We start from the raw sequence: 276,337 nt of genomic DNA, 5'->3' as shown, positions 1-276,337 counted from the left end.
GGCGAAGCTTCACGCTTCAGTAGACAACATGCATTGGGAGAAATCCGCTTGTTTAAGAGGGTTGTTTCAACTACAATAGTTCAGAGCTATAAATAGCTCGACCTAAAAACAAGCGTGAAACTGTTGCTTTCAATCAGAGAGCTGCAGTTCAGACCAGTGGCGCCAACTATTCAATAAATGTATGTGCACTCATATCCAGAAGTGAGTACATGATAACGGTAACAATGGTTTCATGTACTTTACAAAGGATTTTGTCACTTATTTCTGTTTGTGCCTATTTCAGAACGCACTCGTATTTTTCTTTGAGCTTTTATTAGCTTTCCTTCCATTTTATGTTTTAGGTTTTGCTGTGGTTCTAAAGATCCAATCAAATCAACAAGACATATTTGGATCTGGAGTTTCAAGAAAAAGCCACAGAGTGAACGAACACCAGAAACTAGGATGTGGCCTTATGGCCAGAGCTGAGCACTTTGGAACGGGAGAACCCAGAGTCTCTGCGTCGGCTCAACATCCTATGATTTAAGGCATATCACTTAATCATCCCGGGCTTATAAACAAATATTGCATTGTGTAATGTAACTGCTTGGGTTTAAAAACTGTTACTTGTACCATGTACTTCTCACTGCGGTGCTTTAATGTGACGCGTAATGTTAAATGTTGAATTTTGAACAGGCTTTAACATACTTTAACTGGACCTTAGCTTGGCTCTCCCTGTTAAGTGGCCCCTGAGGGCCAATGTTGGGCCCCTGTATTTGAAAGAAAGACGAGTGATGGACGGACAGTCATCCTTCAAGGAGGAGCAATGATATCTGACGCCAGGAGAATCTCGGGACGGGAGGTGGCGCGCAGAGGGCTGGACTGGACACAGGAAGCCCTGGGAAAGCCTGCGGGTGGCTGGAGGACGACCCAGCCCCACCGGCAGCATTGAGAGCGGACCTCAGTGCACTTATGCACAGATTCATCTCTGTAGAGAGGTATGGCTAGCGAGCGCTGGATCCGGAGATAAAATACGGGAATTTTTCACGAGTTCACTTAAAGAACTGCTTATGGCATACGGCGTTCTTTCAATTGTACACCGCTTGACAATATTATGCTGTAAAACAATGAGCTATTTGCCCTAAGTGAACCTGATTGCCCCTCCCCCGCCACTGCAGCCCCCTGCAGAGGTGGCGCTGCCTGTCTGCACTTGGTGCAGTTAGAGTTGGGTCTTAAAGCATGCTTCAGGGCAGCACCCGATCCCCCCTCTCCCGCCCCTTCAAGAGAGTAGGGAAGTCTTGAGGTCATGTGTGTTCCGGGTGCAGGCTTTGCCCACCTGACAGCAATCTGCACCCTACACATATGACCCACTTGGCGCTCACGGGAAAGCCCACACTGGGGACAGCGCCTCACTCCTGCTAATCTCCCCTCCAAGCACACATCTTAAGAACCAGGCGCCTTATTTCGGACTCCATGAGCAGAAGAGCAAAGCACACAAAGAATGGGTGAATACATCTTGACCCTTATATAGCGTGACCACCTAAACAAGAGGGAAAGATTTTCACTTCCGCCACTGGCACCAAAAGCCAAAATTCTGGGGGTCTAAACTACCTCTTGGCTTGTTTTCCCGTTATTTTAGTAACGCAGAGACATACTATGTATAATAGTACACATTAATCTACTTGCCATACGTCTTGACGTCAGCGGTTCTTTCATTTCGTTGCTTCCCCTTGAAATGGATCCAAAAGAACACAATCCCGCGAGTAGTGCGCGCGCACGCCACTGCGAGCCATGCCCTATTGATGTCTATTATGCGCACCAAGCGTTTAATAGACACCAATAGGCCATGGGCAGAACTATGCGCCTGCCTTTAGCCAATTGCGTGCAGTCTTTTAGAAAAAGACGCACGCAAAGGCCAATCACGTAGCACAAAAAGAATCGCACACGCACGAGCGTGTGCGATTCCTAGGTCAGCTTCGATTCACCGTTTTTCAACTCCTAAATGTCTCGCGCTGAATGAGCACTGCTACGCAGTGCACCGTTAGGCGCAAGACCTACAAAATGTAGGGTCCAGGAGATCGCTCTTGGAGTAAGTAGGGTGGATCACCAACTTTTTGAATTGTAGTACTAAAAGATCTTGCATAAGATGGTGAGCCGACGCGCACAGATTATCCAACAGGTGAATATTTAAGTCCCCTAGTACTGCGAAGGTCGATGATTCAAGACTATGAGCTGCTACAGTTTCGGGCAATTCCTGTGCAAATTGAGCTGCAGGCCCTGGAGGGCGGTATAAAAGCATACATGAGAAGGTCAATGTGTGGGAAAGTTTTCATGAAAACACAAAAAAGACTTTTGCAGCCTGTAATGGTGATGGAATATGATTTACACTGAAAGTGCTCTTTGAAAAGAATAGCTTCGCCCACCCTCTTTTTTCCCAGTTCGGTATTTTTGTGATCTATCTGACTAGCTGTCTTCCCATTGCCAAGTGTAGGAGAGTAGGGTCTGCTTCCTATGGTCACCCCCACTTTTTGCTGTGATTTTCTGGTTTTTTGACTTTAGTGTGGCTGTTGGCCTGCAAATCAGACCCACAGCCCAACTGTTCTCTCTCTAAATTGATACACATACTTTAGGTACATTTACGATTGGGTATTGGGTCACCTCTGTGAGCCCCTGTACAGTGTACCATAGGTACACAGGGCATAGGTGCATCCAAGGCCTACCAGGGGCTGCAGCATGTATTATGCCACCCCTGGCTGGCCCTCCAAACTGACACCACAGGCTGATCACTCAGCTTGGGTAAGGTGGTGTAATCACCCCTTACTTAGATATAGTATATCTATATCTACCACATATATAGACACATATGCACCTGTAAGTCACTCCTATGGTAGGCCTCGACAATCCTGGAGGCAGAGTGCTTGGTTTTATGTGGGAGGCTGCCCTAGCATGAGCTGAGCCCCTTTGCAGCTTTCGGAACCATCTCCTTATAGCTGTTCTATGATATAGCCATACCTTATACTCTTCAGTGCATTATAATCCTCGCGGTTAATGCTAACTTTCCTTTGGCTTTATCAAAACATGTTGTGTAAGGTGTCAAACACTTTGGAATACCCCCCCCCCCCCACCAGTTCTGGTGGCGGGGGTAGCATTCCACCCTTCTAGAGGGAGAAGGCACATAGTTACTGCTAAACCCGGTTAAAGTAAAACAGAGCCTCCGCATCACAAAATGGATGCTGCTGCCAAAGACACGAGTCTGACCTCCTGTTGCTGGGGGAAACTCCAGCAAGGTCGGCCTGGACAATAGGTTTCCTGTCCAGGGAGGTGCCAGCACCTCCCCAGACAGGGTTTTGTGTATTGGGGCAGGGAGGGCTGCATCAGCAGATGCTTTTTGAGACACTGCCTGGGGCGCACAAGGTTCTCCATGCATAGCCCGGTTCAAACCAGTTGCTGGGGCACTCCAGCCCCGCTCTGGTACGAAACTGGTCAAAGGGAAAGGGGTGTAACCACCCTCTTCCCAGGTCCACCCATAGGAGGGACCTAGCAGGTAATCCAGCCCCTTAAATCAGTATAAGTACAGGAGCTGTGTCCTGAGGACTTTAGATTATCCTGGAACGAAACTGTGATACAGAACTCTTGGACCTTCGACATTCTATTCTGACTAGAAGACGGAAGACATCTCCCTAGTGGTCAAGGAGTGACCACCCTGTGCAAACAGGCACCACCAGTAACTTGCCGGTCTGCTTTGTCGACGCTCCCACCGGAACCCGAAGACTTAGCGACACAGGAACTGGACTCTCAGACTTCTCTGACTCCGACCCACATCCACAGCAAAGCTGAGACCCGTGGCGGACATCCTGCATTTTGCTAACTGTATCGACTCCTGAGGTAACTCGAAGTTGTGCATTGGGGTACGAGAAACCCCAGACCCGAGTACCATTTGCCCCGAAGTTCAGCCCTCCACACTCCACGAGTGCCGCGTGGGGCCTGCTCCTGCATTTCAGCTCGACGCGTCTTCCCGGTTGCTGGCCCATTGGCTAGAAAGCCTCCTGAAGACATTCCTTTGAAATCAAACTGCTTTCCTGGTTGCTCCAGGCGTGCTCCAGCTTCCCTGCAAAAGAGAAGCTCCTCAGACCTTGCTAGTCTGCACCAAAGCCAATCTTCATTTCCTGCGTGGGTTGCATTTGCCAAGGCTTGTTGGGTCCAATCCGGATACCGACACCGCAGTCAACTAGATCCTTCGTGGGACAGCTCGAATCCAGCTCCTGGTTGTCGTCACCTCCTGGTCCTCGTGGCTGCAGAGACAAGCTTCACCTCTTCACCTGAGATCATCGCAACATCGCCTGGTTCCTTCCTGGTCACAGGCTAGTGACCCAGACTCTGTCCCCTCTGCTTTCAGGTTCTTCACATCTTCAATCCACCCGGACACTTTTCCTCTGGTCGCCTGCAGCATTTCTATGCAGATCTACATAGAAAACATAGACGAAACCTGACACCAAAAGGCACCTATGCACCTGGCTTCCCTGGGTGAGGTAACACGAGCACTCTGCCTTCCCTACTTTAGACTCGGACCTATCGATCCCAGATAGTAGCTTGGTGATGCCGCCATCTGAGATGACCGATAACCAAGACCTCTACTTGACAGAATTTACGTCGATCACGGTCAAGGAGACTCTTGAAGGTCTTACGAGAATAAAGTCAGGCTCCCCTACGGACCCTTTCCTTCCACGACTTTGCACGAAAATCATGCCCCTGCTAGCCGAGTCCCTTACAGCCATTTTTAATACCTCTCTGGAGCAAGCTGAGGTCCCTTCTAAGTGGAAGCAGGCCCAAGTAAAGTCTATCTTGAAGAAGCCATCGGATGATCCTGCTTTACCTTCCCACTACCGGCCAATATCATTGCTGCCTTTTTTTGGTAAGGTGTTGGAACTCCTTGTGAACAATCGGCTGACGGCCTATATGGAAGCCAGTGGAGCTCTTGACCCCTCCCAGTCTGGCTTTCGGGCTGCACACAGCACCGAGACTGCTGTTGTGAAGATTGTGGATAACATCAGACTCACGGTGGATAGGGGCGACTCAGCTGCACTCATCCTCCTAGACCTCTCCGCAGCATTTGACACCATCTCCCACGGTATTTTGAAACATCGGCTGTGGGAGATTGGTGTCCAAGGAGGGGCACTGGGTTGGATTGAGAATTATCTCACTGGCCGCCTTACCACCGTACGAGTCGACTCCCTGGCTGCCCGCAGCCGCCCGGTCACGGTAGGCGTGCTTCAAGGCTCGATTTTGAGCCCGCTGCTTTTTAATCTGTACTTGACACCTTTGGCTAAAATAATTAAATCTTTTGGCTTTGGAACGGTGTCATATACAGATGATACGCAGCTGCTGATCACATGCGGCATTGATCCTGCCGACACCTGTGTACGTTTTAAAAAATGTATGGTTGAGATCAGCAGCTGGATGCAGGTGAATAAACTCCAACTCAATACGGGCAAGACCGAAATTATTTTGTTCGGAAAAGCAGACAGATGTTGGACGCCAGAGTGGTGGCCACCCGAGTTGGGAGCCTGCCCGGCCCCCAAGTCGGTAGTCCGGAACCTTGGAATTATAATGGACAGCGCTCTGTACTTGAAAAATTATGTAGCCAAGGTGACGGGCACTTGCTATGGTATAATGCGTGGCCTCAGAAAGATCTTTAAATGGCTTCTCCTTGAAGCCAGGAAGCAGTTGGTTCAGGGCCTGATTATTAGCCATCTTGACTATGGTAACGCCATGTACCACGGCCTGAACGAGGACCTGCTGACTAAATTACAAACTAGATTAGTGGCGGCGGCGGCTAGATTAGTGCTGGATCTGCCGCCTAGAACGGCCTCCGCTCCTTGTCTGAAACAAATACACTGGCTCCCCATACGGCAAAGAAGTCAATTCAAGATCTTATGTTTGACCCACAATGCACTGTATAAAAAGGGGCCCGGTATCTTCCAAAAAACTGAACTGGTATGTCCCCAAGAGGTCCCTAAGATCTAGCAACAAGTTTTTACTAATGCAACCTCGCGTGCGAACCTCTAGGCATGGGTAGCGCTCTTTTTCATTTCTCGCACCTGCACTCTGGAATAAGTTACCTTCTTTCTATTAATCAGCATAAGCAATTTCGTAAAGCCTTGAAAACATGGCTTTTTCCTTAGCAGGGGCCCTTGTTCTTTGTTGTGATGCCCTTTCTGTTTTTGTCTTTTCTTACCCGGTTCTTATGCTGCAAGCGCCTTGAGACCTTGCAGTGATAATGGCGCTCTATAAAAACCTATGACATTGACATGGACTGGTGCTCCCGTGGGTATTGACTCTCCAAGTGTCCTAGTCTAAAGGGGTTTTGTCGTAGTCCATCCGGAAGTGCCCTTAAATAGTAACTTTGTTAATTTTTATGTTTCCCATTATAAGTCAATATTAACTTGTGAATGTGTTTAGAAACTGCACGCGTCTCCCGGGGGCCTCCTACTTCCTAAACTTTGGTTGTTTAGTGTAGCCCCAGCGATGCCCTAGGCCTACTCACTATTTCTGTTGTGGTTCTTATACCACTATTTTAGTATATGGTTTGTGAGGCCCCTAGGGCATTACCGTATTTTGTGCACCTTATCGTATGCTAATTGTGTAACTTGTGATGTACTTTTACCTCTGACCTCATAAAGAGTGCAGAGGGGTTGTGTTTAGAATAAATACATATATATTTGATATATACCTTGTGTGGTGTCCTTTCATTTGGTATTCAAGGGATTATAATTGGTAAAACAGCTTGCTTCACATGCTCTGTGAAGTCTTAGCCTATGACTACTGATTCATGCTACCACTAGGATAGCTTGTCTATAAGGTTGACGTTACAACCACAATCAATAAGGGTCGATTAGACTGGTGCAAGGTGCCCACTAGAACTAGTGGACATCATATGCCAGGCTAACTTCTCACACCAAGTTTCCGTTAAGAAGAGGGTGTCTGGACTTTGTTCTCCCAGTAGAGTAATATCTCAAACTTTTTTTTTAGGGAGAGACAGACTGTTTACTAGAAACATTCACCATTCCTGCGTAGACTGAATGGAAGCTGCCAAGTTTGGTAAATTCCTTCCGCCATAAGCTTCCTGGAGTATCATGGTGGGGGTACAGTTAAATGAATAATTACAATGTGAGCACTTACTTGGCTGTGACATTGGGTTCAGGGAACGACAGCACATTTCCTTGGATGCCAACATAAGGACCTTCAATTTCCTTTTTAGTATAATGTTTCCATTTCCCCTGCGAAGGACACGGGTTTCTAGCCCCGGCCGGGCGCAGGTGGGCTTGCCTTAGGAGCGTGTCCGCTGCGCATCAACCAAGATGGCGTCCACTCAAGTGCTATTGAGGCGAACTGGCACTGCACACGGCCAGGGAGTCCCAGTCTCCAACATGCCCTAGGGCACTAAATCGAAGCAACAATGGCTGGTAAGTCTGGTCAGAATGCTGATCAATGTCAAAGGTTATCCCCAGTACAGAGATCTGGGCCTAAATCCATCGTTATTTTGTATCCTATGCCATTCCAGTTTAAAGCCAGCCATATGCAAATCAGTCTTGACCCTGTTCCCTGTGGAAACAGTCTAGCCCGAACTCCCAGGCCAGGTCCTGCCTTGACCAGAAACAAGCATCCTGGGACTGGTCTTGGGGCGTCGCCCCTCATCAGCCAGGCTAGCTTGACTCCAGTGGCATGGAGAGCACGGGTCCATTATCTCCTTGTGTTTGCGTTTTTCGCCCTAAGTTGTCAGGGTATGACCAGACACGGGTCCCTAGCTCACTTTGCCACATGATTCAAGCTAGCCTGGCAGATGAGGGGTATTACCCGAAACCGGTCACAGGATGCTTGTTTCCAGTTCAGGGAAGACATGGCTTGGCAATTCGGGCTGGACTGTTCCCATGAGGCACAGAGTCAAGACTGATTTGCATATAGCAGGGTCTGAACTGAGGTGGCAAAGTGAGCTAAACAACGATGATGGATTCAACCCAGATCTGTGACTGGGAGAGTGTGTGAAAAGCTTTAGCACTCCATCCATTATCTCTTGTATTTGCATTGCATCTAACGACATCAAACAATTAGTGCAAAAAAAAACAATTTAAAATATAATAAAAGTACCCCAGAAAGCATCTAAAAAAGTGAGTTTACTTCTAGTGTGGGACTGTAACATGGAATAAAGAACCTACTGTACCAAATTCTGATTGTGACTTGGAATAAAGAACACACATGTACCAGATTGTGATTGTACAATGGAATAAAGAACCAACCTGTACCGGATTGAGATTGTAATATGGGATAAAGAATCTACCACCGGTACCAGATTGTGATTGTAACATGGGATCAAGAACCCACTGTACCAGAGTGATTGTAGCATGGAATAAAGGACATACCTGTTCCTGAGAGCAATTTTAATTTGGAAGAAAGAACCCACCTGTACGTGATTGTAACATGGAATAAAGAACCAACCTGCACCACATTGTGATTGAAACATGGTGGTTCTTAATTACTGTCTCTTCTAGAGGGGCAGGGCTTGCCTCACACTGTCTTTCATGTGGGGAGAGAACATGTCTCAGATTGTATCTCCTGAAGAGTGAGGACATGTCTCACTTTGTGTTTCCTGAAGAGTGAGGACATGTCTCACTTTGTGTCTCCTGAAGCATGTGGACATGTCTCACTTTGTGTCTCCTGAAGCATGTGGACATGTCTCACATTGTGTCTCGTGAAGAGTGAGGATGTCTCATATTGTGTGTCCTGGAGGGGGGAGGACATTATTTAGTATCTGGAGAGCAAGGTCAGATTCTGGAGACAATGTGGTACTTTCATAATCTGTGATTGTGACATGCAATAAAGAACCGGCCTGTATTGTATTGTGATTTTAACATAGAATAAAGAATCAGGGTCGGATTGTAACATGGGATAAATAACCCACATGTAACAGATTGTGGTTGTAACATGGAATAAGGAACCCATCTGTCCCAGATTATGATTGTACTATGGAATAAAGATCTGGCCTGTATCAGATTGTAACTTTAACATGGGATAAAGAACCTATCACCAGTACCAGATTAAGTCTGCTTAGCTCTCAAAACATAACTTAAAAGCAACTGAATGCGATTGGTGTATTAGGGCACAAGCCCCCCTCACAGAGACTACTGAATGTCATCTTGATGGCAGGCCCCTCCATACAGTGCAACTCAATGTGACTCCTGACTCTAGGGACTGCATATTCAACGGTCCCTTAGGTGCAACCTGCCCTTTGGGTGAGGGTGGGGGTGGGAAGAATGGACATTCCATATTACTGGGTCCAGAGTGCAACTCCTAATGCCGGGAAGAGAGCCCCACCCCCCCCTCACAGGGTCTACAAGGTGTTACTCTTCACTTTGTGGGCAAGGGTCCCTTACAGTTCAAACTGAGTGTGACTTATCCTCCTCCAGGGGTTACCACAGAGGATCTATTGAATGTGCCTCATGTTCTGAAGGGGGCAGGAAGAAGACAGCCCCTCACAAGGACACTCAGTGCGATTCATCATTTTGGAGGGGACCCCATAAATGTGCCACCGAGTACTGAAAGGTGCAGTTGGGCTAAAGAGGCCTCCTGACTGGGTCCACCGAGTAAGACTAGCCCTCCCGGGCTGGAGGGGAAGAGGCCCACTTACAGCTAAAACTGTGTTACTCTTTTGCGTGGAGAAACAGAGGTGGGTTACTTGGTTCACTGAGTGTGATGCTTTCTTCTGAGGTCAAGGTGCGGAAACCCACTGAGGGTCCACAGATTTACCTTGTCCTTCATGCATGAGAAATCCACATGCGCTCATAGGGGTGGAGGCTGGGGTCCGCTTACAGGTAAAACTGTTTGCATGGAGTAGGAGGGGAGTTTACTTGGTCCACCGAGTGGGACTCTTTCTTCTGAGGTTGAGGTGGGACCTCACCAAGGATCCACAGATTGTAACTCACCCTCCTTGCATGAAAAGCCCTATTGGGGCCATGAGTTCAACTTGCACTCCTAGGGGAGAGAACCCCTCACAAGGTCCACTGAGTGTCTCCCATACTCCTGATGTCTCTCTGGGGGTGCGCAGAGTGTGTATGATTCATGCTTCCAGGGAAAGGGCCATGTGTGAGCCATTCGCCATGGGAAGAGTCTCCCTTATTGAGTGAAGAGTGATGCGTCCTCCATGGGAAGAGACTCTTTATTGGATGAAGGGTGACACGTGCTCTGTGGGAAGAGGCCCCCTTATTGGGAAAGGCGTGATATGTCATCCACGGGAAGAGGCCTATTTATTGGGTGAAGAGCGACTCGTTCTTAATAAGAAGAGCCCCCCCCCCCCATTGGGCAAAGAGTGACTTGTCCTCCCGGGTGAGGGATCCTCACAATATCCACTGAGTCAGAATCATACACCCTTACAGGATCCACTGGGTGAGACTCTTTTCTATGGGGCCTCTAACAGGGTCTATTTTATGTGTATTATTCTCCATGGGAAGAGGCTACCTTATTGGGTGAAGAGTGACTCGTCATCCATAGGAAGAGGCTCATTTATTGGGTGAAGAGTGATTTATCATCTGTGGGAAGAGGCCCTTTTATTGGGTGACGAGTCATTCTTCATCCAATAAAGGGGTCTCTTCCCTTGGGTGAAGGGGTCTTCTTATTGGGTGAAGAGTGACTCGTCCACCAAGGGAATCAAGTTTAAAAGTGTAAATTTAAGAGAAATGTACTTGGATAAAAATCTCTAAGATTCACAAGAACAATTAAATCAGAACATAATACATCAATTACATACAAATTGAGAGATATTGGTTATTAAAACGAAAGCATCTAAGCAATAATGATCGATACTGTGTCCCATCACATACTGATCCAACGCTTAGAGGAAGCTGGAGTCACAGACATCGCTCTCCAGTGGTTTTGATCCTTTTTGTCAGATCGAACCTTCAAAGTGGCAATACCACCAGGCCAATCTACCATCCATCCCCTGGAGCTGGGAGTCCCACAGGGCTCCTCGTTGAGCCCCACAATGTTCAACCTCTATGTGAAACCGCTAGCTGCAGTCGTCAAACAGTGGGGTTTGACGATGACCTCATATGCTGACGACACGCAGCTGGCGGTGACATTTAGTGGAGACCCTGAGGTGGAGGCTCCCAGATTCCGTGCGGGTCTTGTGGCAGTAGCAAGCTGGCTTCGCACCAACTGCCTTCAGTTGAATGCCACCAAAACGGAGGTGTTGGTGTTAGGGAAACACGCTGAGCTATGGGGAAACCAGTGGTGGCCACCAGAGCTGGGCGTTACTCCGATCCCAGCCTCTGGAGTGAAAAATCTAGGCATTTGGCTGGACCCCGCGCTCACTTTCACGGACCACACTAAGAAGGTGGCCGCCACGTGCTATGGCATCCTGCGGGGCATAAGGCCGGTTTTAAAGTACTTTGATCCCCCCACCAGGCAGCTCGTGGTCCAGGCATCGATCTTATCCCGGCTGGACTACACATACTGATCGTCACACAGTTCACTTTACAAAATTCTCTAACTTCAGTAACAGAAAGTAAATGTAGAGAGACAAACTGACTTTTGACCTCGGTCTCTGAAAGAGCAAAAATGTGACAAGCCAACAGGTTTTAAAGGCAGCTTTATGCTCATTCACTTTGTGAGCAAGCAGGCCACCTTTTGTCAGCTAGCCAGAATGGGCGAGTATGCCCTAAAAATAACTTGCCCCGATTAAACCTGGCTCGCTATTGAGACTGGGCGAGTGGATTTTTCGAACCCTGTGTGGCTCATTTCCATTAACAATCCCCATCCAGACCTTCTGCAAATTCCATTCCTGGGCCTGCCATCTGGTGGGGCGCCCAGGAAGAGGGGGTAGGTCTGGCTGGCATTCCTTGCTGTCCTGCTTTCTTTGAAGTCCAGTTTTATTTACATACTCCCCCCTTCTGACCTATTCCTTGCAGCTGCAGAGCTCTCCCCACCATATAAGCTTTGCTCATGCAGGCCACTTATCACCTCATCAAAGAAGCTTGACTATGCCTGTTAAGGCTGACACGTTCGCTAATCAGGAGAGGCTGCTAGAAGACTGGATTTTGTTTCACAGAAAAAGCCGTATAACTTCTCTTCTGCAATATTTATGATACATTCAACAGGGGCAAATCATTGAATTTATCATTACCAATCTTTTGAATCCTTGAATGATATTTATACTAAAATAAAATATTTCAATATTAGCCTATGAAGCGAAGTATCTACAATAGGGAAAAGGGATATGGTCAGTTTTCACTCACTAGGGCATATAAAAGACCTTTATAAGGTCCCTGCATATAGCACCTAGGGGAGACTTTAGGAGTGACACATGTAAAAATAAGGTAGCGTACCACTTTTGAAGTACGTTTTATTCCAAAGTCAAATTTGCATGCATTTTACTTTTAAAGACAGCCTGCAAAGCAGGCCTGCCTTTAAAAGTGACAGCCGGCAAAACAAAAGTGCACACTCCAGAGCAGGAAGTCTACTGGGCCTCTAAACCTCCCGGCCCTATTATATACTAGGGACTTAAAGGTAATTTGAATCCCTCTTGCGCTATTATATACTAGGGATTTAGAGGAGTCTGTCATTGCCAATTGTAATTATACCCATTTACCACATACCTTTTTTAATCAGAGCACTGGCCCTGGTGTAGTGTAGTTCCTTTAGCACCCCTGCAGGACCTGCGCTTTTGGATAACATACACTGTGGGTAGGCTGACTCTGTGCACCCCCACTGCGTATGTTGGCATGGTTTGCATTAGCTAGCTCACAATGCCACTAGAATCTCCTTTTAGCAGAGAGATTAGTATTTGGCAATCTCAGAAGATAACAACCCAGATTCCTCAGACTCTTGGAAACAATATACTACTTTTCACCCAGACACTCGTGCTTGCTCATTTGGTCTCAGAGAGATACATGGAAGAAACAGTTGAGCTTGATTACAATAAGAATTTATTGCACTGTTCTACTACGAGAAGCTATTTATGATTTGGCCAGGCCCACAATCAAAAGGGAACACAAGGGGTTCATGTTTTTTGTTAGACCAGATTATGCCCATGTAATTGTCGAACGCAGGTGGAGAATGCGACAACTTTTCACTCCCTTCGAAAAAATCGGAGCAACAGTTTTCCTGCAAAATCCAGCTTGCTTAAAAATAGTTTACAGGGGAACAACGAGAAGCTTCACAAGCGAAATCCAGGCAAAGTCCTACTTAAAGGAAATCTCAGAGACAGGAAAACGAAATACTGGCAAATAGTAAAAAATCTTTAAACCAAAAGAAAATGTAGAAATACTAAGACACTGAGACAGCGGTGCTAATATGTAGGCACTTTAGAAGCACGATCTTGTAAGAACATGGGACCCAATCTGGAAGGGCAGGGGGTAGGAAATTGCTAAACTTTGCTAATCAAAATATGATTTTAATATTTGGTTATTATCGAAAGCATAGAGAATTGTCCGATTTCACAATTGATCGTCCGCCGCCCTCCAATGATTATATTTTATGTACACATGGCCAGGTCACAGGGTGAGCTGAAGCGCACGGATTATACGGACGCCCTCACCGGGGTACACTGGGACCCAGGACGCCTCATTGGGTGGTAAGGGTGGGGAGGAGGGCCAAGGGGGAGGAAGGGAGGGGAAGGAAGTGGGGGGGGGGAAAGCAAGTGAGGAAACAAACTCAAGAGGGTAGCTAAAGGGCCTGGAAAAAAGCTAATAAACTAAAAGGATATAAATTCGCCAGGTGAAGAATAATAGTTAAAAAAAACAAGCATGGCTACAACTCGAAGAAAGTTAAACAAGGGAGATGGCTAGACTAAGAATCGTTTCATTTAATATTTGTGGCCTTAATGACTTAAAAAAGAGGCAAACGGTAGCGGAAGGACTGCATGCTATGGAGGCTGATCTAGTCTGCTTACAGGAGACGCATATAGAGGGGGGACAACAACACTTGATAAAATCACTAGGGTACCAACTCATAACCGCTTTCACACAGGGAACACGAACAAAGGGGGTGGCCATCTTTGCAAAAGGGGAGGCTTACAATTTAACCGATCAATTGCAGACAAATCAGGAAGATGGGCCCTTACACAGTGCCATTACAATAACGGGCTAAATTTAGTAACGTTATGTACAGTTTACGGGAATGTGGGGGATGATCCAGATATTCTGCTGAATACCTCCAATGAGCTGGTACATTGGCCCTTACCTCTAATTGCATGTGGCGACCTTAACCTCCACCTACCAGGGGATTGAACCTCGTGCCCCGAATTTAAATACCAAGGGAGGAAACCAAAAGTCTTTAGAGCATTCAAAGACCTTTGCGAACTACATGGCCTGTCGGGTGGATGGCAAATGGGTCACCCCGGGGACCCTGGATATACATACTTGTCTCACCCACACTTACGCCATGCCCGGCTGGACTACATACTCATCTCAAATTCAATCAGGGACAGCTGCACCATAAGGAAGCTCCTGAGGGTACTATCAGACCATAACCCATTAGAATTAAATATAACATGCAGCAAAGGAACTCCAACTATAAGATCTTGGACTTTTTAAAGAGCTTTTTTTAGAAATGAGGAATATTGCAGACTCATGAGAGTGGTCATCATCTTTTTTAAAAATTAATCTGGGTAGCGCACGTGTTGAGGTAGTATGGGATACGATGAAGGCCGGCATTAGTGTGGAGACACTTCAATTCTCAGTCAGGACAAATAGAAAAGGCAAAGAGCAGTTAGCCACGCTACAACAGAACTTGAATAGAGCGGAGGCAGAACTGATCACAGCCATACAAACAGGTCAGGCTACGGGTGAATTAGCTCAAGTAGCCATCGCCAGAAACAGAATATCAGAGATCTTTACGAAAGCCATTACCAAAGCTATGATTTACAAAGAAAAATCGTATGAGCTCAGCGAACAAGTGGGACACCAGCTAGCAGTACGTACAAGGGAGGAGATGACTGCTAATATGATTAAGTCCATTAAAGACCTTGATGGCGTGCTGAGATCAGAGGCGTCTGAAATTAGAGCGGCTTTTCAAAAGTATTATCTAGAACTGTATAAGGAGCCGGTAAGGGACCAAGAGGACCCGGGGGAATATCTAACTCAAGACTTGAGCGTGTGCTTGGAGCAAGAGGACCAAGATGGATTAGATTCCCCCCTCAGCTGGGATGAAATATTACTATCCTTGAAATCATTGGCAGCTGGCAAAGCAGCAGGGGTGGATGGGATCCCCGCAGAGTTTTATGTAGAATTTGCATATCAACATAAAACTATTTTGATGGAGCTCTTCAAATCCTTGCTCCAGGGTGGAAATCCACCTCCATCTTTGTCCACCGCGAAGATTATTATCTTCTTGAAGAAAAATAAAATGGGCTCTTATCGGCCTATAACGTTGATTAACGGCCACTCTAAGATTTACTCCAAACTCCTTGCTGGGCGATTAGCACCGATAATCCATAAGATTGTAGCAACCCGCCAACACGGGTTTATCCCCGCCAGATTAACAATCGATCATGTACAGAGAGTGATTTCTGTATTTGACCATGCAGAGACTACAGGAGACCCTATGGCCCTTATCTTACTGGACGCGGAAAAAGCGTTTGATAGGGTCTCCTGGAAGTTTCTATGGGCAGCCTTGTCAAACCATGGAGTAACTAGTGGATTTATTAAGGCCATTCAAGGACTCTACGTGAACTCCAGTTGCGATAAATGGGACCATGTCTGGGAGCTTTATGATTACGAGGGGAACCAGACAAGGGTGCCCCTGTTCGTCTCTCTTATTTGCGGTGTATATCGATAATTTTATCTGCAAACTTGATAGCCATCCTCTTGTGCCACCCATTCTGATCAATAATTATGAAACTAAAATACTAGCTTACGCTGACGATATAGCTTTAGTTACCACCGATCCGAACAAGGTTATTAAGATTGTGGAGGTGGAGGCACTGCGATTCGGTAACACCCCCGGATATAAATTAAATACAGGGAAAACTCAGATTGTTATTAATGATTATTAATGATAAACTACAGATGAGGGACAATAGGGTAGTAGAGCATGCTGTTTATCTCAGTATAAGCTCCAAGGTAGATAATATTGTGCAGATAAATCTTGACCCATTAATTGGCCACACCAGGAAAGATCTGATTAGACTGGATAATTTACACTTGACCATTGGCGGCAGGTGCAATATGATTAAAATGTTGTTCTTACCTAGATTTTTATACTTTTTCAGAACGATTTGTCTTGAGTTCCCTCCACAATATTTTAAAAATATTGAAACTCTGCTTTCTAAATTCATCTGGGGGTTTAAGAGACCTCGAAGGGCTCTGAAATGGATTATGCTACCAATGGATAGAGGGGGGCTAGCTATACCAAATTTTAGGATTTATTACTGGGCAACGGTGGCCAAACACTGTGTGAATCTGATAGCTAATGAACGAAGTAATCGCTCAATCCCAACCCCACAGGAAATGATACTGGGGGATAGAAGTAATGGGTGCTTATGGCGCCATGTTAATGACAATTATTTTAAGAAAACAAAACTACCCGGCATATATAAGGTATGGATCAATATCCGCAAACGGTTAGGGCTGGGGCGTTATTCTTGCTATACCCCCGTCAGTGGTAACACCGATCTCCCAAAGATCTTCCAGGATGCATGCATGTCTAGGTGAATCGCGAAAGGGATTAGCCAGCTGGGTTGTTTCTTTACAGCAAATCGGTTGAAAAGCTTCTCAGAGCTTCGTACCGACTATAACATCAGCAATAGGGATTTCTTTAAATACTTACAGATTAGGGATTTTTTAATCAAGGAAAATGGGGGGGGGGGGTGAGTAAAATTTCAAACAAATGCAGCAATAGATAATTTGAGTATGGAAGCAACTCCTAGAATTGGGGAAATCTACAAGAATTGTAATAGTGCTTTACCAGACGACTTAGATAAGCATTATGTTAGGGGGCAGACTAATCTATCGGTGCAGGCTGCAACCCCTGCACGTGCGCTGGTGCTCTCGCAAACATGCCTTATGTCAATTAAACTGCAGGCGCAATTTTATAAAAAAAATTTCGACCTATATTACACCCAATATAAAATTGCCAAATGGACCACTGGACAGGGAACTACTTGCCCACGCTGCTCACTGGCTGAAGCCGATATCATTCATATATTTGCCACTTGCTCAGCCTTTTATTATCTGAGGATAGATATATCCAACTTTCTATCTGAGATATTCCATTCAAGAACGACTATCTCTTCTGAAGAAATCTTACTAGGATTGACGGGGATTGATCGGCCAACACACCATCAGGGGTTGATCTTTGTAGCTATGGCTGCTCTTAGACTGTGCATAGCCTCTTCATGGCTGGACCCACAACCACTGACCTTCTCGCAATGGAGGGCTAGATTACTCGCAATATGTAGTGTCGAGGTGGCTATATATAGAAATAAAGGGCTAAAAAAAAAAAAAATGAAAACGAGGCATGCAGATATGGGGACCACTGCTACAGTGGATACAAGATCACGCATAGGGGCTGAATATATGCTGTAGGGGGTATTGCGATAGAATTAGAGGGACTTTAAATTCGGGTCTAGCTATTAATATATTCAAATATGTTTATGACGCTGCCTGTTTTTTTTTTGTTTTCTTTTTATGTATATGTTATTCTGGCTTCACACTTCGCAAAATTTGCATGTATTAATTTTCTTGGATGCTTTTGTATTATTCTTTGGATCAACTCGAATGTGTATCATGAACTTGGTCTTGGTGGGGGAGGGGAGGGAGTTTGTATTAAATGTCAAAAATGTGAATAAAAACTTTTAAACAAAAAAAAAAGAATTTATTGCACTGTTGTTCTTCTGGTGTAACATATATGTGCTGCTACAACTGTAGCAGAGATAGAAGATCAGCATGAAAGTGAATAAAAGGGAATAGTACAGTTCTACTTTTTTGCAATAGTCATGAACATATACATGAATATAAAATGCATTTATCAAATAAAGCGCATACTCCTACGATGCATGTCTAGATGTACCCAAGTGTACCTAGCTTGTGAGTAGGTGCGAAAGAGCTAATATGCCTAGGAGCCAAGAATCCCGCTAGGATTTAGTCGAACCCCATTACCTGAATAATGAGAGTGTGGGACCTCGTCCTGGTCTCTAGTTGGACACCCAGCAAGGGATGTTTAGACCAATATCAGCTGGAGCGACTGCAGGCAGGAGCCTCAGTGTCTCTGGTCAGTATGTCGGCCTTGAAGTCTCAGTTCCCTCCAACTACTGATAGCAGGAGGTGCTGTATTTATACAGCCCTTGTGAGTGTGCTAGCCATTGTTTAGTATGAGGATGACGTATGGGATTAAACCTTGTGCGTACATAGGAGAGGTGAAGTGTGAAACGTAGGGGAGATGATGTAGGAAAGGGGTACGATGTTCCTTGGACCTATATTAGAGTACAGATATGAAACATAACACTGGGTCTGGTTAGCATAGGCCAGGGCAATCTCAGAGTCAGAAAACCAGCATCTAGGGGTCCCAATTGGGGCAGAAAATAGGGGGAGAGGGGGCGCACTACAAAAAGACAGGATTCCTCACAGCATGTGAACAAGTCAATCCAAAATTTAAGCGAGTGCGGTTTCTCCATTTACACGCAACCTACCTGAGGCCAAACCAATGGACTATGAAATACCCCGCCAGATCCGCAGTTTGCTGCAGATGCAAGCATCCTTCTCTATCAAAATGTGCCTCTTGGGTGTGATGCCAGAAGGAAATGCTGCATAATGAAAACCTGAATTTTGGCGCTGAGTATAATGTTGGCGAGGAGGCACATTGCAATACAGTGGGTGAGGATTAAGGCCCGAAGGAAAAGCCTGGAATGCAGAATTATTAGAGTGGGCAGTAGCAGAGTAGCAACTTCCTTAGGCTTAGATATCCTAGAAACCACATCTAACTGGCTAATATTATTAGCTTAATGTATGGACAGGAAGGTTCTGCGCCCAACCCTTCAAGAGTGCCAATGCCCGGCCACACTTTGGCCTTTGGCTGTTCGCAGCATGCTGTTGGTCAGTACTTCCTCGTCCCGGGAAGCCTCTACCCCAACCAGCCTAGCACCGCCTTCGTGTCCAAAGTATGCCCTAATTTACTACTGTCCCAGTCCAGTGGCCGTCTTATCCTTTTTAGGTCACGCATGGGCAGCGCATTTGCTGCTCTCGAGCCATGCTGTATTAGGGTATGGACTTGAAGCCACACCCACTCTCCACCCATATTTTTCATTGGCTTGTGTAATTTTCTTTCGTAAATGTTGGCTTCTAATTGGTTAATAGGCTTGTTAGTCCATCTTAATTAAGTACCGCTTGTCTTCATTTGTAACCTCCCATGAGGACTTGCTCTTTTACTTTGGTTGTTACACAGTACTTTTATTTTAGTCTGTAAGCACTCTTATTTAATTAATTCCTCATACTGCAGGCACAACATACTTTCCTCCAACATTCAGAGTGCGATGCACGCTTTCACCTTCATTGTAGCGTCCGTGCCACATTTATTATGTAAAACGGCAATCAAACATCCATTTCTTATTTTATAACAGTGCACCATGCCACACTTTCACTTTCATGCAGCAGCCCTACATGCCTGCCAGCACTGCACCGTACCGGACTCACATGACAACCCCCCTCTCCCGCCCCCACTGCTCAGCAGCAGAAGCCAGGACCAGCAATGCAGGAAGAGGAGCGGTCAACAAGCAAGGTAAATAAGCTGCATCACTGACATGCGCATTACCATCCTGCTAAAAATTAGTAGAGCACATCTCCTCGTCGTTCCGCGACACGCCCACACATGGCAGGCGACACAGTACCGTATCGCGCCACACAGTTTGGAAAGCTCTGCTCTACATGGTATGCAACTTAATATTTGCTTACTCAAACTCCCTGTGCCTGTACCAGGCCTTTCTGAACTCATTTATTATGCCAGTTTTCCCCTAGGTATTATTTTTTTTTCCTGAGCTATCCCCTGCCAACCTTCATTCACTCCTACTGAATTTCTGTTGTCATATCCTGTCACTTACTTTTATGGTAAATGTTCCACTGATAAATGCTATAGTAAAACGATAGCTATATAGCTATATCATCGCAAAGGAATCACTGAAAAAGAGGCAACTATGTCCACTAGATCGATAACTATAGTTTCAATACTACAGTATTTTTTTTTATTGGTTCCTATGTGTCTATCTATTGCATATCTTTGTTTATGTTCACAAACGTGTTGTGTCTTTGATTTTACAATTATATTTTATTCAGAAGATATTCACAAGGGATTCTGATGTAATGATTTTTTATTTTTTATTTATCTCATTCATTACCTTTTTCTTGTCTTTCCTTGTATCGGGTTATGATCACCGTCTGTTTTGACATACAGTTTTGACTTTGTAAGCCATTGTATGGCCCTGATGAAGAGACCTTGATGTTGTGAAACAGGTGTTGGCCAGTTTTTGGTCAAAAAAATAAAAACAAAAGATTTGAATGAAAACAATTATTTTTTAAACAACCTATTTGTCTGTAGACTTCAAACTAAGTTTGTCTTTTCTATGATTATCTCTGGTGGCTAAGGGGAAGCGATGCTCACTTTTGAAGTCTTCCCTGTCAGATGATTAAAACCTCAAATTTCCCCTTTGTCTTAGTTATTTATTTGCAAATGATTGGCTGTCAGTTCAAAGTGAAAGCGCAGCATGGGACGATTTTCCAAAAATAGCATATGCATTGCAATGGGTCTCGATTTGCAAACGTTTAAGCCTTTGGTATTGTCATGTACAATGCCAATAGCTCAACATCTCGTAAATGCGCGACCTATTTCATTGCAAATGCATGTTAACACTTACAATGTTTAAGCATGCATCATAACCACTGCTGCCTGTTTTACAGGAGTAACCACTCCACCTCAACATAGCCACATCATTACTGCTGGAAGAATGAAAGTAATAGAACAAAGAGTATCCGGATGACAGCAACATTTCATATTAATGATCAATGCTGCAACTTTACCTAGCGAGATCAGCGCTCGGTGAATTTCCTTCATCAAGTTCCCATAAAGCTCCTTCTGCCATTCTTGTAAAAGATTCCAATCGTCCGCAGAGAAACAGCAAGAAGCATTGCAAATGGGAACCTGTGTCTGAAACAAAAAAAAACGTTGTTTCTATCTTGGCTGCTACGCTCTGTGTTCATCTTAAATAGATTGAACTTAATGTTAACTTTACACCACATTCTGCCCTCTTCTTTTTAATGAAAGCAGAGATGGATACACTTAAGACTGTTTTGTAAATTAAAAAGGCGTAATGAATAAACTGACTGGGAGGGGCTGAATACCACTTTCAAATATGAAACAATAGATTAAATAATAATAGTTTCAACACTCAGTGCCTGATTACAAGTGGGTCCTTAAAGGACAATCCCCTCACACGCACCTATTTGCAAAGGGATTGCAGCTATAAACAAAGGTGTTTATTGCATGTAGTAATTACAGGGGGCGATAAGGTTTTGCTCCATTAAATTTTGCAGATTAAATGTGTAGGGAATTATTAGGGAACATGAATTGATGGCATGGGACCGGATTCCATTTTGCAGAACAGTCATGAAATCCATTTTAGACCGGCAGTGTTGATCATTCCCATGAACTGATAGCCCATTTGTTCACATGGGCAATGCGTGGCATGGTTCCCAGACGGTGAACCAAGGCTGGTTTTGACTGGATGTGTTAAGCTCCTGGCGTAGCACGTACAAACAGCAAAGAGATGCAATCACTGGATGGCACAAGGGTACACACATATTTTGAAAAGAGACAGTGGACATATCCTTGTATTGTAAGTACTGCCTATGCTGGGCTTCCATCCCCCATGCCCCACACCTGCGCCACGAAAAGTAATGTAATGGGGAGCCGCTGCCAGCAGTCAATTGGTTAAGGGAGCTGTGGGTAGAAAAAGTTTGGGAACCGCTGCTCTACAACAAACCGATCTCACCTCCATGGGACCTCGGGGCGGCTCTTCAATGGGATTTTGCGATTACCGGCTGGAAAAGGCGGGCAGGTGATTAGAGACAGGAGCCTGGAAGTGCACGACACCCTCTCCTTGCTGAGCACAGTGGCATCTACTACTATTACTTCCCGAGAGCTACTTTCTGCGCATGTCCGGGAGATAAGTGTCATGTACCACTGCGCATGCTCGCAAGTAAGAGCTGTGTCTTACTAGGTGGCGCAACTGGAAGATCCTTACACCAAGGAGTTTATGACACTAGGCATGCCCACACAAGAAGTGACCTATCTTACTGCGCATGCCCGGTATACATCGCGTCTTACTGCGCATGATCGGAGAGAAGGTCACTTTTTGGGAAATAGATAATTAAAGGGGCAGTAGCATCAAGGGATCAAAGTACCTGGGCGGAAAGATACACAAGCATTTGCAATGCAATAGGTCTCGCATTAGGAAAGTTTGAGCTATTGGACTTGTAAATGACACATTTTTTATTTATGTGTTGGTTTTGAAAATAGCAAAATGAATAGCTTTGTCATTTACAATGCCAATACTTTTATCTTTTGCAAATGTGACACCTATAGCATTTGTAATGCAACATGTTTTGTATTTACGTGACTTAGATGTATTGATATTACAAATAACAATGGCTTTTAATTTTTTTAAATAATTAATACTTAAATAAAAGTTATTGTAATTTATAATGGCAATAGCTTAAACTTTTGTCAATAACTTTTGTGAAGATTATGTTCAGTGTATTTTATTGTGACAAAAATCCAAGAACAGAAGTGAAATATTAACATCTTTTTGTGACATTTGTAATAAAGCTTGAAACATTGAGAGAACATATTTGAAACAGTTGTTGTTGAATGGTTTCACAGATTGATACTGTGGTGGCGCTGAGTGATGTTGTGGTGTGATGTTGTGGCATTCAGTGATGCTGTGGTAGAGCATAGTGATGTGGTGTGCCCCTGAGTGATGCTGTGGTGGTGCCATAGATAGAGTGAGGACGATAGATAGATAGAGTGAGGGCGATAGATAGATAGAGTGAGGGCGATAGATAGATAGAGTGAGGGCGATAGATAGATAGAGTGAGGGCGATAGATAGATAGATAGAGTGAGGGCGATAGATAGATAGAGTGAGGGCGATAGATAGAGTGATGGCGATAGATAGAGTGAGGGCGATAGATAGATGTGTGTGGTTGTGTGTGTGTGGTTGTGCGTGTGTGGTTGTGCGTGTGTGGTTGTGCGTGTGTGGTTGTGCGTGTGTGGGTGTGTGTGTGTAGTTGTGTGTGTGTGTGTAGTTGTGTGTGTGTGGTTGTGCGTGTGTGGTTGTGCGTGTGTGGTTGTGCGTGTGTGGTTGTGTGTGGGTGTGTATGTGTAGTTGTGTGTGTAGTTGTGTGTGTGTGTAGTTGTGTGCGTGTGTGGTTGTGTGTGTGTGGTTGTGTGTGTGTTTGTGTGTGTGTGTGTGTGTGTGGTTGTGTGTGTGTGGTTGTGTGTGTGTGTGGTTGTGTGTGTGTGGTTGTGTGTGTGTGGTTGTGTGTGTGTGTGGTTGTGTGTCTGTGGTTGTGTGTCTGTGGTTGTGTGTCTGTGGTTGTGTGTCTGTGGTTGTGTGTCTGTGGTTGTGTGTCTGTGGTTGTGTGTGTGTTTGTGTGGTTGTATGCGTGTGGTTGTATGCGTGTGGTTGTATGCGTGTGGTTGGATGTGTGTGGTTGTGTGTGTGTGGTTGTGTGTGTGTGTGTAGATGTGTGTGGTTGTGTGTGTGTGGGTGGTTGTGCGTGTGTGGTTGTGTGTGTGTGGTTGTGCGTGTGTGGTTGTGTGTGGGTGTGGTTGTGTGTGGGTGTGTGTGTGTGTAGTTGTGTGTGTGTGTAGTTGTGTGTGTGTGGTTGTGTGTGTGTGGTTGTGTGTGTGTGGTTGTGTGTCTGTGGTTGTGTGTCTGTGGTTGTGTGTCTGTGGTTGTGTGTCTGTGGTTGTGTGTGTGTTTGTGTGGTTGTATGCGTGTGGTTGTATGTGTGTGCTTGTATGCGTGTGGTTGTATGCGTGTGGTTGTATGTGTGTGGTTGTATGTGTGTGGTTGTGTGTGTGTGGTTGTGTGTGTGTGGTTGTGTGTGTGTGGTTGTGTGTGTGTGGTTGTGTGTGTGTGTGGTTGTGTGTGTGTGTGGTTGTGTGTGTGTGTGTTGTGTGTGTGTGTGTTGTGTGTGTGTGTGTTGTGTGTGTGTGTGGTTGTGTGTGTGTGGTTGTGTGTGTGTGGTTGTGTGTGTGTTTGTGTGTGTGTTTGTGTGTGTGTTTGTGTGTGTGCGGTTACAGAAGGATGTATGTGGAAGAGAGCAGCACATCAGCACAGGAGAAGAGAACAGGGAGTTAGAGAAGGAGGCGGTGGAAGGGAACAGCGGATCAGTACGGGAGAAGAGACCAGGGAGTTGGAGAAGGGGGCAGCGTGGAAGAGAGCAGCAGATCAGCACAGGAGAAGAGACAAGGGAGTTAAAGAAGAAGGCGGTGGAAGAGAGCAGCAAATCAGCACACGAGAAAAGAACATGGAGTTAAAGAAGGAGGCGGGGTGGAAGAGAGCAGCAGATCGGCGCAGGAGAAGAGAACAGGGAGTTAGAGAAAGAGGCGAATGGAAGAGAACAGCAGATTAGCGCAGGAGAAGAGAACATGGAGTTAAAGAAGGAGGTGGGGTGGAAGAGAGCAGCAGATCAGCACAGGAGAAGAGAACAGGAAGTTAGAGAAGGAGGTGGATGGAAGATAGCAAAAAGATCATCACAGGAGAAGAGAACAGGGAGTTAGAGAATGAGGCATGTGGAAGACAACTGCAGATCAACACAGGTGAAGAGAACAGGGAGTTAAGGAAGGAAGCGGGTGGAAGAGAGCAGCATAACAGCACAGCAGAAGAGAACATGGAGTTAAAGAAGTAGGCGGGTAGAAGAGAACAGCAGATCAGCACAGGAGAAGAGAAGCGAACAGGGAGTTAAAGAAGGAGTTGGGATGGACGAGAGCAGCAGATCAGCACAGGAGAAGATAACATGGAGTTAAAGAAGGAGGCGGTTGGAAGAGAACAGCAGTTCAGCACAAGAGAAGAGACCAGGGAGTTAAAGAAGGAGGTGAGGTGGATGAGAGCAGCAGATCAGCACAGCAAAAGAGAACAGGGAGTTAAAGAAGGAGGCGGGTGGAAGAGAGCAGCAGATTAGCACAGGAGAAGAGAACAGAGAGTTAAAAAAGGAGGCGGCGTGGAAGAGAGCAGCAGAGCAGCACAGCAAAAGAGAACAGGGAGTTAAAGAAGGAGGCGGGTGGAAGAGTGGAGCAGATCAGCACAGGAGAAGAGAAGAGAACAGGGAGCTAGAGAAGAAGGCGGGTGGAAGAGAGCAGCAGATCAGCTCAGGAGAAGAGAAGTGAACAGGGAGTTAGAGAAGAAGGTGGGTGGAAGAGAGCAGCGTAACAGCACAGCAGAAGAGAACATGGAGTTAAAGAAGGAGGCGGGTGGAAGAGAGCAGCAGACCAGCACAGGAGAAGAGAACAGGGAGTTAGAGAAAGAGGTGAGAGGAAGAGAACAGCAGATTAGCGCAGGAGAAGAAAACAGGGAGTGAAAGAAGGAGGCGGGTTGGAAGAGAGCAGCAGATCAGCACAGGAGAAGAGAAGAGAACAGGGAGTTAGAAAGGAAGCAGGGTGGAAGAGAGCAGCAGATCAGCACGGGAGAAGAGAAGAGAACATGGAGTTAGAGAAGGAGGTGGGTGGAAGAGAGGAACAGATCAGCACAGCAGAAGAGAACAGGGAGTTAAAGAAGGAGGTGAGATGGAAGAGAGCAGCAGATTAGCAGAGGCTAAGAGAACAGGGAGTTAAAGAAGGAGGCGGTGGAAGAGAACAGCAGATCAGCACAGGAGAAGAAAAGAGAACAGGGAGTTTGAGAAGGAGGTGGGTGGAAGAGAAGGAGGCCAATAGATAGAGGGAGGGAGGGCGATAGAGGGAGGCCAATAGATAGAGGGAGGGAGGGCGATAGAGGGAGGGCGATGGATAGAGGGAGGGAGGGCGATAGATAGAGGGAGGGAGGGCGATAGATAGACGGAGGGAGGGCGATAGATAGCGGGAGGGAGGGCGATAGATAGATAGAGGGAGGGAGGGCGATAGATAGAGGGAGGGAGGGAGGGCGATAGATAGATAGAGGGAGGGAGGGAGGGCGATAGATAGATAGAGGGAGGGAGGGAGGGCGATAGATAGATAGAGGGAGGGAGTGAGGGCGATAGAGTGAGTGAGGGTGGTAGAGTGGTAGTGAGTGAGGGCGGTAGAGTGGTAGTGAGTGAGGGCGGTAGAGTGAGTGAGGGCGGTAGAGTGAGTGAGGGCGGTAGAGCGAGTCAGGGCGGTAGAGCGAGTCAGGGCGGTAGAGCGAGTCAGGGCGGTAGAGCGAGTCAGGGCGGTAGAGCGAGTCAGGGTGGTAGAGCGAGTCAGGGCAGTAGAGCGAGTCAGGGCGGTAGAGCGAGTGAGGGCGGTAGAGTGAGTGAGGGCGGTAGAGTGGTAGGGTGAGGGCGGTAGAGTGGTAGGGTGAGGGCGGTAGAGTGAGGGCGATAGATAGATAGAGGGAGGGCGATAGATGGATAGAGGGACGGCGATAGATAGAGGGAGGGCGATAGATAGAGGGAGGGCGGGCGATAGATAGATAGAGTGAGGGAGCAACATTGATTGTGGGTGAACACGTACATGGACAAAAGAGAGAGCACAACGAGGAATGGGGAGAAGCAAACCGGCAAGAAAGCAATGTAGAGGATAGAAAAGACACACAAGGACAAGGACAAGCACAACACCGAAGGGGTGGAGACAGTGCCATCTTAACGCATGGGCACCCTGGGCAGTTGGCCGGGGGGCTGGTGAGCATAAGGGCACCATGCACTCATTTTGCATTAAACATTTTCATTCCTGTGTGTGTGGTTGTTTAGGCAGGGCCCAGTGCCCTACTTTGCCTGTGGGCCTATAATGCTGTTAAGACGGCCCTGGTTAAGAGAGAAGCACACACATAAGAGCAACTTGGATCACAGTGGAGAGGCGAAGAGAAGTATATGAAGGAGAGGCGAGGAAGGTATATGCACTCATGGAGTACTTAACCCAAAAAAAAAAAAAAAGACAGCCTGAAAAGTAAGCATTGGAAAGACGCACGTAAAGAGGCCAGCCTTCAGTGGAGGGAGATACACAAGAAGAGGAAGTAAACGACACACAACGAGTCTTCGAAGCAGGGTTGACTCTGTTCATCAGTCGCTCCATTGAAAGCATACCATGTACTGCAATGAACACTACCTTTTCATATTCCCACCGCACAGCAATCAATCTGTAGACAAATGAATGTTATGCTAATATGAATCTTCCCAGTGAGCTCTCACAGCTGCATCCTTCTCAACATTCACATATTGATTTCCATGAAATAGGCCGACAGGTCAATACATAGCTATAGACAAGTATACTGGATACATAGATGCATTGTTTCATGTAAGAGGAAGCTACTCCAGAATAAACAAACTTCAATGAAAACAAAAGAGTAATGATTTGAAAATAGTTGTTTAAAATGCGGATCTTTTAGGGCAATAGAGAGCCCTTTTGAATGAAAGGATGGCAGTGGTGAGGGTGGTAGTTAGGGAGACCTACCAAAAAAGTGATATAAACGCCTTAGTGTTGGTGCACCATATCAAGCGCTATAAGATTAACATTAACGGTTCGCTCACTTCTGAATGAATTCCATGACTTGAAGGGATCAGTGGATGACCTTTTGCCTACATGTTCGAATTCTGATAAGGCAGTCAATTTAGCATTTGTTGAAGGAGCTATTAATAAGCATTAATACATCCGATAATATAAAAGTGAAAAAGCGCCAATAGCACATGTACAGAAAGAAACAAATGTTATGTTTTTAGAAGGTGCGCCAAACTAAATGAGCTATAATTACTATCACAAACACACAAAGTGCAGCAGGTGCGCAAACTCACTGAGCTATTATTGGTTTTGTACCATGTAACCTGTGGATTACACACAAGCGCACACACCTGTTGCAAGTGCACAAATTTGCCGAGTTGTCCTATACGTGATCTACACCGACATACAGATCTCTACAGCCAGCACATCAACCCAGTGAGCTGTCTGCCGTAGGCCTGCATAAAACCTAGCTAGTTAGTTTTGGGTGTTTAACTTTCAGGAGAGGATGGAGAAGAATGCCTTTGTGTCCCACCTGTTCTTCAGGAAGCCAAATGCAGATTTTAGAAAATCATTAATGAATATGCAGATATTAAAACAATAACGAAGACTTTAGTTGGAACCATGTCTGGGCGGGGGTTGAACTTCCCTTCTTTGCGTACACCCACAACATAAGAGATATGCACACACACACACAAATAAATGAGAAGAATGCAGGCAGCATTTCACACACATATTTGTGAGAGAGATGGACACACATAGTTATGTTTGCGAGAGGGTTAGAGAGGAATTAATTTACAAAGACAGAAATATATGAGAAGGATGGCTGGTCTATCAGAAGTAGGACAGAGACACTCAGAGGAAGTCGAACGAGGTACATAAATGCATACAAGAAAACACAGACATATGTGGGACAGAGAGACCAATGGATGAGGTGAAGGAAGGCACAGTAACTGAAGAGAGACAGCAACAGCCAGACTGGAAATCGGGAATGGACCAACAAACACAGAGGGAGAAGAAAAGGACAGAGACAAAACACACACACGCACATGAAACAGAGACATGTAAAGACAGAGAACGAGCGATGAAGAGATGAAGCAGTAAACAGGCAGAGAGATGTGCTGAAGTGACGCAAAGACACAGGGGAGAAGAAGAGCAGAGAGAGGAGGTGCAGAGATAGTGAGAGACAGACACACAGGAGGAGCGAGGGGTGGGACAGCAGTGCACATACAGAAGCATGCAGGAGAGAGATGGCAAGAATGAGTACACGACCAGGCAGCTGAACAGATGGAGAGGAGGAGAGAGGCCGAGAGAGACACAGACCGAGAAGGAAAGAGACAATAACTGAAAAGGGGGATAGAAACATGCACGGACGAAAATGTGGATGAATAAAAGCAAAGAGGGAGAAACTCCCATGTGGGGTGGTGGGCTGTAATGTGGAGACAGAGTGTGAGAGGGGGAGGGGAAAAGAGGGGCAATACAGCGGGGTAGAGAGAGAATGGAGGTGATCGAAAAAAAAACAAGGAAGAGAGAAAGAAAGGATGGAGGCTGAAGGCACGCTGAAGGGCGAGGAAGGCGAGGGAGGGAGGAGAAATGCGAGAAAGGTGTGAAGCAGGGGGCGGGGGTAGCGGATCCCGTTGAAGTCACTTCAAAGGCTTGTTGGCACAGCGCACGCTGGGGGATGACTGTGGGAGGGAGGCTGGTGTTTGTGCACGCGCTTTTAATGGCAATGCACATGCGCATTGAGCGAGCTTTCACGGGCACTTCTTGGAATCGCCCAATCTCGGTAAGCTCTGTTTAAGCCCCTTTATATCGAGCTCCCGCTCTCAATGCACATGTGCATTGAGATAGGTCGCTCGACCTAAAAACGGATTCAGCCATGAGATTTCCCTTTGTACTATTTTACGTGTGTAGCGCCTAGCAGTATCCGGTGTGGTATTAAAGCGCATCTGGTCAGAGTCCTGCAACAGGTGTTTACAGTGTTGCCGCGGGAAACAAGCATTTACAATGCAATGGTTTCGCCTTTGGAAAAGTTAGAGCTATTGGCATTGCTCATGACATTTCTTTTTTTTTTACTTATAAATAAATGGCATTGTTATTTACATTGCCAACAGCCCACACAGCTCTCACAGCCCACACAGAATCATGTGGGCACTGAATGTCTAAATCTCCCAGTCCTGAAAGTGCCATACTGTCAATGGAGATGGCAGACGCGGTCCTGAAATCACAGCCATCAGAATGACACTTTTCTGCATCCCTGAGCTGACACTGTCTCCCAGAGGATGGTTTAGACAGACATAACTATTAATTAATACACCTCGGAGCAAAAACCCCACCACGCAAACCACTAAGCTTCGTAATGCCGAAATAAGCTTTCCGAATTAGACTCTGGGAATATTTTGTTTATTGCCCAGCCAGGGTCATTTTATTTATTTTTATGCATGTGAACGGCCTAACAGTCAAGCTCCACAAACACTGATGAATACCTAAGCGTCTGAGGGGACACTGGAAATGACTACAACCAGTTGTCTCAAGTTAAGAAAGCAACTGCAAACATGCATCCATTAGTCATGTTTAGTCTATGCAGGAGGCACTGTACCTGTGTGGTCAGGGCCAAATTAGCACAGCAATCATCCTCATTTTATCGCCCTCAGAAGGATGAAAGGCCCAGTGGACTCCCCAGGAACTGAACCTGGACCATGAAGCCTCATGCAATGCAACAGTTTCGCCTTTGCAAAAGTTAGAGCTATTGGCATTGCAAATGACAAAATTTTTATTTATGTATTGGTTTTGAAAACCGATAAATAAATGGCATTGTCATTTACAATGCCAATAGCTTAATCTCTCGCAAATGCCACACACACACACACCCACAGAGAGCCCCCACACACAGAGCCCCCCCCACACACACACAGAGCCCCCCCACACACAGAGCCCCCCCCACACAGAGCCCCCCCACACCCCACACAGAGCCCACCCACACAGAGCCCCCCCACACACCCAAACAGAACCCCCCCCCCACACACACACACAAAGCCCCACACACACACACGGAGCCACACACACACACATAGCCTGTAAGATCTGGAGAGCTAGCACTGTTGCCTACGGTGAGATAGCCTGTACGAGCAGAAAGGACAGAGCTGTTAGCGATGGTGGAAGCCTGTAAGAGTCGGTGCGCTTTGACTGCTGTATGATCTGGAGGGCTAGTGTTTGTTCTCCACAGTGAGAGAGCCTGTAAGAGCAGAGACGGTATGCTCGGATGTCTTCGCCAGATGTGAGGATTTTACAACCATCGTTGCCAATTTAAAATATTAACAAAAAAACTTTAATTTCATGCACGCAGGGCTCAAAGACTCACCGATCGGAGCGCTTAACTCCAGAGAGAGGATAAAAAGTGAGAAATCACCACACATGCCGCAGTACCTCCTAGACAATGTATGAGGACCTGAACCCTTCATATAGAATACACATGAGGCACCCCGAGAATTGCTTTTTTTATTGAGGGGGAATATTTGGGTTTGAAAGCAGGACGTGAGGGCAAGTTCTCTCATCTGCCGCGCAGTTTTACTTCTCATCGCACAATGTGCACACAGTTTAATAATGTACATAGTTTACGAATGTGCATAACAGTTCAGTGTGATTAAGAAGTAATAAGTTTGTATTGGGTAAAGACATAGCAACAATTTAATATGGTAAGGAAATGCAGCTCACCCAGAAAGAAATACCTAAAGATCATAGCTTTACTGTAAAGATATAGATTCTTGTGATTCGTGTTTATTCTTGGGGCTTTCCAAATGCCCCCTGCCCCATCCAGGAAGGCATGGAACTAATCTCTGTCCATGACCAGGAACACATGTCTCCACTTCCTGGTGCTGGAGGTGTGTGCAGGCGCTGCAGTTACCTCACACCTAGCATACTTGGCACCTCACCAAGCATAACCCCAGGCTAGATGAACACTACTACACCTTCCAGAATTGTCCAAAGCAGCTGTTAGTTCCCGTTAGAAGCGCTGGCACGGCCCCCGCTGTGTGTGCATCCCTGCCCTGTGAAATAAGGGGCGATCTGAAGCTAGGACTGGTCCCACCACCCCACCCCTTCCCCACACACACACACATTCTGTTGGATTTCCCAGGCTCTTCCTGGGAAGAGCACAGTACAGGAGCATGTCAGCTGGACATTGCAGTGCGCGCCTGCACCCCCTCCCAGCCCCGCCAACACACGTTTTGAACCATTTTCCAGTCAGCCAAAAAAAAATCCGTGTGCAGAGCAGCATTGAACACAATGGGCTGCCTCCAGCCCGGGTCACAAATGCAGGGAATGCAGCTGGTTCAAGGGGGAGCAGACACAGGCACTCCGAGAGGGGGTGGCACAGAGGCCAATGCCCCATCCCGGTGGGGGCTCCCCGAAGCCCCGGAGGGCGCTGCTCACCTCCTATCCCGGCTGGTGCTGGGGGGCTCCGGGATGCCCTCTCTCCCTCCTCCAATGCCCGCTCCCTGCGGGTCCGCCTCTGCCCGGTGCCCCGCGGTGAGTGGGTGTCTGGACACATCTGGGATCTCATGCCTGTAGCAAGGAGCGGGCCCCCGCATCCCCGCTGCTCAGGACAACACGCCGCAACTCCCTCACAGCTCCTCACTCTACAAACAAGAAGCACGTGCACACGGACAGCGGGAGGGGGGTGGGTTAACGGGGGGACGGGACAGCTGGAGGGTTAACGGGCTCACGGACAGCGGGAGGGGGGCGGGAACGGGCACAAGAAGGCAAGAAAAATAAAACAGCACTCACCTGGACATCTTCCGGCGGCAAATGATCAAAACATGGCGTCCAAAAAAAAAAAAAACATAACATCCGCCCACCGCCCACGTTTTAAAAGGGGCGGAAAGGGAAAGAAAAAAAAAAATAAAAAAAAAAAAAAAATCGGCGGAACGCCCACCAATCGCCTCGGTAAATGACGGACGGATCTCTCTTCCAATGGCTAGCGTCCATTTATGGAGCTAGCCAATGGAAGAGAGAGGCGGAACTAAGGCCACACTGTTCTCACATAAGATTTCGCCTGCGAGAAACGCTGCTTTCGCAGCTGTTCGCCAGGCGAAACCTAAAGACATTTTGAATAACAAAATGCATAGCTCGCGTGCGTACAATAATACGCATGCGCAGGTAAGAAAAGGGAGCTGAAACAGACGTGGAGCTCTGAGCGACGACAGGGCATGTTTATTCAGGGAGAGCGTTTTCTCTCACAAGGGCCGCTGGGAGACATTGCCGTTTTTTCCGCCGTCTGAGGAGCACGTAGGAAGCGCAGCGCGCAGCAGCAACGAGCGGACTCAGTATTAGTATTACTCAGTATTACTGTTCCAGAGGTTCAGCTGAAGGAATCAAAAATTAGCTAGCATTCACGCCAAGAATTTTCAATTCTATTAAGGACACGGAGGTGAGGATTATGCTTCTCTTTCTTTACTATAATTTTCACCGCAGCCAATAAACATACAGTTTAGTAAAAATAAACTACAAAGGCCATGATGCTTAGCCTTAGCCACGCCTCCATGAGCCCTATAAGAGTCCTGGTAACATTTCCAGCTTCCTCTTTCTTTGCACAAACTTGCAGAATAAGTCCAGCAACCAAAAGTCTATAAAATTCTCCAACAGGGAATAACAGGGAACACCGTTCCAACTTCATTCTTCAACTGAAGACTCTTCATTCGGATTTCTTGTCTTTGCCTAGAAAAAAGGAAATATAACAACCCGAAATTCCTGTATAAAACAGCCTTAAACATATTAAAACAGGTGGGTAAGCATGATCATACATTTGAACATAGCCGGGTGGGATAATCCTCGCCTCTGTGTCCTTAATAGAATTGAAAATTCTTGGCGTGAATGCTAGCTAATGTAATCAATAAAAATTGCAGTAGAAAGATTGCAAATGCACATACGTATGAAAAACATACTAAAAATAAGCAAGGTGAAATGTGCCGTAAAATTAAGCAATGAAGGAAAACGTAATAAAGTACAAAGTGAGAACAGTATGACACATAAGACACACATCTCCTTCCTTAGCAGAGAAAATAGAAGTAAGAAGTTTCAAAAGGAAGGAAAAAGGAAAAGAACGGAAAAGCAAACTGAGAAAATTACATAAGCAAAAAGTAATAATACCACGAAGACTAACATGAAGTAGTACACGAGTGTGACCACAACAACTACACCAACTGGCCAGGCTAGCGAGAAGTAAATAACCACTGAACACAGCAACAGGAAGAAGGAAACAAGGAAGAAATGAAAGTAAAGAAATAAAATAGGTGACGTACACCTAACACATCAACCAAAAGACACGTAGAAAAGGTCTGCGATCTGCGTAAACTGTACCACACCAAAGATAAGAGTACAGTCACACCTAAAATTAGACCACAAGTGAAAAATGCAGGGAAAGTGCGATCTGGGAAACTGAACTAGACAGCAAAGAAAATTCAGTAGCACCTCAATTAGACCACATAAATAAACCTGCGTACAATTTGACAATAAACAGTAAATATCAAGTACTCATGTAAAGAATCAGAGGAACAAAAAACGCTCCAGGAAAATGCGATCTGGGTAAACTGAACTACATATCAAAGAAATTCAGTCACGCCTCAAGTTAGACCACATAAGAAACTGCAGGAAAATACAATCTGGGTAAACTGAACTACACTGCAAAGAAATTCAGTCACGGCTCAAGTTAGACCATATATGAAAACCTGCGCACTAAATGGAAAAATGCACTGTAAGTATGATCATGAAAACATCAAAGGAACAAGAAAAAAAATTGCTCCAGGAAAAGTGCGATCTGCGTGAACTGAACTACACAGCAAAGAAGATACAGACACGCCTCAAGTTAGACCACATACAAAACCTGCGCACAATATAATAAGGGCATTGTAAATAAAAATCATGTACAGAACAGAGGAAAGAGGAGAAATGCTCCACATAAAACACAGAATAGAAAATGTAGAAAACCTGCATGCCAAGCAAAAATACATTAACAAATACATCAGAATAAAATGGCAATACTACCGGACGGAAAATAAGATGAGCATCAACACTTGTATCATTAAAAAAAATGTAAGAATGATAAAGCAAAAGTAACTGGAAAGAAAATGCTAAGAGCGAAAATAAACAGGTTGAATGTGTACCCAGTATGACCTGAAAATCAACGCTTAAAGTGAAGTAACCAGGAAAAGTGAAAAGCGTCTCTAGTCCAAGGGCAATAAGGTTGTAGAGAAAATAATAATGCCTCGAAATACTTCAAAACATGGCTCCAAGGAAATTAAAATTGAAAGTCACATTTTGAAGAAGGTGAGCGCGTCACCGCGCTGAAAGTACTTACAGGATGACTCCCATAAGAAATCAGCAACAAGACACCGGAGTGAAGCAGGAAATTATCGTAAAATGCCTGACAGTCATAATATGCAGCAATGTAGGCTGGATAGCGTCTCTCAGTACAAAGTCTGTCAGGGCATACATAGAAGAAATAAGTGCGCACAAAACACTTAACTGATCATCCAGCTTCACGAAGAAGTAAACCAACTGGGTCAGAGAAATCTCCAATCAAGATGGCGGCACGCCAGGACGGCGCATGCCGGATGGCTCCAGGCCAGTCTATGTGAAGAACGTGAACAAGCAGCTGGGAATCCGCTGTTACATTGATTGCAAAGACGTCAGGAAGATGAGGCCGGTCCCTCACAAGATCAAGACCGCGCATGCCAGTTGAAGAATCCTCGCGAAAGGCGCCAGTTAATAACGGTAAGTGTGCACACGCTAAGGCAGAAAATTGAAATGCTGCATGTTGACCAAAAAATGTATTAATAAAGATGTAAAATAAATCTGCCTTGCCGAGAAAATAATGGGAGCACCTCTTTCTCGATCCCCAAGAAGTGGCAGAGTATGAATCCACATGCATGGGAAAAGTGCAGGAGAGTATATTTAAAGCTAAAATTAACGCGCAGCACAAAGTTCAAGTCAGAGTTCATGTGAGAAACAAAGCGCACAGCACAAAAATAGTTATCTCATCCCATAAATCTGCTGCTGTAGATGCTGAAAATATGGTTGCACTTAGAGTAAAGATTTGCCCCCTGAGCCATAGCAGATGTGAAAGTAGCATGGAAGCATACACCTGACAAATGGCAGCAAGGTGTCAAAGGCAGCAGGATTTGGGCAGAAAGAAACATGGAGCAGAAAAAATACACCCAGTCAGAAGCTGGCAGCAGCAATCAGGCAGGAATAAGCAGGTAGCAGGAGGCATATGTCCTGTTTGAAGCAGGCAGTAGGACTTAGGCAGGAAGAAGCAGGTAACAGGAAATCTACGCCTTGTCCATGGGCTGTCCGGTGAAATATGGACACTGGTGGGGCGGGAGGGTGTAAAATCCTTAAGTAGGTTCGTTTTGAGTAAAATCTTGATTAAAAGTACCTTTACGAAGCTTGAAGAAGGTCCTCACGCGTAGCTTTGATTCCACCTCGTCGCCAAATTTATGTTACATCCTAGTAAGGAATTCCAGAAGACTTGGATAGGTTACAGATGATAAGTTTATTCTTTTTAGATGGTTGGATAGGTTTTCCAGTATTGTAATCAAAGCCCCACCAGGAGCATCCTCTCTGCTGCTCAGCCCAGGATCCAACTGACAGTCCACTCACAGCATACCAAACATTCCAATGACATCACATTCACACTAACATTCCACACACACTGGCTGAACAGCAGAGGCAGAGAAACAGGGAAGATGTAAGGTAAAACTTTAGATATAATACTCCCCCCACCCCCCATGCCTGTAGGCAGGAGAGAGAGTTGCGGAGGAGGAGTGACAGAGAGCAGAGGCCCTCGCGGAGTCAGAACAGGTCAGACGCCCGAGCCCACGACTACGCGTTTGGGGCCTCCGAGAACAGCGACCATCAGTTCTCCGGACAATAGAGGTGAGTGGTCCGGCACCACTTCCCTTCCCTGCAAGACGGAGCAGACGCGCTGCACAATGCTATTCCAGGCTTGCGGCCCTCTCTGGGACAGTGGGGCCCAATTCCTGCAGAAGTGCCCCTGGGAGTCTGGACTGGGGGCTGGCAGACTGGGTCCTGAGCTGCCTTGCCACGCTGGTCTTTATGGGGAATAAGAGAATTAGAGGTCCCCCCGGTCATACAGCCCTCTGAAAGGCATTCTACAACATAGGTGGGTGAAGACCCGCTTGGCCACCCGCTGAAGTCTACTGAGTGTGGAGGGCTCTGAGGCAGGAGAGGACGCAGGGAAGCGAGCCAACAGCCCGAATAGCACATGGGTGAGTCGGTGGGCCCGTTGCTCAACTTTAACGCGAGCCCCGCTGCAACACCAGGGGCAGCGCTCCTGGAGATACAGGGGGGCGGGATCTGAGCGAAGAGCCTGCCGACATTAAACAAGACACAGCACGTTCTGCCGCCAGTAGGAGGTGGGGGTCACTTAGGCAGACCACCTGCCACTTGTACACCTTGAGGGAGCGCACTTCACGCTAGACATTAAACTGGGCCGGAATGCGGCCTTGCGACCCCATATTGCTGGAGCAGAAACTAGAGAGGCCTGTAAGACACGCAGCGGAATCCTTGCTGTCATATAGCGGCCTCAGAGTGGGCAGCAGGAATGGAGCAGAAGAGTACTGCAAAGTAAATAGCACCAGTCACGAGACTAGACTATAAGGCCCATTGCTCATGCACCACTGCTTCCCACGGGGCGAACACCAACGCAAGTGTGGCCACAACCCCTGGCAACAACCTTGAGCCACATCCTCACGCCACTGCCTCTCGTGCCCAGCCGCACATTGGATATGTTCTCAACGTGGACGAAGAAGGACAGATATGTGAAGGACATGCTCCCCAAGATGGCAGGGGCAAGCGGGGGATACGGAGTGCATCCCCAATCATGTCGGGAGGGCAGGATGCGGAATCCATGGAGGAACCGGCCACACGTGCATTCCTAGCACAACTATCAGAAAAGACCTCTCCACTGAGATCAAGGAGGTGCAACGAGATCTGGACGCAGTGGGAGAGAGGGTGGCCACAATTGAGGACCACGAAGAATCGCAGGATGAAGAAGCGGAGCAATTGAAGCAAGAGGTGATCTGCCTTTAACCCCAACACATAGACCTTCAGGTCCACGCAGAAGATTTAGATAATCGCTCCCACAGAAACAACATTTGAGTTTAAGGCGTTCTCTTAAAATAAGAAGGCACGGACATCACTCAATATCTCCAGGCCCCTTGCAGGAATCACAAGACTTTGCAATAAAAATTGATAGGGCGCATAGAGTAGGTAGGTCGCTCCCCCACTGCACAGCTCCACCTGTGTTTTTTTTGGCTGTCGCTGCTGCTGCTGGTTAGCTCACTCTCTGCCTGCTCGCTTTGTGCCATGCTCTGCCTCAGTGCCCGTTCTGCCTCAGTGCCCCGATCCGTCATTCCCGAGTGTTGCCCTTGCCTTGTGCACCCCTGTGTGCCCCGGACCCCGTGACCTCGCCTCTGCCTTCTGTGCCCTGATTCTTGCCCGGTTGCCCCCGGCACCCTCGCCACTCCAGACTCACGCCGCAGCGTCCCCGTGGCCCCGCCCCCTCACTGTCCAGTCGCTGCTTCCCCTGCCTCCCGTCTCCCAGCTGCTCCTCCCTCCCCCCTCCCCATATAAGGGGCCAGCTGCGCTGCCGTGCAGCGGACGCGTGCATCAGGCGCGCCTAAGGCAAGCCCATCTGCGCCCGTCCGCGGTAGAACCCCTGGTCCTCGCGCCAGCCAGAACGACCGCGCCCGCTACGATGCCACCAGACTCCACGCACTCAACCCTGGACGGACAACCCACACCTGTTTCAGGTCCGCCCCAAAGAGCACCCATGGTCCCTTCACCTGCCGGAACTGCAACTACACCAGCCTCCGAGCCGTCGAAGTACCCGCCAAGAAGAACCATAACCACCTCAGATGCATCCTACTGAACAACCTCTCCGCACGCAAACACACCATTGAGCTCTGAGACCTGCTCGACACATCATTACTGGACGTAGCCTCCCTGACAGAGAACTGGATGAGCGACTCCTCCACACCCGACATCGCCATAGCTATCCCAGACGGCTATAAGATCACCCACAGAGAACGCACCAACGGAGTAGGATGAGGAATCACTATCGTCCACAAGAACACCATCAGGGTCTCGACCAGCACCGACGTCACTCTCTGCACCGCCGAACACTTGAACTTCTAGATGCACATGACCCCAACACCACCCTAAGAGGCACCCTCGTCTACAGACCCACCACACACCACCACACCCAACAGATCTCATACCGCTGTTGGAATAAAGTCACAGAAGACCAAGTACAAGCAAACCTCGCTCTCAGCCCACCCACCGACCCCTCAAACACCGACGACGCTGCCCACAACCTCAGACGATGGATAGGCGACTGCGCCAACACCCTCGCCCACTGAAAAAACCCACCTACAGAGAGCAAGCGGGTTCACCCCAGAACTCCTAGCATCCATGCGTACCTGCCGGAAACTAGAGAATAAATGGCACAGTGAAAAGACATCGGACAGCCACGCAGCACTCAAAGACGCCATCCGCGACCACCATCGCCTCATCAGTACCGCCAAGAGGTTCTCCTTCAAAGACCACCTTGACAACAACGCACACAAAAGCAAGGAGCTCAACATCGTAAAGGAACTCTCCAACACCGACATCCCACCGTCGCAAGCCCTTTGCGACTCCTTCACCAACTTTTTCCACCTCAAGATCGCTGACATCCACGACAGCTTCAACACCCAAACAGTCCCCAAAGACACCGACACACCAGACTCACTTCCCAAAATCAACCACGACCCCCTGACAGCATGGACCAACGTGAACATCGATGACACCATCAAGACCATGAGCACAATCCACTCCGGCTCCCTGTCAGACCCTTTCCCACACCACATCTTAAAAAAAGCCAGCAGCTCCATCGCACCCCACCTGCGTAACGTCATCCATCTCTCCTTTGAGACTGCAACCTTCCCAGAGAGCTGAAAGCACACAGAGATTAAAGCTCTACTTAAAAACCCAAGGCGGACCAGAGGGACCTCAAGAACTTCCGGCCTATCTCCCTGCTCCCGTTCCCAGCCAAGGTCATCGAGGAGCTAGTCAACAGACAGCTAATCCAATACCTCGAGACCCATCCCAGTCAGGGTTCTGCAGCAGCCACAGTACAGAGACTGCCCTCATCACGGCCACCGACGACATTAGGACCCTGCTGGACAACGGCGAGACCGCAGCCCTTATCCTGCTGGACCTCTCCGCCGCCTTCGACACAGTCTGCCATCGTACTCTACGCGCACGCCTCCATGACGCAGGGATCCAAGAGAAGGCCCTGGAATGGACCACCTTCTTCCTCTCTGGCAGAACCCAGAGCGACCACCTCCCTCCATTCCGTTCCAAAGCCTCCGAGATCATCTGCAGTGTACCCCAGGGATCCTCCCTCAGCCCAACGCTGTTTAACATTTACATGGCCCCGCTCGCACACATAGCCCGACAGCACGACCTCAACATAAACTCCGACGATGACGGCACTCAGCTGATCCTCTCCCTCACCATTGTCCCCATCACCGCCAAAGCCAACCTCCACGAAAGAATGAAGGCCGTCGCCGACTGGATGAAGGCCAGCCGTCTGAAGCTGAACTCTGACAAGACGGAGGTCCTCATCCTCGGCTTCAACCCATCAACCTGGGACTACTCCTGGTGGTCAACGGCACTGGGGGCAGCCCGACACCCACCAACCGCGCACGCAACTTGGGAGTCATCCTCGACTTAACGCTCTCTATGACCAAGCAAGTCAACGCTATCTCCTCAACACCCCTACATGCTCCACAGGAGGATCCCAACAGATACAAGAAGAACAGTCACCCAGGCCCTCGTCAGCAGCAGACTCGACTATGGAAACGCCCTCTACGCTGGAGCTCCGCCAAGCTCAAACGACTGCAACGCATTCAAAAAGCTCTGCACGCCTCATCCTCAAGGTACCACGCCACAGCCACACCCCCCCCCACCTGAGAAGCCTGAATTGGCTCCCCGTCAACAGGAGAATCTCCTTCAAACTCCTCATCTACACACACAAGGCAATCCACAAGACCGGCCCAGCCTACCTCAACAGACGGCTCCTCTTCCATGTCCCTAACCGCCAGCTCCGCTCCACCTGCCTCTTCCTCGCCACCGTCCTGCGCATCCGAAGAACTACCTCCAGCGGCAGATCCTTCTCCCACCTCAACGCCAAGACCTGGAACACCCTCCCCATCAGCCTACGACAGACCCAAGACCTGCAGCTCTTGAGGAGGTTACTCAAGACATGGCTGTTTGACCAGTAGTGGCACCCCCCGTTTTTTTCCCCCAGCGCCCTGAGACCCTCGCGGGTAAGTGGTGCGCTCTACAAATTCTATGATTGATTGAATGATTAGGTTTGCAAAGAAAGGCGCCGGCGCCCCCTCCCGACATACTGGCCTACCTCCCAGACTTTCAACTTAAAGAACTCATTTTGAGGAAAGCCAAGGAAGCGCAACCGCTAACCTATGGAGGGCACAACATTGCCCTATATCATGCTAGCAGGGATCACATTGCAAAAATGTATAAACTTTCAACCAGTCACAACGTATCTTCAAAACCAAGGAGTCTCCTACTCATGGGGGCACCATTTTCGCATTACTTTAAAGTGGGACGGCAGACTGCTGCCATTAAGGAAATTACATGAAGCTGGCAAGGTCCTGGTTATCGACAACCCCCAATAAGCTGAGCCAGACGACGGAGATAAGAAGGGTCAGAGAGAGAGAGAGAGATGGCAACGTGTTGGCGGATGACGGAAGTCCACCCCCAAGCTGGACTCACAGACTATAGCTCAGGAACGGCAGGCAGTGCTGGCCTCATTGACGGCTGAATCTGGATCTAGAACTGAAGATTATTCTGCTTACTGGGTCAGATAAGTGGTTTAACCCCTTGCCGGTGGGCGGCGGTAGGAAACTGGGGGCGAGGGAGAGCATTGATTGCCACAAGATGCACCCTACAACCTGTTTCACCTAGGAGACGCGGATGGACACTGCGGCTTCTGGATATTCCCTGGGGTATATATTGTTTTGTTCATTGGGGTTAGCGAGGGAGGAGAGAGAAGTCCGGTATACATACAGTTTCCTTCCAGGTGGTCCCTGGGGTTCACAGAGCATCTTCTTGCGCACCTTCACACCGGTACATACCAATATGACCTACGGTGGAGGAGCTTACTTATGCTTGAGGGCAGGGCGTGCCCTTGGGGGCTGTTATAGATCAATCCACATTCATCTGTCATGGTCAAGGATGGAGTGAAAATACTCACAGTTAACGTTAAGGGTCTCAACAATCCAGTCAAACGATGAGCAATCCTATCCTACCTGGAAAATGCAGAGGTCGATATATGTTTCCAACAAGAGACATATCTCTTTGCCAAGGACCACCACTGCATGAGATCGAGAGCATTCCCCCAACAATATTTCTCTTCCACAGGGGGAAAAAAGGCAGGGGGCCGTGCTCATATCCAATCGCTGCAGGGGGGTAGTGCGAGAGAAGGTGGCTGAGCTAAAAGGGAGATTGCTGGCCTATACCATACAACTTAGAGCAGAGGTCTTCAAACTTTTGGATGCTGAGACCCCCCTGTCAATATTTTGAGGTGTAAGGACCCCCTCCTGACAAAAAATTCTAAACCTGTAGGCAGGGCTAGAGGAATTATGAGGCAGGTGAGGACCAAATTACGCGACAGGCTTGACTAAATTGTGTGGGAAGAAAATGTAAAAGATGTTATGTGATGCCACAGATTTTAGGATAGCATTGCTTCATTAAAAGGAGTGACTGCAGGATGAGTGAGGTGGTGTATGAATTTGGGTGCGGATGCAAGTTTGGAATGGGACAAATTAATGTATTATTACTGATGGGCTTGTTTGAGTGAGTTGCATATTGAGCAGTGAGGGGGACAGGTGAGTGAAGTGTGACATGATTGCAGGATGAGTAGTGTGCTTGTGTGACTGCAGGGAGAGGTAGCATAAATTCATTGTGATTGCTGTGAGTGCAGGGTTAGCGTGAAAGTGAAGGGCGAGAATGAGTGAGATGTCTGAATGCACAGTGCATTCCCAGACACTTGAAGTAAATCAGCATGTTATCGACGGCGGCCGAGGGTTTCAGATCTCAGTTAAACTATTGCTATTTTGGCATTAATCAGGGATTGAGGTTGAAGGAAATAAATAATGTGCTGATCCTCCACCAAACTTCCAGTCCTATGGTTAGGGTTGCCAGCTCTTTATTTTGATGGCCCAGACGCTACAAAAATAAGCGGTCACCTAAAGCCATATTTTTAGCACCTATCTGTGCGTACTTCGAACAGCAAATATAAATAGAAACCACTTTTAATTGTGTTCTAAGGCTGCCTCATTGATCCATGACTGATAATTAAAGAGAACAAAGACTGAAAAGTCACATAACGAATGCATACATACTTTTTTATTTATAAGTCTATTTGGTGTCAAAAGGAGGTCTTTGCAGGCTTTTTAAACAAAACACAGCAGGCATTTTTCTTTTGGCAATCCTACTTTATATTTCTTTTCATGAAATGCATTCTCACACTACAGCAGTAAATGTAATATACAAATGTAAGGAATAGGCAGTATTGGGACACAGGGGGTACTGGAACCAGGAAAAAAAACTAAGCCTCTGTAACCAGTTTACAAAGGCATGTAAATATGCAAATGGTCTTTAAAGACCTGTCAAAAACTCGGGCCTGCTGGAGATAAGACTCCATACACTGCCCCGCTGAGCCCAGTGGCGTAACAAAACTTGAGGGGGGCGCTCTGGATTCTACCAGGAGCTCTCAAATGAGAGTACCTCCCTTGCAACTCAGCCCCCCCACACCGCCGGGGGCTGCGGGGCCTGTGTTATGCCACTGTACCACCATCCTGCAGGCCTGTGCCTCCAGCTGGGTGGGGCCTCCAGGGTATCTCTGCCTCCCTCTTGCAGATCTCTGCCTCCAGTGGGGCTTCAGCTGGGTGGGACCTCCAGGGTGTCTGGGCCTCCTTCCAACCAGAGTTTATTTCCACTGAGATTGTTACCAGGTGACTCCAGGCAGTGCTTCTGTGTCACACAGATGCCCTCAGAAGATGCACTCACCCCTAGGGAGTCTCACTGAAGTCCAAAGCACCTGTGCCAGTCAGTGGCAATGTCCCTCTCTCTATCACCTTCTCTGGTTCTTTCCAGATGGACTCAGTTCTATACCCTGGTAGTGGGACAGGCTTGTTGTGCTAGGGTACAGCTTAGGCTGCCATTGCTGCGAAGGAGAGTGCCCGAAGCCTGTGCCAGCACACTGGCAATAGAGGATTGTGCATACACTGCAATAGAGGCTTGTGCGTGCCACCATCTCTTCAAGAGCAGGCAAAGGGCCACATTATGACACAATGAATTGCCAATTAAGTTTTGATAAAGAGGGTGAAGCAAGTTCAACTTCACCAATGACCGGGTGCATGACCCTAGCATGCATAGTGAGTCCCCTGCACTGGTGTATCACGGCAGGTTCAGACTACCAGCCAAGGGCTTCAAAATCCATCTTAAAAACCTTCAAAAAAGTAGTGTCTTTCAACTCTAAAATGTAGGAAAATCACCATTGCTGAGAAAGTGACAACTGAAGTGCGCATTCGTGAGTGAAGTACATGTGACTCAGACAGAAGGTACTTTCTTCGCAGATTAGGCTATGATTGATATTGTGCTGAATAAAAATTTGATCAGACCTCTGCAAAAGCCACAAGGAGCAAAAGTTGTGAAAAAGCAGAAAATTGCCTAATGTTGACATTTAGGACAGCAAATGTGAAAATGCGTCCAAATCATTCAAGACGTCCACGTGCAGCTGTGCAAATCCCTACTGTCCTGGACCAGGTTTTCCAAAGCGCAGAGGTGCCAGAACAAAGCTGCATGTGGCACAGATCGCATTCATGGCATGAATGCGAGTCAAAGGGATTAAAAAATTAGAAATAATAAAATTGCAGAAAACAAAATACTTAATGGTGATACAAATAGGTTTCCACTGATAAAAAAATAAATAAGAATTAGCATATAAACTTTACTGTTTCAATCCCTTTTATTCTAAACCATCTACATAGGATGCCTAGTGCATGCACATTAGTGTTTATTCAAATGCAACATTCAAAAAAATATATATAATGCAAAAATGTAGAAACTTACACTTCAGGCAATCACTCTCATATCATCAAGGCATTTGTAATAACATGTTTGAAACATATTTTATGCTGGTTTGAATACAATGGCAAGAAAAGGTTGGCATTTCAAGATGTCATACAGTTATCGGTCACTTCGGATAACAAGGATGACTCATGAGCTTATCTAAAAAGAGTTGCACTTCTTAAAATAGATTATCCCTCAATAGTGGAGTTTAACTTCTCAACTGCGTCCATTTGTAAGATTCTGAACATATCTAAAAGTTAGACGCTGCAACAGTATCTATGCATGTAGCTTTCAAAACCTGTTTGGGCGGCAATGTGGGTCCCACTGAGTAAGGCTTCCCATTCTTTTTTTTTTTTTTTAATTTCACAAAATTTTTTATTGAGAGAGATGAGCAAGCATTACAGACATGAGCATAAATCATGCATGGTTCCGGTGTCAACAAGAGCAAGTAAGCAAGTATAACCGGAACAAAGGAGGGGTAAATTAAGTTAAGATAAGATAAGAAAAACAATAATCAATTTAAACTAATAATAAAATGTAAAACACAGGCATTGCATCAGTACATTTACAAGGTTACAGTCATAGGTGGAGCAAGATAGCCATATAAGTCAATGAGGTTAGTCGCCTGGGCAGGTAGGCAACCCGAACTATGGGCAGGGTGTATATGTGCATGGTGCATATGTACATCAGGTAATCATGGTGGTTTAAATAGGTCGAAATGAGCGTCCAACGAGGACCATAGGTTCCTATAAGGGGGGCGCCAAGGTGTAGCGGCCAGCGCAATATTATCGGCTCCTCTGAGGTTCGAGACCCAGTTGAGCCAGTGGGGGAAAGAAGCTTTGCCAGTGTCCTTCCAGTTATTCAGTATGAGTTTGACCGCTGCTGTCAAAAGTAAGTCAAGTAGGGCTTTATCATTTTCATTGAGGTTAACAGCTTTGGTGAAGCCCATGACTAAGGTTGCAAATTCCCTCGGGAGCGAGACATGCAGCACTTTGGTGATAAATTCGAAGATTCTATCCCAGTAGTCAGATACACAGGGGCATTTGAATATTAGATGTTCAAGGTCCCCACCCTCTGCCATGCAGTTCCAGCAGGAGTCATCTTCCTTGATGTTGTGCAGGAAGAGTCTCCTAGGAGTCCAAAAAGCTTTGTGGAGAAGCCAGAATTTAGATTGGGATAATGTAGGGCTGATTTTGTGTCGTGAGGTAGATTCCCATATTCTGGCCCACTCTGCTTCCGAGGTTGGTGTGGAAGAGTACGAGTCCCAGAAGGACTGTGTGGATGTTGTCAGATTTGTGGACTGTGGGCGGATCAGTTTGTATATTCTGGACACCTGATGACCCAGTCTATTAATCGTATGTAGGTAGCCAGGAAGGGAGGGGGTGATGTTGGATAAGTCTGTTTTGGAGAGGGCTACTTTGATGTGTAAGAAGTAATAGAAGTCTATGTTCTGGAGTTGAAACTTGTTTTGTAGGTCGTTGAAAGTGAGTGGCAACGGACCATCAAACAGCTGATGAGGGAAGTGTATACCCTTCTCTATCCAAGTAGGATTATTCATTGGTTTCCCTTTGTATAGCAGTCTGGTGTTGTTCCACAGTGATTCCCATCTTGATTTACAAAATTGGTGCGGTAAAAATTTGCTTACATGAAGAAGGGCAGCCTTCGTGTTTCTGAAGATGGTACCTGAGGATACAGTGGATTGTGGTTTGGTAGTGAGGAGGGTGGAAGGGGGAAGGCCACGCAGAATGGATTTTTCCACCAACAGCCACACTGGGGTGTAGTCTGGGTGTGGGGTGAGCCAAAAAGCCCCTTGTCTAGCTAAGAACGCGGTTTGATAGAGCTTAAAGTCGGCTAGATTGACGCCACCTAGGGATTTATCCAGCCTTAGTTTTTTTATGCTAATTCTGGCTTTTTTCCCTTGCCAAAGGAAGGAGGAAATTAATTTATCAAGTTTGGAGAGGAAATCTTTTGAGAATGTGAGGGGCAGCATAGTGCTCAGGTAGTTGATTAGCGGTGATATCATCATTTTTATAGCTTCAATCCTTCCCCACCAAGTAATAAATCGTGGGGACCAGCCGTCAAGGATTATTTTCACTTTTGTTAATGTCAACGTTTCGTTGTGCGTGATGGTGCTCATTAATTTGTCGGTAAACTCTATTCCTAGATATTTTATAGCTCCTGTTTGCCAAGTTAGACCTGAGGTACCAAGAACTTCCTTGGTGGTGAAGATGTTTAGTGGTTTAACCTCGGACTTGTCTTTGTTTAACTTGTACCCCGATAGGTACGAGTACTTGCTGATTGAGGTCATGAGACCCTCGATTGATTTGGCCGGGTTTTCTGTTGCAATTAATATATCATCAGCATACGCTGCCAATTTTATCTGAGTATCTCCAAAGGAGACTCCCTGAATATCTTCATTCTTTTTGATGTCAGTTAGAAGGGGTTCAAGGGCCAAAAGGAAGAGAGCCGGAGAGAGTGGGCAGCCCTGTCTGGTACCTTGGTAGAGGCGAAATGGGTCAGAGAGGGTGCCATTAATTGCTATCCGAGCCGAGGGGGAGGCGTACAGGGCCATCACCATTGTGATGAACGATTGTCCGAGATTGAAAGAGCGCATACAGTATTGAAGAAAAGACCATGAAACCTTATCGAAGGCCTTTTCAGCGTCCAGGGTGATCGCAACCATCGGGGATTGGGAGTTGTTAGCTTTCTCTAATATATGGCACAGAAGTCTGGTGTTGTCATTTGACATTCTATGTTTCAGAAAGCCAACTTGCGACGGACTTATCAATTTGGGAAGAACAGCGTTTAGTCGGTTCGCTAGGATTTTGGCATATATCTTGCAATCAAGATTTATCAAAGAGATGGGGCGGTAGTTTTTGGTGTGGAGCGGGTCTTTCCCCTCTTTAGGGATCACGACTATGTTGGCTTCGCTCATAGAGGGCGAGATACATCCACTGGACGCCGTAGAGTTGAGAACAGTGTGGAGGGTGGGGATAAGTTGGTTTTCAAAGGCTTTATAAAAAGAAGCAGTGAAGCCATCTGGGCCGGGGGCTTTGTTATTTTTTAGAGATTTGATGGCCTCTGCGATCTCTGTTTTACTGATGGTGGAACCTAATCGTGTTTTGTCAGATTCTGAAAGTTTAGGAAGGTCTAGAGCATGGGTACTCACAAACTTTCTCTCGGGGGCCGAAGTTACAGTGTGGTCTGTAGTCGAGGGCCGCACCGGTGGGGGCGGGGTCATTTGGAGGTGGGGTCATTTGGGGGCGGACTAGAGGGGGGTAAAAAAAGACCACTGCCGTTTCAAAACATTACTAGACAGTGCTGTATTTCCAAAGCAGATGTAACTACATGCAGCACATGTTTATAGTATTTGTTTACTAGCAGACAAGAGCAATCTTAAGTGGGATTGAATGGCAATTTGCAGCAACCGGATATTCAGCACATGCCCAGTGCAGCACAGGCTTCAGAGCCCCAAATAGCAATGCACAAACAGAGGCCGCTAGCAGAATTATTGATTGATTTTCTTTTCCATTATCTTTTATCGGATTTTCACTGTGAAGTACTTTTACACAAAACACTTGTCAAACAGCACTTATTTTTCACTGGAAATTATTCTGATTAACGCCGCACAATAAATGCACAGTTTCAAATAGGATTTTAACACTGCTAAGCAAGTAGATGGCCAGAAAATATATATGTTGCTATATAAAGTTGAGCCGAAGGTGAGGGTAATTAGAAGAATGACAATTATTCAGCAGGTTCTAAATTCAACTGTATATTTCTATGGAAACAATATACTTCTGCACGCTCGGGGATACACATTTGCTCTCACCAATGGACATGTTTCAATAAGCAACTAATAGCCTAACCGTTTTCCGACAGTACTGCTAATTTTTCCTCCAGTTCGATAACAACTATTTTTTCTGCACATTGTTTTTTCTTGGCTCCCATTAACACTTCAGTTGGTATTTGCCATGGAAGCTCTCAATTTCAAAATACATCTTGCAGTGTCTATTCTAGTTCCCATTCGAAACACAAGAAAAAGTTTCAAATAGTTTCTACTGAGATCCTGACACTTTGGAGTCCCTGCCCCCATCTTCATTTCACTGCCCCATCTTCATTTCACTGCCTCATCTTCACTTCCATTCCGTTCCCTCACCTCTCTTTCCATCCCTCCCCAGTCACCTCCCCTCCCTTTCCATCCCCACTCCCCTTATCTCTTTCTCTCCCCCCCTTGTCTCACACTCACTATTTGTTTGTCGGACCCCTGTTCAGCGTGCTTCATTGCTGTGCCGGCACAAATTAAGCACGTTTGCTTTCAGTCCCCCCGAGCTCAGGTGTAGCCCACTCCCACCCCCAGTAGCTAAACTGCAGGTCACAGGACAAAGGATGCTTCCGAAAGGCACGTCTCCCCCCAGAGCCCCACTAACATGCACACGCCACTTTTCTCGTGTAACACACGGTTTGCTACCTCTCACATTTTGTTTGCTTTCGATACTTGCACAAGTGCCTCCTTTGCCTACGTAACGTTTGTTCTTGTGTTTGAGTATCCTCTATTTATTGCAGTATTATACCTCTATTTGTACTTTTTACGCTTTTGTAACCTGCACACTTGTCACTTTTTCCTCCTCTAATGCACCGTTTGCTACCTCTTGTGTTTTGTTTGCTCACGATTGTCACTATTGCCTCCTGTACTGTAACGTTTGCTTTTTCAATGTGCTCACATGTAATTGATCTCATGTTTCAGTTCCGTTCCTATTGTGAAGCGCTCTGACACAACACACTGCTTCTGATACCTCCGGTTAAAGTCCGCGCTATAGAAAAACGCATCAATAAATAAAGACATAAAGCTGAGGAGTGCCCACCCACCCTCGACAACACACTCCTTCTGACACCTCCGGTTAAAGTCCGCGCTATAGAAAAAAAACGCAGCAATAAATAAAGAAATAAAGCTGAGGAGTGCCCCCCTACCCCACCCTCGACAACACACTCCTTCACTTTCCTAGTGAGGATGAAGTGAAGATTCTCCGTGGCTGGGGGCAGCGAGGACTTCAGTGAAGATTCTCCTGGCCTGCTGCTGCAAGGAACGCGATGGCTGCTGCAAGGTGATGAAAAGTCCCAGGGGCTGCTGCAGAGAGGGTTGTCACCCCGGACACACACAGGAAGCTCCTTAACAGGTCCTTTAAAAGTCAGCTGTAACAGCGCTAGTTACAGCTGACTTTTAAAGGGCCTGTGCTTCGCGCCGGGTGCCGGGGGTGACGTCACGGGGCTCAGTCCAATCCAAGGCAACTATAAACAAACAAGATGGCCGCAGGAGCAATCGTTGTGAATACGTATTCACAACGTATGCGCCTGCGGCCATCTTCCCTGTTAACTTAAAATGTTATCCATGTAGGTCAGGACATGCACGGCAACAGGGTCCGCGGGCCGCCAATTAAGGCCGGGCGGGCCGCCAGCGGCCCGCGGGCCGTACTATGAGTACCCCTGGTCTAGAGACTCAAGATATTCGGTGCAAGCTGCCAAGTCCAGCGATTTGTCATTCTTGTAAAGCTCTTCGTAGAAGGATTTGAATGTATCAAGGATTTTAGTTTGATTTGTGTGGGTAGTATTTGTGGTGTCTTTTATTGATGAAATGGTTGACAGCTTTTGCTTATGTTTGAAATACGAAGCCAGCAGTTTACCTGCTTTATTTCCTTCCCAAAGTTTTAGGGCTTTGAAGCGGTTAATCCAAACGCCCGCTCTTTTACTAGTTATGGCATTGTACTCATACTTCTTTTTAGTGAGAAGGTCGAGGGGATTGAGGTCTTGAGGGTTGGCCTTGTGCTGGGCTTCTAGATTTGTGATATCTCGTTCCAATTGTTCCAGGTCTTTGTTTAATTTTTTATTGGTTTTAGCTCTAATATTTATAATGACTCCACGAATTGTGGCCTTAAGGGCGTCCCATAGAGTGTTAGGTTTGGTATCAGCGGTATCGTTTAGGAGTAGGTATTCCTCGATGGCGTTCGCTATCTTGAGTTTGTCCTCTGGGTTGGTAAGGATTTCGTCATTAAAACGCCACCTTCTAGGCGGGCGAATTGAGCGGGAGCCTGCAAGTTTGGTGTGAATACAAGCATGATCGGACACCAGTTTGGGGGCAATACCAGTTTCTTCAATCAGGTGTGCGAATGAGGTGGATAATAGGATGAAATCAATACGTGAATAGGAGTTATGTGGGGCAGAGTAGAAGGTGTAGTCTCTCCCATCGGGGTTCTGCAGTCGCCAAGAATCTTTGAGACAGTAGCGCTCACAGAGACAGAGAAGGGCCCCATGTGACCGTGAGGGGTGGAATGAGCACTTGGATTGTCGGTCCAGTAAGGGGTCTAGGGGTAGGTTAAAGTCGCCCCCCATTATTAGTAGTTCATCTTGGGAGATATGTTCAATGGACCGAGAGACTGAGTCCCAGAATGTGGGATCGTCGGAATTAGGGCCATATATATTCACTACGTGGATGGGATCGTCCTCTCTGCGTAGGTGAGTCACTAGTAACCTACCATCTGTATCGTGAGTGTGTGATAGCAGTGTCAGGTTGGCATTCTTAGACAACAGTGTGATTACACCACCTTTCTTTTTTAGCGCAGGAGAGGACAGGACGTGGGACGACCAGTGTATGTTAAGGAATCGCAAGTCCTCCTCAGAAAGTTTGGTTTCCTGTAGAAGAATGATGTCTCCTTTTGTTTTTGCTAGATAGTAGAACACTTTCCGCCTTTTCACCGGGTGGTTAAGTCCTTTGACATTTAGTGAAATCACTTTAAGATCGTCTTTAATTGAGTTGGAGTTAGCCATCGGTGAAATGTTTCATCGCTCGGTGGGAGGCTGGCGGCGTGATGTGTGACAAACGCAGTGTTTTGACGAGTTCAGGTGCCTTATTCCGACAAAATCGGATACATTTCAGTGCAACCTTTTTTGACAATATGCATAAATACAAGTTTTGTGATGCGTACCTGCAGCCTGGGTTGTGGAAACAATAAGGGATAAAGTGGATTTGGTGTGGCGAGTTGTGTGTGGTAACTCTGAGAAACATAAGTATTAGCATAAAAAACAGAATGCAATACAAAATGAAAAGGAACCTACTGAGACTCTGCCAAGTGACTGCTCCTACATCCTCTCTCTTTTCCCCTCCCTCTAGATGATCCCTCCCTCTCCCCCCCCCCCCCCAAATACGTACGTAGGGAGTACGACGACAGTACCATGCTACGCAAAACAGGAATAACAATAACAATAATAAGTGCATATTATCAATCCCAGATGAATGTAGACGGTTAGTATAACCAACAGTATAACCAACAGGAAAGTGGCCTAGAGGAAAATGTTAGCAAAATACGAATAACAGGCCATAACAAGATTGACCTAATATGGAGTAAATAGGTAAAGAGCAGTTTTGAGATTATGAGAGCATCTAATAGATGCGACCGTGGTATACTCGTTGTGATGCGCTACCCCCAACATGTGTTAAGTTTGTGGAATGTCAAGATCCAGAGTGGAGGCGCTACTTTGAGATGAGCAAAAATGTACAAGAGTACCCATTGGTCTAAATGCAATAATTAATTGCAATAACTTGCGTGAGTCATACGCATCCACACATCGTAAACAGTCACATGCTATATGGAGTCATTATGCTGGCCAAAGGTGGCCACGCTTACAAACTCACGGTACTGTAGATTCGATGAGCCTGGCATGCAGAGCTTAGGAGCTTAGGAACCCGTGACACAAGTCGAGTCAAGTTCTATGGAGGAGAATTCCGTCGAGGCAACCGATGCCGGTCCATTGGATGGATGAAGAGTGACATGGAACTAACTTGCCCCATCTTGTTGAGTCGGACACGTGGTCTTCCTTTTGTTGGAAAAGCCGGTCGATTGGTCCATTTCTTGCGTTGGGCATTCTTCGAGAATATGCGCCAGGGCTTTCGGGTCGGTGAAGAATCTCGGGTGGCCATTTATCATGACTCTGAACTTGGTTGGTCCTGCGAAAGAGAAGGGGATGTTCTTGGATCTAAGTTTAGGGCGGAGGTCCAGGAAGCCCTTGCGTACATCAACTGTGTCTTTGGAGAAGTCCTGCGTGAAGATGATCCTATGACCTTCCCATGTAATGGAGTGATTTTTCCTCGCATATTGGAGAATCAGGTCAGCGTGCTGATATCTGAGCGGCTTGCAGATCATTGGCCTGGGGCCTTTAGCATTCCTGCTCGTGAAGGTAGGGATCCTATGCGCCCTGTCGAGCTCGAGGCCATGTGGGAACTCAGTCTTGGTAATCATGGGGATCCATGACTCTAGGAACGCCACGCAAGAATCAGCATCATTTTCCGCGTTTTCTGGTATGCCGAAAATTCTGACATTCCCCCGTCTGTTGCGGTCCTCTAACTCCGCATTATGGCGTCTGAGGGCGTCTGTGATGTCTTCCAGGCGTTGGATCCTGGACGCTGATTGTCGCGATAGATCCTCCACATCGCTAATCCGTTGTTCTGCGGCTCCCAGGCCCGAGGTTAAAGCGCTCATGTCGGCCCTAATTGCGGTCATTTCAAGTTGCATTGAGTCAGTGTTGGCTTTGGTTGATTTGGAGATATCCGTAAGGTCTGACAGTTTCTTCAAGATCATCTCCATTGTGGCTGCCATATCAGCTTTGTTTTTGATTGGTGAGTCGGAAATTAAAGGATCTGGTTTCACTTTTTTTATGGTGTTCCTGTCTTCTCTGAATGCCATTGTGCTATGGATGGTTGGCACTATTAAACCTCGCTGTTCTTGTGGGCAGTGTCCAATGCGTGGGTAGGAGATGGTGGGCAGGTGCTTAAAGGCACACTGCTCCAAGGGCGGTATCAAATAGGAAAGAGTTAGAGTTAAGGGGACTCACTTATAGAGGATCACCTCCGTGTGGAAGCAATACCAATAGTGATATAGCGATATTCTAGCGTACATTTCCCCAGCATTCCGCCTCCATGCGGTAGTACTAGCCACTCCTCATCGCTCTTTCCTCGTGTTGTCTTGATGACGACGTTACTGACTTGTAAGGAATAACAGGAATAACAGGGCCAGCGAGGTGCTCTCTCTCTCTCTGTAGCTAGCTATGCAGAAGCGTTGGTGAGCTCGAGACAAGCGTTGCCCTGCCGGTGTTTGGCTCTTAATTGCTCGCGTTACTAAAGAGCCGCCATTTTAAGGTCAGGCAAAGCGCTCTGGTCAATTAGGTGATGCGGGTGGGTAGATGGTAATCCTCACCTTAATAGGGGAGATCTGATCGTCTTTGGAGCGGCTCATGTCCCCACAGGTGTTTGGTCCTAGCCCGCGATGGTAGGGCGTGAGCACACAGCCTTCCGTCAGGCGTCTCCGTCCGGACATCAAGGCGCCATTTTAGTGCACATTGCTGTCGGCGCGTGTCGGATCGAAAAACCCAGTTCTCTTCTCAGCTGAGGGTCAGAACTTCCCGATCAGGATACCGGAGGGTCCTCCATGGGTTTAGCAGTACAGCCCGTGAAGAGTCGCTGCAGTGCGTCGCGGTATCGCCGCGAAAGGGATTGGTGTCAATCTCCTGAGGTGCGGAGCTCCCGGTTAGGCGGCCATTCCCACTGCCGTCCAAGCCACGCCCCAGCATATAAACTTTAGAAAGGCAATGGAACCACAGCATTCCAGAAAACACTCTGCTGGGAGATGGATTAAATTCAAGCTATTACAGCAGTCCACGACTAATAAGGCATGAGAACGAGCAGCATATTAAGTACAAGTTACAGTTGTATAGATGTATGCGCATTCAGTTCTTTGTTAGACAAGATATATTATTATGGTGATGTTCGGTCTTTAGATCATACCTGGATTGTACGAGATGTGTTCTAGCAGAGAACGGCAGCCACATAATCCTTTCTTATTCACAGGTCATCAATGTAAGAATTGTGGGATGGATACTTTCTTCCTGCATATTCAGTCCTTAATCTCAGTATTGAGGATGTGCAGTCAACAATCTGTCACTAGGGGTGTGTCGTCTCAGTGTTGTTCCGGATGCAGATCAAAATAGGTCCCTTAAACTAAAACAAAATGCTATTCTTCGACCATATTCAGGCTATACTTAAATGATTTTCTGGCATGTATCTATTTACTTTCTTCTTTGCATAGTATTTCCTCGAAGTCTCCCTCGTTAAGTTTCATGTTCGTTTTGATTGGCCTGCAAAAAAATGGCTAACTAAAGGTGAATTAGCGACCTTGAATCTAAATCTGCTCTTTTAACCCGACTAGTGGTTGCTTTATATTTTTTCCGACATTTAGTCAACGAGGACAGTGGGTGCAGTAGTAGATGAGAGATGTGGAATTGCAGTTGAAAAACGGTTTAAGGTTGTTGGTGGGGTGTCCTGTTCAGCCTGAGGAGGTCGGGGGTCAAGTGTCACCATTGTTTGTCAGTTTGGAGAAGCTGGACGCGCAGATTTGCACTTCGCCCGGTACTCAGACATTACCACACACCCAAGGCGTCTGGCATTAGCATGAGAATGCAGCCGGTTTGGCTTTCCGATGGCCGGGCATTCACTGGACTGTGAATGCCCCCCCCCCCACATGGGGGCTGCAGGGGGGCCTGTGTTACGCCACTGACTGAGCCCCCAGCAGCTCGAGTTGCACTGCAGCAACCCGGGCTGAGACGCAGGACGGGGGAAGAGGGAGGGCTAAAGCCCTTCAGCCTGGGCAGAATTGTGAATGGGAAGGCGCGACCCCCTTTGCATCGCTCCACGGCCCCCCTGGGGGTCGCGCCCCACAGTTTGAAGACCCCTGACTTAGAGTGATAGGTTCCATATACGCCCCCAACTCGGGGCAGGAAAGCTTTCTTAAAGCTTTCTTAAAGCAGCCCTGTCGGACGCCATGGCCCCACAAAATCGCATGACATTAATAGGGGAGACCTCAACATGGTAATGGACTCAAGAAAGGATAGATCAAGGGCCTCTTATTGGCACACGGGAGAACTGTCGGGGAAGAGAAGAAAGGGCTGAAGGAGATGGGTTTTGTAGATATCTGAAGGGAGGCCCACCCCACCTCGACACAATCCTCCTTTTTCTCAAACGCACACAGATCCTATGCAAGACTATTTCTCAGGGACCGGGGAAATTAACAGGGTAGTCAAAGCAGTGAGTATCGAACCTGCAGCTCTTTCAGACCACAATGCACTGACTACACATATATCGTTGCCGTCAAGCTGGCTGCTGGAGACTTAAAGAGAATATGCTCCACAGGTAAACAGTGGAACAGCAACTTACTAAAGGTATTCAGGGTATAAAGGGTATCATCTCTCAATGATACCCCAGACATAGCGACAACACTTTGGGAAGCAATGAAAATGGTAGTGCGGGGTTAGCTAATAGCGCTGTCGGTGGCCGACAATAGGGAGCGCAAGGAAATGAGATGTAGCTTAGCGGCCCAAGTACAAGAACTGGAAAGGGTACATAGCAGAACATGAGCACCCAGGGTCTGGAGGCAGTGGAAAGCAGCAAGGGCACAGCTAGCCGGGATAGATTTGGACAGGGCAGAATATGCAGTAGCTGGGTTCAAACATTCTTATTACATTGGGGCGACCGCACCTGCTGCCTCCTGGCCTATAGGCTTAGGGTCCAAAGACAGCAGACAAGGGTCTCCTCGCTACAGGGGAATGGACAGTGGGAGATCACTGAGGACCAGGAGATAGCTTGCACCTTCAGGGAGTTTTATGAAAAACTGTACACGGCTGACACCACATCAGAACGCAAAACCACAGATTATCTTCAGTCTGTTACAATGCCCATATTAATCCCAGACAAGGCAGCGGCACTGGCTGCCCCATCCGAGTGGAGGAAGTGGTCACAGCAATATCGCGTCTCAAGGTGCTCTAGTCCCTCGGCCCAGACGGGTTTCCTGCTCTTTTTTTTATAAGACATTTTGCCATATTCTAGCCATGATTTTGACGAGACTGTTCGATTGTTTTGGGAGTACAAACCCGATCCCTGCAACGATGTCAGCGGCAGCGATCGTGGTTCGGCCTAAGCTGGCTAAAGATAGGTCACAATGTGGCTCATATCACCCTATATCTTTACTCAATGTAGATTTAAAATTTTTTACTGGACTACCCGCTACACGACTAGGACCCTGCATGCTACATCTGATTGAGTCAGACCAGGCAGGATTCATTAAATCCCGCCGATGGGCACATAATTCAAAGAGGGTACTCCACCTTATAGACAAGACCCACAAAACACAAATGAACGCTCTTTTTGTTGACCGTCGACGCCGAAGAAGCGTTCGTCCAGGTGGATGGGGCTTCTTTAGTCATACAATGTCCAAGGTCGGTTTGGGAGAGAAATTCAGGGAGTGGTTGAGCTGCTGCTACAACAGGCCATCGGCATCCATTAGAGTAAACGGCATCTCTTCACGACCATTTGCCATTCAAAGGGGCACCAGGCAGGGTTGCCTGTTATCCCCCTTGTTGTTCGTCCTCTATATTGAGCCACTGGCACAAAGCGTTAACAAGAACCCTAGCATTAGAGGGATCCCATTGGGAGGGAAACACATCTGATCAGCCTATATGCAGACGATGTGATTGCAACGTTGATGGAACCGAAGGAATCACTCCCCGCCTTTTTGGAAGAATTGGTCTTATTCGACCGTGTTTCAGGTTTCCAGGTTAATGTCGGAAAATCGCTGTTATTGAATTTAAGCCCAGAATCTGCCACTCTCAACCCCAGGGAAGAATGGCTATCCAGAATAAAAAAAGTGAATTCTATCCATACCTGGGCCTGGATTTAGCGGGAACAGTGCGCCAAGCGACTCAGATGAACTATGCCAGGCTAGCCCGGCAAGCAAAAAAAGATCTGGGCACCTGGAGTAAACACCACCTGTCGCTACTTGAGAGAATAGTGGCGGTCAAAATGTCCCTTTTACCAAAGGCACTCTACCTGTGCCAAACCCTGCCGGAATTGTCTCCCCCGGGAGCGATTGCCTCGCTACAACGGGACATTAATCAGTTTGTCTGGGCAGGGACACGACCTGAGTAAGGTTTTAGGATATATGCGGTGCAAAGCTGAATAATTGGGGATACCAGGATGTGGACGTGGGGGACAGGCGGACCAGAATATCAAGCGCGGAGGCCGTATGTAGTGGGCAATGTTTGTTTATTTCTTTCCAACTGGATAAACAGAGTATGTAAGGGTCTTTAGAAAATGAACAACAAAATGACTCCTCGGGGTGATGGATGGGCTCTGGTCCGGGACACGCGTAGAACTGGTTCCTCCGGAGTTCCGGTCTGGGTGGTCCTCGGAGGTTCCGGGAGAAAAACCAAAAATAAAGGAGCCGTTAGTCCTGCCAGACTTCGTAGGTTAGAACCTTTCACCAGCACCCGGGTACACGTGAGGGGGAGGAAACGACAGTGAGGCGGGGAAGGTAGGGTCAGGTTAGGAACTTGAAACAGGACGGGTGTCGAGAGGCAGAATGTGCACTGAGTGATAGGACGTGAGGGGGACGAAGGATCTCTATCTACAGTGTTATACGGTGCTATACAATTTATATACAGTGTTACTGGTGACAGCGTGATTCTACTGGAATGTTTTATACAGGGAGAGTATTTACACTGCACCTAATGTGCTACAGGGGTGGTTCTCGTTCACTCACCCGCTCCGCCGCAACTCTCCTGGTTGAGTTACGCCCGCTCCGCAGCCACCTCCTGCGGAATCCACCAGTCCTCACTCCACTCGTCTTCTTCCTCGGTCGCCTTCTCCGTCTCCTCTCCGGTCTGGGTCGCCTGCCACAAGCTTGATCCGATGTCCGACTGGCTCCTGGTTCCGGCTTTTCCAGTGTCCGGTTCCTGTATGTGGGAGGTACTTCCGGGGTCGGGATGGTGTGCTTCCGGGTATCCGCTGCTCCTGATTGGCTCCTGGAACAGAGGACAGAGGGTTGGATGTCTGGTTGGCCGGGTTGTTGCTAGGGACGCCTCGGGTGGGGTTTCAGTGCTAATCGAAGGTCCGAAGAGACGCGGCCCAAGGGAGGTATGGGAGGGCGCCGCATCACATCCCCTTCCCCTAGCTGTCCTTCTTGTCTGGGTTTGGGTTTGGGTCATGGGGTATCGGGAGAGGTAATCGGCGTTACCTTGTTCAGTCCCCTTTCGGTGTACTGTCCGAAACCTATATGGTTGCAATGCCAGAAACCAACGGAGGACCCGGTCATTATGTCCTTTATTCCGGGCCATCCACTCCAAAGGGGCGTGATCAGTATAGATAAGGAACTCCCGTCCTTCCAGGTAATACCTCAGGCTCTCAACAGCCCATTTTATGGCAAGTGCTTCTTTCTCCACGACCACGTAGTTAGTTTCCCTAGGATATAGTTTACGACTCAAGTACAATATAGGTTTCTCGTTCCCGTTCATGTCTTTTTGGGAAAGAACCGCCCCTAGGCCCTGTTCCGAGGCGTCCGTTTGTAGGATGAAGGGCCGGGAATAATCCGGACTTACCAACACCGGCTTGGATGTTAAGGCGGTCTTGAGTCGAGTGAAGGCTAGCCGCAATATGGGTGTGGGATTCCTCAGGGTGGCTTCTGTCTTTGCTGATTTTTTTAACAAGTCAGTGAGGGGGGGCAGCGGTCTGGGAGAAGTTGGAGATGAACCTGCGGTAATAGCCTAGCAGGCCTAAGAATGCTCGGAGGTCTTTTCGGGACTGGGGAAAAGGGAGGGACTGGATGGCTTCCACTTTCTTTTCCTGTGGACGGATCATTCCTTCGCCTAAGAGGTAACCGAGGTATTTTACTGTCTGGGCTGCTAGGGTGTTTTTTGCGGGATTGATCGTAAACCCGAATGCTCCTAATGAGGTGACTACCTTATGTAGATGATCAAGGTGTTCTTCCCAGCTATTACTGTAAATAATGATATCATCGAGGTAAGCTCCAGCATATCTGGAATGGGGTCCTAGCACATGGCTCATAGCCCTTTGGAAAGTGGCAGGTGCACCGTGTAGGCCGAAAGGCAACACAGTGAACTGGAACAACCCGTCTGGGGTGGAAAAGGCGGGTTTTTTCCTATCTTGTTCTTTTAATGGGATCTGCCAGTAACCCTTGCAGAGGTCTAGGGTGGATATATATCTGGCTTTCCCGATACTCTCGACCATTTCATCGACACGTGGTAGGGGGTATGTGTCAAAAGAGGAGATTTTATTTACCTCGCGAAAGTCGATGCAGAACCTGGCGGATCCGTCAGGTTCGGCACCAACACTATGGGGGAGTTCCAATCACTGACGGAAGGCTCGATGATCCCCATACTCAACATTAGTTCGGTTTCCTGTCTTATGATGTTCCTGCGGGCTTCCGGGACCCTGTAGGGTCGTAGCCGTACTATCTTTCCGGGTTCTGTTTGAATGGTGTGTTCTGTAATCGAGGTATGACCTGGTGAAGAGGAGAAAACCCTCTGTAACGGCTGTAACACCTTCAATAGGCTCTGTCTCTGGACCCCGGTCATTTCAGGATCAAGACAGGGTTCGAAAGAGAGAGAGGTTTGAAGGCCAGCGCTCGCTAAGACCGGTCGGGGTCCTTCCCATTTCTTGAGATGGTTTATATGATAAACCTGCGTAGTACCCCGAGTGGGGTCCAACTCTAGCTCATATGTGACAGGGGTCACTTGTCGAAGGATCATATAGGGGCCTTGCCACTGACCCAGCAATTTCTGGTCGGATGACGGTCTCATCAAGAGGACTTGATCCCCGTCGACAAAAGTACGGGGTTTGGTGCCCTTATCGTACTGCCGTTTTTGTGTGGCTTGTGCACTCTCCATGTTTTGCCTGACTATATCGCGTATCTGTGAGAGATGGGTTTTTAGGTTCTCAACGTATTCTGGGAGGGGGCGTGTTCGGTCGGGTTCAGCCTCCTACGCTTCCTGGGCCATGTCCAGAAGGGTGCGAGGTGGTCGACCGTAAAGTAATTCATAGGGAGAATATCCTGGGCTGCTTTGGGTTTTGCAGCGTATGGCAAACAAGGCCAACGGCAGCATTTCCTCCCATCTCTTTGCTTCCAATGCCAACATTTTCTTTAGTGTCATCTTAAGGGTAGCGTTGTATTGCTCTACCAGCCCGTCTGTCTGCGGGTGGTAGGCGGAGGTACGGATTTGCTTTATCCCTAAATTGGAGCACACTTGTCTCATTAGGGCGGAAACGAATGGGGTGCCCTGATCGGTAAGGATCTACCTGGGGAACCCTACTCGAGCGAATATGGAGATCAGGGCTTTAGCTATGGTCTGGGTAGTGGGTTGGCGTAGGGGCACAGCTTCCGGGAAGCGGGTGGCATAGTCCACAAGAACCAGAGCGTACCGACAGCCACTGCGGGAGGGGAGCAAGGGGCCTATAATGTCCATCCCTACCCTACTGAAGGGGATATCGATGAGTGGCAAGGGTTGTAAGGGAGCCTTGGGAGGGCGATATCTGCTGTTCCTCTGACACACAGGGCACTCTCTACAGTATTGATTGACCTGTTGGTGTACTCCGGGCCAATAGAACTTCTCCAGGATGGTTAGGCTTGTTTTCTCGTCACTGAAATGACCCCCTAAGAGATGGCTGTGTGCAAGAAAGAGGACCTTATCCCGGAAGGGCCCAGGGATCAGTAATTGGGACGGCTGACGAGGACCCCCTTTTCTATATAGTAGTCCATTCTTTGTGAAGAAATAGGGACCTACTTGAAGAGGATCTTCCTGATCCAAGGCCTTTCCCCAGGCCTCTTGTAGGACGGGATCTTCTTGTTGTGAAGCCCTGAATTCCCTGTCCGTTTGCCAAGGATGTTCATCGGGGACCACAGGGTAGGCAGTGACATGGTTTTGTTTTTCTTTTCTTTTCTGATTGCGGGTTTTCCGAGGTCTGAGCGTCTGCTCAGGGACGGGTTGATCCCTGGAAAAAGGCGTTTCGTCCCACCACTGGTTTAGGGAGTCCGTTGTGTCTTGCAATAGTTTGGGAAGGCCTGAATAATCGCTCCCTAGTATCACCTGTTCAGGAAGACCAGGTATCAGTCCCACTGTGAGATCGGTTCCGGGATCTGCTGGATGTCGTACACGTATCTGGGTGGTCGGATATCTCTTGGTGTCCCCATGGACACATTGGATGGCAACCATGCCAGTGGGAGGGCCAGGCGGAGCTGGCATGTCTTGGGGACGTAGGACGCTTTGTCTGCAACCCGTGTCAGCCAAGGCCAGGACTGGATGTCCGTCAACATACACCGGACAACGGAATGGAGGTGGCGTCTTCCCAGGTGTTGCACAAACATAGTTCTGCACGATGCCTACCTCCATGGGCTCATCCTTCTGAGGACATGCACGTGCAATGTGGCCAAATCCTCCGCAGTTGTAACACTGTGGACACGGGTTGGGAGGTCTGTACATGCGGGGAGCAGGTAGAAGCGGAGGAGGGTCCGGTTTCCGGGGTAAGGAAGGTCGGTGGGGCCGGACAGTGTTTATATTGTGCGGCCTGTGGGGGTGTTCTTCTCTGCCTCTTTGGGACTCTTGTGCTCGACTATATGCACTCGCTATTTCCACTGCGGTGTCCAGGGTGAGATGTGCATGTTGCCGTACCCATCGTTGTGTGGCCGGATGTAGGGATGCCAGGAACTGCTCCAGATAGATTTTGGCAAGGATATCCTCCTTTGTGGAGGTATCAGGACGAAGCCAACGATTTGTGAGGTCCTTAATGCGGAAGGACAAGGCCCTGGGTGTCTCCTGTGGTCCTTCCTTTGCTTGGCGTAGTTTCACCCTGTAGGTCTCATCGTCTATGCCTAGACGCTCTAATATGCATTTCTTTATATCGTTGTATGGCGTGTTGCCCTGTATATTGACTTGCTGGTAAGCCGCTTTGAGGTCTCCAGTCAATAGTGGCCCTAAATACTGCCCCCATCGGTCCGCTGGCCATGATGCGGCCTGAGCTAACCTTTCAAAATTCGTAAAAAAGTAGTCCGGGTCGTCCCCCGGAACATACTTTTGTAGTACAACTGAAGGTAGGGAGGTTAAGGGTCGTTGTTGTTGTTGTCCAATAACATCAGTAAGTTTTCCCATTGCTTGGTCATGGGCATCTCCCTGACCCTTGAGGACGTCGTGCAGTTATCCCCTGTCTTCCTCTGCTGTTTTCAGGAAGCGCTCAATCAGTTTTCCCAGCATCTCCTGGGACTCGGCCATTTTCTGTACGACGGCCTCCATGCTTCCGGATCCCACTTCTGACACCAGATGTGGACGTGGGGGACTGGCGGACCGGAATATCTGGCGGACCGGAATATCAAGCGCGGAGGCCGTATGTAGTGGGCAATGTTTGTTTATTTCTTTCCCACTGGATAAACAGAGTATGTAAGGGTCTTTAGAAAATGAACAACAAAATGACTCCTCGGGGTGATGGATGGCCTCTGGTCCGGGACACGCATAGAGCTGGTTCCTCCGGAGTTCCGGTCTGGGTGGTCCTGGGAGGTTCCGGGAGAAAAAACAAAATTAAAGGAGCCGTTAGTCCTGCCGGACTTCGTAGGTTAGAACCTTTCACCAGCAACCAGGTACACGTGAGGGGGAGGAAACGACAGTGAGGCGGGGAAGGTAGGGTCGGGTTAGGAACTTGAAACAGGACGGGTGTCGAGAGGCAGAATGTGCACTGAGTGATAGGACGTAAGGGGGACGAAGGATCTCTATCTACAGTGTTATACGGTGCTATACAATTTATATACAGTGTTACTGGTGACAGCGTGATTCTACTGGAAGGTTTTATACAGGGAGAGTATTTACACTGCACCTAATGTGCTACAGGGGTGGTTCTCGTTCACTCACACGCTCCGCCGCAACTCTCCTGGTTGAGTTACGGCCGCTCCGCAGCCACCTCCTGCGGACTCCACCAGTCCTCACTCCACTCGTCTTCTTCCTCGGTCGCCTTCTCCGTCTCCGCTCCGGTCTGGGTCGCCTGCCACAAGCTTGATCCGACGTCCGACTGGCTCCTGGTTCCGGCTTTCCCAGCGTCCGGTTCCTGTATGTGGGAGGTACTTCCGGGGTCGGGATGGTGTGCTTCCGGGTATCCGCTGCTCCTGATTGGCTCCTGGAACAGAGGACAGAGGGTTGGATGTCTGGTTGGCCGGGTTGTTGCTAGGGACGCCTCGGGTGGGGTTTCAGTGCTATTCGAAGGTCCGAAGAGACGCGGCCCAAGGGAGGTATGGGAGGGCGCCGCATAACACAGACCTCCTCTGCTATTAAAGGGTGGCACATTTGAGGTATTTAGTGGAATGGGCACGGCCAGAATCCGGAAAAAGATTGCTTTTCCAGGATAGAGCACTTGCTGGGATTCCTCTGGAAGGTCCCCTTTTTAAAGAAGGACCAACGCCCAAGCGGATTGATGGGGTCACCAATTACTTTAATCCGTGGTGACAGTTTGGGAGCGGGTGGAGACAGCAAAGAACATTACTGCCTATACGCCTCCCTTGACCCCCCGTTAGGCAATAGCAAATTCACACCAGGGATATCCGATGAAACTTTTACGGCATGGCGGGACACCACCTGTTGCTCGATAGGTCATCTATTTGACCTATCAGGAATACTCGAGCTTGAGTATGGAATTCCTGAATCCGAGAGATTGAGATATCTGCAATTGCGTCATAGGGTACTTCAGAAGGTGGTTAGGGAGCAAGGGTCCCGCCGACTGACCAAATTTGATAAGTGGCTAATTTCCAAACTTACCGGTAAAGGACAGATATCCAACATGTATGACATGATTAGACAAAGCCCACAACCACAGGCTAGGGGAGAGAACTGGGTGGGGAACTCACACAGAAAGACTGGGAAGAAATATATATCATAGGGCACAAACACACAGCTTGAAATGTAACCAGCATAGAAACTGCCATGAAAATAGCTACTTATTGGTACCTCACACCTGCGCGCCTACATAGAGGAAATCCACAAAGGGGCCCTCCTTGCTGGCGTGGCTCCAACGAGGGAATATTGTTAAACATTCTGTGGGATTGCCCACTGTTGTCCAACTATTGGACTAAAATTGTCGATGAGAAATTTGACACACAGATCCTGAGGCTTCCTGTTTATGTCATCTTAGGCCTCCCCAACCCGGTCACATTCCCACTTAAAAGCATGAGAGGACGCCAGATGGGGTTGGCAGTGGGGCCAGCGTTGCAAAATATACTGTCACATTGGGGTTCCTCCATCTCTCCCACACATATAGGTTGGCTTCATAGGCTTTGGCATATTTTAGGGATGGAACGGATTTCGCCTACCCTAAACAACACCAATGACTCCTTTCAGAAGGTATGGAGCCCATTCCGAACACTGCTCCTGTCTGAGTTCAATTAAATTACCCAGCGCAAATATCTAAGAGTGTTGCGCCTATCGAACTACGGGAAAGAACAAACATAATCCCTCATTGTTTAGTAAGTGATGTAACAAATGCAGAATTGTGAATCCCTCAAAGCGATACAGAGACTGCCGGAGGAGGTGGGAGGGGGGAGTTTATGTATTTGGTTTATTACAGAGGCAGAACTTTCACTGGTGTTATCCAACTATTGTTGTATGACTGGTTTATCTATGGCAATCACTGTGCTAACGATATGCTTCTTTCTGTTTTGGGACTGTATGTGGATCATACATTCTATTACATTGTATTTATGCCTCTGTATTGTTTTCTAACTTTGAAAATGCTAATAAACACATTTAGTGTTAAATCTTTTTTATTGAGAAAAACCATTGCGTCAAATACAGCAATCATTGCTTGGAAAGGCATCGGCCGACCAAAGACATTACATTCATGTAGGCAAGGTCGGAATGAGGTCCATTCGGAAAGCGTTAGACACAGCAAGCCGCCCACAACCCATCTGGGCCGGCCGCGTTTCAAAAGCTGAGGAACAGTCGCAAGTTGCGTTCGTTTATGAAACCAGAAAAGTGAACAAAAACCCCAGCAATCCCCCCCTTCTCCGCCGAGCAAAGAAACAAACAACAAACTACCACCACTCTAAAGGGTGTCATTGATGGCAACTCACCGCTGGACGTTACGCTTGCGTGGCCGTGTCTTGGGATCTGCAAGTGTAATAAACACATTTAAACATAACAGAGTTACTAGCAGGGCCTCAAGCATGGACTGGGCATCATTCCACTCTCTGTTATCTCTTCGAACAGTGTAATCAGGTGAGGGACCAGCAGGTCCCTGAACTCTTGATAAACGGCGACCGTTAGGCCATCCTGACCCGGGACACTCCTTGAACGCATAGTTTTTAAGGGCTCCCAGTCTTCTAGAGGTCTCATGAGATATTCCCTGTGCTCGTCTGCAAGCCACTGGAACTTAATATGTTCCAGGTAATCTAGGACTGCAGGCACCTCCCCGGGCCACCTAGTTTAGTAGAGCTCCGAGTAGTAATTTCAAAATCTACCTGCTATGGAGTCAGGATCTCGCAACATCGACCCCATTGCGGCACGGAGTTCTGTGACGCTAGCTGTCTCTTGTCTGCCTCTCAATATAGCTGCTAATGTAGCTCCTAGGTGCTCTCCCTCCCAGTATGTTTTGGCTACAGTCTACTTCCCTAAGTAATTCATCTGTCTATCTGAAGCATCATGAAACTCCTCCCAGTTCTTCATAAGCTTCTCAGTAACCCGATCACCCCCACCTTCCGCGACCCTCCAACTCTGCCAATTTCTTTTCGAGCGCTTCCAATTGCCTTCTAATTGAGCGTAGCACCCAGAGTGTTTGGCAATGCTATCCCTCTAATGTATGTTTTATTAAATAGAGAAAAATTGCATTTCTTGTTACAGATAGACAATACCTCAGACATACAGACATCATTCCAATGTTGAACTACAACCATAGGATAGGGAAGTAGGAACTCAACGTGTGAGAGGTCCTTCCACGGGAGGGACAGTAGGTGGGACACTGATATTCCCTCTATAAGCATTCCATTTGTCACAAATTGCGGACCACGTTTTGGGGCATCCCCTTGCAACATACACTACTATCTTTTCTCTAAGCATGCACCAATCCATGTCCGCTTTCCAGGTAGTCAATGTAGGCGACTCTCCAGAACCCCACAACCGGGCAATGTTTCTCTTAGCTATCATAGGCCCAATGTGACCAAAGTTTTCCCCCCTGCTATTCAGGTCAGTGGGCTCCCAGACATTTAGCAGACATCGTTTGGGTTCATGCCGGAGTCTCACCCCAAGCACCCCATTTATACACTTGTGTATCTCCCTCCAGTAACTCTGGATGGCTGCACATTCCCATATTATGTGCATAAAAGTACCCTCCAGTCCACATTGCCTCATGCACTTCCCATCAGACACTCTTCCCATGCTAACGAGCATGGTCCCCGACACATTCACCCTATGTAGGATCTTCAACTGAACCAGGCGGAGTCTGGAAGAGATTGCAACTTCGCTCGGGATGCTGGTGCCTCCTGCCACTCCTCCTCGTCAAGCTCTAATCTGTCTCTCTCCCACCGTCCCCTGATCAGAACAAGAGGGTCGAAAGTGTTATTTATTAGTTTCTTCTATGTGAGGGAGATCGCTTTTGTGGGCATGTAGCCATCCAACAACTTGTCTTCCAGCATTGACGACTCTGGGGGAGATTCCCCCTTGGGCAAGTTCAATCTTAGTGCATGCCGTACCTGTAAGTACCGGAAGCATTCGGAATCGGCGAAGTCATTTTCTTTTTGCAAGTTGGCAAGACACCATCTCCCCCTTCTGCCACAGATCTCCAATCTTTGAAATCCTGATCAGATCCCATTTTTCAAACCCTTTTGAGGTCCGCAGAGTTCCCAGTTGCTCAGCATCCCACAATGGAGTGGCCCGCTTACGCCTCCGGTCCCACCCCAGACTCTTGATCACTGCCCTCCAGACCCGCACTGCGTGTCGGGACGGCCCAGTGAGTGGAAGACTTTTCGCATAGGAGTAGATGGACCAATTAAAATTACCCTCGAGAAGTTGCCATTTGTCCATCCTTTACCCTGGGTCATCCCAGCACCAACACGTGCAGTGATTGATTGCGGCCAGTTGAGCAGCCCAGTAGTATTTTTTTTATATCTGGGAGAGCTATCCCCCCCCCCCCATCGTACAATGACAGTACCAGCTTTTGTTAGGCTATGCATGGCCTACCCTCCCAGAGCAGCTCTCGTTGGAGGCTTTCAATATCCTTAAAATATCGCGTTGGGACTGGGTCCGGGTGGTTTTGTAGTCATACAGGAAGCGGGGCAAATCCATCATTTTAAAATGTGCTGCTCGTCCCAGTAGAGATAGCGGGAGCGTCCTCCAATGTGCGACGTCCCGTTTCAAAATCTGGAGGGGGGGTGGGAGCAGATTCCGTTCATGCAGTGTCTTTGGGTTTACTGAGATAAAAACACCCGGGCACCGGGAGCCGTGACGGGCCACCTGGAGTGGGTTGCTCTTTAGTGGGTGCAGGGATCTCCGTTGAGGACATAAATGACTGATTTGGTTCCAGTTAATCCTGTAACCAGCGTTCTTCCCGAAATTTGTAAATATATTAATGACGCTATGGAGTGAGGCCTTCGGGGAGGCGTGATATAGGAGAGCGTCGTCCGCATATAAGGAGATACGGTCTTCCTATGTGTCTGCCCACTTGAGGCCGCAGGATTGTCGGATCCATGCTGCTAGTGCCTCGAGGGAGAGCGCAAATAATAGTGGGGACAACGGACTGCCCTGCCGTGTCCTACGGCTCAATTCAAACACCTCCCGCTTCTTGTTGTTGACCACTACCTGAGCCAGTGGCTCGCTATACAACAGCTGCACCCACCCAATAAATTTGGGTCCGAAACCTAGCTTCTTCAGGACTGCGAAGAGGTAAGCCCCTACAATGGTGTCAAATGCCATTGTGACAATAAGTGAGACACCCGCTGCTGCTTCCTGGATCGTGTTGATCCTACCCAGCACACCATGGAGCAGGGCTGTATTGTGATGAGGCATAACGCCCAATTGGTCAGGGTGTACCAGCTTACTGAGAACTGAGGTCAAGCAAGCTACCAAGAAATTGGTCAAGATCTTGGGTTCTTCATTTAGCAGGGAGAGAGGTCTGTACAACGAGCATCTGTCACTGGGCTTACCCTCCTTATAGATTGTTACTAGGGTGGATACCGCTGGTCATAGGGAAGTCTCCCCTTCTCCCTACTCTGCAAATATTGCTCGCAGGTGTGGGGCAATGGAGTTAGGTTTTAGCTTGTACAGTTCTATCGGCAGGCCATTTGGGCCTGACGCCTTACCGAACTGGAGGCTTCTTATCGCCTGTGCGATCTCGTCATTCATGAAAGCGAAATCTAAGGACTTCCGTTCCTCGGTTGACAAGGCAGGAAGTTGTATGTCCACGAGCAGTACCCCCCCAATCCTCTTCCGACAAATCAGTGTTTGACCAGTATACTCTGTGATAATGGTCGGCGAACTCATTAGCAATCGCCTGTGGGTCTGTTATGACTCCTCCCTGAACATCTACAAGTTCTGGGACAAGGCAGTTTGCCAGGTCTCTCCTATCAAGCCAGGCAAGGAGTTTACCGGCCTTGTCACCCAGGTCATAGAGCCAGCCTTCCTTTTCTCTGCCTAGTGTTTTGGCCATATCTGTGGCAATGGCCTTGTATTTCTCCCTCTTGAGCTTGAGTTCATTCTGGGTATCTCCTGTGGCCTCTATGTCCCACTCTTCCTCCAGCCGGAGGATATCTGTTTCCACTTGGACAAGGTCCTTCGCCTTTTCCTTTCGGACACCTGCTAAAAGCGAGAGAGCCAGTCGTCTCAGTACAGTCTTAAGGGCCTGCCAGAGAGTCTGGTGCGATGTGACCGAGCCCACATTCTCCAAGAAGTAGCGATCCATGACCTGTAGGAGAGCCCTTCTGAACTTCGGATTGTGGAAATACCAGGGTTTCATTGGTGCGCTTTTGCCCACCCTTATTCTATTCAACCCAGATTGGGAAGTGATCTGATATACCCCTCGCCACGTGCTGCACCTCCCGAAAGCAACGAATCTGGGATGCCGATACAAGATGGTCGTCGATACAGGAGAGACTGTTATGCGCCCGAGTGAAAAGTGTATTGGTGATTAGTGGGGTGAAACGACCTCCATACATCCGTCAGGCCCATCGCATAAATAAAATCTGGGAGCTATCTTTGCAAGAATCCGATGCCACGGAGATGATGACGGTCTGCCGTGCCCAATACTACTGAGTTAAAGTCCCCACCTGCTATGAGGTGGCCCTCTGAAAACTACAACATTATGGCCGCCCAGTTATTTGTAGGTACGGCCTTAAAGGCCTGGTAGGACATATACTGTCATCAGTGATGATGTTCTGCCCTCCCACTGCCCGGAGACAGCTGCATATCTGCCCAGGTTATCTGTCCACGTGTGCTGTATTGAGAGTGGAAAACTTTTTTTGAGCATAATGCCCACCCCGCTGGAACCTGAACTGAAACTTGAGTGCGCCATCAGTTTGTACCCCCACCTGTTTGTAGCCTGGCAGGAATTGCCCACAAGATGGAACTCTTGGAAGTACACTATGTCCGGGGAATGCCTTTTAATGTGCTGTAAGACAATACAACGCTTCACTTTATCCCCCAGACCATTGACATTTCAGCTAGCAGCCTAAGGCCTTTATCCCAGTGTGTGGGCATCAGCATACCTGTGGACCAGTAGTTATCCCCCCTGCCTACGAAAATTCAATGCCTTCATCTGTGAACGTTGAGAAACCAACAACACTCCCTGCAACCCAATTCCCACCACCTCCCTGCTTACCTGCACTCTGGGCTTCAAACTGCTCAGCAAACAAACTATGCAGCGTGCCTGTCACCCATACATTTAACTAAAAGAAGTCAACTGTGGGGCTAAAGGTTCCCCCACTTTAAACCCCTTGTGATCAATCATCCATATTCACCCGGTGAAGGGTAGCACATCAGAAATAGGATACAGACGGACACACAATATGTGCAGCAGCTTAGTCCTGGTATGAGAAAACAACCCTCCCCATGCACCCCTTGTCTACGGCATACATACAGTTAGTCTAGGTAAGCCCATCAAGAGACTCCCACATCCCGGAATTAGAAGGGCGAGAAACTTAGTCCTGGACGTTACTCATCTGGCATTATGTTCTTTCTTACCCCTCCAGATAGTCTGCAGCTTCCTCCGGACATTCAAAAACCATGCCTTACCCTCTGCCTCCACTCTCAAAAGCATGGCATACTTCAGCCCTCAGTTGTTTTTGCACTCGCAGGGTGAAGTTTGGAAAAAGGGAAACCTCTGCGTTCCGATAGTGGAGCTACCCTGGCAGTCTGAAGTATGACGTCTCTGTCTCTAAAGTTAAGCAATCGGGCCAGTATAGGGCCCGGTCTACCACCCGGTACTCTAGGTGTCCTTTCCACCATTAAGAACTTGGAGAGGCCTTTGGGTCGCAAATGTTTAAGAACAAAGTCCTCTACAAAGAGGTCCGCCAGGGCCCCTCCGCCTTCTCAGGTACCACAATTATGCGGATGTTGTTTCTCCGGGCACGACCTTCATAGTCGTAGAATTTATCTTCAACGGATTTCTGAAAATATTGAAGTTCCTTGACATCCTGCTGCAATTGCGAGGTGTCTCCCTGGAGACTGGAGGTGACAATATCCATTTGTTTTACTTTCTCGCTGATTTTCGATATATCCGCCCTGACAAGAGTAACATCAGTGGAGATTGTGTCCATTCGCTGTTCAAGAGATGCAAGGACCCCCAAGTTAGCGTCCATTACGGCCTGCAAGGTCAATTCGGGTTGTTCAGTTCCAGGCCTTACCGCCACATTCCTCCTAGGGTGGACTCCGTGATCGAGGGCTTTGGCAGGGTGAATTTGTCTAACCGCGTCTGTTGAGTCACCTTTGAGCCCTTGAGGTCCAACATGACTGCGGTTTCTTTGCCCCTGACTTGTCTGCACACTAAGGTACCTGTCCCTGGAGGCAGAATCACAGGACCTGGGCACCACCACAGGGGTCAAAGGGTATGACGCAGCGAGTCCCATGCACCCTCACCCGATCCGCTGGAATCGATGCAGCGCACGAGAGTCAGTCTCACTGCACCCATCGAGGGTGCCACTCCCATTTCTCCAGGTAATCCCACCCAGCAGAGTAGCAGTATAGAAGGTCATTTGCTTGGGGTACCAGGCAGTAGTGAGCAGTATAGGAATCATGATTGGGTCCCCAAAAATCTTAAAAGGGCATGCCACTCCAGGCCAGGGAGCTGCCAGGTGCGTCAATGCTATTGCCTGCGCTGTCGACATTACCAACATTTGGCCTACTCTCTATGTCACAGCAGGTGGTCAGGCTCCACTGCCAGCTTACCGATGTGGTCTGCGAGTGCTGCACTGTTGCGACCACCGGGGCCTAGCCGACCGCCACCACAGTACTCTCAGGGTGGTCCTAGGACAGGCTCCCAGGCTTAGTTGATTTCCTTCATTAGGGCCACTGCCCGGTTCAGCTGCCCCGTCTGCATATGCAACACCGGGTTCGAGTTGGTTCAGTCCCCCCCCTCCGGTGGTCGCCGCACTCACTGTTGTTAGTTGGCCCAGGAGAGGGACGTCACAGTAGTCCTCCGGGCTCAGGGCACTGGATCGTGGTGTGCCGGCCCCTTCGGGAGTGTGCGCTTCCTGGAGCTCCCTGTGATCAGCTGATCTAACCCCCTTCTGGAGACCGGACGTCCCAGAGTCTAGAGCGGGCCGTTGGTGTCGTCCACAATTGGAGGCAGCGCCCCGCGGCGAGTTACTATTTGTACAAGGGTCCCAAGTGCCGTTTCATGGACGCCGAGCCAGTCAACTGACAAGAGCCATCAGCCTCGGCCCGCATCAGTAAAATACGGGCGTCAGGACGCTGCCACGCCCCCTTCACCATGGTGGGCCCAGGCAGGCCCAATGGTGACACATGCTGCTGCGCTTCAGGGGGGTTGCAGACGCGGGAACTTGTATCACTGGCTTGCTGAAGACATCGATGCACCCCCAAAACATGGGAATCAGATACGATTAGCAGAATGTTGAGGAAAACAAAGTATTAGCGGAGCTCCTTTACAACGCGGCCATCGCGTTCCATGATGTAGTAACGCCCCCTATCCCTCAATTGTAGACCTTGAAGGTCTCCATACTGTAGAAATCTGAGTTACAGAGCCGATATTTGTGGAAAAGAAGGTTTCAATAGCTTCTGAAATTTCTGACTTAAACACTATGTCAAGGAATTCATAGGGCGGGAACCTCCAAGTAAATGGGGCAGGTCTTTTCAATGGGGTCTCAAAATCTAGTTGTTTGGGTGAATGATCCGTGTACGAGCGAGGGGTGTACCTCACAGCCTTTAATTGCCCCCTCAAGGATCGGGAAGTGAACCAATAATTATTCCTGGTGTACAAATCATGTGGGGCTGAGTATTGCGTGGCACCCTCCCCGCTCCGTGATGTCTCGAGCGCCAAACATCGACCATGTCCAGTTCAGCAACAGTATCCTCTATAGCTCTAGCAGCTAATGAATATCATCAAGCGATGTAGCCCTGGGTCAAGGACGCAATTAAAATCACCGCCCCAAACCTGTGGAGTCGGTGCTAGTCAACGCAGGTGCCCAAGGAGACCAAGATAAAATTGCGGGTGATCAAAATTAGGGCCATAAACATTAACTACAATACATTCCAATCCCTTCCCCTTGCAGCTACCCTCTTTGTCTGTTTCGATAGCCTCCAGTGAGATACCAGTTCTAGGGTGTACCCAGGAAATTACCCTGCGTGCATGGGTAGAAAACCCTGCGGCATGAAATATTCCTTGCAATCGTCTAAGAGTTAGCATCCGACTATCCACAGGCAGATGAGACTCTTGTAGAAGAGCTACTTCTATATTATGCCTTGTTGTGTAAGAAATACTTTCCTGTTTTTTCTGAAATCATTCAAACCCCTAATATTCCAGGTCAGAAGCTACAATCTATCCCCCAGGGTTTGAATAGGGGTTTATGTCCTTAGCAATGTCCCTTCCATGACAGTACAGGTGAGCACTCCGGGACTCTCATGCAAAGAGGTTCCCCTACAAGTATTGATAAACATGCTATGCACATTGTGACTATGACAAAACAAAACAGAAAAACCACCCACGTAGAGTATCTCCACCCCCACCCACGCCATGCAGACCCCAACGCAGCACATTCGTGATCCCTGGACTCCTCCCTTCACCACATAGAACATAAGGCAAGAAGCCATATAGTGAGTAACTCGCAGAGACGGATGTTACTTTGGCTCTGCTAAATGCACCACTAAGACAGTACATAGTAGTGCCATCCAAGCATATCTGGGACATCTGCAAAAGACATTTTAAAAACACTTTCAGCTCACTAACAAATAGGGAGTCTCTCCCTTCTCACATACAAATAGTTTGGTTATCAAAGTTTCGGCTTAGTAAACAATGCAGCTCATTATTAACATATCAGTAACAATAATTGCAGTATGTAGCCTCCACTAAAATATAGTTAGCAAATTCAGAAAATCTAGGTGCACTTATCAGCCCAATCAGACCCAGTATTTTAGGACTATTCTTAGACTCGAGTTTAACATTGAAGTCACAGTTCCAGAGTGAAGGTTCTCTAATTAGGGTTGGGTCAGTCCTGCTCGTCCATACAACCACCAGTCACCTCGTCGAGCCACTCCGCCTCTTTATCCACCCTAGTGTAGTCTCTGAGGGCCTTTTGTAGAGATTTTGGGTCTTCGACTTGCCATTCATTACAACTCTAAGTCTGGCCGGATACAGCATGGCGTAGTCCATGTTTTGTTCCCGCAGACGCCGTTTCAGAGCGGCAAACTGCTGCCTGGTCTCCTGCCACTTCATGGGGAAATCCGGGTATAATGATATAGAAGAACCCTCATACTGTAAGTCTCTTTTTTCTCTGGCCTGCTTCAGGGTCGCATTCCTCTCTCTATAATTTAACAGTTTTGCTATCACAGGGCGCGGTGAGGCTCCCGGGGCGGCTTTGGGCCGAGAGAACGGTGAGCAAATTCCACTATGAATATTTCAGAGAAGGTTTCCCAGCCAAGAAGGGTGAGAAGGAGCTTTTCTATGAACACTTCCATATTGGGGCGGTGTGATGAGCAAAAGAATGGAGGATTTAACCCAGATCCTTGTGACTGAGGGGGTGAATGTTTGCATTGTCCAGCATTCAGTCCATCAACCGTTTCTTTTGCGTACATTATTGCTCATGGCACAGATCATTTTATCCAACCAGACCAGTAGATTAAGCATTTTGCTTCCTTATACTGCATTTGCAAGGATCCAAGATTATCTGGCCCACTTCCATCTTGGTGATCCTTTACCTATCTTGGTGTTCACTATTAACAACGCCGGGAAGGCGAATGAAACATTTAAGCCAGGGAAGGCCCCAGGAGCATATGGGATACTTTGTGGTCTTTTTAGGTCTGAACCGGAGGATGGGAGCTCTAACTTTCAACTACAGTCTAATGCCATAACAGCAGGGGCCCCTGACCTAAGACCTCGGAGAGGGAGCTATAATTGCTCCCATTTCCATGAAGGAGGACAGGGGCTTTCCAGGCAACTATTGGCCAATTAGCTGTTCAGATAACACCTAGAATATCTTTAGTAGAATAATTCTGATGGAACTTCAGGGTTGGTAGAGGAAGCACGAGTACTCCCAAGTGGGTTTCAGGTCTCTAATCAGTACTATTGAACAGTCCTTTTATTTGGTATTAACAACTTGGAACTACATACAGATAGTTAAGGATCATTTGCATACTGCCTTCGCAGACCTACAGGTATCTTTCGTTCTGGTGCCCATGCATAAGCTTTGGGATCATCTGAAATAGATTGGGGTTGTGGAGTCGCTGATAACCATTTTGGCTTGAATTCATGAAGGCAACTATGCCCAAGTGAGGTAGGGGAGGCAGGAGTTGATGGAGCACATTCATGTCAATATCAGAGTGTAGCAGGGATGTAACTGGGCGCCTACTCTCTTTTCCCTCTGAGTCATGTTAATAACACCAGTCAGCTTGAATGCCAAAACTTGATGGATTCACCATACCTGCCTTACTATATGTAGAAGAAACTTTGCTTATTTCCCACACACCTGTAGGGCTACAAATCTGATGGACACATTACAGGGCTACAGTAACAACAAGGGCCTGGAAATAAATACGCTGGAAACAAAATTTATGACTACTTTGGTGTATACTTAAGAAAGCAGGATCTGACATAGTTCTGCTCCCGCTGAAGACTAGCAGAGCATCCTTGTGAAACCCCGTGATTGGACTGTGTGCTGCTTAAAAACCTCAATGTCTGATATCTAGAAATCTAGGTCTTTACCACCACAAAAGGCTTGTTTGTGTGAAATACATTCAACTCCTAGAGACTGGAGGCAGCAGTTCTGTCAACGACCACCAAAGGGCTCTCCTCGCCTGCTGATGAAATGCACGGAGCATCCAGAAAGGTGGTTCAGTACTCAGCTTGCAAATCAATTATATATGTAGCAGACTTTTTTAGTCCATAATACAAATATAGAAATAATTAGACAATGTCATCCTAATGAGCAAATGTAGGAATCGTTTCTTCTCCCAAACATTCTTTATTCATCAGTTTTTCTTAAAATCACATCATGCGAATAGTAGCCTACGCGTTTCGTCCACCTGGGACTTGTTCAAGGCTCAACATGTGAGTGGTCTTCTTGCATCTTCTTCATGTTGTGATATTTTAAAAGAAATATGGTGTATGGGATATGTGGAGTACAATTGCTCCAAAAGGTAACAGCGTGACGTCCAGTTCAATTAATTCAACTGCTTTAAAACTTGCTAATACAATACTGACTAGCCTTCATGAAAAGCCCTACCCAGACGTTATTGACTGGAGATTTTAATATGAACCTACTGAGCTCTTTTAATCTTGAAGATTACATAACCCAGCAGGATTATGTTTGTTCCATTACAACACAATCTACGAGGGATACAAAAAAAGAGCAACAGACGCGGAGGCCATTACATTAACAAAGGACTCGGAATCACTTGGCTTAAGAATTCTAAACGGGAGGTACCAGCAAGACTCAATGAACACCTTATGCTACAAACTCAACCTCGATTTTAGATTATACTACAGACACTCTTCCACTTGTGAATCAAGTCGACGTTCAAAGTTCCTTTCACTGGAAAGCTCCCTTATTATCTGGGGAAATCACAACAACAAACTATTGAAGATTGAGATGGTCAGAAGAGGCAAACGGAAATATTCAAAACTTGGTGCAAGATATTCATTATATCCAACTGCCAAAAGGTCTCTATTTATTGACAAGTTATTAGATAACCAACAATTAATGAGAAGGCCGCAGGGAAAGAAAAAGGAAATAAATGCGGAAGAAAGAATAAGGTCTCAGTAGCTTGCTGAATAATAAGAAATGAGTATAATCTTCTCTGGAGGAGGATCAAGAAGAACCCATTCAATGCAGAATTATGTAGGTAATTCAATATATTAAACAGATACTTCAAGATAGCTGTATAGGCGGAGGTGTTCAATGGAAAATAAGCTTATTGGACAAAGGTTTTTTATCTTGGCAAAAAGAAACATTCAAGAGCTTTTTGGCAACTGATCAATGGCTTGAACCAAGCACATGTCCCAGTGACTAGTTCAAATCTAACAGAATCCACCTGGATGAAGTATCTGTCTGAGCATTATAAGTCCTCACTCAGTCAGCTCACAGTATATCCGTATAAATAAATGCAGGCCAGAAGAGCAGAGCCCTATTTACAATTGTCTTTAGTCAATACTTTTTCAGAGGCAGCAAGTGATTAAAAAATGCAAGAAAGACGGGTCCCCAGGACTAAATGGGCTTGCTCAGGCTTTATTTAAAGCAGATGGAGCATTTTGGGCCAGCAGGTTAACACAGGAATGCAATTGTGTAATGCAACAGTAGTCTATTCCTGACTCTTGGAGGGGATAAAAAAAAAAACATCTTTAAGGAGAGTAATGGACATCAACCTGGTAATTATCGATTTATTACTCTCCAAGATATTGAGGCTAAACATTTTGCCAGACTGTTCCTCTTAGACCTCTGACCCTGCTTGCAGGCAGGCCGCTCCCCATGCTCATGCTGCTGCACGTCTCTGCCTGCATTGTTTTTGCCTAATCTTGTATTTTTCCCCTGTGCCTAACTTGCGTTCTTGCCCAGACTTGTTTTTATTTCTCTGTGCCTGTACTTGTTTTCTTGCCCAAACCGGTTATTCTTTCCTGTGCCCAGTTCTCCCGCGGCCCCCACAAGTTTTTCCCGCTGCTGCGTCCCTGCCTCTCTGCAATCCCATTCGCCGTACGCTCTCACCTCTCAGCTGCTCCTCCCTCCCACATCCCCTCATATGGAGGCGGCGCACTACAGCAAGCACTTCCGCACCTGGACCGCACCCAGCACCAGGACCCCTGGAGCCCGCGAACGCCACAACGCTCGACACCGCTTCAATGCCAGAACCCTCCACGCACTCAACACCGGACGATCACACAACTGCTTCCTGGCCGCCCCGAAGGGCACCCACGGAGCTTTCACCTGCCGGAACTGCAGCTTCCCAAGCATCCGCTCCACCATGCTGCCGACCAGGAAAGAACCCAACCACCTCAGATGCATCCTTCTCAACACCCGCTCCGCCCGCAAACATGCCAATGAACTCTGGAACCTACTCGAGTCAACCTCCCCAGACGTCGGCTTCCTGAACCCCGCCTCAGCACCCGACATAGCCCTAGCCGTCACAGAAGGCTGCAGGACCCCCTGCAGGGACCACACCAACGGAGCAGGATGAGGAATCACCATCGTCCACAGGAACACTCTCAGAGTCTCGACCAACACCGACAACACCCTTAGCACCGCAGAACACGTGAACTTCCAGATCCACACCAACCCCAATACCACCCTCAGAGGAACCGTCATCTACAGACACCCGGACCCTGACCACAGTTCAGCGACTCCATCGCCGACTTAATCAGCACACACGTCCTCACCTCCACGGATTACATCTTCCTCGGGGACCTGACCTTCCACCTCGAGAACAACAACAACACCAACTCCACCACCGTGATCGACAACTTGGCCAACCTTGGACTCAGACAACTCGTCACAACACCCACCCACTCCGCCGGTCACCCCATCTTCTCCGCAAGCCCCTACGTCTCCTTCAACCACACCATCGAACTCCACTGGTACGACTATCACTGAATCTCCTACACACTGCACCCAACAGATACCTTGCCAATGCTGGAGCAAAGCCACCGAAGACCAGCTAACCACCATCCTCGCCCAGAGCCCACCGGCCGACCCCGACACCGCCGCCTGCAACCTCAGACAGTGGATCAATGACTGCGCCAACATCCTCACCCGATCAAGAAACCCTCCAACAGTCACACCAACATGAAAGCCAGCTGGTTCACTGAAGACCTCCGGGCCTCCAAGCAAACCTGCCGAAAGCTGGAGAAGATCTGGCTCCGTGAAATAACACCGGACAGCCACGCAGCCCAGAAGAACACCACCCGCAGACACCATCACCTCATCAGATCCGCCAAAACGGCCTCCTTCAAAGACCGCCTAGACAACAACGAGCATAACAGCAAAGAGCTCTTCAACATCGTGAAGGAAATCTCCAACCCCAGCTCCAACACCAACGATGTCCCACCCTAGCAAGACCTTTGCAACTCACTTGGCACCTTCTTCCACCCCAAGATAGCATACATCCACAACAGCTTCAACGCCACGACCATCCCGACAACCACCGAGACCTCCGTTCCCACGACCACCATCCGCAGAAACCGCCTGCTCTCCTGGACCAATATCAACGACGACGACACCATCAAGATCATGAACACCATCCACTCCAGATCTCCTTCAGACCCAAACCCACACCACATCTTCAACAAAGCCAGCACAGCCATCGTACCCAATCTCCAGAAAGTCATCAACACCTCAGTCGAGACAGCAACCTTCCCGGAGAGCTGGAAGCATGCCGAGATCAACGCCTTACTCAAGAAACCAAAGGCGGAACCCAAGGACCTCAAGAACTTTCGGCCCATCTCCCTGCCTCCGTTCCCGGCAAAGGTCATCAAGAAGACTGTCAACGAACAACTGACCAGCTACATCAAGGAGAAAAACATCCTGGACCCTTCCCAGTCCGGGTTCCGCAGCAACCACAGCACCGAGACTGCCCTCATCACAGCCACCGATGACATCAAGTCCCTGCTGGACAACGGAGAAACGGCAGCCCTCATCCTCCTGGACCGGTCAGCCACCTTCGACACGGTCTGCCACCACACACTATCAACACGTCTCCACAACGCCGGGATCCAAGAGAAGGCCCTGGATTGGACTACCTCCTTTCTCTCCGGCAGAACACAGAGCGGCCACCTTCCCCCCTTCCGCTCCGAAGCCACCGAGATAATCTGCGGCGTACCCCAGGGCTCATCCCTCAGCCTAACTCTGTTTAACATCTACATGGCACCGCTCACCCACGTCGCCCGTCGGCACGACCTCAACATCATCTCCTATGCCGATGACACCCAGCTGATCCTCTCCCTCACCAAGGACCCCCACACCGCCAAAACCAACCTTCACGAAGGAATGAAGGCCATCGCTGAATGGATGAGGAGCAGCTGACTGCAGCTGAACTCGGACAAGACGGAGGTCCTCATCCTCGGACGCAACCTAGGGGTCATCCTCGACTCCACCATCTCCATGACTAAACAAGTCGACGCCGTCTCCTCCTCCTGCTTCAACACCCTCTGCATGCTCCGCAGGATCTACAAGTGGTTCCCCACTGAAACAAGAACAACGGTCGTCCGGGCCCTCGTCAGCAGCAGGTTGGACTACAGAAACGCACTCTACGCAAGAGCATTGGCCAAACTCCTGAGATGGCTCCAACGCATCCAGAACGCCTCTGCAAGCCTGATCCTTGACATCCTTCGCCGCAGCCACATCACACTCCACCTGAGAGACCTGCACTGGCTCCCGGTCAACAAGAGGAACAGCTCCTCACCCACGACTACAAGGCACTGCACAACACCGGACCAATGTACCTCAACAAACGACTCCGCTTCGACACCCCTACCCGCCAGCTCCGCTCCACCGACCTCGCCCTCGCCACAGTCCCCCGCTTCCGAAAAGCGACCGCCGGCGGCAGATCATTCTACCACCTCGCCGCCAAGACCTGGAACACCCTCCCCATCAAGTCAAGTCAAGTCAAAATTTATATAACGCACTACATACCCAGAGGGTCTCAAGGCGCTTGAGGGAGGGGGGAGGTTTTAAGCTGTTTTCTGAAGGCTAGGTGGTTTTGAGTGAGGCGAAGGTGGATGGGAAGGGAATTCCAGGTTTTGGCCGCTAAGTAGGAGAAGGATCTTCCCCCCATGGTGGCTTTGTGGATGCGCGGGACAGCGGCGAGGGCTTGGTTGGACGACCGTAGCTGGCGGGTGGGGGTGTAGAAGGAAAGGCGCGTGTTGAGGCAATCCGGTCCAAGTTCGTAGAGGGCTTTGTGTGCATGGGTGAGGAGACGGAACGTTATCCTTTTGTTGACGGGGAGCCAGTGCAGGTCTTTCAGGTGACCGGAGATGTGGTCTTTGCGAGGGATGTCTAGTATGAGTCTGGCTGAAGCATTTTGGATGCGTTGGAGTTTTTTCTGTAGTTTTGCGGTGGTACCGGCGTAAAGGGTGTTTCCGTAGTCTAGACGGCTAGTAATTAGTGCGTGGGTGACGGTTTTCCTTGTTTCGGTGGGGATCCAGCGAAATTTTTTTTGAGCATGCGTAGGATGTTGAAGCATGATGAGGAGACGGCGCTGACTTGTCTGGTCATCGAGAGTGAGGAGTCCAGGATGATGCCCAGGTTCCGTGCGTGGTCAGTCGGTATGGGGGCTTTTCCTAGGGCCGTTGGCCACCACGAGTCGTCCCAAGCTGAAGGGGATGCGCCTAAGATGAGGACTTCCGTTTTGTCCGAGTTCAGTTTCAGACGGCTGTGCTTCATCCATTCGGCTACTTCTTTCATCCCTTCATGTAGGTTGGTTTTGGCGGTGTTTGGGTCTTTAGTAAGTGAGAGGATCAGCTGGGTGTCATCAGCGTAGGAGATGATGTTGAGGTTGTGTTGACGTGCGATGGTTGCGAGCGGGCTCATGTAAACGTTGAAGAGGGTGGGGCTGAGGATGATCCTTGCGGGCCGCCGCAGATGACTTCGGAGGCCTCTGACTTAAAAGGGGGGAGGCGGACTCTCTGAGTTCTTCCCGCGAGGAACGAGATGATCCAGTCCAATGCTTTTCCTTGAATTCCGATGTTTCTGAGGCGTTGTATCAGGGTGCTATGGCAGACTGTGTCGAAGGCTGCAGAGAGGTCAAGGAGGATGAGGGCGACAGTGTCTCCGTTGTCCAGTAGAGTTCGAATGTCGTCTGTTGCTGCGATGAGTGCGGTCTCAGTGCTGTGTTTTGCTCGGAAGCCGGACTGTGAGGAGTCGAGGGATTTGTTGGTTTCGAGGAAGGCGGCGAGCTGGTTGTTGACAGCTTTCTCGATGACTTTGGCCGGGAATGGTAGGAGCGAGATGGGGCGGTAGTTTTTGAGTTCGGTGGGGTCAGCTGTGGGTTTTTTCAGAAGGGCGCTGAGTTCGGCGTGTTTCCAGCTTTCCGGGAAGGTGGCGGAGTTGAGGGAGCAGTTGATGAGGTCTCGGAGGTGTGGTGCTATGATGGAGTCAGCTTTGTTGAAGATATGGTGAGGGCATGGGTCTGTGGGGGATCCTGAGTGGATGGAGTTCATCAGGCGGATGGTGTCCTCAGTGGAGATTGGGTTCCAGTCATTAAGGATGTACAAGGGGGGTGAAGGTAAGGCAGAAGGTTGGGTGGGTTGGTCTCCGGGTTGGTAGTCGAAGCTGTTGTGGATGTCTGCGAATTTGTTGTGGAAGAACGAGGCTAGGGAGTCGCAAAGGGTTTGAGAGGGAGTGATGTCATTGGAGTTGGCTGAGGGGTTGGTAAATTCTTTGACGATGTTGAATAATTCCTTGCTGTTGTGGGCGTTGTTGTCTAGTCGGTCTTTAAGTGCAGCTTTCTTGGCAGTCCGGATCAGATGGTGGTGTGTGCGGGTGGCGTTTTTGAAGACGTCCGTGGTGCTGGTGTTTGGGTCTTTTTTCCAGGCCTTCTCAAGGGAGCGACAGAGTTTCTTGGATTTCTTAAGGTCATCGTTAAACCAGGGGGCGTTCTTGCTTCCTTGCTTGATTAGGTGTTTTTTCCGGGGTGCTAGTTTGTCGGCTGTTTGGGTTAGCCATTGTGTGAGGTTGATATTGGCTTGGTTAGGGTTCGTTGAATAGGTAGGGGTTTTTTGAAGAAGCGATGAGGAGATCTGGTCGAAGGTGATTTTGTTCCAATTTCTTCGCAGAGTTGGTTGAAGGTGGTTGCGGGACGTGGACTTGTTGTAAATCAAGTGGACGCAGCTGTGGTCCGTCCAGTGGAGGGGTGTGGTGTGAGTGAAGGAGATATGCTTGCTGGAAGTGAAGATAGGGTCGAGTGTGTGTCCTGCGTAATGTGTGGGGGTGTTAACAATTTGTTTGAGTCCGAGATTGGCGAGATTGGCCAGAAGGGTGGTAGTGTTACTGTCGTTGCTCTTTTCCAGATGGAAATAGAGGTCTCCCAGTAGAATGTATTCTTCTGAGGGGAGGGCGTGTGGGGTGATGAAGTCAGTGATGTCTTCGCTGAATTTAGTACGGGGTCCTGGTGGCCTGTAGAGGAGAGTGCCTCTGAGTGTGGTCTTGGGGTCGGTGTGGATCTGGAATTGGAGGTGTTCGGCAATGGCGACGTTGTCTTCAAAGCTGGTTGTGACGCGGATGGTGTTCTTATGGACGATGGCGATGCCTCCTCCTGTTTGGATGGTGCGGTCCTTACGGATGATCTTGTAGCCGTCCGGGATGGCAATGGTGATGTCTGGAGCTGAGGAGGCGTTCATCCAGGTTTCTGTTAGGAAGGCGATGTCCGGAGAAGTGGTGTCGAGAAGATTCCAAAGGTCGATGGCGTGTTTGTGAACCGAGCGGGTGTTGAGAAGGATGCAGTTTAGGTGGTTGGTGTTGGGTCTCTGTTTGGTGTTTGAGGGTTTGGTGTGGGTCTTGATGCAGGAGAATTTGCAGGAGTGGCAGGCGAAGGGTCCATGGGTGTGTCCTGGTGCTGCTTGGACGCAGTTAGGGAGTCGGCTGGGGTTCAGTGATAGGAGGGTGGAGGCGTCGTAAGTAATGCGGGAGGGGAGGGTGATGCGAGGGCCAGGGGTCTGGCGCTGGGCGCGCAGCGGCTGCGCGTTGGGACATCCGTCTTAATTGGATAGTGGAGGGGGCGGAGCGTGGGAGGGGCGGCTGGGAGGCGGGAGCGAGGTGCAGGGAGGGTCTGGGACGGGCAGAAAGTAAACACGAAATGGCGCTCAGGTAAACAAATGCTGCGAGGGTTCCCAACAATGAGATCTCTAATGAAAATGGAGCGCTATGGGGGCGAGAATAGTTCAGGCCAGCAGAGGATAGCGCTATACCAGTTAAAGCTACAAAGCGATGTACAGGGAAAATAACGAAGCACACCACAATAACAATATAGTTTAAATAGATATCAAGGCACAGCAGCTTTGCAGAGCGCGGCGTAGCTAAGTATTTAAATATAATTAATAGCAAGGCAGTAATCCGCAGTCAGGTACGATACCACGAGAGGAGGTGGGGGAGCGATCCGCTTCTGGAGGCAACAGGGCGGTCACAGCTCTCTACGAGGGCGAGCGCAGCCTGGATCTCTGTGGGTGGGAGGGGCGGCTGGGAGGCGGGAGCGAGATGCAGGGAGGGTCTGGGACGGGCCGAAAGTAAACACGAAATGGTGGCACCTACGGCAGACCCAAGACCTTCTGACCTTCAGAAAACTCCTCAAGACCTGGCTTTTCGAGCAGTAGCAGCATTCCCCACCCCAGCGCCTTGAGACCCGCACGGGTGAGTAGTGCGCTTTACAAATGATATGATTGATTGATTGATTGATTAAAATGGGCAGACAAAAACAAAATTGGCACCCCAAACCAGAAAGGATTTATCCAGGGTGCAGGAACAGATACCAATCTGCAATGCTTGGCCCTAGCAATGGACAAACAGAAGTATAAAAAACAGCCACTGTACTTATATTAAGTGGATTACAAGTCAGGTTTTGACTGTGTAAATCGCAACTTGCTATTGCAAAAACTATCATTCTGGGGTATCCTGGCCTATTTACTAAAATCAATCCAGTTACTATATTCAAAAACCTGGGCAAGGGTGCAAATTGGGGATAGATCTGGGCTTGCAAGAAAAATACAAATAGACCAGGGGCTAAAGCAAGGAAGTGTGTTGGCCCCATACCTATTTCATTTGTTTTTGGCTGATCTTTTGATTGAACTAAATAAAATAACTACCCACACACCAAAAATAAGTACTATACAGATATATTGTATGCTGACGATGTCATCCTGATGAGTCAGACCAAAATCAACCTACAATGACTAATAGATAAGTTGTATTATTACTCTATAATAAATGGCATGACAGTCCACCTAAAGAAATCAATGGTGATTGAAGCAGTAGAGTAAAAAAAAAAAAAAAAAAAGGAAAAGTAGGGTCCTATTTGGGGAAAAAATGGAGCTGACTTCTACCTACGGATGTCTGAGTGTATTAGTCAACGATAGGGCCAAATTCCATAGCACAAGAAATATCTGCAGAGAAAAGCTACTACCTTGGCCTTTCAATCTCTACAACGAACTTTAGTTGGACCAAGCATCGCCCCTTTACTGAATGTCATCTCAGCTACACCAATTCCCGGCATTACATGTGGAAACGAAGTTCTTCGAGGGAGAGATGCCGTCCTGATTAATACTGGATCAGCAAGAGTGTTAAGATACATCTCCTGCTCAGATAAGATTGGAATTCGGATTTGTTAATCAAATATTGCAAGAAAAGGGGCCTATATAAAAACTTGGAACAGAATAACGCCATCTTCCGAAAACCAACAATGCCAAGCCGTGTGGCAGCCATTACAACAGAATAAGGAGGCGCCGGCCTGTACTTATCTTAATCAATCAATTGAAGACCTAGGAATCCAATCACTCTGGAAAAACTCATTTTCACAAGCAATCTTCAAAAAAGTGTTAACATCTCGGTAAAGAAATTATCGCTTCTTAAAGATAGTTCAAGTTCAAGTTCAGAAATTTGTATAGGGCAATACTCACCCAGAGGGTCTCAAGGCGCTTGAGGGAGGGGGGGTACTTTACTTATCAAATATCCAAATTTGTAGTTGTTTTCTGAAGGAGAGGTGGTTCTGTGTACGGCGGAGATCGGTGGGGAGAGAATTCCAGGTCTTGGCCGCCAAGTAGGAGAAGGATCTTCCCCCCATGGTGGATCTTTGGATGCGTGGAATAGCGGCGAGGGCTTGACTGGACGATCGTAGTTGACGGGTGGGGATGTAAAAGGACAGGCCCGTGTTGAGGCATTTGGGTCCTAGGTGGTAGAGGGCTTTGTGTGCGTGGGTGAGGAGACGGAACGTTATTCTTTTGTTGACGGGGAGCCAGTGGAGGTCTTTTAGGTGACCGGAAATGTGAGCATGGCGGGGGATGTCTAGGATGAGTCTGACTGAGGCGTTCTGGATGCGTTGGAGTTTTTTCTGTAGTTTGGCTGTCGTTCCGGCGTAAAGGGTGTTTCCGTAATCCAGTCGGCTTGTGACCAGTGCATGGGTGATAGTCTTTCTTGTTTCGGTGGGGATCCAACTGAAGATTTTTTTGAGCATACGTAGAATGTTGAAGCATGATGATGAGACGGCGTTGACTTGTCTGGTCATCGAGAGGGAGGAGTCCAGGATGAAGCCCAGGTTACGTGCGTGGTCCGTTGGTATGGGTGCGTTTCCCAGGGCCGGTGGCCACCATGAGTCGTCCCAGGCGGAGGGGAATGATCCTAAGATGAGGACTTCCGTTTTGTCCGAGTTCAGTTTTAAACGGCTGTTCTTCATCCACTCTGCTACTTCTTTCATCCCTTCGTGTAGGTTGGTTTTGACAGTGTTTGGGTCTTTGGTGAGGGAGAGGATCATCTGGGTGTCGTCTGCGTAGGAGATGATGTTGAGGTTGTGTTGGCGTGCTATGGATGCGAGGGGACTCATGTATACGTTGAAGAGGGTTGGACTGAGTGATGATCCTTGTGGTACGCCGCTGATGACTTCGGTGGCCTCTGATCTAAAAGGGTTGAGGCGGACTCTCTGGGTTCTTCCGGCGAGGAACAAGATGATCCAGTCCAATGCTTTTCCTTGTATTCCGACGTTGTTGAGGCGTTGTATAAGGGTGCTATGACAGACTGTGTCGAAGGCTGCGGAGAGGTCAAGTAGGATGAGGTCAGCTGTTTCTCCGTTGTCCAGTAGAGTTCGAATGTCGTCTGTTGCTGCGATGAGGGCGGTCTCGGTGCTATGTTTGGCTCGGAAGCCGGACTGTGAAGGGTCGAGGGATTTGTTGGATTCGAGGAAGGCGGCGAGCTGACTGTTGACGGCTTTCTCAATGACTTTGGCAGGGAATGGGAGGAGCGAAATGGGGCGGTAGTTCTTAAGTTCAGTGGGGTCTGCTGTGGGTTTCTTCAGGAGGGCGCTGAGTTCGGCATGTTTCCAGCTTTCCGGGAAGGTAGCGGAGTTGAGGGAGCAGTTGATGACGTCTCGGAGATGGGGAGCGATAATGGAGTCTGCTTTGTTGAAAATGTGGTGGGGACATCGGTTGGTTGGCGATCCTGAGTGGATGGAGTTCATCAGGCGGATGGTGTCTTCAGTGGTGATTGGGTCCCAGGCGCAAAGGTTGTTGGAGGGGGGTTTTAGTTCGGAGGTGGGTGGGGTGGACTGCTCTCCAAAGCTGTTATGTATGTCAGCGATTTCGTTGTGGAAGAACGAGGCTAGAGAGTCGCAGAGGTTTTGGGAGGGAGTGATGTCGTTGGTGCCGGCGGTGGGGTTGGTAAACTCTTTGACGATGTTGAATAGTTCCTTGCTGTTGTGGGCGTTGTTGTCGAGTCGATCCTTGAGTGCTGATTTCTTGGTGGATCGGATCAGTTGGTGGTGTTTGCGGGTGGGGTTCTTGAAGTTGGTCAGGTTGTCAGTGGTTGGGTTTTTTCGCCAGGCTTTTTCTAGGGTGCAACAGATCTTCTTGGATTTCTTAAGGTCATCATTGAACCAGGGGGCTTTTTTGCTACCTTGCTTACTTTGATGGTTTTTCAAGGGTGCTAATTCGTTATCGCTGTGGGCGATCCATTGTGTGAGGTTGGTGGCTGCTTGGTTTGGGTCCGATGATTTGGCAAGATGGTTATGGTTAAGTGATGTCTAGAGCTGGTCGGTGGTAATTTTGTTCCAGTTTCTGCGGGGAATTGGTTGAGGGTGGTTGTGGGTCGTGGTCTTAATGTAGTTGAAGTGAACGCAGCTGTGGTCTGTCCAGTGGAGAGCTGTGGTGTTATTGAAGGAGATGTACTTGCTGGAGGTGAAGATTGGGTCGAGCGTGTGCCCGGCATAGTGGGTGGGGGTGTCAACGAGTTGTTGGAGTCCGAGATTGGCGAGGTTGTCCAGAAGGGTGGTAGTGTTGTCTTTGTTCTTTTCCAGGTGGAAGTTGAGGTCACCTAGTAGAATGTAGTCCTCGGAGGGGAGGGCGTGTGGGCTGATGAAGTCAGTGATGTCTTCGCTGAATTGTGTTCGAGGTACTGGTGGCCTGTAGATGAGGGTGCCTCTGAGTGTGGTCTTGGGGTCAGTGTGGACCTGGAAGTGAAGGTGTTCGGCAGATGCGAGGTTATCGTCGGAACTGGTCGTGATGTGGATGGTGTTCTTATGGACGATGGCGATGCCTCCTATTTGGTTGATGCGGTCCTTTCGGATGATCTTGTAGGCGTCCGGGATGGCTATGGCGATGTCGGGTGCTGATGAGGCGTTCATCCAGGTTTCTGTAAGAAAGGCGACGTCCGGCGATGTGGTGTCTAGTAGGTTCCAGAGTTCAATGGCGTGTTTGTGGACCGAGCGGGTGTTGAGCAAGACGCACTTCAGGTGGTTAGTGTCGGAGCTCTGTGTGGAGTTTGTCGATTTGGTGTGGGTCCTGATGCAGTCGAGCTTGCAGGAGTGGCAGGTGAAGGGTCCATGGGTGTGTCCTGCGGCGGCTTGGTAGCAGTCTGGGAGGCGGCCAGGGTTAAGTGCTGAGAGGGTGGCGGCGTCGTACGTTATGCGGGTGGATTGGAATTTGCGGGTGCCAGGGGGTCTGGCGCTGGGCGCGGTCCAGGCGCGGACGGGCGTAGACGGACTTACTTTTGGGGCACCTTCGGCGCGCATAGGGCGCGACCGCAGCGGGTGAATGCTGCGCGTCAGCTGTTCTGACATAAGTGGATAGTGGGGGGGCGGAGCTAGGGAGGGTCAGCTGGGAGGCGGGAGCGGGGTGGAGAGGCGGGCTGGGAGGCACAACAACAAGATGGCAGCAAAACTAAAGCAAACAGGACGAGATTGGGGTGGGCAGAGGCGCAGGCACAATCAGGCACAGATTAAATGAGTAAACAATGCGAACCTGCAAAAGCGCTACGATGACACATATGCACACAATCCAATATACGCGATGTGGGCTATGCAAGATAGCGTTACGCTATAATCAGGCAATGCAGCAAAGTTTAAATAATCAAAACGGAGCGCAATCAGTAATGGGAGCAATAGCAAAGCAGAGCACAATAGCGTATGTAATACGAGCAATTGCGGTGAAGCGCTACGATACCAGCTGGAGCCAGGGAGTCCAGTCTTTGATTAACAGATATAAGACACACAAGCAACAAATGTATTTACAGGCAGTATGGTCGCGGTTTTTACAAATTGATTTTATGCATTACTGGCTTGGTCGCACCCCAAAAGATGGAATAAGTTCAAATCAAAGATGATCTACAGGCTGTGTAAATTCAAGACAATAAAAAATTAAACATTTTGTATGGCTGTGCCAGGCCTTATCGGAAGAACGACGATCAATTCTGAAAATTGCATTTAATGAACGGGGTGTACAAACTTGCAGACTGGCAATAATATTACTCCATCAGACTCTATCCTGAACTGCCGCCATACAAAAATGTTATGATTTGCTGAGAACAAATTATTATTAGCTATACATAACATGAGAAATTGCATAGTATGGCATATTTATGCACATCAAGTCTAACTATTGGCACATTTACGTTTTATCTTTTTATTATTTTATATTAAACCCTTCTTTTTTAGAATGATGTATTCATATATATATAAATATATATACGTAATGAAATAAATATGCATAAATGAAAATTACTTTACCCAGGTATGTCTGTGCAATTATCTTCATCTTGAGAGCCCCCCGCCTATCTGCACCTGCCCCACTCCAGCCCCAGGAGGAGGAGAGAGCCTGGAAATGTCTGCACAGGTTTCTACTCTGGAGGGAGATTGTCGGCACCTTCAGCTGTGATTGTACAAATGAACTGAATATTCAGCGGCGGTTAGTGACATGCAAAAATGATGTACGCCATGCGAACATACATAAAAACGTGCTCTACATGTTGACCCTTCTATTATTGCCACCTCTGTACAGTCACCCGATGTACTTGCACCGCAGAAAGATCTCGGTGACCTGGAGGTCTTAAAGCGTCCTTTGTGCACCATATGTGTTATTAAGGCGGGATGGTGTGTTGAGCCATCCATCGTGTGGGGGTAAAGCTTCTGTGCTGGTGCCCTCATACAAGTGTGAAGAAGCCTGACAAGAAGTGCTCAGAAACTCCCCTTCTTCCTGTCTGTGCCTGCCATCTTATAGATTCATTTAATCGATTGGGGGAGAGGCAGTCACTCCTACCACAGTCCCCACTCAGGGGTTAGCGAGGGCGCCTCTCAGCGTGGGGCCGAGATAAAGGTTTGAGGGATTGGAGGTGTGTTATATATCCTAGTCCCACATGAAAGCCTTCCACCACAGCACTGGCTGCTCATGCTCCCCAAAACCCTTGCCAATATGTGATGATGGCCAAGCTACTTGTAGCTTAAAAAGAAGAGCTTCCTGGAATATTTTACTTCATTCAAGAAGCACCTCGTCAAGATCGCAGACAAATCAAGGCACACTGGTGGTGACTTCCAGGAGCTCACCTCAAACATATACCGTGATAGAGGCGACTTGCTTACTAAACCGTCCCCATTTGCTGTGTACTTCCCTTTGAAAGTTATGTGCTTCTGTGATTTACTGCGTCTATTTCATTTGGAAGTGTCTAAAAGTAAATCTGGATATGGTCTGTGCAGCCTGGTACTTAGCTGCCAAACGAGTTTGTAATCTAAACTGAATCCACTGTAGACAGTAAACCCAGCAGTGGCTAAGAGCTTCCAATGACTTGTGAAATCATTAGTAACTAAGAATTCACCACTGACCATGAACTCACTAGTTATTTACCTAATTAATTATAGTGAGATTGTCTTTACCACTGAATTCCCTAATCCCTGTTATGTCACTAGTGACCGTGATCTCATCAATTGCTGTGACCTCAAGAACGACTGTGACTTCACCAGTGACTGACATCACTAGTGGATTTGACCTAATTTGTGGCAGCGGCCTCATGGCTGTTACTTCACAAGTAACCCTGACTTTAAAATGATTCTAACCTCATCAGGTACTGTGACCTCAGGTACATACATAAGAACAAGCTTTTGCAATAGTTCTTGCATTACTGAAAGATTGATCTATTGGTGTTGCATTATGTACAACGCCAATAGGTCAAACTTTCAGTAATGCGAGTCCTATTGCATTGCAAATGCGTGATCCTACCTCTGGGATCCCAGGACTTGCTTCAGCAAGATAGTAGCCTGTAAAAAACAGAGTAAATGTTTCCCTCCAGAAAACAACATGGATGATGCTGAATTGATGCGTGAAGGGAGGGGGGCCAACTGGCCAACCAAAAGAATCAATTGGTGATGCCCAACAGGAGGGAACCAAACACTGAAAGGCAGGACAGATACACAATATTAATCAACCTAACAAAGAAAAACTAAAAGTTTCACTTACCTTATCCTGTAGCACATCCTCGATGTTCTCCAGTCCCTGGCACCAGACTCCTCCGAATGTGACGTCCCACAGCCAACTACTTTATCCAATCCAGATACTGCTCTCATGCTGTTAACAATATTAGGCAGCGTGAATGAAGCGTCTGGATTGGCTGGAGCAGGCTGGCTCAGCGCTCTGAAAGGCACTCTCTCTGGAGAGGTTTGAAGTGCGATGTCGGGCTGGCCGTATGAAGACAGCCGGCCAAACCAACATGCTCAATTCAAACTGCAGTGGCCACTACTCATTGGTGCCAATCGGCAGAAATGACGCACTGGCCATGCCCAAAACTCAGTTTGAATGGGTAAAAAATTAAATTGTGATAGAATGATTTTATTACCATTTTATTTTACACACTTTCTGCAGCAGTGTATGAGGGGGGAGTAACACTCCTCCACTCTTATGCACAAACCGCTGCAGTGACTCAGATGCAACACTTTATCATGAGTAGTGCAAATCAGTTTTGTGTTCTGCCCACACATCACCTTTTTCCACTGGTGTGAACTGTGCCTCCTCCTCCAGGGCTGCCCCTCTTAACAGCCACATTCAACTTCCTGTACGAAGGGGGTCTCACGGTGACTCCTCTACTCTGGGACCTGTATTGTGCTGTTCCACTCTGGGAATGGCCCGAGAGGGCTCTCTTGGACTGACCTGTCTCTGTCCTGTTGCCGCCCATGGGGATCTCTGGGTGACAGATTCTGGGCGCTTGATAAGAATCTACATGGCTGAGCCAGATATCACAACTGTGCAGGAGCTACTCTCTCAAAATTGTCACTAAATGTCCAGGATCCTCTCCTCACGACAAGAGCTCTCAGTAAGGTCCAGGGCGCTAACTGTATGTGTTTAGTTAAAAAACACTTCACATTGGACAAGCTGGGACGAAGGAGCCAGGCTGATAAACAAATTATGTGAAATGCTTTTTCAGCCCTAGAACTGTTGGTGAAACCTCATGTTTCTTGATCATTCAAACACTGCAGTGCTGGTTTCATGTGGCAGGTGCTGTGCTCGGTTCCACACGTTCACATGAAGCCTAGCTTCAATGCTGACGGCTGTGGAGGGGCAGGTGGGCTGCGCAGCACAAGGGGCAGTAACACGGCTGTGCAGCACAAGGAGGCAGTTACATAGCAGGGAAAGGTGGGCTGTGCAGCACAAGGGGGCAGTTACATAGCAGGGGAAGGTGGGCTGTGCAGCACAAGGGGGCAGTTACATAGCAGGGGAAGGTGGGCTGTGCAGCACAAGGGGGCAGTTACATAGCAGGGGAAGGTGGGCTGTGCAGCACAAGGGGGCAGTTACATAGCAGAGGAAGGTGGGCTGTGCAGCACAAGGGGGCAGTTACATAGCAGGGGAAGGTGGGCTGTGCAGCACAAGGGGGCAGTTACATAGCAGGGAAAGGTGGGCTGTGCAGCACAAGGGGGCAGCTACATAGCAGGGGAAGGTGGGCTGTGCAGCACAAGGGGGCAGTAACATAGAGGAAGGTGGGCTGTGCAGCACAAGGGGGCAGTTACATAGCAGGGGAAGGTGGGCTGTGCAGCACAAGGGGGCAGTAACATGGCAGAATCAGGTAGGCTGCGCAGCACAAGGGGCAGTAACATGACAGGGGCAAGCAGGCTGTCACATAATGCAAATCTATGTATGGGGAGCAGCCTGTGTAGAAGTAGATCTCACACCAACAGCGTAGGAGAAGGGTATCCTTCCTTTCTGCATTCCTTCGTGTTAGAGCACATGTGCTTTGACTAAAGCTTTTTTTCGCACCTGTTGCACAGAAAGAACATACTTGAGTGCAGCACTTTGGAGTGCAGCATTTCTCGTACTAAAGAAAACTCTTTTTACAGCCGTGCCCTGAGAGAGCTGCAACCTCCTTAGGGAATTATCTAGCGATTCTGTAAATAAACCTTTTATAAAAGTATTTTCCCATCAGATCAGATAATCTTTATTCGGTATACATTAAATAGTATAACCATAAAAGCATACAATAATATATATTTGAAAAATCCATAGGAAATTCAAACAAAAAGATAGTTAATTATCACATCCCAAGATTTGTTTAGCAATTAGGAGTGAGCGAAAAATTCTGAGATAGAGCACATGTGCTTCGAATTAAGCTTTTTTTCACACCAGTTGCACAGAAAAAACATACCTGAGTGCAGCACTTTGGAGTGCATCATTTCTCTTACTAAAGAAAACTCTTTACAGCTGTGCCCTCCTGAGGGAGCTGCAACCTCCTTGGGTAATTCTCTAGCGATTCTGGAAATAGACTTTTTATAAAAGTATTTTTCCCATCAGATCAGATCATCTTTATTCGGCATACATTAAATAGTATAACCATAAAAGAATACAATAATATATATTTGAAAAATCCACAAAAATCCATAGGGAATTCAAACAAAAAGACAGTTAATTATCACATCCCAAGATTTGATTAGCAATTAGGGGTGGGCAAAAAATTCTGCTACACCGGCGGAATTTTGTTCAATACGCGTTCTGCACCGAGTTCAGAAAAACTCTGTGAAGTGACACAGAGCAGAGTTTTCTCTCTGGAGCGTCTCAACGTTAAGTTGCTAGGCGTTGTACGAAAAAAAATTGGCGCTATATCTCCTCTCTGCAAGATTGCTACACGCAGGTGTTGGCAGACGGTGGCGGCCGCTCCAGTTGAGAAATCTGCCATTCGAGTAGAATGCCTGTTCGAGAGGCAGAAAGCAGCAGCGCCCACTGGTGTGATGCCTAGTGCCATTCACGCTGATTTTACAAACTCCCAGCACAAAAAAAACTGTGGGACCAGTGCGACTCTTCCGCTCATGGAACTCCGCATAGCATGGCAGAGTTCTTCTAGCACTTTGCGGAGTTCTGCGGAAAACTCCGCAAAACTCCACCCAGGCCTATTTAGCATGGCCTAAAGGAAAATGCTACTTACCAGTATGCATCTGTTCTCGACATGTAGGGCTGCAGAACCACACACTTTTGCATTAGATCACCATCTGGTGGTGGGCCCGGATGATTACACTTTGTTTTTGTCTTGGAAGAGTCTTTGTCTGCTAGGTGACTCCTCTCATAGACCGTAGTGCGCATGGGCATCGACTCCATCCTCAGATTGTTTTCGCCATTGGGCAAATGATGGAGTTGTATCATTACAGATAAGGATGACCATGTATTGTGTATCTAAATAAGATAATACTGTAACAGATATAGGTAGCCGGGGAGGCGGTGGGCGTGTGTGGTTCTGCAGCCATACATGCCAAGAACAGAGGCATACTGGTAAGTAGCATTTTCCGTTCGAGGCATATGGGCTGCAGACCACACACTTTTGCATAGATTGCACAGCAGTTTCTCCCTTAGCGGCGGTCACCCACATCTGTTGCAGTAGTTTGAAATAATGTCTTTAGTACAGCCTGGCCCACACTTGCTTGTTGTTTTGCCTTCACATCTACGCAGTAGTGTTTTATAAATGTGATCGTAGTGGACCATGTAGCTGCTTTACAGATATCATCTAATGGAATGTTTCCTAAGAATGCCATAGATGCTCCTATCTTACGGGTAGAATGAGCCCTAGGAGGAATGGATAAAGTGCGTTTTGCTTTTTGGTAGCAAATTTGAATACACTTAACAATCCATCTAGCAATGCCGGATTTTGAAATTGGATTGCCTTTATGTGGAGGTGAAAAGGACACAAACAGTTGTTTAATTTTACGAAACGGTTTTGTCCTATCTATGTAGTATAGAATTACTCTTTTTAAATTTAACGTGTGAAGAGCCCTTTTTGCAACTGTTTGTGGTTGTGGGAAAAATATCGGCAACTCAATGGATAGGTTGAGATGAACGGTGAAATGACTTTTGGCAGAAACTTTGGATTTGTCTTGAGAACCACTTTAATATGATGCGGTTGTATAAATAGTTCTTGGATTGTTAATGCCTGGATCTCACTCACTCTTCTTAGTGATGTGACTGCTACTTAAAAAGCAACCTTTCATGTAAGAAACTGTAACTCACACTTCCGCAATGGTTCAAAGGGTGGACCCATAAGTCTTGTAAGAAAAATATTTAAATTCCATACTGGAGAAGGTGGTATTCTTGGAGGAATTATTCGTTTAAGTCCTTCCATGAACGCTTTAATTGAAGGTACCCTAAACAAGGACAAATGTTGTCTGTTTTGTAGCTATAGCAGCAAGATGTAATTGAAGAGTATGCTAAATTAGATCTTTGTAGATCTACGAGATAGCATATGATGTTTTGTATAGAATCATCTAAGGGGTTAACCTTGTTATGTGTGCAGTATACAGCGAAACGTTTCCATTTTGCTGCATAACATGCTCTAGTGGTAGGACGTCTTGCTTCTTTAATGACATCTATTCAATCAGGAGGTACATTTAGATATCCCAACTCTAAGACCTCAGGAGCCAAATCGCTAGATTGAGCTGCATTGGGTCTGGATGCATAATCTTGCCATGGTTCTGTGTTAGTAGATGTGGGGAGAGTTTTAGTTTGTGATGTGGTACTACAGAGAGCTGCAGTAGCGTTGTGTACCACGGCTGTCTTGCCCACGTTGGTGCTATTAGAATCAATGTGAGAGAATGTTGCCTTAGTTTCCGTACCACTAATGGAATTAGTGGGTGAGGTGGAAAAGCGTACGCAAATTTGTTTGACCAGTTGATCCATACCGCATTGCCTTTGGATAATGGGTGTGAGTATCTGGCGGCGAAGCTTAGGCATTTGGAGATGCTTTGTGTGGCAAATAGATCTATCTCTGGTTGTCCCCACATTTGAAAAAATGGCTGAAGAACTTGCGTATGCAGCTTCCATTCGTGTATCTGTTTTCTCTGACGACTTAACAGATCTGCCAATTGATTGGTAACTCCTGATAGATGTTCTACTAACAGATAAATGTTTTGAGGAATGGCCCATCTCCAAATGCTCTGCGCCAGCCGGGAGAGTTGTAGGGAGTGTGTTCCTCCTTGGTTTTGAATGTAATACATTGCTGTCATATTGTCCGTCCGGACTAGTACAGCTTTGTTTGATATGTAATGTTGGAACGATTTTAGAGCTTGAAAGATTGCTAGTAACTCCAGATAATTTATGTGAAGTACCCTTTTGTTTTGTTGTCCACGTACCTTGTACTGTGTGACTTTGTAAGTGCACTCCCCATCCCATGAGAGATGCATCTGTGGTCAGTATTATTTGTGGAACTGGCTCTATAAACGGCCTGCCCTCTGAAAGGTTTTTGTTGTTCCACCATTGCAGAGAGCGATGCGTCCGGTCGTCTACCACCACCAGATCTTTTATTTCCTGTCGAGCCTGATTCCACTGACCAGCCAAGCATTCTTGTATGGGGCGCATTTGTAGTCTAGCGTATGGGACTATGAAAATGCAAGATGCCATCAATCATATTAACTGCATAAATACTCAAGCCTGTAGTGAGTGTTGTGCTTGGAATGTTTTGATGAGATTTTGCATAGCTTGTATTCTCAGTAAGTTGGGGTACGCTATTGCCTTGGAGGTATCTATAGTTGCACCTAGGTACTGCTGAGTCAGGGACGGTTGTAGATGTGATTTCTTTAAATTCACTGTAAATCCCAACTTGTGCAGCAGGCAGACTGTTTGATGCGTGTGCTGTACGCATTGGTTGTATGACTTGGATTTTCATAGCCAGTCGTCTAGATATGGGAATACATGAATGTTGTCCCTTCTTAAGTGTGCTGCTACTACTGCTAGACACTTTGTGAATACTCGAGGTGCTGTTGTCACTCCGAAGGGGAGCACCTTGAATTGGTAGTGCTGACCTTCTAGCATGAACCTTAGGTATTTTCTTTGAGACTGATGAATGGGAATGTGGAAGTAGGCGTCCTTGAGGTCTAATGTGGCAAGGAAGTCGCCTTTCTCTAGCAACGGTAAAACTTGTTGAAATGTGACCATATGCAAGTGGTCTGAGTGTATGTACTGGTTTAGGGGTCTTCGATCTAGAATTGGTCTGAGAGACCCGTCCTTTTTGGGTATGAGAAAATAAAGGGAGTAAACTCCAGTGTTTTGATGTTGCTTTGCATTCTTTTGCAGTAGTGATTCCACCTCTTGCCTTCATAGTAGGAGGTGTTCTTGTGACATAGGACGTTGTCTGGTGGTATTGTTGGAGGAGTAGAAGTGAGCTCCAGGCAATAACCTGACTGAATTATTTGTTTCACCCACCTGTCTGTGGTGATGGAGCTCCAGACAGGTAGGAACTGTTGTAATCTTCCCCCGACCGGAGTGGAATGGTCTGGGGGGATGGAAGGGAAGTCACTGTTTTGGAGTAGAGGCGCGATTGTTATTGCCTCTGCCCTTATTATTGTTTCCTCTATACCCTCCTCTATAATATCCCTTACTGGGCGAGGTTTGGCTGGGTTGTTTGTAAGTAGAGGAGGTGTTATCAGTTTGAAAACCCTTTGATGCACCTCTACACGAGGAGCGATGAAAGGAAGGTCTATGGGCTTGTGTTTGTAAAGCTCCCATTGATTTTGAGGTATCCGCATCTTTCTTCATCTTTTCTAGTGCACTGTCTACATTTGGACCGAAAAGATGTTGTTGGTCAAATGGCTGGTTTAATATACTGGCTTGTACTTCAGGTTTGAAGCCAGAGATTCTTAGCCATGCATGCCTACGCAACAATACCCCTGTATTTACTGCTCTAGATGCTGTGTCTGCAGTGTCTAGCGCGCATCTTATGGAGGTATTAGTTATAACCTTTCCTTCCTCTATTAAGTCAGCAGCCCTAGCCTTATATTGTTCTGGCAGCACGCATGAGTGACTCAAGCTCATCATAATGAGCTCTGTCATACCTTGCTAACAGAGCTTGAGTGTTAGCAATCCTCCATATATTGGCAGCTTGTGATAGTGTGCATTTCCCTGAAGCATGTAAAAGCTTTGATTCTTTGTCAGGGGGCGGAGCATCCCCTGTTGTGTGCGAGTTGGTTCTTTTTATCGCATTTGACACTACCAGAGAGTCTAGTGGCAACTGCCCCCTTAATATATGCAGGATCAGTGGGAGCCGCTTTATATTTCTTTTCCAGTCTGGGGTTAATTACCCTGGCCCTGACTGGGTCTTTAAATATTTCTGGTGCGTGTCTTACCACTCCATTTAGTATTGGAAGTGTGGTAGTGGTTTTATGGGACGTTAACAGTGTATCCATAAGAAAATCCTCTTCTATTGGATCTGTATGCAGGTCTACACCATGAAAAGTAGCTGCTCTATGGATGGTGTCATCTGGTGGAGATGGCCTAGACGGGTATGCCTCTTCTTGTGGTAGATCTGGTGCATCTGGTGCATTGTAATCCTCTCATGGGTCACCTGATGATCCAGCCATATCAACTGGGTCATTCATGTAATCTATTTGCTGATAACTCTGTTGTGAGTAAGTATAATACCACAAGAGGAGGATTATGGGGATACAATGTGTACTAGCTGGTGAGTGCACAGGAGAAATATCTGGTAGTATTTCTGGTGAAGAAATATTTGTAGGGGAAGTCTGAACATGCTTCTTTGGAGGAACAGGAGATGGTTTAGGACAGTCCATTTTCCTCTTTTCAGGCACTGTGTACACTTTTCCAGTGTTTGGATGAATTTTTAGAGTATTTTGCCTTACATCAGGTTGGAAAAGCTCTTCTATAGGAAAATCCTTTTTCGGTGCCGATTTATGTGGTTTGGAACCATCAGGCTTAGCCTTCACAGTGTCTATTGCCTTGGAAACAGTTCGTGATTTCAGTTCCGAAGACTTTTCTAGCTTTTTCTTTGGATCTGTGCTTTTTGGATCCGAAGCTTTCGGTGCAGAAGAGTGTTTCGATATGGAAACGCTTTCGGGTCTGCTTTTTTCGCTACCAGAGTTGTCTTTGTTTCGGTAACTTTTGGAACGTCTTTCGGTGCCGAACTTGGTTTCGGTTCGGTAACTTTCGGCATTGATGGGTGTGTCGGTGCCGGTGTTAACTTCGGTTTAGGCACTTTCTGCTTTTCGGGACCGACAGTCTGACTCCAGCCCGAGCCAACTGGAGACTTTATAATACTCTTTGTTGCCGAGCCCGAAGGTAGGACGTCGGAAGGTTTCGATGGGTGTGCGCCCGGACCTGAAGGCGGGGGTGGAACCGAAGCCTGTCCCGGTATGGGGGGGGAGGGGGTGAACAGGGTCGACGCTCTTACTCACGACCTGTTGACCGGCGTGAAGAAGATCGCCATCTTCGGATCGATCCTCCTCACCGGAAGCAGACTCTGCTTCGGAAGCGACGTCTTCTTGTTGTTTTTCGACGTCTACCTTGATCGGCGCCTCGTCGATGATGAGGTCTGGTGTTGACGACGATGACTGCTCCATAGCTCTTCGAGCTCGACGATCCCAGATTGTTTTCTTGGACAGGAACGAAGCGCAGGCCTCACAGTCCCGACTCTCGTGCTCTGGAGACAAGCACAAGTTGCAAACCTCATGCAGGTCGGTGTGGGGAAACTTGTGTCCACACGGAGAGCACTTCTTGAATGGTATTCTTTCCATGAGCCAAAGGCCCAGTGGCGCAGTTGGGCCCAACGGCCCCGATGAGCACTGGAATGGAGAAGTGGATCCTCTCTTCGACGCGGGTGACCGGAATTAGTGTCGAAGACGATATTGATGTTGTAGTGGCCGAACTATGAACACATCCGAGCCCGATGGCGGAAAAAACCAATCTGAGGATGGAGTCGATGCCCATGCTCACTACGGTCTAAGGGAGGAGTCACCTAGAAGACAAAGGCTCTTCCAAGACAACAACAAAGTGTAATCATCCGGGCCCACCACCAGATGGTGATCTAATGCAAAGGTGTGTGGTCTGCAGCCCATATGCCTCGAACAGAGGTGTTCACAGTCCAAATTCATCTTTTTGTAGAAAGACAAGGTTCATATATTTACTGTTAAGACCACCATAGAAATTACATTAAGTAAGACCCAGGCTAAAAGAAATAAAAAAAAATATATAGAGAAGTACTTAGTGCAGATAAAAACATCAAAGAGTGGCCTTAACTTAATAAGCAAAGTGCAGCCGATCACTATTGAACAATTCCAACTACAGGAAATACCAGATGCAGTTATTCCCTTCCACACTAGCTTTCTCAGATGGGTGGTAGTAGGTGAGAATGTATAAACAATCAGGCAAATAAACTTCAACTGAAGAAGCTGTAAATAACACAAAGCAGATCTACAACTTATTTTCTTATCATTGGTGTAGGAAATAAACTGTCAATTGTTATGAATACTCATTTGAAGTTCATAATTGAAGTTCCAGGTGATGTTGAAGATAACTTTTGTGAAACGATTTCAACTTCTAGGGTTCCAACCAGTGTAGACAATATAGTGTCATAGAATGTCCTTTTTAACAAACCTCTTACTGCATTCTGTGTATGCAAATGGCTTTTCACCCATGTGAAACGTCTGGTGACAGTGAAGATCACTTATTCACCAAGCTCTTCTTGTTCGGAGTGCAAGAAAATAACTCTCATCCATGTAAACTCTACGATGATACTGAAGGTCTGTTTCATACATAAAACTCTTCACACATTCAAAGCAAGAAAATTGTTTCTCACCTGTTTGGATTATCTGGATATGTTTAAAACGTGTGCGCTGATTAAAAATCTTTTCATAATGATTGCATGAAAGTGGCTTCTTTGTGGGTTTCCAGGTGACGTCGAAGCTTCGTCCTTTGAATAAAGCTTTTTCCACACACAGTGCAAATAAAGGGCTTCTCACCAGTGTGGATACTTCGGTGACGTTCTAAATCTGACTTATAGAGAAATCTCTTCTCACACTCGCTGCAGATAAAGGGTTTCTCAATTGGATTGTGGATTTTCAGGTGGCGTTCAAGTCCTGATTGGCGAGTAAAGCACTTACCACACTCACTGCAGGAAAAGCGTTTCTCAATTTCACCTTTGTGGATTTTCAGATGGCGTTTGTGGTTTGATTTGCGAGTAAAGCTCTTCCCACATTCAGTGCAGGCAAATGGCTTTTCATCATTTTGAATTCTCTGGTCTTGTTGAAAGTCTAATTTAAACGCAAAGCTGTTAATATGGCTTTTGCGGTGATGCTGAAAATCTGACTTGTACACAAAGCACTTCCCACATTCATAGCAAGGAAAGGGTTTCTCAAGCTCACCCTTATGTATGTTCTGGTGACGTTTAAGCCCTCCCGGCTGAGTAAAACCTTTCCCACATTCGGTGCAGAGAAAGGGTTTCTCACCTGTGTGAATTCTCTGGTGACACTGAAGAATTGACAACTGAGTAAAACTCTTCGGACATTCAGTACAGGAAAAGGGCTTCTCACCGGTATGGATTCTCTGGTGACGAAGAAGATAGGACTTGTGAGCAAAACCCTTTCCACAATAGCTACAGGAAAAGCGCTTCTTTAGCCCATGGTATTTCCGATGGTGTAGATGATTTCCAATTCTTTTAAATGCCTTTGTACCATCAGTGGAGAGGGTGTGCTTGTCCTCACTTTGGAGTGTTTGATATTGGTTAAGGACAGACTTTGGAATAGAGGTCTTGTTTTCATTGCATGTAGTGGACTCCTTCACAATCATACTTGACATACCTGACATAGAATGAAAAAATAAATTAGGAAAAATATTTTCTTAATTAAAACAAAACACATCTCAGTTGCCACCTGTGAAAGAGAGACAGTCATAATACAGACAAACAATCAATGATAGTCAAGAAGCAGAAAGATGTCACATTGGTCTCGGATAGGCATGTGCACTGAACGGCAAATGTTATTCTGCCCTATTACTGACAAAACTCAAGAAGTCCAATGAAAGCAAGTGTTGGATACCTTGAGTGACAAACATGTACCAGTTCGTGCAATGACTGGCGAATGCCCAGTGGTGGAAAAGTGGCATGATTTTAAGCAGGCTAGAGCTGAAAAAAAGCCAATCGATTACACAACAACTGAGAACTTCGATCAATCAGATTCTTCAGAGTAGATTACATCTTGGTTGTTATTATGGGAAAACCACTGTGTAGTTAATATGTTCTGTTAGTCAGGAGCCTTTTGAAAGTGTTAAAACAGGATTTCCTGTATATTTTAAGTTTGGCCCCAAACAGCTTTAGTCCCCTGCCTGATAACAGATTATCAATTAAAAAAAGACGACTTTGGTTCATCCACTTCAACTTTGGTTGCTTGCACCAGCCCAGTCACCTTCAGCCATAGCTTGTGGAAAAGGTCATTCATACGTAGGGCATTTTTTATGTGCTGGTGGTGATTGGCAAAAAAGTCTGTCTCCCAGATAAGCAACAGCTTCCCCAAACCACTAGTCTGCAACTCCACCAGTCAGGCGCTGCAGGAGAGTGTCAGAGTAAGTGGGTTTTTATTTAATGTATATGTTAGAGTGCAGTACACTTCTAACCATAAGTTGTTACAGTGAGATTTATATTAAGAGGTGAACGGGATAGCCAAACTCCGATATGGCCAACAAGAAGTGTTGCAAGTCTGCCTGGGAGGAGAGCCAACAGAGCCTGGAGCATGGAAGAAGGGTCCAGGCAGCTACAAAGAAAGGGAATGGCAGATGGCTTGGGGAAACCAGCCTCGGAAGCTCCTGTGGTACTGGTAGATGAGGTGCAGGAGGAGGCGGCTGTGGACCCAACCAGGGAGGACAGTGCCTATGTAGGAGACCTGCCTGAGCTTGTCGGGTGGCAAGTTGAGGGTGGACCTACCAATTGCCTAATCCCAGAGAGGCGGAGGTGACAGGCCGAAGCCCAGGCAACTGATGGCACCTCTGGAGATCACCTTATTTAGTGGGAGAACAGCCTCCTCTACAGTGTGTCTAAAGAGCCTGTGCATGGGGCAACATGTGCTGGTGGTTCCCCACTGTTACAGGGCCTTGCTACTGGGTTTGGCTCATGAGATTCCCTGGCAGGACATCTGGGATAGGACAAGGAGCTTTGACAGGTTTGTCACCCACTTGTATTGGCCCTAGATGTGGGCAGTCTCAGATGCTTTCTGTAAGACACGTCTCACTTACCAAGCCAGTGGGAAGACAGGGAAGTAGCTCAATGTTTCTCTGACTCCCTTGCCTGCTGGCATCCCCTTTGAGGGGGTGGGCATCAACATGGATGGTCTCTGGACCCCATAATTGCCTTGTGCAACAGGTTTACCCAGGATTTGCTGGACCATGTCACATGCTAACCAGAGATCATCCCTCTGAAAATCATAACTACACCTGCAGTGGCTAGGGGCTTGATGGGTTTCCCAATGCAAGTGGTGTCAGACAGTAGCATCAACTTAATGCCCATGTATATGAAGTCCATGTGGAAGGAATGTTGGGTAACCTAGAAGTTCTTCACAACTTATCACCCCTAGACTAATGGGATTGTTGAGAGATTCAACAAGACCCTTAAGGACATGAGTATTGCCCTACCGGAGCCCATGTGGTGGAAGCAGGACGTCCTCTTGCCCTGCCTACTCTTTGCATACACAGAATAGTGTACAAAGGAGTAGAATTGAGCTTTCTTGAACTCCTCTATGGTCGCCCAGTAATGGCGCCAGTTTAGTGAAGGGGGGTGGGAGTGGGAGCAAACTGCAAAGAAGCCCTCTCAGGATGTGGTTAGCTACATGCTAACCTGCCGCAACCAAATTTAGACGTTCTGGAAGGCGGCTTTTGATAACTTGGTAGCTAGCCAGAAGTTGACAAAGCAATGGTATGGCCAAAAGGTTACTCTGGATGAGTTTTAGCCAGAGCAGAAGGTGAGAGTGATGGCGCCAGTTGAGCACAGGGTCCTCCAAGACATTGGACAGCGCCCTACAAGGTGTTTGAGAGGAAGGAGTAGGCTTCATACCTGGTGGATCTCAAGACACCCAGACACCCCCTATGGGTCCTCCACCTCAACCGCTTGTAGCCCCACCATGGGGTATCTCGAGTGGGCTGCTGCTGCTGAAATTGTAGCCGTGGTCTGAAACCAAATATCAGCTACTTGAAGCAGGTTGGTCCCATTGGGGCCCTAGAGCATTGGAGAAGAGGACTGGACCTGCTGTCTGTGACCCGAGAGGAGCCCTGAAGAAGTGCATCTCCTTTCTCTTCTATCATGGACAAAGAGTTGCACTCTTTCAATGGCCATTTAGTGGACCTCTTGTGTGGCTTTAGAGACTCAACAGAATTCAAGAGGCCTTTTCTTGAAAGTACCCAGCTGAGCAGTGGCAGCTTACTAAAATTACATTTACAATATATTTGATAAAAATTCTGACAGTCATTAGATTTCATTATTATTAAATGTAAAATAGGTGCTTGAAATGTGTCTGTAGCTGGTACAGGGCAAAAGTCCCCATGTTTTAGGTGACGGATGATGGAGAAGAGGAGGAGAGGAAACCTCTCCCTGATCTTGTGTCATTCAAGGAGAGAGATGGGTCAGTGGGTGGTGTTAACCTCTCCCCTACTCTGTCCCCAGAGCAGCAGAGGGACTGTCGCCAGCTATTGGGACAGTTTCGATCTCTGTTCTCCCTCAGCCATGGGCTTACAAACTTGTGTACCCACGATATGGACACTGGTGACAGTTCCTCTGTCAAAAACAAATCTACAGAGGGTCAGACAATGTGAGGGACATCACCAATGAGGAGGTCTCCATGATGCTGAAGTTGGGCCCATGCTGGTTCCAAAGGCTGCCCCACCGGGCACCACACCAGAACTCCAGTTCTGTATGGAATACAGGGGGCTCAATTCAGTCACCCATCCCTTGAGATGATGCGCTCATATAACGGTTGGGAACTGCCATACTTCTGTACTGACTTGAGGCTACTGGCAGATTGCATGAACTGCGGTGGCTAAATTGAGTATAGCGTTTTCCACACCAGCGGCCACTTCAAATTCAAGGTAATGCCCTTTGACCGGAAAAATGTCCCTACGACCTTCTAGAGGCTGGTGAACCAGGATCTGGCTTTGAATGGAGGTCTTCAGAGCTACTTACCTGGGTGCCATAGCTGTCATGAGTAGCAGTTGGTAAGACAGCCGTTTCAGCTCCAGGAAGTGCTTCAGGTTCTGCAACATGCATGGCTGAATATCAAGGCCAGCAAGTTTCAGGTAAGGCAGGGGGCTATAGTGTACTTGGATTTCCTGAAGGGTGGGGGTAAGGAGCAGTCCCTCCAGGCCATGATAGAAACCATTGTGGCCTGGAAGCCCTCCAAAAGGTAGACAAAAGTGAAGGCATTCCTGGGCCTCACTGGTTACTACACGAGGTTTGTCGAGGGCTATGGTACCACTGTTGTCCCCTTGATTGCGTTGACTTCGAAGAAGGAGCCAAGAAAAATGATCTGGACAGAGAAATGCCAGAAAGCCTTTGACTTCCTCAAACAGGCCAAGTGTACATCCCCTGTAATCAAGGCCCCTGAATTTCCAGAAGAATTTATTGTGCAAACTGATGACTCATAGTATGCATTGGGACAGTATTGTCACAGTTAAATGAGGCAGCCGTAGACTAACCTGTAGCCATCATCAGTAGCAGGTTACTTCCCCAGGAACAAAAATAGGATTGTCATTGAGAGACAAACTTTTGCTGTGATCTGGGTGCTGAAGAAGCTGTGACCATAACTGTTTGGCACTCACTTCCGCGTTCAGACAGATCATTAGGCCCCTCAGATGGTTGATGCAGATGATGAAATTGTTGAGGCGATCCATCTTCCTACAGGGAGCGGAAGTTACGATGGAACACTGTCCGGGGCGAGACCACATAAATGCGATGGTATCTTTAGGTATTTCCACCTTACTGATGAGAACTCCTAGGAGGGTGCGTAGTTCTCTTCGCTTTCGATACCATGTTGGATGATGGACGGAGCGTTTGAGCAAATCAAACACTCATCCCCAGTGCACCACAATAAAACTCTTGTCTCACTCAATGGATGAGAACACCTTACTCCTAAGACGGCATGCCAGGACGGTTATCAGCACATATGGGAAAAGGAATCCACATGAATATTTATCACCCTATTTCTCTCCTACCCTAAAACATCAATTTATGAGGCTGCGTATTGGCATGTGGTAAACAAAAGATGTAATCCGAGCACGGAAGGATAAAAGTGATAACCGAGACTGCAGACTTTGTGGATACAAATACGAATCGATTCAACATATTTTTTGCATATGCCCGAAGTTACTAAAAGAACGGAAGTCACTAATAAAAGCACTACTGAATAGTATGAACATTCGAACGTGCAGGGAAGCCGTAATCACCTTGCTTGACGGGTCCTCAATCCCTCTAGTATGCAGGGGGATGAAACTTTTAAATATGTATTTAAAGGAAATTGGCTGAAACTCTGTGGAGATCGCAATAGACAAGAACTCCCAAATCTCCATTTTAAACGAAATTTAAAATAATTGATGAATAGCAGTATGATTTAGATCAACCGTGTAAACATTCTACTAATGATTTTACGTATCATCATTCTTTAGCTCACTCCACCACCCCAGTTCAGACATGGCCATATGCAAATCAGTCTGACCCTGTGCCTCATAGGAACAGTCCAGCCAGAACTGCCAAGCCATGTCTTCCCTGGACCGGAAATAAGCACCCTGGGACCGGTTTCTGGCTAAACAGCCATCATCAGCCAGGCTACCTTGAATTAAGTGGCAAAGTGAGCAAGGGACCCACGTCTGTGCATACCCTCACAACTTTGCGCAAACAAACCCTGTTCCCATGAGCCACAGGTTTAGACTGATTTGCATATGGCCATGAACTGGGGTGGTGGAGTGAGCTAAAGAATGATGATGGATTAAACCCAGATCAGTTGACTGGGGATAAGTGTTTGATTTGCTCAAACGCTCTGTCCATCATCCCTTTTGGTATCGCTTTGTTCTCTTCGCTTTCAGCTGGGAAATATGTTCAACACTTACATATTATGCACCCAACCTTCTGAGCAGCAACACTTCGAGGTCAGTTATTTAATATTTAAAATCAGGTTTTAATACAGGTCAAAACAGTGATTTTGACATGGGTTCATAAGGCGTTTGGTAACCCGCAGGGGATAGCGTGCAGGGCCTGCAGGTAGCACCACACCGACACACAGCAAAAGAATCTGCACAGCATGGGTCTTGGCACCCACAGGATTGGCTGCAGCAGCAAGCCCCAGCTGTGCATGGGCAAACATGTTTTAAGATATATATGTATAGTGAGAGGAGGATGTCCACTAGCGGTACGGAGCCCATGGGGGGAGTTGGTTGCTGGGCCTGGCCAGAGGCCAGGCCCTGCAGCCAACCCACAACTGCACACGACCAAAAGCTGTGTACATTTGGGAACCCGGGAGAATATGATTTATTTTTTAAAAAACACAGAATTGTATTTTGGTTCTGTTGTGAGTGACCCAGAAGACAAGCGAGTGACTCATCTGGCACCTTACATTTCTTGTCCAGTTTAGGAACCATTGCTGCAACTGTAGCTGGGGTCTGCATCAGCTTTCTTGTCTCTTTGCAGGTTGTCACAGTTATTTTCTCTGACTGCCAAATTAAGCTCAAATCGTTTTACAGTGCTTTCAACCAGGCTATGAGAGTTACTAATGTTGTCTGGTGTTAAGTCAATCGGCGGAGGTGTTGTTGCATCTACCACCAGCAGAAACAGTCATCCTACTCATGTCCTCTCAGTATATTTGAGCTAGGCAATTCTCCTACCTTGTGCCCCAACAAAACTTTAACTCGATCACTCGCCATACATTGCTAATTACTTCCCGTATTACGTCACTCATGACATGTCCAATGACATCATTATGACAAAACTGTGCATGACAGGACGCAAGTTATAATTACTTTAGGATACTAGTTAGCTATTTGTATATTGTATAATTCAGTAGTTTAGTTTCTTTAAAACAGTACATCTTAACTGACATTATCAACTAACTGTAACGTCCCTTTAACCTTTGTATCTTATATAGCTCTACACATCTATATCTACATATTTGTATATTTTCGTTTTCTTCCATTGAAACTTATGTCAAATTTCCATAAAATCTGCTATGATAATTGCTGTAACAAGGCTCCCTTAAATCCACACCTAGATCTGTACAAGAATGCATTAATTCTCAGATACACAAAGCTTGTTACATTCTCTACTAACTTGGAACTAACCACATCTTCTCATGCTCACCTGAACTCCTTATTTCAGGTTTTGTTGTCTCCTGAACACATGATTCCTCCTCTGGTCTTGTGCTCAGTGAAAACACTGCTGTTATACGTGGAACCCCTGAAAAGAGGAGACACACCATATATAATTGCATGATAGAATTACTGAATAAACACAATGAGTCGAGTAATCTGTGAAGTATAACCAAAAAGCAACCATCTGAAAGGAGGCCTTAAAAGATGAGCTGTGGAACAGACACACAGGTGAGTGACGCCACGGTGTATACAGTACAAAAAATCCCAAACTCTTTAAGCTTAACTGCAAAAACTGTATCTACATCGCTGGCGGACAAAGTGGAAACACCATCAGTTTCTTAGAATCATACAAAAATCTGCAAAGGCAATTAATACATACTAGTGAACTAAACATCATTTTTGGTCAATGAATGAAAATTACTTTACTAATCTATGAAATCCTTTTTTTAAGAAGTAAGTCATTGGTTAAGTGACATTTAGGCCAGGGGAGAAAGGAAGAACTTAAATTGTGTAGCAAACTTTAGAGGAACTTGAACTTCTGAACACCAAGTCAAATTAAGAAGGACTCACTCGCTGTTACTGATGCTAGTCAGGAAGGCTCTCATTTTTAAGAGGACTACTCATGTGGTAAAAAATGTAGCTTTTAACTTCACTTTTTTTTCTTGTACGAGTAAAGCACAACATCTGGGAAACTTCTTTTAAAATGGCTAAAGAAATTAGAGGGTTAAAAGATGATCTGCTTGTACGATAACCACAGTGGTAAAACCGTTACCTCCAACTTTGAATACAGTAGGATTTTTGTTTGCTTTAGTTATGGTATATTTGAACCCTCTCTGACCCTGAGGTGAAGTGACACACTGTCCAACACAAGGGTAGACATGAACCCTCTCTGAGGTGCAATGACACACTGCCCAACCCAAGGGTAGATCTGAACACACTTAGGAGCCTGAGGTGCAGTTACACAATATCCAACCCAAACGGTACACAATTTGAGGCTGGCTGCAATGGAGCCCTGGTCTGATACAGCAAGTAGGCTGATCCTGGCAAAAGTCTGGAGCTCAAAAAGTTCAAAAGGGACTGCCGCTTTGGGAAGAAAAATCCTGCTGCTGCTGAAATTGTAGCCGTGGTGTGAAACCGAATGTCGAATACTTGAAGCAGGTTGGTCCCAGTGGTGCCCTGGAGCTTTGGAGAAGAGGACTGGACCGGCCATCTGTGACCTGAGAGGAGCCCAGAAGAAGTGCATCTCCTTTCCATTTCTATCTATGACAAAGAGTTGCACTCTTTCAAGGGCCAGTTAGCGGACCTCCTGTGTGACTTTAGAGACTCAACAGAATTCAAGAGGCCATTTCTTGGAAGTACCCAGCTCAGCAGTGACAGCTTACTAAAATTACATTTACAATATATTTAATTAAAATTCTGACTTAGTCATTAGATCTCATTGTTAATAAATATAAAATAGGTTTGAAAAAAGGCCAAGGTGCACCACATCAACATTTAGGGGAATAAATATTTTCAGTGAAATAAACAGTAATAATTATATCAGAGAGATTTTTCTTCATGTAGTTTTGAGAGTTCTTTATTTAGTTCAGATGGTTAAAAAATATACAGGATCTACAGCCGACGCGTTTCGTCCACAAGGGACTTCTTCAGGGCAGGATAGTCAGATGGTGATGATGTCCCTGGTTTCTGGACCGTAGGTGAGGGATAAATAAATCTATCCGGATAACTATATTAATCATCCGATGGTATCATGTATAATTCGAACTTAAATCCAAGTGGATAACTGGCGTAAGATGGTTCAACTGTCATCAAGATCGCACCAATAATATCAGGTGTTGCTATGTCTTGTGTTCAAGCTTGACGGAGGGGGACGTCTGGACAGACGCTATCGTCGCTAGCCACGCAGGAACCAGGGGATGCAGCAGCATGCTTCATTGAGAGCATTCTGGCAATAGAATTTTCCCTATACTTCCCCGCATATAAAAGAAGATTTAAGTAGATACTATACGGAGGTCTCCATTACCTATCTACCCTGGTTCCACTACTATTGGAGTATTGTCCTCACTTTCTATGTGGCTTGAACACAAGACATAGCAACACCTGATATTATTGGTGCGATCCTATTATACATGATACCATCGGATGATTAATATAGTTATCCGGATAGATTTATTTATCCCTCACCTACGGTCCAGAAACCAGGGACATCATCACCATCTGACTATCCTGCCCTGAAGAAGTCCCTTGTGGACGAAACGCGTCGGCTGTAGATCCTGTATATTTTTTAACCATCTGACTAAATAAAGAACTCTCAAAACTACATGAAGAAAAATCTCTCTGATATAATTATTACTGTTTATTTCACTGAAAATATTTATTCCCCTAAATGTTGATGTGGTACACCTTGGCCTTTTTTCAAATCTTATTATAGTTCATGTTTGAACCTGCATTGTGACAGTGGGTGTTCTTTGAAGTGTGCACACATACTGCCCCATGTACGAGTGGGCGAGATTTCTTGGAGAATAAACTGACTAGGTGCTGTCCTTTTGGGAATCTACCACTGTTACTTTCCTTTTGTGTATAAATATAAAATAGGTGCATGAAATGGGTCTTTAGCCGGTACAGGGCAAAGGTTATAAAGTATGTACGTTATACCTTGACTTTTCCTGTTTACCAGTTATAGTCTAATCAGTGACAATATTGTTTCGGCCCAGTCACTGGGTGAACATGGCATTTCTAATATCACACATGTTCAACTCTTACATATTATTTGCCCTACCCAGTGAGCAGCAGGGTGCACTTAGAGGTGACTTATTTATTAGTGTTTTCTACAGGTCAGAAGAGTGATTGACAGGTCTACAGAAAAGGGTTCAGGCTGCTGCAGTCAAGCTACACAAGTCAGGCCTAAAGCTATTTTTCACTGCCACGTAGTGGATGGCACAATAAGTGACGTAGTTCAGAGGTGACATTTAACTTTACACGCCTTTAATGTACATTTCTGCACCATATACTGGGATCTCATAGGACAGTTAAAAGTCCCAATCAAGTTTTCAGCCACTTTTTACATCTTTTAGAGCCTCAAGTGTGTACACTGGGCGTCAGATAGTAGTGTCCCAGAATTAGAGCTCAAGGTTTCCAGGAGGCGAGCCACAAAAAAATGAAATACTGGGAGGGACCACCCAAAAAGGGGTCACCCTGAAACAACCGCACATTCACCAACACAAGATGTGTAGCAATTTATGACTTACCCGCCTCAGGGTCTGCACTGCTTTCTTCAATTTTCGGACCAAGATGATCAATAAAAGTTGAAGCTGGCTCTTCTTTTTTCCTCAATAAAACAGCAGAATGACGTGAAGAAAATCAGGTAGAACAAGTTATTGACAGTTACAGGCTTATACAAAGCGAGTTTCATACATTACAAACATACAATTTTAGACCAATAATATGCTTTCTAAAAGGTTAGACCATTACCTTTTACAAATTCAGAAGATCTTGCCATGTGCATTTTTATGTTTACTATGTAAATGTTGGAAGGTGGTTCTGACCTCAGCCGCCCGGATTTTTCGCTTTTTGAACACCTATTTGTTGAGCTTTTACTGTGGGAGAGCCTCATAAGTTGGGACTCACCCACACTGCACTCATGATGAAAGGGACTGCATGTGTATTTTACCGGTGTCCCCCTGGCACGAGTAGGCCACTGCGCTGCAGCCAGAGCAAGGAGCACCGGGCTGGATACATGCAGACATGTGTGTACATGCACATGCACAAGTGTAAGGGGTACGCTGGGGAGATTGCTAGCGTGCCAGCCCAGGAGCAGCTGCAAAGTGAATGGTGCGGCAGGACTTCTGCAGAACTGGCTGGTGACATGGAATAGCCTTTCTACAATGGGAAGAAACATTTGAGGGAAAGTCAGTGTGCTTTACTGTTTTTATTCCATTATTCTCCTATGAGGATGGGGAGCACATGGGTTAGTTTTACTTTCCTAGGGCCTACAAATTACAGACACGCACTAACGTCCACTGTAACGTATGTGAGAAGAAGTATTCTGCAGGGTCCAAAGTCATATGTGTACTGCTTTTGGGTCATCCAGAAATGTCATATTTCGCTGAGTCAGTTCATAACCAGGGCCAGGCAGGGGCTGACCCTGCCAGGCTTAATTAATGACCTTCCTCTCCGAGCTGTAGCCTCAGAGGTCCAGCCCTGCACAACAAGCATTCCCAGGGTGAAGAACTCCACTCCAAGAGAAGATGGGTGGAGCTACAGGTTCATCTTTCAGCAGCTGTCACCTGGTGCCAGGCACCAGGCTGCTCTGGAGAGAAGGCAGCGAGGGGGTAAGGGGCTCTCAGAGACCATGTGGCATGAAACCCCTGGACGACGACATTTTGAGCAAACCCAGAGGCCTGGGCAGGAAGGAGGGAGCAGGGGCAGAGAAGTGATGTGTCGCTGTGTGATAGGGCAAACTGAGACTTCCTGCCAGCCCCCTCCCCAATTCTTTAAAAGAGTTTGCACAGGAAGAGGAGCTCTCTCTGGGGTGTGGTCTGCTGAGGAAGACTGATGCTGGAGCCTGGCGTCATGGGTAGTTGGAAGGAAGAACCCCCCGATAGTCCCAGGATGCAGAATTGCGCCAGGAAGCGAGTCCAGGACCCGTGAGCAGAAGCCTGGGCCTCTGCGCAAGGACAAGAGAGGCCCAGAAAGAGAGCCAGGTGAAAGGCTGGCGCAGGGAGCCAGTGAAGGCAGCTTCCTGCTGAATTCACCCTCCTTGAGACCAGGAGGGCGAAGTGGCTGGGGAGCGCCACCAGGAGCAAGAAGAGACAAACATGGCGCAGATCGGTACCCTGGGGGCTGGGCTGAGATATGCCCCCCAGAAGGTAGGCGACCTTTGAACTCTGAGGAGATAGACGACGCAGCACGTGGGGCTAAGCCGCCGGTCCTAAATGTGCCCGCAGGGTGGGTTAGGTCCCGGGGGCTGCCCCCAACACGAAGCAAAGCCGGGGAGCACCCGTGAAGTGGCCCAACCCGGTTGCCAGTAGCCCACCCTTGTCCCCGGTGACGACAGAGAGGTCAGGGAGCGTGATGATCGCAGGGGCCCGGGATCCAAAATCCAGGCCTGATGGTGGCGGTGAGGTGGAGGGCGGTGTGCCGTCGTGCATCCCCACTCGCGGCCAAAAGACAAGTCGGGGGCGCCATTGCGCCCCCGTGAAGATGGCCCAGGGATCCAGGACCACAACCCCGGGCCGCAACATGAAGAGGAGGACGGGGAGTGCCGCTGCGGACTGGCAGGAGACTCCGCGTCTGCCCGCTGGAGCGGGCAGACCGAAAGTGTCTAGGGTCCCCAGGTGGCTCTCCAACGCTGGAGAAGCGCAGGGTCCGGGTCGGACAGGGCCCCCGAAAAATGGCCAGAGCAGCCTGGGGTGGGTTCCCCAAGCTGCATTACTCACCTGGGGATCCGGGTGGGACCGGGCCCCCCAATTAAGCCTGCAGACGCAGCACAGCTCTCCCCAGAGAGCCGCTGCTATAATATGCACGGCAAGGAACACGGAGCGCCCCATAAGGCCTTGCAAGGCATGGGAAAATGTACTGTTTTTGGCACCTGGTGGCCCTCAGAGGAGGGGGGAGGTCACCCCATTTGCTGGACAGGTGCAGCGGGAGCTGCAGGAGCAGAGCAGTCTCCCCCAGCACAAAGAGGAAAAGTCCCTCCCTAAGTCTCTGGGAACTTACAAAGAATAACCCCTCAAGGGCTCATCACAGGTGTCAACAGCATCCTGTGGCTGGAACTTTTGTTCTTCAGCTGGGGGGGCGTTAAGGATGGCTCCAAGGAGTGAAATGTGAAGGGCTGAGCTTGAGGATGTCTGGAAGAGGGCTTCCCCTGGAAGCGAAGAGGTGCAATTGCACCAGTAGTGCATTTACTAATGCTATTTTTTTTCCAGAGGGACTGAAAGTCACATGTGTTATGTGAAGTACCTGTGTAAGGTGGAGTCATAAGCAAAGTGGGGTTATGTTGGCAGACATTCCTGCTGGGGTGTCCGGCTGTAAATGCTTACTCCTGTGATGCCTTTTAGAGGCTGTAATTGCAATGCATTACAACTGTTATCAGCTATGAAAAGTACCTCATTTAAAGTGATGCCCAAACATGTATTCTTGCTACCGCGTTAGGGGAGGAACAGCCCAGACTGTTAAGTCACAAGAAGAGTAGGTGTATACTGTAGGGTCAGAACAAGACGGTCAGTCAGGTTTATGTTTCCCCAGGGCAGGTGTACCTTTTTTTAATGCTTGTTGAGATGATGGGGTGGGTCCCCACTAGGATGTTGCCATTTGGCTAGGGCCTCGCTCCAGGTTGTGTCAACACACTTCATTTGGGGGCAAGATGATATGAGTAAATGGGAGTGGTGGGGCTAGACCCCCCGCCCTTGAGGGAGGGGTGGAGATGTTATACAATGTCACAAAGTAATTCAGACCGCTTATGTATATTTGTAAATTGGTGCATAGTATTAAGTAGTGTGTGTGTTTAATAAATGTAATCTTACTTTTATAAAGCAAAGTACAGACGGGACAATCAATTATTGAGTGTTATTTCTGCGTACCTGTAATGGCGATTACTAGCCCACACCACCTCCCGTGAGTAAGCCTTAGACTGCTCTGCAATGCAACCCTCAGAGTCGGGCGCAGCCCTAGGGTGTTTGGTTTCCAGTGAAGGACAAATGTGACATGTTATTTGTGCAGGCCTCACAGATACTGCCTCGTTTTCCAACAGTAAACATGGACATTTCTTTAAGTGGGTGAAACTACTAAAGGAAAGGACATCATGTTCAGAAAATATATCTTTTTTTAACACATATTCTGTGAGGTGCATTACATTGGTTGAATGCCATGTCTCCTAGAGGCAGTTTTGCAATTCAAAGCTGATTGTTGTGTTTAAACTAACACCCACTAAGACGTAATAAAAAACACCCTAGTCTTTTTTTCAATCTTGCCCATCTCTACATAAGATTTACGCCTGGCATTTCAGTCGTTACATTTATTTCTGCTGAACTAAATTTTATATGAATTTGGGCAAATATACTAATTTAAAGGTTGTTTTGGTGCAACACTACATATCCCAAATGCACTTTTGTTACAGGAATGCAATTGCTTGTCTCAGACTACAAAAGGCAAGCATAGAATTTTTCACAGAAACCTTGTTTTATGTTTATGCAAAAGATTGTTTTCACTGTGCTCGAGTTCAGCCTCATCTTATATCAAAAATGGAGGCCCGATAGTCTAACAATCCAGTTTCCAGCACACAACAATTTCTGCACAGGTGAATAGGATAAAGGCTGCCTGCAAGTCAGAAGTTTGTGGCAGTATAACATCACGGTGATGTTATCGTAAAAGTTCCTTTGAGCATAAGGCGCTCAATAGGAGTTTGTCGACGCGTATCAGTGAAACTATCAAATTATCAACACCTAGATAATTTTACTGTTTTATCGTGATTAAAATGGATTGAATCAGAGATAAGATGTACTGTACAAAATATGGTGGTCTGCAAAACGAAAGGATTGTAAATGTATACATGCACTGTACCACTTTATTTTCAACTGTTACTACTCTGTTTTCTTCTTTAATCAAAATAATAAATAAAAAAATAATTGAATGAATCAATAATTATCCTGAAGAAGGTGATGATAATGTGATTGTTTCGCTGAAACGCTGCGTTGACAGATAGAGCTCAAAGGAACTTTTATTTCTATAGATTTGTCCTTTTTTGGCCTTTTTAGGTCTCGTAGCGAAAACAGCGTGTAAGCGCTGTGTCTCGCCAGAGATCTTTTGCTGCTGACTCTGCTTCCCAGGAGACAGCACCTGGCCGCGCGCATCTCGCAAAAGGCGATCGGCGCAGGGCACGCGCGCGCGAACGTGCTGCCCGTGGCTGTCTCCTGGGAAGCATACATACACAGGCACACCTCCCCCTGCACGCATGCGCACACAGCACCACACACATACACAAGCGCACATACACGCACGGGGAGACGTCCCCCCCCCCACCACTCTACCGTCGCATACACACACGCACACATACAGGCATTCCCCCCTTCCCCTGAGGGGGTCACATAGCTCCCCACGCTGGAATAAGTATGAAAAGTGCTCCGACGCCTGGCATGGTTCCTGCTAGGGAACCGAAACAACAACAACAACTTTATTAAAGAAATAAGAACTCACACACTTAAGATGGCCGCCGCCTGCCTACTGGAAGAATTAGGTCTGTCATTTATGTTTACAGCTCTAACACAGCTGATCCTTCTCACCAGAGGCGCGGACAACTGCTTATTTAAATGAGAACAGGCACTGAGCGGGCGAGAGTCCTGTCTCCCGTTGCGGTTGGTCGACCGGTGGAGTCGACGGAATCCCATTGAAGGACGATTCACCACCACTTTAAGGTATGTGTATACCCCGATATCCTGCTGCTTAGGCGAAATTCCTGTAGATTACAAGTAAAATTACATACTTATAATTGGCCTTCTATCTCCTGTTAGGAATCCCCATCTACAGCCACTCGCTCTCCGCCCACATAGCAGTAAATACGGCACAACGCCCCACCCACAACTACTCGCCCGCCGTTCACGGAATTGTATCCACTGCACAGCGCTCCGTGAGACCGATCCTAACTGCTCTCCGATAAGCGACTGAACCATTTAGGTAACGGAACGATTGGTGTTTAATTTCTTGGATTTCAGGACGAATAGTGTCTCTAGTATGATCATGGCCATAACTAGTGCTCCTTTATTTGCTAGGAATTATTACCGAAAGCCACATTCTTGTCCCTTGGAATCTTATCAGTTATTCACTCTCATCGGAGAGCATACTCAAGAACCCTTCAGGTAATTCGTGAATTACATTGTTATCTCTTCCTGCAACACAGGACCTTAGGACCTCAGGCGGTTCTCGACCGTAATCAAAAATAAAACATTGGAGTCCATATGTAAATACTGTGTCTGAAAATAAAAATGGAGGGTTAAACTACAACTTCTTTAAAACAAATGTTTGTTTAAAATAAAAATAACCCCCATGTCGTCCTGTGATTTTCTTACTCTAAATAGTGCCCTAACCAACATCAAATCCATCAGGCTCTAATTGAATTGAACTTTATCTTAACTACAGGACCACAACTCCCAGTATCCAGTATGAATGGAATTAGAGAGCGTTATCCTCCTTGTCCTTAGGTCCTCCGGCCACGAGTATCTGTGCCCCTAAGACTAGGATTCCAATATAGGTAATATATCACTTAATCTTCTCCTCCTTTTGTGTCTAACCAGTTACATTTTTTAAGATTGAGGAATAATATGTTATGCTTGAAAACATTGTGTTCTCCTTTTCCTTGTTAAAGTCTGAAAATCTCTATCCCCCTAAAGAATTATGCCAGTAATTCCCTTGCTCTGACACACATCATGTAAATACAACACTTGATAGTGATTGATATTTTCCAAATAGAGGTCGGGTCTTCTAAAAGAAACCCCTGACCGCTATTACTGATCGCTATAATCCCATTCGATGGATCATAGTTCCAATTGCGAAAATTCTGTCAAATACGCGCCAGAGGGGGGAGGAGCTACGCCGTGAACCAAGATGGCCGCATAAGCTCCCGGCTCCGCCGACCTCCACCGGCGGCCCGTCAACCCTGTTGTCTATCCTCTACCCACGCCCTGGGCCTGGATGTATGAAGGTTGCCTGATGCCAATGGTGCTTTCCCGGATTTTCTGTCCACTTCAGCGACGAAGTCATGTCGTGTTCCATTTTTGGCCTATTCCCGGGCTGCCGCCGGGACCTCGATTTTTGAAATACCCGAGAGGGACCTGATCACATCGGCTGTGGGACCGCGATTGTGGCCGGTCTTCCAGGCCTGAATATTCTTTCCACCTTTGAGTCCCTTGTCCTCGTTGATGGATGATGCCGGAGATGAGACACTGTGCTGTGTTGTGATCCTCCTGCACCGTGACTGAGGGTTGTGTGCCTGACCCTCGTTTCCCGCCCCGGGGGCTGACGGGCTGCACCCGCGGCCGGTGTGTGTGCTGAGTTTGCTAGTCTGGGGCGCCTGTGTTGTTACTATCGCCAAATGTGTACCCGGAGCCCGGCGATGTGGGCTGGAGATTGTGTCCCCCTCCGTCCTCTGGACCCCGGGATGGAGGGGGTGGATGGCGCACATTCACTGAGATCCGTAATGGCGGCGATTGGGGCGCTCCGCTCGCAATTTACCGACACGTGTGTCTCCCTGTCGGCGAAACTGGATGACCTTTGCTCGAGACCCGGCCACAGACGCTATAGCGCCTGCACAGAAATCTGCGGTCCAGTCGAGTAAATTGACTCGCCATCTCGAGGAGCCCGTGCGGCGGCCCGACTTTGTTTCTCTGGGAGTCGACCTCACTTTTCCCTCATCCTCTACATTACACGGTCTTCCCTCTACATCTATCCGATGGTGTATCGTTGCTGGCTGTCCTGCACTTCCTTGTCGAGTCTCAGGGTCTCGTTTACGGGGCTCGCCATTTTCCTTCGTCTCGGCCCGTCTGCTTGAGGGATGCCGCCATTTTGTGACCGGACTTTGTTCCATCTTCAATGCCCTGCTCTGCCACGGACGCTTTGGCTGCCTCTGGTCGGATATGGCTTGGTCGGGATGTGCTCTGGAACGGATTCGCACTGGTCAGGGCTGACTTTGAGGTTTATTCGCCCTTGCCCTTGCTTCGGACCATCTGAGACGCTCCCTTTGTTTGAAACTGATATGCCTTTGGTAATGGATCTCCCCGTGAGACTTGCAGGGTTGACTTCTGTTTCCCTGGGGTAGCTCCGTTTAATTTTGCCGGGACTGCACCAAATCCCTCACCAGGCTCGGGGTAGGGGAAGGGGGGGGTTTATGGTGACTATCCTCCCCGTAATATTGCTGACTGTTTAGTATTGCTTGATTATGATTGTGTTATGGGGAGGGCTCCGCTGGTGGGGGGTGCTAGGTGTCCGGGGGCTTGTTTGTTTTTCTCCTCCTCCGCTTCTTATAATTTCCCTTCTGTGGGGCAGTTTCGGGGCGACAGGCACGCTGTTAGTGGGTTAGGCAGTAGCCATTACAGGGGTGCAGGGTGGCAGGGGGGGGTTGTTATTTTAGTTTGTTTTGTTCTATGGTCCCTATCGCTCTTTTCCGTCTTTGGGATGGTTCTTTCCTCTTTAGTAGGGTTGGCTGTCTCTTGGTCTCGCACCTTTTTTTCTCTTATTCCGGCTTTTTGATGAGCCTTTGTTTTTCTATTCTTGGGAGATAGGCTCTCTGGGGTGATTTAGAAATGTGGATTATTGTACTATGGTTTATTGTCCAATATCGTCACCGTGGCTGCCCAGATTGCATAGATGTCTTTGTCATTGCTTATCTCCGATAGTACTTGGGGTAAAATCCCTTTCGTCTCCTTGGAGCTTCCATCCTTTGAGGTGTGTTGTCTTGTTGTTGCAGCCCCTACTTCTCTTCTAAACTTTTAAAATGAAAACCTCATATCCTGTTTGCGAGTCCCAAAACCGCTCCTTATATACTTAGATATATCCTGTTTACTGATTTGCTCTAGTTTCTCCTGTTTCATCGACTGTTTTTGCGGCCGGCCATGATGGTTGTGGGCCTGCGCATGTACCTCCTTTTATGAATAAAGGTTTTAAAAAAAAAAAAAAAATACGTGCCAGAATGAATGTGTATATATATGAGGGAAGTTTAAAACATTTTGAATATGAGAGGTGTCATGAAATGTACTCAATGGTTCGCTTAGCTAAGGTTATCACTTTGCCTCCAACAGATCTCACCTAACCGGGAGTCTGTCTTAGGGAGTGTCACTAGGTAGTTTGGCATTGCACAGCCACAAGAAGTCAACCATACAGTTATCATACTAATAACCAATGTTGGATTAAAAATGTAAAATGTATTAAACAATAGAAAATGTATGTTTGAATAATCTAAACCTGTATTGTGTACATAGAACAAAAATCTAAGATACTGTTTTTATTTCCAGATTTTATACCTGTTCCCCTCCCAGTAAACAACTCCTAGCCCTGACGAAGGTGTGGCCCCACTGGCCTGTCACCGAAACGCGCGTCGGCTTGTGTCTCCAGGAATACGGCATACTGTCCTATACCCATCAGGACCCCTTTATATGTCATCTGCCTCCTGGAATAACATTCTGATTTATGCAACAAATTTACCATCTTTGTGTTGCACACACCAGGACTATATGAATGAATAAAAGTCGAATGAAAGAATATTAGGTTGAGTGAATTGGAATAAGTAAGCGTGAGAGTATGAATGCAGTGTGGTATGTTACTGGGTAGGTCATAACGTAGGATGAATTTTCCTCCTTTTTATCTTTCCCCTTACCAATGTATGTTTTTGATGTTCTAAAAAATATTATGTGGATTTAAACAATGCAATCTATTTTTGTACCTTTTGCTACATTAATTCAAAGAATACAAAAAAATAAAAAATATATATATATTCTAAAAAATCTTCTTTGAGTATACTTGGATTGACCCGTTTCTTGTTATGTGCAATGCTGGCTCTTAGATAAATCACCCCGTATACATTGTTTGGATCCCACTTTTAGGACCATTATATCATAAGGCAGGGTTGCTTTCTTTTGTTCTATTCTCATGGTTCCTGCTTTACACAGTCATAAAATAAATACCTTAAATTAACTAGTATATTTAAGTTTGCCTTGCATTTTGTCTGGTCTACCGGGCAGGGGCTGCTCCGAAAAATAAAAACAGGGAGCAGACAATCGTTATAAAGTGATCATATCCCCTAGGCACTCAACAGGCATGCAGTTGTTCTTTTTTTTATATAACCTTTAAACACAGTCATTTTAGCACACTACCCATCGTGGATTCCAAACCCCACAATGTTAAACTGTGGGTCTGCACAGCTGGATGACAAAAAGAAAAGAAAGAAAAGCACACAATATACTCACTTCACTTCTACTGAGTCGCATGGCCCCGCGCGCTGCCGCAGCTCACCCCGGCTGTCTCCCATCCCCGGGGGGGGGGGGGGGGGGGGGAGGGGGGGTCGTTCGCTGGTGCCGGGTGCCCCCCTCCCCGGTGTGAGCCGCTCCTTGCGGGGGCTGCCGCCGGGTCCTCCGCAGTCCTTTCCACCTACTATCTCCCAGGGCTCCGTCAGCTGGGGCCCGCAGCCGCCCCCGCGATCCCAGCCTGCACCGCGCCGCCGGAGGGAGGACCTCCAGCGATCCCATCGACCAGCGTGCACTCCGCCTATTACTTCCTGCTTTCCTCTATCATTAGCATACATAGCAGCCGGGCCGGCATGAACATAGAAAACGGAGCGGGGCTCTGCGTGGCCTGCGGAGGAAGCCGCCGTCTTTGAAAACTATGCGTTTGGTGTGTGCTCTGGTGGTATAAAAACTTCCAGTGGTGCAGCGAGTGCCCTCTCAGCGGGCACTCACAAGCCTGTATACTGTTTGGCAAAGTCAGGCGTCCCACGGAAAATTGAGCCAGCAGACGTAGGCTCTCTCCCCTCAAGCCATGCTACCGGCTTGTCCCACCGTTCGGATGACCTCTCCTCAAAGATAAGGTATGTCACTCTTTCCCTTAAGGGCGAATTCGATCCTCTGGCTCCTGAATGGAGCCCAGCAAGGGTGCAACGTCTCAGGCAGACCCCTTCGCGATCCTGGTGGTTCAGTCAGGTGCCGTCAGCCCCTTCTGGCATATGGGGTTGATGCAATATTCTTTGCTGAAGCTCACACTTTTCTGTTGCAGTCGTCTTCAGCACGGCAGCCGCTCCTGGCATATGAGGTAGCCTATTAAGGACATTACAAGTCTTGACACTCCTGGCAACAAATAACTCAGAGGTGGCACCGTCTGGTATACCGGGTGACGGCAACGCGGCGATGTGGACCTGGTGCTTCCCACATGGTACTCGCAATACAGTTCAAGTCACAACGGCCCTCTTGTTGCATATGGGGGAAGCCATATTGCTTATGCACACCGGCAATGACCCAATGGGTACACAGCTGTTTCCTCACACGTTACTGAGGGAGTATCGGTAGGGCTCTCCACTAGACCTTGCTCCTTCCAACGCATTTCTCTTCCTCATAGGGTGGCACAGACTGAGTCTTTGGGCTCTGTGGTATCCACAGCTTTATTAGGATTGGCTAGTGTGAATAATAACAGCTGTGAGCCCGTGCCTGAGGTGCATCATCAGAGCTTTAAGAATAATAACTGCGTCAGCCCCGTGGTGAGGTGCATAATAACTGCGACAGCCCCGTGGTGAGGTGCATCATTACAGCTGCGTGAATAATAACAGCTGTGAGCCCGTGCATGAGGTGCATCATCAGAGCTTTGTGAATAATAACTGCGTCAGCCCCGTGCGTGAGGTGCATCATTAGAGCTGCGTGAATAATAACAGCTGTGAGCAACAGCACTCTTGCACACACTCAAACTGCTCACCAATTCAAAGTATGCTAAAAAATTTATGCAACGCATTGTCATACACAATGCCAATAACTCAAACTTTAATGCTGCGAGACCTATTGCATTGCAAATGCTTGTTTAGGTCGAGCATTCGAGACCTCTTGTATATACTTTAGTGGTGAAACTTCACCCATTGACCAACTACAGTATAGTTCTGCTGCTCTACGTTATATACTCATTTAGGGACTACTTTTTTATTTTCCACCGCCCTTCACCACTAGCTACAGAGTTGTTTCCTGTTCCGCCCCCCTCCCCCTGTCCGTGTCCTCGTTTCCGCCACCCTCCCGCCCGCTGTCCGTGCCTTTGTTCCCGCCCCCTCCCGCTGTCCGTGTCCTCGTTCCCGCCCCCCTCCCGCCTGCTGTCCAGGTCTTATCTCCCCTCTCTGCACTGCAGCAGTGTACTTTGATTAGCATTAGTTGGTATGGGTGAGGGCTAAGGGACCTTCGGATAGATTAAATGCCGTGTTACTGTTGCGATATTGCACGGTACTAAAGGGAGCTGCTTCTGGGCCCTCTCCTGAGTTGGAAGGAGGGGTGTGGCATCTAACTGTGCAAGGTTTGGGCTCGGTGCCAGGGAGCCTGCTGTGCTTTGGGGAAGGTACTGTGCTGTTTCCCCGATACATCCACATCGCCTTCAGCAAGCACATGTGTTTTCTCCTTGAGCCAATCGGTATCAAAAAGCATGAGCGCTCAATATGAATTCCATGATGCACACACGTGTGATGCTGCTGTAGTATCACTTGGGTGGTCACTCTCAGCTAACGGGTGTAGTTACATTTTTGTAACGATCAGTGTGAGCTGCTTGCACAACAGATATGGAAAAAAAACAGTTGATGGACAGAATGCAGAACTATGTCATACATTCACCCCAGTACAGAGATCTGGCCTAAATCCATTGTTTTTTTGCACTCCGAACCACCCCAGTTCAGACATGGCCATAAGCAAATCAGTCTGACCATGTGCCTCATGGGAACAGTCCAGCCCGAACTACCAAGCCATGCTTTCCCTGGACCGGAAACAAGCTTCCGAGGACCGGTTTCTGGCATTCCAGCAGTCTTCAGCCCGGCTTGCTTGAATCCAGAGGTGTGGAGAGCATGGGACTCACGTCTGAGCATACCCATCCCACTCGGGGTGACAAATGCAAAAACCACAGTTGATGGACAGAATGCAGAACAATGTTATACATTCACCCCAGTACAGAGATCTGGGCCTAAATCCATCGTTTTTTTGCACTCCACACCACCCCAGTTCAGACATGGCCATATGCAAATCAGTCTGACCCGGTGCCTCATGGGAACAGTCCAGCCCGAACTACCAAGCCATGCCTTCCTTGGACCGGAAACAAGCTTCCGAGGACCGGTTTCGGGAAGGGGTGGGAGGGGAGGGATGGGGTGCTGCAAGGCCAGGTTGAGGTAGGTCTGCTGTGGATTGGGGGAGGGGACGTTCAATTGTATTCATGTTTTCCTGCATAGGAGTGGGGGGGATGGTTCTGGGACACTGCATGCACACACTGTTCACGGGGGGCTTGAGACGGGATTTGCCTAAAGATTGACAGGAAATTTGCAGAGTTGACTAGTACGAGTCAAGGACTAATTGCACCAAAGACAGGTACTCAGGGCCCTCACATGGAATGTACGGGGACTGAATGACCACCGTAAACTTAGGAAGGTCTTTAGCTACTTACAGCGCCAAAAGATAGATTTGGCGCTCTTGCAGGAAACACATCTGCCACTCACAAGCAGAATGTTCCTTGGCAGGAGCCTATCAGGTAACACCACAGCAGCTGGGTTTACGACACACGCCAGGGGGGTCCTCACGTGGGTTAACCCTAGATCGAAACTAACGCTATCGCTGCTCCTAGCAGACCCTGATGGCCGCTTTGTGCTATCCAGATGCACCGGGAGGGGACACGATCTAATTGTCATCAATGTTTACGGCCCCAATTATGGCTCACCGTCCTTTTATAGCAACATAGCTCACCTGGTGCTGAATCCAACGTTAGGTAGATCAGCGGGCCTACCGCGCAAACCATCAGCGGCGGCACTAGCGCTACAGACAGAGCTTCTAACTATAGGCTTAGAGGATGTATGGAGACACAGACATGCAGAGCAGGGGGGGTACACACATTACTCCGCATACCACAATATACACACCAGAATGGCTTGCGTCTTCCTCGATTTTGGGACGTATCAAGGCTTGCACAGTACTCCCGCGTACTCTTTCAGACCACTCACCATTACTACTGGTGCTCTTATCTTATCTTAAGGGGGTTTTGTATAGCGCTCTGTCACCGTAAGTTTCCTGGCGCTGATTGAGTGCTGAGAGGTGTAGGCACGGGGGTCTAGCCAGACTGTGCAAAAAGAAAAGTTTTCAGGAGTTTTCTGAACTCCAGAAGAGAGTTAGAAGATTTGAGCGGGAGAGGCAGCGGGTTCCAGAGGTTGGGGGCTAAGTGAGCGAATCTGCGGCCACCAAATTTTTTAAGCTTAACTAGGGGGGTAACTAAGAGCAGGTGATGAGAGGACCGTAGATTGCGTGTCGGACGGTAGAGGGTGACCAGGGATTTAAGAAATGCGGGAGAGGTCCCAGAGATAGCTTTGAATGCCAGGCAGCCGATCTTAAATGCAGCCCTCCGTTCAACCGGCAGCCAATGGAGTTTGCAAAGTAATGGCTTCGCGGACTGCCACTTCGGGGTCTTGTAGGCCAATCTGGCCGCCTGGTTCTGTACTATTTGAAGCCTGTAAAGGAGGGATTTAGGTAGGCCATAGTACTGAGAGTTTGAAAAATCCAGGCGGGACAGTACCAGGGCAATCAGGACTTGTATCAGAGCCTCAGGTGTAAGGAGGTGGGAGACTTTCCTGATTTTTCTGAGCTGGAACATGCATGATGACATGACAGCACCCACCTGGGGCTTGAGGGAGAGCTCTGTGTCAATAATGACCCCAAGACTTTTTGTTGATTTGGCTGGAGCGGGTGGGGGGCCAAGTTCCGCTGGCCAGAACTGTGGACCCCAATAGGTAGGGCTGTTACTTGGGGGAATTAGTCCTGTTTTCCCCGGGTTCAGCTTAAGCTGGTTAAAGTTCATCCATTGTTGGATATGAAGCATCACCGCTTGACAGTCAGTGGCTGCATTTGGAGTGTTGAGAGGGAAGATGATTTGCAGATCATCTGCATAATTGAAGACGGTGATGTCCCACCTCTTCAGGGAGTGGATGAGGGGTTGAAGGTAGAGATTAAAAAGCAGAGGGGATAGGGAAGATCCCTGAGGCACTCCACAAGTGGATGGCACCGTGGCAGCCATGAAAGGGCCTAAGCGAACCGCTTGGGTTCTGCCCGATAAAAAGGATTTAAGCCATGCAAAAGCCAGGCCCTGGATGCCGGCCTGCTCGACACGATGGAGAAGGATGTTATGGTCCACCGTGTCGAACGCCGCTGACGGGTCTAATAAGATGAGCGCTTGAGGTGCCCCTTTGTCGGCGTTGCCCCTTAAAGAATCCATGACTGCCAGGATCACAGCCTCGGTGGAGTGGGCTGGTCTGAAACCGGCTTGGTTAGGTTCGAGATAGTTGGAGCACTCGATGAATTGAGAGAGGCAGCTGGTGACATGTGCCTCCAGAAGTTTGGATAAGTAGGGCAGAAGGGAGATAGGCCGATAGTTGGCAAGGTCCTCAGGGTCGGCACCAGGTTTTTTTTAGCAGAGGCACCAAGACTGCCTCCTTGAAAGAGTTGGGCACCGTGCCTGTCTCAAGGGAGGTGTTTAACAGGGGTAGGATGCAGTCCGGCAGAGCCAGGCAGATATCTTGAAACACAGAGGGGGGGCAACAGTCATTGGGCGAGGCCGACTTGAATCGAGCGACGAGTTTGGCTAGAATGTTAGAGTCAAGGGTAGGAAAACTTAGCAATGAGAGTGGGTTTCCAGGGGAGGAAGCTGATGTGACAGCAGAAGGGACAGGGGGGATAGTATTCTTAATCTTAGTGATCTTATCGATGAAGAAACTATTTAGGGCATTGCAGGACTGCTGGGTGGGGGTTTGAGAAGAGAGGGTTCTAGCGTCGGAAGTAAGCTCGCTCATAACTGTAAAGATCTCATTGGATTTATTAGGGGCAGTAAGAATCCTTTCAGAGATATGTAGGGATTTTGCCGCCAGGATTGCACATTTGTATTTGTTTCGTGCAGTGACGTATAACTCTCTATCGGTGGGCGAGTAGTTACGTCTCCACCTACGTTCCATCTGGCGTAATTCAAGTTGCTGAGTTTTCAGAGTGGTGTTAAACCACCTGTGTGATTTACTGTGCCTGGAGCGAGGGTATCTGGAGAGGGGGGCAAATTGGTCGCTGGCCTTGGTGATCCAACCGGAGAAGTCTTCCTCCAGTGTGTGAACAGTCGCGACGCTGCGCGGCTGAGGGCGTGTATCGGCCAGGCACAAGAGGAAGCCTTGAGAGTTAAGTGCGCTCCATTTACGGGAAGCTCCGCCTTTAAGTGGGGGGACCTTTACCCGACACCTGACAGTGATCACGGTGTCGATCATATAATGATCCGACCAAATGCAGGGCGTGATCACGGGGCAGGAAAGCGTGAGGTTGTGGGTCCAGATATGGTCTAGTATATGGCCCCTGATGTGGGTAGGAGTAGTGACAAGTTGGGTCAAGTTGAGGTTGATGAGAAATTCGAATAGCTCAGCCGCATGAGGGCCAGCGTCGCCTCACCGTTACTACTGGTGCTAGAGACACCAATTAAGAAAATCCCACCATTTACATGGCGCTTTCCTCGATATTCGCTGCTGGACGAACGCTTCCGGGGGGAACTCGCGGAGGAGATTGATGTCTTCTTCGAGGCCAACTTAGGCTCGGTTGACAGTTTCCAAACAGTCTGGGAGGCATTTAAGGTCTTTATTAGAGATGTGGCTATGACTAAACACTCAAGCGTCCTCAAAGCTATTCGACAGAGATTGCAGCACTTAGAAAAGCAGCTAGCTGAAGTAGAAAGGAGCCAACGGGCGAGTCCTACCACTGCAATAGAGGAGGACATTAAGAGACTAGTGGCAGAATATAATGAAGAGGCAGACAAGGAAGTACAGCACATGGGGAAATATGCAACAGCACGGACTTATGGTGAGGGGGAACGGCCGAGTTCGCTACTAGCTAGGATACTGAAAGGATCCAGAGAGCAGGTGCATATTCCTGAGATACAAACAGCTACGGGCGGAAAGGTCACGGCGGAGGATGAGATTGCGCAAGAGTTCAGGAAGTACTACTCTGATCTGTGCTCCTCTGGTCCTGGAGGCTGTACAGACGATATAGCAGACTATCTGGAGCATATAAACTTACCTATGCTCACGAACGCGGACCGCGAATTCTTAATGCAACCCATCAACAAAGATGAAATCATCGATGCGCTTTCGAGTATGCGCTCAGGTAGTGCTCCCGAAACAGACGGGCTCACGGTGGGGTTCTATAAAGCGTTCCAGGATAAATTGATCCCGCACTTGTCCGCACTCTTCGATGACGTTTGTGTGGAAGGAAGTATGCCCCAATCCATGAGGGAGGCGATGATAGGTACCATACTTAAACCTGGCAAACCCCGCAATGACTGCAGTTCATACAGGCCTCTATCGCTCCTTAATGTTGATGCGAAGCTGTATGCGAAGGTGTTGGCAACCCGCCTTGCGTTGCTTGTGCCACAGCTGGTAGCCCCGGAACAGGCGGGAATTATCCTGAGCAGAAATCTCACTTATAATATCCGAACGGTACTGGGCGCTATACAACATGTGAAGCAAGACACGAAAGCGATAGCGGTATTTCTTGACATGGAGAAGGCCTTCGACTCAGTGCAGTGTCCTTTCATGGTAAGAGTATTGTGGAGACTAGGCTTGGGTGAACCATTTCTGCAAATGATAGGTGCTTTATATCACCAGCCGAGAGCTCGACTTCGACTGAGCAATCTTGTGTCTGACCCCTTTCCGATCTGTAGAGGAACTAGACAGGGCTTCCCGCTCTCGCCTCTGCTTTATGCGCTTGTGGCTGAACCGCTGGCGTGTGCGTTACGTGAGTACCACAGCACCGAGGGCATTAGCTTCCCTACGTATAAGATCATAATATCAACGTCTGCGGATGACACTCTGCTCTATGTACGTGACCCAGAGGTTAATCTAACATCGGTACTCAGAGAGGTGGTGCGCTTCGGGGCGCTATCAGGCCTGAAAATTAACTGGGCAAAGTCGGTTGCCTTTCCCCTGACCCCCGAGCAAGAGTCTGTGCGGTATTTGGGGATTCAGCTCCATACAGATCCGGAAATCCTCCCAAGAGAAAACTATGGAGTGGCTTGCAGCAGACTTGAGGATGAGGTGGAGAAATGGTGCAAATTACCTTTATCCCTTATGGGGCGCATAGCAATCATGAAAATGGTGCTGCTCCCGAGGTTCTTATTTCTTTTAGTGCCATTTCGATGGTCCTATCCAAAGCCTTCTTCAAAACTCTAACACAACTTTTACTCAGATTGGCATGGGGAGGCAAACAACCCAGAGTGAAATGGACCACCCTTACGCTTCCGTTGGGCGGACTGGGTGCGCCTGACCTGGAGTTGTACTACAGGGTTGACCAAGCTGCCCACCTGCATAAGTGGATACACGGTGATTCAATGATTCCACATATTCGCATGGAACGCCTCTTTGCAGACCCTCTCCTGCTCCCAGCCACAGTATTCAGACCGATGGACCGCAGGAAGGGCATCCTAGATTCCCTCACCGCAACGAACCTTGCATGGCACAACCTCTTACGCGCTCAGGATTGTGATTTATTATACTCCCCTAACATGCCTATTGAATGGATGCTATGGCTGTCGCCGCTCGCAGAACGAGGAGTCACGCAGGCAATACATAAGGTGGACATCGCTCGAGCGGGTGACTTGTTTGAGGAGGGCAAAGTGAAAACCTGGGACAAAGTGGTACCTGACCCAGACGCGACACCGCTGTTAACCCGATTCCAATTCCATAGGGTGCGTAGCGCACTCCTGGAGCTACTTGGTCCGGACATGGTGGAGCCGCCAGAGATTAGGGAACTCACACACGTGATCAAAACGAGCTACCCACGGAAATTTATGACGATATTGTACAAGATGGCTCTGTCGACAGACAGCAGCAACTCTCGGCTGCTAGAATAGCCTGGCAGAGGGATCTGCAGATAACAATAGATGACGGTATGTGGTGCTATTGCTGCACAAATACTAAGACACTGTTATTGAATGGCAGACACAGGCTGATACATTTGAAGTATTTACAGAGAGTGTAGTACACCCTAGAGAGGCTCCTACGATACGGCCTACGACAGTCATCTGAGTGCGATCGCTGCCGCGAGCCAACAGCGGACTTCATGCACCTTGCGTGGCTGTGCCAGGGCATACAGAGATTCTGGGCCAACATATTCTCGAAACTGAGCGAAATACTAGAGATTGAACTGACTCCAGATCCGGCACTGGCACTACTAGGTCACTCGCGAGGGCTGCCAAAAGCGATGCGACGACTGGCAGACATGGGATTACTAATAGCACGATGGGTGGTGGCTCTTTGCTGGATGGAAGGCCCACTGCCGACAGCAAAGCGATGGGCGCATGATACGCTATACTGCTGTACGCAGTCCGAACACTAGAGCGAATTGCTGCCACCCACGAGTCGCCCGAAGAACTTCTGGGGTCTATACCAAATGCACCTTCGAACTAGAGATATCGGGAGGGATGCTGCTGAGGCGACAGGCGAGGAAGACGCAATGACAGACATTTGTGAACCCACCGAGGAGGAATAAGCAGAGGAACATAAAAGATTGACAAGTAGAACAGGAGCTAACGCCAGGGCGCAGATAGGGAAATGATAGGGGGGACAAGAGATGACAATATAAAGACATAGGAAACTCCCCCCCCGGGGATTTCCCCGAGCAGGCCAGTGGGGTTATGGGACATACAGTCTTACACACTTGGAATGACTATTAGTTCAGCTAATAGGAATAAGGGAAGAGTGAGAGTTAAACAACATGGCAGGCATATACAGTCTTGAGAGTCTAGGAACAGAACCAGTTGTGTGCATAGGAGAGGGGGTTGGGGGTAGTTGGGAGTTTGTTTATTCAATTTGACCCACATAGTACAGGGTGTATACAGCTGTATAGACATAGTAGGGGGCAGCGCTCCAGAGGCAGCGATGAGGTCCAGTAGCCCAACCTACGAGAATGTTTTGATACTCTCAGCCTTGTAATATATGTTATCACCTACTGGAATGTCTGTAAACGACTCGACGCCGGGCCTCCGGGCTGTCGGCTACAAGGCTGTGTAACTGGAGAAAGTGGAAGCTCCTGGACGGGGACCTAACGCCGCCGGCCTCCGGGTTGTAGGCAATGGCTGTGTACGATAATTGTTGTAAAATAAAAAAAATGTAAAAAAAAAAAAAAAACAGATATTACATGATTTGTTCACTATGTGGTTTCCTCACACATCCCCATATATTTTGGTTAAAACATCTTGCATGTGTGAACACCTTTTAAGCAGAGGGCTGCCAGCTTCTTCAGTGACACTATAGTTAATTTGTAGCCAGTCACTTCCGCTCATATACATCGCAGTACCCAAATTGCTTTGCTAACATTTGCGTACATGTTTTGTTCATTGGACTATACCATAATTCTCAAACTCCGAACATTGCAGAATATGCAATAGCTGCAAAGTTTCAGATTACCCAGCTCTCCCGTGTTCCTACATTGCTCTCTCTTGCTTTTGCCTCATTTTTTAGTTTGTGAGCACTGTTTTCTTTAATGAGTTTCTCCTACTGCAGGCACGGCATGCTTTCCTGCAACATTCAGCACGCCATGCACACTTTAACTTTTTGAGCAGCCGGGTCAATGGCGGCCGCTTCTTTCAATAGCTCTCGCATTTACAAGTGTCTGAGCGATTGGCATTGTAAATGACAATGCCTTCTATTTATGTGTTAATTAGCAAAACAGATAAATAAAAGGCATTGTCATTTACAATGCCAATAGCTTAAACTCTTGCAAATGCGAGACCTGTTGCATTGCAAATGCTTGTTTTAAATGATTGTCAGAATTTTATGAATTTGTCAACTGTTTTTTTTTATTATTGTGGTTACCAATTTATGTATTAAGTAGAGAAGTGAAATATATGTAACAATTGTTTTTACTATTTGTAAAAGTGAAATAATAAATAATTTCTAGAATAAGAAATAATGTTTAAAGTTAATTACTGATCTAGTTAGTATTTGCTTCTTTCTCTTTTTCTGGCTCAAGGACGACTTTAGCCTTTTAATTCACAGTGAGCACGTAGTTATATGTCTAATGCAAACTGATTTGTTGTGGATATGTTTTACAGTTTTTGATGGTCTATAGAGTTCCGATTTTTCTAAGGCGTAAATTAGGTGATATAGAAAAGGGAATCTTATGTTGTTATTAGTATAAATACATCATGTCCCTTTACGGAGTATTGGGGGCGACTCCTTTCAGTTTTGATAACTTCATGAGTGTGTGGTCACTGCTGTGATGGGTAAGTAGTGCCTTGTCTAGCAAAGACATATACCTTATGTGTGCCTCCATGAGTGTGCGGTCACTGCTGTGATCGGTAAGCAGTGACTTGTCTAGTGAGCAGAGGTGTCCCACATGGACAAGGCCATCACTCTCACATCCTGGCTAAGGCACCGCTTGCTTACTTGGGGAGCTAATGACACGGTCTCTTCTCTCGGACTCGTTGTTGTCCATAGGATGGAGCAGTTGTGCTTCTTTCATGGTCAACGAATAGACAGTACTGGCAATGATAGGGCCTGTTAAAGAAAGAAATCACAAATAAGTAAGTCTGCAAGAGGGCAATATACAATACTGAAAAGTAGCTGCTGTTTGTGTCACACAACAGACGTTCATTGGTGGAGCAGATATTGAGGCCAGCACGTCAGGCTTAGTCCAGAAATTCAACGACAAACAAAGTGACAGATGTGCACACCCATCTAATAGAGACAATGTGAGAGAAGGACTCACTCCCCTCACAAAACACAATGTGGAAGACTGACTTCTCTTCAGGAGAGACAGAGTGAGAGGTAGGCATGTGCTTCAAGAGAGAGACCGTGTGGGAGATGTCATCAACCTTCAAGAGAGACAATGTGAGACACATCCTCCCCAACATAAGAATCAATGATACGGCTTCAACCCTGAGCAGGTAGGATGTAAGTGATACCTCCCTCAGAATACACTGTAAGAGATGCATTGTGTCTTGCATGTTTCTTTTCTTGGTTTAGGTGAACTGATGCACGATGGGTTAGTGTGGCCTAGAGAATGGAATGATGTCACGGAATGTCAGCGTACGTAATCACATTCTAGATGGCCAGGTTTGGGACAGTTGATGGGAGGATGGAGCCTCGAGAGAAGTTACCATAGTAAGGTTGTAACATGGGTATAACAAGCATTTACAATGCAATGGTTTCGCCTTTGCAAAAGTTAGAGCTATTGGCATTGCTCATGACATTATTTTTATTTATGTTTTTTTTAAAAACATAAATAAATGGCATTGTCATTTACAATGCCAATAGCAGGGCAGGAGAGCAAGCACAAGTGGACAGCTGACTCTTAACACCAACACATATATACTGACAGCAACAGGGGGCCCTCGCTGACTACAGACACACAGATCCGGCTCCCAATGGCTAGCCTCTATTTATGGAGCTAGCCAATGGGAGCCGGGGGACGTTCCTGAAGCCAATATATGTAAACAATAGATTTCGCCTGCGCGAACTGCTTGCGCAGATTGCCAGGTCGAAACCTAACCATGAAGTGCACAAGTTTCTCAACCTAATATAAACTTATGTTCACTTGTACTTAAGTGGTTGTCTATTTACTTACTTATATACTATTGCTCAACCTCCTCTGATGTGTCTTTAAAACGTACCCTTTGTCCTGAATTTCGACCTCCTGTCCTGAATTTCTGTCCTCAATTTTGACCCTTTGTCCTGAATTTTTACACTCACAGTCCTGAATTTGTACCCATGCCAGTTGGTCAACCTAACCGGAGCTCCCCTGCACAGGCTTTAACATCCGTATGTAGTCGCCCAAGGGGGTTCCTGCTGGGCGAGACTTTGCCAGGGTCGCCCTCCCCCCGGACCTCCGCTGCTGATTTTCTGCTGGCCGAGCCCTGGTCTGTGGACATCGTCTAGATGGGCCACCCTGCCTACGGTCCCTGCGGCCGGCACGACCTAGGCGAGCCCGGGGCTTACCTCCGCCCACAGGGCCGCAAAACACGGCGCTGAAACACTAGCCCTGCGGAGACTGGCTATGGCCGCACCCTCTGTTGCTGCCTACCTGGACGCTGGCTGGTGACTGGCGAGGCGCGGATGGGACTCCGTGACGTCGCCTGCCAGCCTCCAGCACATGTGTCCCCGGATCGACTGCTGCGGTGGGAGGTGGTGGATCGCAGGCTGGGCCGCTGCCCAGACTGCCCATGGTGCAGTTGACTTAACGACGCGATTGCGGTAGACAGGCTCCTGCATGTGAAAGACACCTGTGCATGTAAGACCTGCCGCTGAGTGCTTGATAATCGGCGGGCGGCTGGGTGAGACCTCGCTGCATGGCACCCCCCGGACTGGCTGGGATTCGGAGCGCTTGTGGGCAGATGGCAGTGGCGGCCGCCGCATAGACTGACTACGCTGCTGTTGTTGCTGCGGCGGGATTGGGGTGAGGGAGTCCCCCGCAAATAGAGGGAAACCCTAGCTGCACGCCCTGTTGCCGCCGCGACGACAGTCCACCGCTGAGTGACGGGGCACGGCTGGGACAACACCCGCACACACACACTGCCTGAATATACCATTCGGTCCCACTGCTTGCCCTCACTACACTGAACTGCTCAGGGATGCTGTTTTTTTAAGATGATGAAACGATTCCTGCACTGCCACGAAAGTACCATCTGTAATGTGTGGGCATCAAATTCAAAATAACACGAGTGGGGTTGCTCGTCGCGGCGCGTGGAGCACAGTGTTGAAGAAGCGACACCCTTGGAATGTGTTACCGGTTCCCCTTGAAATAACTCTTAGTATGTGTATAGAAGCAATGCAGCCAGGGCTCCTGTGAGGCTAGAAATATTGCACACAGCACTCCTGTGAGAGGGAAGGCAACGGGAGCAGCACTAGTTGAAATGATACAGGTAATGCTGCTGTGAATGTAGCGATTAAATCAACATCTTTGGCCCCCACTTAAGTTTAATCTTTGTGGCACTGGTTCACATTGACAGCCACTGGGCAATTTCGCTACCCAAATTGCAGATGTCACCACTGCCCTTACCACAGGATTCACTGAGCTGGGCCCCAACCGTGTTGCAGCCTGCAGCAGGACATAGGTCCCATCCTGATGAGCCGCTGGCCCCTCTGATGCCACTTGTAATACTGCCAGTTGCGGTGCAGACATGTTGAGGTGTGCCTATGGATGGATATTGTGAAGTGCGCTGATGTCATCCCTTGAGCTCTTCTACCTGCCGCACTGCTGCGCTCGCGCTGGCACTGGCGCTGTCTGTTTTGAGAGTTCCTGTTTTGTATCTTGGTTTGTTTTGACTTGCCCCCTGATTATGGTCTCCTTGTCTGTAGCTCGCGCCCCTCACTCCCCTCACCGCATTTAAAAAGAGCATTATTTGCCTACAAAGCACCACCATTTTGGTGGGTCCGGGTCCTGGGGCTTAACTTTGGGCGCCATCTTAGATTGGGGCATTCCTTCCGGCGGCGGCTGCCATCTTGGAGCAGACTCGCGCGCTTAGGGCCGACTGGAGCGCCTATTTAAATTCGCTCCCTGACGCGCAGCGGGACGCGCAGGTGGACGCCTTTGCTTAGCCTGAGTCGTGCCGGAGTCCTGCCCGTCTGCGCCCGTCAGCGTCCCGGAGGCGTCGGGGCGGCGGTGGACGCCGGTCCGGTCAGGCGTGGGTGAGGATGATTAGTTACACCTCAGCGACGCTGCATGCTATGCAGACCTATTCCTGCTCCTGTCGCTCGGTTTTTCCGTGGCGTTTCAAGGGTAAACGGCGGTGCCCGGGCTGCGGCTGGTCGCCTATTTGGACACCGGTCAACGTCCATAGGCTTGCCGAGGCTCGTGTTAAACATTTATGCCTGCTGCTTAATACGAGGTCAGTAGGTTGCCATGCCCTGCACTTATATGATCTTCTTGTCAGGGAAAATCCCTTATGTCTTCTCCTGACCGAAACTTGGTTGGGAGAGGAGTCCAATCCGGACATTTTCTCTGCCATTCCTCCGGCATACAACTTTCTCCGGCAGGACAGAGTTAAGGGAAGGGGTGGTGGAGGAGCTGTGGTGGTGAAGAAGAACGTTTCCTGCTCAGTTCTCCCCCTGAATCCCATCGTGGGCTCTGAGTCCCTTGCTTTCACGCTCAGACTGTCTCCGAGCCAAGCGCTTAAGGGGCTGTTGGTTTACAGGCCGCCAGGCCCTGCGGGTTCCTTCTTCGAGGACCTGCAGATAGCGATCTCTGAGCTGGCGCTGTCTACACAGCACTGTGTAGTGGCAGGCGACTTCAATTTCCATCTTGACGTGACAGATGACCCGGACGCTATTAAACTGCTGGACATTACATCTCCGCTGGGCCTCGCACCGTTTGTGTCGGGTCCTACACATGAGAAAGGGCACACCCTTGATCAAGTGTTCTCGTCAGTCCCGATTGCCGATATCGAAACCCTGCCGGTGCTCTGGCCGGATCATAGGCTGATTAGGTTTTCCGTGTTGGAGAATGGGCGGCCGGACAACAGCGCCCCCACGGTGTCTAGACCAGCCTCGATAATGTTGCACAGAGTGACGCCTGATATGCTGGAGCAGGCGCTTACGGAACATCCCTGCCACCTCTCGGGGGATCTGGAAAGAGATACTGAGGCTCTGCAGCGGTGGCTGACTGAAAGGCTGGATGATCTTGCCCCAAAGGCAGCCCCTCGGTCCACGGTAATACGGCAATCTGCGCCGTGGTTTACGGAGGCGCTGCGTGTGGCTCGCAGCCAATGTAAGGTTGCTGAGCGGGCTGGCGCCTTCAGTACGATGGGGAGGCCAAACTTGCCTATAGGGCGGTTGTGAAGGCCTATCACCGGGACATCCTAGGAGCTAAGAAAGAATATCTTGCTAGGAGGATTGAGGCGTCGGCGAACTCCTGTAAGGAGATCTTCAATGTTGTGAAGGAGTTCACGACCCCCAGATCCCACTCACCCCCGCCAGTATCATCGGATGCGTGGGCGTGTGATCTCGCCCGCTTTTTCACCGACAAGATCAAGGCGATTCAGGCCTCCTTCTTGGAGAGCTCGGAGGAGGGTGGCTGCGGCCCAGTGGCGGGACATGGGTCATCGTCCACGCCTGTCGCAGTGCTGTCAGACTTTCCTGCCGTCTCTAGCGAGGCGTCTCGGGTGCTGCTGGCCAGCCTTAAATCAGGCTCGCCACTCGACCCCTGCCCTGCCAAATTTTTGGCCGGGATGGCGGCGGTGGTGAACCCCCTGGTCAATCCTATCCTTAATGCCTCCCTGAGGGAGAGGAGTGTCCCTCGCACCTGGAAAAGGGCGATGGTAATCCCCCTCCTGAAAAAGCCTGGTCTTGATGCCGAGGTTCTGGCCAACTATAGGCCAATTTCACTTCTCCCGGCTCTGGCCAAGATCACTGAGAAACATGTCCATGGCGTCTTGTCGAGCTTTTTAGAAGACAACAATCTACTCCATCCATCCCAATCCGGATTCCGTCCTAATTTTAGTACGGAAACGCCGTTGCTGGAGGTCTCGGAGATCATCAGGGAGACCTTGGATGTTGGTGGCAAGGCCATGTTAGTCATGTTGGACCTGTCGGCGGCCTTTGACACCGTCCCCCATGAGGCGCTCCTCGCCAGGCTTTATGACATCGGCATTAGGGGGACGGTGCTCAAATGGTTGACATCTTTCCTTGAAGGCCGCCGCCAGACGATCTGGGTCTCCCAGAGCTCCGCCGAGATGCCGCCATTGGGAGTCGGGGTTCCACAGGGATCTGTGTTGAGCCCGTCGCTTTTTAACATCTTTATGTCCCCTCTGGCGGCGGCGGTGGAGGCGTATGGGGCCCAGATCGTGTCCTACGCCGACGACACGCAACTCCTCTTCACGTGCGGTAAAGACCAGGCATGGGACGGAGAGAGTATTCGGGGCTGCCTGGGAATGGTCTTCGACTGGTTCCAGCGGAACAGTCTGAAAGCCAACTCCAGTAAGTCGGAGGTCTTATTCTTTGGCTGTGCCACCGACCCTGAGTGGCAGCAATGGTGGCCGTCTGACATGTGCCCTCCCGCACAGCCATCACTGGTTGCCAAAAACCTTGGTGTCAAGCTGGACAACAAGCTTTCATTGAGAACTCATGTCCTCGGTCTGGCCGGCACCTGTTTCGGCATTTTGAAGATGCTCCGCAAGTTCCTTCCATTGCTGTCTGTGGAGCATAGGCGGATTACGGTGCAAGCGCTCATTGGATCGAGGTTGGACTACGCCAGTGATTCCCAAACTGTGCGCCGCGGCGCCCCGGTGCGCCGTTATGAGGAGCCAGGGGCGCCGCGGCACGATGTGGAAATTGTAGCACTCGCTGTTGGAGGCCAGCTCATATTTCTTTGAAGTGCTGAAGAGGCTTCAACAGCTCCTCCCAGACCTGCAGTCTATCAATTAGCCCCATTGTCATTCTGTCTGTGGCGATTCTCTCACACAGAATGACAATGGGCCATACTGCAGTTACAGAAGCCTAGCGCACGCACGGCAGGATTGCATTACCTTGGGAGACATGGAGACTTGTTATTTCGATTTTTCATTATTAAAACTGTTCTTGCTATACCACATTCTGTCCGGTGTTCAGAAGAATTAATGATAAACAAACTAATTCCAACGCATGTGCCACTGAAACAGGAGCCATGCTTTGGGGTTCAGGGTGCGCAATTTACTTTGAAATACACAGCTAATGGTAACGACTTCCGAGTTATTTACATGCCTTCAATTATAAGACCATCATACAAAAAGTCAGTTTAACTCTGGCGATTAATGTATCTCCTTGAGAGATATCTAAACGTTGACTAATCCCAGTTTTGACTCATCATAAAATAGAGCAGATGGACATGTGCCTCTTGCAAATCACAGAGTGTAACATGCTGCTTAAACAATTGTTTTTATGTAGATGGTTCAGGGTTGCTTTGGAAAATAATAAAAAAGTATTAGTAAGGACAACCCCCAACCACAATGTTATGTTTTGAACCCTGAGTTTGTATTTCTCCAGGCTAAAACGCTCTTAACATATAATTAGGAATTGAGCACTTATGTGGCTGCAGTTTTTTCCTCACAATTATTGATTTGCCACATAACCCATTAACTGTTGCATAATCTGCAGATTTAAGCAGAAAAAATTAGTTTCTAGCACAAAGGATCAAACGTTTCTAAAAAAGTGGCGAAATGTATTCACGCGCCATGTGAATGGTAGTGTATGTGTGTGTGCTCTCTTGTGCTTTGCTATGATGACTTGAATGTGCTCTGCTGCATTTGCTACTTGGATGTGTGTGTACTCAGCATCTGCAGAAATAATTTGTGCTTTGCTGCAATTGCAGCTACAGCTTGTCTCTGGTTTGCTGTATTTGCATCATTGGTGCATGCAGTCATGCTTGAGCTCTGTTATATGTGCTGTATTGGCATGTTTGTGGTCCGTTTAAATTGACTACATTCATTAATATCCTCCTCTTTGTGGTTCAATATGCTTGATTAGCCTTTTGCGGTCGCAAACAGCATGATTCTGCAAATCAGACCGTTTGCAATTGAAAAAGACTTTGTACATATGGCCCTAAGTTCCTTTCTTGTTTACAGCACGGGGAACTCAATACTAACTACATACTTGTGGGGTGGGTGGGTGCAGGGTCAGAGGCCTGGTGGAGAGCGTTGGGTGGGTGAGTGCAGGGTCAGGGGCCTGGTGGAGAACGCTGGGTGGGTGCAAGGCAGAGGGGAGAAGGGTGCAAGGCAGAGAGGAGAAGGGTGCATGACAGAGAGGCGAAGGGTGCAAGGCAGAGAGGCGAAGGGTGCACGGCGGAGGGGAGAAGGGTGCAAGGCGGAGGGGAGGAGGGTGCAAGGAGGAGGGGAGAAGGGTGCATGATACAGAGGCGAAGGGTGCAAGGCAGAGAGGCGAAGGGTGCACGGCGGAGGGGAGGAGGGTGCAAGGCGGAGGGGAGGAGGGTGCAAGGAGGAGAGGAGAAGGGTGCAAGGAGGAGGGGAGAAGGGTGCAAGGCGGAGGGGAGGAGGGTGCAAGGCGGAGGGGGGGAGGGTGCAAGGAGGAGGGGAGAAGGGTGCAAGGCGGAGGGGAGGAGGGTGCAAGGCGGAGGGGAGGAGGGTGCAAGGCAGAGGGGAGAAGGGTGCAAAGCAGAGGGGAGAAGTATGCAAGGCAGAGGGGTGAATGGTGCAAGGCAGAGGGGAGAATGGTGCAAGGTAGAAAAGGGTGCAAGGCAGAGGGGGAGGGGGCGAAGGGTGCAAGGGGAGGGTGAGAAGGGTGTAAGGCAGAGGGGAGAAGGGTGCAAGGCAGAGGGGAGAAGGGTGCAAGGCAGAGGGGAGAAGGGTGCAAGGCAGAGGGGAGAATGGTGCAAGGTAGAAAAGGGTGCAAGGCGGAGGGGGAGGGGGAGAAGGGTGCAAGGGGGATGGTGATGAAGTAAAAAATGTGCCCCCGCCCTCTGGAAACATTTCTGCGGACGCCCAGGATCAGAGCCCACCCCACGTAAACTTCTTGTAACGCCACAGAGCTCCTTGAGCTTTTCTCTAGTCTGGTTACTTTTAGTGGGAGTGCTTTATACTTCTCTATGAAGGTGTTGTATGCATTGAGATGTACTTTATAAGATCCTTGTGATTGCAAATAACGTTTTATGATAGTGAATGCTACTCTCTGAATCCTTCATCACGCCTAGGCCTGATTCTTCATGTAGACCAGTGGTTCCCAAATAGTGCGCCGCGGCACCACAGTGCGCGGGTAAAAAAATGGTGGGGAGCCATGGCCAACTGCCAATTAGGTCAAGGGAGCCACGGCTCAAAAAAGTTTGGGAACCACTGGACTACGCCAATGCCCTCTTTCTTGGCCTCCCTGATTATTTGGTCCAGCGCCTGCAGGCGGCACAAAACTCTGCTGCCCACGCCATCTTTGGCCTACATAGGCGAGCACGTGCTTCTGGGTTGCGGCAGATGCTCCACTGGCTGCCCATCCGGAAGCGGATTATGTTTAAATCTCGGAGGTTGGCCATTTATCGCCCAGCCCGCTCACTACGGTCTGAATCTCTCTTCACTGCTGTGGTTCCGCGTGTGAGGAAGGCCCGCACTGGGGTGCGCTCTTTCAGCTTCAAGGCACCCCAGTTGTGGAATTCGCTTCCACTGGCGCTACGCAGCACCTCCAATCTGCTTCAGTTCAGGAAGAGCCTGAAGACTTGGCTTTTTAATCTCTAGTTCTTTTTGGTGGGCCTTTTCTTTTCCTTGTATCTGTTTTTCCTTGTTATGTTGTTTTACACTGAGCTGCCTGTGGAAAGCGCCGGGACACTCTTTTAGAGTAGCCGCGCGCTATATAAACTTACTATAACATAACATAACATAATAATAACATAACAGTGAGCTGAGTGGCGCCACACGGGAGAAGATCAAACCTACCCCGCTCAACAGCTGACAGCACTGGCACTTGCGATCCCCTTGGGCCGGCGTCCGCCATCTTGTCGCAAGGCACCCCGCAGCTTCTAATGGAGAAGAGGTGCATATTGGCACCCTGGCAAGCACTAGACTATTGGCGCAGGCGAGGTTCTGTTTCGGCATGCCGCACTTGAATATCCCTGTGAGGATTGTTTGAATGGTCACTGAAGGCAGGTCCTGCTGACACCCGCCGGAGGGGGAATCGCGCCGCTGGGGCAGACCGTGCCTGGTCCTCCACTAAGGAATGGACATGAACCACTGCCTGATGAGTACCACATGGCTGTGAGGTGCGGATAGCGGGTGTGCTGCGGAGAGGACGTCTATACGTGGTGAAGGTGCCCTACTACTGAAGGTTAGGGCAGTGAAGCGTATGCAACTTCGGCCCACCAACTTTGACTCGGGAAGGCTTCCTCCGTTGGCGGGGGGGCGGGAACGGACAGCAGGAGGGGGGTTGGGAAGGCTTCCTCCGTTGGCGGTGGGGGGGGGGGCACAAAAAGCTGGCAAACTTCGAAGTTCAGACTTACCTCTAGAACTCACGGGTGTCCCGTGTTTGCAGAACAAAATGCACCGGAAGCAGCAGCGCCCTCTATCGGCCTCGGGAAGGAGGGCACCAAGGAACAGTGAGATGAGGAGAGGGCTCTGGGCGACGGTCTCTGCTGGGCCTATTAAAGGTGCCTCAAAGGTGTTACCGCGGTGACACTTCTTTCTCACAGCATAGATGTACCCCCTCCTCTCAGGTTTTCTACTTAATGGCCAATCAGCAGCACTCAATGCCGTATCAGGCGCTGTCTCGAAGTTTTATTACAATCTCCCTGTCTCTCCAGCAGTTCTAGTTCTAATCCCTCCCTCGTTCCTTTGCAAGAAAAAAAAAATTCTTCTGCAAAGAGAGAATTCAGCGACATGCACACAAGCCACAAGTGCATAATATGATCCCTGTGGTTTATCTAAAAGTGAAGGCTTAGCAGAGGACTGTGTGCACACAACTCACACAGCTCCTTGCGCCCACAGCACACACAGCTCCTGGCGTCCACAGCTCCATTTGCCCTCTGGAAAGAGAAAGCGCTGCCCTCCCCCGCCACCCTCAGTTGGTATTTCCACAATCCTTCCAGCTCCCCCCACGGTGACATCACACTAATGACGAACTCCTCAGCAGGGTAAACAGGGGCTAATGACCCGTTGCCGGGCAAATCCGGGATTCAATAAAGCGCCCTGTTTGCGAATGAGATGAAGCGCGTGTCAGACACCGGCAGACACTGCAGCAGCTGACAACAACAGGGACGGCGGAGAGGACACCAGCAGACACTGCAGCAGTTGACAACAACAGGGACAGCGGAGAGAACACCGGCAGACACTGCAGCAGCTGACAACAACAGGGACGGCGTAGAGGACACCGGCAGACAGTGCAGCAGCTGACAACAACAGGGACGGCAGAGAGGACACCGGCTGACACTGCAGCAGCTGACAACAACAGGGACGGCGGAGAGGACACCGGCAGACAGTGCAGCAGCTGACAACAACAGGGACGGCAGAGAGGACACCGGCTGACACTGCAGCAGCTGACAACAACAGGGACGGCAGAGAGGACACCGGCCGACACTGCAGCAGCTGACAACAACGGGGACGGCGGAGAGGACACCGGTAGACAGTGCAGCAGCTGACAACAACAGGGACAGCGGAGAGGACACTGGCAGACACTGCAGCAGCGGACAACAACAGGGACAGCGGAGAGGACACCGGCAGACACTGCAGCAGCTGACAACAACAGGGACAGTGGAGAGGACACCGGCAGACACTGAAGCAGTTGACAACAACAGGGACAGCGGAGAGAACACCGGCAGACACTGCAGTGGCTGACAACTTCAGGGACAGCCGACAACAACAGGGACAGCGGAGAGGACACCGGCAGGCACTACCGCAGCTTCAGCAGAGGCGCAGATGGGCACAACAACAGCACCAGGTATTGCATTATTATTAGTAATAGCCAAGGCAACCGAAACTATGTCAAATACTGACATCACACCATACACAGTAGTGAGTAAATTGCTATTCAGAAGTTGCCCTACACAATCCCACTACTGAGGGAACTTGCAGCATCTCTGACAGTTGTGGGACGTGCGTTCCTTCTGCACATGTCTTTTGATAATGCGCCCGCTGCTTTCTAGGGCCTCCTGCAGAGTGGCGGCCGAGGATGGGGCAGAGGGTGGTGTGGGGGCCGGTATGGCTGGGAACACCGGGGCGTGGGGAACTGACCAAACTAGTACTACAGTGAGCACTTCAATCCGCATTAAATGGGTGCCCAAAATGTCAAAGAGGAAACACGACGGAAAATCAATGACGTATTTCGGGCAACAGGTACTGAAACTACAACGAGTAGTCTATGTTCACTCTAGTTAGTCTGGCAGCCAACTTGAATTGGGGAGATATATGCACTCTACTTGTGGGTTTCTCTGCAGACTTCAATGCAAGAGCAGGGAATTTTAAAAGAAGGCAGTCAAACTTTAACAAATGCTGAAGCGCAGGGGGGAAGGGCTACTTGGGAAATTAAAGTAAAAGTGTGCATAGTGAAGCTTCTATCTCATCGCTAGGGGACTGCAGAATACACATTGAGTTTGACGAGCCATGCCGAAGAAAAGAAAGGTGCGGCTCACCAAAATAATTGTTCAATATTTTAGGCTTTTAGTAAGCAACGCAGCATGGCGGTTGTGCCACGCTGCTTTCTAAAAGCATAAAATATTTAAAATTGAGTTTGCCGAACTGTGCCTTTTGCTGGAGTGGGGCAAGCGCGCACTTTAAAAATAAAAGAGCACGGCCGCCATTGGCTGCTAACGGAGACAAAAAGAAAGGCACATGGCCGCTATTGCTAAAGGGTGCTGAACTGCCCAAAAAAAAGCATTTACAATGCAATAGGTCTCGCATTTGCGAAAGTTTGAGCTATTGCCATTTGAAAATGACAATGCCTTATATTTATGTGTTGTTTTTTAAAACTGATAACTAAAAGGCATTGTCATTTACAAAGCCAATAGCTTAAAGTCTTGCAAATGTGAGACCCATTGCATTGTAAATGCTTGTTCATGAAGGGATGGCCTAGGGCACTTCACAGTATCAAGGCAGGATCTAGGACAGCACATTTCCAAAACGGGTGGCACTTTTTGAAACTTAACCATGCTTATTTCTCTTTTGGAAGTCAAAAGAACGGGTATCAAGATCTGCTTCCAAAACTGAGAAAGAACGGGTATCAAGATCTGCTTCCAAAACTGAGAATACGACAATTAAAGGTCTCAGAAAAGAGATTTGACCAACAGTAAATAAAAGAAAGGTTTTAATCCCTCCCTCGTTCCTTTGCAAGAAAAAAAAATTCTTCTGCAAAGAGAGAATTCAGCGACATGCACACAAGCCACCAGTGCATAATATGATCCCTGTGGTTTATCTAAAAGTGAAGGCTTAGCAGAGGACTGTGTGCACACAACTCACACAGCTCCATGCGCCCACAGCACACACAGCTCCTGGACTTCTCCAGTCCAGCTTCATACCATAACTGACTGCCCTCACTACATTCTAGATCCTAGCTGTAGTGCATCTTCTATCACCATGGCACCAGGAGATGCATGGTACTAAAAGGATGCATCACACCCAAGACACCACACTGGCGTCCACAGCTCCATTTACCCTCTGGAAAGAGAAAGCGCTGCCCTCCCCAGCCACCCTCAGTTGGTATTTCCACAATCCTTCCAGCTCCCCCCACGGTGACATCACACTAATGACGAACTCCTCAGCAGGGTAAACAGGGGCTAATGACCCGTTGCCGGGCAAATCCGGGATTCAATAAAGCGCCCTGTTTGCTAATGAGGTGAAGCGCGTGTCAGGCGTCCGTAGCTTAACCCCTCCCCCCGGGACGAAGGCCCCAGTATTTCAGAGTGGGGGTGCTGCCAGCGAGGCTTGCCCCCGAAATCACAGGATTTGTATAAAATCGAAGCACTACATAAAAGACAAGTGTAACTAATGAGCCACCTCCGTTCAGCAGGAGTATGGCGGCGAGGTTGTAGTATGTGTCCAGTGGGGACACTGTCCCAAACACAGGAGTAACGCTGGCCTGGGAGGCCCTGCCGTGCACAGAGCACCGTTGCCACTGACGTGGCTCTTGAAAGGGTCATTAACATACATGTGCACCCGGTCACTCCATGCATTCCCTCTTGTTACTGTCCCCATCAGTGTTTTACACCAGAGGGAGACACCTATAGCATTTCTAATGCAATATGTGTTGTATTTACATGACTTAGATGTATTAATATTACAAATAACAATGGCTTTTATTTTTTTAAATAATTAATACTTAAATAAAAGTTATTGTAATTTATAATGGCAATAGCTTAAACTTTTGCAAATAACTTTTGGGAAGATTATGTGTATTTTATTGTGATCCAAGAAAAGTAGTGAAATATTAACATCTTTTTGTGACATTTGTAATAAATCTTGAAACATTGTAAGAACATATTAGAACCAGTTGTTGAATGGTTGCACAGAGTGATGCTGTGGCCTTCAGTGGTGCTGAGTGATGCTGTGGCCTTCAGTGGTGCTGAGTGATGCTGTGGCCTTCAGTGGTGCTGAGTGATGCTGTGGCCTTCAGTGGTGCTGAGTGATGCTGTGGCATTTGTTGGTGCTGAGTCATGCTGTGGCGTAGAGTCATGCTGTGGCCTAGAGTCATGCTGTGGCCTAGAGTCATGCTGTGGCCTAGAGTCATGCTGTGGCCTAGAGTCATGCTGTGGCGTAGAGTCATGCTGTGGCGTAGAGTCATGCTGTGGCGTAGAGTCATGCTGTGGCGTAGAGTCATGCTGTGGCGTAGAGTCATGCTGTGGCGTAGAGTCATGCTGTGGCGTAGAGTCATGCTGTGGCGTAGAGTCATGCTGCGGCGTAGAGTCATGCTGCGGCGTAGAGTCATGCTGCGGCGTAGAGTCATGCTGCGGCGTAGAGTCATGCTGCGGCGTAGAGTCATGCTGCGGCGTAGAGTCATGCTGCGGCGTAGAGTCATGCTGCGGCGTAGAGTCATGCTGCGGCGTAGAGTCATGCTGCGGCGTAGAGTCATGCTGCGGCGTAGAGTCATGCTGCGGCGTAGAGTCATGCTGCGGCGTAGAGTCATGCTGCGGCGTAGAGTCATGCTGCGGCGTAGAGTCATGCTGCGGCGTAGAGTCATGCTGCGGCGTAGAGTCATGCTGCGGCGTAGAGTCATGCTGCGGCGTAGAGTCATGCTGCGGCGTAGAGTCATGCTGCGGCGTAGAGTCATGCTGCGGCGTAGAGTCATGCTGCGGCGTAGAGTCATGCTGCGGCGTAGAGTCATGCTGCGGCGTAGAGTCATGCTGCGGCGTAGAGTCATGCTGCGGCGTAGAGTCATGCTGCGGCGTAGAGTCATGCTGCGGCGTAGAGTCATGCTGCGGCGTAGAGTCATGCTGCGGCGTAGAGTCATGCTGCGGCGTAGAGTCATGCTGCGGCGTAGAGTCATGCTGCGACGTAGAGTCATGCTGCGACGTTGAGTCATGCTGCGACGTTGAGTCATGCTGCGACGTTGAGTCATGCTGCGACGTTGAGTCATGCTGCGACGTTGAGTCATGCTGCGACGTTGAGTCATGCTGCGACGTTGAGTCATGCTGCGACGTTGAGTCATGCTGCGACGTTGAGTCATGCTGCGACGTTGAGTCATGCTGCGACGTTGAGTCATGCTGCGACGTTGAGTCATGCTGCGACGTTGAGTCATGCTGCGACGTTGAGTCATGCTGCGACGTTGAGTCATGCTGCGACGTTGAGTCATGCTGCGACGTTGAGTCATGCTGCGACGTTGAGTCATGCTGTGACGTTGAGGGATGCTGTGCGGTGCTGTGGCATTGAGTGGTGCTGTGGCATTGAGGGATGCTGTGCGGTGCTGTGGCACTGAGTGATTCTGTGGCGCTGAGTGGTGCTGTGGCGTTGAGTCATTGAATGATGCTGTGGCGTGGAGTCATTGAGTGGTGCTGTGGCGTTGAGTGGTGCTGTGGCGTTGTGGGGTGCTGTGGCATTCTGTGGCGCTGAGTGATTCTGTGGCGCTGAGTGATTCTGTGGCGCTGAGTGATTCTGTGGCGCTGAGTGATTCTGTGGCGCTGAGTGATTCTGTGGCGCTGAGTGATTCTGTGGCGCTGAGTGATTCTGTGGCGCTGAGTGATTCTGTGGCGCTGAGTGATTCTGTGGCGCTGAGTGATTCTGTGGCGCTGAGTGGTGCTGTGGCGCTGAGTGGTGCTGTGGGGCTGAGTGGTGCTGTGGGGCTGAGTGGTGCTGTGGGGCTGAGTGGTGCTGTGGGGCTGAGTGGTGCTGTGGGGCTGAGTGGTGCTGTGGCCTTCAGTGGTGCTGAGTGATACTGTGGCCTTCAGTGGTGCTGAGTGATGCTGTGGCATTCAGTGGTGCTGTGGCGTTCAGTGGTGCTGTGGCGTTGAGGGATGCTGTGGCGTTGAGGGATGCTGTGCGGTGCTTGTGGGGTGCTGTGGAATTCAGTGGTGCTGAGTGATTCTGTGGCACTGAGTGATTCTGTGGCACTGAGTGGTGCTGTGGCGCTGAGTCATTGAGTGATGCTGTGGCGTTGAGTCTTTGAGGGATGCTGTGGCATTGAGGGATGCTGTGTCATTGAGTGGTGCTGTGGCATTGAGTGGTGCTGTGGCATTGAGTGGTGCTGTGGCATTGAGTGGTGCTGTGGGATTGAGTGGTGCTGTGGGATTGAGTGGTGCTGTGGGATTGAGTGGTGCTGTGGGATTGAGTGGTGCTGTGGCATTGAGTGGTGCTGTGGCATTGAGTGGTGCTGAGTGATTCTGTGGCGCCGAGTGATGCTGTGGCGCTGAGTGATGCTGTGGCGCTGAGTGATGCTGTGGCACTGTGGGGTGCTGTGGCACTGTGGGGTGCTGTGGCACTGTGGGGTGCTGTGGCACTGTGGGGTGCTGTGGCACTGTGGGGTGCTGTGGCATTGTGGGTTGCTGTGGCATTGTGGGGTGCTGTGGCATTGTGGGGTGCTGAGTGATTCTGTGGCGCTGAGTGATGCTGTGGCACTGAGTGATGATGTGTGTTAGAAATGGGATCCCTGGCTGGCCAGGGCTTGCGCCAAAGTCAGTCAGAGACCACCACTCCTAAGTCAGGGCAAGGGAGTTACACACCAATATAACCCCTGCTCAACCTCTAGGTAACGTGGTGCGAGCAGCAAGGCTAAACTTGGAGGCGATGTGAGTTAAGTATTTGCACACGCACCCCAGCAACAACACCCCAGGCCCACCACAAAGGAAACTCCACACAAGGTTATATATAAAGATAGCCTTTGTATTATACCAAAACACATTAGATAAAACACACACTTTACAATGTGCCAACAGGCACGGGCAGAATTTACAGGGGATATTTACAAGACAGGGCCACCTGGACCACTGTCAGGAATCAGCACTTTTAGAACTTGAAATACTGTTAGAAATAGCACTTGCACATAGAATAATAAAAGAACATAAAGCACACAACCAGTAACTACTGGTAAAGGTTAAGTACTACCTACGCAACCCTAACCACCTTAGGAACAGGTCCCGCAGGGAACCAGGACCAAACTAGCACCATCTGTACTAGCAAGAACAACCACCTAAGTATAACAATACCTCTAGGGGTATAAGCACATAAAACATGATGCATAACATACATTCAGCGGTGTAAGGAAGGAAAACACATGATGTATCAACAACACATTCAGAAGTGTAACCAAAGAACAATTGCGCCAAACTCACATAAGTCACCACCTGTGACTGTCCATAGGCCCTCTGGCCTTGATGGGGCTAGGACTCCCTGTGTCCCAAAGTCAGGCCTAAACGGAGCAGCTGCCCACGAAGTGCTGGGCAGCTGTGACAATGGGGAGGGGGGGCACGTGGGAGCCTCGCAGGCTCTGAACAAATGACTGGGCCCCCTTGAGCCTCTCTGGGCTCTCTGCAAACAACTGTGGCGCTTTGGAGCCTCTCGGGCTCTGAAATAAAGATGTGCCCCTTGAGCCCTAGTAGGCTCTGAATACAAAACGGCCCCCACCGTTGGAGTCTCTCACGGGACACTAGACACAACCAACTGCCCCCCCCCACGAGCCTTGCAGGCTCTAGGACGATGTGGGCAGACGTGGGAGTCCCGCTCGGGGAACTCTGAAGAAATGGGGTCCTGAGCCTCTCGTGGCTCTTAAGCAGTGCTGGCCTTCAGTGGAGTCCCCCCTTTGCGTACTCAGGGTAAAATGCTCCCGAGCCTCGGGGCTCACTCACACTGCGCCATGGACTAGCAAAGTGCTCTCACCCTCGGAGCGGCCCGCTGTCAACCGGGGCCGCTCTGGGTCAAGCAGAACTGCCCCCGCACTGTACGTTGGAGTCCCCCTCCTGGGGACTCTGAGCACAACGCCCCCGGAGCTCTCGCGGCTCTGAACAATCAAGTGCCCCAGGAGCCCCCTCGGGGACTCAGAACCAGCGGGGGGGGGGGGGAGCACAGAGGAACGACCAGCTGTGTGGGAGGCGGCGTCTCCTTTCCTGTGGTGTCTCCTCTCGCGGCTGCTAGGCTGCGGACGGACCATGCCTCTTTTCGCCGGCGGCCGGGGTTCTCCCTCTTGAGAGCCTCGCCGGCCCGATGCAGCTGGTTCCTTCCTTCTTCTCGGGCTGCGGGGGCGGGACTTCCGGTTAGGGAGCGCTCTGATTGGCCGGCCTGACAACCACTTCTGTGTCGTCGCAGGCAGCGCGGCGGCCCGGCGGTGGACACAGTTATCAAACGCCGGGTGGGCACTGGCTTTCTTTGTAAATAGGTAGATTGAGGTGGGCACTCGATCGGGCCCCTTTTAAAAGAATAGATCGAGGTGGGCACTCGATCGGGGCGGACATTGCCGGGTGGGCACCGGCCTCTGCAATTAAAGCGCTCGCAAGCGCAATAAGTAAAATAAAGCGCTCCCAGGCGCTAGGCAAATGAATACAGCACTCCCAAGCGCTATGAGTGGAAAACAGAGCGCTCTGAGCGCTAGCAGTCAATAAAGCGCTCCCAATCGCTACAGGGGAGATCAAGCGCTTCCAGGCGCTACAGGGAAAGTCCAAAGCGCTCCCAGTTGCCTTCAGCAGGGCAGAGTTCCAGCAAAGTCCTTAGGTAGGCAGGGGGGCAAAGCTGGGCCCAGAGCCAGCTCACTGGGCCTCCAGGCAGGGAGGCAGTCCAAGTGGCGGTCCTCTGGCCCAGCAACAGCAGCAGCCCCCTCAAGCAGGTTCCTGGAAGAGAACAAATTGTAAGGGGACACAGCCCCTTCTTATACAGGCAAATCCTTTGTCTCAGGGTGCAGGGTGGGGGGAAACCAGATGCAGCTGGTTTTGGAGCCCCCTTGATGGCTCAACCACCCCTTTCATTCACTGGGGAGGCTAGGGTCGTTAGACGCACCACAGGGGGCGGAGCCAGCATTGTGTGGGGAAAGCCCAGCCCCATCAGCAACCAGGTGCACTCCTCCCCAGCCATCAGCATGCTAATCTCCACACTCACCACCGGGCAGACCCATCATGACTCATGGAGCCTGGCATCCCAGCCAATCACACGCCAGACACATTTTACACTAATATGTCAACTCCTAGAAGTGGCACTTCCGCACAAGACACAATCATGCCACATACATCATTGTGAAGCATTCAATCACACGAGTTTGCACATATCAAACTCGAGCATGCACACCTCATGCATCAGGAACTACCAGGGACACAGACACTCCCCATGCATTCCTATGGGAGGGCAGGCCAACCTTACACCACGCACTCAGAGTGCGCACACACTTTCCACTGGGACACAGTTAAAGTGCGCAGAACCCGAAAATCACCATCACCAGGTCACCATTAAAAGCAAAAAGTCTAGGGGTGAACTTGCCAGAAGGGCCAAGTCCAACACTGTGGCGCTGAGTGATGCTGTAGCGGCGAGTGGTGCTGTGGCGGCGAGTGGTGCTGTGGCGGCGAGTGGTGCTGTGGCGGCGAGTGGTGCTGTGGCGGCGAGTGGTGCTGTGGCGGCGAGTGGTGCTGTGGCGGCGAGTGGTGCTGTGGCGGCGAGTGGTGCTGTGGCGGCGAGTGGTGCTGTGGCGGCGAGTGGTGCTGTGGCGGCGAGTGGTGCTGTGGCGGCGAGTGGTGCTGTGGCGGCGAGTGGTGCTGTGGCGGCGAGTGGTGCTGTGGCGGCGAGTGGTGCTGTGGCGGCGAGTGGTGCTGTGGCGGCGAGTGGTGCTGTGGCGGCGAGTGGTGCTGTGGCGGCGAGTGGTGCTGTGGCGGCGAGTGGTGCTGTGGCGGCGAGTGGTGCTGTGGCGGCGAGTGGTGCTGTGGCGGCGAGTGGTGCTGTGGCGGCGAGTGGTGCTGTGGCGGCGAGTGGTGCTGTGGCGGCGAGTGGTGCTGTGGCGGCGAGTGGTGCTGTGGCGGCGAGTGGTGCTGTGGCGGCGAGTGGTGCTGTGGCGGCGAGTGGTGCTGTGGCGGCGAGTGGTGCTGTGGCGGCGAGTGGTGCTGTGGCGGCGAGTGGTGCTGTGGCGGCGAGTGGTGCTGTGGCGGCGAGTGGTGCTGTGGCGGCGAGTGGTGCTGTGGCGGCGAGTGGTGCTGTGGCGGCGAGTGGTGCTGTGGCGGCGAGTGGTGCTGTGGCGGCGAGTGGTGCTGTGGCGGCGAGTGGTGCTGTGGCGGCGAGTGGTGCTGTGGCGGCGAGTGGTGCTGTGGCGGCGAGTGGTGCTGTGGCGGCGAGTGGTGCTGTGGCGGCGAGTGGTGCTGTGGCGGCGAGTGGTGCTGTGGCGGCGAGTGGTGCTGTGGCGGCGAGTGGTGCTGTGGCGGCGAGTGGTGCTGTGGCGGCGAGTGGTGCTGTGGCGGCGAGTGGTGCTGTGGCGGCGAGTGATGCTGTGGCGGCGAGTGATGCTGTGGCGGCGAGTGATGCTGTGGCATTGAGTGGTGCTGTGGCATTGAGGGATGCTGTGGCATTGAGGGATGCTGTGGCATTGAGGGATGCTGTGGCATTGAGGGATGCTGTGGCATTGAGGGATGCTGTGGCATTGAGGGATGCTGTGGCATTGAGGGATGCTGTGGCGTTGAGGGATGATGTGCACTGAGTGGTGCTGTGGCGTTGAGTGGTGCTGTGGCGTTGAGTGGTGCTGTGGCGTTGAGTGGTGCTGTGGCGTTGAGTGGTGCTGTGGCATTGAGGGGTTGTGTTGGAGGGTGGAGTTGGAGGGATGATTTGGAGGGTGGAGTTTGAGTTGGAGGGTGGAGTTGGAGGGTGGAGTTGGAGGGTGGAGATGGCAGGCGGAGATGGAGGGTGGAGTTGGAGGGTGGAGTTGGATGGTGGAGTTGGAGTCCGTAGTTGTAGTTTGCCGGTGGATTAGGAGGATGGATTTGGAGGCTGAAGTTGGAGGGTGGAGTTGGATGGTGTTTTTGGAGGGTGGATTTGTAGTTGGAGGAAGGAGTTGGAGTGTTGAGTTGGAGGGTGTAGTTGGATGGTGTAGTAGTGCTTGGATGGTAGATTTGGATGGTGGATTTGGAGGGGAGAGTGGTGGGCATGTAGAGTGGTGGGCGGGTAGAGTGGTGGTGCTAGAGTGTGGGCGCTAGAGTGTGGGCGCTAGAGTGGTGGCTCATAGAGTGATGGCGCTTAGAGTGGTAGAGTGTTGATGGAGAGAGTGGTAGAGTGGTGGCGGTAGAAGGCTGTACTGTGTGTGAGAGAGAGAGTGTGTGAGAGAGAGAGTGTGTGTGTGTGTGTGTGTGTGTGTGTGTGTGTGTGAGAGAGAGAGAGAGGGTGTGTGTGAGTGTGTTTGTGAGAGAGAGTGTGTGTGTGAGAGAGAGTGTGTGTGAGAGAGAGAGAGAGTGTGTGTGAGAGAGAGCGTGTGTGTGAGAGAGAGAGCGTGTGTGTGAGAGAGAGAGCGTGTGTGTGTGAGAGAGTGTGAGTGTGTGAGAGAGTGTGTGTGTGTGTGTGTGTGTGTGTGTAAGAGAGAGTGTGTGTGAGAGAGTGAATAACAAGAAGCCAGGCAGCCCGGAAGGCGTCTCAACATCCTGTCCGAGTACAAGCAGAACGGGGACACCAGCCTTCACTTTCGTAAATCCAAATCAGTCTACTTCTTGATAAGAACTCAAGGGAGGCAAGAAGAGGTGAAATACCTTCCAGTTTGAAGCACCATCAAAGGGCTGTTAAAATCAGATGCGAAGTATACTCTTATTTGTGAATTTTAAACGCTCTATCATTGTTAATAAAGTATTCTCAAATTGAATTGCATGGAAGAAAAAAATGGAAAGCGAGCGACAGAAATCATAGACAAGTGGAAAGAGTCCCTGTCTAATCTGTAGTAGATTCTGCTCTCTTGCATAAAAGTGTAGGATGTCTCACGCCAGAGCCGTGGATTTTGAAACTAAGCAGCACCCTGTGATTCTGGGCAAATCACTTCATTTTTCCGTGTCTAAAAAACAAACACAAACAAGACCGAAAGAAACTGGAGGAAATTACACAAATGGAAAGGGAAGGAAAGAGAGACGAGGGAAAGATAACAAGCCAGAGAATGAAAGATGAGATGAAGGAAAAAAAGAAAGGCGGTGAAGGACGAAGCGACTAGCTAAGGAGAGAAAACATAGAAGGTGAGAATAATATGAGATAAGAGAAAAGGAGGGTAGAAAGAAAGAAAACAGCAGCATGTGTTATTAACAAGACTGAGAGACAGCAAAAGAATAATGAGAGAGAGGGCTGTGAAGAGGGAGAGAGAGTGAAAGGGCGAGTGAGAGAAAAATCAAAGGTAAATAAAGCGCACTCGATTAAGAAGCAGCAGGCCAAGGGAAGATAAGTGGGCATTAATGAGAGGCCACAGGCTTGGAGGGAGAGTAAACATAAGCGAGTGTGTGAGGGAGAGTACATGAGAGGAGGGAAGAAGAGAGCGTGAGAGAGAGGGGGGAGAGACAGGAGGCGAGAGCATATAGGCATTGTTGTGGGGGGTGGGTGGGCAGGGGAGCAGCAGCCTTTGATGTCTGGTGGTGTGAGAGACAAATGTTGGTGTGCGAGGCTTCCTTTCAAGTCGGGCGGGGGGGTGGGGGAGCAGGGGAGCAAGCGAGTGGGAGGGAACGAGCATAGCGCGTGCCTGGCGAAGCTTCACGCTTCAGTAGACAACATGCATTGGGAGAAATCCGCTTGTTCAAGAGGGTTGTTTCAACTACAATAGTTCAGAGGTATAAATAGCTCGACCTAAAAACAAGTGTGGAACTGCTGCTTTTAATCAGAGAGCTGCAGTTCAGACCAGTGGCGCAAACTATTAAATAAATATATGTGCACTCATATCCAGAAGTGAGTACATGGAAACGGTAACAATGGTTTCATGTACTTTACAAAGGATTTTGTCACTTATTTCTGTTTGTGCCTATTTCAGAACGCACTCATAGTTTTCTTTGAGCTTTTATTAGCTTTCCTTCAATTTTATGTTTTAGGTTTTGCTGTGGTCCTAAAGATCCAATCAAATCAACAAGACATATTTGGATCTGGAGTTTCAGTAAAAAGCCACAGAGTGAACGAACACCAGAAACTAGGATGTGGCCTTATGGCCAGAGATGAGCACTTTGGAAGGGGAGAACCCTGAGTATCTGCGTCGGCTCAACATCCTGTGATTTAAGGCATATCACTTAATCATCCCGGGCTTATAAACAAATATTATATTGTGTAATGTAACTGCTTGGGATTAAAAACTGTTACTTGTACCATGTACTTCTCACTGCGGTGCTTTAATGTGACGCGTAATGTTAAATGTTGAATTTTGAACAGGCTTTATCATATTTAAGTGACGTGCGTTGTATGATTTACACAGCAAACATTTCCTAGACCTTTGCTTGGCTCTCCATGTTAAGTGGCCCCTGAGGGCCAATGTTGGGCCCCTGTATTTGAAAGAAAGACGAATGATGGACTGACAGTCATCCTTCAAGGAGGAGCAATGATATCTGATGCCAGGAGAACCTCGGGACGGGAGGCGGCGCGCAGAGGGCTGGACTGGACACAGGAAGCCCTGGGAAAGCCCGTGGGTCGCTGAAAGACGACCCAGCCCCAACGGCGGCATTGAGAGCGGACCTCAGTGCACTTATGCATGGATTCATCTCTGCAGAGAGGTACGGCAAACGAGCGCTGGATCCGGAGATAAAATACGGGAATCTTTCACGAGTTCACTTAAAGAACTGCATATGGCATACGGCGTTCAGGCAATTGTACACTGCTGTACAATATTATGCTGTAAAACAATGCTATTGCCCTGAGTGAACCCGATTGCCCCTCCCCTGCCACTGCAGCCCCCTGCAGAGGTGGCGCTGCCTGTCTGCACTCGGTGCAGTTAGAGTTGGGTCTTAAAGCATACTTCAGTGCAGCTGTTTACAGACACGGTCCACACCCGATCCCCCCTCTCCCGCCCCTTCAAGAGAGTAGGGAAGTCTTGAGGTCATGTGTGTGCCAGGTGCAGGCCTTGCCCACCTGACAGCAATCTGCACCCTACACATATGACCCACTCGGCGCACACGGGAAAGCCCTCACTGGGGACAGCGCCTCACTCCTGCTGTTCTCCCCTCCAAGCACACATCTTAAGAACCAGGCGCCTTATTTCGGACTCCAAAGCACACAAAAAATGGGTGAATACATCGTGACCCTTATATAGTGTGACCACCTAAACAAGAGGGAAAGATTTTCACTTCCGCCACTGTCAAAATTCTGGGGGTCTAAACTACCTCTTGTCTTGTTTTCCAGTTATTTTAGTAACGCAGAGACATACTATGTATAACAGTACACATTAATCTACTTGCTAAACGTCTTGAGGTCAGCAGTTCTTTCATTTCGTTGCTCTCCCTTGAAATAGATCCAAAAAGAACACAATCCCGCTAGTGGTGCGCGCGCACGCCACTGCGAGCCATGGCCTATTGATGTCTATTATGCACACCAAGCGTGTAATAGACACCAATAGGCCATGGGCAGAGCTATGCGCCCGCCTTTGACCAATTGCGTACAGTCTTTTATAAAAAAAGACGTGCAGTCTTTTATAAAAAGACGCACGCAAAGGCCAGTCACGTAGCACAAAAGGAATCGCACACGCAAGAGCGCGTGCGATTCCTAGGTCTGCTTCGATTCACCGTTTTTCAACTACTAAATGTCTCGAGCTGCATGAGCAAAAAATGTAAGGTCCAGGAGATGGCTCTTGGAGTAAGTAGGGTGGATCACCAACTTTTTGAACTGTAGTACTAAAAGATCTTGCATAAGATGGTGAGCTGACGTGCGCAGATTATCCAACAGGTGAATATTTAAGTCATCCTAGTACTGCAAAGGTCGATGATGCAAGAATATCAGATGCTACAGTTTCGGGCCATTCCTGTGCAAATTGAGCTGCAGGCCCTGGAGGGCGGTATAGAAGCATACATGAGAAGGTCAATGTGTGGGAAAGTTTTCATGAAAACACAAAAGACTTTTGCAGCCTGTAATGGTGATGGAGTATGATTTACAATGAAAGTGCTCTTTGAAAACAATAGCTTCGCCCACCCCCTTTTTTCCCAGTTCGGTATTTCTGTGATCGCGTAGCCAGGCGGAAGAGCTAATGAAATATCTGACTAGCTGTCCTCCCATTGCAGAGAGTAGGGTCTGCTTCCTATGGTCACCCCCACTTTTTGCTGTGATATTCTGTTTTTTCGACTTTAGTGTGGCTGTGGGCCTGCTAATCAGACCTACAGCCCAGCTGTTCTCGCTCTAAATTGATACCATATACTTTAGGTACCTATATGATTGGGTATTGGGTCACCTCTGTGAGGCCCTGTACAGTGTACCATAGGTACCCAGGGCATAGGTGCATCCAAGGCCTACTAGGGGCTGCAGCATGTATTATAATCAACAAAACAAAATGCCAGTACTGCACGGTAATTTCTTAGATTAGACAAGACAATTAATAAAACAATTGTCCTGTAGAGACCACTTTTTCAGTCCCAAATGAATCTTCAAAACAAATTTCTTTCATTTCACATCTCAATTTTCAATTGTCACAATTTAAAAAAAAATTCTATCAGTGAAAACACCAGGACCTAATTTCGTGGGAAGCCCCCATTTATAAGTTCTAAAGGGAACTGTCTAGAAGGATTTATGAAAAAATATATTTATGAGAATCTCATTCACACTCTAAACAAGCATTTGCAATGCAATAGGTCTCGCATTAGGAAAGGTTGAGCTATTGGTATTGTAAATGACAATTTTTTTATTTAGGTTTTGTTTTTGAAAATAGCGAAATTAATAGCTTTGTCATTTACAATGCCAATAGTAATAACTTTCGCAAATGTGACACCTATAGCATTTGTAATGCAATATGTGTTGTATTTACGTGACTTACGTGTATTGATATTACAAATAATAATGGCTTTTAATTTTTTCCCAATAATTAATACTTAAATAAAAGTTATTGTAATTTATAATGGCAGGGGTGGGTGAGGGGTCGGTGCGGGGGTGTGACGGGGTGCGGGGGTGTGACGGGGTGCGGGGGTGTGACGGTGAGGGGGTGTGACGGTGTGTGGGGGTGTGACGGTGTGTGGGGGTGTGACGGTGTGTGGGGGTGTGACGGTGTGAGGGGGTGTGACGGGGTGCGGGTGTGACGGGGTGCGGGGGTGTGAGGGTGCGGGAGGGTGAGGGTGCGGGAGGGTGAGGGTGCGGGAGGGTGAGGGTGCAGGAGGGTGAGGGGGGGTGAGGGGGTGTGAGGGTCAGAAGTAAATGGTGGCAGGGCAGACATGATATAGTGCAGATCCTCGTGTAGGTTCGTGAACTAACCTACCCCATGTCTGGAAACACAAGCTAGGTGATACTTAGACCACTGGTCACCAGAATCCAAGAATGGATATTTTGTGCCCGCTTTGTCACGGTCTGTCACATTCAAAGATTGTGTTCATTACCAGGAATGTAGTTGGATGGGTACCATGAGAAACCTAGCTAGTGTTCCATTCCGCGGCATCGGATGGCAACCTCTCACTCCACTGAAACTGAATGAAAGCAGATGCAGCACTTACAGCCCAGGACAAAAAGGCACTCAAAGAATCTTGCCATCGTGAATAGACATCCTAGAAAAGAAATTGTGTTCCTAAGTTTTGAGGACTGACAAGGCTTCATCTTAAGCATTGTTTCAGTGCGCATTGTCCTTTCTGTTGAGTTACAGATTTAGCTGTGAACGCTTAACCGCCAATCATGAGTTGGCTCATGTATGCACTTTTGTAACATGGTCTTGTGATTTTCACTATTCTCTTTTTTCATTGCCATTGCACTGCATCATTATTTCCTCTGTTACACAATCCACGCCTGGGTCTTAAAATCATTTCCTTGCCCCATACTTTGAATTTAATAAACATTTTGCAATACAGCCATTACATCTTTTATTTTCAATCATGTTTGCATTGCATCGAGAGTGCCGCCGCGCTTCCCGCGGCGACCCGGAAGCTCTTGGCCGGCCGGCCAATCTGCTCGCGGCCGACCGGAAGTCCCGCCTCCCGAGGTCTGCGAGCTGCCGGCGCATGGAGCGCCCTGCCGTCCGGTGTAGCCCGGGTCCCCAGGAGGGGGCCGGGGAGAAGGAGGAGTGTGGCGCCTGTTGCGGGGCTCCTCTGACCTGAGGGAGCCCCGATTTAGATGAGGAGACGCGCCGTGAGGAGCCCCGCCGGAAGAGCGCAGTTGGTGAGTGGGGCCCAGGGCTGATGTGAAGTGCGTGCGTGCTTGTGTGTATGCCTGGGGGGAGGGGGGGGGGAGTTTGTGTGCGCGTGTGTGCGCGAGGGAATGTGTGTGGGAGGCAGATCCTTCTCATACCTGGCTGCCAAAACATGGAACTCACTCCCCGCTGACCTTCGCCTTACCCAGAACCACCTAGCATTCAGAAAGCAACTTAAAACGTGGATATTCGACAAGTAATCCTCCTCCCCTTCCTAAGCGCCTTGAGACCCTCTGGGTATGTAGTGCGCTATATAAATTATCTGACTTGACTTGACTGTGTGGGATTGAGAGAGAATGCGAGGTAGGGGATAGTGTGCCTGTATGTGTGCCGTATGCCTGCGTGTGCATGCGCGCGCCTGTGTGTGTGTGTGTGAGAGCGTACGTGCATGCAGAGGGGTGGGGGCTGCCTGTGTCTGTGTGAGAGCCAGGGCTTGCACCGCGCATGCGCAGCTATCAGACGCGCGCTCCCGAGGTGAAATCTGACAATGGGGAAGCGCGCGTCTGATTGCTGTCCACTCTCCTAAATACCGGCAGCATAAGTTGTCGAGCTGATGCATTCATGCTTCGCATGAATGCCACATCAGCTCGACCTAAAAAGACACTATATATATAACGCAATCATTCTGTGTTACAATCATACTACTACCATATACACCCACTCATTCATCTAAGCACATCTCATATACATATAGAAACTGAAGAAAGTACCCCACCCGGAAAATTTTGTTTATTCTATTTATGGTGCGGTACTAATACTAATTATTTGCTAAAGGACTGGTTTAGTCAATAATACAGGCCATCTATCATAATAAACAATTTCAAAGATGTTCAAAGATTTTTCACCTAAATGAAAAAACAGATTGGCCTAAAAGAACCAGAAGGTCGACGCGTTTCCAATCCCCTTCACTGCGGGGATTCTCCCCAGGACCAAAAAGGAGTATTCTCTCAAAGCTGGCAGGATCACTACATTGGTATTTCCATGCAAGATCTTTTCTCTCACTTCAAAACTTGGGTTTGTCTTTAAAAGTCGCTTAATTCAGTTATGGTAGTTTTGTCGTAGAATGTGTTTCTCGCTGTCTTTTTTCGGTTGAACAATCAGATTGGGCTTGTTTTGCTTCCAAACCTTGTAAACACGGCGGGGCTCTCCAAACATAAAGTCACGACTGGCTCCTCTGTCCACCCATTGCCAAGTGTAGGAGAGTAGGCTTTGCTTCCTCTGGTCACCCCCACTTTTTGCTGTGATTTTCTGGTTTTTCGACTTTAGTGTGGCTGTGGGCCTGATAATCGGACCTACAGCCCAGCTGTTCTCTCTCTAAATTGATACCAGGTACTTTAGGTACATATATGATTGGGTATTGGGTCACCTCTGTGAGCCCCTGTACAGTATACCATAGGTGCATCCAAGGCCTACCAGGGGCTGCAGCATGTATTATGCCACCCCTGGCTGGCCCTCCAAACTGACACCACAGGCTGATCACTCAGCTTGGGTAAGGTGGTGTAATCACCCCTTACTTAGATATAGTATATCTATATCTACCATATACATAGACACATATGCACCTATAAGTCACTCCTATGGTAGGCGTCGACAATCATGGAGGCAGAGTGCTTGGTTTTATGTGAGAGGGTTCCCTAGCATGAGCACACCTCTGCAGCTTTCGGAACCATCTCTTTATAGCAGTTCTATGATATAGCCATACCATATACTCTTAAGTGCATTATAATCCTTGCGGTTAATGCTAACTTTGGTTTGGCTTATCAAAACATGTTGTGTAAGGTGTCAAACACTTTGGAATACTACCCCCTGCACCCCACCAGTTCTGGTGGCTTTGGTAGCATTCCACCCTTCTAGAGGGAGAAGACATGTAGTTACTGCTTACCCCGTTTAAAGTAAAACAGAGCCTCAGCATCACAAAATGGATGCTGCTGCCACAGACACGAGTCTGACATCCTGTTGCTGGGGGAAACTCCAGCAAGGTCGGCCTGGACAATAGGTTTCCTGTCCAGGGAGGTGCCAGCACCTCCCCAGACAGGGTTTTGTGTATTGGGGCAGGGAGGGCTGCATCAGCAGATACTTTTTGAGACACTGCCTGGGGCACACAAGGTGCTCCATGCATAGCTCGGTTCAAACCCGGAATTTTCCTAAAGGCAATTCGCTTTTAAAGTATCTTCCAACAACTCCGTCTTTGTCTTTTGACAGCTTGATTAAGAGACACATATGCGGGTGAAGCTCTGCTGTTTTCCGACTTCAATCTAACATAAAGCCGGGAGCGGACAGCGTCTTGATCTTGCCTTGTTATCAGGTAAAATCCTGGGGCCCTAAGCTAGACGAGTATATGGCTTATGTTGTTACCTTCTTTATATAAAATATTCTTTCATTATTATTCTTCAGGACAGCAGAATCACGATCCACTCTGCCCTTTTAATTTTTATATGGTGCAACTAGCCTGAAGCCTTGTCGTTCTTGCTTGATTGAGTAACTCCATCTTCGAAGGTAGCACGATCCATTTCGATGGCAAATGAATTTAGATTACGATGTATCGATAAATATTTTCAAACAATATCTTTCTCTCAAATATTTCCCTTTAGGATGCGATGAATAGAATGTGGTTTTCTCACCGGTGAATATTACCATATTCAGAGGGAACGCTGCAAGCATCTGTGTTTGAACAAAAGGTAAATCTCCCGATAACTCCTAGATGCTGGAATGGGGAATTCGGATTTATATCACAATCTATTCATCGGACCATTATTTCCCTTATGACAGATTGCTAGATAACGACTGGCCAATATCGGAAACTACCCTTTATAGTCACTCTACGTGTTTTAATAGAAGATTCGTCACGAAACATACGTAGGACGTTAACAGGTATACTCGAATACTAGAAATGTTAAAGTGAACCTTAATATTTAGGACCCCTATAGGACCTGCATGTTTAAACATCCGGTTACCAAAATTATCCCTAATAATCAACTAGATGTTTATGACGCTGTATTCCTCTACCCATCATACAGACTTATTCTTGCTTTTGTTATTTTGTATTTCTAAAACGTAGACGCGCAATTTATTGGGAATATTTTTCCTATATGTAGATAAATGAATAGCCATATAAGAAGAAAATAAGAAGATATTTGCATTCCCTAACAAATGATATTCATAGTTTAGTTTTATCTACTTCCAAGCAAAAGATAATGCTTGTGTCTGTTTTCTTTATCCCTCTGTACCCCCATCTTTTTAGATTTTTTATTCAAAACAGGCATTACCTTTACTTATGAATCTGAACATAGAAACTTCGAAAAACTTTTTCTCCATGTTTAAAGGTAAGCAATTCTGCAAATGATTGCATATAAGACTAATAGTGATAACAATAACACGAGTCTAGGCTTAATGTAACACTGCCTAGAGCTAAACAATAAGGTTCCACCATGATCGAAGATAACCAGAAAATGTAGCCAATGAGTATATTGTATCTGGCACTACTGTAGCCTGTATAATATGGAAATCTTTCAAAAAAATTGAGTACTTGGATTAAAATTTGGCAAGGATATTAGCACCAGGAATCTTCTGTGTCTGTTCTTCTTACTCATGTCTTCATTCTTACTCTTATGAATTTTTTGATTTTGCATGTTGATATTAGTTGGTATACTGTATAATATGATTATAACTAATGTAAATAGTATTTAATTAATGTATATGTTTTTTCTTAGCGGTTTTATCATGTTGAATTAACAAATATCTGGCAAAAGAATAGAGCACAATCATGACAATTTATAGTTGTACTGTACTAAACACAAGGATGATCTAAATTATTATTTGTTTAATTTTAGAACTATGCTGAAATTGTCCTGATGAAGACACATTGTATGTTTAGAAACGCGTTGACAGACATCAGCTTCTTCAATCAATTCTGGGAATTATCAAAACTCTAACACTTCCCGGAATACTGTGTATTATTTTGATTGAAAAACCTGTTCTTGTTTTAATGAATTTTTAAAAACAAAATTTTATGTATAATTGAATATTTTTATATCAATTTTTTTATAATTAAATTCCTTATGTTATCATAGCACGTTGCCGTTTTTGTTCCTCTTGTTTTTCGTATTTTACTTTGCCAGATACTCCTTCAATTTTTTGCCTGGGTGTTTTACTTTGCTTTAAAGTGAAACAGGTGTTGGCCAGTTTTTGGTCAAAAAAATAAAAACAAAAGATTTGAATGAAAACAATTATTTTTTAAACAATCTATTTGTCTGTAGACTTCAAACTAAGTTTGTCTTTTCATTGATTATCTCTGGCGGCTAAGGGGAACCGATGCTCACTTTTGAGGTCTTCCCTGTCTGATGATTAAAACCTCAAATTTCCCCTTTGTCTTAGTTATTTATTTGCAAATGATTGGCTGTCAGTTCAAAGTGAAAGCGCAGCATGGGGCGATTTTCCAAAAATAGCATTTGCAATGCAATGGGTCTCGCATTTGCAAACGTTTAAGCCATTGGTATTGTCATGTACAATGCCAATAGCTCTAACTCTCGTAAATGCGTGACCTATTTCATTGCAAATGCATGTTAACACTTACAATTTTTAAGCATGCATCATAACCACTGCTGCCTGTTTTTCAGGAGTAACCACTCCACCTCAACAGCCACATCATTACCGCTGGAAGAATGAAAGTAATAGAACAAAGAGTATCCGGATGACAGCAACATTTCATATTAATGATCAATGCTGCAACTTTACCTAGCGAGATCAGTGCTCGATGAATTTCTTTCATCAAGTTCCCATAAAACTCCTTCTGCCATTCTTGTAAAAGATTCCAATCGTCCGCAGAGAAACAGCAAGAAGTGGGTACCTGTGTCTGAAACAAACAAAAAAACGTTGTTTTAATCTTGGCTGCTACACTCTGTATTCCTGTGTTCATCTTAAATAGATTGAACTTAATGTTAACTTTCCACCACATTCTGCCCTCTTCTTTTTAATGAAAGTAGAGATGGATACACTTAAGACTGTTTTATAAATTAAAAAGGCGTAATGAATAAACTGACTGGGAGGGGCTGAATACCACTTTTAAATAAGAAACAATAGATTAAATGATAATAGTTTCAACACTAAGTGCCTGATTACAAGTGGGTCCTTAAAGGACAATCCCCTCACACGCACCTATTTGCAAAGGGATTGCAGCTATAAACGATGAGGTGTTTATTGCATGTAGTAATTACAGGGGGCGATAAGGTTTTGCTCCATAAAATGTTGCAGATTAAATGTGTAGGAAATTATAAGGGAACATGAATTGCTGGCATGGGACCGGATTCCATTTTGCAGAACAGTCATGAAATCCATTTTTGACCTGCAGTGTTGATTCCCATGAATTCACATTTGTTCACATGGGCAATGCGTGGCATGGTTCCCAAACGGTGAACCAAGGCTGGTTTGGACTGGATATGTTAAGCTCCTGCCGTAGCACGTACAAACAGCAAAGAGATGCAATCACTGGATGGCACAAGGGTACACACATATTTTGAAAAGAGACAGTGGACATATCCTTGTATTGTAAGTACTGCCTATGCTGGGCTTCCATCCCCCATGCCCCACACCGCCACCACGAAAAGTAATGCAATGGGGAGCCGCGGCCAGCAGTCAATTGGTTAAGGGAGCTGTGGGTAGAAAAAGTTTGGGAACCGCTGCCCTACAACAAACCGATCTCACCTCCATGGGACCTCGGGGCGGCTCTTCAATGGGATTTTGCGATTACCGGCTGGAAAAGGCGGGTAGGTGATTAGAGACAGGAGCCTGGAAGTGCACGACACCCTCTCCTTGCTGAGCACAGTGGCATCTACTACTATTACTTCCCGAGAGCTACTTTCTGCGCATGTCCGGGAGATAAGTGTCATGTACCACTGCGCATGCTCGCAAGTAAGAGCTGTGTCTTACTAGGTGGCGCAACTGGAAGATCCTTACACCAAGGAGTTTATGACACCAGGCATGCCCAGACAAGAAGTGACAAGTCTTACTACGCATGCCCGGTATACATCGCGTCTTACTGCGCATGCTCGGAGAGAAGTTCACTTTTTGGGAAATAGATAAGTAGCATCAAGGGATCAAAGTACCTGGACTGAAAGATGCAAAACGGATTCAGCCATGAGATTTCCCTTTGTTCTGAGTATTTGCTATGTCACGTGTGTAGCGCCTAGTATCCGGTGTGGTATGTTGCCGCGGGAAGCTCAAAAAGACATTTTGGATGACAAAATGCATAGGTCGCGTGCGTACAATAATACGCATGCGCAGGTAAGATAAGGGAGCTGAAACAGACGTGGAGCTCTGAGAGACGACAGAGCATGTTTATTCAGGGAGAGCTCTTTACCTCGCAAGGGCCGCCGGGAGACATTGCCGTTTAAACCGCTGTCTGAGCATGTAGGAAGCGCAGCGGCAGCAATACTCCGTATTACTGTTTCAGAGGTTCAGCTGAAGGCATGTGCTGGGCGGAGCTATCTGAGGCGTTTCTTTCAGCTAAAGAGCGATTTGTATATTCTCATTTTGCTGCGCAGGATAGGCGGTCTGTGTGCATTTCCATTCTTCAGGCACTGCACGTTTTTGAGACCGAGGTTTTACCGTTTAGTTGGGGTCTTAGTCGGGGGTCCTTCTTTATCAATCCGTGAACAGCAGGCAACTGCCCATTGACATGATTTGGGGAGTATTCACAGGATTTTGTAATGTGGTGAAAGCCTTCAATAACAACAGGACATCGTTGTATGTTGGTACGCTGTGTTTATTACTTTTCTTCCCAGAGAGCGCCGAGCCGGTGCAAACAGTGCTGCCGAGACTCGCGCCGTTTCTGCCTCACTGCGCGCGCATCCTAAATATGGCCGCCGGCACGTCGCATCGTGACGCGACGTGCAACCACTAGAACGTCAACTCTACATATCTCCCTTTTTTTCCCAAACAATAGAACATATAACTAACAGTCCGCCGTTCATATCAAAGTCTCGAAACCTGGCTGGTCTCATCACTGTTCTTCCCCTGCGGGTCAGTCTTACCGGCGTAGCCACGGCCTCTCTCTCCAGAGCGTTGTTACTGACTTCTTCACTTCCCAAGTCCATCTCTCCATCAACTTGTTCATCTCTTGCCTCAGTCTCCTCCGCACCATCTAGGTCCTGTCCTCCTTGGTTCCACTGTAGTACCTTGTTGCATCTTGCCATGCGGTCCTGAGACCATACGTTGCCGTCACTCAACAGGGCCGCTCTATCATACACCTTCTTCACTTGCAGGGGTTTAATATATTTGCTATCCCCTTTCCTTTGCTTCATCGCCAGCTTGACTCGTACCCATTCACCTTCCTCTAATCCGGTGTCCTTCACGTTCCTTCGCCTGTTGTAATGCTTTGCGTAGACAGCTTGAGCCTTCTCCAAGTTCGCCTGAACCCCCGCAGGGGACCCTTTGCTCATTATGGTTTTCTCCTTCCACACTCGGTTGTCCTTCGTGAAAGGGTCACGTCCTCTCAAGATTTGGAAGGGACTATATCCGGTTCCTGTGGGAGTAATCCTGTACGCCCATATCATTTGCCATATTTCCTTCTCCCAGTCCTTGTTGTTAGATATCGCGGCTTGCACGGATCCCATCACCACACGGTTGAACCGTTCTACTAGTCCATTTCCTGCCGGGTGATAGATCGACGTGTGCTTGGAGAGGATACCATTTCTTTCCATGAAGTTGGTCCATTTGTCTGAGGTGAACTGAAGGCCATTGTCGCTCAAGATAGATTTAGGAATGCCCTCTCTCACGAATGTGTCGCTTAAAAACCTGAGTATTGTCTCTGTGTCCATCACCTCTTCCACTTTCATCTCCGGCCATTTCGAGTAGCTATCTACGAGGACACACACATACTTTTGAACGCCTTGCCCATCCAAAATGGGACCCAATATGTCGATGGACAACTCCTCCCATGGGTTCTGTGGAGTATCAAACTTTCCCAGCGCTGGGCGCAATGGCTTGAGTGTCTTGTCAGCTCCCTTGCACTGTGGGCAGTCTCTGACATACCTTTCCGCTCTTAGATCCATACCTGGCCACCAGTAACCTTGCTTGGTCATTAGCTTCATCTTGCCTATCCCCAAATGGCCTTCATGGAGGATTGCCAGGAGCTTGGGAACTACGTCAGCTGGGGGAATGACCTTGTCCCCCCTGTACACAAACACTCCTTGATCGTCCACCGATAGTTCCTCCCGAACTTCGTAGTACATCCTTAGATTTTCACTGATGAGCCTCTTCTCTGGCCATCCTTGTACTATGCACAGTTTCACTTCCTGTATGGTTGGGTCTACGTCGTATGCTTCCTTCCACTCCTGGTTGCTGATAACCTTCTCTTGGTCATCCGTCAGGGCTACCATCTCTTCCCCGCCTGCCTGGTCATCTTCTCCGGGTTCCATGGCCGCCGCCCTGCTCAGATAATCTGCTACTTTGTTCCGACTGCCAGGGATGTACTCCACGTCATATCTAAATTCCAGTAGCTTTAATGTCATTTTCGAGATCCTGGGGGTGGCACTCGCGTGCCCACTGGATGTTAAGACCTTCACTAAAGGCTTGTGATCTGTTTTTAATTGGAACCGTGTGCCCCACAAGAATTGTCTGAATCTTGTTATTTCCCACATTACAGCCAACATCTCCTTTTCGTTGACTCTGTATTTTCTTTCTGTGTCGCTCAAAGTGCGAGACGCAAAACTCAGCGTGTCCATTACTCCTTGTCCCCGATCTTGCATCAACACTGCGCCCAAGCCTTTATCGCTGGCGTCCGTCGTGAGCACCGTTTTTCCCTGGGGATCGTATCCTTGCAAGGGTATTGCTCCTGCCACATCTTTCTTGATGCACTCAAATTCTTTTGTGCTTCCTCAGTCCAGCCAAACACTCAAGTCAAGTCAAGATATTTATATAGCGCGCTACATACCCATAGGGTCTCAAGGCGCTTGAGGCAGGGTGGGGGATTACTTGTCGAATATCCAAGTTTTAAGTTGCTTTCTGAATGCTAGGTGGTTCTGAGTAAGGCGAAGGTGAGTGGGAAGTGAGTTCCAGGTTTTAGCTGCCAGGTAGGAGAAGGATCTACCTCCCATGGTGGTTTTGTTGATGCGAGGTACAGTGGCAAGGGCTTGGTTGGAGGATCGCAGCTGACGGGAGGGGGTGTAGAAGGACAGTCGTGTGTTGAGGCATTCGGGTCCAAGTTCGTAAAGTGCTTTGTGTGCGTGGGTTAGGAGGCGGAAAGTGATCCTCTTATTTACGGGGAGCCAGTGGAGGTTTTTCAGGTGACCAGAGATGTGGTCTTTAGGCGGGATGTCTAGTATGAGCCTGGCTGAAGCGTTCTGGATGCGTTGAAGTTTTTTCTGGAGTTTTGCGGTGGTACCGGCGTATAGGGTGTTTCCGTAGTCCAGGCGGCTCGTGACCAGTGCGTGGGTGACCGTTTTTCTAGTTTCGGTGGGGATCCAGAGAAATGTTTTTTTGAGCATGCGAAGGATGTTGTAGCAAGATGATGAAACGGCATTGACTTGTCTGGTCATCAAGAGTGAGGAGTCCAGGATGACGCCCAGGTTCCGTGCGTGGTCCGTCGGGATGGGTGCTTTTCCAAGGGCCTCTGGCCACCAAGAGTCATCCCAGGCGGAGGGGGAGGTGCCTAAGATGAGGACTTCTGTTTTGTCTGAGTTCAGTTTCAGGCGGCTGTGCTTCATCCACTCGGCTACTTCTTTCATTCCTTCTTGTAAGTTGGTTTTGGCGGTGTTAGGGTCTTTGGTGAGTGAGAGGATCAGTTGAGTGTCGTCAGCGTAGGAGATGATGTTGAGATTGTGTTGGCGAGCGATGGCCGCAAGGGGGCTCATGTATATGTTGAAGAGGGTGGGGCTGAGTGACGATCCTTGTGGCACGCCGCAGATGACATCAGAGGCCTCTGACTTGAATGGTGGGAGGCGGACTCTCTGGGTTCTTCCGGTGAGGAACGAGGTGATCCATTCCAGTGCTTTTCCTTGGATTCCGACGTTTCTGAGGCGTTGTAGAAGGGTGCTATGACAGACTGTGTCGAAGGCAGCGGAGAGCTCAAGGAGGATGAGGGCGACTGTGTCTCCATTGTCCAGTAGAGTTCGAATGTCGTCTGTTGCTGCGATAAGTGCGGTCTCGGTGCTGTGTTTGGCTCGGAAGCCGGATTGTGAGGAGTCGAGGGATTTGTTGGCTTCGAGGAAGGTGGAGAGCTGGTTGTTGACAGCTTTCTCGATGACTTTGGCCGGGAATGGAAGAAGCGAGATGGGGCGGTAGTTTTTGAGTTCGGTGGGGTCAGCTGTGGGTTTTTTCAGAAGGGCGCTGAGTTCTGCGTGTTTCCAGCTTTCCGGGAAAGTGGCGGAGTTGAGGGAGCAGTTGATGACATCTCGGAGGTGTGGTGCTATGATGGAATCAGTTTTGTTGAAGATGTGGTGAGGGCATGGGTCAGTTGGGGACCCTGAGTGGATGGAGTTCATCAGGCGGATGGTGTCCTCAGTGGAGATTGGGTTCCAGTCGTTGAGGATGTTCAAGGGGGGTGAAGGTCCTGCAGAAGGTTGGGTGGGTTGGTCTCCGGGTCGGTTGTCGAAGCTGTTGTGGATGTCTGCGATTTTGTTGTGGAAGAAGGAAGCTAGGGAGTCGCAGAGGGCTTGGGAGGGGGTGATGTCGTTGGAGTTGGCTGATGGGTTGGTAAATTCTTTGACGGTGTTGAATAATTCCTTGCTGTTGTGGGCGTTGTTATCTAGTCGGTCTTTGAATGCGGCTTTCTTGGCGGACCGGATTAGTTGGTGGTGTATGCGGGTGGCGTTTTTGAAGGCGTCCCTGGTGCTGGTGTTTGGGTCTTTTTTCCAGGCTTTCTCAAGGGAGCGACAGAGTTTCTTCGATTTCTTAAGATCATCGTTGAACCAGGAGGCGTTTTTGCAGCCTAGTTTGATTTGACGTATTTTCAACGGTGCTAGGATGTCGGCGCTGTTAGATAGCCATTGGGTGAGGTTAATGGCTGCTTGGTCGGGGTTTTGGGAGTGGGTAGGGGGGTTTTGAAGAAGCGATGAGGAGATCTGGTCGATTGTGATTTTGTTCCAGTTTCTTCGCATAGTAGGTTGAGGATGGTTGTGGGTTGTGGTTGTCTTGTAGATAAAGTTAACGCAGCTGTGGTCCGTCCAATGGAGAGCTGTGGTGTGGCTGAAGGAGACATGTTTGCTGGAGGTGAAGATAGGGTCGAGTGTGTGACCTGCAGTGTGGGTGGGGGTAGTGACAAGTTGTTTGAGTCCGAGGTTGGCGAGATTGTCCAGAAGGGTGGTGGTGCTGCTGTCATTGCTCTTTTCCAGGTGAAAATTGAAGTCTCCAAATAGAATGAATTCCTTGGAGGGGAGGGCGTGTGGGGTGATAAAGTCAGTGATGTCGTCCCTGAATTGTGCACGGGGTCCTGGAGGCTGGTAGAGGAGGGTGCCTCTGATTGTGGTCTTGGGGTCGGTGTGGATCTGGAAGTGGAGGTGTTCAGCGCTGGCAAGGTTGGCGTCAGAGCTGGTTGAGATGCGGATGGAATTCTTATGGACGATAGCGATGCCTCCTCCTGTTTGCTTGATGCGGTCCTTACGGATGATCTTGTATCCTTCTGGGATGGCAATGGTGATGTCTGGGGCTGAAGAGGCATTCATCCATGTTTCTGTTAGGAAGGCGACGTCTGGTGAGATGGTGTCTAGTAGATTCCAGAGGTCGATGGCGTGTCTGTGGACCGAGCGGGTGTTGAGCAGGATGCATTTAAGGTGGTTGGTGTCAGGTCTCTGTATGGTGGTTGTGGATGTGGAGTTGGTTTTGGTGCCGTCGAACCTGCAGGAGTTGCAAGAGAAGGGTCCATGAGTGTGTCCAGGAGCGGCTAGGGCGCAGTTGGGGGTTCGGCCGGGGTTAAGGGCTAGGAGGGTGGTGGAATCGTAGGTGAGGCGAGTGGGATGGGCATTACGGAAACCAGGGGGTCTGGCGCTGGGCGCGGTCCAGGCGCGGACGGGCGTAGACGGGCTTACCTTTGGTGCGGCCGTAGCGCGTGGGGGCATTGGCCATAAATGGATGGTGGAGGGGGCGGAGCGTGGGAGGGTGAGCTGGGAGGCGTTAGCGAAGGGGGAGGGACGGGCTGCAGGCACAACAAAATGGAGGGCTCCCAAACAACAACACGACGCTATGCGAGGGCAAAGTAAATGCACATCAACAAATGCGAGCACTCAAAACAGCAGCGCTATGCACACAGGTAGCAAATAATATTAAAAGCCTGAGATGGACAACTGCAGTAACAGCGCAATACACGTAGGACAATATCTGCAATAAACTGCAATTAACTACGCAAATGCAGAGCGCTACGCTGGGGACTGGGCGCTTAATCCCGAGTGAGTGAAATGCCAATTAAAAGATACTGCCAGTGAATAGTCGGCGCTACGATACCACAGTGGCGCTTGTAGGTCGGGAGGTGGGCAGGAGCAACCGCTTCACGAGGAGTTCAGCTGGTCACAGGGGCTCCTCAGCCGAGTACTTCCAAGTGCTTCGTGGGTGGGAGGGTGAGCTGGGAGGCGTTAGCGAAGGGGGAGGGACGGGCTGCAGGCACAACAAAATGGAGGGCTCCCAAACAACAACACGACGCTATGCGAGGGCAAAGTAAATGCACATCAACAAATGCGAGCACTCAAAAGAGCAGCGCTATGCACACAGGTAGCAAATAATATTAAAAGCCTGAGATGGACAACTGCAGTAACAGCGCAATACACGTAGGACAATATCTGCAATAAACTGCAATTATCTAAGCAAATGCGGAGCGCTACGCTGGGGACTGGGCGCTTAATCACGAGTGAGTGAAATGCCAATTATAAGATACTGCCAGTGAATAGTCAGTGCTACGATACCACAGTGGCGCTTGTAGGTCGGGAGGTGGGCAGGAGCAACCGCTTCACGAGGAGTTCAGCTGGTCACAGGGGCTCCTCAGCCGAGTACTTCCAAGTGCTTCGTGGGTGGGAGGGTGAGCTGGGAGGCGTTAGCGAAGGGGGAGGGACGGGCTGCAGGCACAACAAAATGGAGGGCTCCCAAACAACAACACAACGCTATGCGAGGGCAAAGTAATTGCACATCAACAAATGCGAGCACTCAAAACAGCAGCGCTAGGGGATAGGGGGGCAAGATGGCCGCCGTGGCTCTGTAGAGGATAGTCGCTAATTTCCTCTCTCTCATCCATGGTTTGAATGAACTGGAATTGAGAATACGGGGATGTGGGTCCTGGATGGATTTCTGACTCGCATAACGGCAGGAATATTCAGCTCGTGTTTACTTAAAAGTCTAGCGGTTAAAGCAGGGGCAACTTTGCTCAGTCGTTTGACAAAAATACTTAACACGGCTAAACCACCCTGCAAAATGTCGCAACGGAGCAAGCCAGATAAGGATAAGGACAAGACTGCATCGGCATCGGCTGGACCGACCCAAAGGTTCGGCGGTAAAAGAAGGCGCGATTCCAAAAGTACTAACTGCCCCTGCTGTCAAAGCCAGAAAGCAAACGGAGCAACTTAGCCGATCCGCTAAGAGTGCTCTACTTAAGAAAACGGAGAGGCAAGATAAGAAGAGCGAAATGAAACCAGAGACCAGGTTTGCAGCGAGCAAGCTAGCGAAAGAAATAACAACGGAGACTGAAGGAAAAACCCATTGTGCACAGATGATGACATCAAAGGAGCAACTTCGCCAAGCAACCTTACCGGAGTCTTTCACACCTAAGCCGCTCCCATCAATTCAGATACAGGCGCCTGACCTGCGTCAACACGGGGATACGAGTGGATTTCCACCGGGAGAGCAGAGGGAGACAGAATCTCTGCGGCTTCCAGTGGAGCTGAGCGAAGGCGCCGGAGAAGCAACAGACCGCGAGGACGCCGGCGTCAAGGTCCCGGTTGCTGGGCAACCATTGAACGTTGCGGGAGACAGTATGCAGCAAGCGCCACGGCTCTCAGCGGCCGAGAAGGCAGAAGAGGAGGAAGGTCTGAAGGGTGACCCAAAAGGTAACGTGCTAGAGCGGCTTGAGAGGAAAAATAATTCCCAAATTTTAGACGCACTACTGAATGTCGAAATTGAGCTGGACAAAAAAGCTTCTAAGCACCTTGACCCGAGCTGGGGGAGCGTACAAAGCATAGGAGATCTACAGGGCTTTGGACAGGAACAGGGGGCTGGCAAAGGAGGTACAGGAGACAGAGCTACGAGGGGAGGTTCCCCTGAATTCTTCTCAGTGAATGAGGGTTCCGACACCTCAGACATAAGTGAACCTGAAAATGATGATGAGGGGACTACCACGGACCAGTCTTCAGGTTCAGGTACAGGTACAAGCAATGATTCCAGGGATTTATCGACCAAGAAGAAGAAAAGAATTGGGGCTAGAAGAGACGGTAAGGGGTCTAGAAGCAGTATGAATCAGAAGCTATCCTGGGACTATTCAGCTACGTCGGAAACTTATCAAGAAAAAGATCAGAATGAGGGAGGAAATGAGGACAGGGCAAAATCCCAAAATGTAACTCTGGAAATGTTGTTCGGAACTTTGAAGCAGATGCAAGCTGAGGCTAGAGTAGAAAGCCGAAGAGCAAAAAGAGATACAAAAAAACTACAAGCCTCTATCAGAAAAGTAAATAGAAAGCAGGAAGAGGTTGAAGTAAGAGTAACACAAGTGGAGGAAAGGACCAGCAGAGCAGAAGATGAGATAACTGATTGGAAGACTTTTAAAATGGAACAAGAAAAGGTAGTAGAAGACTTGCAATGGAAGATAGAAGATTTTGAGAACCGCCAGAGGCTCAACAATGTAAGACTTTTGGGACTTGAGGAAGGACGGGAGGGGCAAGATCCTAGAGGGTATGTAATTAAAATTTTAACAGAAGCCTTCCCAGAATCAAAATGGCAGTGGGAACTTGAAGTTCAAAGGGCTCATAGATATCCTCTGTTTGTAAAGAGAAACCGGGGGGGGCAGGAGAACGCCTTGCCAAGGGCAATGCTGGTTTTCTTAGGTAATTTTCTAGCAAGGCAGGAAATAATTGACAAAGCAAGACCTGACTCTAGAAAAACTGCAGATGGAAACACATTCTTTGCCCGCCCAGATTTCTGCCATGTCACCGTCGAGAGAAGATGGAAGCTAAGGCAGTTGATCGCGCCTTTCCAAAAACAAGGAGCAGAAGCTTATTTGTTGTTCCCGGCGAGATTGAAAGTCATTAGGAAGGGGTACACAAAGATGTTCACATCAGAGATAAAAGCGGGAGAATATCTTGCAGAGATTACGGAGCTGGATAAAAGAAAGGAAGGTAGAGCCAGAAGTCCGCAAAAATCCCATCAGACAGCCCACAAAAAACCCCGTAATGGGAAAAGTAAGCTAAAATTTCGGTTAAAATATGGCCAAAAAAATAAAAATGTGAATAGAAATATAAGAGGGAGCAGGATGAGAGAGAGTAGCGACTCTGCAGACTACAGGGGCTACACATAGGTCAGGATTGACCTATTTGCCTGTACCAAGGGGGGGGGAACCGGGGGGATCCAAAGGGGAGGGAAGTGGAGGGGAAAAGGGAGGGGGGAGCTGGGGGGGGGGGAGAGACTTGCACGTAGGTGATGGGCACAAGCACAATACACAGAAGAGAGTAGAGAACGACTTGGGGGATAAGCTAAACTACTGTGTGGTAAAAAAATCAACTGATAAGAAAGCAATAAAGCAGATTGAGAATTGTTGGTACAGGTGTAAGCAGAAAATAGGAAAGAATAAGAACTATAATGACCTGTAGGGTAGTATCGATAAATATTTGTGGATTGAATGAGTTGAATAAAAGGCTTAAAACTGCTGCCCTGCTAAAATCATTTAATCTCGATCTGGTGTGCCTTCAGGAAACACACATTGAAGGTACAAAGGCTTATTTGCTAGATCAGCTGGGTTTTAATGTATTAGCAAAAACTAATCAAAATACAAAAACGAGAGGAGTAGCCATTCTTGGCAAGAGGTATGACACACAGGTCAAAAGAAAGAAGGAGGACCAGTGGGGGAGGTGGGTCATAGCAGAATTAATATTTAGAGGAGAAACTATTACGGTTGTGTCGGTCTATGGATCTACAGGGGATGATCCAGATATCTTTCAATATTTAGATATAGAACTAGCATAATGGCCGGAGCCTATCATATTATGTGGGGACTTAAACCTACATGATGGGGATAGTAGTTTTTTAGACCCCGGTAGGAAATATTCAGGGAGGAAGAAAAGGACATATAGACCAGTAGCAGATATGGCAATGAATAATTCGCTGGATGATCCATGGTTAAGATGTCACCCCAACCTGGATGGGAGTACCTTTTTTTCAGCCCCACATCAGAGAATGGCTAGGTTGGATTATTTCTTAATCTCGAGAGACCTAATGGATAGAGTAAGGATTGATAGGGAGCCAAGGATTATTTCAGACCATAATCCGCTAGTCTTAACTGCAGAAGTTGGACAAAGGAGAAACAAAGAGATAACATAATGGACTTTTGACAGAGCATTACTACAGGATCAGTTTTATAGAGAAAGAATGAATAGTTGGATTAAGGAATTCTGGGAGATTAATAGGGATTCAGCAGCACTAGGGATAGTGTGGGACGCTTTTAAAGCTGGTGTAAGAGGGGAAACCCTGAGCTATGTTATCAAGATGCAAAGAAAGTCAAAGGTAAAAGCTGAACAAATTAATAAACTAATCAGGGAAGCGGAGGAAGCACTTATCTCAGCAATACTTATACAATCCCCCATTGACCAGATATTATTGAAAATAATTGAGTTAAAAAATGAAGCTATGGATGGGATAGCGAAAACGACAGTGGAGAAGTATGTCGCAAATAAAGAGAAGGTATATGAACTTAGTGAGAGGGTAGGGCATATATTGGCAGTACGAGCTAGGCAAAGGGAGGGGTTGGCTGATATTAAGGAGATTAAAAATTCTCAGGGTGTCACGGTCAAGGAAGCTGATCAGATTAGAGAAGTTTTTAAATGTTTCTACACGGAATTATATACCTTAGATGGTCAGGAAAGGGATGAAGATATTAGGATTTATTTAAGTGAGATAGAGCCATCTGTCCTAATAGAGGAGGACAGAAACGGATTGGAAGAGGCAGTGCAGATGAACGAACTGGTGGAGCCCTGAGGGATTTACCATCTGGCAAGGCAGCTGGACCGGATCAAATACCGGTAGAATTTTATAAAATCTTTCAACCATCCCTTCTGAATGAAATGTTCAATGTAATGTTGTTGGCACAATTGGGTGAGTCTGTTCCAGAATCATGGGGTGGTGCAGACATTATTGTAATACCAAAGAAGGGCAAACCGGCAGATGCTCCGGGGTCATATCGTCCCATTACGTTAATGAATGCTGATGTTAAGGTATTTTCCAAAATTTTGGCGAAAAAACTATCTAGAGTTATTGAAGCACTGGTAGTTCCTTCACAGCATGGCTTTATACCGGGCAAGGGAACAACTCAGCACACCAGACAGGTAGTCATGGCATTTGACGTAGCAAATACTCTAAAAGATCCCATGGCTGCCTTGTTTCTGGATGCTGAGAAAGCATTTGACAGGGTCTCCTGGAGGTATTTGCGGGAAGTATTGAGATGGAATGGTATAGGACCAAGATATATAAAGGCTTTACAAACCTTATACATAAACCTGACGGCTAAGATAAGGGTTAACAGAGGTCAGTCTTCTGCAGTTATCATCCAGAGAGGTACAAGGCAGGGGTGTCCTTCTTCTCCCCTGCTTTTCGCTTTATACCTTGATCCCTATATACGGAAATTGGAAAATAATGTTCAAATTCCCCCACTAATGTTAAATGGATGTAGATTTAAAACGCTAGCATACGCAGACGATGTGGCCATTCTGACTGCAAGACCTACAGCTGCTATAAGTATAATTGAGGGTGAAGCAGGGCGATTTGGTCAATTTTCAGGCTATAGTTTAAACAGTACTAAAACTCAGATTGTTAAAAACCAGTGGGTAGTATGCACTGATGATAGAGTGGTGGGAGAGGCAACGTATTTAGGGGTGCGAATTACAGCAGAAATTGATAAGATCGTTAAAAATAATATGGATCCTTTGATTGTTCAAGTCAAAAAGGATTTGGAAAAAATGAATAATTTACATCTATCCCTGGTAGGATGTACTAACATCATTAAGATGATGATTCTACCCAAAGTTTTGTATTTCTTTAGGGCCATACCTCTTCTGTTTGAAGCCAGTTGGTTCAATGGTATAGAGGCCATATGTAACAGGTTCATCTGGGCACATGGCAAGACCCGGAGAGCTTATAGATATATGACACTCTCCAGGGAAAAAGGGGGCTGGGGTGCACCAGATTTTCGTTTGTATTACATGGCCTCTGTTTTGCAATATATACAAGGACTAATTGGGGGGAATATGGATGATGTAAGAACGCAAACCATGTCTACTGAATTATATGCTGTTGTACTTGGACCAAATGCTTATAACTGTTTTCTAAAATGTACAGATTACAGTTATTTTAAGAGAACCAGGTTTAAAACTGTTATGGCGGCAGTTACGGTATGGAATGCTTTCATAAAGAAAGTTAAGATGAGGAGATTTAATAGATATGTCTCTCTGATTAATAATAGATCGCTCCCAGCGGAAATATTTGCTGATCAAACTATGGCAGAATGGGCAACAAGAGGGATTACGCAAATAGGTGATTTTTTTACTCAGGATGGCTTCAAACAGTTCTCAGAATTACGAGAGTCATATGGTATAGACAACAGGGGCTTCTTCAAGTACCTTCAGATTAGGAGTTTTTTAAAGAACAAAGCAGGAGGCCCGGTAGGCTTTAACAAAATAGAAATAATGGAGAAAATAAAATTGATGGGGGATTGCACAATTAGGTCCTTTTACGCAGCTTTGATGAAGGAAAAGCAGGACGATTTAGAGAAATTCAGTCAGAAGTGGGCAGAAAAATTGGGGGTAGAAAGTAATTTGTTTGTTGATTCTTTAAATTTAGGATGTACAATACTAAGTGCAGCCCCTCTGCAGTCTCAGCACTATAAGACACTCTATTTTCTCTACTTTACTCCGGCTAGGATTGCAAAATGGGGTGGGAATACAGGAATTAATTGCCCCCGCTGTAATGAATTGGAAGCAGACAGCATACACATCTTTGCAACATGTCCTCAGTTGCAATCTTTGATTAAGGAGATAGAGGGGTTTTTGGCAAGGTCTCTGGATATCGGGATCCGCCTTACCCCATCTTGGATTATGTTAGGAGTGGCTGAGCAGGAGCATGAGCAGTATACAGAATTTATGTTTGTTTTAATGGCAGTTTACAGATTAACAATTGCCAGGGCTTGGTTAGATAAAAATCCCCCAAAATTCCAAAACTGTCTGGCAAATACGCTATATGCTCACAAGATAGAGGAAAATATTTATGCCCGGAAAGGGAGGAGAGGAAGACGTTTGGGGAAAAGAATATGGGAGCCACTAAGTAAATGGAAAGAAAAGCAAAGAAAGGATGATTAGTGGGTATAAGGGAGGACAGTTCAATTTGTGGTTGCTGTTTTATTTTTTATTATGACTTTTATGTTTTGTATTAGACTCATTTACTGTGTAAAATGTCTTAAACTTATTTTTGTGGGAACTATCCTCTGCATGGCATACTTTTAAAGTTGAGATTTAGAAAATTAGAAATTAAGTAAACTACTGTAATTGTTAAAATTATAACTTGTGTAAGTAGAATTGTGCTTATGTTTGTAAAAGAAAAATAAAAACTTTTAATAAAAAAAAAAAAAAAACAGCAGCGCTATGCACACAGGTAGCAAATAATATTAAAAGCCTGAGATGGACAACTGCAGTAACAGCGCAATACACGTAGGACAATATCTGCAATAAACTGCAATTAACTACGCAAATGCGGAGCGCTACGCTGGGGACTGGGCGCTTAATCACGAGTGAGTGAAATGCCAATTAAAAGATACTGCCAGTGAATAGTCAGCGCTACGATACCACAGTGGCGCTTGTAGGTCGGGAGGTGGGCAGGAGCAACCGCTTCACGAGGAGTTCAGCTCTCTCTTGTTAACTTCCTCATGTGGTGCGTCTTAGTCGCGAAATGCTGCAAGAATTTACTATAGTATTCGGCCATTCCTAAGAAGGAACAGACGTCTTCTTTGCTGGTGGGTGGTGGTGCTTCGCAGATCGCCTTCACATTGTCTGCCTTGGGGGTGATCCCTTGCACTCCGATTTCGTGCCCTAAGTAGGTCACTGATTCCATGCCCAGGCGGCACTTCTCCCACTCCGCTGTGAGGCCTTTCTCTTCCAGCACTTTCAGCACTTTGGTCAGTTTGGCGTCGTGGTCTAGTTTGTCTCGCCCCATCACTAGGATATCATCCTGGAAATACTGGATGCTGTCCACATTCTTAAACAGCTGGTGCATCAATTTCTGAAATTCGGCTGCCGCCGATGCTAGTCCAAACGGCATGCGTCGAAATTGATAGCACCCGAAGGGGGTAATGAATGAAGTCAACCTCCTGCTTTCCGGGTGTAGTGCAATTTGATGGTATGCTGAGGTCAGATCAATGGTAGAGTACCACTTGACCCCTCTCGTCTTGGCCAACATCTCTTCGATTCTTGGTAAGGGAAACTTCTCTACCACAATATTCTTATTCAGCTCGCGTAGGTCCACGCATAGCCTGACCTTTCCGTTGGGTTTCATGACCACTACCAATGGCGCCAGCCACTCTGCGCACATGATCGGTTCGATGATTCCTCTTCTTTCTAATCCTTGCAATTCTTCCTGTACCGCCTCCCTCACTGCCAGTGGTACATTTCTCACCTTGTGAGATACCGGTATGGCGCCCGCCTTGAGGACAATTCTGTGTTACCCACCGTTCCTCCAAATACCTTGGGGTACTTTTCCTTCCACCTGTCCAGGTTCGGCCACACCTCCGGCTCGATGAGGAGATTGCCCCTTACCTCCAGGGTCCAGTTTGATGCCCAGGTCTAGCCATCCCAGCACCGATGGACCCCTTTCGGATATGTACAATTTGCAGTTGGCTGAGCGTCCTCTGAATTCAAATTTTAACGGCCGGAATCACAGGATAGGTATGCGATCTCCGTTGTACGTGACCGGCCTTATGTCTAGCCTCTCCAGTTGTGGGCCCAAATGTGGCTCAAAGGTTTCTTTCCATACCGTTCTCTGGACTATGGTATAGGGCGAACCAGTATCTGCCACGATGCTTATCGGTACTCCTCCAATCGTCATATCCAATACTGGTTTGGTTGACCTTTTGCTGTCTACGCTTAACACCTGGTCATAGATGCAGAGTACGGTGTCCTCTTCCTCCTGGTCATTCTCCTCCCTGTCCTCCTGTCCTTGGTCGATGTACTTAACCATGCTTCTGGAGGACTTCCTGCAGCACACTTTCTCGTAGTGCTTTACGATTCCACAGTACATACATTTGGCGCGAAACGCCGGACACTTCCTGTTGTGGGCTTCGTGTGCCCAACTTCCGCATCTGTAGCAGGTTTTCTTACTGTTCCCCGCCTGCTTTCCTGGTTGTCCCGGGTTCCCTTGCCACCTATTCGGTCCCTTTGGCGTGGCCCCCTTGCTTCTGTTGTCCTTGCGGGGCTCTTCTTCTCCTATTCTGTTCACCATCGGACTTGCAGAGGTCTCTCTTTTTGCCGCTTCTGCGCATCTTCGCGCCATTTCCGCTCTCTTGACGACTATCATCACTTCCTGCAATGTGGCGTCCCCACTGGCCCACAGCTTGTCCTGCACAGCGGTGCTCTTGGTGTGCATCACGATCTGATCCTTGATAAATTCATCCTGGAACGTGTCGTATTTACACGTTGCTGCCAACTTCCTTAACACCGTCACATACTCTTCCACTGACTCTCCTTGTTGTTGCTTCCGCTGCTGATCGTTATACTGGTCAATCGAAACACAAACCGTCGGCTTGTAATGTTCATTCAATTCCTCAATTGCGTGGGCATACACGTCGTCATCAGTACTCGCTCGTTGTTTGGGTATCAGATTCTTGAAGATCCTGAGCCCCTCCGGGCCTAAATTGTGTAACAATATTCGCCTCTTTCTTTTACTTGAGAAATTTTCCTTGTTCTCGTCTTCTAATACCTCTATGAAGTTGTCGATATAGTCTCTCCAATCCTCCCACCGCATGAGTGGTTCTCCTGGCTTGGGTAAGAATTGCACAGGGGCCGTCGCTGATGCCGCTTGTGCACTCATCCTTTCGCGCTTTACCGTAGTTGAGGTGTCGCTGTGGCTTTTGGGGCTGCCTGGCGCACTGTCTTCCTCTAGGTTCTCTGTTTTAGGCTGGGGGATTTCTGTGTCTGCCCCTTCGCCCTTCCCATAGGTTGCCAGTGCTCCTGCCCTTGGTTGGTTTGTGTAGTGGGGTGTGTAGGTTCGTCTGCCCCTCTGTACGCGCATTTGTTGCTACCCCCGATGCTCCCACTGACTCTTCTTGTGTGCCTGTAGGCTCTGCCGCGCTCTCTGGTGTCCACTTGCCTGTTTGTGTAGCTGCGTACAGGCAGATCACTCCTGTGGTGCTTATGGCTCCTGAATTCTGGCTGAGGCTTGTCTGCTGTTCAGTTCGTTCTTTTCCGTATTTTCTTTTTTTTCATTCAGGTCCTCATCTCGACCTCGTCGCCATTGTAATGTGGTGAAAGCCTTCAATAACAACAGGACATCGTTGTATGTTGGTACGCTGTGTTTATTACTTTTCTTCCCAGAGAGCACCAAGCCGGTGCAAATAGTGCTGCCGAGACTCGCGCCGTTTCTGCCTCGCTGCTCGTGCATCCTAAAGATGGCCGCCGGCACGTCGCGTCGTGACGCAACGTGCAACCACTAGAACGTCAACTCTACAGATTTCATGGGCGCAATGAGGGAGGAGTCTTCCTATGCATTTCAAGGGGACATTGAATGGTTTCCCTTATGTATATCTAGTTACTCTTCATTCTATAGGAATCTCTGTGTTCATGTTTTTTTTTTGTAATTTTTTTATTCGTCTGGCCTCATTTTGCCCAATATCTTGATGGATTACACTCATTGTCAGTGAAATTGCTCTCCCACCCTCGCAGCTCCACCATTAAGTGAGGTGCCCCTGCACTCTTGACTGTTAGTGATCGAGGCCCTCCTCCATCCGCAGGTTTCCCTGCGCCTCATCCCTGGTGGTCCAGTGGACCTCTGTCTCCTTTCTCTCACTCTGCTCCTTCACTCGTTTTTCTACCCTTTCCATCTTTCACCTTTCTGCCCTTTTCTGCATCTCTGCTCTTTTGTAGCTTATTTCTGCTTATTTTCCCTTTTTTCTTTATCCCTTCTTTCCTCCCTTTACCTTTCCCCGCCGCTGCTGCCCCCACGGCCCCTACCCCCCCAGCGCGACCGGCCCAATACCTCTCCTCTCCCCGCTCCCGCCTCCCAGCTGTCCAGCCCTCCCCGACCCCTACTTAATGGCGGCCACTGCGGGGACAGGCGAGCAAGACCACTGACTCATTGTCAGTGAAATTGCTCTCCCACCCTCGCAGCTCCACCATTAAGTGAGGTGCCCCTGCCCCTGCACTCTTGAGTGTTAGTGATCGAGGCCCTCCGCCACCCGCAGGTTTCCCTGCGCCTCATCCCTGGTGGTCCAGTGGACCTCTGTCTCCTTTCTCTCACTCTGCTCCTTCACTCGTTTTTCTACCCTTTCTATCTTTCACCTTTCTGCATCTCTGCTCTTCTGTGCCTTATTTCTGCCCATTTTCCCTTTCTCTCCCTCTGCTCCTTCACTCGTTTTCACTCGTTTTTTAGGTCTCGCAGAGAGACCTAATGCCGCCCATCCACAAAGCTGACTTTTACGATGAGGATTTTCAACAGTTCACGTGAATCACAATCACGTGACCTGCTCTCATGCACGAGCCTTCCCCCTGGCGGCAGCATTTCTCCTTTCACGGCCGCCAGGCTACTTCAAAGGGTTCCGCTGCCCCGCCCCCTGCTTCACGGCCATCTGTTCCCCAGCACCTCCCCTCTCACTCCCCTATTCACTGCATGGCCGGCCGGCACATCGAAGGCTGCTGCTCCCCATGCGTCTCGTTTCACTTTCGCGGCAAACAGCTTGTTTTCTAAAGCTGCCTTATTATGTTAAATACATGGAAACCTCATTTGCATCCATAGCACAAGTTTTAACATCTCCAAACTAGCTTTAAATGAAAGCGCAACTCACTGTTTGCCTAGCCCTCCACCTCTATCACTACTGCTCCTGCTTCAACATTAGCCCCAGTAGGAGCCGAGGGCAAAATGCAGCCACCCATTCCCATTTTGCCCTTAACACTTACCACCATATTGGCAACTCCCCGCCCCCCCGCCTGCACTTCCCGGCCGCTTGCCCTCTGTCCCTTAATCTCCCTGTGACTCCCCCCTCACCTCTCCCACTCCACTGCTTCAGGCCCCCACCATTTGCTCAGGACATTGCTTGTTTTTTTTTGGTTGTTGTTATAAGAAGGGTATTTTCTTTGGAAACAACAGACAAGGTGCACACTATTTCAGCACATTCCAAGTCTGCAGTTTTAACTACCAATCACCACGTCAGATTTTACTTTGTTGTTTTTTGCAGATTTATATAGGCGAACTCGACCCGAAGGTATAGGAGCGCTTTTCATGAGCACTAGTTACGTTTGTTGTTTAAACAGTCGAAAGGTGGATTTACACAAGCAGAACTGTGTGTGCACTTCACTAAATCCTCGAATACCCCTGCGTGGTGACTGTGCCATTTGAACACAATCTCTCCGTCTGCACGCAAAGAAAGGCTGGCTGAAGCTGATCGACTGAACAGCAAGGCTGGCGAGCAGATGCGTGTCATCACTTACAGGCCTGGGCCTTGAAACCTGTGTCTGCTGGAAAGGTTACATTTAACCTGTTCGTAAAACCCACTCAAATAGTCCTATTGTGAAATTAGCGCATTCTTCAGTTTTTTTAAATGTAATACCTGTCAGTCTCAAGTGTGGCATGCTTAGACGTGAGTCACGAGACCTCTCTCAAAAATAACCCTGGTGCCACACAAAGCAGCTGGCTATGGCTGGTCCACAGGCGTCGTGCCACCGCCCCCAGCCGCCAGCACTACATGTGCCTGTAGGGCAGAAACCTGGCTGGGCTTACATCGTCTTTTTCTTGTGCAGACAGCTGCCCTGGGAAGCAATCCTGTGCCTAGGGATGCAAGGTATGAAAACTCACTGCCATTGTGGATGAACATGTGGGTCCAGCTGGTGGCCTTTCCACAGCGCTGGGACAACCCCGCCACCCCTCCCCCTCCCAGTACTAAATTCAGGCACAGCCTCCGGCTCCATATGGCAGCTCTCGATGTTTGCTCCCGCACCTCCCCCACCGTCTGCCCACACGCCACTGCAGCACCGAAATCTCCACAAACACTGGTGTGCCAAATTTTGTAATTCTGTAGTTACGATAATTCGATACCCATTCAGGCTAAACAAAATTCAGCATATTTAGTCATTCAGTGTGATGTACCACGCCAATAGTTTAAACTTAAACAGTGAATGACTTAACTAATGCACCCATCTCCCAGAATCCCTTGTGTAAAGGGACCTTACTAATGAAGCAGTGGCGTAATGCAAAATAATGCCCCCAGCACAATCTGATGTGGGGCCCGAAGTTTGCCATATCTCGCAGAAACACATTGACATTAAGTTGATCAGAACATTCTGACCATTTGGGGCCACCTGCTATGAATCCTGTTGAAATTTCGAATTATTTGAAGCCAATTCTTGGATGTCACATTTCTCACACGTTTTCTAATTGGCTGCCTGATTTTTGTTTCCAGTTTTAAATACATAATAAAAGTTTTGCAGTCTGTGTCTCATAATTATATAGCCGCAGTAAGTGAAGCATATGTAATTTTAGAATCACCTAATGAGCCCCCCTTTATAGTGAGATCTGCTTTTTTTCAGATAAACAACAAATGACGCCAATTAAGGACCGAGATCTCCACGCACACACACCACCAGACGTCATTGCATGCTTCCACCAGGCACACACACACACACACACACACACACCCAGCCATCAGTGCACACTTTCACCAGGCACACACACCCCCAGCCGTCAGTGCAGGCTTTCACCAGGCACACACACCCCCAGCCGTCAGTGCAGGCTTTCACCAGGCACACACACCCCCAGCCGTCACTTACCCTCTCACCCTCACACACCCTCTCACCCTCACACCCCCTCACATCTCCTCACCCTCCCATCCCCTCACCCTCCCTCCCATCCCCTCACCCTCCCTTACACCCCCTCACCCTCACACCCCCTCACCCCCTCTCACCCTCACCCATCCTCTCACCCTTACCCACCCTCTCACACTCCCTCACTCTCACACCCCCTCTCACACCCCCTCACCCACACACCCTCACCCACACACCCTCATCCTCACCCTCACACACCCTCATCCTCACCCTCACACCCCCTCACCCTCTCACCCTTAACCACCCTCTCACCCTTAACCACCCTCACACACCCTCTCACCCTCACACAACCTCTCACCCTCACACACCCCCTCACTCTCACACACCCTCATCCTCGCACCCCCTCATCCTCACCCCCCTCACCTTCACCCTCACACACCCTCATCCTCACCCTCACACACCCTCACATCCACTCACCCTCCCTCACACCCCCTCACCCTCACACACCCTCCCCCTCACACACCTTCACACCCACTCACAATCACACCCACTCACCCTCACACACCCTTTCACCCTCACACACCCTCAAACCCCCTCACTGTCACACCCCCTCACCCTCACACCCCCATCCTCACTCACACCCCCTCACCCACCCTCTCACCCTCACCCACCCTTTCACCCTCACTCACCCTTTCTCCCTCACACACCCTCACTCACCCTCTCACATCCTCTCACCCTCACCCCACATTCCCTCACATCCCCTCACACCCTCACCCTCACACCCCCTCACACACACCCTCACCCACCCTTTCACCCTCACCCACCCTTTCACCCTCACCCACCCTTTCACCCCCACCCACCCTTTCAACCTCACTCACCCTTTCACCCTCACACACCCTCACCCTCACACATACTCTCACCCTCACGCACCCTCACCCCACATTCCCTCACATCCCCTCACCCTCCCTCACACCCGCACCCTCACACCCCCTCACCCTCACACACCCCCTCACCCTCACACCCCCTCACCCTCACACACACCCTCACCCTCACACACCCCCTCACCCTCACACACCCCTCACCCTCACACACCCTGTTACACCCCCTCACCCTGTTATAACCCTCACCCTGTTACACCCCCTCACCCTCTTACACCCCCTCACCCTCTTACACCCCCTCACCCTCTTACACCCCCTCACCCTCACACACCCCCTCAGCCTCTCACCCTCCTCAACACCCTCACCCTCACACCCCCTCACCCTCTCACACACCCTCACCCTCTCACACACCCTCACCACTCTACCACCCTCACTCTACCGCCCTCACTCTACCGCTCTCACTCTACTGCCCTCACTCTACCGCCCTCACTCTACTGCCCTCACTCTACCGCCCTCACTCTACTGCCCTCACGCCCTCACTCTACCACTCTACCGCCCTTACTCTACCGCCCTGTCTCACTATACAGCCCTCACTCACTCTATCGCCCTCACTCACTCACTCTATCTATCGCTCTCCCTCTATCTATCTATCGCCCTCCCTCTATCTATCGCCCTCCCTCTATCTATCGCCCTCCCTCTCTTCCAACCAACTCCTTCTCTAACTCCCTGTTCTCTTCTCTTGTGCTGATCTGCTGTTCTCTTACACCCGCCTCCTTCTTTAACTCCCTGTTCTCTTCTCCTGTGCTAATCTGCTGCTCTCTTCCACCTCACCTCCTTCTCTAACCCCCTATTCTCTTATCTTCTCCTGTGCTGATCTGTTGCTCTCTTCCACCCCTCCTCCTTCTTTAATTCCCTGTTAACTTCTGCTGATCTGCTGCTCTCTTTCACCTCACCTCCTTCTCTAACTCCCTGTTCTATTCTCTTCTCCTGTGCTGATCTGCTGCTCTCTTCCACCCGCCTCCTTCTTTAACTCCCTGTTCTTTTCTCCCGTGCTGATCTGCTGCTCTCTTCCACCCGCTTCCTTCTTTAACTCCCTGTTCTCTTCTCCCGTGCTGATCTGCTGTTCCCTTCCACCGCCTCCTTCTCTAACTCTCTGTTCTCTTCTCCTGTGCTGATCTGCTGCTCTCTTCCACCTCCTCCTTCTTTAACTCCCTGTTCTCTTCTGCTGTGCTGATCTGCTGCTCTTTTCCACGTACATCCTTCTGTAACCGCACACACATATACATACAACCATGCACACACCCAACCACACACATACAACACACAACTACGCACGCACACACACACAACCACACACATACAACCACACACGCACACACACACACACACAACCCCACACACACAACCCCACACACACAACCACACAAACAAACACAACCACACACACACACACAACCACACACACAACCACAAGCACAACCACACACACAACCACACACACAACCACACACACAACCGCACACACAACCACACACCCAACCACAACAATAAACACAACCACACATACCCACAACCACACCCAACAACACCCACAACCACACACACAACCACACCCAACCACACACACAACCACACACATCTATCTATCGCCCTCACTCTATCTATCTATCGCCCTCACTCTATCTATCGCCCTCACTCTATCTATCGCCCTCACTTTATCTATCTATCGCTCTCACTCTATCTATCTATCGCCCTCACTCTATCTATCTATCGGCCTCACTCTATCTATCTATCGCCCTCACTCTATCTCTCGCCCTCACTCTATCTCTCGCCCTCACTCTATCTCTCGCCCTCACTCTATCTCTCGCCCTCACTCTATCTCTCGCCCTCACTCTATCTCTCGCCCTCACTCTATCTCTCGCCCTCACTCTATCTCTTGCCCTCACTCTATCTATCGCCCTCATTCTATTTATCTATCGCCCTATCTATCTATCTATCGCCCTCTCTCTAGCTATCTATTGCCCTCCCTCTAGCTATCTATCGCCCTCACTCTATCTATGGCACCACCACAGCATCACTCAGGGGCACCACAGCATCACTCAGGGGCACACCAGCATCACTCAGGGGCACCACAACATCACTATGCGCTACCACAGCATCACTGATCGCCACAGCATCACTCGTCGCCACAACATCACTCAGCGCCACCACAGTATCAATCTGTGCAACCATTCAACAACTGCTTCAAATATGTTCTCTCAATGTTTCAAGCTTTATTACAAATGTCACAAAAAGATGTTAATATTTCACTTCTGTTCTTGGATTTTCGTCGCTAAAAAATACACTGAACATAATCTTCACAAAAGTAATTTACAAAAGTTTAAGCTATTGCCATTATAAATTACAATAACTTTTATTTAAGTATTAATTATTTTAAAACATTTAGCCATTGTTATTTGTAATATCAATACATCTAAGTCACGTAAATACAAAAGATGTTGCATTACAAATGCTATAGGTGTCACATTTGCAAAAGATAAAAGTATTGGCATTGTAAATGACAAAGCTATTAATTTCGCTATTTTCAAAACCAACACATAAATAAAAAAATGTGTCATTTACAAGACCAATAGCTCTAACTTTCCTAATGCGAGACCTATTGCATTGCAAATGCTTGTCTACCCTTTCTATCTTTCACCTTTCTGCACCTCTGCTCTTTTGTGCCTTATTTCTGCTCTTTTTCCCTTTCTCTCCCTCTGCTCCTTCACTCGTTTTCACTCGTTTTTCTACACTTTCCATCTTTCACCTTTCTGCCCTTTTCTGCATCTCTGCTCTTGTGTGCCTTATTTCTGCTTATTTTCCCTTTTTTCTTTATCCCTTATTTCCTCCCTTTACCTTTCCCCACCGCTGCTGCCCCCATGGCCCCTCCCCCCCAGCGCGACCGGCCCAATCCAGCTCCTCTCCCCGCTCCCACCTCCCAGCTGTCCAGCCCTCCCAGACCCCTACTTAATGGCGGCCACCCAAGGCGCGTCAAAGGCAAGCACGTCTGCGCCCGTCCGCAACCAGCACCAGGAACCCTGGACCTCCGCCCCGCCAGCGCTATGACCCAGCAGCACTCCACGCACTCAACCCAGGCTGCAACAACAACTGCAAGCTAGCATCACTAGCCGACACCCATGGACCCTTCAGCTGTCACCGCTGCCGGCACACCTGCAGCACCGCCAAGAACTCGGATCCAGCACAACCCGCCCACAAGAACACAACCGAACCGAAGACCCTGCAATGCATCCTCCTCAACGTCCGATCCCTCCACAAACACGCCGCAGAAATCTGGGACCTCCTCGACAGCACCACCCCGGATGTAGCATTCTACACCGAAACCTGGACCAACGCCACCTTGGGACCGGACATCGCCATCGCCATCCCCCAAGGATACAAGATCTACAGGAAGGACCGCCCTACCCACTCAGGAGGAGGAATCGCCATCGTCCACAAATCCAGCCTCTGCCTGAGCACACTCCCTGACGAGTCCACAGAACTGATGGAACACCTTCACTTCAAGATACTGGCCAGCCCCACTGCCGCCCTCCGAGGAACCCTCATCTACCGACCCCCTGGACCCCGCGGACCCTTCGCCAACCCCATCACGGACATTATCTCCCCGCAGGCCATCGCATCAACCAACTACACCCTGCTGGGAGACCTCAACTTCCACCTCGACAATCAACTGGACCCCAACACCACATGCCTCCTGGCCAACCTCCACAACATTGGACTCTGCCAGATCGTGACCGAGCCCACGCACTCAGCAGGACACACCCTCGACCCCCTCTTCACTACAGGAAACTCCATCACCTTCAGCCACACCACCGAACTCCCATGGACTGACCATCGTTGCGTCCACTTCACCTTCAGAACACCCACCATCCACAGACACCAGCACCTGCTTCCACAAAGAAACTGGACCAAAATCACCGACGACCAGCTCATCTCCTCACTCAACAACTCCACCCCAACCATCGCGGAAAACGACGATCCCAACACCGCAGCCCGAACCCTGCATAGATGGATCTCGGACAGCACCAACACCATAGCCCCCCTCAAGAAAAACAACAATACCCGTGCCAAAAAAGCCAGATGGTTTACCACCGAATTTCGAGAGTCCAGGCGCACATGCCGCCGCCTCGAAAAGGCCTGGAGAAACACCAAATCCACAGAAGCCCACAACAACTTCAGAGCCGCCACCAACGCTCACCATCAACTCATCAGAGAAACGAGGAAAAAAGCGATTGAAGACAAAATCTCCACCCACGCACACAACAGCAAGGAACTCTTCAGCATCATCAAGGAGTTCGCCCAACCCACCAGGGAGTCTACCGACATCCCTCCCTCACAAGACCTCTGGGACAAACTCAGCACCTTTTTCCACCACAAAATCAAGAGCATCTACAATAACTTCGACGAAGACAACCAACACACTGAACCCTCACCAACCACCCCCGACACCCGGAAACCAGCGATTGATGACTGGACAGCCCTCACCACCAAAGACACAATGAAGTCAATCCACTCAGGGGCCCCCACGGACCCCTGCCCCTGCCACATCTTCAACAGATCAATCAATCAATCAAGACATTTATAGAGCGCACTACTTACCCGGAGGGTCTCAAGGCGCTTGGGGGAGGGGGGGGGGGGTGCTGCTACTGCTCGAACAGCCGGGTCTTGAGCTTCTTCCTGAAGGAGAGGTGGTCTTGGGTCAGGCGCAGGTCGGTCGGTCGGGAGTTCCAGGTCTTGGCGGCCAGGTAGGAGAAGGACCTTCCTCCTGTAGTCGTTCTTCGGATGCGGGGGACGGCGGCGAGGGCTTGACTGGCTGATCGGAGGTGGCGTTTGGGAGCGTAGAAGTTGATGCGGTTGTTGAGGTAGCTCGGGCCTTGATCGTGTAGGGCTTTGTGTGCGTGGGTGAGGAGACGGAAGGTGATTCTTTTGTTGACGGGGAGCCAATGCAGGTCTCTCAGATGTCCGGAGATGTGGCTGAGTCGTGGGATGTCGAGGATGAGTCTGGCTGAGGTGTTCTACATCCGCTGGAGTCTCTTCTGGAGCTTGGCGGTGGTTCCGGCGTAGAGGGCGTTGCCGTAGTCCAGTCAGCTGGTGACGAGGGCATGGGTGACCGTCTTCCTGGTCTCGGTGGGGATCCACCGGAAGATCTTCCATAGCATGCGCAGGATGTTGAAGCACGACGAGGAGACGGCGTTGACTTGTCTGGTCATGGAGAGGGAGGAGTCCAGGATGAAGCCCAGGTTGCGTGCGTGGTCTGTCGGTTTGGGTGCGGTGCCCAGGGCGGGGGGCCACCAGGAGTCGTCCCAGGCGGAGGGCGAGGAGCCCAGGATGAGGACTTCCGTCTTGTCTGAGTTCAGTTTCAGGCGGCTGGTCGTCATCCATTCGGCTACGTCTTTCATCCCTTCGTGAAGGTTGGCTCTGGCGGCGGCGGGGTCGTTGGTCAGGGAGAGGATCAGCTGGGTGTCGTCGGCGTAGGAGATGATGTTGAGGTTATGTTGGCGTGCAATGGCCGCGAGGGGGCTCATGTAGACGTTGAAGAGGGTGGGGCTCAGCGAGGATCCTTGAGGGACGCCGCAGATGACTTCGGTGGCCTCTGACTTGTACGGTGGTAGACGGACTCTCTGTGTTCTTCTGTCGAGGAAGGAGATGATCCATTCCAGTGCCCTCTCCTGGCAGAGCCGCTGACACCATCGCACCCATGCTCAGCCACACCATCAAGGGCTCCCTGGCGACCGCCTCGTTCCCCGACGACTGGAAACACGCCGAGGTCAACCCCCTCCTAAAGAAACCCTCAGCGGACCCCACCGACCTCAAAAACTACAGACCCATCCCCCTGCTCCCTTTCCCAGTGAAAGTCATTGAGAAAGCCATCAACAGCCAATTTGCCACATTCATTGAAGAACACAACATCCTCGACTCCTCCCAATCCGGCTTCAGAAAAAAACACAGTACGGAAACCGCCCTCCTCGCCGCAACAGACGATATCTGCACCCTACTGGACAAAGGAGAAACAGTAGCCCTCATCCTCCTAGACCTATCAGCGGCGTGCGACACAGTCTCCCACCGCACCCTAATACGCAGACTCTACGACGCAGGAATCCAGGACAAGGCCCTTGACTGGATCTGTTCCTTCCTCTCAGGCAGGACGCAACGGGTCAGACTCCCCCCTTTCCTCTCAGACCCCACACCTACCACCTGCGGAGTCCCCCAGGGCTCCCCCCTCAGCCCGACGCTCTTCAACGTCTACATGGCTCCACTTGCCCCCATCGTCAGAACCTACGAACTCAACATCGTGTCATACGCAGACGACACCCAGCTCATCCTCTCCCTATCCAACGAGCCCAACACCGCCAGACGCAACTTTCGAGAAGGCATGGAAGCCGTCGCCAAATGGATGAAAAACAGCTGCCTACAACTAAACACCAACAAAACAGAAGTACTCATCATGGGCCCAAACCCCGACGCCTGGAGCGACACCTGGTGGCCCACCTCCCTCGGAAACCCGCCAACCCCCACAGACCACGCACGCAACCTGGGAATCATCCTGGACTCCGAGCTCAAAATGGACCGCCAGATCAACTCTGTCTCATCTTCCTGCTTCCACACCCTCCGCCTCCTTCGCAAGACCTTCAAATGGATCCCCCTCGAACACCGAAAGATAGTCACTCACGCCCTGGTCACCAGCAGACTCGACTACGGCAACGCACTCTACGCCGGAATAAACAAAAACCTCATCCGCAAGCTACAGAACATCCAGAACGCCGCCGCAAGACTGGTCCTCAACCTGCCAAAACACTGCCACATCTCCCAGCAACCGCGCACACTCCACTGGCTCCCCATTGAGGCGAGAATCACCTTTAAGATGCTCACCCACGCACCCAAGGCCCTCCACGGCACCGGACCAGCATACCTGAACAGCCGGCTCAAATTCCACGCACCCCAAAGGACCCTACGATCAGCCCAGCTCTCCTACGAGGTTCCCCGCACCAGAAAGACCAGATCGGGAGGCCGCTCCTTCTCCTTCCTCGCGGCCAAAGCATGGAACGCCCTTCCGCTCCACCTCAGACAGACATCGCTCCCCATCTTCGCAAGAAACCTCAAAACCTGGCTCTTCGACAGACCCCCTCCTTGATGGAATGGAACCTGCACCCACCCCTAGCGCCTTGAGACCCTTACGGGTGAGTAGTTGCGCTTTAACAAACTCCTGATTGATTGATTGATCCTAGTCTCTAGACCCTAGAGACTAGGAGTATAACCCATCAAGATATTGGGCAAAATTAATTTTTGCACTCACTGTCCTGAATTTGCACCTATGCCAGTTGGTCACCCTAGAGTCTAGGGTGACAAACTGGCATAGGTGCAAATTCAGGAAAGTAAGTGCAAAAATTCAGGACAAAGGGACTAAATTCGGGACAAAAATTCAGGACAAAAGTTCAACATTCAGGAAAAAAGTTCGGGACAAAAGGTACGTTTTACAGACAAATCAAAGGTGGTCGCGCAATAGTATATAAGTAAATAAACAACCACCTAAAGTACAAGTCAAAATAATGTTATATTAGGTTGAGATTGTAGGAGAGTAGGGTCTGCAATCCTACGATCACCCAGATTTTTTTGCTTTTGTTTCACTGGTTTATGACTTTCTCGGGCTGTGGGCCTGCCAATCAGACCCACAGCCTAGCTGTTCTCTCGCTAAATTGATGTGTGTACCTCCGGTGCATTACCCAATTGGAACTGGGCCACCTTGTCAGACCCTGTAACTCAGGGCATCGGTGTACCCAGGGGCTGAAGCATGTATTATGCCACCCCTGGATGGCCAGCTAAATCTGACACAACTGGCTGCGCGACAGCTGGGGCAATGTGGCGTACTTGCCCGTTGCTTTAGGTATAGTATCCCTATATCTAACCCTAAAATGGACACCCGGGTTCCTATCAGCCACTCCTATGGCAGGCCTTGACAATCCTGAAGGCAGAGTGCGTGGAATCGTGTGAATTGGGCTCTGGCACGAGCCGAGCCCGGTTGCAGCTTGCGGAACCAAGACCCAATGGCTGTTCCATGATAACGCGTACCATATTAGTAACTTCGGTATCGCATTATCAAGACATGTCGAGTAAGGTGTCATACGAATTGGGATACTGACCCCTCACCAATGCTGGCGACGGGGTTAGCATTCCACCCTTCTAGAGGGACACAACATGTACGTAACTGTGAACCCCGGTTAAAGTTAACTGAAGCCTCAGCTCCACAAAATGGATGCTGCCACCACAGACATGAGTCTGACCTCCTGCTGCTGGGAGTCCTTCCAGCGGGGAGAGCTTGGACAAAGGGTTTCCTGTCCAGGGCGGTGTTCGCACCATCCCAGACAGGGTTTTGTGTATCCTGGGTAGGCAGGGCTTTACAGGAAGGTGACTGCGGAGTGGCACCCCGGTGCTCACTACGCATCTGCCGGCTAGAACCAGTTCCAGGGGCACACCAGCCCCTGACCTGGGGAAAGCCCGGCATGGGAGAGGGGTGTAACTACCCCCCTTCCTGGTCCCACCCCTAGGGCAGGACCTAGTCACGTACCCACCCCTTTCTTTAGGATAAAGGCAGGAGCGGGGACCCTTCCAAATCAGATCATCTTTGAATCAAGAATACTTTCTACGAAAGGACTTCGAGACTCTTCTCAAGATTTCTCCCTTGTGGCTAAGGAGTAGTCAGCCTGCATCCGCAGGCACCATCTAAGAACTCTGCGGTTTGCTGCAAGTCCTTCCTCAGGAATCCGACTGCCCAGCTCGACGAAAACCGGCTTCCCTGGCACCTCTGACCTCTACCCACGTCGTCAGCTCAGCTGAGATCTGTGGGTGCGACGAGACCTCGAGGGACCGGCCATCATCAAAACCTGCACGCTTTCTTAAACCAGCACGACCACTGAGGGATCCTCTGGTGAGTGCTCTGGGGTCCGAGAAGCCCCAACCCTGAGCAGCTCCAGCATCGAAGTGCAGCCTCCCAGCATCTCCACGATCTGCGTGGGGCCCTTCTGCTCTTGGCTGTTCAGCAAGTTGTCTGATCACTAGCCGCTGGCTTGTGACCTCCTTGACGACACCCGACAACCAACGCTGCTGGTCTGGTTGCTCCAGACTGGCCTTTGCTCCCTTCTGCGAGAGGAGCACCCCGGACCCTCCTGGTCCACTCAAGACGCCATTTTAGGCCCACCACGTGGCCCTGAAATTTGCCAAGGCTTGTTGCCCCAATCCTGGGCCCAGCGACGCCGACAGCACCAATCTTCGTGGGACAGCTCGCACCTCCATCCTGGTCGCCGACAACGCCTCCTGGTCCGTGAGACTGCAGAGCCTAGCGTCGCCCACTCACCTAGTCGAGGTGACGATCATCCGGTGCCATCCTGGTACCCTCTGACTACTGGCTAGTTGTAAGAACTTGGTCCCCTCTGCTTTCGGGTGTCATCCATCTCTGATCCAGGCTTGGATCTCTACGAACTATTTCCACTGGTCGCCAGCCAGCAACTCCTTCCTTCCGGTTCCTGGCTCGTCAGCGAAGACTCCCGACGCCTGTAAAGACTTGTGCAGCCGCAGCCCTTGGGGCTAGGTAACTCCGGCATTTCGGTGCCCGCATAGCCTCCTTACTTAAGGGTCCCGAGTCCCTATCGCTTCCGACTTGCCTTATCGGGTCCGCCCGAGACCACTAAACTTTCCGTGCCCTCGGGCACTTGTATTAATTGTGCACTTGAAGTATTTTCCTAAGAGTTTCGTTGTGTGCTTAGTACCCTGTCCTCATAAAGAGTACAGGGCTGTTGTGATTCTAATAAATACACTGTTTATTTTCATAACACTTGTGTGGTGTCCTTTCACTTGGCGTTCAAGGGGTATGTGATGGTATAACAGCTGGCTTAACACGCCCTCTAGAGTTTAGCCCGAAGACTGCTCGTATCCACGCTACTAGGATAGCTGGTCTAAGGTTGACTTACAACCAATCACCATAAGGGTCGTTTGGACCAATGCATAGTGATCACTAGAATAGTGAGCACTGCATATCGGGCCAACTTCTCACATTGGTGAGCAGCGGTTGGGATTTGAGCTTGCTGTTGTTTTACCACGCGTATCCTAAGAATATCTTGTGAAAGATCGCATAAGTACTCCAGGTACATATAACTTAGCTTAGAATACTCTGAGTTCTACTGAACCAGCTGTGGTAGCTCCTCAAGGCTTAGCACACCTTGGATACAACTCTTAGCAAGGGATCAGTAGGTAAACATATAGTGTAGGTAGGTGCATCACTTACACCACACTAGAAGCAGCATGTCAGACAAAGGAGGAAACTCTGAGTCTCCCCTTGTGTCAGTCGACCTTCCACAGGTCACCTCCAGATATGCTGCACTTAGCTTCCAAGAGATGCGACAACTCTGTACATCTTGGAAGTTAAAACAGGGTGCAAACCCTACCACTCCGTTTCTGATTGGTCTCTTGGAGACTTATGATGCTAGGAGGGCGGGTAACACCGACCCTTCTCATCCAGAAGGGAATATGCCCCCCCTCGAGGGAACTGCAGGTGACCCTGACCTTATCCATCTCTCCGCAGAAGGTGAAGAGGAGGATGAGGACCCAGAGACATCTGAGGACGAGGCAGACAAAGGTCCAGTAGTGGTTAGCCAGCTAACTAGGGACAACTTAAGCCGGCACGAGGATGGTACTAGGAGACCCCTGGGGCCCCTCTCAGGCCAGCTTAACCTTGGGAATGGACGAGTTAGGTCTCTGTCGAGAGGCTCTAACAGATCCGTTCGAACCAATGGCTCTCGAGGCTCTGCTCGAAGAGGGATGACATCCCCTCAGAGGAGAGTGTACGAAGCTAAGGAGCGGGAAGTCAATCTGCGGATCGAACGGGAAGAACTTGCCCTAGCCAAAGAAAGACTCGCCTTCCCTAGAGAGCAAGAATTGAGTGGGACAAATCCCACTGGTGGCAGCATTCCCCCATGGGAAAACAGGAGTTTAAAGGTACTTTAGATCCATCCCTTCGTAGGCACTCAAAATGTTGTCTCCATATCATAAGAAGACTTCCACACTGTAATTCAATTAATTATTTGATCATTTTATTTTTTATTTTTTCATCCGATGTGATTCATATCTGTTTCCTTTTCTCATACAATGATTTTTGGCATTTTCATAATCATGTCAAACATTGTCATCTAAATCAGTCCAATGCATTTCGGGCATGCAAATGTGCCCTTCATCAGGGAAAATGACACTGTCAAAAATAATAATGACATTAATCAGAAATGAATTTACTAATATAATGTACATAAGTGATTATGTGGCAGTAAAAACGTGCTTAAACCAAAAGTTTAAATATAGTGGGTGAGTGCATGGTAAATAATGATAACCTAAATTGCATGCAAGGTGTTTTTAACGAAATTGATACGTGATAGCGGTTTGTTTAAACTCACATGTCAGAAGTTTCCAAAGGTAGGGAAACCTGTAGAAAAATACAATAAAAGAACAAGGATCTAGCGTCTATTTATCGTATCTATGACAATTCTAACGTTCGCGCTTGTCAAAGACAGCCGTCTCAGTAACTAACCTTCTGTGGCGTGTGAATGCCGATTCACGCGGGTCCTCTCGTCCGTGCGAGCTGGTACATAGATCAGCTGTGTGTATCTGTTTTTAAAGCGAGTTCCGGTCATGTGGCACATGACGCTGTGTGCTCATGGAAAAAAGACTATGCGAGCGAACGGTCGCCAATGATCGCGTGCAAACGATTGTGCACGTTAATGCGGTGTTCTGGCCAGAACCATGTATAACGAAAATATGTGTAAAAAATGATAGTAACCTAAACTCTCTGAAGATTATAAAAATCATTTGATTTTGTTCTTTAAAAAATTATTAATCCGGAAAACTCGGGATTCGAACCAAAGATGATCACATGGGGGTCGTAGGAATTAGTGTTGTGAGCCATCAGTGAGGATGATAAAAGTAATGTCAGAATGTGAGTGTCTATTCAATGTGTGAACCACACGCAGTATACACAAGATACAGTCAGATACAAGCAATTAGTATGTTTCTTCATAGGTAACATGCTAATTCGATTCTGTCATTTAACCCCATTGGTTTCTGGGTAGACAATTTTTTTATCCAATAGTTCTCTCTCATCAATAAAAAGTTATTGTTGTTTCTCCCTTCAATTTTTTGAACTATTTCCAGTATTATAAATTTAATTTGTGAAACGTTATGACTTGCTTCTGTAAAATGCTGTGATAGTGCTGATTTTGTGTTCTTTAGTCTTATGTTCGATCTGTGTTCCGTAAGGCGCACTTTAATGCGTCTCTCAGTTTTACCCACGTACATTTTGCCGCAGGGGCATCTGATTCCATAAATCAAATTGGTTGATTCGCAGGTCGCATTCACTCTTAGTTTTATTGGGAAACCTTTGGAGGGGTGGTTGATTGTATTTCCTTGAATTATACTGTTACAGTTCCCGCAATTTAAACAGGGTTTTGTTCCAGTAAAAGTAATGTTGACTGGAGTTTTCTGTTGTAGAATTTCTCCTAGGTTTTTGGCTCTAGTGTATGCAAAGATTGGAGGTTCTCTGAAAGATTGGTTAAAATCAGGTTCCATGTTCAGAATTGACCAATGTTTCATAATGGCTTGTTTGTATTTCTTGCTCACCGTGGAGTATTTTGATACTACAACCATTCTTGTCTGTTGAGGTTTGGTTTTGCTGGTTAATAACTGTTTTCTTTCCATTTGATCAATCCTCTTTTTAGATTCGTCTAATAAAGATTGTGGATAACCTCTCCATATGAATTTTTGAATCATTTCATCCAGTCTGATGTTAAGTGTGTTTTTGTTCGAAGTGATTCGTTTCACTCTAGCCATCTGTGAGAATGGTAAATTGTTAATCAGATTAGGTTGGTGGAAGCTGGAGTATAGCAACATGTTGTTTCGGTCTGTTGGTTTGATGTACAAATCGGTCACAAATCCCTCAGGTGTTATGGTTACCTTTACATCTAGAAAATTGACAGATGTATCAGATATGTTCCATGTGAGTTGTATTCTTTGGTCATGCTCATTAAATTTCGTTAGTTCCATTAATAGTTTCTCTTGTGTGTTTGTCCATATGATAAAGTAATCATCGATATATCTGATCAGTAGTTTCAAGTTTTTGGTCCATTCATTATTGGAGAGTATATGTCGGTTTTCATACCATTCCATGAAAATGTTCGCATACACTGGCGCTGCTGAATTGCCCATGGCCATGCCTGACAATTGTTGGTACCATGATTCCTCTACTTTGAAATAACTATGGTATAAAGTATAGTACATTAGTTCCATCAAGAAGATTTGAAAATCGTGATCTAATCCTGACTTCAAAAGAGCCGCTTCCATTGCTTCAATGCCCATGTCATGGGGGATACTAGTATATAGGCTGCAGACATCTGCTGTACATAGAATTATTCTTTGTGTTGGATCCCATTGCACTTGTTCAAGAATTTGTAAGAATTGAGTAGTGTCTTTAACATACGTGCGCATGGCCTGTACAATAGGTTGACAATACCGGTCTATGAGTTGACCAACTGGTTCGTGCAAACTCCCTCTAGTAGACACAATCGGTCGCATAGGGGGGTCATAGATGTTTTTATGTATTTTCGGTTGCATTCTCAATGTAGGACTTTTTGGGTCAATAGTAAGTAAAAAGTTTTTTGTTCTTTCTTCGATGATCCCCTGTTGTAATGTTCCTTGAATGATTTGCTTTAGGGTTTTTGAATATTCCAATGTTGGATTTCTATCCAATTTACAATATGTTTTCTCATCTGAAATGTGTTCTTTGACCTTTTGTTTATACATTTCTGTATTCATGATGACGATGGCGCCACCTTTGTCCGCTTTAGTATATGTGATTTTTTCATTTCTGGCCAATTTATGTAGAGTATCAAGATCTTTCTGTGTAATGTTTTTATTTTTCGGTTTTATATGTTTGATTTTCTTCAGATCTTGTTTTACTAGATTTTCGAATAGGTCCAGTGTTTTGTGACTGGTTGGAGCTTGAAAGGTGCTGTGGGGTCTTAATCCTACTAATTGATCTTTTTGTTGAAGTGGTCTCTCCGGTAATGTGTTATCAAAGAAATGTCTCAGTTTGAGTTTTCGCATTAGTTTAAAAAAACTCACTTCTAGTTCCAGATTATCAGATGTGGTTGTCGGTATAAATGATGTGCCTTTTTGTAGTAAATCCAATTCATATGGGTTAAGTTGATGGTCACTGATGTTGATGACTAAGTGTTTTGTGGAGGATTCTTTTTGGTTTTCTTCTCCTTTTCCTTCTCTTTGGCAGTCACGGTCATGCTTCTGGTGTTCGGTGGGTCCCTGTCTTTGTCCTTTGCCGGACCCTCGCCTGGGTCTCCTTCTTGTGCTTGGCCTTGGTCTAAAAAAGGACTTGTTTCAGTGACTTTACTGGTAGTCGGTTCTACTGCAATTGTTTTGTCATGGGTAGCAGGTGTAGGTTGTGTCTTGCGGGCTCTTTGGCTCGTGTCACTATCTGATGAAGATGTCTCAGTGTTGGAATTATATGGACGACTTCGACGTTTTTGTGCATATACTTCTGCCCATGTATATACTTCTCCTAAACGATAATCTAGAGTATCTCTTTTGAATTTGCGAATTTTTCGCTCATTTATTTCTTTATGATGACGGTCTATTTGGCTCTTGATATCATTTAGGGTAGTTGTTAATTCTTCATCTGACATCATTTTAGATAGTGCTGTTGTAGTATCCTCTATTTCTGCAGTCAGTTCCTCTAAGATGGTGGATAATTCTTGAATGATTAAGAGAATTAAGTCCAAGGAACATTTATTAAGAATTTCGTACCAGCGCTCCTGAAACTTTTTTGAATGTTTGCATAGGGACGGTTTTAGTGCAATTCGGAGTCCACGTGGTATGCGTAAGTTCCGATGATATTTGATGAGAGTGCTAGCATGTAACTGTTGGTTGGTTCTCCTTTTGGATAAATATAATAATTGTCTGTTTTGTTCTTTTGACCGTCCTGTGGTTTCCTGGGTGAGTTCCTCCCTGATTAAAGAATAGATTTGATCTGCATCTTTAGATTCAAATGCAAAGGTTGAAGCTCTGGCTTCAGTGCTTTTCGAGATCTCCTCGTAATTGCTCATCTTGAAAGTTAGGGTGTATTAGTTTGATTGCGTGCTATACATCCGCAGGACACTGTAAGTACATAAATTGATTCGGGTGGGATGAATGCACTGCTTGTTTTTCCACTTTTTTTCTCTATTGGTTCCTTAATTTCGTTGGTGCACTAGAAAGTAATGCCGAGGGTCCAACGGCATTTAGTAAACTGACAAATTGTGGGTCTAAAGGTACTTTAGATCCATCCCTTCGTAGGCACTCAAAATGTTGTCTCCATATCATAAGAAGACTTCCACACTGTAATTCAATTAATTATTTGATCATTTTATTTTTTATTTTTTATTCATCCGATGTGATTCATATCTGTTTCCTTTTCTCATACAATGATTTTTGGCATTTTCATAATCATGTCAAACATTGTCATCTAAATCAGTCCAATGCATTTCGGGCATGCAAATGTGCCCTTCATCAGGGAAAATGACACTGTCAAAAATAATAATGACATTAATCAGAAATGAATTTACTAATATAATGTACATAAGTGATTATGTGGCAGTAAAAACGTGCTTAAACCAAAAGTTTAAATATAGTGGGTGAGTGCATGGTAAATAATGATAACCTAAATTGCATGCAAGGTGTTTTTAACGAAATTGATACGTGATAGCGGTTTGTTTAAACTCACATGTCAGAAGTTTCCAAAGGTAGGGAAACCTGTAGAAAAATACAATAAAAGAACAAGGATCTAGCGTCTATTTATCGTATCTATGACAATTCTAACGTTCGCGCTTGTCAAAGACAGCCGTCTCAGTAACTAACCTTCTGTGGCGTGTGAATGCCGATTCACGCGGGTCCTCTCGTCCGTGCGAGCTGGTACATAGATCAGCTGTGTGTATCTGTTTTTAAAGCGAGTTCCGGTCATGTGGCACATGACGCTGTGTGCTCATGGAAAAAAGACTATGCGAGCGAACGGTCGCCAATGATCGCGTGCAAACGATTGTGCACGTTAATGCGGTGTTCTGGCCAGAACCATGTATAACGAAAATATGTGTAAAAAATGATAGTAACCTAAACTCTCTGAAGATTATAAAAATCATTTGATTTTGTTCTTTAAAAAATTATTAATCCGGAAAACTCGGGATTCGAACCAAAGATGATCACATGGGGGTCGTAGGAATTAGTGTTGTGAGCCATCAGTGAGGATGATAAAAGTAATGTCAGAATGTGAGTGTCTATTCAATGTGTGAACCACACGCAGTATACACAAGATACAGTCAGATACAAGCAATTAGTATGTTTCTTCATAGGTAACATGCTAATTCGATTCTGTCATTTAACCCCATTGGTTTCTGGGTAGACAATTTTTTTTATCCAATAGTTCTCTCTCATCAATAAAAAGTTATTGTTGTTTCTCCCTTCAATTTTTTGAACTATTTCCAGTATTATAAATTTAATTTGTGAAACGTTATGACTTGCTTCTGTAAAATGCTGTGATAGTGCTGATTTTGTGTTCTTTAGTCTTATGTTCGATCTGTGTTCCGTAAGGCGCCCTTTAATGCGTCTCTCAGTTTTACCCACGTACATTTTGCCGCAGGGGCATCTGATTCCATAAATCAAATTGGTTGATTCGCAGGTCGCATTCACTCTTAGTTTTATTGGGAAACCTTTGGAGGGGTGGTTGATTGTATTTCCTTGAATTATACTGTTACAGTTCCCGCAATTTAAACAGGGTTTTGTTCCAGTAAAAGTAATGTTGACTGGAGTTTTCTGTTGTAGAATTTCTCCTAGGTTTTTGGCTCTAGTGTATGCAAAGATTGGAGGTTCTCTGAAAGATTGGTTAAAATCAGGTTCCATGTTCAGAATTGACCAATGTTTCATAATGGCTTGTTTGTATTTCTTGCTCACCGTGGAGTATTTTGATACTACAACCATTCTTGTCTGTTGAGGTTTGGTTTTGCTGGTTAATAACTGTTTTCTTTCCATTTGATCAATCCTCACAACCTACACCTGCTACCCATGACAAAACAATTGCAGTAGAACCGACTACCAGTAAAGTCACTGAAACAAGTCCTTTTTTAGACCAAGGCCAAGCACAAGAAGGAGACCCAGGCGAGGGTCCGGCAAAGGACAAAGACAGGGACCCACCGAACACCAGAAGCATGACCGTGACTGCCAAAGAGAAGGAAAAGGAGAAGAAAACCAAAAAGAATCCTCCACAAAACACTTAGTCATCAACATCAGTGACCATCAACTTAACCCATATGAATTGGATTTACTACAAAAAGGCACATCATTTATACCGACAACCACATCTGATAATCTGGAACTAGAAGTGAGTTTTTTTAAACTAATGCGAAAACTCAAACTGAGACATTTCTTTGATAACACATTACCGGAGAGACCACTTCAACAAAAAGATCAATTAGTAGGATTAAGACCCCACAGCACCTTTCAAGCTCCAACCAGTCACAAAACACTGGACCTATTCGAAAATCTAGTAAAACAAGATCTGAAGAAAATCAAACATATAAAACCGAAAAATAAAAACATTACACAGAAAGATCTTGATACTCTACATAAATTGGCCAGAAATGAAAAAATCACATATACTAAAGCGGACAAAGGTGGCGCCATCGTCATCATGAATACAGAAATGTATAAACAAAAGGTCAAAGAACACATTTCAGATGAGAAAACATATTGTAAATTGGATAGAAATCCAACATTGGAATATTCAAAAACCCTAAAGCAAATCATTCAAGGAACATTACAACAGGGGATCATCGAAGAAAGAACAAAAAACTTTTTACTTACTATTGACCCAAAAAGTCCTACATTGAGAATGCAACCGAAAATACATAAAAACATCTATGACCCCCCTATGCGACCGATTGTGTCTACTAGAGGGAGTTTGCACGAACCAGTTGGTCAACTCATAGACCGGTATTGTCAACCTATTGTACAGGCCATGCGCACGTATGTTAAAGACACTACTCAATTCTTACAAATTCTTGAACAAGTGCAATGGGATCCAACACAAAGAATAATTCTATGTACAGCAGATGTCTGCAGCCTATATACTAGTATCCCCCATGACATGGGCATTGAAGCAATGGAAGCGGCTCTTTTGAAGTCAGGATTAGATCACGATTTTCAAATCTTCTTGATGGAACTAATGTACTATACTTTATACCATAGTTATTTCAAAGTAGAGGAATCATGGTACCAACAATTGTCAGGCATGGCCATGGGCAATTCAGCAGCGCCAGTGTATGCGAACATTTTCATGGAATGGTATGAAAACCGACATATACTCTCCAATAATGAATGGACCAAAAACTTGAAACTACTGATCAGATATATCGATGATTACTTTATCATATGGACAAACACACAAGAGAAACTATTAATGGAACTAACGAAATTTAATGAGCATGACCAAAGAATACAACTCACATGGAACATATCTGATACATCTGTCAATTTTCTAGATGTAAAGGTAACCATAACACCTGAGGGATTTGTGACCGATTTGTACATCAAACCAACAGACCGAAACAACATGTTGCTATACTCCAGCTTCCACCAACCTAATCTGATTAACAATTTACCATTCTCACAGATGGCTAGAGTGAAACGAATCACTTCGAACAAAAACACACTTAACATCAGACTGGATGAAATGATTCAAAAATTCATATGGAGAGGTTATCCACAATCTTTATTAGACGAATCTAAAAAGAGGATTGATCAAATGGAAAGAAAACAGTTATTAACCAGCAAAACCAAACCTCAACAGACAAGAATGGTTGTAGTATCAAAATACTCCACGGTGAGCAAGAAATACAAACAAGCCATTATGAAACATTGGTCAATTCTGAACATGGAACCTGATTTTAACCAATCTTTCAGAGAACCTCCAATCTTTGCATACACTAGAGCCAAAAACCTAGGAGAAATTCTACAACAGAAAACTCCAGTCAACATTACTTTTACTGGAACAAAACCCTGTTTAAATTGCGGGAACTGTAACAGTATAATTCAAGGAAATACAATCAACCACCCCTCCAAAGGTTTCCCAATAAAACTAAGAGTGAATGCGACCTGCGAATCAACCAATTTGATTTATGGAATCAGATGCCCCTGCGGCAAAATGTACGTGGGTAAAACTGAGAGACGCATTAAAGTGCGCCTTACGGAACACAGATCGAACATAAGACTAAAGAACACAAAATCAGCACTATCACAGCATTTTACAGAAGCAAGTCATAACGTTTCACAAATTAAATTTATAATACTGGAAATAGTTCAAAAAATTGAAGGGAGAAACAACAATAACTTTTTATTGATGAGAGAGAACTATTGGATAAAAAAATTGTCTACCCAGAAACCAATGGGGTTAAATGACAGAATCGAATTAGCATGTTACCTATGAAGAAACATACTAATTGCTTGTATCTGACTGTATCTTGTGTATACTGCGTGTGGTTCACACATTGAATAGACACTCACATTCTGACATTACTTTTATCATCCTCACTGATGGCTCACAACACTAATTCCTACGACCCCCATGTGATCATCTTTGGTTCGAATCCCGAGTTTTCCGGATTAATAATTTTTTAAAGAACAAAATCAAATGATTTTTATAATCTTCAGAGAGTTTAGGTTACTATCATTTTTTACACATATTTTCGTTATACATGGTTCTGGCCAGAACACCGCATTAACGTGCACAATCGTTTGCACGCGATCATTGGCGACCGTTCGCTCGCATAGTCTTTTTTCCATGAGCACACAGCGTCATGTGCCACATGACCGGAACTCGCTTTAAAAACAGATACACACAGCTGATCTATGTACCAGCTCGCACGGACGAGAGGACCCGCGTGAATCGGCATTCACACGCCACAGAAGGTTAGTTACTGAGACGGCTGTCTTTGACAAGCGCGAACGTTAGAATTGTCATAGATACGATAAATAGACGCTAGATCCTTGTTCTTTTATTGTATTTTTCTACAGGTTTCCCTACCTTTGGAAACTTCTGACATGTGAGTTTAAACAAACCGCTATCACGTATCAATTTCGTTAAAAACACCTTGCATGCAATTTAGGTTATCATTATTTACCATGCACTCACCCACTATATTTAAACTTTTGGTTTAAGCACGTTTTTACTGCCACATAATCACTTATGTACATTATATTAGTAAATTCATTTCTGATTAATGTCATTATTATTTTTGACAGTGTCATTTTCCCTGATGAAGGGCACATTTGCATGCCCGAAATGCATTGGACTGATTTAGATGACAATGTTTGACATGATTATGAAAATGCCAAAAATCATTGTATGAGAAAAGGAAACAGATATGAATCACATCGGATGAATAAAAAATAAAAAATAAAAAATAAAATGATCAAATAATTAATTGAATTACAGTGTGGAAGTCTTCTTATGATATGGAGACAACATTTTGAGTGCCTACGAAGGGATGGATCTAAAGTACCTTTAGACCCACAATTTGTCAGTTTACTAAATGCCGTTGGACCCTCGGCATTACTTTCTAGTGCACCAACGAAATTAAGGAACCAATAGAGAAAAAAAGTGGAAAAACAAGCAGTGCATTCATCCCACCCGAATCAAAACAGGAGTTTAGACACTAGGCACCTGAGTAAGATAGTGCCCCCCTTTAAGCAAGGGGACGACATCCACAAATGGATTACTGCTTTGGAGCGGGACTGCACTGTACAGTGCGTCCCCCAGAGTCAGTGGGCAGCTATCTTGTGGCTCTCCTTTGAAGGTAAAGGTAGAGATAAGCTCCTCACTACTAGAGTCGAGGATGCTAACAATTACCAGGTCCTGAAGAACACACTGATTGATGGGTTCGGCCTAACCACTGAGCAGTACAGGTTGCTGTTCAGGGATACCCAGAAAACTCAGTCTCAGGACTGGTCTGATTTTGTTGATTGTGCCACTAAGGCTTTGGAGGGCTGGTTGCTGGGCAGTAAGGTTACTGATTACACAGGATTGTATAATTTGATCATGCGAGAACAGATTTTAAACAATTGTCAGAACCAGTTGTTGCATCAGCACCTTGTCGACTCGGATCTGACCTCTCCCCAAGAATTGGGAAGGAAGGCAGACAGATGGGTCAGAACAAGGGTTAAGCAAAACCAGGGCCAGAACCAGGGTGGTCAGAAGAAAGCAGACCAGAAGGGTAAAGATTCGAAAGGGGAACAAAATGACCAGAAGTCTTCGACAGGTCCCCAACAACCCAAAGAGGGGGGGGTCAGGCTTCCCAGAAAAAGAAGAATCAAGAAGGCCAGTCGAAAAGGTGGTGCCAATACTGTAAAAGTAAAACTCATTGGTTTAGTGAGTGCACCAAGAAAGGAGGGCAGACTCCTACTACTGCAGCCCCTAAGGCACCTGTGCCCCCTGGTACAGCCAGCAGTAGTAGTGCGCCTCCCAAGGGACTAGTGGGGTTAACCTTGGGTTCTGAAGGGTGTGACAGCTTAGTTGGCACACTCACTCAGGCTGTCCTTGTCTGCACAGGGGATGTGGATATATCCCCTGATGTCAGTCCCAATACTTTGGGCAAATACCGACAGACGCCTTTAATCAATGGAAGAATGGCTCAGGCCTATAGGGACACTTGTGCCAGTGTCACCATGGTGACACCTAACTTTGTGGACCCTGGACAGATCATGCCAGGTACAGATTTCTTGGTGACCAATGCCAGCAACGTCACTACCAGTCATAGTATGGCGATTGTTGCTTTCTCCTGGGGAGGGGTAAATGGCCAGAAAAAGGTTGTTGTCAGTTCAGACCTCCCAGTGGATTGTTTGTTGGGCAATGATTTGGAGTCATCACAATGGTCAGAAGTGGAGCACCGGACTCACATGGAAATGTTAGGCTTGCCAGCGCATGTGCTTGCTGTGACTAGGTCACAGGTCAGACGATGCCCCACTGAACAGGTGCTGGATCCTGGAACAACGGACCAGACACCTCCCAAGAAGAAGAGCAGTCGGGTTAAGGCAGCGCCTTCCCCCTTGCCCCAGGTCGAGGATCAGGTCTCAGAGGAGGCTGACCTCCAGGAATTGCGGGAAACTGAACCTAAAGAACTTGAACTTGATCAAGTTGAGTTTCTGGGCTCAGGGGGACCCACACGAGAAGACCTGGGGAAGGACCAGTTAGACTGCCCTTCCCTTGAACCCCTCAGACAGCAGGCTGCTGCTGAGGCTGCTGGGAACGCCACAAGTACCCACAAGGTATACTGGGAGGATGGACTCCTGTACACTGAAGCAAGAGACCCCAAGCCTGGCATGACCAGGAGGCTGGTTATCCCCTTGTCTCAGCGTGGTTTCCTTCTTACCTTGGCCCACGAGATTCCCTTAGCAGGACAATTAGGCCAGACGAAGACGTGGGACAGACTTGTCTCACACTTTCACTGGCCTCACATGAACGAAGATACCAAGGAGTTTTGTCGCTCCTGTGTCACTTGCCAAGCCAGTGGTAAGTCAGGTGGCATGACAAAGGCCCCCCTTATACCAATGCCTGTGGTGGGGGTGCCCTTTGAACGAGTGGGGATTGACATTGTCGGTCCAATGGAACCCCCAACAGCATCAGGGCACAAGTTTATACTGGTGGTAGTGGATCATGCCACCAGGTATCCTGAAGCTATTCCCCTTAGGACCACTACAGCACCTGTTGTGGCAAGAGCCCTAGTTGGAGTGTTCTCCAGAGTGGGCTTCCCTAAGGAGGTTGTCTCTGACAGAGGTGCAAACTTCATGTCGAGCTACTTGACTGCTATGTGGAAGGAATGTGGTGTCAACTACAAGTTCACTACACCCTATCATTCACAATGCAATGGGCTTGTTGAGCGGTTCAACAGGACCCTGAAAGGGATGATTCATGGACTACCTGAAAAGCTCCGGCGTAGATGGGACGTCCTGATTCCCTGCCTTTTATTCGCTTATAGAGAAGTCCCACAGAAGGGGGTTGGCTACAGCCCTTTTGAGCTTTTGTACGGACATCCTGTAAGAGGACCCCTGTGTTTGGTGAAGGAAGGATGGGAGAGACCTCTCAAAAAGCCTGCAACCAGCATAGTGGACTATGTGCTTGGCCTCCGCTCCCGGATGGCTGAGTACATGGAGAAGGCATCTGAAAACCTTAAGGCCAGCCAAGAACTCCAAAAAGCTTGGCATGACCAAAAGGCTGTCCTGACTGTTTACCAGCCTGGACAGAAGGTGTGGGTGTTGGAGCCAGTGGCCCCAGCAGCACTCAAAGACAAATGGTCTGGGCCCTACACCATCCTGGAGAAAAAGGGAGAAGTCACCTACCTGGTGGACCTTGGAACTCCCCGGAGCCCCCACAGGGTGCTTCATGTCAACAGGCTCAAGGCATATGTCGACAGGAAGGACATGAGCTTGCTCATGGCCATAGATGAGGGACAGGAGGAGGAGAGTGACCCTCTCCCAGACCTGCTCACTCAGAATCCTGACGATGGATCTGTAGACGGTGTTGTCTTTTGTGGCAGCCTCTCCGAACATCAACAGGAGGATTGTAAACAGGTTCTTCAATCCTTCCGGCATATGTTCTCTCTAACACCCAGTCAGACCAATTGGTGTACCCATGAGGTTGACACTGGTGACAGCTTGCCCGTAAAGAGTAAAATCTACAGGCAGCCCGATCACGTTAGAGACTGCATCAAAACTGAAGTGCAGAAAATGTTGGAGTTGGGAGTCATTGAACCCTCGGATAGCCCTTGGGCTAGTCCCGTAGTTCTAGTGCCGAAGCCTCACACCCCGGGTGGTAAGAAAGAGATGAGGTTCTGCGTAGACTACAGGGGTCTCAATGCAGTCACTAAGACTGATGCCCACCCAATACCAAGGGCAGACGAGCTTATAGATAGATTGGCTTCTGCCAACTACTTAAGTACGTTTGACCTGACAGCTGGGTATTGGCAAATTAGGTTAGCTGAGGGCGCCAAACTCAAGATCGCATTTTCGACCCCTGGTGGGCATTACCAGTTCGTGGTGATGCCCTTTGGTTTGAAAAATGCACCTGCCACCTTCCAACGGTTGGTGAATCACGTTCTCACTGGGCTGGATGACTTCTGTGCGGCGTATCTTGACGATATTGCTGTCTTTAGCTCCACCTGGGAGGATCACCTGGTCCACCTGCGGAAAGTGTTAGAGGCTCTGCAAGCAGCAGGTCTCACTATCAAGGCTACCAAGTGCCAGATAGGGCAGACACAGGTTGTATACTTGGGCCACCTTGTCGGTGGAGGCCAAGTTCAACCACTGGAGAGCAAAATACAGTCAATCAGGGACTGGGCTCCTCCAACCACCCAGACTCAGGTTCGAGCTTTCTTGGGCCTGACTGGTTACTACCGAAAGTTTGTCAGAAATTACGGATCGATTGTGACCCCGCTTAATGAACTGACGAGTAAGAAAATGCCAAAAAAGGTTCAGTGGACGGCGAGCTGTCAAAAAGCATTCGATGACCTAAAACAGGCCATGTGCATGGCACCTATCCTCAAGAGTCCAGACTACTCCAAACCATTCATTGTCCAAACAGATGCTTCTGAGTTGGGTGTGGGAGCTGTTCTATCTCAACTTAATTTTGATGGTAATGACCAGCCCATTGCTTTTATAAGCAGACGGCTGACCCCCAGAGAGAAAAATTGGTCAGCTATTGAGAGGGAGGCCTTTGCTGTGGTTTGGGCCCTGAAGAAACTGAGGCCATACTTGTTTGGCACTCATTTCAAGATTCAGACCGACCATAAGCCCCTCTTATGGCTAAATCAGATGAAGGGTGAAAACCCCAAACTGCTTAGGTGGTCCATTTCCCTACAGGGGATGGACTTCACAGTGGAGAATAGACCTGGCACTGATCATGGCAATGCAGATGGGCTCTCCAGGTATTTCCACTTAGAACAAGAAGACTCACCTGGTCAAGGTTAGTTTATTGTCCCAACGTTTGGGGGGGGGGGGGGTCATGTAGGAGAGTAGGGTCTGCAATCCTATGATCATCCAGATTTTTTTGCTTTTGTTTCACTGGTTTACGACTTTCTCGGGCTGTGGGCCTGCCAATCAGACCCACAGCCTAGCTGTTCTCTCGCTAAATTGATGTGTGTACCTCCGGTGCATTACCCAATTGGAACTGGGCCACTTTGTCAGACCCTGTAACTCAGGGCATCGGTGTACCCAGGGCCTACCAGGGGCTGAAGCATGTATTATGCCACCCCTGGATGGCCAGCTAAATCTGACACAACTAGCTGCGCGACAGCTGGGGCAACGTGGCGTACTTGCCCGTTGCTTTAGGTATAGTATCCCTATATCTAACCCTAAAATGGACACCAGGGTTCCTATCACCCACTCCTATGGCAGGCCTTGACAATCCTGAAGGCAGAGTGCGTGGAATCGTGTGAATTGGGCTCTGGCACGAGCCGAGCCCGGTTGCAGCTTGCGGAACCAAGACCCAATGGCTGTTCCATGATAACGCGTACCATATTAGTAACTTCGGTATCGCATTATCAAGACATGTCGAGTAAGGTGTCATACGAATCGGGATACTGACCCCTCACCAATGCTGGCGACGGGGTTAGCATTCCACCCTTCTAGAGGGACACGACATGTACGTAACTGTGAACCCCAGTTAAAGTTAACTGAACCCTCAGCTCCACAAAATGGATGCTGCCACCACAGACACGAGTCTGACCTCCTGCTGCTGGGAGTCCTTCCAGCGGGGAGAGCTTGGACAAAGGGTTTCCTGTCCAGGGCGGTGTTCGCACCATCCCAGACAGGGTTTTGTGTATCCTGGGTAGGCAGGGCTTTACAGGAAGGTGACTGCGGAGTGGCACCCCGGTGCTCACTACGCATCTGCCGGCTAGAACCAGTTCCAGGGGCACACCAGCCCCTGACCTGGGGAAAGCCCAGCATGGGAGAGGGGTGTAACTACCCCCCTTCCTGGTCCCACCCCTAGGGCAGGACCTAGTCACGTACCCACCCCTTTCTTTAGGATAAAGGCAGGAGCGGGGACCCTTCCAAATCAGATCATCTTTGAATCAAGAATACTTTCTACGAAAGGACTTCGAGACTCTTCTCAAGATTTCTCCCTTGTGGCTAAGGAGTAGTCACCCTGCATCCGCAGGCACCATCTAAGAACTCTGCGGTTTGCTGCAAGTCCTTCCTCAGGAATCCGACTGCCCAGCTCGACGAGAACCAGCTTCCCTGGCACCTCTGACCTCTACCCACGTCGTCAGCTCAGCTGAGATCTGTGGGTGCGACGAGACCTCGAGGGACCGGCCATCATCAAAACCTGCACGCTTTCTTAAACCAGCACGACCACTGAGGGATCCTCTGGTGAGTGCTCTGGGGTCCGAGAAGCCCCAACCCTGAGCAGCTCCAGCATCGAAGTGCAGCCTCCCAGCATCTCCACGATCTGCGTGGGGCCCTTCTGCTCTTGGCTGTTCAGCAAGTTGTCTGATCACTAGCCGCTGGCTTGTGACCTCCTTGACGACACCCGACAACCAATGCTGCTGGTCTGGTTGCTCCAGACTGGCCTTTGCTCCCTTCTGCGAGAGGAGCACCCCGGACCCTCCTGGTCCACTCAAGACGCCATTTTAGGCCCACCACGTGGCCCTGAAATTTGCCAAGGCTTGTTGCCCCAATCCTGGGCCCAGCGACGCCGACAGCACCAATCTTTGTGGGACAGCTCGCACCTCCATCCTGGTCGCCGACAACGCCTCCTGGTCAGTGAGACTGCAGAGCCTAGCGTCGCCCACTCACCTAGTCGAGGTGACGATCATCCGGTGCCATCCTGGTACCCTCTGACTACTGGCTAGTAGTACGAACTTGGTCCCCTCTGCTTTCGGGTGTCATCCATCTCTGATCCAGGCTTGGATCTCTACGAACTATTTCCACTGGTCGCCGGCCAGCAACTCCTTCCTTCCGGCTCCTGGCTCGTCATCGAAGACTCCCGACGCCTGTAAAGACTTGTGCAGCCGCAGCCCTTGGGGCTAGGTAACTCCGGCATTTCGGTGCCCGCATAGCCTCCTTACTTAAGGGTCCCGAGTCCCTATCGCTTCTGACTTGCCTTATCGGGTCCGCCCGAGACCACTAAACTTTCCGTGCCCTCGGGCACTTGTATTAATTGTGCACTTGAAGTATTTTCCTAAGAGTTTCGTTGTGTGCTTAGTACCCTGTCCTCATAAAGAGTACAGGGCTGTTGTGATTCTAATAAATACACTGTTTATTTTCATAACACTTGTGTGGTGTCCTTTCACTTGGTGTTCAAGGGGTATGTGATGGTATAACAGCTGGCTTAACACGCCCTCTAGAGTTTAGCCCGAAGACTGCTCGTATCCACGCTACTAGGATAGCTGGTCTAAGGTTGACTTACAACCAATCACCATAAGGGTCGTTTGGACCGATGCATAGTGATCAATAGAATAGTGAGCACTGCATATCGGGCCAACTTCTCACAGAGATAATCGTGCACCTCATGTTTTTTCAGTATTGCCGCAGCTTGCTATCTTAGACGATTCAAAATTCGCATCTCACTCCAGCAGGTACATTAGTCACCAGACAATGGTGAACCACACCTGAATATAAGTGAGGCCGCTTTTAGTGTTGATTGAAAACTACTGGATATACAAGGAACTGTGCAGTGCCAGCCCCCAGCAACAAAACCCCCCGCCCACCTTTCCAGCCTCCCAGGGAAACACCCGATGCCCGGTCCGGCCACTCCGGCCTTGCTACCACCCTCCAATGGTGTGCCTCATCTTCACTTAGACTGTCTCTCATGTGTATTTAATTTCTTTTATAGTGTTACTCATCCCAAGTATTTGGGGCAGGGTGTCCGAGTGCGTTACATCACACACACATTATATAGAGACAATGACTCATATTAACGTGACAACAGTCAGCCTCGCATCAAGATCCCTAAGCCCGAACGAAGAAAAATTCAGTGCAATAGAATATTAGATGCTGGCGGCGATCTGGGCAATGGAAAGATTCCACCAATTCCTCTGGGGCTCCAGATTCCTACTCAGAAAGGATTATAAGCCATTAGTGAAGGTGCTCACATCCAGCGGACATGCGAGTGCTACACCTCGTATAGCAAAACTGACGCTGCGGTTGCTGGACTACGTGTATGATGTAGAGTACATCCTGGGCATCAAGAACAAGGTTGCGGACTACCTCAGAAGGGCGGCGGCAATGGAGGATGCGCCCAAGCAAACGGGCGAGGATAATTACACCATGGCCTTCACAGAAGACCAGGAAGCAGTCATAAGTGCACAAGAGTGGAGAGAGGCATACAACAATGATGGAAATCTCACAACACTTAAACAGTTCATAGTCGCTGGATGGCCAGAGAAGAAACACTTGGGGGCAGAACACCGCAAATTCTATGAAGTTGGAGAGGAACTACCAGTCAGGGACAATAATGTATTCATACTGCAAGGAGATAAAGTAGTTCCGCCAGGCCAATTGGTAAAGCGATTACTCTCAATACTGCATGAAGGACATTTTGGCATAGTGAAGCCTAAGCAGAGAGCCAAACAAGCATACTGGTGACCGGCGCTAGACAACCAGGTGGAGAGGCATGTCAGAGAATGTGTACAATGCAGACAAGACGCAGACCACTCGGCGACCTCCACTGGGGAAATTTGCCAATCCGGTAAATCCATGGGAAGAATTGGCAGTGGACATCCTAGGCCCCATTTTAGATGCGCAGAGTGTACCCAAATATGCAATTGTGTTGGTAGACAGAGACTCGAAGTGGCCGGAAGTGGAGGTATGCAAAACCGTGGACACTGACACCGTACTAGCATTCCTCATGGCCACGTTCTGACGTTATTGAGAGAAGGAATACCAAGATTCATCACGTGCGATAATGGACAGCAATTTACGTCAGACAAATGGAACGGAATACAGATTAAGCACACTCCAGTATATAATCCGGCCGGGAACGGCCTAGCGGAAAGATTTAACCGGGTTGTTATGGGGTCAGTACAGGCAGCAATCAATGCCGCAAAGAATTGGGAGGCAGTACTCAAGAGTACAGTATGGGCGTACCGTATCACCCCCACCAAGACTGGATATAGCCCATTCAAAATACTGAGAGGTAATTTACGTCAGACAAATGGAACGGAATACAAATTAAGCACACTCCAGTATATAATCCGGCCGGGAACGGCCTAGCGGAAAGATTTAACCGGGTTGTTATGGGGTCAGTACAGGCAGCAATCAATGCCGCGAAGAATTGGGAGGCAGTACTCAAGAGTACAGAATGGGCGTACCGTATCACCCCCACCAAGACTGGATATATCCCATTCATAATACTAAGAGGTCGTGACCCATTTACAAGATACAACGTGGCACGGAAGCAACGAACAGTACAGAGCAAATGGTATCCAGCAGTTGTGCGCAGCAACTTGGAAAGGGCACAAAAGATCTACACGGACCACTACAACAAGCGACACAACGTCAAAGAGTCGTCACTGGAAAAAGGGGAATGGGTCAGAGTGAAGTTGGCTCAGATGAGAGGGAAAAGCGACAGCAAGTATAGCACACTCCTGCAAGTACGCGAAGTCTGCACAAGATCAGCCCTAATGAGCGACGGAAAGATATGGACACAGGACAGAATGTCAAGGTGCAACAAAGTGTTGAATTGGACAAGGATAGGAGAAAGGCCACTAGAAAGAGAAGACGACGAGAACCCGGAGGGTGAAGAAAACACTACGGAAAAAGAAGCACCCAGTAGCGACACGAGAAGCACCAGTACAGAAGAAACGACTACCACCAGCACACAGAAGAATCTAGAAGACAAAGGTATGAATGCTCAACGGGAGGACCAAGGAGCAGGTGAATTGGAATGGGGGAGCCGTTCACAAGAAACACCAAACTATGCCCCACCCAGCAACAGTAGAGATGCCCAGATGGGCACTCCGGTAAAACACACCCGCACAGGCAGGACAGTTGTACTGCCCAAGAGGTATCAAGAGCTCGACATGAAAACTTAAACACTTATCAGCAGGATCAATCATTGGACAATGTATATGCCCTGTTCTTCGTTAATTGCAGATTGTTAAAGGAGGGAAATATGTAGAGTAGCGCTCTAGTGTTCCTGCCGCGTCACGGCAGGGACCGCTGGGAGCGCGAGCAGATGTTGAGGACTGTTTTGCCGAGTCGGAGCTGGTGCTGTTCCCAGCGCTCCTGAATGTCCATACTAATATAATAAAGAGAGAGACCAAACCTTTGAGGCGGGTAAGCTCCGGAACCACAGCGCCAACCGGAGCGCCGCATGCAGCATTGGAAAGGTGAGGCAAAGCAGAGGGACATAGGCTATACACCGGCGCAACATATACTTTGGAGGGGACAAAGCACGTTGTGTGACAAAGTAGTTTGTTGGAAGTAGCGCCGGCTCTGAAGTGGGCGTGTGCGTACAGTTTGAGCGTGTGAATAGCGTTCTATCGCGGCGGCTGAGTATGCCGTCGGGTGACGTTTGGAGCGTGTGAATAGCGTTCTATCGCGGCGGCTGGGTATGCCATCGGGTGACGTTGACACGGCATGTGGCGTCTCAGTGCATCACGCCGTGTTGTGGATGCAGAGCCCGGGCACGATATGCACGGCAGGACGGCAAGAGGCACATATCACTGGGGCAGACGGTGAGGCCAGAACTTCAGAGCAGGTACACACGCGTCGGCGCCTGCACATATCGCTGGGGCGCATTCTAATTGCAGACAGGACGGCAAGAGGCACATATCGCTGGGGCGTATTCTAATTGCAGAAATGTCTGTCATACCCGGACAACGTCAGGACGGGCTGCTAGTATATAACAAATTACTTATTACACCTCACACGTGTCCGTCTCTTAGTGACCCCAGGGCCTCTAACAGTCTTATCCTGGGGACCCTGGTCGTAGACCCCCAAAAGAGACCCAGAGGAAAATGGCTCACACATATACAGCTGTTTCTAATTCCATCTTCGCATACTAACTGTACAAACCGGAATGCCAGGAGATAATATGGCATACAGAGTAGGTGGCATCATTGTTGGACTCACGTTGCCTTCTCTCTCCACTTTATCAACGGAGCTCACACCCTCTCTCGGCTTTTTTGATCACACCCATATCAGATTCACTATGATATACAATATTCCTGAGGCATTTAGAAAATGTTGGAGGATCACCAGATTTCCAAAGTTTAGAAATTTCCCGTCTTGCCAACAAAACAACATAAAACAGAAATTTGGATTCTACAGCAGAAATTTGCACTTCTTGATCCAAACTTAGTCCAAAGAAAATTAAGCTTAATGTTACTTTCAATTGTACCCCCATAGTTTCTCCCTAAAAAACAGATATCGTATTCCAAAAAGGGTCATTTTTCGGACATGACATAAACACGTGTATCGTCAGCGTCTACCTGCATGCACCTGGGACAGGTATAGATATTGCCAGTGACCTTAGAGAGTTTTACAGGGGACCAATATACCCTATATGTGGTGAACAAATGATTTTGTTTCAGTGGTGCTGAGTTTACTACTTTTCGCAGGGTAGCATATGATTTACTCCACATTTGCATTGGATCCCAATTTTCAAGTTCTTCGCCCCACAATTTTAGGATTCCATTTTCAATATGTCTTCCTGTCTCCACAAAGGCCCAATACCAAAACAATGTTTTCTTACGCCACTGACCGGTTCTCATTACTTGATCTGAGTTGGCGTCCTCAACCTCTGCCCAGTCTTGCATAGGCCACCAAGAGCTGAGTTGAGTTAACTCAGTGGTAGACACTACACTGGATAGGTCCCACCCACCGCTGGGTGCATCCCCGGTGCATCGACTGGCGAAGCTTAGGCTTGAGTGGCAGGAGAGATGGGACTTAGAAGACGCTTGGAGAGTGCAACATCCACCAGTGAGAGATTACTCGTATTACTCTAGCCTGCATGACCTCCATGTTCGTCTTGATGCCTTTTTGTGCTCCCCGCTCGTGATCTCCACCGTGGCGAATACAGAGTACTTAAGTTGCACGCTCTCCGATCATAATCCCTTGCTACTAACACTAAATTGGATGATCGAGATCTCGCGAGTCCCGACGTGGCAACTGCGGCCAGATACACTGGACGACCTACTGTTTAGAGGGGCGCTGGGAGAGAGGATTACGCATTATTTTGAGGAAAACGATGGCACCACGGCATCCAGGGCGATGGAGTGGAATGCCTTCAAGATTCTTATTAGAGGCCACTGTATAGGGAAGTGCGCAGGGGTGCGTAAGGCTCTGTTAGGTGATTTGGATAAGGCAGAAAGAGCATTGCGAAAAGCTGAGCAGGCGCGACCTATCCACCCTGAGTTACAGAGTGCTGTCTGTGAGGCCAAGGAAGCAGTGGCGGTCGAAATGGAAAGGCTTTGAAGTTTCGACCACAAGACCTTTCTGACGAGGGCACATGCCGAGGGTACAAGGCTGGGACGCTGCTTGCTTGGCTGGCGAACCCCACGAGACGCAGCCACCCGATCTTGGCCATCGAGGGGGAGGAGGGCCGACTATGCTGCACCCAAACAGAAATAAGGGATAGCTTCCAATCGTACTATAGCACGCTTTATGAAAGCGCGCTAGAAGGACGTGAGAGTGAAATTGACCCCTTCCTGGAGGGGCTGCAATTACCGCAGCTGGACCGAGAGCAGGCGAAAGCCCTGGGAAGGGACATTGCATTGGGGGAGATCGGGAAGGCTGTGAAGCAGATGGCACGGAACAAAACCCCAGGCTTGGACGGATTGCCCATAGAATTTTACAGTAAGTACATAGTGCAACTTGCTCCGCGGCTCCAAACGGTGTATAATGAAGCCAAGACTAAAGGCAGATTACCTCAATCCATGTGCGAAGCACTAATGATCCCGTTGCTGAAGCCGGGAAGGGAAGGCGAAGAATAGCGCTGGCTCCGCTGCTCCGCCCGAAGGACGAGGGGGGCTTAGCGGTCCCAGATTTTGAGCTCTATTATTTAGCGGCTCAACTGCAGATTTTCACACAGGATGTGGCAAGGGTGTATCGAGACCCGGAGCATGAGAGGGAGGGAGGGGGGCACCCCCGCCATGTGCTGGCGTACATCACCCTACAGCAGAGGCTCACTCTAATGGATCTATCTACGGAGGAGCAGACCTTTAGGCTCTGCTGGAATCGCTCGAGACAACGAGCGGGAGTGCGACACATGTACGCACCAGAGATACCGCTGGGAATGGTGACGGCGCTCCCTCACGGAGGTGATTGGTCGCGATTACAGGGATGGGAGGACGCGGGACTACAAATGCTAGGGGACCTATACGAAGATGGGGAGTTAATCTCTTACCAAACCTTGCAGGATCGATTTGACCTCCCGAGAGGGGACTATTTGATGCATGCTGCTGTGATCAGAGCCATGCAAGCACACTGGGGGGAAGGGCTTTCGGAGCCCGCCACGTCCATGGCTTGCCAATACACTATGATGGCCGCGGGTACTTACAAGGCGGTGACATGCCTGTACTCTAGAATGCTGCGCAAAACTTTGCAACCTCTGACAATACTGAAGACTAAATGGGAATTAGACCTCCAGATGGAGATCCCAGATACCACTTGGGCGCAAATACTGAGGCGAGCAAGAAAGAGCACAAGAAATGCTCGCTTCCAACTGATACACTTTTATATCTTCCATAGAGCCTACTTAACACCAGGGAAAATAGGAAAGTATTTTGGAGTGGAGAACGCGGCATGCCCCAGATGTAATACGGCAGAGGTGGACCTGGGCCATATGGGCTATGGGACTGCCTGCACCTACAGGACTATTGGAGGGAGATTGGCAAGACATTAAACGAAGTAACGGACAGAGAACTGCAGTATACCAAGGCTGTTGGGGTACTGCATTGGTTCCCGCACACACCCAAGAATAGGGTCACGAGTAAATTTATCGACATGGGTTTGATCCTGGCCAAGAGGGAAATAACTAGAAACTGGAAATAAAAAAAGGGTCCCACGCACAGGAGGTGGGTTAATGAGCTTCTCAAATGGGCGGCGAGCGAAAGTACGCTCAGGTTTCATCTGGCACGTCGCAATTCTGACGACAGGGCGATGGAGGCGGCAACGGCATGGGAGATGTTGGTGCAGGCATTGCGAGACAGCATATTGGAGGAGGAGGAAGAAGTTTCCAACTCAGGGGCTGAAGTCCTCACAGACACACCAGGTGCACTTTCTCCATAGTTAATCAATCACTCCTGATAGCTTTCACACATACACACTAACAGTGAGCTCGGGCATAGGTGGGGGCAGGCGGAGGAGGGTGGGGGAGGGAGGTAGGGAGTTCTGAAGTTGGGGGGGAGGAGGGGTATGGGAGGCGAGGGAGGGGGGGGAGGAAAAAAAAATGAGCAAAAGCAGACTGGAGACATCGTCGTATGGGTAAACACTAACGTCCAGAGGTTGCTGTGAATGTTGATCCATCACTTGACGCCGCCCGACCTCCAGGTTGTGGGCTTAAAGGCCGTGTATGTGTAGCAACCGAACGAGAAATATGCACCGATGATGGCAGCGCAAGATGTTTATAACTGTATGCAAAATATCCCAGTCCTGCAATAAAAAACGTTTAAAAAAAAAAATGAGTCTAACTTCCGTGGATCCTTATTAAGTTTCTGAATCATGGTGACTGTTGCTTCAAGCCAGGCTTTAGGAACCTTTTTTCCACCCATGTATATCCTATTAAATCTATCTATCTTTATCTATATCTATATCTATACTAATATAATAAAGAGAGAGCCCAAACCTTTGAGGCAGGTAATCTCAGGAACCACAGCACCAATCACAACACCCAAAACAGCATTGGAAAGGACAGTTGCAGCAGATGGACATAGGCTAGCCACAATATACATTTTTTTTCTTCTTTTTTATAAAGCGCACTGTTACGCCATCTGGGCGTGTCCCCGCGCTAAGTGAGAGGGGGGTGGCATTTACCGCAACAGTGGGCCAAAGAAAGAACGTTAGGGGAAAAGTAGTCTGTTGTGGACGTTCTGCTGGAAAGCCATAGGCGTGTGCATAGAGCGATGGGCGCGGCATGCTGAGACTGCCATCCTGAAACGAGGGGGAGTTGCATTTACCATTTGGGCGTGTGCATAGGCATGTGCATAGAGCGGTAGGCGCGGCCTGCTGGGACTACGAGGGGGCGTTGTATTTACCATTGTTGTGGGCATTGGCCGTTGATGCAATGTGGGGCGTGTAATATCTGTTTGATGGAGCTTAGCCGTTCCAATACGAGTGGGCGTCGTCCCAATACAAGTGGGCGTTGCATTTACCATTGTTGTGGACGTTACATGTTGACGCGATGTGGGGCGTCTAATTGCCGTCGGCTAGAGCAGAGCGTCAGGTGGAGCGCACAAACACGTTCGCGTCTGCAGCGGACACAAACGTTCCCATATTGCATTGAGGACACGGCTTCACAGTGGACGCATTCTTCTGCGGGGCCTGAGCCGGGTGATGAGGCGATTCTGAGTCGCGGGGCCTGAGCCGGGTGATGGGGGGATTCAGAGTATGTTTTAAAAAAAACGCGGGGCCTGAGCCGGGTGATGCAGAGTAAGTTTTTAAAAAACGCGGGGCCTGAGCCCGGTGATGGGGCGATTCTGAGTAGGTTTGAAAAAAAACGCGGCGCCTGAGCCCAGTGATGGGGCGATTCAGAATTTGTTTTAAAAATAAATTGCCTTGCAAATTGAAAGCATTGCAGACATTCGATTTCATCCCCGTACAACGTCGGGACGGGCTGCTAGTAAACTGTATAAAATGGGAATTACAAAGTCTAAGATACACAAGAAAACTTCCACGGGAAGACCATCTGGTCCGGCTGCCTTTCCCTTTACCATAGTATGACACTGAGCTCTTGTCTCACTCTCCTTAATGTCACCTTCTAAGGTTTTTAATTCATCAGTGGATAACCGGGGAAGAGTTTTTAATCCAAGCCACTCTTTTATATCTGCTTGACTCGGTGCTGTGTCCTCTCTGTATAGTTTTTAGGTCGAGCAATTTATTGCTCTGAACCTATTGGGTTAAAAACAACTCTTTGACCAAGAGGATTCCAAGCCGGATTCCTCCCAATGCATGTTGTCTACCGAAGCGTGAAGCTTCGCCAGGCGCGCGCTTGGCCTGCTCATTCCCTCCCACTCCCGCTTGCTCCCCTGCTTTCCCTCCCCCGCCCACCCACGCCTTGCACCAGACTACCATTTGTCGCAGCGCTCGTGGCACAAGGACTCAGATAAAAATAAACCTTGAGGTTTGCCTAAGCAATGGATGTGTAGTTTATTGTACTTAAGATTAGGCTGCCGCTGATAAGCTTTTCATGCTTTTGAAGGCTTGTTATTACTCGCTTCCCTGCAGGCTCAGTTTGTGATCGTTGGCTCTTTACCTCTCTCACCTTCAGTTCTCCCCTGCCAGGGGCTGGCCCGTGATGGCTCCCGTCGTGTTCTGTGCTGTGTGAATCCGATCAGTCACTCATGGCTGGCGCCAAGGCCACTGAAGCATGCTTTCTGACTGTGCACAATCCCTTGATTCGCTCCAGATTATTATCCCATTTACATGCAGAACGGGGGCCTTGAAACCCAAACAGAGTATGGCGCCTGCCTTTGTGAGGAACCGCTGACTGCAGCATTGTACTCGCTGCTGTATCCCACTGTATATAACACAGCAACTTTCCTCTCACATTCCCTGCTGTGCGTGTGTTGCTTCAAGGTTGTGAGATTTAATTTTCACTCAATCCTGAATGATTTTAAAACGTGATAAATCCGCTCTTTCTGCTCACAGTGTTAGCAAGCACGAAATTATACGGAATCTGGTGGCAGATTTTGTGGTAGTATTACTTCGTTATTTTACACATTTCACACTTGTTAACACTGTCTGGACACAGCTACAATGGGCTCCTCCGAGAGCACACTCTGAGCAAAGGCCAACCCTGTTCACTTTGTCACCCGTGTGATGTGTTGACACTGGGTCACCAACCTGCACCAACACAGCCCTCTCTACAGGTTAAAGAGCAGAACCTGTCCTAATGAGTGAGGCTCTGCCGCGCGAGCTGCGACACACCGTCGCCCGTCTCTGTACATGGCTTTACGCTTCTTTATGGCATAGAAAACGATAACATATACACTCGGAGCAGTCGCAATAAGAGTTTAACAATTAATGACTGTGAGTCACAACAAAAAAGCACTTAGAAATGCAAAGTTAAATGTAAGTACACTACTGAGGTCTTCAGAGATGGGATGTTTTATAACACATTTCATCAGTCTCTTACTCTTTCACAGACAAGGGGTCGGATGCTTTTACTGATGCCCACTCGATAGGATGTTTAGTTAGGCTTGCACAAAGCACTGCGTTGGGAGAATCCGGCCCATGGCTTACTTACACTTTCTAAATTGACTGTGCCAATGTACAATTACAGGGTTTCTGCTGACCTCTATGGACGATATGTGGGATTGTACTGAATTTTTCGTACGGTTTAAAAAAAGATTACTCATTACTTGTCTGTGATCTTCAATAATGCTAAAAACAAGCAAAAGTGCATTATGTGGGGGAAAGAGAGAGAGAGAGCCGTAAACTGCACAAACTTGAAGACATATGCTGCCATGTGCCACGAGCGCTGTGAGGGGGCTGGGCAAGCATGCCAGCATTCACGAACAGATGGTCCTGTTTATGACCTGCTGAGCGCGTGAAGTGACGGACACAACCTGATGGATGCACGACCATGATGGTAAACTAAATCTTAAAATCGTACAAATAAAGAAACCGACAAGGTTGCGTCTTCCCCCAGATGAAGGGGTGACATCTGCTTCACCATTTTTATTTCTTTATTTTTTTATTTTATTTGTAAACAGATTTTATTGAATTTTTTGTTCAGAGGAAATACAGTTGTTTCACTTCACCGTTAAATGCATGATGCGCTCATACCGCCCAAGCCATTAATGGAAATACAATAGAACATTACGTCATCTTTCAGCTAGGCAGTGGTAGCCCCTGCACTGTCAGCGTGCATTGCACAGTCTTCCTTGAGTCAGGTGTCCTAATACCGTCGCCGAGCAGCATAGCGCCGCAGGACTCCAGCTATTTAACACACATTCTTCCTAGATACAGTCGTCTTCCATTCAATAAAGCAGGTAACAAAACATCCAACTCCCCTTCCCTCCCATCCTCCCCACTAACAGGCTTACACCCATCCCCTGCAATCCACCCCCCCATCCTCCCCCCTCCCCACAGACATGCCGCCTCACCAATGCCATGTGTGCCGCTCATAATGTATCCCGCACACTCCAATTAAGACCTGTGGCAATGGACTAATCACCATCCGATAGAAAGCGCCCAATAAGGCGTTCCCACCCCTCGTCTACCCGGTCATCACCCTGACCGCAGCTGAGGTTCCACACCACCTAGCGGTGCAGATCAGGAGAATCAGTCCTCTTCGTCAGTCGGGTCCTTAAGTAGGTCCGTCAGTGCTACCCAGGCTCTGGCTGTGTCCCATAGCTTGCCATTGTCAGTTTTACTAGCGAGTTGAAGTTGGAGGGTCCCCTCGTAGCCCGCCCACTTAAGAACTTCTCTGAGCCAGCGCCCTGCATTAGGGCCTGCGGCCGCTTTCCAGTAACTGGTGATTTCGCGCTTGGCTAGAACCAGACCCAAATCTAAAAACGTGCTAGTATTTTGTTGCGGGCAGTGTGGGGGAACCAGTGCAGCAGACAAACAGATGGAGTACTTTGACACCTGCTTCACCATATGTCTTTTGTCTATCTGTGCTGTTTTATCCAAGAGCTGGTGGCAGAGGAAACGTGCCAGCGCTGTTGTGGGTCGCTACACTCATTGACGACATCCAGGGGAAGCCTGGTCAGGCCACGCCCCCTCTACGATAGGCCACGGCCCCCCCGCGCCTTCATAGCACGCCAACAGCCTCGCGCAGACAGATAGAGACTAACTCCTGAGGCGGAAAGCCGGGAGCAACGAGCGTTTATTTTAAAAATTGCATTTTCTGTGTTTTTAACTTTACTGACCTTGTACTTGGCAACATCTTCGCTAGCATACCCTCCCGCACAGCCGATCTGAACGCTGTCGCGGGTCGCTACACTCATTGACGACATCCAGGGGAAGCCTGGTCAGGCCATGCCCCCTCTACGATAGGCCACGCCCCCCGCCTTCATAGCGCGCCAACAGCCTCGCGCAGACAGATAGAGACTAACTCCTGAGGCGGAAAGCCGGGAGCAACAAGCGTTTATTTTAAAAATTGCATTTTCTGTGTTTTTAACTTTACTGACCTTGTACTTGGCATCATCGACATCTAGGGGAAGCCTGGTCAGGCCACGCCCCCTCTACGATAGGACACACCTCTCCCTCCACTTCTCCTTACTTAAATCATGTGTCTGCACCCGTCCGCGCCAGACCAGCGCCCAGGGCCGAAACCCCTGCCCAACTCCCACCGGCTCAACTGAAATACTGCTACACTAGAGAAACACTCCTTAACCTAAGATGCAAGGAATGCCAACTTGCAGCACAACCCTCAGTGAGAGGTATGCCGTACATCAGTAGATGTCGATCTTGCGGCTATACAATACCCCATCCCTGACTCAGTGAGCTCAACTCTCTACCCTCGAATACCTCTCCCAACCCTTACACGCAGCCAACGCACTGCCGATCTAAACCTAACAGCAAATCTCTAAAAAACATACTCCTAAATGTTAGGTCAATGCCCAGGCAAAAACATGAAATTGAATCTCTCATTGTGGACAACGAGGTTGATCTGGCTTTCTAACCGAAACATGGGCAACAGACTCTTCTGAGCCAGACTGGAATACCGCAGTACCCTCAGACTATTCTGTAGCATATGTAGACAGACAAGGAACAATGGGTGGAGGTGTAGCTATCATTCACCGTTCAATCTTTAAAGTACATATTCTCCATCAGCCAGGATTGGAATCAGAGGCCATATCCTTCACGGTCAAATATAACAACCAACTAATATTTAATGGCCTCCTGTTATACCGACTCCCAGGACCTAGAGGTCCATTTACCAACGCTCTTTTAACCTTCCTGGAGACCACGTCAGATCACCCTACCTTCACAGTATTGGGAGATTTTAACTTTCACCTCGAAGACAACAACTCGAGTGATTCTACCACCCTAATAGACAACTTCAGTAGCTACGGACTAATCCAACTAGCGTCAGGACCAACTCACACAGCAGGTCGTACTCTGGATTCTATCTTTACTAATAATCGCCATATTAAGGTCACCTCCACCACACCTCTTCCTTGGTCCGATCACGCCGCCATAAATTTTACTCTAGTGATCACGCTGTCCAATGCAAGGAGAAAGGACCTTGTACTTCCGAATAAATCCCGTCCATGGAAAAAACTAGAAGCTACTTTATTAGCAAACTTTCTCAGCAAGGACGCACCCATCAACGTCAGCACAGACAGTAACGATGGAGCCCACAAATTTAACAACTGGCTCTTACAAGCAATGGACAAGTTAGCCCCGGAAGAATGAAAAAAACCCAAGATCCGCTCTGCAACCTCACAATGGTACACCCCAGAGGTTAAATTGATAAAATTGAAATGCAGGAGGGCCGAGAGAATTTGGCGAAAGGATTACAACCCTTAGTCCAAAAAGGAGTGCACGGCTGCCTTAAATTAATACAAGCTCGCCATAGAGCAAGCTAAGACCATATTCTTCACCAAGAAAATCCAAGAGTCCTCAAACTCCTCAAAGGAACTATTTAAGACCGTGACTGACTTAGCTAAAAGTCTGAGAGAAATCACATTCCAACCTCACCAAGAATTTGTGGAAAACATTGCCCAATTCTTTCAACAGAAAGTTCAGACAGTGTATAATGACCTTCGATCGCTACCCCCGTGTGAAGCGGTCCCCCATGATTCAGATCCACAGACACTAATTCCGGAATTCCACAGATTTTCCCAGCTCAGCTGTGACCATGTTGCCACACTGCTTCTTCAGACTAAGTCTGGCTCGCCACTGGACCCCTTATGTCCTACATATGGTCCCTGAGACCATTAGTCAAGTCCTAACCCCCCTTCTTAATACTGCAATAAACTCCGGACAATTCCCCAGCAGCTGGAGGAAGGCGTGCAGCAGGCCTATACTCAAAAAGGAGTCCCTCGACCCCAAGGAAGCCAAGCATTACCGCCCTATATCATGCTTACCCCTACCTGCCAAAATTCTAGAAAATGCAATGAATCAGGAGCTAACAAAACACCTTGAGGACCACCACCTATTAGACCCCGCGCAGCATGGCTTCAGGGCCTGTCACTCAACAGAAACTGCTCTGATCATAGCATCTGATAACATTCGTCAATCCATGGATAAAGGAGGAAGAGCCGCTCTGATCTTACTAGATTTGACAGTGCCGTTTGACACCGTGAACCACGACGTCCTTTTAAATAGACTAACAGCGCTCGGCATCTCCCATACCGCCCTAAAACTGCTCCAGACCTTTCTGCAGGCACGCATTCACCAAATCCACTGGGACGGGCTTCTGTCCGAGGAATTCCTCCTACCCTGCGGAGTTCCCCAGGGGTTGGCTCTGTCACCAACCCTTTTTAATCTGTATGTCACACCCCTAGCCGCATTGATTAAATCCCACGGCCTACATCTAGTTTCGTACGCTGATGACACACAACTGGTGATCTCAATGGCTCAGACTGTAGAAGCCACTGCCACCAGTTTCAGAAACTGTCTGTCAGACGTCAAGGCATGGATGAACTCTCACTTCCTCAAACTCAACACCGAAAAAACGGAGGTGATTGAGTTTGGCCAAAAACCTTCTGTCTGGAACGATCTCGGGTGGCCCCCAGAAGCCCGTGTATGTCCCACCCCGGCTAACAAGGTCAGAAACCTTGGTTTCATAATGGACAAGGACCTCTCTTGCACAGCCCAAATCAACCAGGTCACTTCATCCTGTTTCTTCACACTGAAGGTCCCTAGAAAAATCTTGCCTTACATCCCCTTCGCCCTGAGGAAAACAGTTGTGGGTGCTCTGATTATGTCTAAGGTAGACTACTGTAATGCCCTATACATAGGTGCCGGCGAAAAACAACTTAACCGACTCCAGTCCATCCAAAACGCGGTGGCCAGAGTTCTGCTTAATCTTCCTAAACGACTCCCTACCTCAAAAGCAATAAGCGAACTACACTGGCTCCCTGTTAGGAAAAGAATCCAATTCAAGGTCTTGTGCCTAGCCCACAAATTCCTATATGGACAGACTTCTAAACAGCTCTCCAACCTTCTCTCCCCATATGTTCCGGAGCGCTCACTTAGATCCAGCTCCCAAAATCTACTTCACATCCCTAGGATCAAGAGAGTCCGTTGGGGTGGCAGATCCTTTTCCCATCAAGTCCCAAAGCTCTGGAACAGTCTACCATCCTCACTACGTTCCGAAAAGAGCATAGCCAAGTTTAGGAAAGAGCTGAAGACCTGGCTCTTTGTGCTGCCCTAACCCTGCCACCTCTATCTCTCCGTCTTACAGCGCCAAGACTCCTCGGCATAAGAGCGCTCTAAAAATAATTCAGTCAGTCAGTCAGTAGCGGGCATTACCAGTCTGGTGAGCAGCTCCAGTTGGCTTTCTGTTGCTTTTGTTCGCTCTGCATCACCAGACATTTGTCAGTGGCTTGCTCTTGAGTGTTCCTTCAGAGTTAGTGTGAAGCATGGAACGAGTTCCGCCCCCTCACCTCTAGAACAGGCGCCAAGCATTTTGAACTCCTGACTCCACCCCAAACCCCCACTCAATCCTGCGCTATCTCGCTTGTTCTCTCATTCTTCCCCCCCTCTTTCTCCACTGCATTCTCTTTGCTCTATCCTCGTCTCTCTCCGTTTCTTATTCTCATTCCCTCTCTTTTTCTCTCTCCCCTTTTGCACTTCGTTCTTATCCCCTTTCTCTCTCTTTATTCTCAGCTCCCCTCTCTCTCCATCTCTCACTATCTCTCTCTTTGCCTAGACCGTCCCGAAATCAATTACGAGCTCTCTAATAGTGCTCCAGAGCCTCCCCGCAGATAAGGCGCTAGATTAAATAAAGTCCTAAAAATCTCAGCTGTGCTTTGAAAACTCCTTTTTAGTTGTGTCTGCCTTCGGAAAGAGTCGCATTGGCAGAGTTAGAAACATTTTCTTGACTGACTACCAGCAAAACGGCCTGGCAGAGCTCTGCTCTTGGTGGAGGCCAGAAACAGGGTCGGATTGGGATCACAATTCGGCCCGGGCACTGACGAAAAAAGTGGCCCACATTCAAGAGGCGTGGCCTGTATTTAAGGGGCGTGGCCCACATTCAAGGGGCGTGCCCTTTCATGAAACACCATTTGCACAGACAAGGAATGAAAGTGGGAGGATACTGTTCTTGCACACGACACAGGGCCAAGGTGACAATGGCCTACATGCTGAGCAACTAAAAAAAATAGCAAGGCCCCTTTTTGTCACAAAATTATTCCAGCCGTCCAGCACAGGAGCACCTGAAAAGCAGCAAAGCCCCTGCTATTACTAACCTACTCAGCCCTCCCCAGACCTTCAGCTCAGGAGCACATGAACAGAGGTAAGGCCCCTGCAATTAGTAAATTAATCAACCCTCCAGGCCTTGGGAAAATGTCCTGGCAGGGGAGCACAAAACACAGCTTTCTGGGTCATCCAAGGTAGCCAGGTAGCCAGGGGGGAGGCTGAGGTGAAGCTGGTGCATGGGAAGGGCCTTCCCAGTGTGTTCTGGCAGTTTGAGTATTTACCATTTACTGTAGTATTACCCTTTTACCCTTGTTTGGTTCTCTTTTGTAACTTGTACACATCACTTTTCGCTTGTAACACACTGTTTGCTACCTCTTACTTTTGTTTGCTTTAGATACTTGCACAAGTGCCACCATTGCCTACGTAACGTTTGTTCTTGAGCTGGAGTGTCTGCCATTTATTGCAGTATTATACCTCTACTTGTACTGTGTACGCTTTTGTAACCTGTTTCCTCCTGTAATGTACCGATTGCTACCTCATGTATTTTGGTTGCTCACTATTGTCACTTTTGATTCATGTAACTTAACGTTTGCTGTTGTAATTTGTCCACTTATAATTTTCTCCTCATGTATTATTGCTGTTCCTAGTGTGAAACGCTCTGACACCTTCGGGTAAAGTCCGCACTATATAAAATCGCATAAATAAATAAATAAAACAAAAAAATTCCAAACATCACCTGGCCCCCACAGCAAGACCCATTCTTCCTCGTCCACTATGCCCTGAATGTGTAGGGCTGTGGGCGAGGTGTTAAGACTAACACCGTTTCTGGGCTGCATGGGCACCAGGGGGCCGAGGTGCAAATGGCTCAAAGGCATGAGAAACACCTGGCTCCCAGGGAGGCCGATTATTGCAAATAATCACCCCTCCCCAGCCCAGCCTCAGCTTGATTGCTTGGCAGGGTAGGGGTGAAGGAGAGCCCACAGCTGACAATCGCTGTCTGGCCGCACAGCGAGGCTGCTTTCATTTTCTGTGTCTCTGTCTCCCTGCACTCTGTGGGCCGGTTTTATTTCTCCCCTTTCCTAGTCCACTCTCTGTGGACTGGGACAGGGGAGAAAAAAACGGCCCACAGAGGGCACTGAGGCACCGGCCCTTCGGCCCATGCCCGAATGCCCGCCTTGCCAATCCGCCCCTGGCCAGAAAGGTTTGTACTGCATGCATCAGTGAGTAGGCTTGCATGTATTTGTCTCCCTTGTCTACTCACGAGCTCCTAAAAAGACACCCCAAGCATCGTGTTCATTGCAGATGCGGTGACCCGGACATGCTCCCACTGCGACCTGGAAGGCATCCGTATCCAGGGACCCGGCACCAATGCATGCTCCCCACGGCTCAGACCACCATGCCTGCCTGTCTCCCAGCTGCTCCTGTGCGCCCAGCGCCCCTCCCCGTAGGCCCCTTCCCCCAGATCCTGTTGGCACTCTCTCCTGCTATTTTCCATCTGCCCACTGACCCAGTTTCCATATAAAAGGATTCCTTTGAGGAGAGGAGGTGATGCTGCCCTTGCGAGCCCTTTGATTCCCAAGGTTTCAATGAGGCCCGGAGTCATTGCAATGGGACGGCATGAATATGCTAAAACAAGCATTGGTTATGCAGTACAATATCCTTACAATATCCTTGTTACTTTAATGAAAGTAGCACCTGCTTTAGGGACACCGTAGTCACTTTATTTATTTATTTATATCTAGCATTCATGTTGAGCGCGGCGTCCACTTCTGGGACACCGCGCTCTGTTTAATTATGGTTTTTTTCTCCAACTTTCATAATGAGTGCGGTGCCCGCTCCAGGGACACCGTGCTCTGTTTTTTTTTTTATTTTAAAACTGAGCCTGGCGTCGCTTCAAGGACACCGCGTGAAGTGTCTTTATATATTTTTTTTATTTTAACACTGAGCTCGGCGCTGGCTTCAAGGACACTGCGCTCAGTTTTAAAGTACAAAAAACTAGCGCGGTGTCCTTGAAGCGGCGCTACGCTCAGTTTTAAACTTAATCATTTGCAATGCATTGGGTCTCGCATTAAACGCTAGTTTAAGCTTATGGGATTGTAAATGACAATGCCTTTTATTTATGCTTTAAAAAACTAAAATAATAGTCATTGTCATTTACAATACCAATAGCTTGAACTAGGTCTCGCATTTGCGAGAGTTTGAGCTACTGGCATTGTAAAAGACAATGCCTTTTATTTATGCGTTTAAAAACTTGCAAGCTGTGCGTAAACAAGCACTTTGTACTTATAGCCCTTTCTCTTTTTCTTTCTCTTTTACTGACAGCCTTGATTCTCATAAGCAAGGACTATAGGTACAAAGTGCGTGCTTATGCACCGATTGCAGGTTTTCAAAACAAATGAATAAAAGGCATTGCCATTTACAATGCCAATAGCTCAAACTCTCGCAAATGCAAGACCTATTGCATTGCAAATGCTTGTTTAATATATCTACAAGCCTCCTTACACATATATCTGAGTTAACATTCAGAAGGGCACCAGATTCTTCACTAATCAACTCTTGTATTGTATTTCTTGCCCTATCCGCTTTTACTCTCCAGGCTAATAGAGGCTGTGTGTTCATGTTGAAGAGTTTCCACTTACCACTGAGCACAACACATACTAATACCAGGGATCTCGATCTAGTTTAAATAATATTTTTCATTGGTGGTTGTCATCTTATCAACGTTGGCAGGGGTTTCTTTGCCCTCGTGCCCAGGCTTGGAGATAAGATTTGGTTTGTCTAATCTCTAGAATTACGTACTATACATGTTCTTATATTTCTAATTGGCCTTTCTCCTCTATCCCGTTGGGTGCTCTGCTGGTATTGGGTCAGTTTGGTTGACCCACCGCATCTCTTCACCCCCCCCCCCCCCCCCCCCCCCTTCGTCTGAACTGGGACAATATTTTACAACCCAAATTGTCACACCCCTGCAAGCTTAATTCAGAAATATGGGTAGGATTTTGAACTTGTTCCATGTTTTAGCATAAAGGTGTTAGTGCTTGGTCTATTTATTAGTTACTTACGTTTACAATCTTTATTTCTCCAAGACACTGTAGGGGAGCACTGGAAAAAGATTGGATTGTTATTCGAACCTGACATAATCTTTGGTTTCCCACACACTTGGGTAATTTCTTTCTGTAAAGCCATGTAGAGTTTGGATATGGGCACTTATTTGTGTAGGTTGTAACCTTTTTGGGGTTTCACCCTCTATCCTACCTCCCTATGAAACACACACTCTATTGCACATATGTTTATTGTAGTCATGTCAGCCCTTCCTTTGTTAAAGATTATATAATTTCCTAGTTGTTCCGCTGCCCTCCCTTACATTTAACCTTTTTGCACCCTGAAGAAGGTGGTAGACTGCATTTGGATTTCAAACCGAAACTAAACTGAATCAGGTGCTGTATAAAGACAACATCCAGCAAGCAAGCAAAGCATTTGGATTTCACACCGAAACTCATGTCGATGCCTCAAGCCTGACCCTGGTGATACCACTTCTGAACTGGATTTGTTGCCTGTGCTGTCACATAGACAGAAGGCCTGCTCCAGGCATGCCCCTACATGATACAGACATGAGAAACGTTTCTGCATTCTATCGTCTTTGCAGGGTATTGATTGGTCTACCATAGCTATTGGCTGGCGGGAGGTCTACTGTTTTGCTGAACCTTATTTTTGCAGGCTACAGAACTCTATGCCCTTTACCCTTGCCAGCCAGTAGTAAAGTGATTGCACTCCTCCTTTCAACACTAAAGTTGGTATACAGCTGATTGGTCTTTTTAATTTCCTATAGGTCCCTAGTAAATTGTACAAAGTATACCCCCGGCCTGTAAATTGAATGCTACCATTGGACTGGAGCACACATTTTGCCATTCTTTACAGTTGCACTATTAAGCAGGTCTCCAGGTTTACCATTGTAGTCTGGTGTGGCATGGTGAGCAAAAGAATGATGGATTTAACTCAGATCTCTTGACTGCGGGTGAATGTTTTGATTACTTCTGCATTCCTTCCATCAATTGTGTGTCTTTTACCATTGTAGTCTGGCCACGTAGTTTTAAACTGGAAATTCGTCTTGTCAAAATAACTCCTTTTGACCAACCTAATCTTTCTTTATAAATATTAACTAGCAGCCCGTCCCGACGTTGTCCGGGGATGAAATCGAATGTCTGCAATGCTTTTAATTTGCAAGGCAATTTATTTTTAAAACTTACCCTGAATCGCCCCATCACCGGGCTCAGGCCCCGCGTTTTTTAAAAAATTACTCTGAATTGCCCCATCACCGGGCTCAGGCCCTGCGTTTTTTTAAAAACGTATTCGGAATCGCCCCATCACCCGGCTCAGGCCCCGCAGAAGAATGCGTCCACTGTGAAGCCGTGTCCTCAATGCAATATGGAAACGTTTGTGTCCGCTGCAGACGCGAACGTGTTTGTGCGCTCCACCTGACGCTCAGTCCAGCCGACGGCAATTAGACGCCCCACATCGCGTCAACATGCAACGCCCACAACAATGGTAAATGCAACGCCCACTTGTATAGGGATGACGCCCACTCATATTGGGACGGCTCGGCTCCATCCAACGGAAATTACACGCCCACATCGCGTCAACGGCAACGCCCACAACAATGGTAAATGCAACGCCCCCTCGTAGTCCCAGCAGGCCACTCCCATCGCTCTATGCACATGCCCATGCACATGCCCAAATGGTAAATGCAACTCCCCCTCGTTTCGGGACGGCAGTCCCAACATGCCGCGCCCATCGCTCTATGCACACGCCCATGGCATTCCAGCAGAACGCCCACGCCCACAACGGACTACTTTTCCCCTAACGTTCTTTCTTTCGCCCACTGTTGCGGTAAATGCCACCCCCTCTCACTTAGCGCGGGGACACGCCGAGATGGCGTAACCATGCGCTTTATAAAAAAGAAAAAATATATAATTTTTTTTTTAAATGTATATGGTGGCTAGCTTTATAGCCTATGTCCATCTGCTGCAACTGTCCTTTCCAATGCTGTATTGGGTGTTGTGATTGGTGCTGTGGTTCCTGAGATTACCCGCCTCAACGGTTTGGGCTCTCTCTTTATTATGTTAGTATAGATAACACCCCTCCACGTAGGCCTTATTGGCCATAAGGCACTGTACACCATATTTAAAAGTAGGACAGGTGAAGGTTTACTGTTCCACGTGTTAGTACAGTGAAAAAGGTCCAAAACCTCTTTTCACTGAAGCACAGCTGGATTGCTCCATAGTAAAACACTGGATTACATTATTACATCTAATAATGCTAATTGCTGTTTGGGAGAAGATAGCAAAACAATGCAAGAACTCTTTTTAAGAGACATTCACTCTCCAATGTAATGGTATAATCACATTTTATATAACTGTTAAGTAAAATGTACTTTTAGAAAGTTACCTTTTTCCTGCCTGAGTAGATCCCTAGAGGACTGAGGCTGCTCTTTTCTTCCAAGGACAAAGATGTGGACTGCAAGGGTTATAAAGCTGACCTATACAAGGTACAAGAAACCGTTCTGAAACTGCCCACTTGATCAGTGGCAACTAGGCCTGGACTGAACTCTGCCTGACACCCAGTAAGTCTCTAATTACCTCCTTTGAGGTCCTGGAGAGGAGGGGGGGCTCTAAAATTCTACTCTTGTGGTTAATTGGAACTTAAAGGACTAAAGTCATAAGGTAAAATCGTTGACAAACCTGGTTAGTGTATCTGGCCTGAGGTCCATTGCAGTTCTACAGCGATAATTACTATCATTGGTACTTTGTGCTTTCTGGCGCTTTATGAAAAAAAAAAGATTAATATGCAGGCTGTGACTATTTGTCAGGTAAATACTTGGTTGTCATAGATTCTCCATTATAAGACCTTTCTGATTGATATTGTTAATTTAATTAAATTAAGAATCTATGTTTGTTCGCCTTATCTGTGTGCAATATGTAAAAGCAGGACATTACGATGAGCCCCTCATCCTGCTTTACAAAAAGTCCTGCCCAGGAAGGAGCTGCAGCTTGAAATGCAACAAGGTCTGAAGTGTATCTACTTTACGGAGAACTAAATATTCTCTCTTCTTTATAATGCGTGCGAGCCAGAGTGAGGCCCTGCAAGATCTACTAGTTGAGATGGGCAAATGTTATGGCAAAACGAAATCCACCGCAATGCACACTAATGCTTCAGTTGTTCATGTTATAAGAATCCTGAAATGCTTGAGCCAACCCCAGGTGGGCTGGGAGAGTGGTAAAGGTTACTTAGCAAAATGCAAGGTAAAGATACAAGTTGGCACTTGAGCTGACCCAAAGTGAGCAGAAAAGCACACCTTATATGCTCCCTGAAGAGTTACCTTTGTTATTCACCTCCTAAAATTTAAGTATCAGCAGCACATCCTGCTCAGCCCTTTTTCTTCAATCTGATTACATTTTGACCATGTGCATCTTCCTAAATCTCTACCTGATGTATGTTTTAGCTCGGTGAGCACCCATTCTTCACTAAGTCACTCTGTGAACAGTGGTAAATCACCTCCTTTTCTGAAGTAAATACAATGTGACTTATTCTACAGAACTTTTAGTTAAATATCTGTATATGATGAAATCTCCTTTGATGAGTTTCAACAATAGCAAACAAGAGATGTCTTTTACAGCCAGATAAATATTGTGTATTCGCCTTACATTACATTTGCATTTAATAATTATGAATCTCTTTACATTCAATTGGAAACACGCCTTGAATTCACAAAATGATTATAATAATGAAGATAATACTTGGAATCTCCATGACAATTGTCCGAAGTATTGTGTAGCAGTATTCTGGAAAACATCAGTGCAGTCAGAGACAGAAATCAAACATAAACTGACGAATTGTGGAAGAAACAGTCCAGGGGAATTCAGTGAATGCAAGAGTCTGAGCTCTGCACCTCCATTCCACAAGACTAAGAAATGACCTCTAGAAAATTAAGGCTACACCATTGATAAACCACTTCCTGTGTAAGCAAGTGTCCAATACCAGCTTTGATCATGGGATCAATATGATGTGATTACTGCCGTGCTTTGATTCTTAAAATTATAATAGACCATCATTCAGCGCTCTAGATGTATTGTAAACTCTTCATGACTATACCACAGCAACCAGAGAAAAACACAACAGAGTACAGACAACCGACAGAAGGATAAAGGAAAGAGAACTCTGCTGTCTAAAATATATAGTACAGTTCCAATTTGTATTCACCAGTAGGAAGAATAATCTTTATCCGCAAACGTCAAAAGCTGTTATCCAATCTCAAGGCACACTCACAAAGAATTTTATGACCGCTAAAGGTTCTTTTTAAATTGGCAATCAAATGTCCCCAACGCATACAGGTAATATGAGAACAACACAAGTGCTTTATCAATCATGAGCCACTAATCAAGAAAAAAATCATACACATGCAGCAAGAGTTTTAGTTTGTCATTGCTACTAAACCAAAATACAAAAATTTTTAGGGAGGGTCAAAGGGGAATATTTTACGACCTGCCTGCTCAATCCCCTATTTATAAGACACATCACACAACAGAACAGAACAGGTCTGGAAATGGTGCATTGCTGTACCAGACTGTGATGCAGTGGGCTGAGTGCATGAAAAGTATTGCTGAAAAAAGGAGGAATGCGATTCAGAACACAGTATTGTTGAGAAACACACGCTAGAATGATTCCCATCAGACCACCTATTATGGTGGAGGTTGCGTCATGTGGGAATTACTGAACATACAAGAACGCAACCGACCTTGTAGTGCCGGTGCGGAAAAGGACGTCAGTAATCTAGCTCTGGTGTTGATCCCAGGCTAGTTCAAATAAAGTGCAGTGCTCAAATGATAGTGAAAGTTAAAATTGACTACATAGACTCTCGAGACATTAAGGCAGAAATCTGTGTGTCAAAATTAAAACCACGCCGGGTAGTAAGACTACCCTGTTGTGCTGTGCAGGATGGTCAACATGTTTCAGCCTTAGGGGTATTTACCCCGGCTTTCTTCAGGACCTTTGAACTTGAAATAGCTACTGCAGATACACATATTAAATTGAGTGAAAAAATGCTATATGTGAAAAAGTAATCAATTCATGTATTGGACAAAGTTACATATCTACCAGGAACCTTGAACGTTTGGTTATGTCCACTGGAGGGAGAGAAACAAATCTTCTTCCTAATGTAAAGACAAAGGGTCTTATTATTTACAGCAACACTAGCATCCACACACACAGCTGCCTGAATACACAAGACATTGTACAGAAATCACACCTGCATGAATAATTTACATTCTGCATATCAAAAAAGCATATTAGCTAAATCACAAGGAGGCATTTCCTCCTAGTGATACTCACCCAGCTTTGTGTGGGTGAAGACCTCACCTCACCCGGCAACCGCTCGGGAGTATGAGGCCCGCTCTGTAGTGTAGAGAAAAGGGCACACTCAGCACAAGACTGTAACGTACCCAACCTGATTAATCTACACATAAACCCAACAAACGTGTGTCAGAACCCCACTAGTCCAACCACCAAGCCATTCTCCCTAGGTATTGTCATAGGCTGTTTAAGCGAGTCCCTCACACTGTGACATATATTCATGTCCTTAGATGCACTGTAGAACTATAAATGTGCCTCTGCAGATAAGCTCTTTAGGTTGTTACCAGGAAAAAGACCTTTCTTTTATATATACATATTCTAAATCACAGCATACTGGGGGGAGAGAGTGCTCAAAGGTAGTACACTGGGACACCCAGACATATGTTTCTTGAATATATAAGGACTTGTAACCCCAGAGTCCCAATCCAAAAGGGTTGATGGTGAAGAAGCCTAATCAAGGCTTATGTTAACAAGAGTGGGTCACAATCTTCCCCTCTCCAGGAAATACATGGTCCCATTATAGAGATCACGTTTTTGTTAATCATCTCATTTTAGCAGGGGTAGACTGAACTATCCCCTCAATGGAAACTAACTAATGTGCATGAAAACGTATAAAAACGAGTGTAGAGAAGCCTGAAATGGCTCACCTGTCCGTCGGTGCCTCTGAGTTAAAACCAAGCGGAAGTGGAGGTGAATGTCATTCCGCCTTGGCTCCATATATAGTAGCCGGTGATTGGATAGTGAACCAACTCCGATGTATACACGGACAAATCACAGAGAAAGGCGCGAGAGACAGCACTGTTCTCTAGCGCATGCGCAGTTGCTACGAAACGCGAACTGTAAGCGCGTCTGTTTGTTTAGCTATCGGTAATAGGAGGGGAGCCCGTTTATACGCTCTCGTAAAAAGAAATTCAAACGGGCTCACAGGAACCTTTTCCTGCTCGTCCACGCAGGCATACGAGCATGCTGTGTTTTAAATGGGGGCTCCACTCCTAGCGTTAACCCGTCGGGAAACACTAATCACTTGAACATGCGCCCGATGACTGGGATCGATAAATTAATGCCCGGATATTTTCAATATAAACATGCTCAGATTGTAGCATATGGGAAAAAGCATTTTCACCAGTTTATGGGTGGTGATGGTCAAAGGCACATCCTTGCTGGAATGAATCTACATCAAGTTGTACATGCAGGAGGGCAGCAGTAACTATGCCCCTGTTTCTACACTATTAGTTAGAGAAAAGTAATATAAATCATGATAATAAGAGCCTGCAGTGAGTCTCAGTGCAATACAGACTCATCATTCACTATGCGTTAAAAGGGAGATGGGTTGGACGAGAAGAGACAAGTGTGGAACATACAAAATTAAGTTGGGTGAGCTATTGATGCAAACCGAGTTGCGTTTGCATCCTTACAACTATGACCCGCAACCAACCAGTTGCTCTGACTACTCAAAATACAAAAAATTTTAGGGAGGGTCAAAGGGGAATATTTTACGACCTGCCTGCTCAATCCCCTATTTATAAGACACATCACACAACAGAACAGAACAGGTCTGGAAATGGTGCATTGCTGTACCAGACTGTGATGCAGTGGGCTGAGTGCATGAAAAGTATTGCTGAAAAAAGGAGGAATGCGATTCAGAACACAGTATTGTTGAGAAACACACGCTAGAATGATTCCCATCAGACCACCTATTATGGTGGAGGTTGCGTCATGTGGGAATTACTGAACATACAAGAACGCAACCGACCTTGTAGTGCCGGTGCGGAAAAGGACGTCAGTAATCTAGCTCTGGTGTTGATCCCAGGCTAGTTCAAATAAAGTGCAGTGCTCAAATGATAGTGAAAGTTAAAATTGACTACATAGACTCTCGAGACATTAAGGCAGAAATCTGTGTGTCAAAATTAAAACCACGCCGGGTAGTAAGACTACCCTGTTGTGCTGTGCAGGATGGTCAACATGTTTCAGCCTTAGGGGTATTTACCCCGGCTTTCTTCAGGACCTTTGAACTTGAAATAGCTACTGCAGATACACATATTAAATTGAGTGAAAAAATGCTATATGTGAAAAAGTAATCAATTCATGTATTGGACAAAGTTACATATCTACCAGGAACCTTGAACGTTTGGTTATGTCCACTGGAGGGAGAGAAACAAATCTTCTTCCTAATGTAAAGACAAAGGGTCTTATTATTTACAGCAACACTAGCATCCACACACACAGCTGCCTGAATACACAAGACATTATACAGAAATCACACCTGCATGAATAATTTACATTCTGCATATCAAAAAAGCATATTAGCTAAATCACAAGGAGGCATTTCCTCCTAGTGATACTCACCCAGCTTTGTGTGGGTGAAGACCTCACCTCACCCGGCGACCGCTCGGGAGTATGAGGTCCCGCTCTGTAGTGTAGAGAAAAGGGCACACTCAGCACAAGACTGTAACGTACCCAACCTGATTAATCTACACATAAACCCAACAAACGTGTGTCAGAACCCCACTAGTCCAACCACCAAGCCATTCTCCCTAGGTATTGTCATAGGCTTGCTACTAAACCACCATCAGCAGAACCACACAGGAATAAAACTGTTCTTTTGCACTGAATGTGTGCAAAGCTTTAGTCAATTAGCACTCCTAAAAGAGCATCAGCGAACACATGCAGGGGAAAAGCCATTGAGATGCAGCGAATGTGCGAAGAGCTTCAGTCAATTATTAGACCTCTATTAGACACATACTGGGGAAAAACCATATCGTTGTAATGAATGTGTGAAGAGCTTTAGCCAGTTATAACATCTCCAAAGACATCAGAAAACACACACTGAGGAACAACCATACCATTGCAGTGAATGTATGAAGAGCTTTAGTCTGTTATCACACCTTCCAAGACATCAGCAACAACACACTGGGGAAAAACAGTACCGTTGCAGTGAATGTGTGAAGAGGGTTAGTCAGTTATCACACCTCCAAAGACATCAGCAAACACACACAGGGTATACATTTTTGTATTTATTTATTTTTATTTTCGGAGTTTTATTTATTTTTTTTTTTATTTCAAATCATTTTTATTGAAGTAGAAGAAAGCAAAAGAAACACAGTACAATAATTCTTCCGTTACAGAGATGACTGATACATTTAGCGATGTACAATTACACAAAAGCAAAGAATATGAAAATAAAGTAAGACATTGCTTGCTAAGTTGAGGTACAAGTACATATATAACGCTCAGTGTATGGATACAGAGGCAAGGGCCCTTAGGAGAACAAATAGAGCATTTCTCAAATACTACAGGGGGAACGTGACAGTACAACAGCGACTGCCTCAGGGAGGCTTATAGTGAAAAAAGGAGGCGTCCAATGATTTCCACAGCTTCTTATTTGACGGCCTCCATGTAGATGCCTGAAGTGCCGGATTGCTAGCACCCCTCAGGAATGATAACCACTCCTGCCAGATTTTGAAGTGCACCTCATGCGCACTTTTCCACTTGCACAGAACCACCTTACAGGCCAATGTAAGCATTAAGTCCAGGAGCAGGCGGTCTTGATCATTTGACAGCTGCGGGTCAAGGGCTCCTAAGATCACATATACGAAGGACCGTGCAGGTTTGATCTTGAAAACGAAAGAGATGCAGTCGAATATTCTATCCCAATAAGCTCCTAGAGCAGGACAGTAAAACAACATGTGAGCAAGATCCCCTGTACCTGACTGGCAGTTCCAGCATGTTGATGAGTCTCTTAATTTACATTTAAAGAGTCTATCCGGAGTCCAGAACGCCCGGTTTATAAGCATATATTTTGTCTGGAATAGGATGGGAGATACTTTATGGGTAAGAGCAGCCTTATGGATTATTTCCCAATCAAAACATATTCCCGTTGAGTTCGGTTCAGCCTCCCATTTCAATTCCACCTTTTTATGAGCTTTCGTGGGTAGAGGTAATAACAATTTATAAACCCTAGAGACAAAGTGGCCCGCATACATAAATCGAGGGAGATGGAGTATTAACCAAGGGGTGTAGGGAGAGAAGTTACGAGCGGTCAGAGCAGCTTTGATTTTCAAGAATTCATAAAACTCCATCGGAGTAAGGTCATATTTCTGTTGCAAGGTCGAGAACGGGATTGGACCTTTATCATCATACAAATCCTTTGCTAAGTTAATGCCCTTCCCGGACCATGATTCCCAGCCCAGTCTATCTACGTTATGCTTAAGATAGGGGTTTCCCCACAAGGACAAGAAAGACGACCTAGTGAATGTTAACCTTGTTTTGTGTGTGAGGTCTAGTCTAAGTAACGCCCGTCTAGTATTCAGGATTATATATTTGGAGTGTGGTAAATGTTTTAGGTCCATAGTGAGGAAGGATGCAAGAGGGGCATGATTCACTAAGGATTCCTCAATATTGATCCATATCGGAGTATAGAGAGGGGAATTTGTCAACCATTGGGCACCTTGTTTGCAGAGGAATGCTGTCTGGTAATTCCTGAAAGAGGGCAGGCCCAGGCCGCCTTTATCTTTCGCTAATTGCAGCTTTTTTAGTGCAATCCTGGCTTTCCTGCCACGCCACAGGAAGTTACCAAACAGTTTGTCTACTCTAGTAATAAAATTGTCCGAAAACGACATAGGGAGCATGCTAGCTAGATAGTTGACCAACGGAGTAGTCATCATCTTGAGCGTCTCCGCTCTGCCCCACCAGGAGATGAACTTCGGAGACCACCCTTCCAATAGTGTAGATATCTTCTTTAAAGTTAGTTCCTCATTTATCTTCAGAGTGGAAACCAGATCTTTGTCGAAGTCCAACCCCAGATATTTAAAACAGTGAGGCTGCCAGGTAAGACCAGAGTCCCCAATGATACCTTTGTCCCCTATGTTGTTCAGGAGTTTAACCTCCGTTTTATCTTTATTGAGCTTGTAGCCAGATACCTTGGAGAATTCATCGATGTCAGCCATAAGTGCAGGAATTGCTTCATCAGCTCTCTCAGATAAGACAAGCACATCATCCGCGTATGCTGTTAATTTAACCGTACAATCCCCAAATGTAATGCCCGCTATATTAGCGTCGTTCCTTATGTGATACAAGAACGGTTCGATCGCTAGTAAGAACAATGAGGGAGATAGGGGGCATCCCTGTCTCGTGCCCTGCTTTAGACAAAAGGAGGAGGAAAAGGAACCACCCGCTCGAACCCTTGCTGAGGGGCAGCAGTATAAGGACATTACCAATCTCGTAAAGGTGTCACCTAGGTTGAATTTATGTAGGACTGCTTCGAGGAAGGACCAATCTACCTTGTCGAAGGCTTTTTCGGCATCCAACGTTATAGCTACTGTGGGTGTGTCTATTAATTTCGCCTTTTCTAATACATGTGCTAAAATCCTTGTGTTGTCGCTGGACAACCTATTTTTAAGGAACCCTGCTTGGGACGGATGAACTAATTGGGGAAGGACCTTCTGAAGGCGGGCAGCGAGTATCATAGCTAAGATCTTGCAGTCTATATTAATCAGTGATATGGGTCTGTAGTTTTTCGGGAGCGAAGGATCTTTACCCTCCTTAGGGAGCACTGCAATGATCGCTTCTGCCAGAGTGCCTCCGACCTCACCTGAGTTATTTATTTCCTGAAATAGACGAAAAAGGGGCTCAACTAAGAGGGAGGAAAAGGTCTTGTAGAATTTCGCCGTGAAGCCATCAGGCCCCGGGGCCTTCCCTGTCTTCAGATTTTTAATTGCATTCTCTATTTCTACAGCATCAATTGGGCAGTTAAGACTAACCTGGTCCTCGGCAGATAGCCGTGGAAGAGCACATCCATCCAAATACGCCTTAGTCTTGTGTCCCTCCATCTTTTCATTTTTTGCATAAAGATCTTCATAAAATACTTTGAATACGTCTGCTATTTTGTCTGGTTCGGAATGTAACTCCCCTAAGGCATCTTTAATGACATTGATAGAATTCTTCTGGACCTTAAACTTCAGATACGAAGCTAAACTCTTACCAGCCTTATTGGAGTCGCATAGCCTAAACCTTCTTCTCTTATCAAGCCAAACCCCCGCCCTTTCACTAACTATTTTATTATATTCATATTTTTTATTTGCCAAGGCATGAAGAGACACGTCATCCCTATTCTGCAGATGTTCACTTTCCAAAGTTATAATTTCCTTCTCTAAGGCCTCAAGGTTTGCGTGATAGTCCCTGTTCATTGCTGATCTGATTTTGATGCATACACCCCTTATCGTGCTTTTCAATGCCTCCCACCTGATAAGATCAGTCGTGTCCCCCTCTTTGTTATCCTGCAGATAGGAAGAGATCGCAGATAGCAACGTGGCCCTATGTTGCTCCTTTCCCAGGATTTCGTCATTCAGGCGCCAGGACGTCTGGCGAGAGGAGGGTACAACATTAGCAATGGATAAGGAGATACATGAGTGGTCAGACATTACACGTGGTTCAATAGAAGTGGACTCTATTCTAGGGATTCCGTTTTGAGACATGAGGATGTAATCGATTCGAGAATACGAATCGTGTGGCGAGGAATAAAAAGTGTAATCCCTTTCCGAGGGGTTTTGAAGCCTCCATGTGTCTACCAGGTGAAAGCGTTGACATAAATTAAGGAAAGCTTTATGTGATTTATTTGATGTGAAGGGACAATGGGAGTCTCTGTCTAGAGTAGCATCCATCGGAAGATTGAAATCCCCGGCCAATATGTGAACAGCATCATCGGGGACATTTCCAACATGTTTATTCAGATCTTCCCAGAATTTGAGGTCACTGGTATTAGGAGCATAGATGTTCGTGACATAAAACTCTGTCCTGTCTCTGCTCAGTTTGGCTGTGATCCACCTCCCGTCTATACTCGCCTCAGAGGACAAAATTTCCACCTTAGATTTCTTTGCAACCAGTATCAGAACACCATTCTTTTTATTCACAGCCTCCGCACCCACAACCTCATTATATATAATACGGAGTTTTATATAGTGCTCACAAGACCCGTATCAGAGCGCTTTACAGAATACATAAAAAGAGAAAACATAAGCAATAAAGTACAGTGAGAATCATCAAGGATATTGGGGACCAAGAGGAACGAGGTCATTGAATGGATGCATAGAAATGGCGTTTGAGGAGAAATTCTTTTAGTTGTCTCTTGAAGATCGTGAAAGAGGGATTAGTCCTGATGTGAGTAGGAAGAGAGTTCCATATTTTTGGGGCATTCCCAGAGAAAAAGCAGGAGAGGGCTATTTGTTTATGACTTTTTGGGGGGATTAAGAAGAGTGAGTTGGAGCTTCTTAGGTATCTTGTTTGACCAGCTTTTGTGAGTTTAGCAGCGAGGTAATCCGGTTTGCCTGTGTGCAAGGCTTTATGTGTGAGGCAGGCCGTTTTGAAGGAGCACCGTGCTTTGATGGGTAGCCATTTTGGGCTTGTAAAGCAGGGGTGATGTGGTCAAATTAAGCATGGGTGAATTTTGCGAATCTGGCGTTCGCGAATTTTGCGAATTTGCGAACTCGCAATCCGCAAAATCTGCGAATTTGCGTATATTTTTTTGGTGTTCGCAAGGATTTCTGCCAGTTCGCAAGGATTTCTGACAGTTCGCGAGGGTTTTGTAACAGTTCGCAATTGCGAACTTACATGTCGGCTGGCAACGGTCACGATTATGTTGTTTCTACGTCTGGTTCATCATCACAGGTTCCCAGCACCCTCTGTTTCACCCCTGCCACCCTCTGTTTCACCCATGCAACCCTCTGGTACATCAATGCCTTATGCCACCCTCTGGTTCATCATCACTGTAGAATATGGGGGGAAAAAGCAAGCACACCTGCCTGCTTCAACTGACATGAATTAATTTGGGGTTGATTTATTAATGTGTCACTGTTTTAAAATTCCAGTCTGGCACCTGCTTCCTTATCTGTAATTTGCTTTCTGTTGCAGTGCAATTTTTTTTCCAGGACCTTTGTGGCCTACTTGTAGCTATTCTATGAGCCTGCTGTGAGGGTCAGAGCAGGGTCATACAATTGTTGCAACTAGCAACTGAACTCTGGAGGGGCCCTTGTCAGGAAGCACTACAGGGAACGGTTACTAATGATGAGTTTGAACTTTTGAACCTGCTTTCACTTTTGCAAAACTCGTTTTTCTGCAGAACAGCATTACAGCAACTGTAATGCCCCACCAAGCTTATATGAGAAAGTTGATTTCTAATCCAAAAGTTATCCAAAGAAAATCAAAAGGCCTCAAATCCAAAAAAGTGCAGGCAAATGTCAACCTGAGGAGTTATTCTGATAAAAATCATAATTTTCAGAAGGTCTATGCTGCTTGCTAGTAGATTTCTTGTGCAGAATTGCAATTTTTGTAATTTCGCGAGTGCGAGATTGTTGCTGCCTGCCGCGCCTACATGTTTGCAATTGCAAACTTACACCACAAAGAAAAAAAATCCGCTGCGTGCGAATTTGCGGATTTTACGGGAAATTCGCGAATCTCGCGGATTGCGAATTTACCGAAAATCCGCAACATCCGCGAGCGTAACGGATTTTCCGCCCATGCTTAGGTCAAATTTCCTGGTCCCTGAGACCATTCTTGCTGCTGCGTTTAGAGTGGCCCTCAAGGGGGCTGTATGGATTTGATGTGGGAACTCATATTGAAGCTTGGGTCTAGAGAGATCCCTATTGATTTGATTGAGTTTGCTGGAGTGAGTTTGCAGTTTAGAGAGTTAAGGTTGTTTTCCCATTCTTGGATCTGAGCGGGTTGCTCGTGATTTGAGAAGACAAGGATTTAGTTTTTTTCTTGGTTGAGTTTGAGGTGGTTGAGAGTTAGCCAATGTTCTACTTTTGAAAGAGTGGAGTTTAGGCGGAGGATGTCATTGATGGAAGAGACTTCGAGGTACAGCTGGGTGTCGTCAGCATAGAGATGGTAGTCGATGCTTGCTTGTTTTAGAATGGCAGTGAGTGGTTCCATGTAAATGTTGAAGAGTGTGGGGGAGAGGACTGAGCCTTGTGGAACATCTCGAGTTGAGGGGGAGGTGTCGGACATTGAGTTTTTGATTTTTTATGAGTTGTGAGTAGTTATGTAGCAATGAGGAGAACCATTTTAGGACATTGCCTCAGCTTCGACGTGTTTTTGTAGGACGTCTAAGAGTAGGTTGTGATCAACTGTGTCAAATGCAGCTGATAGGTCGAGGAGGACAAGTAGGCAGCATTTGTTGGAGTCAAGGGAGTTGTGAATGTTGTCTGTAATGCTCAGTATAGCGGTTTCTGTGCTGCATCCCTTTCTGAACCCAGATTGGTGTGAGTCGAGTAGGTTATTAGATTCCAGGTGTTGGTTCATTTTCTCCAGGATTTTGGCTAGGAAAGGGAGGTTGGTGATGGCCTTAAAATGTTTGAGGTCATTTGGGTCGGCATCAGTTTGTTTTAGAAGGGGCGTGACTTGGCCTAGTTTGAGGCCGTCGGGCATCAGTTCGTTGTTTAGAGAGCTGTTGATAATCTTTGTCCACAGTGGGGTTAGAGTGAGGTTGAGGTTCTTGGCGAAGGAGTCAGGTAAAGGGTCTACAAAATGGTTAGAAGGTTTGGAATTAGCAATCACATTAGAAATGTCCTCTTCGGAGAGAGGGTTGAAGTCTTTCCACCGCTTGGGAGGGGATGGGGACTAGGGTGAGGGGTGACTTTGGGGGTCGATGCAGGAGAGATCTCGGCTTCCGTGAGCGTGTTGTGAGCTGGGGATGGGAGAAGTTTCATTAGGGGTTCGGATTTACTGTGTTGGGATTGAGGGTGGTGGTCTAGGGAGAGCTCAATATTGGAGATTTTGTCATCGAAGTATTTAGCCAGGTTGTTACCCTGGAGTTTGGAGGCAGGAGAGTTAGCTTTGGTGGGCTTGGAGGTTTGTCTCTGGATGATGTCGAAAAGTTTTTTGGGGCAGTTTTTGGCTTTGTCTAGGGCGTTCCGGAAGAAGGAGGCTTTCTCCTGGATTATGTGTTTTTTGTTGTTACTGCATTCTTTCCTGAGTTGGGAGAGGTTGATTGTGGATGGGTTCCCTCTCCAGAATCTCTCAGCGGCTCTTACTTTCTTCGTTCAGAGTTAAGGTCATTATTAAACCAGGCTCGGGAGGGGATGTCTATAAGTCTTTTAAGTTTTAGAGGGGCTAGTTGGTCAAGGGCAGTTGTGAGTTGGGAGGGGTGAGCTCGACCGTGTTGAGGTTGTCCGAACAGGTTGAGAGCATTGATGTTATGGTTTCTTGAAGGGCAGGGAGGGGGATGTCTTTGAAATTTCTGGTCCATTGGTGGGTGATTTGAGACTTGATTGGAGGAGCTACTGTTTGGTTGATACTGAAAAGGATGATGTGGTGGTCTGACCAGTCGATTGGGAGAATGTTATTTATGGTTATAGTTTTGTTTCTGGCTATGTTAGCATCCAAGGTAGAGCCCTTGTTGTGGGTTTGACACTTGCAGTGTTGGGTGAGCTCATTTGTGAGAAGGAGTTCATTTAGGCACTGTATAACAGTGTCAATTTCATTGTTCCAAGGGAGGTTGAAGTCACCCAGGATGATGTTGTCAGAGTTTGCTAGGGAACACTGAGTTAGTAGGTCCAAGATTTGGTCACTGAACGCCGGAGAATTTCCTGGGGGGTGGTAGATGAGATGGCATTTTTTTGTTTAGGTGTGTTATGATGGTGTTAAGGTATTCGAAGGTTGAGAAGGAGTGAGTTTTGAGTTCAGCTATGTTGATGTTGTTCTTGTGGATAATGGCAATGCCGCCACCACGTTGGTCAATTCTGTCTTTTTTAATGATGGAGAAGCCAGGGGAGACTAGGAGGTCAAGGAGCAGGTAAGATGTTTCATTGAGCCAGGTTTCGGTGACGAACGCAATGTCTGTGTTGTTACTCAGTATGGCATCAGCAAGCACTATAACGTGCTTGGCTGCGGATCTGCAATTTGTAAGCATGCAGTTTATTATGTCGCTGTTGGAATGGGCTTGGGGGGAGAATCTCTCAGCGGCTCTTACTTTCTTTGTTCAGAGTTAAGGTCATTATTAAACCAGGCTCGGGAGGGGATGTCTATAAGTCTTTTAAGTTTTAGAGGGGCTAGTTGGTCAAGGGCAGTTGTGAGTTGGAAGTGGTGAGCTCGACCGTGTTGAGGTTGTCCGAACAGGTTGGGAGCTGTGATGTTATGGTTTCTTGAAGGGCAGGGAGGGGGATGTCTTTGAAATTTCTGGTCCATTGGTGGGTGATTTGAGACTTGATTGGAGGAGCTACTGTTTGGTTGATACTGAAAAGGATGATGTGGTGGTCTGACCAGTCGTTTGGGAGAATGTTATTTATGGTTATAGTTTTGTTTCTGGCTATGATAGCATCCAAGGTAGAGCCCTTGTTGTGGGTTTGACACTTGCAGTGTTGGGTGAGCTCATTTGTGAGAAGGAGTTCATTTAGGCACTGTATAACAGTGTCAATTTCATTGTTCCAAGGGAGGTTGAAGTCACCCAGGATGATGTTGTCAGAGTTTGCTAGGGAACACTGAGTTAGTAGGTCCAAGATTTGGTCACTGAACGCCGGAGAATTTCCTGGGGGGTGGTAGATGAGATGGCATTTTTTTTTGTTTAGGTGTGTTATGATGGTGTTAAGGTATTCGAAGGTTGAGAAGGAGTGAGTTTTGAGTTCAGCTATGTTGATGTTGTTCTTGTGGATAATGGCAATGCCGCCACCACGTTGGTCAATTCTGTCTTTTTTGATGGAGAATGGTTGTGGTTGTGGGATGGTTGTGCGTTGGGAGGGACGTTTTGTGGGCCTAGGTTGGGGGTTGTCTCTACCTATACCAGTGATTACTTGGATGTATGAAGGGGGGGTTAAGGTTTCTCTGGGGTCATAGGTTTTAGCAAGTGTCATTGCCTTTCTTGGAGACATATCAGGGGTCGTTTCTTTTGGTTTGATGGCTTGGGAGTAGCGAAGGGGAGGATCGCCAGCTGGGCATCTTGAGATTAGGCTGTTGAGGTGGCTCACTGGTGTTTGAGAGGGAGGGGAGTAATAAATGTTTGGAGGGGGAGGAGACCGCAGTGGTGTTGAGAAGGATTTTGTTGATGGCATGGGTGATAGTGTTGAATTGGCTGTGAACTAGGGACAGGTTTTCAGTTATGGTTGAGAGGTGAGTCGAGGACAGAGGTAAGAGGGAGTTGAGTTGTTTTTCTATGCGTGTGAGTTGCTCGTTTATTACCTCCATTGTCTCCGGGGTATGGAGAGGAGTGGGTTTGGGCGTAACCGACTGGGGCTGTTGGTTGCCACAGGAGCTTTGAGTGTTGTTGCGGTGAGCGGGAGAGGAGGGGAGGGGTTAGGTGGCGGGTTAGGATGGGGGTGTGGGTTGGGGGGGTTACGTGAAGTGGAGAGGCGTGTGTCTTCCGATAGGTGGTAGTGGGGGGATTGTGTAGGGTATTTCTCGAGAGAGCAGGTCTGGTTTTGTACGAGGGTTGGGTGTAGGTTAGGCGGGTGCTCGAGTTCGTGTGAGTAGGGGGATTGGGGAGGATGTTTTTGGGGGGGCTGAGTGGGTGGGGCAGGTTTTTGGGGTGGGAGGTGTGGTTGGGGGGTGGGTGTGGGGGATAGAGGGCAATCTTGCCTGGGAGGAGGGTGATTCTACGGAGTCTATGGAGTTAGGTAGTTGGGGGCTAGGGGTAGGATTGGAGTCTGGCAGCTTGGGAAAGGTGAGTTCAAATTGGTGTAGGTTGTAGGTTGAAGTCGTTGCTTGGACCATGACTTTGCCATTTCTGTATAGGTTTATGGTGACGTTAATTGGGAATGAATGTGGAGGTAGTTCTAGTCAGTCTTCAACATTAAGGAATCATCAACGAACACACCAAGGGGAAAAAATATTCAAGGGCAGTAAATGTATTAATAGCTTTAGTCTATTATCTCCTCTCCAAAGACATCATAAAACACACACAAGGGAAAAACCATACCATTGCAGTGAATGTGAGAAGAGCTTTAGTAGGTCTTCACATCTCCAAAGACATCAGCGAACACACACAGGGGAAAAACCATACCATTGCAATAAATGTGTAAAGAGCTTTATCAATCAATCAATCAATCAATCATTACATTTGTAAAGTGCGATACATACCCGCGAGGGGGGGGGGCTCTACTGCTCGAAGAGCCAGGACTTGAGAAGTCTTCGGAAGGTAAGGAGGTCTTGGGTCTGTCGGAGGTGGGTTGGGAGGGTGTTCCAGGTCTTGGCGGCGAGGTAGGAGAAGGATCTACCGCTGGAGGTCTTTAGTTGGATCCGGGGGATGGTGGCGAGGGTGAGGCTTGCGGAGTGGAGCTGACGGTTGGGGGTGTAGGAGCTGAGTCTGCTCTTCAGGTAGGCTGGTCCGGTGTTGTGGAGTGCTTTGTGTGCTTGGGTAAGGAGCTTGAAGGTGATCCTTTTGTCGACAGGGAGCCAGTGTAGGTCTCTCAGGTGGGGGGTCATGTGGCTGCGTCGTGGTACATCGAGGATCAGTCTGGCTTTTTGAATGCGTTGGAGGCGTCGCAGGAGCTTGGCCGAGATTCCTGTAAAGAGTGTGTTGCCGTAGTCTAGCCTGCTGCTGACGAGCGCCTGTGTCACCGTTCTTCTTGTTTCGGTCGGGATCCATTTGTAGATCCTGCGTAGCATGTGGAGGGTGTTGTAGCAGGAAGAGGAGACGGAGCTGACCTGTTTTGACATAGATAGGGAGGAGTCGAGGACAAATCCTAGGTTGCGTGCATGGTCGGTCGGTGTCAGTGCTGTTTATCAAAACTTAGTTGTTTATCAAACCATACCATTGCAGTAAATGTGTTAAGAGCTTTTGTCTGTTTTCGCACCTCCAAGGACATCAGCGAATACACCAGGGAAAAGCCATTCAAGTGCAGTGAATGTGGAAGTAGGTTTAGATGTTTGTCGAACCTGCAAACACATCAGCGAACGCACACAGGTGAAAAACCATATAATTGTAGTGAATGTGGAAGTAGTTTTAGTCAATCATCAACTCTAATGAAACATCGGCGAACACATGTGAAAAACCATTCAAATGCAATGAATGTGGAAAGAGCTATAGTCAATTAGCAAATCTATATAGTCATAACTGAACACACAGGAAAAACATATAAATGCAGTGAATGTATGAAGAGCTTTAGTCAGTTAACACACCTTGAAAGACATTCAAAACCCACACAGGGAAAACCATACAATTGTGCTAAATGTTTGAAGCACTTTAGTCAGTTATCATTCCTCTAAAGACATCGGCGAACGCACACAGGGGTAAAGCCATTCCATTGCAATGAATGTGTGAATAGCCATAGTTGGTTATCACACTTCAGACTACATCAGCATACACACACACACACACACACACAGGGAAAGCTCATACCATTGCAATGAATGTGTAAAGAGCTTAAGGTGATTGCCACACCCCCAAAGGAAACAAACACACTCTGGAAAAACCATGCTGTTGCAATGAATGTGTGAGGAGCTAAAGTCCATTATCAGGTCTCCAAAGAAATCAGTGAACATACACGAGGGAAAAGCCAGAGCATTGCAGTGAATTAGGAAGTCGTTTTTGTGAAGCTTCTGCTTTACAGAATCATCAGCGAGGACACACAGGAAGCGCAGTTCAAGTGCAATGAATGTATGGAGAGCTGTAGTTAGTTATCATGCTTACAAAGACATAAGCGAATTACAGATAATAAAATTACAATTATGTGGGACATTCAAATGCCAGAGGATAATTACTCGATTATATAAGACCAGATTATCAGACAAGAAAAAAAAACAAATATTTGTAGAATTATAAAGCTACAACAACTGAAAGAAAACATAAAATGTTACATATGTATCACTCAATTTACTGACCTTTTGGGATGCAACCAAGTTTGTGCTGCATGATATATTGCTTTGAATTGGTCAAAATATTGGAAAGAATGGATTGAGTTCGGATTTTTGGGAGTTTTGCTAATGCAAATTTAAAAATGCAGGTCAAAACTGTGTGCTTGCATATAAAACAAGCATTTGATATGCACTTGGTTTCACCTATATAATTAATAATATTTTCATTTTTGTTGTGTATGGTGGAGTTGAAGAGGGTGTAATGAGGAGTGAAGATGGACTTCAGGGAATGAATTCATGTGATTGCCCAGAAGTTAGATTTAGAACCAGAGAAGAAGCGAGGGGAAAAGAGAATAACAAAAGCACCATGGAATGTAAAAGTTTCATTATTAAGAGTGTGAAGTACTGTAAATTCACATATGGAAAAATGGCACCAACAATAAATTACTGTTGAAGAGTTGGAAAACACGGAAGTATGTGTTTAAAGAAGAATGTCTGTTATCTCTGCATATCACATGTTAGGTTTAATGTAATAAATGTTCTGAACTTACATAAATATATGAAATTAAGAAAGGGAATGTGTAATTTAGATTTCTAGTGATTTATGGTCCCTCAAATATATTTTGTAAAATGTGTTCTCCAAAATCGCTCACATATTGTATGCTGGCAGCAAAAGGTTCATGATAATGTGTTTTAAGAAAGAAGGAGAAGGGGGGGTGGCCGGCCATCATGGCCGATCGGACGTGATTCCAACTGGCTCCGTCCCAGGCCCATTAATTTCCTGAAGTAGAGGGTACTAACCTCACTGCCGAACCCGGCCCTGGCGGCATGAGTGTAGACAGGCTCAGAAGAGCCCCCAGGTGCCACGGAGTTCCCAATTTTAGCAGGGGAGAAGCAAGCTCTACGGAGCTCCAAAGTGCCACACAAAATGTCAGCAGGGTGCGATCTAAGCTCCAGTTGACGGCGAGGCAGAAGATCATTCACCCTGCAGCCCCCGGCATTTAAAGTGCTCCCTCGGTGGGAAATGAGAATCGGCCACCCCGGCAGCAGCAGCCCCCACCGCAGAGGAAACTGGCAGGGGGTCCTTATGCATGTTGCGGACCTGAAGTGGTGATCCGGCAAGCACAAAGGTCGGGGTTGGAGGGGGGGGCAGTGGTACAGCGGGGGGAGCGGAGCATCACCCCCCTGCGGTGTGGAGAGGCCCCCAACGGCGTCCAGCAGCAGGTGACTGACTTCAACATGGCGCCGTACCGAGCACTGAGTTCTCAAAGTGAGAGAGGCTGATGTGGCACCACGAGGCGACCGTGCAGCAGTAGAGGTGCTCCCCCAGGGGAAAATGAGATTCCACCACTCCGGCAGCCACAGACTCCCACCGATGCATCCACTAACAGGGGCAAAGGCACCAAGACGCAAACCTGAGCTGAAAGTCTGGCACACAATAAGGTCGGTGCTAGGGAGCGTGAAGTGCAGCGCTGGGGGTGGGGGTATCAGCCCCCCTCTGGTAACGAGTCGTTGCCCTCGCATGTTCTTGCCAGCTACAGGGGGAGGCTGGTGGGCTGCCTGCCTTTCTTTCACCAGGCACCTGATCCCAAGATGGTGCCATCCAGGATCTAAATGCCGCCATTTTGCAGCGGGTGAGAGTACTGAGAGGACGACCCGCCCCTACCCACCACAAGCAGTAATGATAAGGTGCACCCCCTCCGGAACAGCACCGGGAGTGAGACCGGGCCGGTCCCCCTGGGAGCCTACAAGTGTTGTTTGGTGACAATTGCCCTTGCAGACACAGGCCCCGGTGCTGAAGGACTCGTAAGTGGCCTTCTTCCTGTAAGCAGCAATGTCCAAGGAGTGGCGGCCGAGCGCTAGCCATTCTACCTGTCCCCATATGCCACCCAAAAAGGCTTGCGCTAACAAGGTCTCCATCTGCTTTGCGCACCAAGGCTCCGGATCGCCCACTGAGGATGAGCCACCGGGGGGAGCATGGCGCTCACCTGGGAAGATTAGCTGATGTCCCTCAGTGAGTTCAGGAAAGATCTCAGAGACGACATCAAGGTGAACATGGATGCCTCCTATGACGCTTTCAGGGCAGAAATGCAGACAAAGTTGGCGGCCCTACAAGATGATGTGTATACAGTAGGAATGCGCACCCTTGACCTGGAGGTGAAATGCCAAGGGCTGGAGGATCGCATGAGGCCCGTTGAAGAGGACGCGGCGGAGCTCCGTGATCAACTGCGCGTGACTGTGCTTAAGGGTGAGGATCTGGAGAATCGCTCTTGGCGAGACAACATACGGGTCCGGGGCCTGGAGGAGGGCTGCGAGGGCCCAGAACTGGAGGCATTCATGGTGGGCCTCTTCTCCACGGTCCTAGGCGAGAGCGGCCCAGAGATACAGCTGGAGAGGGTGCATAGGGTAGGTCCGAAGTTATCCGGAAGTGACAGGAGGCCGAGGGATGTCCTGGCAAAATTCAGCTCCTTCACACTCAAGGAGTTGGTTCTTCAAAAGGCTAGAGGAATGGACAAAGTAATGTTTCAAAATGCCTCCTGCTCCCTATTCCAAGATGAGGCGCAAGCCACCCTGGCGCGTCAACAGCAGTTCGGCCCAGTTACAGAAGCTCTACAGGACAAGCAAATTAAATACCGCTGGACCTACCCTTTTGGAATCGCCTTCCAGTTTGACAACAAGCAGGTCCACTGCATAGAGGTGGAAGAAGCGGCAGAGATATTGGGCATCAGTCGCCCCCTTTCAGAGCGGTCAGCCACGTCGAAGCAAACGGAGTTGGACCACCGAAAGATCGGCGCGGCGGAGACCAATGGCGAACGGCGGGATAGAGGGGGAAAACGGCACCAGAATGAGTCGAAAGGATCTCATGTCCCGTCGAGTTGCCCAGCGCAACCAGTCAGTCTGCAGCCAGACTTTCTTTCTGAGACTGTGTCAGAGAAGCTATGGTGGGGTTACCGCAAAAATTGGCTGCCCTGTTGGACACACAATGTCTTGAGAACGCTAGCAGGGCGGTTGCTGAACGCCTATTTATTATAGTACTCAGTAGGGTCCAAAGTTAGTTATACGGACACAACTGAAGATTCTCAGTACCCTTACAGGTTTGCAATGGGGTTCCTGGGAGCGGAATTAGGCTTGCTCCTATAGATGGACGAGTTGAGGCCCTCCTCTGGGACGGAGGTCCCCACAATTCTCAGTTCTTGTTTCTTCTATTTATTAGGTTGTGTAACATGGTTCCGACATCGCCAAAGTGGGGGGCTGGTGGGGAAGGGGAGGAGGGCGGTGACAGGCCACCCCCAGGGGACGGGTGCGACACAAATCAGCACAGGGGTTCACATATGCCTATATGGAGGTTAATTGTCTTTCCTGGAATGTGAGGGGCCTAAACTCTCCCAACAAACGGCAGAGTATATGTAGATACCTTATGGACCATCAGATGCTGACAGCCGCCTTACAGGAATCCCACTTAAAGAGGGGGGAGGAAGTTAGGCGGAAGCATAAAATATACCCCCAGATCTTCTGCACTTTGGCTCCTACCAAGAAAAATGGAGTGGCTCTCCTCTTCCATTCCTAGGTCCCCTTTCATCTCCAGGCAATAAAATCAGACACAGCTGGGCAGTGTCTGATGGTCCTTGGGGAGATTAGAGGGCGAGCCTGCACCTTCCCTACAATTTACGCACCTAACACTGGGCAATTGGACTTCTTGGAGAAATTTTAACAACATTGGAAGGGTTTGCGGTGGGGGACATTTTACTGCTGGGAAACTTTAACCTTATATGGGACCCGATGCTTGACATGACACATCCTCACAGGGCAGTGGGAGGGACATTCAGCAAAACCCTCAAGTCCTCTCTTCAGCGTTTGGGCCTTCTGGACGCTTGGAGGGAATCTCACTCCTCTTCAAAGGACTACCCCTTTTGTTTCTCATTCACACCGCACCTACTCCAGAATAGATTATATTTTCCTCAGCCAATCCCTGCTCTCCTCTGTAGCGGATGCAAACTTTCACTCGATGTGCCTCTCAGACCATACCCCGGTAGAGCTCACACTTAACTGGCTTAACCTGCATGCAAAGCACAGGAGATGGTACTTCCCAAATTTTCTCTGTAGGCATAGACTCCTTTGAGACGAATTAAGAAAGGCGATCACAGAGTTCTTTACTAATAATGACCCCGCCAGCACATTCTTTGCCACCAATTGGGTTGCCTTTAAGGTGGTAATTTGGGGCAAATGTATAGAATTAGCCACCACACTTAGGAGTCAGCAGAAAGGAGAGAGACTACTCTTAGAAGAGGCTCTGCAGATTGAGGAATAGACCCACCAAGAGTTGCCCTTGACCCAAACCCTCTGCAAGATTACCTCCCTAAGGGTTAACTTAAGGTCATATACACTAAGAGGGCAGAGAAATCTATCTTGAGGCTTTAACCGAGAGGCTATGAAAGTAGCAAAAAAATAGGTACTTTATTGGCGCTGCAACTTTGAGCTAAACAAAAAAAAGGATATATCAAGCAGATAGTAGATAGCGCAGGGGTTTCCCACACAGACGAAGAGGGTAAAGCTAACGCTATCAGGAAATTTTACTGAGATCTATATACTGTGGAACCAATGGCGGTCTCAGATTAGGACAGCTATATAGCATCTCTTACTCTACCACAGGTTTCTGCAAACACCAATGAGGAACTTAACAGGCCCTTTACAGGGGAAAAAGTTCAGAAAGCAATAGACGCCTTGAAGTTGCAGAAGGTCCAGATGGGCTTACGGCCCACTTCTGTCGTACATTCGCGCCTGAACTAGCACCCCAGTTGGTTTCCCTTTTTAATGAAAAACGCGAGATGCCAACAGATAATGGGAACCATGGGGGAAGCTCTGGTCACGGTCATCCCTAGGCCAGGGAAAGACCCTAGAGAGTGTGCCTCATTCTAGTCCATTGCACTTTTGAACTTGGACGCAAAATTGTACTCTAAGATACTGGCCACCCCCCTAGAAAAGCCGTAGAAAACCCCTTTCCTGCCTTGATTGACCCAAACCAGTTGGGGTTCATAAAGGGTTGGCAAACCCACGACAATCTGAGGAGAATAATACACATCCTTGAGAAGGTGTAGAGGAAGGATATTCCGGTGGCCCTCCTCTCGTTGGAGGCAGAGAAGGCCTTTGACCAGGTCGACTGGGCCTTCCTCTTGCCATCCTTGAGACGGTTCGGCTTTAGCGAGACATTTATAGGCATGGTGCAGGGCAACCACCATCTTCCTAGATCAAGAGTACGAGTCAATGGGGCGGCTTCTGACGCCATTACACTCTCGCGGGGGACCAGGCAGGGTTGCCCCCTGTGCCCCATGCTTTTCGATTTTAGTACTGAACCCCTAGCTGTGAGGATCAGATCGAACCCCAATATAAAAGGAGTCACTTTTGGCTCAGACGATCATAAAATCTCTCTCTTCGCTGATGTTGTCCTTCTTCCTAATACTGACCCCTTGAACCACCTCCCGGCAATCCAAGTAGAACTGGATAGCTTTGAACTAGTCTCGGGAGTCAAGGTGAACAGGTCGAAGTCGGTTTTGCTTAACCTCAACTTCCCGGGTGTAGTAGTAGACCAAATTAAGGAGACTTCCCCCTTCTGTTGTTCGGCCAAAGAGATCATGTATATGGGGGTCAAGCTTACTCCAAAAATCGCCAATCTCTATAGGGCCAATTATCCGCCCTTGCTCCGTCAGATCAAAGCAGATTTAACACATTGGAAAGCTGCCTATACCTCCTGGATAGGGGGAATAAATGCAGTGAAGATGAATATCCTCCCGCGCTTTCTTTACCTCTTCCAGGGACTTCCGATCCCAGGGACAGGGACCTGTTTTTAGACCTAAATCAGATGCTAACGAAATGTATTTGGCAGGGTCAAAGAGCACACCTTTCCAATCAAGTCCTGACTACACCACAAACAAAGGGTGGCCTTGCCCTTCATGAGTTCTGGGCATATTATTGGATGGCCCAGCTCTGGGTGATGACAAAGTGATCTCTTAGAGAGTCTGAAAAACACTGGCTTCATGTGGATTGCCAAATTACGGGTAGGACTATATGGGGTCTCCTGTGGTTATAGAAGCAACACAGACCCCCAAACGTACCTAAGCACCCCCACAGCCACCACTCTTCAGGTCCGGGACCTATTCACGCAAACACTCCCCTTGACAACTTTCCCTTCACCCTATACCCCTATACATTTCAACCCAGACTTTTCCATAGAGTTGCACAAGGGATCTTTCTCACAATGGAGACAGGAGGGCTGCGTAATGATCTCACACTGATTCGACAAAGGGGAACTTCTATTGTTTGAGGAGTGTGCCAAAGCATATAGCCTGCAGCCCTCAGAGAGCTTTCACTACACTCAGCTTAAACATTGGGTGCAGCAACCCCTGGGACGGCTGGCCGCTACCAGAGACCTGCTCCTCATCGATAAATTCACGCAATCTGGGGTGGTCTCCAGGGAGACTATCTCCTTTCTATACTCCTTGATTGTCGAATTGAGCCTTTAGTCGCCTACACGGCACAGGGCGTTCTGGGAAGCGATTCTCGGTAGACAGGTGGCAGAGAGTCAATCGGTCCTCTTGTACACAACCACTCTATGCACCTCCGTGAATCGCATTACAAAATAATGTATGACTGGTACCTGTATCCCCAGAAGCTACATAAGATATTTCCCTCCATGACGGATTGGTGTTGGAGGGGTTGTGATTTGTTGGGAGACTTCCATCACATCTGGTGGGATTGCCCCTCCATCCGTACCTTCTGGAAGGAAATACTCTCACAGATAAAACTGATATTAGTCTACCTGATCCTGAGCACCGTTGATCATAGTCTCCTGGGCTGCGGGACCCTACACTGAAGAGGCAGACGTACGGCAACCGCTCCATCATATGGCTATTCCTAGGAGCCGCTAAGATGGCTGTTGCAGTGGCCTACAAAAAATTAGAGGCCCCATTAATTACGCAGTGGCACGCCAGGCTGTGGAAATCATTAGCGCTAAAGCGGCTGACAGACATCACAGAGGACTCTAGAAAGGGTCCTCATTGGTGGCTTACTTGTCAGAGGGTCTGCACTTATTTGCTTGTAGCCCGAGGTTACGAGCGCTTCACCTGTTCCATATTTAACTGAAGATGTGAGCGCACAGGGAACATACGTGATGAGATGATTTGTGCCTGGGCCCTCATCCTGGAGGCCCGCCCCCCCTTGGAGCCTGGACTGAAGCTGGTTTACCATGATACACATGTATGGAGGGAAACATCACTTACAACGCATTTATTACAACGCACTACCATTACAACGCAACCATTACAACGCAAACCATTACAACGCATTGCGCTGGGGGGCGCTCTAGGATAGGGAATATATTTAATTTACTATCCAACACCTTCCCTACTATCCACGGGGACTGGAGTTGGAATAGTAAATTAAATAAATCACTATCCAGCGCTTAAAAGCACTATGCGTTGTAGTGGTGTGCGATGTAAAAACCGTGTTGTAACAGCAGGCGTTGTAATAGCCTGCGTTGTAACGACACCAATCCATGTATGGATTACACACTGTTTTTCTTTTTCTTACAGTTTTTTCATGTTTCTGTTCTTTCCTTCCCACCTGTTCATTCTGAAGGTTTCTCATCCTGGCATGCCCAGCTTAGGGTTAACAGTCTGGTCGGGATGCACGAGTACATCTGAGAAAGGGTCCCACACCATAGCAGTTTGGATAAACTGTAATATGTGATGCTAATGTTGGGTGATTGGGAGGCTGACGTATTGACAATCTTGGGGCTGCGACCTTGTGAACAAGCTGTGTATACCTGGCAGACAACTGTAACACATAGCTGCACAATCTACTTGCTGTGATTGCCATGTTTTTTTTGTTCCTAAATTGATATAAAATCAATAAAAAGATTTAGAAATAGAAAGAAGGAGAAGATTAGTATGAAGATTATAGGCCTGTAAAAGAAATATTCAGAAATCTAAAAAAATTGGAGCAGTGTTTTAACCCTAAAATATACTATTTGCAATGTGTTTCTGTGTGCAGATTTTACTTTTGGGCATTAGAGGTAGAAGTAGCCAGCCAATATATTTCCTTGTTAGAATTGTAAAACCGAGTTAGTGCGCCCCCCAAATGAAGAAATGCTATAGCTCTCAAAAACGTTCACAGTGTGTGCTGCGAGTATAAAATGAGATAGTAGAAATTGTTGCTTAGACCAGAGCATGCTTTAAATATGTACAGCTTTTCAAATATTATTTAGAAAAAACTCATGTTTAAAAGAAAGCAGTCTATTATTTTTGTTTCATGCTTTCGTTGTCTGGCGGGCGTATGGATGACTAATAGCAGCACCCAAGTTCAAGTTCAAGTTTAAAATGTGTATAGCGCACTACTCACCCAGAGGGTCTCCCACCACCGACCACAAGAGCACTCGATGAGAAGCAGAAAGGAGCGCCGGATGAAGTCAACAGCCCTCACAAATCCAAGTTGCCCGCCTTGCTCCTCCCATGTAAACACCACACATAAGAAATAAAAAGAAAAAGCCAGGAAGAGCCTGAATTATTGTTCCAGATTGAAAGTAAAATCCCATAAGTGAGATTAAAAATACCGCTTTGCATAAAAAGCGATCTGTGCAAAAAACACAAGAGCAATTTAAGATCAATAAAAAAGAAAATAAGTAAAAATCACTGTTTAAGCACCAAAGACGTACGTCCTTATTATTGTTTTAAAGCTCGTCTGCAGGCAGTGCCTGCATTTAAAAGGCTGGAAAGCATTGCTGGCCCCACCCGCCACTGACTGCTAGATCACTCGATAAGAAGCAGAAAGGAGCGCTGGATGACCAGTCAACAACCCTCACATATTCAAGTTCCCTGCCTTGCCCCACCCCGAGTCAGCACAACTGGGGAATAACTGCCCTACATCATTGCTGCCGTTTGTAGGCAAGCTCCCAGAAAAACACGTTAACAAATCCCTATCTGAGCCCACCAACACATGAACTAGTGCACGCACTACACCTGATGGAGATAGAAAGTGTTACCTTTGGCCCCCCAAGGAACACGCACACCCGGAGCTCGGGGTAGACCCTGCTTTATTCTGTGCCTTCCATCCCCAAACTGTCGTTTCCTTTTTCTTCGCCCCTACCCATCCGCTTCCGCCCGACCTGTCGCAGACAAGGCAGGCGGACGATACGACACCTCCCCCCTTTATACAATAGTGCTTACTGTCTCTCAGAGTTCTTCAATGAGTCGAACAGGTCGCTTGATTACTCTTCGAGGGCGGCTGGTCTGCACTCGTGCAGGAGTAAGACAGTATTGTGTGTATTTAGCCTCACTGGGCTGGGGCGCACTCCATCACTGTTTCCTCCTTGGCTCGCTGTCTTGGAATCAAGTATGAACAGAGGGGTTGCATCTTTTAAAGTGAGATATGTTCCGGGTTATCCGTTTTTCTTCCGACTCAGCAGTGATCATGGTCCCCTTCCGACTGGAGACTCGCAGCGGGTGACCAGCACCCAGTCTCCTACATGGATGTCCCTCTGTCACTCATGCCTGCACTGGTCGGCAAAATCTTTCATTTTTGCTTTCTTTTCTTGATCAAGCTTCACTAGAGTGTCATGATCGGTGGTCACAACTCGGGATTGCGTGACAGTATTTGGCGTGGGCAGTCCCATGCGAGGAACTCGCCCGAGCATCAGGGTGGCAGGGCATTGGTTCGTGGTACTATGTGGCGTGGTCCTGTAAGCTCTCAACACTTCGTTCAGTGCTTGCTGAATGTCACGGTGAGCAAGTTCCGCTTACTGAACTGTTTTCTTAAGAGTCCCCATGAATCGCTCAACCATACCATTTGCTTGGGGCCATAAGGGAGTAATTTTCCCATGTTTGAAGTTGAGGTGTTTCACAAACTCGGCAAATTCGTGGCTGTTAAATGGTGGTCCGTTGTCTGTTTTCACTCCAAAGGGGATTCCCCATGCTGCGAATGTTTCATCAATGACGGGATTGACAGCCTTCGCTTTCGTAGAGGACACTTGATATGCGATGGGGAAGCAAGAGTTTTCATCCATAATGACAATGATGTACTTGCCTGACTTTAGTGGTCCGAAGAAATCAATTGCCACTTGTTGCCACACCCCACTGGTAGTTTAGACATCTGCAAAGGGGCTGGTGGTTCTTCTCGACTGACTAGTTGACATGAAGCACAGCCTTTGAGTGTGGTCTCCACCATTTGATAAAGGGATGGGAGCCAGACGCGTTCTCGGAGTGCTTTCTTGGTGGCTACAATTCCTCTATGCCCTTCATGAGCCAAATTGATGATCCCTTGGCGAAGTCACTGAGGAATGACTATCCTCCCTCCTCTCAGAAATAACCCATCCGTGCTGATCGATAGTTCCTCTTGGACATGTTTGAATGCCACAAGTTCTTGAGCATCCACAGTCTCATCCTGGTGACTGGTGGCCAGATGTCTCCAGGAGTTTGCGCGTATCCGGACCATGATGGCCTGAACAGTGGGATCTCAGGCAGATGCTTCGCGAATGGCTTCTAGGGTCAATGCTGGGGGACATGCATTGTCGATGACGAAATGAATGTATTCTTCTGCTACAGAGCATCGTTCATGCGTGTGGGACTGTGGGTGCCTTGACATGTAGTCTGCTGGATTTTCTGCCTTGCCAGGCTTATGGACGATGGTGTAGATGTAGTCTTGCAAACGGAGACCCCATCTTTCTATTCGTGGAGGCATTTTCGCTCGCGGGTTGCCAAAGATGGTGATAAGTGCTTGGTGGTCCGTGATGAGCGTGAAATGCTTCCCGTATACCAACAGATGAAAGTGTTCACAAGCCCAGACGACCCCAAGACTTTCCTTCTCGGGCTGTGAGTAAGCCTTCTCCATGTCAGTGAGACTACGACTGGCATAGGCAACCACATGACGTTGATCTGCTTCATTGTTGTACTGTGCCAGGATGGCACCCAGACCCACAGGACTCGCTTCTACAGTGATTTCAGTTATTCTCTTGGTGTCAAAATATGCCAAACTATTGGCATTGCTCACGGCCTTCTTGATTTTATTGAATGCATGTTCACATTCAGGTGACCATAGAAATTGCTGGCCTTGTCGGGTGAGTTCTCTGAGCGGGTAGAAGATTGTAGTGTAGTCCTTAATGTAGCGGGCAATATAGCTTGCCATTCCCAGGAAGGAGCAGAGGTCACTGATGTTTTGTGGTTGTGGAGTATCCGCGAGGGCAGACACCTTCTCAGAGTCTGGTTTCATGCCATCTTTGGAAAAGATGTGTCCATAGAATTTGAGCGTGGAATTCACACTTATCCGGGTTAAGCGTGAGGTTGGCGTTGAGTAAGGCGTGGCACACCTGATCCAAGGCTTTATCATGCTCCACTTGATTTTCTCCAAAAACGATTATATTGTCGCTGTAGTTGAAAGCATTTGGGATACCCTGGATTACCCGCCTAATGGCTTCCTGAAAGGTCTCCGCGGCGGAAGATATTCTGAAATTTAAGCATTTGTATCAGAACAGACCTTGATGGGTGGTGAAGGTGGTGATGTAGCGGGATTTCTCATGTAATTCCAGCTGGTGGTATCCCTTGTTAAGGTCCAACTTCGAGAACACAGTTGCTCAATTGAGGTGAGCAATCATATCACTGATATGAGATCCAGGATGTCTTTCCCTCTCAATGGCTGTGTTAGAGGCACGCATGTCCACACATAGTCGTACTTTGCTGTCTTGTCCTTTCTTGGGTACTACCACTACGGGTGATACCCATGGAGTGGGCCCTGTGGATCTTTCAATGATGTCTGTTCTCAGCAGGTCTTGCAGCTCGTCATACACTACCTGTTGTAAATGAAACTGCACCTTCCTGTGGTGTTGCGCTATCGGTGATACCTGCTCATTAATGTGTAACTTCACCTTGAACTGGTGGAGCTTCCCGAGGCCTTTGAAAAGGTTTGGGAAATTATTGACGATATCCGGGGAGTCATCCACCGTGTATAAGAGTTCGACAAGCTTGAGGCGCTCTGCTGTCGGTAGACTGAGGAGACAATCTGCTGCATCAGGGCCCTCTATCACATGGATGTGTGCTTGGATCTGTCGGTCCTTGTAGGTCAGAGTCGTACGGAACTGTACCAGGCAAGGTAGGGGCTTCTTGGACACATGCAAAAATACAGCAGAGGGACCCTGAAAACCTAAGACCATAGGCACGGGGAGCAACCCACCAGGGAAGAAATACTTAAATGAACATGAAAGTGAGCTTCCCCAAGGAATAGAGAATCAAATGAATGGAAATCTACCAAAAACACCCACAGTACAGCTAAGTTATTTTAGAAAATGTATTTTCAGTTGATCATTTTTGATAAAACCATTTAGTTCAGCATTGAAAAAGGTCAGTTTCTAATGTAAAAAAACATTGGGTTATGGAATCATGAGGAAACATCAGCCCAAGTGCAAATATGACAATAAAAACATGACACACCGTTCATTCATTCAATCAATCATGCACACTCTCTCTATCAAGCAAACCAAGTATTCACATTCAACAAAGAATCAAAAACAGCATACAGTGGGAGAAAAAGCGCCGACGCACGTTTCGGAAACTGAAAGTTGTTTAAGAGAATCCTTCATCAGGGCGCATATATTTAATCCATAAATCTGTGCGGTCTGGAGCGATCCAAATTTAATAGCACACCGTAAGTATAAAAATCAGTTCACAATTTCAATGTTGGGCTGACAGAGCAAATCTCCGGGTCCATTGAAACTGACCAAGATTTAGGATTCACTTATGGTGAGGAAATTGTTCCGGAGATTATGTACAGGTGAAGGCAGGCTGTCAACAAAGTTGCTATAAACTATGCGGAATATCGTTAGTAGATTCCAGTACTGTCCCAGTGTTCTCCTGATCAGAAACATAGATTTGATGAACTGAGAAAGTCCCAGTATTCTGTTCCTAGAATCTGTCGTAAATGAAGATGTGGATTAAAGGAAATCTGGTCCAACCATCTAATAAGTGTAGCCAGTAGGGGGAGCCGTCTGATAACGTAAATGAGATTGCCTCCTGATCGCGTAAGACAGGAAACACGTTATGGGTAAAAATAATGCTTCGTCCGCTGTTCCTCGTTGCCGGTTATGCACTGTCGCTGTCTGTCAGTGAGCACCCGGGGTACATAGATATCTCAGCTGGCGGCCTCAGCGTTTGTCCATGATCGGAACAGCAATCTCGGACTCGGACTGCGGCTGGTTCCAGCTTTGGCTGAGGTTTCCTGCTGTGATATTCCATGGCACATATGTAGTTCAGGGATGCTCCTGAGTCTAATACAAACTTGGCAGGATGACTTCCTATACAAATGTTCAGCCGTGGGTATTTTTTCAATCTGTCGGGGTCTGACACCATACATACATATTCATCACTGTCTTGTGACACAGGTGTGGGAGAGGACGATTCCCGGGACGTTGACCTCCGAGATATATATGAGTTGACGGAGTAAATACTTGACCTTGATGAGCTGGAGGAGCAACTCTTCCTTCCTCTTACTGCTCTTGCATGGTGGCGGGTTTCTGAACTTGATTTGGCTGTCTTTGTTTCTGACCGTCGCGTTTGACAGGCTACTTCGAAGTGGTTTTCTCTCCCACACCGGTGGCACTGCTGTCCTATGGCAGGGCATTGTACTGAATGAGGATAGTCCTGTCAGCATCTGTAGCATTTTGAGGCTGGCCTGCTTGTCTGATGGCTTCGGGCTCCATTGCACGACTAGGTCGCTCGGAGGGTCTGCGTCGGTCTTTCCGACTTGTGGCGGTCCGAGTGGCATTTTGAATCCGTGTGTGACTGCATTCTGAAAGCTTGCTCCTTCTTTTCAGACTTGCTGGCTTCCATTTTCTTAGCATAGTCTTCGGCTTGATCATTGATGCGAGTGAGTTCTTCGATTTCTTCAAGCGTGTAGTGTTTCTTCGGCAATCGGCTGCGCAGCGATTCTGACTGGCACCCCTCAATAATGCGTAGTCGCAAGGCATCTTCGGTGTTGAATGCATCAAACTCGCACTACAAGGCTAGGTGCCGAATGCGAGCGATAAAGTCACACATCGATTCATCTTTTTCTTGAGAGGCAAGGTTGAACGTGTATCGCTCGTAGTCTAAGTTTCGCTTGTGGAGGAACTTCCGATCCAGAGCCCCTTTTACATCTTCATATGAGGTGGTGTTAGCGGCAAGCAATTCTTTGATAATCTGCGCAATGTCCATCCCTGTGATGAGGTCGAGGAGTCCGCAGCGGGTGAAGACCGGAAGTGGAGCCTGTCGGACGGAGACACCCATGACTGCCCGGAAGTAGCTGCCGGTCTAGTTGTTCGTATGAATGGGCTGGCGGGGAAAGCGAGGACGGACATTAAAAGAACGGCACACACAGAGTCCCGGCGGCGTCTACAGGAAGCGATACCATGGTGCCCGGAGGAAGACGAGGAGCCCAGCAGTGTAGGAGAGGAGCAGAGATCGGAGGAGCCCAGCGGAGCAGGAGAGGAACAGAGATCGGAGGAGTCCAGTGGAGCAGGAGAGGAACAGAGACCGGAGGAGCGCAGCAAACCAGAGAGGAGCAGAGATCGGAGGAGCCCAACAGTCCCGGCAGGAAACAGCGTTTGCAGGAGCCCAGCAGTCATGGCAAGGAGCAGCGTCTGGAGGAGCCCAGCAGTCCCGGAGCAGGTGCGGACCAGAACCCGTGGGAGTACGCCCCAAGATTGTACAAGGCGCTCACGCCCGGCGGTTCCAGGAAGGGAGAAAACGCCCCTGGTCCGGACGCCACAGCCCTGTGGACGGGCCGTGGCCCAAGGCAAGTACCACTGAAGGGTGCTTTCCAGTGGGGGTGGTGGAGGTGATAACTGGGTGATTAACTCCGGCCTCCTTCCCACACACTCCCTACCTTCCCTTATATCCCCACTATCTATGGTGACGGTAGCACGTAGCATTTCAGGAGAAAAAGCAGTTTGACTAATCCCGACCCTTTTTTTTCTTTTTCCTTCCGGGGAGAGCCAACTGGGAACAGACCAATGCCAGGAAGACGGTACCCCACGAACAGACCAGCCACCCCGGAAAGCGTCTGACGCATCACCTGTTCTTGTACATAGTTATAATTTTATGAACTATATAATCAGAAAAGAGAGTTGTCCTTAACCAAAAAGAGAACAAACGTTCCCAATAAAGACGCTTTAAACTGATACCCCGCATGACTAGTTACTCATTTTAACGACCACTCGGACATTCTTACAAAGTGGAGTCAGAAGTGGGATACACACCCCCACCATACCGTATCTAGCTATGACACAGCCTATACAATTGGACGACATGGTCACTCAGCTGGCCGAAGGGCAAAGGCACCTTCAGTTGGTGCTCGAACATCAGATACAGGAAGCTCGACTAGGGAGGGAAGCCTTACAGGATGCCCTAAAGGAACATGCTGCCAGAACCCCAACCAATCAACAAGTCCAAGACACAGCCGTCTTGAGACTCAACGATGCAGTTGTCAATGCCAGGGTCCACCCAACCGTTCCTGGGACAGTCTTACAGAAGTATAAAGAAGGGGAGGACCCTGATTATTTTTTTTTAAACTTCGAGAGGGTAGCATCCACAGCAGCCTGTCCCAAGGAGAGATGGGGCCGGTACATAGCCCCACTTCTCTCCTGAAAAAGGCGATATTGGAGAGACTGGGGTTCGACCAAGAATATTATAGTCTTAAATTTAGAAAAGAGAAATGGGCTGCAAGAGACAATCCCCGGGCATTGTACTACCGGATACGGGATATGGGAAACAGATGGCTAACCCCTCATGTATCCACAATGGGAGAAGTGGTTGAAAAGGTTTATCTAGAACAGTACCTAGAAGCATTACCGCCTTCCACCGCTCATGGGTGAAACAACATCCTAACTTGGACACGTCCTCCGCAGTGGACATAGCATGTGCCTACCATAGATCCCCTGATTTCAGAGTAGGCAGTCTCTGGCCCCAGCTTTCCCTTCCTTCCTCCCGGACCCCTTCCTATACCCAGCACAGGTTCCCGAACAAAACCGACCCAAAACCCCTACTTCCCCCTCGTCCTGTCCCAAGACCAACCCTGACCCCTCCCAACTCTAGTGGACAAACCCCACAATGCTTCCATTGTGCAGAGTGGGGGCATATAGCCAGATACTGCCCACAGAAACACCCACCCACGAGGCAGGATATTCCTCACTAAGGACGGACCGCAGTGGTATAAGACCGAAGTCTACCTAAACGGGGAAAAAAGACAAGCCTTACTGGACACCGGGTGCCATGTCACCGTGATAGACGGGTCCCTATTCAAGGCCCCATCTCCACTGGACTCAGAACATGTGAGGGTAACCTGTGTTCACGGACATACGAAGTCCGAGGCGCGATCGGGGGTGATAACATTGTTGACACACGGGGAGAGAGTGCTCCGTGGTGCGAATTGAAAGAGCTTTTTAGCCTGCGAATTTTAAGCGCATTTTTTAACTGTTACGGGGCCCTCTCACGTTTTATGGTGACTGTGCTGCACTAATATTTTACGGAGGAGATTTTTGAATGCCCAATTATACTCTGCACATGTAACTTTGCTTACCTGTTGCCTATTCTCCCCGTTCCACCGCGACAGAGTCGATTGTTGTGGAGGGAGAATACGCCCACATCCGGTTTACAGAGGTTAGTGTTTGAGCGGCCTGACCCCCATAAAACCGGATGTGTATTCGACCGCGCAGCGGACGCGCGATCGGGGGGTGATAACATTGTTGACACACGGGGAGAGAGTGCTCCGTGGTGCGAATTGAAAGAGCTTTTTAACCTGTGAATTGTAAGCGTATTTTTTAACTGTTACATGGCCCTCTCACGTTTTATGGTGACTGTGCTGCACTAATATTTTACGGAGGAGATTTTTGAAAGCCCAATTGTACTCTGCACATGTAACTTTGCTTACCTGTTGCCTATTCTCCCCGTTCCACCGCAACAAAGTCGATTGTTGTGGAGGGAGAATACACCCACATCCGGTTTACGGAGGTTAGCGTTTGAGCGGCCTGACCCCATAAAACCTGATGTGTAATTGACCACGCAGCGGACGCGCGATTGGGGGGTGATAACATTGTTGACACACGGGGAGAGAGTGCTCCGTGGTGCGAATTGAAAGAGCTTTTTAACCTGCGAATTGTAAGCGCATTTATTTTACTGTACGTGGCCCTCTCACGTTTTATGGTGACTGGGCTGCACTAATATTTTACGGAGGAGATTTTTGAATGCCCAATTGTACTCTGCACATGTAACTTTGCTTACCTGTTGCCTATTCTCCCCGTTCCACCGCAACAGAGTCGATTGTTGTGGAGATAGAATACGCCCACATCCGGTTTACGGAGGTTAGCGTTTGAGCGGCCTGACCCCCATAAAACCGGATGTGTATTCGACCGCGCAGCAGTCGCGTCGGTGGCGCGCCGAAGGCACGCCAAAGGCAAACCCGTCTGCGTGCAGACGGGACAGGAAACGCTACCGATCCCAGTTTAGACCATGACAATCATAAGGTATGATAGCGTTGTGCTAAAAAGGTATACTCCCCCCCATAAATGCTATAACCACGTGGAGTTAGGTTGGGACAACCGAATCATGCATTGCAGCATGTGTAATTGGACCAGTTCCCGTTACCCAGCAAAGCCACTCGGGCCCTTGTGTAGCACGTTGGAACGTAATAAGAGGAGCCAGGAGAAACTTTATGTCTACTTACTCAATGTGAGATCTTTAAACAAAAATGCTCAGCCTATCTCTGACTTGATCTCTGAGCTAAGACCCGATATATTTTTCTTAACGGATAGCTGGCTCTCCGACACCTCCAACCCCACCTTGGCAATAGCAGTACCCATAGGTTATTCCATTCTTAGGAAGGACCGCACCACTGGGAAGGGTGGGGGCATTGCCATGATTTTTTTAAAATGACATCTCGGCCAAAATTCTCCCCATGGATGAAATCACGGGTGCAGAGAGCCTTTATTTTTACTGCACATTATCCGCCCAACAATCCCTGGCGAGTGTCCTCTTATATAGACCTCCACGCCACGCAGGACCTTTCTTAAAAGCAATTACCAATGCCATAGCACCACTTACCCTAAAATATAACCAATTTCTGGTCCTAGGAGACTTTAATGTCCATATGGACGAATTAGAGAGTGCTGAGAACATTACATTAGGCGAGACCCTTAACTCCCTGAACCTGCTTCCCCTCATAAATCAACCCCCCCATGAGAAGGGACATATATTAGACCAAATTTTCTCAAACACCCCGTGCCAAACCGAAGAACCCACTCCTCTTGTTTGGACCGATCACTTCCTGCTAAGAATTACGTTGGCTAAAATCAAGAAACCAGCATACACCATCACTAAACCCCCCCTTCTCAAATCTAGAGCTCTCCATAAACTAACTCCGGAGGCCCTCAGCTCCGCACTGCAGACGTATCCCTTTGTCAGCAGTAACAAATTAGCGCTGGATGCCCCCAGCTTGGAAAACTGGATAAAACAGGGTCTGGATACCGTAGCACCCGAGACCCTTAGGTCCCAACGGACCACACATTGCTCTGCACCATGGTTTAATGAAACCTTACTCAAGTGTAAAAGTGTCTGTAAGCAGTTGGAAAGGGCATGGAGGAAAAACTTTAGTGACAATAGTAAATCTCTTTATAAAAAAGAACTAAAAATGTACCACCAGAAAATTCTCAAAGAAAAGAAAAGGTTCTTTGAAACTAAGATCGAGACAACAGCCAATAAAAGTAAGGAAATTTTCAAAATCGTAAAACACTTCACCTCACCTCCAGCAGTAGCCCCCTATTGCGAAGCTTCGGAAGCCTGGACCCATCAAATAGCAGACTTCTTCCATAGGAAGATAGTCGATATAGAGACTTCTCTCAACCCTTCCTCTATGACACTGACCAACACACTACCTCCATACATCAAACCATTACCTACGGCCACCTTCCTCCAATTTCCTTCTATTACGATAGCTCAATCTCTGAAAATCATGAAGAGTTTAAAATCTGGCTCACCATCAGAGCCCTGCCCAGCTAAAACACTGGCATTGGTGGCTGAGGTGATTAATACTGGATAAGGTATTTTTAATGCCACAGTAACGCTACGCTGTGCATTCTGCATCCTGCGCATTGAGACATTGTATCTGCTGACTGAAATAGTATTTTTAATTATTCCTCGTTTTGTCCACTATTATTTGCGTGATTATTTTCTTAGCCCCTGTTTTTAAAAATTAGGAATAGCGCATACCTGCACTTTAATAGGCATTTCCACCGCTGTTTGAGCGGGTCTTTAGCCGGTTTTCCTCGTTTGGGCAGCCATCTTGTGGGTGGATAGGGAAGCGTGGCGGCACCATCCTGTGAGTGCTCTAGTGCTCGGGCATGATCGACAGCTCCCTATAAAAGACGTTCTTACAGTCTGCTCGGCCATGGATAAGGTATTTTTAATGCCACACTAATGCTACGCTGTGCATTCTGCATCCTGCGCATTGAGATATTGTATCTGCTGACTGCAATAGTATTTTTAATTACTCCTTGTTTTGTCCACTATTATTTGCGTGATTATTTTCTTAGCCCCTGTTTTTAAAAATTAGGAATAGCGCATACCTGCACTTTAATAGGCATTTCCACTGCTGTTTGTGCGGGTCTTTAGCCGGTTTTCCTCGTTTGGGCAGCCATCTTGGGGGTGGATAGGGAAGCATGGCGGCGCCAACCTGTGAGCGCTCTAGTGCTCGGGCGTGATCGACAGCTGCCTATAAAAGACGGTCTTACAGTCTGGATAAGGTATTTTTAATGCCACACTAACGCTACGCTGTGCATTCTGCATCCTGCGCATTGAGACATTGTATCTGCTGACTGCAATAGTATTTTTATTTATTCCTCGTTTTGTCCACTATTACATGCGTGATTATTTTCTTAGCCCCTGTTTTTAAAAATTAGGAATAGGGCATACCTGCACTTTAATAGGCATTTCCACCGCTGTTTGAGCGGGTCTTTACCCGGTTTTCCTCGTTTGGGAAGCCATCTTGGGGGTGGATAGGGAAGCTTGGCGGCGCCACCCTGTGAGCGCTCTAGTGCTCGGGCGTGATCAACAGCTCCCTATAAAAACCTGCCATGTAGACGCGCAGCGAGCGCGCCGGAGTCGAGCCTGAGTCTTGCCTGTCTGCGCCCGTCCGCGCCTGGACGGGCCCAGGGGCCATAACTCTTTCGCCACCTCCGGATGCATCCACCTATCAAGCCACTGCACTTACTTATACTGGTGAGGTTTTACACACTCTGAGACCCGCTTTACTTACGCACTGTGCATCTTGTGTTCTGCCAGTTCATTATTTCAACTGCTCTGGCTGTGGTTTTTCCACCGGAAAAATGACCAGATGCAAGACCATGAAACACACCCATAGGCGGGGTAGACCGAAGGGCACCAAAGCATCCTTTACTTGCCCTCCACTCCAGTTCTGGAGTATTAACTGTCGGTCCATTCCTAAACATAAATTTAATATCTATGATTTTATAGTTGACGAGAGGCCGGATGCCTTGTTTCTTACCGAAACCTGGCTTCCCGAGAGTACTGGGCCAGATATTGCCATGGCTGTTCCTAATGACTATGTCATGGGAAGGAAGGACAGAGACACCGGCAAAGGGGGGGGGGGTATTGCGATAATCTTGAAATCCAGCTACAGCTGTAAGTTCGAAGCCTTCCCTTTGCCTGGATGCGAATCTGCTCTCTTTAAATTAGCGATCAGTCCTCAGTTTACGTTATCTGGTCTCCTGGTCTATCGTCCTCCTAGTTATTCCCACACCTGGGCGACCTCTTTTGCTGAAGCAATAGCTCCACTATCTTTGAGGGCCACAAATTTCACCATTCTTGGTGATCTAAATCTTCACCTAGAAGACCCTCTTTGTACTACTAGCAAACACTTTATATCTGATCTGGAAGCCCTCAACATCTCGCTGTGTAATTCAGGACCTACTCACTCTGCTGGACACCTGTTAGATCCACTTCTTTCTAATCTGCAATTTGATTGTTCCTTGAGTGCCCGTCTGCTGGAATGGTCGGACCATTATGCCGTCCATTTTTCCCTGCCTCATGCTAAGATTATGGCCAAGCGCTGTAAGGGGAAGGACGAGCTGGTACGTCGGTGGGGGAAACTTGATATTACAAAGTTTAACCAGCACCTCTTTAATACTCTTCTGGAATCAGATAAGTCTGTATCTGAGTTAAACACTGTGGTATCACATTGGCTAAGAAATGCCGCAGATACTCTTCTTCCCCTGACTCCTAAGCACTCTCTGTCCCATTGCCCTCCTGTGCCATGGTTCTCAGATGACTTGAAGCTTCTGCGGTCTAATTGTAAGGTCCTTGAAAGGAAATGGAGATGTTCTTATTCCATCTCCCGTAAATCAGCTTACAAAGAAGCCCTTAAAGTGTACTACAAAAAGTGTGAAATAGCGCGAGCAGCCCATACCTCTAATACGGTGACGAAAGCACAGATTTGTCCCCAGACACTATTTTCTGTGGTTAAGAAATTAACAGGAGCTGACACGACTCTGGTTCCCCCTGCCTTGGATGAAGCCCAATGTAATTCCTTATCGGATTTTTTCATTGCCAAGGTAGAGCGTATTCATAATTCCCTGAGCTCCTTGACTACGGTGAACAAACCCCAGTCAGGATTAATACCGTGCTCGGAGGAAACATCTTTTTCGTTGGTGAAGCTTATGGATTGGCAGCTGTTTGATGACGTTTCTTTTCTTTCTTGCTTGAACAGGCATCAGATCAGGCTCACCCCGAGATCCTTTGCCGGCTAAAGTCCTGAAGCTATTGGAACTGAGCTCTCGTCATGTAATCATGAACCTACTTAATGCATCGTTAGCTGAGTCCTATGTCCCACAGGAATGGAAACACGCAATGGTAATTCCCCTCCTAAAAAAGGCTGGGGCGGACGTTTCCAACCTGTCCAATTTCAGACCTATTTCCCTGTTGCCCATGTTTTCTAAAATCCTGGAAAGGCACGTTAATATCCAGTTAAGTCATCTTGTTGAGAGTTTAGGGTTCCTCCATCCATCCCAGTCAGGCTTTCGAGCGCACTATTCCACCGAGACCACGCTCCTTGGAGTGACGACGAGTTTGCGGCACGGTATCGATCGCGGCGAAACATCTGCACTCATCCTTTTGGATCTGAGTGCTGCGTTCGATACCGTGTCCCATTCTATTCTTTTGGCAACTCTCCGCTCCCTGGGTGTGGATGGTCCGGCGATGGCCTGAATCGCCTCCTTTTTAAGCGGGCGTACCTTCCAGGTCTTTTCTGCGAATGCTGCATCTGCAGTCTGTTCATCGGCATACAGCGTCCCCCAGGGGTCTATTAAGCATGGGCGGAAAATCCGTTTCGCTCGCGGATTTTGCGGATTTTCGGTAAATTCGCAATCCGCGAGATTCGCGAATCTCCCGCAAAATCCGCAAATCCGCGAGCAGCGGATTTTGCTCGCACTGCTCGCACTGTTCGCGTGAGTTCGCGGCTTCCCAGTACAACTTCGCGCCC

General features: G+C 47.9%; 2 protein-coding genes across 3 annotated transcripts in view; both read right to left on the bottom strand.

Annotated features, from left to right (window-relative positions):
- Positions 1 to 22,165, bottom strand: part of LOC147717731 (uncharacterized) — a 93,954-nt gene extending 71,789 nt beyond the window's left edge. The window contains exons 1-2 of the mRNA XM_086924510.1: positions 22,001 to 22,165; positions 21,030 to 21,156 (exon numbers count right to left, since the gene is read on the bottom strand). Coding sequence (XP_086780636.1) covers positions 21,030 to 21,156; positions 22,001 to 22,006 — 133 coding nt within the window. The 5' untranslated portion in view covers positions 22,007 to 22,165. The remainder of the gene's footprint in view (positions 1 to 21,029; positions 21,157 to 22,000) is intronic.
- A 10,948-nt stretch (positions 22,166 to 33,113) lies between these two features.
- LOC147717730 (uncharacterized) lies at positions 33,114 to 165,735 on the bottom strand. Of its 2 annotated transcripts, XR_015296090.1 has the most exons (7): positions 165,568 to 165,735; positions 164,602 to 164,719; positions 133,165 to 133,275; positions 112,256 to 112,327; positions 108,997 to 109,092; positions 101,473 to 102,472; positions 33,114 to 33,391 (listed from the first exon to the last, which is right to left on the bottom strand). XR_015296090.1 is itself a non-coding variant. In XM_086924511.1 (6 exons), exons 1-6 carry the CDS (start codon positions 165,571 to 165,573, stop codon positions 101,526 to 101,528), a joined length of 1,350 nt encoding a protein of 449 aa, XP_086780637.1. In that variant the 5' UTR covers positions 165,574 to 165,735; the 3' UTR covers positions 99,835 to 101,525. The 2 variants fall into 2 exon arrangements, 1 of the variants encoding a protein (XP_086780637.1); XM_086924511.1 differs by lacking the exon at positions 33,114 to 33,391 and having other exon boundaries at positions 99,835 to 102,472.
- Positions 165,736 to 276,337: the final 110,602 nt, after the last annotated feature.

This window comes from Lissotriton vulgaris, chromosome 5 (assembly GCF_964263255.1).
Source record: "Lissotriton vulgaris chromosome 5, aLisVul1.2, whole genome shotgun sequence".
Classification (NCBI taxonomy): Eukaryota; Metazoa; Chordata; class Amphibia; order Caudata; family Salamandridae; genus Lissotriton; species Lissotriton vulgaris.
The sequence above is the reverse complement of the archived record's forward strand: the minus strand, read 5'-3'. Positions and strand labels throughout refer to the sequence as shown.

What these genes read in the sequence shown, in the direction of transcription:
- LOC147717730 (XM_086924511.1), bottom strand. An exon ending in TCGAGCACTGATCTCGCTAG is followed by an intron (nt 133,276 to 164,601) that starts GTAAAGTTGCAG and finishes TTTCTTTAACAG; the next exon opens with GCCCTATCATTGCCAGTACT. An exon ending in ACCTGAAATAAGGAGTTCAG is followed by an intron (nt 102,473 to 108,996) that starts GTGAGCATGAGA and finishes ATTCTATGTCAG; the next exon opens with GTATGTCAAGTATGATTGTG.